The sequence below is a fragment of the Bubalus bubalis genome, chromosome 1 (genome assembly GCF_019923935.1).
Source record: "Bubalus bubalis isolate 160015118507 breed Murrah chromosome 1, NDDB_SH_1, whole genome shotgun sequence".
Classification (NCBI taxonomy): Eukaryota; Metazoa; Chordata; class Mammalia; order Artiodactyla; family Bovidae; genus Bubalus; species Bubalus bubalis.
This window is the reverse complement of record NC_059157.1, coordinates 194,345,517-194,631,916: the sequence shown is the minus strand read 5'-3', so window position 1 is coordinate 194,631,916 and position 286,400 is coordinate 194,345,517. Positions and strand designations below refer to the sequence as shown.

Below are 286,400 nucleotides of genomic sequence, written 5' to 3'. Positions count from 1 at the left end.
AATGTCCTGAGCGCTATCTGAGCGAAATAATTTGGGCTAGCAAACCAGACTGTGGGATATCTACCACGCGAAAAGCCAGCCCTAACCTAAGACACTGCCAGGCCCGCGCACAGAACAAAGGACTGAACAGAGATAGCCGGTTGCAGACCATCCCCCTCTGGTGACAGGCAGCCAGAGCCTTAAGGGGGCACTTGCAGCCCAAGAGAGACACTATCTATAAAACTGTAAGCAGGCTTCTTTGCTAACTAAAACTTCTTGGGGGTCTGAACGGTCAACATCTGCCTGAGAAGGTGCGCCGGTTTTACACCCAGATAACCAAGTGGCGGGGAGGCGATAAGTCGCAGCATTGGCGCTCGCCAAACACATCACCTGAGCTGCTCGGATCTGGGAAGAGCACAAAACGCAGGCCCAACCGAGTCTGCGCCTCTGAGGACTACCCGAGTGCCTGAACCTGAGCAGCTTGGACCTGGGAGCTCAGCCCAGGGCCGGCCTCTGATTGTTCCCAGCGGAACAACCTAGAGCCCGAGCAGTGTGGGCAGGGAGGCTACACGCGCCTTGAGCGGGGGCAGAGCCAGTGTGGCTGAGGCACTGTGAGCGCACGCCAGTGTTATCTGTTTGCAGCATCCCTCCCTCCCTCCCCACAGCGTGGCTGAACAAGTGAGCCTAAATAAAATAAAAAAATTAGTGTCCTCCACCGTCCCCTTTGTGTCAGGGCAGGAACCAGACACTGAAGAGACCAGCAAACAGAAGAAGCTATAACAGAGGGAAGCGCCTTGGAAGCTACAGGCCATAGATTAAAACCCTGTGGTTACTACGGACTACATAGGAAGGGGCCTATAGATCTTGAGAAATATAAGTCAGACCAAGGAACTAGCCAAAAATGAACTGAACCCACAATACTCACAACAAAACCAGAGAAAGACCTAGATATATTTTTACTATTTTTACGATCAATTTTTCTTTCTTTTTTTCTTTTTTTTTAATTTTTTAAAAAAAATTTTTTAAGTCCTCTATTGTCCTTTAATTTTCACTTTTATAACTATTACTTTGCAAAAAAAAAAAGACCCTATTTTTTTTTCTTCAGCAAACTTCATATATATATATTTTATAATTTTTTGACCGTGTTTTGTTTTGTTTTGTTTTCTTTTTCTTCTTTTCTTTAACATTGTATTTTTGAAATTCCAAACTCTACTCTAGATTTTTAATTTTAGCCTTTTGGTATATGTTATCAATTTTGTACCTATAGTTTTTTTCATAATTTCTGTGACTTTTTTTCCCCTCTGTTTCTTTCTCTTCTTCTTTTGTATAACATCGTGTATCTGCAATTCGAAACTCTACTCAAGTTTTTTAATTTATGCTTTTTGGTATTTGATATCAATTTTGTACCTGTATTTTCTTTATAATTTTTGCGACATTGTTTTTGTTGGTTTGTTTGTTTTCTCTCTTTATTTTTCTTCTTTTTTTTAACATTGTATTTTTGAAATTCCAAACTCTACTCTAGATTTTTAACTTTTGCTTTTTGGTATTAGTTATCAATTTTGTACCTGTAGTTTCTTTACAATTTTCGCGACCTTGTTTGTTTTTCTTTGTTCGTTTATTCTCTCTTTCTTTTCCTTCTTCTTTTCTTTAACATCGTATTTTTGAAATTCCAAACTCTACTCTAGATTTTTAATTTTAGCCTTTTGGTATATGTTATCAATTTTGTACATATAGTTTTTTTTTATAATTTATGTGACTTTTTTTTCTTTTTTTCCCTCTGTTTCTTTCTCTTCTTCTTTTATATAACATCGTATATCTGCAATTCCAAACTCTACTCAAGATTTTTAATTTATGCTTTTTGGTATTTGATATCAATTTTGTACCTGTATTTTCTTTATAATTTTTGCGACATTGTTTTTGTTGGTTTGTTTGTTTTCTCTCTTTATTTTTTCTTCTTTTTTTTTTTTTAACATTGTATTTTTGAAATTCCAAACTCTACTCTAGATTTTTTATTTTTGCTTTTTGGTATTAGTTATCAATTTTGTACCTGTAGTTTCTTTATAATTTTCGCGACCTTGTTTGTTTTTCTTTGTTCATTTTTTCTCTCTTTCTTTTCCTTCTTTTCATTAACATCGCATTTTTGAAATTCCAAACTCTACTCTAGATTTTTAATTTTTGCTTTTATGTATTTGTTACCAATTTTGTACCTTTAAGAACCCAATCTTCAGGACCCATTTTTCACTAGGGAACGAGATTACTGGCTTGACTGCTCTCTCTCCCTTTGGACTCTCCGTTTTCTCCACCAGGTCGCCTGTATCTCCTCCCTAACCCCTCTCTACTCTACCCAACTCTGTGAATTTCTGTGTGTTCCAGACGGTGGAGAACACTTAGGGAACTGATTACTGGCTGGATCTGTCTCCCTCCTTTTCATTTCCCCCTTTTATCCTTCTGGCCACCTCTGTCTCCTGCCTCCTTCTTCTCTTCTCTGTATAACTCCGTGAACATCTCTGAGCAGTCCAGTTGTGGAGTGCACATAAGGAAGTGACTACTGGCTAGCCCACTCTCTCCACTATTGATTCCACCTCATCTCATTTGGGTCACCTCTAACTCCCTCCTCCCACTTCTCTTCTCCATGTAATGCTGTGAACCTCTCTGAGTGACCCTCACAGTAGAGAAACTTTTCATCTTTAACGTAGATGTTTTATCAATGGTGCTGTATAGAAGGAGAAGTTTTGAAACTACTGTAAAAATAAGACTGATAACTGGAAGTAGGAGGCTTAAGTCCAAACCCTGACTCCAGGGAACTCCTGACTCCAAGGAACATTAATTGACAGGAGCTCATCAAACGCCTCCATACTGACACTGAAACCAAGCACCACACAAGGGCCAACAAGTTCCAGGGCAAGACATACCAAGCAAATTCTCCAGCAACAAAGGAACACAGCCCTGAGCTTCAAGATACAGGCTGCCCAAAGTCACCCCAAAACCATAGACATCTCATAACACATTACTGGACATTTCATTACACTCCAGAGAGAAGAAATACAGCTCCATCCACCAGAACATCGACACAAGCTTCCCTAACCAGGAAACCTTGACAGGCCACCTGTACAAACCCACACACAGTGAGGAAACGCCACAATAAAGAGAACTCCACAAACTGCCAGAATACAGAAAGGACACCCCAAACTCAGCAATTTAAACAAGATGAAGAGACAGAGGAATAGCCAGCAGATAAAGGAACAGGATAAATGCCCACCAAACCAAACAAAAGAGGAAGAGATAGGGAATCTACCTGATAAAGAATTCCGAATAATGATAGTGAAATTGATCCAAAATCTTGAAATTAAAATGGAATCACAGATAAATAGCCTGGAGGCAAGGATTGAGAAGATGCAAGAAAGGTTTAACAAGGACTTAGAAGAAAGAAAAAAGAGTCAATATATAATGAATAATGCAATAAGTGAAATTAAAAACACTCTGGAGGCAACAAGTAGTAGAATAACAGAGGCAGAAGATAGGATTAGTGAGTTAGAAGATAGAATGGTAGAAATAAATGAATCAGAGAGGATAAAAGAAAAACGAATTAAAAGAGATGAGGACAATCTCAGAGACCTCCAGGACAATATTAAACGCTACAACATTCGAATCATAGGGGTCCCAGAAGAAGAAGACAAAAAGAAAGACCATGAGAAAATACTTGAGGAGATAATAGTTGAAAACTTCCCTAAAATGGGGAAGGAAATAATCACCCATGTCCAAGAAACCCAGAGAGTCCCAAACAGGATAAACCCAAGGCGAAACGCCCCAAGACACATATTAATCAAATTAACAAAGATCAAACACAAAGAACAAATATTAAAAGCAGCAAGGGAAAAACAACAAATAACACACAAGGGAATACCCATAAGGATAACAGCTGATCTTTCAATAGAAACTCTTCAAGCCAGGAGGGAATGGCAAGACATACTTAAAATGATGAAAGAAAATAACCTACAGCCCAGATTATTGTACCCAGCAAGGATCTCATTCAAGTATGAAGGAGAAATCAAAAGCTTTTCAGACAAGCAAAAGCTGAGAGAATTCTGCACCACCAAACCAGCTCTCCAACAAATACTAAAGGATATTCTCTAGACAGGAAACACAAAAACGGTGTATAAATTCGAACCCCAAACAATAAAGTAAATGGCAACAGGATCATGCTTATCAGTAATTACCTTAAACGTAAATGGGTTGAATGCCCCAACCAAAAGACAAAGACTGGCTGAATGGATACAAAAACAAGACCCCTACATATGTTGTCTACAAGAGACCCACCTCAAACCAGGGGACACATACAGACTGAAAGTGAAGGGCTGGAAAAAGATTTTCCATGCAAATAGGGACCAAAAGAAAGCAGGAGGAGCAATACTCATATCAGATAAAATAGACTTTAAAACAAAGACTGTGAAAAGAGACAAAGATGGTCACTACATAATGATCAAAGGATCAATCCAAGAAGAAGATATAACAATTATAAATATATATGCACCCAACACGGGAGCACCGCAGTATGTAAGACAAATGCTAACAAGTATGAAAGGAGAAATTAACAATAACACAATAATAGTGGGAGACTTTAATACCCCACTCACACCTATGGATAGATCAACTAAACAGAAAATTAACAAGGAAACACAAACTTTAAACGATACAATAGACCAGTTAGACCTAATTGATATCTATAGGACATTTCATCCCAAAACAATGAATTTCACCTTTTTCTCAAGCGCACATGGAACCTTCTCCAGGATAGATCACATCCTGGGCCATAAAGCTAGCCTTGGTAAATTCAAAAAAATAGAAATCATTCCAAGCATCCTTTCTGACCACAGTGCAGTAAGATTAGATCTCAATTACAAGAGAAAAACTATTAAAAATTCCAACATATGGAGGCTGAACAACACGCTGCTGAATAACCAACAAATCACAGAAGAAATCAAAAACGAAATCAAAATTTGCATAGAAACGAATGAAAATGAAAACACAACAACCCAAAACCTGTGGGACATGGTAAAAGCAGTCCTAAGGGGAAAGTTCATAGCAATACAGCCACACCTCAAGAAACAAGAAAAAAGTCAAATAAATAACCTAACTCTACACCTAAAGCAACTAGAAAAGGAAGAAATGAAGAACCCCAGGGTTAGTAGAAGGAAAGAAATCTTAAAACTTAGAGCAGAAATAAATGCAAAAGAAACAAAAGAGATCGTAGCAAAAATCAACAAAACCAAAAGCTGGTTTTTTGAAAGGATAAATAAAATTGACAAACCATTAGCCAGACTCATCAAGAAACAAAGGGAGAAAAATCAAATCAATAAAATTAGAAATGAAAATGGAGAGATCACAACAGACAACACAGAAATACAAAGGATCATAAGAGAGTACTATCAACAATTATATGCCAATAAAATGGACAATGTGGAAGAAATGGACAAATTCTTAGAAAAGTACAACTTTCCAAAACTTGATCAGGAAGAAATAGAAAATCTTAACAGACCCATCACAAGCACGGAAATTGAAACTGTAATCAAAAATCTTCCAGCAAACAAAAGCCCAGGTCCAGACGGTTTCACGGCTGAATTCTACCAAAAATTTAGAGAAGAGCTAACACCTATCCTGCTCAAACTCTTCCAGAAAATTGCAGAGGATGGTAAACTTCCAAATTCATTCTACGAGGCCATCATCACCCTAATACCAAAACCTGACAAAGATCCCACAAAAAAAGAAAACTACAGGCCAATATCACTGATGAACATAGATGCAAAAATCCTTAACAAAATTCTAGCAATCAGAATCCAACAACACATTAAAAAGATCATACACCATGACCAAGTGGGCTTTATCCCAGGGATGCAAGGATTCTTCAATATCCACAAATCAATCAATGTAATACACCACATTAACAAATTGAAAAATAAAAACCATATGATTATCTCAATAGATGCAGAGAAAGCCTTTGACAAAATTCAACATCCATTTATGATAAAAACTCTCCAGAAAGCAGGAATAGAAGGAACATACCTCAACATAATAAAAGCTATATATGACAAACCCACAGCAAACATTATCCTCAATGGTGAAAAATTGAAAGCATTTCCTCTAAAGTCAGGAACAAGACAAGGGTGCCCACTTTCACCATTACTATTCAACATAGTTTTGGAAGTTTTGACCACAGCAATCAGAGCAGAAAAAGAAATAAAAGGAATCCAAATTGGGAAAGAAGAAGTAAAGCTCTCACTGTTTGCAGATGACATGATCCTCTACATAGAAAACCCTAAAGACTCCACCAGAAAATTACTAGAACTAATCAATGACTATAGTAAAGTTGCAGGATATAAAATCAACACACAGAAATCCCTTGCATTCCTATACACTAATAATGAGAAAACAGAAAGAGAAATTAAGGAAACAACTCCATTCACCATTGCAACAGAAAGAATAAAATACTTAGGAATATATCTACCTAAAGAAACTAAAGACCTATATATAGAAAACTATAAAACACTGGTGAAAGAAATCAAAGAGGACACTAACAGATGGAGAAATATACCATGTTCATGGATTGGAAGAATCAATATAGTGAAAATGAGTATACTACCCAAAGCAATTTATAGATTCAATGCAATCCCTATCAAGCTACCAACAGTATTCTTCACAGAGCTAGAACAAATAATTTCACAATTTGTATGGAAATACAAAAAACCTCGAATAGCCAAAGCGATCTTAAGAAAGAAGAATGGAACTGGAGGAATCAACCTACCTGACTTCAGGCTCTACTACAAAGCCACAGTTATCAAGACAGTATGGTACTGGCACAAAGACAGAAATATAGATCAATGGAACAAAATAGAAAGCCCAGAGATAAATCCACGCACATATGGACACCTTATCTTTGACAAAGGAGGCAAGAATATACAATGGATTAAAGACAATCTCTTTAACAAGTGGTGCTGGGAAAACTGGTCAACCACTTGTAAAAGAATGAAACTAGAACACTTTCTAACACCATACACAAAAATAAACTCAAAATGGATTAAAGATCTCAACGTAAGACCAGAAACTATAAAACTCCTAGAGGAGAACATAGGCAAAACACTCTCTGACATACATCACAGCAGGATCCTGTGTGGATCTGGAGGACCCACCTTCCAGAATATTGGAAATAAAAGCAAAAATAAACAAATGGGACCTAATTAACCTTAAAAGCTTCTGCACATCAAAGGAAACTATTAGCAAGGTGAAAAGACAGCCTTCAGAATGGGAGAAGATAATAGCAAATGAAGCAACTGACAAACAACTCATCTCGAGAATATACAAGCAACTCCTACAGCTCAACTCCAGAAAAATAAATGACCCAATCAAAAAATGGGCCAAAGAACTAAATAGACATTTCTCCAAAGAAGACATCCAGATGGCTAACAAACACATGAAAAGATGCTCAACGTCACTCATTATAAGAGAAATGCAAATCAAAACCACTATGAGGTACCATTTCACACCAGTCAGAATGGCTGCGATCCAAAAGTCTACAAGTAATAAATGCTGGAGAGGGTGTGGAGAAAAGGGAACCCTCTTCCACTGTTGGTGGGAATGCAAACTAGTACAGCCACTATGGAGAACAGTGTGGAGATTCCTTAAAAAACTGGAAATAGAACTGCCTTATGATCCAGCAATCCCACTGCTGGGCATACACACTGAGGAAACCAGAAGGGAAAGAGACACGTGTACCCCAATGTTCATCACAGCACTGTTTATAATAGCCAGGACATGGAAGCAACCTAGATGTCCATCAGCAGATGAATGGATAAGAAAGCTGTGGTACATATACACAATGGAGTATTACTCAGCCATTAAAAAGAATACATTTGAATCAGTTCTAATGAGGTGGATGAAACTGGAGCCTATTATACAGAGTGAAGTAAGCCAGAAGGAAAAACACCAATACAGTATACTAATGCATATATATGGAATTTAGAAAGATGGTAACAATAACCCTGTGTATGAGACAGCAAAAGAGACACTGAGGTATAGAACAGTCTTATGGACTCTGAGAGAGAGGGAGAGGGTGGGAAGATTTGGGAGAATGGCATTGAAACATGTAAAATATCATGTATGAAACGAGTTGCCAGTCCAGGTTCGATGCACGATACTGGATGCCTGGGGCTGGTGCACTGGGACGACCCAGGGGGATGGAATGGGGAGGGAGGAGGGAGGAGGGTTCAGGATGGGGAACACATGTATACCTGTGGCAGATTCATTTTGATATTTGGCAAAACTAATACAATTATGTAAAGTTTAAAAATAAAATAAAATTTAAAAAAAAAAAGAAAAAATCAATAAGGGAGAAATTATAGACTCTAATACAAGGATATATATTAGAAAGAATCCTTTTGACACTGCTGCTGCTGCTGCTGCTGCTAAGTCACTTCAGTCGTGTCCGACTCTGTGCGACCCCATGGACTGCAGCCTACCAGGCTTCTCCGTCCATGGGATTCTCCAGGCAAGAACACTGGAGTGGGTTGCCATTTCCTTCTCCTCTTTTTGACACTAGAATTTATTAAAGCACTGAGAGAAAAAAACACACAAAAATTAATACAATATTTTAAAAGCTATAAAGATAAGAAATGAACAACAGAAGTAATTCTGCTATTGCAAAGAGAATATTAATGAAAAAGTTTAGATGATCCTAAAAGCAGTCAATCATTAAGACAAGGAAATAAACTTCTAGTAGAAATAATAGTTTCTTGAATGATTTGGTATCCTATTAATGAGAAATGAACCATTGACTCACACTGAAATAAGATTTCAACTTTTGCTTCTGTGACATTGATAGTAATAAAGATAATGTGAAACTCCTAACATGTCACTACATAAAGGACATTGAATAGTCAATCACAAGAAACCTTGAAATGCCTTGCAGTCTTAAAGCTCACGAGCGAAAGAAACTCAGTAGAGATGGTCCCAATTTTAACAACAATCCTAAAACTTTACATGACATTACCAATAATGAGCTGTGAAGTTATAATTAATTAAGTAATTAGTTAATCTATGACAAATTGTCAACAATATATATTGATCACAAATGTCAGAGGAAAGATTGAATGACCAATGCACTCTGTCTCTTCAGGGTGGATACAGAGAAAAGGGAAGCCTCCTTCCTACACTCTCCATGGGAATGTAAGTTGGTAAAACCACTACGGAGAACAGTATGGAGGTTCCTTGAAAAACTAAAAGTAGAGTTACCAGTGATCCCACTCTGGGCAGATAATCCAGAGAAAAACAGGGTTCAAAAAAGTACATGCACCCCACTGCTTATAGCAGCACTATTCACAACAGCCAAGACAGGGAATCAACCTAAATGCCCACTGACAGAGGCATGGATAAAGATCTGCTACTTTATGCAATGCGATATTACTCAGCCACAAAAAGAATGAAATTATGCCATTTGAAGAAACATGAATGGACCTGGAAATTATTACACTAACTGCAGTAAGTCAGAGAAAGACAAAAATCATATGATATTCTTTATGTGTGGAACCTAAAAAAAAAGAAATTATACAAATGAACTTATTTACAAAACAGAAAGAGACTTGCAGACTTGGAGAATGAACTTACGGTTAACAGACTAGGGGTAGGGGGTGAAGGGATAGGTTGAGAGTTTGGGATTGACATGTACACACTGCTATATTTAAAGACAGATAACCAACAAAGACCTACTGTATAGCTCAATATTCTGTAATAGCCTAAGTGGGAAATAATTTGAAAAAGAATCGATACACGTAAATGTATAACTGAATCACTTTGCTGTACACTTGAAACTAACGCAACATTGTTAATCAACTATACTCTAATATAAAATTTAAAAATGTTAAATCTAGTCTATCTTTTCAAATATATTTTAAAATTGCTGTCAGACAAAGAGGAAAGCAAAGACTATGCAGCAAAAAAAAAAAAAAAATAGAGAGGGGGGAAAGAGGTGGTGCAGGCAGCTAACTAATAAAATAATGCCTTACTTTCCTGGACTTTCTAATGGGAGGGGGCTTTGGGGGAGAATGGATACATGTGTATGTATGGGTGAATCTGATAGCTTATGGTCAATGGTGTCAGATTCATGATCTCCAAAGAAGAAGGTTTAACTTCTGGACCAGGGACCAGGCTTGATCACTCAAGAGCTTTTGTGTAAGCAGAGTTTTATTAAAGTGAAAAAGGAGAGAGGAAGCTTCTGACATAGACATCAGAAGGGGAGTGGAGAGTGCTCCCCATCCCTAGCCTTAGCAAGGGAATTATATACTTTTTAACTGGTTATTACAATAAATCAAAAGAATGTCTCAAGATCGTAGAGATCTTACTAGACCCACTCCCATAATTTACATTTTAAGATAACAGGATTAGCCAGAAGGGGTTCAGGAAGGAGAAACAGTCCTCAAGCAGGATGCCTTGTTGTTATATAATCCTTATTCAATGAAACTAAGCCATGCCTGTGGGGCAACCCAAGATGGGCGGGTCATGGTGGAGAGATCTAACAGAATGTGGTCCACTGGAGAAGGGAATGGCAAACCACTTCAGTATTCTTGCCTTGAGAACCCCATGAACAGTATGAAAAGGCAAAATGATAGGATACTGAAAGTGAAACTCCCCAGGTCAGTAGGTGCCCAATATGCTACTGGAGATCAGTGGAGAAATAACTCCAGAAAGAATGAAGGGATGGAGCCAAAGCAAAAAGAATACCCAGCTGTGGATGTGACTGGTAATAGAAGCAAGGTCTGATACTGTAAAGAGCAATATTGTATAGGAACCTGGAATGTCAGGTCCATGAATCAAGGCAAATTGGAAGTGGTCAAACAAGAGGTGGCAAGAGTGAATGTCGACATTCTAGGAATCAGCGAACTGAAATGGACTGGAATGGGTGAATTTAACTCAGATGACCATTATATCTACTACTGCAGGCAGGAATCCCTCAGAAGACATGGAGTGGCCATCATGGTCAACAAAAGAGGCTGAAATGCAGTACTTGGATGCAATCTCAAAAATGACAGAATGATCTCTGTTCGTTTCCAAGGCAAACCATTCAATATCACAGTAATCCAAGTCTATGCCCCAACCAGTAATGCTGAAGAAGCTGAAGTTGAACGAATCTATGAAGACCTACAAGACCTTTTAGAACTAACACCCAAAAAAGATGTCCTTTTCATTATAGGGGACTGGAATGCAAAAGTAGGAAGTCAAGAAACACCTAGAGTAACAGGCAAATTTGGCCTTGGAATACAGAATGAAGCAGGGCAAAGACTAGTAGAGTTTTGCCAAGAAAATGCACTGGTCATAACAAACACCCTCTTCCAACAACACAAGAGAAGACTCTATACATGGACATCACCAGATGGTCAACACCGAAATCAGACTGATTATATCCTTTGTAGCCAAAGATGGAGAAGCTCTATACAGTCAACAAAAACAAGACCAGGAGCTGACTGTGGCTCAGATCATGAACTCCTTATTGCCAAATTCAGACTGAAATTGAAGAAAGTAGGGAACACCACTAGACCATTCAGGTATGACCTAAATCAAATCCCTTATGATTATACAGTGGAAGTGAGAAATAGATTTAAGGGCCTAGATCTGATAGATAGAGTGCCTGATGAACTATGGAATGAGGTTCGTGACATTGTACAGGAGACAGGGATCAAGACCATCCTCATGGAAAAGAAATGCAAAAAAGCAAATGGCTGTCTGGGGAGGGCTTACAAATAGCTGTGAAAAGTAGAGAAGCGAAAAACAAAGGAGAAAAGGAAAGATATAAACATCTGAATGCAGAGTTCCAAAGAATAGCAAGAAGAGATAAGAAAGCCTTCTTCAGCGATCAATGCAAAGAAATAGAGGAAAACAACAGAATGGGAAAGACTAGAGATCTCTTCAAGCGAATCAGAGATACCAAATGAACATTTCATGCAAAGATGGGCTCGATAAAGGACAGAAATGGTATGGACCTAACAGAAGCAGAAGATATTAAGAAGAGATGGCAAGAATACACAGAAGAACTATACAAAAAAGATCTTCACGACCCGGATAATCACGATGGTGTGATCACTGACCTAGAGCCAGACATCCTGGAATGTGAAGTCAAGTGGGCCTTAGAAAGCATCACTACAAACAAAGCTAGTGGAGGTGATGGAATTCCAATTGAGCTATTCCAAATCCTGAAAGATGATGCTGTGAAAGTGCTGCATTCAATATGCCAGCAAATTTGGAAAACTCAGCAGTGGCCACAGGACTGGAAAAGGTCAGTTTTCATTCCAATCCCAAAGAAAAGCAATGCCAAAGAATGCTCAAACTACCGCACAATTGCACTCATCTCACGCGCTAGTAAAGTAATGCTCAAAATTCTCCAAGCCAGGCTTCAGCAATATGTGAACCGTGAACTTTCTGATGTTCAAGCTGGTTTTAGAAAAGGCAGAGGAACCAGAGATCAAATTGTCAACATCCGCTGGTGCCGGGAGCCGGCATATTGCATATTGAGTGCATATTGCATATTGAGTGCAGCACTTTCCACAGCACCATCTTTCAGGATCTGGACTAGCTCAACTGGAATTCTATCACTGCCAGGAGCCAGCGTGAGGAACTCCGCCCATGACAAAGGTCATGAGGAAGGAGGCTCGGCATATGCAAAGGCAGGATCGAGCCTCAGGAGTTCCCCTGGAAATTCTCGAGCATCTACCCCCAAACCAGAGTCTGCCTACTTTCGGCTTTGTGCTCTCACCTACACCTCTGACTTTACGGGGGCTGTCCCCCACTACCTCTCTGAAAAAAGAGTTAGCTTACAGCTCCAGTTAATAATTCCTGGGTGTGACAGTGTTTCAACCTACAAACTCCTTTGGAAGTCCTCTAGCCTGCCTGAATAGGTTTTTCCGGCCACATGTGATTGTTCAGAGCCTCCCAACTGTGAGAGGCAGGAGATGTTCTAAACTGTCTAAACACAGATTCTTTTGAGTAGTTAAAAGATTGATTAGAAATTGTATTGGTGAAGGGTTTTTCACTTATTGAGCCAATGTTTGCTGCTAAGTCTCCATACTCCTTACCTACTGTGTCCTTGGCAGTGTATTGATTGATATAATGGGTGTATAGAAATGTAAGTAGTAGCCTCAATGTTTGTAACCTTGGACCCTTGAGTTAATTCTTTTCTTGATTGAGCCCACCTCACCTTTGCCCTATAGGAATGCAGCTTGTCCAGTGCTTTTTTGGAGGCTGGTGCCTGACTTTGGAATAATCACCTTTAGAGAAAGATAAGTTTCTTAAAATGTTAACAGGCCTCCTGGCCAGAAGATGATGTAATTCACCTGAACTTTTGCATATGATAAGTTTGAAAGCCTGGCTTCGATTAGGACCAGGAACTGCTGTCCTTGCATGACTCCACCCCTTCCCCCATTATCCTCTCTGCACAACTTTAGGTATAAAAACTACTTTGGAAAATAAAGTGCGGGCCTTGTTCACTGAAACTTGGTCTCCCCATGTCGCTCTCTCTCTCAAATTCTGGCTGAGTCTCCATCTGGAGCGTGGAACCCACCATGCTTGCTAATTATGCCTGGGCTTCTAAGATCCGACCGGGGAGGCCTCAGTGTCTCCTCTCCTTTGGGAGAACGGAAGGACGCCTGCGGCCTACATAAGTGGTGCAAACTTCTTGTCTTGAAGTTTTATTGGTCTCCCGCGTAAACCAAGCTACTCAGCCTCTTTTCTCCACTGAATTTTCCTACTGAGCTATCCTCATTCTATTACTCTTTATATCTCTAATTAATATCTAATTGAAGCTATTGTATCCTGATCCTCGCTGACGCCGTCCCCGCTTCGAATAACCTGGATCAGCTGGGGCTGGACCCCGGCACGCTGGATCATGGAAAAAGCAAGAGAGTTCCAGAAAAAGATCTATTTCTGCTTTATTGACTATGCCAAAGCCTTTGACTGTGTGGATCACAATAAACTGTGGAAAATTCTGAAAGAGATGGGAATACCAGACCACCTGATTTGCCTCTTGAGAAATTTGTATGCAGGTCAGGAAGCAACAGTTAGAACTGGACATGGAACAACAGACTGGTTCCAAATAGGAAAAGGAGCACGTCAAGGATGTATATTGTCACCCTGTTTATTTAACTTATATGCAGAGTACATCATGAGAAACGCTGGACTGGAGGAAAAACAAGCTGGAATCAAGATTGCCGGGAGAAATATCAGTCACCTCAGATATGCAGATGACACCACCCTTATGGCAGAAAGGGAAGAGGAACTTAAAAGCCTCTTGATGAAAGTGAAAGTGGAGAGTGAAAAAGTTGGCTTAAAGCTCAACATTCAGAAAACAAAGATCATGGCATCTGGTCCCATCACTTCATGGGAAATAGATGGGGAAACGGTGGAAACAGTGTCAGACTTGATTTTTCTGGGCTCCAAAATCACTGCAGAAGGTGACTGCAGTCATGAAATTAAAAGACGCTTACTCCTTGGCAAGAAAGTTATGACCAACCTAGATAGCATATTCAAAAGCAGAGACATTACTTTGCCAACAAAGGTCCATCTAGTCAAAGTTATGGTTTTTCCAGTGGTCATGTATGGATGTGAGTGTTGGACTGTGAAGAAGGCTGAGCGCCGAAGAATTGATGCTTTTGAACTGTGGTGTTGGAGAAGACTCTTGAGAGTCCCTTGGACTGCAAGGAGATCCAACCAGTCCATTCTGAAGGAGATCAGCCCTGGGATTTCTCTGGAAGGAATGATGCTAAAGCTGAAACTCCAGTACTTTGGCCACCTGATGCGAAGAGTTGACTCATTGGAAAAGACTCTGATGCTGGGAGGGATTGGGGGCAGTAAGAGAAGGCGACGACAGAGGATGCGATGGCTGGATGGCATCACTGACTCGATGGACATGAGTCTCAGTGAACTCCGGGAGTTGGTGATGGAGAGGGAGGCCTGGCGTGCTGCGATTCATGGGGTCGCAAAGAGTCGGACATGACTGAGCGACTGATCTGATCTGACAGAGTTTAAACTGAGTTGTTTGTTGTGTAATCATCAGTTCCAGGCTTAAAGAAAAAAAAGTTTTATGTGACTAAGACTAAGGAATGTAGAGGAAAAAAAGACATTTGTCCTTTCCTCCTCCTTGAGAATTCCAGACCCCTCTCTCCTCCTCAGGGACCCTGGACTTCTTATCAACCTGCCTAAGAATTGACTCTCTCAAGCCCCTCTGCTGTTCACTTAAAACTATCACAATGTTGCTTGTCAACAGGCTAAATCCCATCACAAAATAAGAAGTTTGGTAAAAAAATACAGGCTCCTTAAGAGAAATAAGACTGCCCAAAGAAGGGGTGGCTAACAGAAGCGGCCCAGGAGAGGTTCCAACCCCTGGGGCCTCTGGGGCAGGTGGCAGAACCCAGAAGTGTGGGGGTTTGATCCTTGTGAAGGGAATGCTGATAACAGGAGACCGAACAGAAGGATGAATCTCCCCGCCTCCCTCCTGAAGGAGGCTTCTCAGCAGCAGCACACCTCAGAGCCTCCCCGGAGACAGGGCACAGGACCAAACAGTCAAGCCAGCCTTTCTGGCCAGGCTGGGACCCCCTTGTCTGCTTTCCTTCCTTCTCTGCTCAGTCATCCCCCACCGCTCTGGCTTCCCAGGGATCGTCACACACGTGTACACACATATCCCCAGTAATTTGGTAGCTCGCTGCATCTGTTCTTCAGTTAAAAAAAAAAAAAAAAAAAAAAGACGTATCAAGAAAACTAACCTGGAAGTCTCAATACAAACCTAAGTCAACTCACCAATCACTTAGCCATGGAAAGCGCGCCAAGTATACAGTGAGAAAACATCCCCTTCCTGTGTTCATGCCCTGGTTGAAAATGGAAATGAAAATGCCAGGATGTGATACAGGCTTGGGATAAAGCCCCGCATCCTAGAGAGGTGAGACTTACCGCAGAGAGGCAATGACAGGGAGCAACTGACAGCAAGCGGGTGAGCTGGATTAAAGACGGAATCCAGGGAGCGATGAGCAAAGGGTTGTACAAACCTGGATGTGAGCAATATGAAAGTAAGTTTCAGGGACTTGCTTGGTGTCCAGTGGTTAAGAGTCCGCCTGCCAATGTAAGAGACACAGGTTCAATCCCTGGTCCAGGAAGATTCCACGTGCCGTGGGGCAACTAACCCCGTGCACCACAACTACAGAGTGACCCCCACTCGCCACAACTAGAAAAAGCCCAGGAACAGCAACAAAGACCCAAAAAGAGTAAGTTTCAAGCAAATGTTGAAATTAGGTCTGGCTGCTAATGACAGAAAATTATCAAAAGCAATTTTTTTCAACACTCTGGAAATTAACCAAAGGCGTGCAACCTTTTGAGGAGATATATTCCCCCCCAAGGCGATGGCACCCCACTCCAGTATTCTTGCCTGGAAAATCCCATGGACGGAGGGGCCTGGTGGGCTGCAGTCCATGGGGTCACGAAGAGTCAGACACGACAGCGCAACTTCACTTTCACTTTTCACTTTTATGCATTGGAGGAGGAAATGGCAACCCACTCCAGTGTTCTTGCCTGGAGAATCCCAGGGATGGGGCAGCCTGGTGGGCTGCCGTCTCTGGGGTCGCACAGAGTCAGACACGACTGAAGTGACTTAGCAGCAGCAGCAGCAGCATTCCCCCCCAAAATAACTGAATCTCTGTAAGAAATGTTAACTTTGCAGCATTTTAACCTGCCTTGGGCCCATCTTTCTCTTCCCAGCTGTGGGGCTTGGGGAAAGTTGCTCCTCCAAAAAGCCCCATTGCCAGACTCTGTCATCACTGGCCTGTCTGCAAGTTCTCTTGAAATCCCAGTGGCCACATGTGACAAAGAAAATAGACTCTACACATTGAGTTCAGGAAAGTTTGTAAACAAACAGCAGCTGTTGCCAGCAGAGCCTGGACCATGTGATTCCCAGAGTTTGTACAGCATATGATTTCTTGTGTCCAGTTTGCAACAAAAACATGATTAGACCTGTCAAGACACAGGAAATATGGCCTTCAAGAAAAAAGCAGTCAAGAACTGCCTTTAAGCCCAGACGTTGAACTTACTAAAGAAAGACATTTAACCAGACATTAAATAGATTCAGAGAACTCAAGGAGGCCATGCCTGTGAACACAGCATGAGAACCATGTCCCACCACAGATCATACCGATAACGAGATGAGAATCTTTTTTAAATAAACAAATACAAGGATTTCCCTGGCAGTCCAGTAGTTAAGACTTTCCGTTCCAGTGGGAACTAAGATTCCACATACCTTGGGGCCAAAAAAGCAAAATATAAAATAGAAGCATTATTGTAACTGGCAACTACAAATTGGCACTTACCAAGAGCATTGCCAACTGCTGAACAACAAAGCCATTTGCCATCTGCCTCTACGGAGACTGAAGCCCATGCTGCTACAGCTGTGGACCTTCAACACCCCCTGAGGGAGTTCAGGGTGCAGTGAGGCCCTCTGTGCTCCGGGGAATCTGGTGGGATAGGTCTTTAGATAGTTGGATGTTTTTAGGAACAGATTTTATGATCTCAATCCTTGCATCTCCTCATAACTAGAGAAGCACTAAATCCCTTCATGGGGACATCAGACCCTCATGACTAACAAAAAAACCTTTTGTAAATTGAGTGGTTCATGGTATTGAACTCCCCTTTCACCAAAACCTCATACATTGACTTTCCCCTACTGCCGCTTTGGAGCAGTCTCTCAGAGCTATCTGAGATGCTGCCTCCCGGGCTGCAGACCTCCTTTTGCCCCAAATAAAACTTAACTCACAAGTCACAAGTTGTACATCTTTTTTTTTAGTTGACATAACCAATTCAATAAAGACTTTAAAATGGTCCACATCAAAAAAAAAAATCTTTACAAAAAAAATATATAAATTCTGGAGCGATGAAGTATGGTAACTGCAAAGAAAAATTGCTGGGTATGGCTCATGAGCAGATCTGAAGACAGGTGAGTTGAGGTTATGCAGGCGGAAATGGAGAAAATGTCTTGGTGAGCTCAAGCTGCTGTAACAAATACCAAAGAGTGGCTGGCTCAAACAGCAGACATTCACCTCTCAGAGTTCTGGAGGCTGAAAGTCTGAGATCAGGGTGCCAGCACGGCTGGATCCTTGGGGAGCTTTCTCTTCCTGGTCCTCACAAGGCATCGAGAGAGACAGAGAGAAAGCTCTGATCCCTTCGATAGCTTACAGTGAACGGTGTCAGATTCCTGATCTCCGAGGAAGAAGATTTAACTTCGGGACCAGGGACCAGGCTTGATTACGCATGAGCTTTTGTATAGCAGAGTTTTATTAAAGTGAAAAGGGACAAAGGAAGTTTCTGACATAGACATCAGAAGGGGGACGGAGAATGCCCCCCTAGCTATTGTTGAAGGGGGTAGTTATATACTTTTTAAGTTAGTTATTACAATAAATCAAAAGAAAGTCTCAAAGTTGTAAAAAATTTTACCAGACCCACTCCCACGGTTACATTTTAGGATAACAGGATTAAAACTTAACAATAGAAAAATCCTACCAGACCCACTCCCATAAAATACATTCTAAGATATCAGGATTAGTCAGAAGGTTTTCAGGAGTTCAATGTGAATAGTGGCTCAGATGGTAAAGCATCTGCCTACAATGCGGGAGACCTGGGTTCAATCCCTGGGTAGGGAAGATTCCCTGGAGAAGGAAATGGCAACCCACTCCAGTACTCTTGCTTGGAAAATCCCATGGATGGAGGAGCCTGGTAGGCCACAGTCCACAGGGTTGCAAAGAGTCAGACATGACTGAGCGAATTCACTTCATTTTCAGTTCAGTTCAGTTTCAGGAAGGTGAAACTGTCCTTAAGAGGTATACACTGTTGTTATATAATCACTAGTACAGAGTTTAACCTAGGTTGTTTGTTGTGTAATCATCAGTTCTGGGCTTAAAGAAAAAAAAGAAAAAAACAGTTTTATGTGACTAAGGCTAAGGAATGTAGAGAAAAAAGTTTGTCCTTTGCTCCTCCTTGAGAACCCCAGACCCCTGTCTCCACTTCAAGAGCCCTAGAGCCCTTTCTCTTCCTCAAGGACGCCAGACTTCTTATCAACCTGCCTAGGAATTGACTCTCTCACCTTCATTCCCTTAATACGGTACCAGTCCCATAATGGGGCTCCACCTGAATGACCTCATCCAAGCTTGATCTCCTCCCAAAGGCCCCACCTCCAAACACCATCACATTAGGGATGAGGCCTTCCACATATGAATTTGATTGTGTAGGGGAAGGGAACACAAGCTTTCAGTCCACAGCAGAAAGAAAAAAGACTTTAAAAAGAAAATGAGGGGGGAGTGTTCAACAGGGAAGAGACATATGTATACATATGGCTGATATGTGTTGATTACTGCAGAAACCAAGAGGATTAACCTAGAGCCTATTGTACAGAGTGAAATAAGAAAGACAAATAAACATATATTAACATATATATGGACTCTAGAAGATGGTACTCATGATCCTACATGCAGGGCAGTGAAGGAGACAGACACGAACATCTTTTGGACTTAGTGGGAGAAGCAGAGGGTGGGATGATTTGAGAGAATAGCATTGAAACATACACATCAGATCAGATCAGTCGCTCAGTCATGTCCGACTCTTTGTGACCCCATGAATCGCAGCACGCCAGGCCTCCCTCTCCATCACCAACTCCCGGAGTTCACTCAGACTCACGTCCATCGAGTCAGTGATGCCATCCAGCCATCTCATCCTCTGTCGTCCCCTTCTCCTACTGCCCCCAATCCCTCCCAGCATCAGAGTCTTTTCCAATGAGTCAACTCTTCACATCAGGTGGCCAAAGTACTGGAGTTTCAGCTTTAGCATCATTCCTTCCAAAGAAATCCCAGGGCTGATCTCCTTCAGAATGGACTGGTTGGATCTCCTTGCAGTCCAAGGGACTCTCAAGAGTCTTCTCCAACACCACAGTTCAAAAGCATCAATTCTTCGGCGCTCAGCTTTCTTCACAGTCCAACTCTCACATCTATACATGACCACAGGAAAAACCATAGCCTTGACCAGATGGACCTTTGTTGGCAAAGTAATGTCTCTGCTTTTGAATATGCTGTCTAGGTTGGTCATAACTTTCCTTCCAAGGAGTAAGCGTCTTTTAATTTCATGGCTGCAGTCACCATCTGCAGTGATTTTGGAGCCCAGAAAAATAAAGTCTGACACTGTTTCCACTGTTTCCCCAAAAACATACACATAACCATATGTAACACAGAAAGTCAATGGGAGTTTGATGTATAACATGGAGAACTTCAGAGGAACATCCCTCCGGCTTGTCACAGGTCTCTTCCAGGTCTCTGCTCAAATATCCCCTCAACACAGAGTCCTCTCCTGATCTCCCTGTGTAAGACAGCAACTCCCAACCCTCACCACCGTCCCCCCACCAGGCACTTCCAGGTCTCCTACTCTACTCTGTTTCTCTCCCTGGCTGTCAGCTACATGATTGCCCATCCATTTGTGTATGGTCTTCTCCCTCTACTGGTAATATGTTCAGGAAGGCTGACATTTTGCTATTTCATCACCAACTGCTGGCCCAGTTTCAGCACCCCAAAGCTGCCCAACAAATACATTTTGAATGAATTAATTCTATCAGCCATCAAGATGTCTGTATACTTGGATCCAGTAAACTCAGTCCTGGAAATTCAGGCAAATAAATTAAGAAAAGAGAAAAGTGATGTGAATGCAAATTTCTGTTGCTGTAGAGTCATTGGTCAAACTTCATGGTACTAAGGGCATTTTGTTTTTGTTGTCTTGTTTAGTTGCTAGGTCGTGTCTGACTCTTTTACAACTCCCTTCAGGCTCCTCTGTCCATGGTATTTTCCAGGCAAGAATACTGGAGTGGATTGCTATTTCCTTCTCCAGGGGATCTCCCAGACCCAGGGATCAAACCCGGGTCTCCTGCTTGGTGGATTTAAGGTGGATTCCCTAAACCAGTGAGCCACCTGGGAAAGCATGGGGAAGGCTAATGATGAAAAATCAGCATAAGGAGTCAGGTTTTTAGGAAAGGTTTCTCAGAAGAGAGTCCTGAGCAGAATCTCAAAGGAAGTGGCAGGTTGATTTAGCAGAAGAATGACTCTGGCTGAAGACCTGGGGGAGGAATAGGTCCTGGAGCTTGAAGGTTGAAGGACATCAGTCAGTCATCAGAACCAGGGGTCTCAGGGGAATGGAGTTTGAGAACCAAAGAGAAGTTGGTGGCGGGATAGGAGTGGAGGTCATAGAGCTCGCCCCAAATTCAGTATAAACACCACTGAGCTCTTCTTACAGTAAATATCAGTGAACCTGAAGATATTATACATGGAAGGTACGAATCTTGCAAAAATTGTTTTTAAATGCCTGAAAATGGGTAAAATATGTGAGATTTGTTCTGCCAGATCAGGAAAGTCATCCTGCGGCTCCTGGCAGATCTGTCAAACATACTCCCACCTGGATTTCTAACTCAGAAGCCATGAGCTCAGCAAGGGTGGGACTTCCCGTCTGGAGGACACCTCCACACTTGTTAAGGATCCCATCAGATCATCTGGGGGTTGTCAGCATGTTTGCAGCTCTGTCAGAAGAGATGTGAGAGCAATTTCAACAGAGAGACTGAAAAGCATTCCTCTTTGCGAGAAAAGCCTTCAGACAGAAAAAATTCTTCAGGCCAAAATATTTAAGAACACAATAATAACAAGACACGCAGGGCATGGATTTGCAGCAATCTGGACGGACCTAGAGATGATCATACGAAGTAAAGTGAGTCAGAAAGAGAAAGACAGATACCACCTGATAGCACTTACGTGTGGAATCTAAAATAGGACACAAATGAACTTGTCTACAAAACAGACACACAGACATAGAGAACAGACTGATGGTTCCCAAGGGGAGCGGGTGGGAAAGGGATGGACTGGGAGGTTAGGATTATCAGACACAAACCATTATTATACATAGAATCGATGGACTATAAGGTCCTACTGTATAGCCCAGGGGATTATATGCAATATCCTGTGAGAAACCATAATGGAAAGGGGTATTTTAAAGAAAAGAAAGTGAAAGTGAAAGTGACTCAGTCATGTCCAACTCTTTGCGAGCCCTATAGTTCATGGAATTCTCTAGGCCAGAATACGGGAGTGGGTAGCCTTTCCCTTCTCCAGGGGATCTTCCCCACCCAGGGATCAAACCCAGGTCTCCCGCATTGCAGGCAGATTCTTTACCAGCTATATTTTAAAGAATGTGTGTTTGTATATATATATATATGTGTGTGTTCAGTTAAGTTGCTCAGTCGTGTCCAACTCTTTGTGACCCCATGAACCACAGCACAGGCCTCCCTGTCCCTCACCAACTCCTGGAGTTTACCTAAACTCATGCCCATCGAGTCAATGATGCCATCCAGCCATCTCATCCTCTGTCGTCTCCTTCTCCTCCTGCCTTCAATCCTTCCCAGCATCAGAGTCTTTTCCAATGAGTTAGTTCTTTGCATCAGGTGGCCAAAGTATTGGAGTTTCAGCTTCAACATCAGTCCTTCCAATGAATACCCAGGATTGATCTCCTTTAGGATGGACTAGTTGGATCTCCTTGCAGTCCAAGGGACTCTCAAGAGTCTTCTCCAACACCACAGTTCAAAAGCATCAATTCTTCGGCGCTCAGCTTTCTTCACAGTCCAACTCTCACATCCATATATGACTACTGGAAAAACCATAGCCTTGACTAGATGGACCTTTGTTGGCAAAGTAATGTCTCTGCTTTTGAATATGCTATCTAGGTTGGTCATAACTTTCCTTCCAAGGAGTAAGCGTCTTTTAATTTCATGACTGCAGTCACCTTCTGCAGTGATTTTGGAGCCCAGAAAAATAAAGTCTGACACTGTTTCCACTGCTTCCCCATCTATTTCCCATGAAGTGATGGGACCAGATGCCATGATCTTCGTTTTCTGAATGTTGAGCTTTAGGCCAACTTTTTCACTCTCCACTTTCACTTTCATCAAGAAGCTCTTTAGTTCTTCTTCCCTTTCTGCCATAAGGGTGGTGTCATCTGCATATCTGAGGCTATTGATATTTCTCCTGGCAATCTTGATTCCAGCTTGTGCTTCTTCCAGTCCAGCGTTTCTCATGATGTACTCTGCATATAAGTTAAATAAACAGGGTGACAATATACAGCCTTGACTAACTCCTTTTCCTATTTGGAACCAGTCTGTTGTTCCATGTCCAGTTCTAACTGTTGCTTCTTGACCTGCATACAGGTTTCTCAAGAGACAGGTCAGGTGGTCTGGTATGCCCATCTCTTTCAGAATTCTCCACAGTCTATTGTGACCCACAGTTATACACACACATATATATGCATGTATAGCTGAATCACTTCACTGTGCAGCAGAAACTAACACAACATTGTAATTCAACTATATTTCAACTTAAAAAAAAGTTCTGCACTTTTTAACTCCGGTTTTGTTTTGTTACCAGATTTATAAAATGGCTTTTTTTACCATGAAACACATTTTTATGATGTAAATGGCTTGATGGCTTTTCTCATAGGTTGGCTTTTTAAACTTGAAGCTTAATTCTTTTTGCAGTGCTATCTTTCAGTTCAATTCAGTTCAGTCACTCAGTCGTGTCCGACTCTCTGCAACCCCATGAATCGCAACACGCCAGGCCTCCCTGTCCATCACCAACTCCCAGAGTTCACTCAGACTCACGTCCATCGAGTCAGTGATGCTATCCAGCCATCTCATCCTCTGTTGTCCCCTTCTCCTCCTGCCCCCAATCCCTCCCAGCATCAGAGTCTTTTCCAATGAGTCAACTCTTCACATCAGGTGGCCAAAGTACTGGAGTTTCAGCTTTAGCATCATTCCTTCCAAAGAAATCCCAGGGCTGATCTCCTTCAGAATGGACTGGTTGGATCTCCTTGCAGTCCAAGGGACTCTCAAGAGTCTTCTCCAACACCACAGTTCAAAAGCATCAATTCTTTGGTGCTCAGCTTTCTTCACAGTCCAACTCTCACATCCATACATGACCACTGGAAAAACCGTACCCTTGACTAGACGGACCTTTGTTGGAAAAGTAATGTCTCTGCTCTTTACTCGTATTTAATTGTTCTGTCATCTCAATAACTATCACTGAAGACTGCAGCTTTGCCTCTGCCCCTCACTTAAGTTCCAAAGTTACTAAGTGGCTTCGAACAAAAGATTTCAACTCTGCCCCTCCACTGTACAGAGGAAATAATCAGATTTCTCAGTTCTAAAGCCATTTTTTTTTTTTTTTGGCCACACCAAGCAGCATGCAAGATGTTAGTTCCCTGACTAGAGGTCAAACCGGCGCCCCTGGCAGGGGAAGCATGGAATCTTAACCTCCGGGCCACCAGGGAAGTTCCCCTAAAGCCAATTTTAATGAAAATATTAACAGTATGATCTCCAGTACAAGATCTGACTCAGCCATAAGGAGTCACGACCACCCAACGAATGAATGGTCTCACCTCAAGAAGAATGGGCAGGGACTTCCCTGGTGGTTCAGGGGTTAAGGATCCACCTACCAAAGCAGGGGACAGACAGGAGTTCGCAGAGGACAGGAGTTCAATGCCTGGTGGGGAAACTAAACTACCAGATGCCACGAGCAGCTACACCTGCTTGCAGCGACTAGAAAGCAAGAGCAATGAAGACCCGGAGCAGCCAACACATAAATAGATACTAAATAAATAAAAGTTATCCAAAAAATAAAAGATGGGGCAAAGGTTTTGTATATTCAAAGATTTTGACAAAACTGGTATTCAGTCACTGCAGCTCCCAACATCACTTTGGAGAGAGATTCAGTACATGAATAGCAATTAACAAATAACAATTCCAAATAACAATTCAGAACAGGATATTGATAAGCTCCGGAGTATGGCCTCTCAGTTAATGCTTACAATCATGCCCCCGTCCCTCACCCTCAGGGGATACATTCCAAGACCCCTAGTGGATGCCTGAAATCAAGGCTAGTATCAAACTCTATATATGCTGCGATTTTTCCTAAACATACATGCCCAGGATGGGGAGATTCCCTGGAGGAGAGTATGGCAACCCACTCCAGTATTCTTGCCTGGAGAATCCCATGGACAAAGGAACCTGGCAGCCTAGAGTCCATAGGGTCGCACAGAGTTGGACACGACTAAAGTGACGTAGCATGCACGCAACCACATGCCTCAGATAAAGTTTACTTTTTAAATTAGGCACAGTTAGAGAATATCCTAATTGCCAGCATCACTACTCGTGTGCTTTGGGGTCATGATTAAGTAAAATAAGGCTTTCGAGAGCGTAATCACTGTGATACTACTATAGTCAATCTGATAACCCAGGAGGCTACTAAGTGACTGATGAGTGGGATTTGTTAAACAAAAGGAGGATTCACCTCTTGGGAGCGACACATCAGGAGGGCTTGGGGTCCCAACATGCTTTTCAGAACAGTACACAATTTAAAACTTGTGGATTATTTCTGGGATCTTCCATTTAATGTTTTTGAACCACAGCTGGCTTCGGTTAACTGAAACCACAGAAAGTAAAACCACACATAAGGGATAATTTAAATTTAAATGCAATAATTTAAAATGAAGTGAAAAATTGGGGTGGAGGAGGCAGAATCAGAGGAAGGTGGTCAAAAGCAGAAAGAAAAGAGTGTTGCCCAGAATCCAGTTGTTCAGGAATGGAGTCATTAGTCACTTTGGTCTCTGACCTACATACAGTACACCCTGGAAGGATTTCAGGGCCAAGATCAGGAACGAGGCAAACCATGTCCTTAGATAGTTAGAAATATTCCAGATGAAATTTTTTATGAACCTGGATTTTGGCTTCTTCCCATACTTAGAAAAGCACTGAAATCATTAGCTGAGATATCTGTTCCTCATGACTAGCAGTAACCTCCTACTGAGATGTATGCTTGAGTGCATGTACCCTTGTGCCTAAATCACATACACGCTGACCTCTCCCCCTCCCTTCTCAGAACACTTCCTCAGAGCTACCTGAGAGGATGTCTCCTAGATGCTCAGTTCAGTTCAGCTCAGTTCAGTCACTCAGTTGTGTCCGACTCTTTGCGACCCCATGAATCGCAGCACACCAGGCCTCCCTGCCCATCACAAACTCCCGGATGAGAGGGTAACAGGCAGGAAGGCCAGGGGTCTCCAAATGGAGGAAATAGCCTGCAAGTGTCAGACATTTTTATCTCTCTTAAGCGGCAGGAGGAAACAAACTAGCAATATTTTTTTCCTTCTCTATACAAATTTAAAGAGAGGTTTCTCTTAAAATACTGTGTTGCCATAATGACACCTGGTTTCACCTGAAGTTAGCTATTCTTGAGCCTAGAGATAACCAATGCCTTTTTCTTATGGAAATGTTTGTCTTAAGCTATGCTAATGTACTACGCCTTTACCCCAAACTCGGTCTCCAAGTCGGTTCCGCCTCTGGGCCCAAAACCCACTTGACAAACCAGTATGTTATACTCAGATATTGTTCCCCTAATCTATGTAAATGAAACTATTTGTATGGTGGTCTGCCCTTCTTTAAGATTCAAGTTAATTATTTTATGGCCCAAGATTATCCCAAAATGCATCTTATGGGCGAGGGGCCTGGTGCTATTCTGAATTATAAGACATTCCTTTCTTTCATTAACAGACTGCTAGTGACTATATAACATCCAGCTGAAGACTAGCAGGGGGGGTACTCTTTCTGCCCCCTTCTGATGCCTATGTCAGAAGCTTTCTCTATCTCCTTTATACTTTAATAAAACTTTATTACACAAAAGCTCTGAGCCATCAAGCCTCGTCTCTGGCCCCGGATTGAATTCTTCTCCTCCGGGGGCCAAGAATCCCGGTGTATTCGTGTGATTCAACAACAACATTTCACGGAGTTCACTCAGACTCATGTCCATCGAGTTAGTGATGCCATCCAGCCATCTCATCCTCTGTCGTCCCCTTGTCCTCCTGCCCCCAATCTCTCCCAGCATCAGAGTCTTTTCCAATAAGTCAGCTCTTCGTATGAGGTGGCCAAAGTACTGGAGTTTCAGCTTCAGCATCATTCCCTCCAAAGAAATCCCAGGGCTGATCTCCTTTAGAATGGACTGGTTGGATCTCCTTGCAGTCCAAGGGACTCTCAGTCCTCAGTAAAGTGAAAGTCACTCGGTCGTGTCTGACTCTTTGCGACCCCATCAACTATACAGTCCGTGGAATTCTCCAGGCCAGAATACTAGAGTGGATAGCCTTTCCCTTCTCCAGGGGATCTGCCTGTCTCAGGGATTGAACCCAGGTCTCCCGCATTGCCGGCGGATTCTTTACCAGCTGAGCCACCAGGGAAGCCCACGAAACTCACAGCTGTCTTGTGTATTTTTTAAATCACCAAAAGGTACACACTTCCAGTTATAAGATAAGTGAGTATTAGGGATTATCATATAACGTGATGACTATCGTTAGCCCTGATGTATGGTATATTTGAAAGGTGGGTTGTTTTTTTTTTTTTTTCAGATTTATTTATTGTATGTTTTGGCTGTGGAAGGTCTTCATTGCTACGAGGGCTCTTCTCTAGTTGTGAGTGGGGGCTCCCCTTTGTTGCGGTGTGTGGGCTTTTCATTTCGGTGGCTTCCCCTGTTGTGGAGCATGGGCTCCAGGCACCCAGTCTTCGGGAGTTGCAGCTGCAGGCTCAGCAGCTGTGGCACACAGGCTTCACTGCTCTGTGGCGTGTGGGATCTCCCCAGACCAGGAATCAAACCGCTGTCCCTTGCATTGCAAGGCAGGTTCTTTCTAAATAAGAAACCTCTATTTGAAAGTTTTTAAGAGATTTAATCCTTAAGAGTTCTCATCACAAGGTGGAACTTTTTTTTTTTTTATTGGATCTCTCATCGATGAGATGATGGATGTTAACTAAACCTATTGTGGTAACAATTTCCCAGGGTGTGAAAATCAAACCCTTATGCTATACACCTTAAACATGCACAGTGATGTATGTCAATTGTTTCTCAATAAAATGGAAAAATAATTATCAGGATTTTTCAAATGATGTGAGAAATAATATGCAGAAGGTACTCATGGAGGAGATTCACAAAGTCCTGGAAAGATGGGTCATAAATGTGGTGCTGGATAAGTATGAGCACCTGGTCTGGAGGGAAGAGAAGTGGAAGTCTGGACCAGGGTAAATGGTCTACATTAGGAGGCAACAAGATATAGATTGGCTTATGGAGGCAGGGGATGAATCATAGAGGAGCTAGGAAGATATAGCTTTTCATGGAAAGAAACCCTTTGCAACTCTTCCACAAGGTCGAATGGAATAGAGATTATTTGACTATTTTTCTCCTGAAATCATTATCAAAAGTAATCTGCTGTCCTTCTCTTTCTTGAGTGTAAAATGAGGGTTCACTGCTCACCTCCCAGGCCACTGTGAGGACAAAATGAGGTAAGGTGCCCCATGGGAAACTGCACAAAATGGCAACGGTTCTGCACAAACGTGCATTGCTCTGATCACCCACCGTGTTTTGACTCCTTGCCTCAGGGCAGTCTCTTCGCCTCAGCACTGTTGACTGTGGGGACCAGGTGACCCAATGCTGTGGGCTGTCTTCTATGATGCTGAGTAGCATGCCTGGCCTCCACCCTTTAGATGCTAGTTCCCAAGCGGCAGTAGGGGTAAAGAACCTCCCTTCCAATGCAGGAGATGTAAGAAATGTAGGTTTGATCCCTGGGTTCAGAAGATCCCCTGGAGGAAGACATGGCAACCCACTCCACTATTCTTGCCTGGAGAATCCCATGGACAGAAGAGCCTGGAAGGCTACAGTCCATAGGGCTGAAACAGTCAGATACAACTAAAGCGATTTAGCATATACACACGAATCCCAGCTATGACAACCAAAAATGTCTCCAGACATTGCCAAAATTCCCCACAGGGAGATACAAGGAAAGGGGAAATGATCCCCAACTCCTATCCTTGAGAACTGCCTTAGGGGACAGAATCCTCAAGACAGGGCAGTTGCAGACCTCTGTGCATGCCAGCTGCCTGGGGAAAATAGGAAAGTAGAGCTGTAGAAGGAAAATGGACCACATCCAAAAAGAGGGAAAGGAGAGCAAGGGTGGCTTTGCTGAGGGTGCAGCTCCTCAGTCCCTCCTGACTTTCAAATTTCTATGTAACGATGATACTGTGGATGATGTGATCTCAAGCTTTAATGGATACAAATTCCTTCTATTGATCTGTTATAGCAAAGAGAAGACAGAGTGTCTATGATAGCAGCAGTCTGTATGGTGATCAGCTGATCACCACAGTGAAAAAAACATGGTTATTGGCCACGTGCTGAGGTGTGAAGCGGGGTGATCAGGCCCCAGGGGAGCTTAAAAAATCTTGCTGGGAGGAAATCTAGTGTTCTGCTTCTCCAAGTGGCCAGTGTTCCCACTGAAATCAAGTCAGTCTTTGTGTGAATATCAGTCTGTTTCCAAAGTGAGAGTTTTGGTCAACCAGGGAATAGACATAAAGGTGAAGGCAATAGCAAAAGGGTAGAGAAAAGAGGCAAGAAAGAGAGGGAAAGAAAACATGTGAATCAATAAAGGAATACACCAGAAACAGTATCTAGATTTTTCATTTGGACATAGATTTTTTAAACACAGTTATTAGTTCATCTTTCTCTTCTTTTGGGAGTTGACTCTGCTTTCTATTTGCTATTAAAGAACTACAGTGGAAACATGAGGCTATTTGAGCAAGGCTGGCATGGCCTTGCAGACTGAAAGCAATGAAGTCAGTCCCAAGTCCTGGCTCTTGAATATAGATAGTCTCAGGCTTCCTTCTACCAGAAGGAATACATGTCCTAAACCATGTATTAAAAATAGAGAAGTGGCTCTCTAATTTTACGGTGCTTCTGCAGCTGCTGAGAGCTCATTAAAATTGCAGATTTCCAAACTCCATCCCCAGAGAGCCCTACTGTGGCACAGTGACTGAGTGATGCAGGTGGGGCCTGGACCACAACCAGAGAAGGACGGAATCATTGCTCAGTTTCCTTCCAGAGCGACGCAATTGTACTTCACTTGGGGAAGGAAACAAACTCTGGTCAAATGCTTTGAGGTCAATTTTAAATGTGTTTTTGCAGTCTGGTCAATTTAGATAGCTAGAATATAACTGCAGTGCCTTGAAGTCTTCTTCTGAGGATTAACGCAAAAATAAATAAAATAACAAAATATAAAACAACCCCAGAAGTCCTGAAAAATAAGGCAGAACCTTGTAGAAATTTTTGAAGATGCAACAGCGTTTTACATTGCAAAGGCTCTAGAATTTCTCTGTCCCCTTTGCCTTCTCCCCTTCCTCCATGGAGCTTTCTTCTGGCCCTGCCAGATGAGTAATGGAAGGAAAACGTGAGTGGTTTCACAAGGCCTCATTCTTGAGTCTTAGAGTCCTGAGTGACATGAAGGTAACAGCTAACTCATAAGGTCATTGTATTTAACAAATAAAAGCCTAACCTGGGCTACTTGGCAGTGGTATATTATACTGTAACTGTTAAAGGGCCAGTTCTCTCTCCCCTTCCGGTTTGTGAGTCCCACTGGGTAGGGTTCCCTTTTTCGGCAGGTCTCCTGAGTGGGAGCTTATACCATGCCTGGCACAGCAGATTAGACTTGGAGGAGGATGTGCAGGAAGGAGACTCCGAGGTCATTAAAGCAGAGCTCATGGGAATCCTCTCACTTCATGGCAAAATAGAAGGGGAGAAAGTGGAAGCAGTGACAGATTTTATTTTCTTGGGCTCCAAAATCACCGCGGATGGTGACTGCAGCCATGAAATTTAAAAATGCTTGCTCCTTGGAAGGAAAGCTATGACAAACCTAGACAGTGTATTAGAAAGCAGAGACATCAATTTGCTGACAAAGGTTCGTATAATCTAAGCAATGGTTTTGCCAGTAGTCATGTACAGAGGTTAAGAGTTGGATGCTGAAGTTCAGCACTGAAGAACTGATGCTTTTGAAAAGTGGTGCTCGAGGACTCTTGAGAGTCCCATGGACTGCAAGGAGATCAAGCCAGTCAATCCTAAAGGAAACCAATCCTGACTATTCATTGGAAGGACTGATGCTGAAGCTGGAATACTTTTGCAACCTGACGCAAAGAGCCAATTCATTGGAAAAGACCCTGATGATGACCTGAAAAGGTCCGTCTAGTCAAGGCTATGGTTTTTCCAGTGGTCATGTATGGATGTTAGAGTTGGACTATAAAGAAAGCTGAGCACCAATGAACTGATGCTTTTGAACTGTGGTGTTGGAGAAGCCTCTTAACAGTCCCTTGGGCAGCAAAGAGATCCAACCAGTCCATCCTAAAAGAGATCAGTCCTGGGTGTTCATTGGCAGGACGGTTGAAGCTGAAGCTCCAATACTTTGGCCACCTGATGCCAAGAGCTGACTCATTTGAAAAGACCCTGATGCTGGGAAAGATTGAGGGCAGGAGAAGAGGACGACAGAGGATGAGATGGTTGGATGGCATCATCGACTGGATAAACATGAGTTTGGGTGGACTCCGGGAGTTGGTGATGGACAGGGAGGCGTGGCTTGCTGTGGTTCATGGGGTCCCAAACAGTCGGACATGACTGAGCGACTGAACTGAACACACTCCAGAGAGTGAAGGACAGGGTAGCCTGACACACTGCAGTCCATGGCATGGTAAAGAAGAGTCAGACAAGACTGAGCGACTGAACAAAAATCTCAGTAGGCCCCACTGTAAATTCACTCAGAAATCACACCTCTGATTTGCCAGACACAGGAATGAAGGCCAGCAGCGACCTGCCACCTTCTGCCAGAAGAAATAACGCCTGCAACAGTCAGTCACAGTACCAGTATCACTGCAGATGCCCCTGAGGGAACCCAGGAGCCAAAGGGGGAGAAGAGGCTGTCCTGAGGTCCGATTTTGCGTTTCCCACGACGAACGGGAGTGAAAAGCAAGTTGGGACTGGGCTCGGATACTGCAGGGAGGGAAGATGACCTCGGCAAGAATTTTCCTGGGGGGCTGCCCTCACGTCAATGAGATCCAGAGTCAGGCGCCACGACATGGGTGGAGGGACAGCGAGGCTATGACGCCGCGTGGAGGGCTGGCTTTCTCCTAGCGCAGCCCTGAAGCATTCTCCAGAAAGTTCTATTTCGGAGAGAGCTGCCCTGCAGGACGCCAAGCTCTGCACAGCTAAGGTACCCGGCCACCCGAGACCCTGCACCGCGGTTCGCAGCTTCACCAAGATGCCAAGAAGCCCAAACGGCCCCACCCTAGTGCGCCTGAGGACACTACCACGCCACCCGCAGCTCCGCCTCTGGGAGAGGGGGCGGGAGGGCCCTCGGGGCGTGGCCCGGAAGCGTCCGGCCATTCCTCGCTGCAGGCTTGAGGTCACGCGATCGCCAGCGGGGGCCCAGCTCTTCCGCCTTCCTCTTCGCAGCCCCGTCCACCACGGGGAGAGGCCGCCGGCGCGACCCTGGGGAGGATGGTCTTGCGGTCACGTGATCGTCAGCGGGCCCAGCTCTTCCGCTTTCCGCCTCGCAGCCCCGCCCACCGTGGGGAGAGGCCGCCGGCACGACCCCGAGGAGGATGTTCTCGCGAGAACCACGCAAACCTATCCCTTCCGTCCGTCTCCCGCTGGGGCCGCGCCCCGGAATTGAGGCTCTGAAGCGCCGGGGCTCCTACGTAGCGGGCAGGGGACACCACCACAACAGCGCCGAGGGCGGGAGATTCGGAGGGATTTACTGCCGGCTCGTCCCTCCTCGCCAGGACAGCCGCGTTCCACCGGGCCGCACGCCCCCTAGTGTCGACTGGTCGCCTCTGTCGACCCTGGTGGCCCCCAGGCCCTTGACCTGCCCTCGCCGGGCCGGAAGTGGGGACGAGCTTAACGGACGTCTGTGGGGGCTTTGTCGCCGAGTCCGGAAGTGGGGACGGGCTTAACGGACGTCTGTGGGCGCTTTGTCCCCGGGGCCGGAAGTGGGGACGAATTTAACGGACGTCTGTGAGGGCTTTGGCCCCGCGCTTTTCCGACTTTAAAAGTGCTCTGTCACCACCTGCACGCCCCCTACCAAAAACTTTTCGAGGCACGGGAGAACGTTCGTTCCAGCAGAAAAGCCGGGGTCGACCCCGCCTGAGATGTGGCGAGAGCACCTGGTGTGTGCGAACCCCGCAAAGGCGCCATCCTCTCGCCCAGGTCGTCTCACCTGCCCTTACCACCTGAAGGGCGGGCTTCGTCCCCACCTTAGAGATGAGGGAAGAGCGCCAGACGGGCTTGAGGAACGTGCCCCAGGTTGCACAAAGCCAGGCTCTGCAGCCCGGCCGCGTGGCGTCTCCAGTCAGATGGCGGCTGCCGCTTGTGAGTGACCAGCTGCAGGCCGGCACGTGGGCCCCGAGGTCTGAGGGGGCAGGGCTCGGCCCAGTGCCCCCGGGCACTTGTCATGGGTGGGCTGTGCCCTTGGTTCCCCCGTTCCAGGTGTGCCCGCGGCCGAACCCAGCCTCGGGTCCCCAGGAGGAGCCCGCCTGCGGGCCGTACCCACCAGAGCCCCTCGCAGGCTTATGGCCTTGGAGCCTCTTGTGGACCCCAGCCTTCCAGCCTCTGGAGGCTCTTGCCCATGCCAGGGCCAGGACAAAGGAGGAGGAGGAGGCCCACCGTGGCTTCCAGCTGTAATAAGGCGCTGGCTCCCAGGGGCCGCTTCTTAACCACAGAGCCGGGCAAGAATGAAAAATGAGCTCCCTCACAGACACGTCTCTGAGGGAACTCCTAAGGAGCTAGAAGCATTGTCCCAACTGAAATCCATTCACAGCAAATGAACATTGGTCTCTGGCCCCATGTGATAAGCTTGGTAAGGCCAAAACAGTCGGCTTCCGCCACCTGCGGGTGACTCAAGAGGCCCCCGCCCCAGTCATTTAAAACATTCTGTGGAAATGCCTGCAATTCCACCATTAGCAACTCTTTATGAAGTCCTCTTTAGGTGAAATACACTAAATGCCTGATTTTCTGATAGGAGACGAGGTAAATTAAAAAACGGTTCTGAGGGAGAGGGAAGAGAGGACACACACAAAGGAACTCTGGAGAGAGTCCAAGAGAGGTGTTTCCATTTGGTGAAAATCTCTGGGGAAGTTGTAGGACCAGGTTTCTCCATCTCCACTTAAGGCTCCCGGAACTGTAGAGGGTTGCATCTTTTGCCTTTGTGGGATTCTGAGACCATACAATCCTACTGAATGCTCACGGCCATCTGAGGCCATATTCCACTGATAGGAAGGGAAACCCCAACACTACTGGCCAGACTTGCCTGTGAGCAGCTACATCATTGTAGAGTAAGATCTGGCCTGTCCCAGGATTCATCAGAAACCTTTGTTTCCCATTCCAGGAAGCAAAGCAAAGCCATATTCAGAAAATAATGAGAGCCATAAAGTCAAGGAAAACAAGTTGATAAATCAATGGTGTTGACTCCAAAGAAGACTTAAGAACCCTAAGATAACATAAGCTGTCAACATTATTATTGGAAGAATTACTCTGTTTGGACATGCTCTTGACTCCTATCTCTTCATCTGCTCAGACTCCTCTGATTTCAGCCCAGGATGGGAGTGTGGAAGTTGCAGGGGCACAGAATAAGAGATTTGACCTTCCTTCCTCACTTCTAGAAATAAAAGAGATTCAGAAAGCAAGAGCACCTCCATACGTTTTGAGAATTGTTATTATCAAAATGTAGCAAGTGGCCCAAAGGAAACTAAATGTCACTCCCCCAACCCTAACCCACCCACCCCGATTCGCACCCCCACCCCCAGGCAAATGCTTGGTGCAGGAGTAACATTGCTCAGAATCTGTCATGATTCAGAGAAGGGAGAGCTAGTCGCCAGTGACCTTGTCCATCCCCTAGTAAAGACGCCATCACTTAACTATCTGCAGGGCCAATGCACCCAAAACTCATCGGCCTTTTACAGCTGCACACCCAGGAGAGAGCCCTCAGAGGAAACTACCCTGCTGACCCGGCTATCTAAGACATCTAGCCTGCAGGGCTGTAAGAAAATAACATCCGTTGTTTAAGCCTCCCAGTCTGTGGTATTGATATGTTGTTACATCAGCCTGAGCCGACTAATACACAGAGGACAGCCAGGGAGCAGAAGAGGCAGGGCAGAGCTTCCAATTCATTGTTTCCAGTCGCCTATTGTTTTGCCTCCCAGTTAGCCTGCACCTCTGCAGGAATTTGGATACTGCTGTCTGCCAGGAAACTGGACCAAAGGTGACTGGTGAGAGTGGTGCCCCATAGGCGATCAGTGCATGACATGTATCCCGGCACAGGGAGGCTGGGAGTGGAAAACACACTTGGACGTCCTGCGTGGCCGAGGGCTTCACAGGCCACTGATCAGGCTGAGGCTCCCTTAAGCACCAAACATGATCCAGTCTGTGTTCCGGACCTATGTTCAGAGGGACCACTGAGGTCTCACGAAAGGCTGATTGGCATTAGGGCTCCAAGAAGTAGGGCTTCTTGGGGTGACCTCAGGGGCACTACAAAACATCATTGCACAGGAGTTCTCCACCTTGCAGGCAGCCCCCTGCCTGCTATGGCATGATGCTTTTAATATTGTACCTCCTGTGAAATCCACATGTAATTTATTAGGCTTGCTTTTTGCCTAAATAATTGGAAGTTTCCATTTAATGTTGATCTGGGTCAACTGGCCCAAATGTTATATATCATATTGTAATTAGGTTGCCTAAAATTATCTGTTTTCAAAAGAGTCTTTGAAATAAGAACAGCTGGGGTCTGGGGTGATGACAGTGTGGTAGCAGTTTGTATGGCCACTGTCCTAACATCAGCCTTCTCATGAACAAACATGTAACAAAACACCTTATATTTACTCAGCTGGTTAAATTAATGAAAGACTTTTAGGAAGTGTAACAGTTTCTGGATGTGTCCTTTGAAGGGAAAAGATTATTTTAAAGACAGTTTTTCTAAGCGTAAGCAAAAAAGATGATATAAAATGAAAAAAGGAAGAAAAACAAGGATCAGGAATAGCATGAGGGAAATGATCTCTTAAAGACTCATGAGGGACTTCCCTGGTGGTCCAATGGCTAAGACACCACACTCCCAGTGCAGGGGGCTGTTTGATCCTATCAGGGAATTAAGAGCCCACATGCCACAGCTAAATTCACATACTGCAATTAATACCCAGTGCAACCAAATAAATTTTTTGAAAAGGCTCATGACACCATGGTTCGTGCACACAAGGAAACAGATCTATTCGGGTGTACAGTGCACAGCACAAGGCGTGGAGCTGGCGCCAGTCTCTCTCTTAGAGAACAAATTTCTCGTTTGGAAAAAAAAAAACAAAAACTGCTATACTGTATGGTAGGTGAATATTTTCCAAAATGGCAACTGTAATATTTCTAGTCCACAAAACACATGTTGAAAAACGGTTTTACTGTTTTACAAACCGGAAGCAGCGTTGGAGGCAACTGTTTTGAGACACCACCTCCTAGGGCAGCACGCGATCAGAACACAGAACAGAGTCCTCTTAAGTCCAAGTGCAAACCTCTCAAAAGTTCCCTCCAGCAGAGAGGCACTTGAGAGGAGCCCCTCATAGAAAGAGGGGCATTTTCCAACTCATCTCCAGGTCTCCCAGACTCTTCCTTCTGAGAACTTTCCCCTGGGAGTAGTGTTTTGTTTTTTTTAAACTCTGATTTATTTGGTGCCCATCAAAATTCTAGTCCTAGAGCAAAGTCTCTTTGCTCTTATTCTCTGAAGATAACCAAAATTAGATGATACTTGCAAAAGAATATTAATATAACTAAGACTGCAGAAAAACAAGGGGAATCCTTATTGAAAATACAAATAGCAGCAAACACCCAAGTTTCCAACATGGAGGTTTCCGGGGCTACCATGACCATCCCTTTCCCCGGGGTCCTCCCCTCCTGACACCTGCTGGCCTCTAACCCCCTCCATCCACCAGTCAACACAGCCAGCACGTCCTCTGAAAACTGAGGCAAGAAACAGTTTCCTGTCCTCTGTCCATAAAGGGATCCCACCCATGCTGCTGCCACCCAAGGGGCTCTGGTCTCTCTGGCCCCAAGCTCTGGGCTCGAGGCTTTGCACGGTGCATTTGTGAAAATCCCATTCACCACACACCCATCACTTTGTGGGTAAGCATGATGACATACCTGCCATAATCACACCCGGAGAAGCTCACGCATGTCCCCTGCAGAACCGCTCTGGAATTCCATGAGACACAGCATACAAAATAAAGACTTGAGAACTGGCCCTTGGAGTTTCCGGCCAGTAAAAAATGTCCCACTCTTCAACCAATAAGTTTAAGCCTAACTCCCCCCTTCACACCCTTTCAGCAGCCCCATGTTTGACCCACACCCTCTTGTATTATCTTCATAACCTGTCAACCTGTAGGAAAAGCCCACAGCCTTGATGCCTGTATTTCCATGACAGAAAGAAAATGAGTGCTGACATGACCAAGTGTTTGTTTGGATTTGTGCATTAATGTGTGTGTAAGGGGCCTACCATTCCGTAACATTAAATTGCGTTCAGACGCGTAACAGATCACCTTAACTGAAAAGAATCAGATTTCACAGAATGAAAGCTGTCCTGGAGAAACCGGGGTGTGTGGTTGCCGTAGCAATCGACGCCTTCCAGGAGTCCGCGCTCGCCTAATTACAGCCTTCTATTTTTAGATTCATCCGCGTGCCTCTCCCCCCTACCCCAACATTTCTCACACGACGACTTCAGCAGGAAAACACGCTGTTATCTGTACAGCCTGTGCCCGTCTCAAAATAACTTGTTTCCAGTCAGCCTCCGCCTGCCCTGGGAGGCGAGGCCCTTGTTCCCTAAGCACAGGGAACGCCGAACTGACGCCTCTGAAGGAGCCCCGCGTACTTGACAAAATTGGAATGAAACAGCATCGCGGACTGCCAGCTGTCTTGTGAGCGCCTGGGGTCGGGGTGCAGCCACAGGATGGAGTGGCGGCGGCCAGCCCACCAGCACCCTGAGCCGGGCTGGGCCTCGCATTGCCTTGTGGGAAGCTCTTTAGTAACCAGACACAGCAGTGATGGAGCAGGAACCCTGATGGGCGGTCCAGAGGCTGTGAGACCCTCTCAGTCAAGATGAACTTCAGGCTGTGTCAAGACCCAGTACCCGTAGCCTGAGAAAAGGCTTCCAGCAGACTTCCCTGGTGGCTCAGATGGTAAAAAATCTGCCTGCAATGTAGGAGACCCGGGTTCCATCCCAGGGTTGGGAAGATCCCCTGGAGAAAGGCATGACAACACACTCCAGTATTCTTGCCTGGAGAATCCCATAGACAGAGGAGCCTGGTGGGCCGCAGTCCATGGCATCGCAAAGAGTTGGACATGACTGAGTGACTCACACTTTCACTTTTCCATCCATTGAGTCTTGGCTGCCTGGGGTACCACAACTCCCTAGGAAGGCCTGTCCTTCCCCAGCAGGGCCAAGTGCTGAGGAAATAGTTGAAGACCAGCCAGTGACATCAGGCCAAGGCTCTGGGGTCTTCAGGCAAGGGAGTCAGTCACCGTCACCTGCTGTATTTGTTCACTAGGGCTCTCCTAACAAGGTACAGGGCCTTAAACAGCAGACACATGTCTTCTCACAGTCCTAGAGATGGTGGGATCAGAAGAGCTGTGTTCCCTCTGAGGGTGCTGGGGAGAAGGATCCAGACATCCCTCCTGGCTGCTGGTGGCAACCTGTGGTGTCCCTTGACTTGTAAAGGCATCTCTGGATCTCAGCTCAGAGTCGTGTCCAACACCAGTCGTGTGGGGCTAGGAACCCACTCTACTCCAGTCTGATCTGTCATCTTAACTCATTACATCTGCAGTGATTTTGTCTCCAAGTAAGGTCACATTCTGAACTACTGAGGATCAGGGCTTCAACATACAAATTTCTGGCAAACTAGTGGTTAAGATTCTGCTCTTTTACTACCTAGGGCCTGGGTTCAATTCCTGGTCAGGGAACTAAGATCCTGCAAGCCATGCAGTATGGCCAAAATTATATATGAATTTCTATATTATATATATATAATTTCTATTATTTATATATATATATATATATATATATATATCTTTCTGGGGGACAGAACTCAACCCATAAACTTGCCTGTGGCAGAGACTCTGAAGGCAGCAAAGCAGGAAGTGGGAAGGTGTTCGAGTGAGAGAGAGGGGCGGCTCACTTGGCCCGGATGGGAGGCAGCTGACGGGAAGCAGGCATCCTGTGTAGCTGGTGAGGAGTGAGCTCACGGCCAGCTTTCCCTGGTGGGTCCTGAGTGGAAAGTCAGGGCCAGACTCAGGGAAGGCTGGCAGTGACTGACCACATCCTGGCTGTGGTGGGCTCCTCGCGGCAGAGGCCTGCTCATACCTACGTGGTCTCTCCAGTGAATACGTCGCTTCTCGGTGCAGATGACAGCGCCTGGAGTTCTCAGGGTGCTGCTGGGGCTGCAGTGGGGTGCAGGTGGTCTGGGAGGCCCAGCACTGAGAAGGCGGAGCGCCCACAAGGCAGGCCCGAGATGGCCAGTCCCACAGGGCAGACCCGCTCAGAGCCTCGTCCGCAGAGAGGCGGGGTGCCCAGGGCCCCGTCTGCAGGCTTCTCTTGTTCCCGTGAGGCCGAGCACCGATGTGTGGTGGGGAATGTAGATAGGCTGACACTAGAGTAGCCGTCCTCTGACTTTTTGGCTTCCGTGCATGCTAGGTCACTTCCTGGAGGAGGCCATGGCAACCCACTCCAGTCTTCTTGCCTGGAGAATTCCACAGACAGGGGAGCCTGGCGGGCTTTGGTCTGTGGGGTCGCAGAGAGTCAGACATGACTGAGCACACAGCACACACAGGCCACTTCAGTCATGCCCGACCTTCTGCGGCCTCACGGACCGAAGTTCACGTACAGTGTCTGAGGTGCACAGCGAGGTGATTCAGTCATACGTGTACATGTGTATTATTTTTCAGATTATTTTCCATGATAGGTTATTACAAGACATTGAGTATAGTTCCCTGTGCTATACAGTAAACTTTTGTTGCTTGTTGCATATCTATGTTTCTTAATTAGAAATATAGCATTCTAGTCATACTAAGTCAAACAAGTGGACTCCAAATGTCATAAATTTTTTAGTTAGGCAAAAATTCATAAGCTTTATAAAATATATATTATACATATTATTTATATATAGGTATACGAAAGCTTTTTTTACTATGCTTGACCAAGTCTTGAGAAAGAATATCAAAAAAAAAAGAAGAAGAAGAAAAAGAGATGGAGAAATTGGAAAACATTAAATGAAATGGGAGCACAGATAGGGATCCCTTCCTAGAGCTGGGGATGGGTTTTAACCTCATCAAATCACACGGCTAATAGTGGGGAGAGAAACAAAGGTTTCTGTTCGTGAAAGGAGGGGATGTAAAAAAAAAAAAATTAGACTAATGCCCTTCTTTAAATTGGTCAATTGTATGTAATGTGAGTTCACTTCATTTCAGTCATAACAATACCCTTATTTTAAGTCATGTTTAATTTTTTAATCTTATTTAAAATGTTTATTTCAGCCGTTCATCTAATAAGAAAGAGCAGGGACTTCCTCGGCAGTCTAGTGAGTGGTTAGGATTCCAAGTTCCCAGTGCAGGGGGCACTGGTTTGATCCCCAGCCAGGGAACTAAGATCCCACTTGCCACGTGACACAGAAATCTGGAAGAGCAACCTGGAACTTCTGATTTCATAAAATGTGATAAATTATATATAAGTATTAATTTTTAGAAAAGTTAGTGAATCACATAAAGTATCTTTATGGTGTGAGTGTTAGTCGCTCAATTGTGTCCAACTCCTTGTAATTCCATGGAGTGTAGCCTGCCAGGCTCCTCTATGGAATTCTCTAGGCTGGAATACTGAGTGGGTGGCCATTTCCTTCTCCAGGGGATCTTCCTGACCCAGGAATTATACTCCAAATGTACAGGACAGCAAATTAAATATGGACACAATGATAGAGGATCGGAGACGCTCAGTTCTCAGAATGCAGGCCTGAAACTCCTGCTTGATGGACCCATATCTGTCAAAAACAGACGTCCAAGCAGGGTTTCTTGGTCTGTCCTCAGAGGCACAAAATCAGGCATGAAGGAGAATTTGGGGGAAAGTGAACCATCGTTGCCATTCAGTCGCTACGTTGTGCCCGACTCTTTGCAACCGCGTGGATTGCAGCACACCAGGGCCCTCTGTCTTTCACTGTCTCCCAGAGTTTGCTCAAATTCATGTCCGTTGGATCAGTCAGAAGTATTGGCTGTTAACCAAAATTTCAGCAATGGGGATCTGATTGAAAGAAAGAGGCATTTATTTGGAGTTTGTTAGGACTGCAGCCAGGAGACACAGATTCCAGAAGCACCTGAATTGTGATCCACAGGACTGCAAAATTGAGAAAGCTCACAAAGGCAAAGACTGCAAGACCATTGTTAGCGGCCTGAGTTGTTTATCAAGCGTTATAATGGGAACCACCAGGAAGGACTGGTTGGGGTCCAAGATGGAGACACAGTTACAAAGGAAAACATCCTTGAGACCACAAGGTTGCAATTGGCAGGTGTTGTTTTAAAAATAGCTGATGAGGTTCTTGAGTTTGGTACAGTTCACAGAAAGTTCAAGTTCTTAGGGGTGCAGGGACGTGTCTGAGACCAGACAGCTCCTTTTTTCTATGCCTGAACTGTGATTACGCCTCTATGACTTCAGTCCGTCACCCAGGTCAACTATTGCTGCAAAACTTGCACAACACGCAGCCCAGCACTCCGTATCTTGTTGACTTGTAGGTGGTGTTGCAAGTTGCTCGAGGTCAGGGGATCTAGGCTGCAGTGTGGGTTCTGGTCTCTTCCCCTAGTTCTTGTCCTGATAAGTAGCAGGAGCCTCAGGGAGGAGAGAAGCATGCAAGACTTCTGCTTGCATCACATTTGCTGATATTCCATCGGCAAAGCCAGCCGACCTGTTCGGTCCCAACACCCGTGGGTGTATCATGTCTACAGGGACAGGGGCATTATTGCTCAAAAATAATTCACGTGATCAGTTTGAGACAGCGAGGAGAGAACAGCCATGATGAAATCTCTGAAGCAATGTCTTCCAGAAAACTTGAAAAACCTGCTGCTCTGTGTGGTATCAGAAAGACTCGTTTTAATAAATCTTCTAAAATAACAGTGTGTGTGTGTGTTCAGTCATGTCCAACTTTTTGTGACCCCATGGACCGTAGCCCTCCAGGCTCCTCTGTCTATGGGTATCTTACAAAAATAAAATGTACTTCTAACTCTGCATTTTGAAACACATGTTAAAATTTATCAAAGAGAAAGGATGTACTTTTTGTAAGCAAATCAAGTTGATAGGGACAGAGTGTTAAAGGGACAAAGTAGATGATTAAATCATCCCCTAGGGGATTGTGAGTCGAGAGAAAAGTATGGGAGATCTGTAAGTTAATGATCTCTCAAGGAAGCTGGTGTGCTTAACCACAAAACCGAGGAGGCTTTGCTTAGCAACAAAACCGTGAAACAGAAGCATGGGACATGCCCTGAACGATAAAACAGCAGCGGCATGAGCCCCGCGTCCTGCCCAGAGCTCTGTGAGTTAATGATTCCTAGGACGCGCTCTTCTGCACACACTAAAAATAAAAATACAAGGAAAAGGTGACATTATACTAAAACCTGAGATGACTTACCATTTTTACCATAGACCACCCTATTGCTGATTTGAGTAGGATCATGACAGTCCCACTTTGGCCATATAAGGACAAGAAAACGCCCCCACCCAACGTGGAGGAGGAAGTTCTGATGGAAGCCTGATGTCCACTGAAGAATGAGGAGGAAGGTGGTCTTCTCCCCCTGCCCCCGCTTTTCCTTTGATTATAAAACTGTGCCGGGAGAAATATCAATAACCTCAGATACGCAGATGACACCACACAGATGGCAGAAAGCGAAGAGGAACTAAACAGCCTCTTGATTAAGGTGAAAGAGGAGAGTGAAAAAGCTGGCTTAAAACTCAACATCCAAAAAAACTGAGATCATGGCATCTAGTCCCATTGTACTCTGTTGCTTCAGTCGTGTCTGACTCGTTGCGACCCCATGGACTGTAGCCCTCCAGGCTCCTCTGTCCATGGGATTCTCCAGGCAAGAATACTGGAGCGGGTTGCCATGCCCTCCTCCAGAGGATTTTCCCCATCCAGGGATCAAACCAACGTCCCTTACAGCTCCTCCATTGGCAGATACGTTCTTTACCCCTAGAGCCACCTGGGAAGCCCCATCACTTCATGGCAAATAGATGGGAAAAATGGAAACAGGGACCCACTATTTTCTTGGGCTCCAAAATCACTGCAGACGGTGACTGCAGCCATGAAATTAAAAGATGTTTGCTCCTTGGAAGAAAAGCTATGACAAACCTAGACATTGTATTAAAAAGCAGAGACATCACTTTGCCAACAAAGGTCCATATCATCAAAGCTATGGTTTTTCCTGTAGTCATGTAAGGATGTAAAAGTTGGACCATAAAGAACTGATGCTTTTGAACTGTGTGCTGGAGGAGACTCTTAAGAGTCCCTTGGACTGCAAGGAGATCAAACTAGTCCATCCTAAAGGAAATCAGTCCTGAATATTCATTGGAAGGGCTGGTGCTGAAGCTGAAACTCCAATACTTTTACCACCTGATGCAAAGAACTGACTCATTGGAAAAGACCCTGATGCTGGGAAAGATTGACGGCGGGAGGAGAAGGGGACAACAGAGGATGTGATGGTTGGATGGCATCACCGACTCAATGGACATGAGTTTGAGTAAACTCCGGGAGTTGGTGATGTACAGGGAGGCCTGGTGTGGAGCAGTCCATGGAGTCATAAAGAGTCAGACACGACCAAGTGATGGAACAACAACAAATAAAACTGTAGCCCCACAGTTCTGGGCATGGCACCCCTTGCCCGCCCGCTTGGATCTCTCACAAGCATCCTATATGAATAAACTTTCCTTGCCTTCACCCTGCCTCTCGCTGAGTTCTTTCTGTGTCGGAACAGAGGAACCTACACTCTACCAAGGACCGAGATGCATTCTGTCAGTTTCAAAGTCGTCCAGTCTTGGGACAAATAGTGAGTAGAGGCCGCTTCCACTCATTCATTCATTTGCATTCACACACAGCGGGTTACTGGGTTACTGGTTGGCATGCAGGGGCTGGGAGGGGTTCAAAAGGAAAAACATAGCTTGCCCAAAGCACTCTGAGTCCAGGTGGGGAGAGGAGAGGAAAAGAAAATACCCATAGATAACTAGAAGTTGAGATAAAAAGTAATACATGTCACTTTTTAACACAGAGATAAGATGCTCTGGGGTTTTAGCAGAGGGCAAGTGTTACTATTCCAGATGCTGAATGATGAAAATACTGTGGGTTGTCAGGCCTGGGAGAAATTCACAGGACTTTCAAACTGAAGAGGGAGATGGGTCCAAACTCTCTACTTTACAGAAAAGGAAACTGAGGTCCAGAGAGATGAAGTGCCCCCCTCCAAAATCACGTAGTTTAAGAGAACCCAGGACTCAAATTACTCCCATCCTGGGACTCTTCCACTCTGCCTCTTGTTGCTCCACGTCTAAGATCCCCAGAGCCACTTTCCTGGCAGCATTTCAACTCTAGTCAATAAAAAATTACTCGGCTGAGAGGGTGGCATTTACAAGGTGTGGGGAGAGGCATGAAGAGTGAGGATGTGGTTGAACAAATACCAAACCCGGTCAGAAAATGATGAAGGAAACATCGAGCAGAAATTTACGATCTGGAAGCATTTTCCTCATTTGTTCTGCCATGTGCATTCATCTGGACTCCCTGTTCTTTGACCGAAATACCCAGAAACACACTGGTCTTTTTTGACCCGAGGAGCAGAGACATTTTCAATGTTCCAACGTGTCTCTTGTTCTAAGAGCCCTTACAAGACGTGAGTTATGGGTTTTTCCTCCTGCCTCGGTTCCTTAAATTATGCTCACAGCTTGGCAGAGAACTCTTAACTGCCTGGCCCATTAATCAGGCAGAGCCATAAATTTCTTGCCTCATTGCCCAGTGGAGAATCCTTCTGGAAGATGTTCACGCTGGAGTAGTTTGGGAAGCTCCCATCGGATCCACAGCCTTCTCAGGCCAGGTTCCCCTGGGCCCTGGAACAACATGGGGCGGCCCTGGGACATACGCCCGAGTGGTTCCCCAGCTGGGGTGGAGCCTGCCTCTATGATCCAGGACCAGCCACTCCATCACTCTGGGATCCTCATCTATGGAGCGGGAATTAGCCCACATATCTCCCTGGACTGTTCTGAAGGTTAATGAGACAAAGTGTGTGAACCAGGAACTTCCCTGATGGCTCAGCAGGTAAAGAATCCATCTGCCAATGAAGGAGACATGAGAGGTGTGGGTTTGATCCCTGGGTTGGGAAGATCCCCTGCAGGACATGGCCACCCACTCCAGTATTCTTGCCTGGAAAATCCCAAGGACAGAGGAGCCTGGGGGGCTACAGTCCATGGGGTTGCAAAGAGTCAGACACAACTGAGCAACTTGGCATGCAGCAAGCCTGTGTCACTCTCCTCCTCTCTCTCTGAAACGCAGGCAGGACACACACTCAAAGGGCCACGGAAGTTGCAAACCCCAGGGTGAGGGTCCTGCTCTCCTAGCGCCCCTTCCGGCAGACACGCCAGGCTGTCCTCACCACCAGAGGCCGTCTCTCCTTCTGCAGGCTTTTCCTCCCTGATCTTCAGCCACAGCCCAGGAGCACTTCTCAGGGTGAGCCTCCCAGGGCTGGGGGGTCTTTACTCAGTTTGATTGTGAAATAGTAACACGAGGACATCACTGCAGGTGTGGAGTGTGTATGCGCTGAGACTCAACGTCTCAGTTCCAGCCACAGCCTCTGAGGGGCGCCAAGTGCAAGAGCTGCCTACTTCCGGGGGGGCAATCCCAGCTCTCAGGATGTGGAGGTGGCTACAAGTCGGTGGCTGGGGACGGTGACTGCAACCATGAGATTAGAAGGTGATTGCTTCTTGGCAGGAAGGCTATGACCAACCTAAACAGTGTGTTAAAGAGTGAAAACATTACTTTGCCGACAAAGGTCCATCTGGTCAAAGCTATGATCTTTCCAGTAGTCATGTACGGATGTGAGAGTTGGACTATAAAGAAAGCTGAGCGCCGAAGAACTGATGCTTCTGAACTGTGGTGTTGAAGACTTTTTTTAAAATTTTAATTGGAGGCTAATTACTTTACAATATTGTAGTGGTTTTCGCCATACATTGACATGAAACAGCCATGGGGGTACATGTGTCCACCATCCTGAACCACCCCCCCTCCCATCCCTCAGGGTCATCCCAGAGTATCGGCCTTGAGCGCCCTGATTCATGCATCGAACCTGGACTGGCGATCTGTTTCACATAATATATATGTTTCAATGCTTTTCTCTGAAATCATCCCACCCTTGCCTTCTGGAGAAGACTCTTGAGAATCCCTTAGACTGCAAGGAAATCAAACCAGTCAATCTTAAAGGAAATCAACCCTGAATATTCTTTGGAAAGACTGATGCTGAAGCTCCAATACTTAAGCCACTTGAAGCGAAGAGCCAACAGATTGGAAAAGATCCTGATGCTGGCAAAGATTGAAGGCAGGAGGAGAAGGGTATGACAGAGGATGAGATGGTTGGATGGCATCACGGATTCAATGGACATGAACTTGGGCAAACTCCGGGAGATGGTGAGGGACAGGGAAGGCTGGCGTGTTGCCGTCCATGAGGTCTCGAAGAGTCGGATACAACTTGGTGACTGAACAGCGGCAACAAAGATGGCTGGGGAAAGTGGGGCCAGGGTCAGCAGGAACCACACCCACAGCCAGCAGACTGGGGATGACTGAGCAGCCAATCTGTCTGCTTCCAGAGCACTTGCTCCCAGGCAGGAAGGCTGTGGTCCCTGTTCTCTCTGGACATGTGTAGGTCTAGTCTTTGATCGAAAGTTCTGGATCTCTGAGGAGAGTTCAGAGACAGGATCCCACCCCCACATCCAATCTGATACAAAGCCATCCTGGAAAGAGACTCAGTAATGTCCACCTGAAGGTTAAGTTACTTTGGTGTCTTGATGCTGCCTTAAAGAAAAAAAAAGTTTAGATACATCCATTTTACATTTGTCATGTTGGGTAATTCTATAATAAATATAAGTAATATGGGCACCCTTTCCACTTTATTACATGTCTTAAGTCAGTAGTGTGAATGCAGTGTGGTTGACTGCAGACTTTTGACCTTCATAAACCTTTCTCAGAAACTACTCATAGCCCTATTTTTTTTTTCCAAAATAACTTCTTCTTCCTCCCATTATCATTGTATAATTCAGTGGTCTTGCTTTTTGAAAAGTATTTTTGGTGCCCCTTGCATCTCAAAGATGGCCTTGCCAAGGACTACATTTGAGACTTAACTCTTCTTTTTTTTTTTAAATGTGTTCAGTTCAGTTGCTCAGTCATGTCTGACTCTTTGTGACCCCATGGGCTGCAGCACACCAGGCCTCCCTGTCCATCACCAACTCCTGGAGTTTACTCAAACTCATGTCCATTGTGTCGGTGATGCCATCCAATCATCTCATCCTCTGTCGTCCCCTTCTCCTCCCGCCTTCAATCTTTCCCAGCATCAGGGTCTTTTCCAATGAGTCAGCTCTTCGCATCAGGTGGCCAAAGTATTGGAGTTTCAGCTTCAACATCAGTCCTTCCAATGAGTATTCAGGACTGATTTCCTTTAGGATGGACTGGTTGGATCTCCTTGCTGTCCAAGGGACTCTCAAGAGCTTTCTCCACCACAGTTCAAAAGCATCAATCAAAATGTGTTATGTCTGTTCATTTAGTTTTCATTCCTTTTCCTTCTATTTGGTTAAGATAAAATTCCCATGAAGTGGGATGAACAGACCCTCAGTATACCACTGGATGAGTTTTGACAACTGGATACACCTGTGGAGCTTTTGCCCCTGTAGTAACACAGAGCATTTTCATCACCACAGGAAGTTTACTCATGTCCGTCCCATTAAGCTTTCTGCCCCAGAGGAAACCACTGCTGTGGTTTCTACCAGCATCGACTAGTCTGTCGTATCCTCGAACACCATATAAATAGTGCGTCTTCTTTTGCCTCTCACCTGTTTCACTCAACATAATGCTCTTAAGACACAGGCGGTTTCATGCATCAGGAGCTTGCTCACTTCTGTCACTGAGTAGTATTCTGTTATATGAATACTTCACAGTCCGCTCTCCTAGGCTTGGAAATGTAGGTTGTTTATACATTTTCACTAGTAGAAATAGGGCTTCCCTGCTGGCTCAGACAGTAAAGAATCTGCCTGCCATGCAGATTCGAGTTCAATCCCTGGGCCAGGAAGATCCCCTAGAGAAGGGAAGGTCAACCCACTCCACTATTCTTGCCTGGTGAATCCCATAGACAGAGGAGCCTGGTGGGCTACAGTCCATGGGGTCTCAGAGTCAGACATGAATGAGCGACCAATTTGGGCTTCACTGGTGGCTCAGATGGTAAAGTATCTGCCTGCAATGTGGGTTCAATATGTTATGAAGATCTTTGTATGACTATTTTAGTGGACATATGTTTTCATTTCTTGTGGGTAAATATTTACTAGTGGAATTGCTTGGTCATTTTGGAGGTGAATGCTTTATAGTGAAAGTGAAAGTCACTCAGTCATGTCTGACTCTTTGTGACCCCATGGACTATACAGTCCATGGAATTCTCCAGGCCAGAATACTGGAGTAGGTAGCCTTTCCCTTCTCCAGGGGATCTTCCCAACCAGTGATCAAACCCAGGTCTCCTGCATGGCAGGTGGATTCTTTACCAGCTGAGCTACAAGGGAAGCCTGAATGTTTTATAAGAAATTAAAAATTCCCTGGCATTCCAGTGGCTAAGACTCCACACGTTCAGTGCTGAGGGCACAGGTTCTATTCCTGTTCGGGGAACTAAGATCCCACAAGCTGTGAGGTGCCATCAAAAAAAAAATAAAAAGTCAATCCATTAAAAAGTTTAATAGATACTGTACCAAAGAATGTATACAAATGGCAAAAAGTACTTGAAAAGTTGTTCTACATCATTAGTCATCAAATTAAAATCACAGTAAGATACTATTATGTGCCTAGTAGAATGAAAGTGAAAGTCACTCAATCATATCTGACTCTTTGTGACCACATGGACTATACAGTCCACGGAATTCTTCAGGCCATAATACTGGAGTGGGTTGCCTTTTCCTTCTCCAGGAAATCTTCCCGACCCAGGGATTGAACCCAGGTCTCTCGCATTGCAGGCAGACGCTTTACCATCTGAGCTGCCAGGGAAGCCCAGTAGAAGAGCTAGAATCAAAGGACTAAAAATTCCAAACGTTAGTGAGGAGGTGAAGAAACTGGAACCTTCATAAACTGCTGGTGGGGATGTAAAATGTGCAGTTACTTTCAAAGACCACCTGGCAATTTCCTGAAATATTAAATATTTATCAAATGACCTAGCAATTATACTCCATTTCCCATAAGAAATGAAAATAACACAAATGTTCATAGCAACATTCATAATGGCCAAATCCATCCACTAATGAAGGAATAACTAAAATTTGGTATATCTTTAAATAGAATGGAGAAGGCAATGGCACCCCACTCCAGTACTCTTGCCTGGAAAATCCCATGGACGGAGGAGCCTGGTAGGTTACAGTCCATGGGGTCGCAAAGAGTCAGACACGACTGAACGACTTCACTTCACTCCCTTCACTCACTCCATACTTTATTGCTAGAGAAGGAAATAGCAACCCGCTCCAGTGTTCTTGCCTGGAGAATCCCAGGGACAGAGGAGCCTGGCGGGCCATGGTGCATGGGGTCGCAGAGTCGGACACGACTGAAGTGACTGAGCACACCTAGCAATAAAAGGAATTAACTACCAATATGTGCAGCAACTTGAATGAACATTAAAACCATTAAGAGGTTAAGCAACAGAGTTACACTGTATAACACAGGGAAGTTTACCCATTATCTTGTAATAACCCATCACGGAGCACAATCTGCAAAAATACTGAGTCAGTATGCTATATACCTGAAACCAACAGAACATTATAAGTCAACTATGTTTCAACAGAAAAAATAGATAAATAAGACATACAGCAAAATAAAAATAAAATACAGCTATGATTTTGAAATCATATAAGAAAAGATATATTGATCTTAAAAAAATTTCAGTGGAAGAATCCAGACACATATGTCTATATATATTATATGATTCCATGTATGTGAAATTTCTAAAAAGGGAAAACTATAGAGACAGAAAGAAGACCAATAGTTGACTGGAAGAAAAGCAGGGAAGGGTTGCACATTGGCAAGAGGGAACTTTTGGGGTGATGGAAGTGTTCTAAGACTGGATTCTGAATTTACTGATTCATCAAACTATACACGTAAAATCAGTGAAATTCAGGCTTCCCTGGTGGCTCGGTGGTAAAGAATCCACCTGCCCACGCAGGAGTCACGGTTTCCTCCCTGATCCAGGAAGATCCCAGATGCTGCGGAGCAACTAAGCCCGTGAGCCCAACTACTGAGCCTGGGCTGTAGAGCCCACCTGCTGCAGAGCCCACCTGCTGCTGCGACTGACGCCCAAACACTCAGAGCCCGTCCGCCGCAGCCTGAGAAGCCCACAGACCGCCACAGAGTCGCCCCTGATCATGCCAACTGAAGAAAAGCCTGCACAGCAACAGACTCAGCACCGCCATAAATAAATAAGTAAAAGTATTTTAAAAATCAGTGAAATTCATGCTAAAGGAAAACTGCTGCTGCTGCTAAGTCGCTTCAGTTGTGTCCAACTCTGTGCGACCCCATAGACGGCAGCCCACCGGGCTCCTCTGTCCACAGGATTCTCCAGGCAAGAATACTGGAGTGGGTTGCCCTTTCCTTCTACACCTCAGTAAAGCTATTAAAGTGTATTATGTTGAGTGAAAGAAAACGTAATTAAAAAGAAGTATACAGTGTATTATTCCATTATGTGAGATTTGAGAAGAAATAAAGTTCACGTGCAGTGTAACATCCCAACAATAGTTCCCCCTGGGGACCATGGGTAGGGGCTGATGAGCGCGGGTAATCAACGGTCTTCCTGGAATGATGGTCATTTCCATAACTTGACAGGTGTTTGGTTACACAGTGGTATGCATTTGTCGAAACTCATTAAATATGTATTTAATATTTGATCATTTCACTCTGTATATATTTTACCTAAAAATAAAGACTATAAATAAACACTGAACTCTCATTAATAACATGCACCTTGCAGCTACCACGCCAGACTGTGCATTTGAGCCTCCTGTGCACCCACCTCTCCAAGAAACGCCCGGGCCTGAAGGAAACGCCAAAGCCTCTTAGCTCTACAGTGACATGAAACCTCCCAGAATCTATCTAACACACGTCATCAAATGAAGCTGTTGCTAAAAAATTGTCCTACTCTTTTGTGACCTCATGGACTGTAGCCCGCCAGGCTCCTCTGTTCATGGGATTTCCCAGGCAAGAATACTGGAGTGGGTCGCCACTTCCTTCTTCAGGGTGTCTTCCCGACCCAGGGATCGAACCCGTGGGTCCTGGGTTGCCTGCATTGCAGGCAGATTCTTCACCACTGAGCCACCAGGTAAACCCAAATGAAGGAAGCGTTCTTAATACCAAAGACCCTTATTTTGATTGCTCTGCTTAGTGTTTCTTCCCCTTGTCAGACTTGACTTACTCCCTCGATTTGAAAAAACACTTATTTTTTCGAATTCCAATTCAAATATTTGAACAAGTCTCACAATTGATGTCTCTCCCCATTATGTCCCGGTGCTTCTGCTCCCTCTTCCCACACGGCTGTTATAAACGAACTGTCCAGCTCACCCCCATTGACAGCCTCTGACTAAACAGAATTATTAGCCTGAAACCATAAATGGCTAGTACTTTCGAGGATGGAAGCAAATGAAAAGCCAAACTCGAGGAACTCATTTCCTCAGTTTCCCCTTTCCAATACCCTTGTCCCTGGTCATCAAACTCCTGCAGCCGCATCCACACCTTCCCTTCGAAGGCAAACCGGCTGCCAGTCTGGTCTGGGTTGAGCCGAAGGATGCTCGGTACCCCCAGCGCCCTGAGCACAGGGTGGGGAGGTGACGGGCTGCAGAACAAGAGAGGCCGGGTTGGAGGGACAGAGGGGAGGGGCCCCCCGGGGTGAGGCCGATGACAGTCCCGCTTCGTAAGAACCGGGCCCCACTGCCTCATCACGGACACGGAAGCGCTCTGCCAACCCTGCTTGGCCTGTTTGTTTCCTGACTCCCCTCCCCAGTGAGGCAGCGGGGAGCCCAGGGCCGCAAACACACCCCCTCCACCCTTGGCAGTGGTGCCTTCAATAGAGAGGGCTGCCAGCCAGACGCCTCCTCCCACAGGGCTTTGTGGCATCTCCTGAGGCAGCAGGGGGGGTTCAGAGACGTGGTGCCTCCTTCTGGAGGGTGCGTGTCAAGCAAGTCCTGCTGGGGAATGAATCCCTCTCCAGAGGCGTCTGGAGCTCAGCCCTGAAGAGACTTGTCTCAGTCCCAGCTGTGGCGCCTGCTACCTTTACCAGCTGGGCCTCTGTGCTCTTCTGTTGCTGTTGCTGTTGTTGGCTGCACTATGCACGGAGGATCTTAGTTCCCAGACCAGGGATCGAACCCATGTCCCTGCTCTGGGAGCACGGAATCTTAACCACTGGACCACCAGGGAAGTCCCTGGGCCTGTATTCTCCAGCATCCTCTTGGCTGATTCTGCCAGGCTCTTCTGTCCACGGGATTCTCCAGGCAGGGATACTTTCCCCAGTACTCCAGATCACATTGCTTTTTACTAAGCTCTCCCTGTACAGATGTCTATGTGGTTTCTATGTTCTGGACGGACGCTGACTGACACACAGACTAAGGAAACGATGCTGCAGCAGCATCAGCCGCCTCTCGTGGAGAAGGGAGGAAGACCGACGAGGTGGCGTCCAAAGCCCGGAGGAACCAAGGGCCATGGGGATGGCCCTCAGAGATCCCCAGTTCCCGCCACTCAGGCTGCTGTGCAGACCCCTCCCCGTGTAGAGATAACCAATAAGACAGGGAGGAGATGAGCGTGATGAGATAAGTCATAGAGACTTGGCAGTTTCCACCTAATAATAAAGCTCTCAGCTTACTGGACTTGGTGGAAGCTGGGTGCTATATCATAGGATGTGTTGGGAACACATAGAGACCCCCATGGTGGGGAAAGGAGGCTCCTGCCAGAATTTAGTGAGTCTTTGACACCTCTTATCAACAGTCTGGAGGGGAGATATACTGGCAGGAGACTCACCACCTGAGTTGAACCTTCAGATGACTGCAGCCCTGATGGACATTCTTGACGACAACCACAGCTTTAGTGACCCCAAGCCAAACTGTACCATTGAGCTGCTCCCAAATTCCTCACCCAAGGAAATGGAGATAATAAATGATTACTATTTTAAAGGCACTAACTTTAGAGATACCTTGTTACATAGTGTTAAGTAATGAACTATAAAGCAGAGCCCCCCAAAATAGATGCTTTTGAACTGTGGTGTTGGGAAAGACTCTTGAGAGTCCCTTGGACTGCAAGGAGATCCAACCAGTCCATTCGAAAGGAGATCAGTCCTGAATATTTATTGGAAGGACTGATGTAGAAGCTGAAACTCCAATACTTTGGCCACCTGATGCGAAGAACTGACTCATTGGAAAAGACCCTGATGCTGGGAAAGACTGAAGGTAGGAGAAGGGGACGACAGAGAATGAGACGGTTGGATGGCATCACCAACTCAATGGACATGAGTTTGAGTAAACTCCGGGAGTTGCTGATGGACAGGGAGGCCTGGCGTGCTGCAGTCCATGGGGTCGCAAAGAGTTGGACATGACTGAGCGACTGAACTGACTGACTGAAGTAATGAATACACATAGTCTCAAAGTTCAGTTTAGTTCAGTCGTTCAGTCGTGTCCGACTCTTCAAATGTGTTTAGGTCCTGAAAGATAAAGACTAGAGAACTGTCCTAGAGTAAAGGAGACTAAAGACACACGACAGCTGGGCCACCCTGTCGCCCAGGGGTTAAGACTCCACGCTTCCAATGCAGAGCGTGCAGGTTTGATCCCTGGTTGCGGAACTAAGATCCCACGTGCTGTGTAGGGAGGCCAAAAAGAAAAAGAGAGAGAGAGATAGATAACAGCTAAAGGCAACGTATGATCCTAGACTGGATCCTGGTCCAGGAACAACATGAACGGGACAACGGATGAAATCTGAATAAAGGCTGTAGACTGGTGAATAGTATAGTATCTGTGTTAATCTCCTTATTTTCATGATTGTCGTCTGGCTATAGAACATACACATTTTTGAGGAAACTGGATGAACAGTGAATGAGAACTTTCTACACTGCTTGTAACTTTTAAATAATCTTGAAATTGTTTAAAATTTTAAAGTTAAAAATAAGATCCCTTAAGAATGAAGGTAAGAGATAGCTTCAAATATCAAAAATTGAAAGAATTCACTATCAGTAGGGTGCAAAAAATAAAAACCCCTAAACGGTATCCTTCAAGCAGAATGAAAATAGTCCTAATTGGATGCTCAGACATGCAAGAAGGAATGAAGAATGTGAAAGAGGGTGACTTTTACTGTGGGTAAATCCTACTGACAGCTGACTTCATAAAAAGCAATAAAATTTACTGTGGGCTAAAAATAGAATTCAAATATGACAATAATATCATGTAAATTGAGAAATGTGTATAGTCAAAAATATTCCAAGATCCAGGCATTGTCTAGAAAGAGGGTGAAGTGCTTAAATAACATTAGCCTTTGATAAATGAGTGTCACAGTTTTAAATCTCTATGGTAACCATGAATAGAATGTTGGATAATTTCCAGACTGATGGAGAAAATAGAATAATAATTTTAAAATATGCAATCAATCCAAATGAAGAAGAAAATGACATGTAGATAGAAATCACTGGGGGAAGAAAGGATAGATAATGTAATGCAACTCCAAATAATATATAATTCCAAATATATCAGCACTTATATTAAATCTAAGTGGATTGAAGCTCCAATTAAAGACAAAAAGATTTTCAAACTAGATAAAAATATATCCAGTCTGACTATATGCTATTGACAAAAGGTATATAGAAAACAAAAAGATACAGAAAGGCTGAAATTAAAAGGAGAGTAAAAGATATATAATGCAAACACTAACCCAGAGATGACTGGTACAATTGCCCTAATTATAAAGCAAGTCAAGTTTAAGGCAAAAAGAGAAAGAACGTTTACTTAAAGAGGCAACACTGGAGGCATTCTCACTGAAGTCAGGAGTAAGATAGTAACTGCATGGGAATGACTGGTCAACACCATTAGGTGTTGTTCAGTTGTTCAGTCATGTCTGACTCTGCAACCCCATGGACTGCAGCTCGCCAGGCTTCCCTGTCCTTCACCATCTCCCAGAGTTTGCTCACACTCATGTCCATCGAGTAGGTGGTGCCATCCAACCATCTCATCCTCTTTCACCCCCTTCTTCACCCCCTTCTCCCACCTTCAGTTTTTCCCAGCATCAGAGTCTTTTCCAATGAGTTGGCTCCTGGCATTAGGTGGTCAAAGTATTGGAGCTTCAGTTTCAGCATCTCATGAGATGAGAGAACAAAAAGATAATCACTAGAAGGAAAACATAAAACATCCCTGTTTGCAGATGATTTTATCACATACTGTGTGTGCTTGTTGCTCAGTCATGTCCAACTCTTTGTGACCCATGGACTGTAGCCGGCCAGGTTCCGGTGTGCATAGAACTGTCCAGGCAAGAATACTGGAGTGGGCTTCTTTTCCCTTCTCCAGGGGATCTTCCCAACCCAGGGATCAAACCTGGGTCTCTGGCATTGCAGGCAGATTCTTTACCATCTGAGCCACCAGGGAAGGCCTTATTGCATACTGGAAAAATACAAAAGACTCCATGAACAAACTACTAAAAAAATGAGAGAATTTAGTAAAGGTATAAAATTAACATTAAAATACCATAAAATAGATAGCCTTCATATATTCATATAGTAACTATTTACAGCAGAATATTTCACTTATAGTACAGGCAAAAAAGGAATAATATCTCAGTGTAAAACTGAAAAGAATTGTGTAAAACTTACATGAGAAAAAAATTTAAAACACCCCTGAAAGACCAACGAAAAAGTGGATTTAACCAATGAAAAGACATACCAGGTTCTTGGATAAGATGACTCAACATCAAAAGAAGTTAAATCGTCATTCACAGAATTCCCAAGTCAATTCATCATTCACAGAATTTTCTTCTAAAATTAGATATATTTATTCTAAAAGTCCTATAGGAAAAAATAAAGCAGCAAGAATAACTGGGAAAACCATGATGAAAAGAAAGATAAACTGGCGCTACTAGCCGCAAAATACTAAAACATGCCACAAAATTTCTGTAATGGAAACAGCCATGCTTGTGGCATGTGGATGGATTTACAAACTAACATCATACTTTAGAAGGTACAAAAGACCCAAGTAATTACAACAGTTACCATTTTACAAAGAATACATGTGAAATCTTTAATTAATGGGGGAAAGATGGGCTTCTTAATAAAAGGTGTTGCAACACCCAGCCAGCCATTTACGGAAAGTCAAAATCAGATCCTTGCCTCAAAAGACACAGTAGAATAAATTCCAAATGGATCAAAGATTTTAATGTAAAAAAATGAAACTATTAAACACATCAGAGTGGGGAACACTTTTCTATCACCCAAAAGATAGAGAATAAACCATTCCGGATCTAAGGAGACTCAAGAAACAGAACAGCTAACTGCAACGTCTGGACGTTGATTGAATCCTGGCTTGAACACACCAGCTGTGAAATGTATTTTGGGACAAAGGGGAAATTGGATCACAGACCTAGTATTTGAAACAGTAAGGTATTATTATTAATTTTGTTTGTTAACCAGAATATTGTCTTTTTTTAGAGGTGCAAATTAGTGAAATAACTTGTGGTGAAATAAAATGTTTTCAGCAAAAGGTAAATTAAAGTGATTTTGGTATATTATTGTAAGAATTCAAAAAGTGTCTGAATGCTTCTAGTTTGGGAAGCTCGTGGCCTTTTTGTCCTCACGTTAGAAACTAAATTCTAGTTTACATTCTGTCATTAAAAAACATTCCAGAAAATGCCCTCCAAGGGCACCCAAATCAGACTTTAACCAGAGATCAAACAGGCTAATGCGGCTTAGTGCTCGAGCCGCTGCCCCAAAGGCCAGCCCGGGCAGCTGCCCGCGGTTTTTGTAAAAGGGAAGAAGGAAATAACTCCTCCCCAAAATGGCGAGGCCTGGAAGTCAGATCTGAGGACCAGCAGTGGAACTGTCTGGAAGGTTCCTGCAGAGGGCGTGCGCAGAGCTCCCCCCACACCCGCCCTGGGGACAGGGCAGCCCCGGGACAGGAGCGCTGGGGGCTCAGGGCAGCTTGCCGCCTCAGCTCTGCAGACCTGAGGGTCCGCCACCAGGGAGGCGATGGGCAGAGTCTCTCAGGTCCTGCTGGAGAGCAGCCAGGGTGCCTGGGGACAGAAGGGGTCTTGGGGAGACAGGGGACCAGGCAGGGACAGGCAAGGGCGGGGCACGGGCCCAACCAGGGACATCCCGGCTTGTCACCATAGTTCAGCTCAGTTCCAGGGAGATCTCAGCTCATCACCACAGCCGTTTTTTATTTGAAAGCCGCAGTGGCTTGGGAGAGCCTGGTCACGCTCCAGGGTTGAAAGTTAGTCCAAGAAAGGGGAGAAGGCTCAGTTCAGTTCAGTCGCTCAGTCGTGTCCGACTCTTTGCAACCCAGAGGACTGCAGCATGCCAGGCTTCCCTGTCCATCGTCACTCCTGGAATCCACCCAAACTCATGTCCACTGAGTCAGTGATGCCATCCAACCATCTCATCCTCTGTCGTCCCCTTTTCCTCCTGCCCTCAATCCTTCCCAGCATCAGGGTCTTTTCCAATGAGTCAGTTCTCATCAGGTGGCCAAAGTATTGGAGTTTCAGTTTCAATGAACACTCAGGACTGATCTCCTTTAGGATGGACTGGTTGGATCTCCTTGCAGTCCAAGGGACTCTCAAGAGTCTTCTCCAACACCACAGTTCAAAAGCATCAATTCTTCGGTGCTCAGCTTTCTTTATAGTCCAACTCTCACATCCATACATGACCACTGGAAAAACAGAGCCTTGACTAGATGGACCTTTGACAGCAAAGTGATATCTCTGGTTTTTAATATGCTGCCTAGGTTGGTCATAGCTTTTCCTCCAAAGAGCAATCGTCTTTTAATTTCATGACTGCAGTCACCGTTCACAGTGACTTTGGAGCCCAAGAAAATAAAGTATATCAGTAGGTCCCTGAATAAAACTAAACTCGTAACTCTTACGTTGTGTGTTCTTCTCTCAGTTGACACCATGAATGGAGGAGTAGCACCCCTGTGTTTCCCTGAAGTCAGAGGGGTGGAGGTCATTGGCTCCTGTCTGCAGCCTAAAAATGCCCTGCCAGGTCCAAGAGGGAGACATGGTGTCTGTCTCTCCACCCGTGATTTTGTGAGCAGCCTCCCGCTTGCAGGAGTCCTGAAGAAACAAACGTGGCAATGCTTGGAGAGACTCACTGTTCGAGCCACTTTCTCTTTCTCTCTGGGAAGCAAGTGTTTCCATCCTTTTATTCCACCTGCGCCCCATACCCTGCCCTGACTTCACTCTCGGCAGTGGCAGGAAGGGGAAGGCGACACGGTCCCTGCTCCCCGGGCACTCAGCAGACCCTGTGAACTTTGACACAGGCGCCAGGTGACTGGGGGCACACACAGGCGCCCTGGAGCCCAGACAGAACCTCGGGTCATGGAAGGAGGGCTGGGGTGGCATCGCTGAAGGAGCCAAGGTTGGTGCAGGTGCCTTTGAGAGGCTGGTGAAGGCAGAACACAGGAGGCTGCGAGTCCGCGGCCCAGGTGGCTGGCAGCTGCTGAAGGATTTCCAGAACATTAAGTTATATCCTGGCACGACAGGATAGGGTATTAAAATTGAAGAGGGTAATGTTTGTCTATGAGGATGCTATCCGGTAAAGGATAGCAGAGAGCTGGGGTGGGGTGGACGCCTTCCTGGGAAGCAGATTGGGGTAGTGGTGAGTGAACTCGCTCGGTCTGCAGACCGAGGCTTGCAAACGGACTCCAACATTAGCTCTGTGACCTTAGACCAGTTACCAAGCCGCAGGTAACCGTCCCTACTTTCCAAGCAGCTTGAGGAAAACCAGTAAGAACTGACAGTTACTAAGGTCTGCTCTGTGCCAGGTACTAAGAGCTGGAGGCGTATTAACTCACTTAATCCCACAGTACCCCATGGGCTGGGTCATAGCTTCATCCCCATTTTACAGGTGAGGAAACAGAGACCTACAGAGCTTGAGGTCCCTGGTTGATCTCAGCATAGGGGGCTGAGAACTTGCCGTTGGCACCTGAAGTGGGAGCTGTCCTGTGAGACTGAAGCCCCTTTAACCTGCAGAATCCGACGCTAACTCCAGGTGCAGGTGTGTGCTAAGTCGCTTCAGTTGTGTCTGACGCTTTGTGACCCCATGGTCTGTAGCCCCGCCAGACTCCTCTGTCCATGGGATCCTCTAGGCAGGAATACTGGAGTGGGTTACCGTGCCCTCCTCCGGGGGATCTTCCCGACCAAAACCTACGTCTGTCTCCTGCATTGGCAGCTGAGTTCTTTACCACTAGTGCCATCTGGGAAGCCCAACTCCCGGTAGGTAGTGTCAGAATTTAATTGAACTGCTGGTCACCAGGTTAATGTCTGCAGAGAACCAGAGAATTGGTTGGCATTGGGTGAAAAAAGTAAACCTCCCACTGCCTTTGCACAGGCATACGAGCAGAGGTCAGGCACCCAAGGGTGGACATGGTCAGCAGCCAAGCTTCGAGCCACAACCTGGCCCGTCACTCCTTGCTGCTGGACACACGGCTGTGCCGCTGGTGGTTCTCTGCACACGGCCTGCTCGTGTGCCAACAGACCACGGCCCAGAGACTCTTTGGGGAGCAGAGATTGTTTCCAGGAGTGGGGCCAGAGTCCTGGACCCCTGCCCCCCGCAAACTGCCTTTTTGGGGTAGCCATCTGGGAGGCTGAACCCACTTACTCCTTCTTCACACCATCTGTGGTAGGGGAAGACAGACTTTTAAGACACTAGATATTAAATGTCTTAGGTTTCCCAGGCCAAGAGACAAAAATGCAGGATATTGCACAGGGATTTATATATACAATAAAAAAAAAAAGGTGAAAGTAAAATATAGTAATAATTGTAACTTTTTGGTACTACAGGTCTAGCAATGAGAAAAATTTGAATCCTTAGTAGGGATGTTTTACTTAATTGAAGTTCAAAGCTAGCAATCATTATCAAGTTTAATTGCACATGTTTATCTGTTAATGCTGATTTGTAATGAGATTTTACATATTTCATCTTTGGAAGTGTCTTCCCATGGATAGGTACCTCCCCATGCTGGTATCGGTCCACAAGCACAGGATTTTTAACTGAACATATTTATCACTTGAAAGACATTTGTAGAATTCTATTACATTTTTCTCTTGATGTTTGCTTTTTAGCAGATTAATCACTTCAACTGAAGGTTGTGTGGAAACTCCTTAGTTGCAGTTAAATGGATCTTGAAATGTGGCTCATTTTGCGTTTCTTTGGGAAATTTCAAAGCTTGAAGTTTGACATTTCTTTGGGATTTACATCAAGGTCTAAAAACGGCTGGCGGAGCTGCAGTTTCAACTCAGAAAATATAGATCCCCCTGGAGAAGGACATGGCAACCCACTCCAGTATTCTTGCCTGGAAAATCCCATGGACAGAGGAGCCTGGCGGGCTAGTCTGTGGGGTCCCAAAGAGTCAGACATGACTAGAGCAACTTAGCACGCACTCACTGCAAGTGTGCAGGACTGGAACTCTGGCTTTGTGTTTCAACTTTTGACAACATGTTAACATTAGCTGTGATCTCAGTTAGTTCTTGTTAAAATGACTTTACCATAGTGTGAATTCCACATATAAACACTGTTTTCCCTTCTGATTTTAGACAGAATTCATTGATACATTATCAAACCTGAAGCAAAAGCTAATTTCCAAAGCTGTTTAGCGTTTGACAGTGATGGTTAAGGGTAGTTCTTCTTATTCAGAACGATTTCAGTCATGGTCCTGAGCTTAAAAATTGAAGTAATGGAGACTCAGACATAGAAAATGGACTTGTAGACACAGTGGGAGAAGGAGAGGGTGGGTCGAATTGAGAAAGCAGTATTGACATATAGATACTATCATGTTTGAAATGCAAGGCTGATGGGAGGCCGCTGCATAGCACAGGGAGCCCAGCCCGGTGCTTTCTGACGACCTGCATGAATGGGAAAGCTGAGCACCGAAGAATCAATGCTTTTCAACTGTGGTGTTGGAGAAGACTCTTGCGAGTCCCTTGAACCGCAAGGAGATCCAACCAGTCCATCCTAAAGGAAACCAGTCCTGAGTGTTCACTGGGAGGACTGATGCTGAAACTGAAACTCCAGTACTTCAGCCACCTGATGCGAAGAGCTGACTCATTGGAAAAGACCCTGATGCTGGGAAAGATTGAGGGCAGGAGAAGGGGACAACAGAGGATGAGATGGTTGGATGGCATCACCGACTCAATGGACATGAGTTTGGGTAAACTCTGGGAGTTGATGGACAGGGAGGCCTGGTGTGCTGCAGACCATGGGGTGGCAAAGAGGTGGACACGACTGAGCGACTGAACGGAACTGAGATGAATGGGATAGGGGAGGGGAAGAGGGAGGGATACATGTTTAATTATGACTGACTCATATTACTGTACCACAGAAACCAGCACAACATTGTAAAAAATTATCCTCCAACTTAAATTTTAAAAAATAAATAAAATCTTTAAAAAAATTGAAATAAACTTTACAACTACTAAATCATTGAAAGACCGTGTTATAGACCAGGTCAGGACTTTCAGCTACTATTTCTAACAAAAATTCATGGAACTGTTGACAGATAAGTTCACAGCAGCAACTAAAGTTCACTGTTCATAATATGGTTCAGTAACACACGATCCAAATATATTCCACATAATTTCTGTTGATTTAAACTCTACAGTGAGTAATCCTAAGGTTTAACACCTTATATTACCCCAAGCTTCCCAAATTTGTCTTTTTAAGGCTTTTTCTACTCCACATATTTTTTTTCACTATCAGTTGTAACACATCTTAGCAGATTCCACTTCAGGTTGTACTGAATTAGTTTTCTCAACTTGGAAAATATTTTTGCCTGTAGTTGCTACACACAGGCTATTCTTGTTCAGTCGCTCACGTGTATTTGACTGTTTGCAACCCCATGGACTGCAGCACGCCAGGCTTCCCTGTCCTTCACTATCTCCCGGAGTTTGCTCAAACTCATGTCCATTGAGTCAATGATGCCACTAACAAAGACTAATTCTTCAGTTATTTCCAACTTGGCACAGACTCTTCAAATAAACTAATGTATGTCAACTCTTGCAGTAAGAGTCAGGGGAAAATACTCAAAGCCACTTGCTTATTTTTTAATTGACTGTTGATGTCGTTCCTTATCTCAACACTCTGAGCAACTGGCATCACTGAGACACGTCCCTGGTGGTCCAGGGGCCAGGACTCTGTGCTTGCAATGCAGGGGGCCTGGGTTTGAATCCTGGTTGGGGAACTAGATCCCGCATACTGCAACTAAGACCCGGTCCAGCCAATAACTCAGTTTTTTTTTTTTTTTTAATGGTTATCATCGAAAGGCTGGTAGTTCCAGACAAGCTTAGTTTCTCCAAAGATGTTTCTCCAGCCGCTGAATCAAACATGACTGACCTAACCCACTCTAGGTAACTGGCTTCCCTTGTTTGGCTAACATAGACCATCAGAAACTTACTTTGGTGGCAGCCTCATTTTCAACTTTTATTTCTGTGTAGAAAGTCTGTGATTAGATATTCAATTTTAAATTTTCTAATTCTTCTGACCATCCATTGCTTTCTTGTGAGTTAGTAGTTTGCTAGATAACGTAGTAGTCTACCAGTCGTTTCCCTGGAAATGTCAAAAGAGATTGTATTCTTTCTAATGTGACAGCTTCCATATAGTGCATGTTGTCACCTAACTCAGGAGGAAAATAACCCATTCTCCACCATCCCTTATTTGAAATCCACTCTGTTTCGACATGATGGCCACATTGGTAATAAAAAAGAAGTGCGTGACATGGTACATCATGCAGCACTCAAAATGCTGTTGACTTATTACTCACTACTGCCTGTAGGCCACCAAACAGCAGGGTGAGATGCCCGTGCCGCACAAGCTCTGTGGCAACTCAACGCTCAGGCCTCCAAACAAGACGCAACCACAGGGAATACGCACATTTTAAAATGTGCTGGTGTTTCAATAAGACTTCATACATGGGTACTGGAATTTGAATATCATGTAATTTTCACATCATGAAATTCTATCTGTTTGATGTTCCTTAACTGAATAGGTCATACCAAAGCAGAACGTGTTCGTGCCTCAGTCGTATCCGACTCTTTTGTGACCCCATGAACTAGTAGCTCACCAGGCTCCTCTGTCCGTGGAACCCTCCAGGCAAAAGTACTAGGGTGGGTCACCATTCCCTTCTCCAGGGGATCTTCCTGACTGAGGAATCGAACCTGGGTCTCTTGCATTGCAGGCAGATTCTTTATTGTCTGAGCCACCAGGGTTGATCTCCTTTAGGATGGACTGGTGATCTCCTCACAGTCCAAGGGACTCTCAAGAGTCTTCTCCAGCACCACAGTTCAAAGGCATCAGTTCTATGGCGCTACATTAATTGACATTCAATTAGCCCCACCAGGAACTTCTGCTTCCGGTGGTCACAGCAGCTGGAGGGGACTGTCCAGCTGCAGGCTGTGTTACGTGATCCCAAGAGTCGAGGTCAGTGTGGTGAGCCGGCCAGAGCCGGCCTGTAAGCTGGAGGCTGTCACGGGTCAGGCGTGGCATCTTGAACAAGCTGCTTCAACGCTTCGCTTTTCTCCAGTGTGACCTGCGGGGCCAGCTCGTGGTGCTCTCACTTGCGTGTGTGTGGATGAAGGGCCCGTGGGCCTTGCTCACGTGCAGGTTCTGAGTAGGTCTGGGCTGGGCCTGAGAGTCCGCACGTCTAACAGGCAGAATGGGCTACGCTGACACTGCCGGTCCCCGGACGCCGCTGGGCGGCGAGGGCCTACGTGACCTCGAAAGCCCTAGAACGTTCCAGCACTCAAGGCAGGCATGAGGCTGTTACTTTTTGGAATATACAAGTCCCCTGGTGGCTCAGTGGTCAAGAAACCACCTGTAGTGCAGGAGACCTGGGTTCCATCTCTGCGGGAAGATCCCTTGGAGGAGGGCACGGCAACCCACTCCAGTACTCTTGCCTGAAGAATCCCCATGGACAGAGGAGCTTGGGGGCTTGTCCAGAGGGCAGAGATGTGCCAGTGGGTTGGAGAAAGACCGAGAGCAATAAAGAGGCAGAAAACCAGTCCAAGCCGGTTTTCAACAAGAAGGCTGTCCATCATATTGGGTTGGCCAGAAAGTGTGTTTGAGTTTTTTCCTGGTGGCTAAGATGGGAAAAAATCCGCCTGCAGTGCAGGAGACCTGGGTTTGATCCCTGGGTCAGAAGATTCCCCTGGAGGAGGGCATGGCAACCCACTCCAGTATTCTTGCCTGGAGACTCCCATGGGCAGAGGAGCCTGGCAGGCGGCAGACCATGGGGTCACAAAGAGTCGGCCGCAACTGAATAACTAACGCTGTAATAGCTTATGGAAAAACTCGAACCAACTTTTTTGAAATGTTTGAAATTTAGTGATAAGATCACAAGAAACGTGTCTACCCAGAGAATTTTCTCTACCTCAAGGGAACATTTAAATCCCATCATTAGATCCATCATGAGCTCCATCCAGCCATAACCATAGGCTCTGATGAGGTAACGTTGGCCATATACATATATTCTAACTAGAAGGAAAGTCTGTCCCTGTCCTTCTGAGGGAGGGAGTATGCCCTAGGAACACAGGGCATCACAGGAATACAGAGAAGGGGGTCACAGTCTGGCCCCCAAGCTGGCGGAGGTACAGAGTCCTCAAACACATTAACAAAGTAAGGATAAAAACAAAAAAGCCAGCGGCAGCTAACCACTTAGTGCCTTTAAAACGTGGGTTATAACTAAGTTCTGAAAGCTTCCCCAATGAAATTGGTTTATGAACTTGGGACCCGATTTCTTCCTTCTCCTCTTTTCTCCCTGATCTAAGTCAAATTGCTGAAGGCTAAACATGTAAGATATGCCTTCGACTGGGAAAAGGGACGAAGGGAAAGGCCACTGGACGCGTGATGTCTGGGTCGAATAGTGCTTGTTAAAAAACAGGTCCTTTGTATAGTTAAGGCCTCTCAAAAGCTTCCTTTATAGAAAAAAATGTTTTATATTTCAATATCATACATCAGAGGAGACTCCAAAACATACAACTTGCAAATTCTCTAAGTAGATGTCGGTACTGTGCAGCAGCAAAATCAAGTAGGAAAGGAATGTTAATGTCCAGTTACAGATTCCAGAAATAAAAGCAAGCTGGTAAATAATCCTATTTAGACATTCACAGAGAACACTACTCACCTAGTTTCCCACAGGGCGCTTGTTAACATGGACTCATTCATGCTGTGGACTCAAGCTGTCTAGTTATAAATTGTATTTATTGAGCACCTCCTATATTGGGCTAAGATTCTTATGTAGATTATCTCAGTGACGCTTGTGTAAGATCCCAGACTGCACACTATAGCTATTTTCATTTTATATAACAGTTTAGAGAAATAAAGCAACTTGCCCAGCATTAAGAGCAAGGATTTGAATCCAAATCTTTTGCCACTGCGCTTCTCAAAGGCCTGTCACTCAGACCAGGTGGCTGGTGCCCTGGAGAATTCACCACCGGTCCTGCTGAGACTGCACGAGACTGAGCACGGCCCACACTCACCCCTGGGAAACCACCTTAGCACGCCCCCTTCTCACGGGAGACCTGAGAGCTTGCTTCTGCCAGGATGTCAGGCCAACCCACTGCCCAAAGGGGAGGGGACAGGAAACCGTTCAAGTTTCATATACTTACGGAAGTCTGCTGTTTTCTGCCTTTCTCGGTGGCTTACTCATATTTTATAATGCAGGCTAAGTGGTGACTTTTAATTATTCACTGACATATATTTAATTGTATAAACTCCAGTAATGAAACTATTTTAAAATGGTCTTCAATTCAGACTCTTGTTGGGTTAGCCTCATGCATCTTCAGGTCATCCTGTAAAGCCACCTTAGAAAGAGAGACCCAGGCCCCACCCCCAACTCTCTGAATCAAATATACCGGGGCTTTAATCAACACGGCTATGGTTAAGATTCTACAGGTGGTAAAGAACCCACCTGCCAAAGCAGGAGAGCTACTAGACACAGGTTTGATCCCTGGGTCAGAAAGATCCCCTGGAGGACAGCATGGCAACCCCCTCCGTGTTCCTGCCTGGAGAAACCCATGGACAGAGGAGCCTGGCGGGCTACAGTCTGTGGGGTTACAAGGAGCCGGACACGACTGAGCAACTTGGCACACATGCTCGCAGAGGTGAGTAGTCAGATGTGCAGCGGGATTAAAAACTCCTGTTTTAAGTTGATGAGCAGGGATTTAGCAGTTTGATTAAGATCACCTAGGGTTCACCAGCACAGAAGGCAATGGCACCCCACTCCAGTACTCGTGCCTGGAAAACCCCATGGACAGAGGAGCCTGGTAGGCTTCAGTTCACAGGGTCGCTAAGAGTCAGACACGACTGAGCACCTTCACTTTCACTTCTCACTTTCATGCACTGGTGAAGGAAATGGGAACCCACTCCAGTGTTCTTGCCTGGAGAATCCCAAGGTCAGAAGAGCCTGGTGGGCTGCCGTCTGTAGGGTCGCACCGAGTCAGACACGACTGAAGTGACTTAGCAGCAGCAGCAGCAGCAGGGTTCACCAGAATCAGTTTCCCCCTACATCTTGCTTACTGGTTTGCTGGACAATTCCTGAAGGCAACTCCTTCCCCAGCTCAGGGTCCTGGGTCGTGTTACCTGTTCCACCGATGGGGCTCACCTGTGATGTACATGGAAACAGAAACTTCCTCCTTGGGGTTGCTGTTTTACAACACTAAGCCTCAGATCTTTACCACCACAAACGACTGTGTGACACCATCATGTCACCTCCGTGTCTAGGGAGGTGACGAGCCCCACCCTTGCCAAGCTGGCTACTGCATTCCCAGACAGCACTGAGTCAAGAGGGACCGACTCACCACCCCGCACTCCACCTTTACCACCTCCACCCTCTCCTCGGGAAGCCGTCCCTTCCCAGCAGATCTCCCTGGGGCTCGGCCGTCTCCCCCCTTCCCTGGGCAGCGAGGCCCCAGCCACTCAGCCGGCTTCCCTGGCCCTACCTGGGGAGGACGGGCCACGTGCCTGGGGCCTGCCCCTCTCTCTTCCCTTTGGCTCAGAATCCTCCTCTTTGCAGCTTCAGCTGAACAACTGAGGCGATTATAGGAAATGAGTTAACGAGTCAATACTAGGAGTAGAATCTACAAGAATGGAAAACCAAAAAAGAAAAAAAAAAAAAAAAACCACTCAAAAGTAACAATTTTTAAAACTTAACGGTAAACATAATTAACTATGGTCTTTTAAGACAAACATGTATGTAATTCCTCCAGAGTCGGATATGACCAAGCGACTCCACTTTCACTTTTTCACTTTTCAATTCCTACACAGCCTTCCAACGTGTTGCGGCCTGAAAACTCCCGGAGGATCTGTATCTGAGCACGTGGCTGGCCACACCCACGCCACACAAGCACACCACCTTCGCCAAGAGTGAGGCTGCACTCACTGCTGGCCTGTCTCCCCCATCCTTCCCCGGGAGCTTTGCCACCCATTTTTCCTGGCCTACATTTAAAATGTGCTTTACTACCCAACCAGACTTCTACTCCTAGACTCGGTTCCTCCAGCACCCAGCTGAGACTGGACTATGACAACCAGCTAAGGCCTAAGGAAGCCAGCTGAAGGCTTGTCCTTACCCCTTGGAAGCAGCATCCCCAAGTCCTGCTGCAGGTGGCAAGTAATTCATGACATGCCAAGACTGAAAACATACAGATTATTCCAACCCTTGTTTTTAATAAAACGTCATACCCTCAAGGTGTGAAGTCGTTAAGTCGTGCCTCTTTGCAACCCCAGACTGTAGTACGCCAGGCTTCCCTGTCCTTCACTATCTCCCAGAATTTGCTCAAACTCATGTTCATTGAGTCAGTGATGCCATCCGACCATCTCATCGTCTGTCACGTAAAGAACAAAACCCCTGGGTTTTCAGGCAATGAAGCAGATACTGAAACCTGTGGGGTTCTACCTAGTTTTTTGGTATGTATTTAAACCGCTGTGTTTCAGTTGTAGAAAAACTTTTGTCTTTGAAGATGTCAGGTAATAAACTGGAAAACAATTGATGACAAACACCTCCGGCCCCTTCTGTGTTGAGGTGAATGTTATCCCTGCGGGTGATGATGGAAGAACACCTGTGCCCTTCCATTATGCTTTCCTGTGAAAGGCTGAAACCGGGGATCTTCGCTGTACACGACACCCGAGAGAAAGACAGACGCACAAACTGATGGACCACTTACCGTGTGAGCGAATCTTCCGCAAAGTATGATGAGTGCTTTAAGCACAGGGACAGGCAGACAGGACTAGTGGACGGTGGCAGCCCAGGTGATACCCACATGATGGTTCTTAGGGGACGCACAGACCGGCGATGTAACGAGGGTGATGAAGGATGGAACAGGCCGTCTTCACAGGGCTTTCTTGTTCTTTGTACTAGAGATTACCTGAGGTAGGTTTTTACCCTAGGCAACAAGTCTAGGGGAGGAGATCCACGGTTAAGAAAATGAGATCGTCTACTCTGCTCCTCCCCGACACCAAGGGCGTGCCAATGTGCAGACATCCCAAGCAGGAGTCTTAAGAACCCGAATACAGCCTCAGTATGCCAAAGTTGGTTTTACTCCCAACCCTAATCTTAAAAAATTTCATACGTTTTTTTTCATATATGGTATGAAGACCAAGTTCTCTATCTAAAATAAATCATTTGACCTATTAGCTTTGGCCACATGACAAAAATGGACATAAAAATGAAGATTGTAAGATGGGGGGTTCAAGAGGGAGTGGATGTGTATATACTTATGGCTGATGAATGTTGATGTGTGGTGTAAACCAACACAGTACTAAAAGCAATTACCCTTCACTTAAAGGCACATTTTAAAAGGAGTACTGAACTCATACTCTTTTTTTCGGCTGAGCTGGGCAGCCTGTGGGTTCCTAAGCAGGGACCGAACCCAGGCATCGGCAGCGTCGAGTCTTAACCACTGTGTTCGGGGACCCCAAGGGAAGTCCCTGAACTCGTGTTCTGAGAGCTAGCAAGGGCAGGCCAAGAAAAAACTGGGGGGCCGACAGGAAATGTAGCAGTTGCTCTGTCCTCGCTGTATTTCCTTATTAAAACTTACTGTGAGTTTAACAACACAGGCGCTGAAAATGGGGTGAACTGGCAAACACAGTGGTCATCTTATTGGCCTTAGAGGATTACTGCAGCCTAAATGAATTTCACTTGTACCTTATTCTTTTTTTGGTAGCTCTAGTATTCATAAAACAAGCCTAGGCTTTTTGGAGTCTGACATATAAAATGTGCCGCTTACCTAAGTAAATGCTCATCACCCTAAGAAAAACACTAAAGGAAGTTTTCCTTTCACACGTGGTAGGTGCAACTTTACACAGTCAATCTGAACTTAACGAAATCACATTCAACTTTTACAGTAAGTCTTCTGCCTTCTGAAAGCTACCTTACTGCATACTTACACAGGCTAATTTATAGAGAGAGATTTTTGGTGAGGATTAACTCACTGTGGCAGGAATCTTAAGACTCTGTACAAGAAAGCCCCTGTCAGACGTCCACCAAGGATCTGGGGCAAGAGGAAGGGTATGATTTGTAGCTCCTCGTGTTTCCACACAGGTCAAAGCCTAGAGAAAACCACCTAACTCCCACGCCATCCGCAACATGACGAACTACTAGCATTTTCAATCAGACAGAACCTGTGAATATAGTAACGAGTCCGTCTTAAAAAATCAAATCGTCTGTTAAACCTCCAACTTTTACTTTTTTTCCAAGATTTTTGAAGCCTAGGTTGATGTAACTATGATTTTCCTTTCTACACATTTGACTTCAAACTTCTAGTTGGTATACCTACCAGACCATTACCTGGACCAGGTTAATTGCATAGGAAAGGTTTTTTTTTTAACTATGTTTACATTTTTCTTAAATTAATCTTAAAAAAAGCATAGTAAAGAGTCTGAGGACAAATTATTCAACTGTTTATCATACATAAGACCGCATGACTATAATACAAAGGGGGGTTCTTTTTCATTTAACGTTACAATATACACAGCAAGTCCGGACCAGATCTTACAATCTGCACACAGGTATTTAACCTTTTCCATGCTGTTTATGTTTACAATGCACAGAAGCCCTGTAACCAAACCGTGTAGTAAAGCACACAAAACTGGACTGCAACATAACACAGTATGCAGAAGCGTCGGCTCTGATGACTTCCTGTATGTAAATAGCGGTTTAAAAACTGCTTTTTTTTTTGGTGCTTGCTAAGATGTGGCAACCAGCACAGAAAAAAAATGACCTGACCCACGTATGTCTTCACCTCATATTCCTAAACAGCAGTAACTACTGATTCCTTTTGATATTGCTAGACTCAAGATGACATCCTTTTATTCACTGTAAACCTTCATGAACTACCAAGTTCAAAAATCATCCACAGGCTTGACATTTAATTACAAAATAAATATGGATTTCCTGATTAACAACAAAAAAAAATTTTTGTGTGGTTTTATAAAAACGGATATTCCCAAGTTTCCATTCACATTCACATAGTTTTAAACCTTTTTGTCTTTTGTCACTGTTTTACATATAAAAACCTGCTTTTGTTCAGAAAAAAATTGACCTAGTCAGCCACATGGAATTGACCAATAAAAAGTAACGTGGTGTTTCTGCTGAGTTGTTTTGAACAGGGTTATCGGCAGAGGTAGATTACTGCTTCTTTTCTAGGCTTCTTTGATCCTGGACAGGTAAATTTCTTATCTTCATTCTCCCAATTCAACCGCTCAAAAGTATAACACCGTAAAATTGGTCAATTTAAAATGGGAACACAAATTTAGCAACTGCCAGACTGTGTTACATTAAGGCAGCATAATCTCAAAACTAGGCACCTGTTAAAACACCAGCCTGCTCATCTCAGGTCACGCGTGCGAGTTCTGCTTTACTCGTGCTCATGTTTTGGACCTGTTGGTGCAATCGAGGTCTTGCTTTCAAGTTTACAAGTAGGTTAATCAGGAATACAAGAATCAACTGCTAGTTCCATAGCTTCTGGATCCAGTGTCCCTTTACCTTCAGAAGCCTGAACACACTGAGGATGTAACAGCTGTTGTAATCTTGAGTTAGGTGTCAGTCTATCATGTTCAGTACACAGATTGCTGTAAATGTATTGGCTATGGATTCAGCAACAGTTCCAGTTTTGTTTAAGCAATAGTACAGCCATAATTTTCAACTGACATTTAAAAATGGTCTAGTTACACCTTGTGTCAAAGTGCAGAACTGCTACATTATTGGTTACAGACATCTATGTGCTATAAAAACAGCTTTGGTACAATAAATTATCAAAAAAGAAAATAAATTTTTGTAAAATTCACAGCATAATTGTGAGGCAAAAAAGCAGTCACATAAAATTCTGCATTTTTTTTTAAAAAATGTTCAGGATGAACAGAAGACATCTTTGTGCAGAAGAAATGGTGGAGATACCACGTGCCGAGAAAAAGCAAAAGAAAAAGTAAAAAGCAGGAAGGGACACAGCTGTAGCTATTTCCATCAAAGCAAACCACTACTTCTGTGACCTTCAACCAATAAGGAAGTCAACTTTATGACACACGCAAAGTGACCTTGCAATACCTTACAATTAGTGGGTCACCAAAGTCTGTTTTAAAAGAAAGGCCTCTTGTTTACCCATTCTCTGTGTTTTCAGCGTTAAGGACTGTCTGCAAAAGCATGTCCCAAAGTGATTGCATCTGAAATGGTAGGCTCTTCTAGTTTCGAGTCCAAATCCATAAGGCCAAAGGTTTTCCCAAAGACCACCACTCAGACCTCCTCAGGACTGGCCACGACTGACCCGTTGATTGCTTCTCAGTGCACCTTGGACGGGAGACCAGTCACGTTCCGTTCCTCTCTCTCTGCGGCCTCAGCAACGGGAGACCCCCAGGATCCCAGGTCAGTGCTGCTCTGCTCCTCAGGAGGTTCAGACAGGAGGGCTCTGATCCCGCCACTCAGCATGCGTCCTGTGCCTTCCCCACGCCGATACAACTGTCCCTTCCATACAGCTGAGGGTGATGACTGTGTGAGCTGGAGGTCCCTCTTCTTACAGTACTGCGTTTCCGTGCCCAAGTGTGTTTAGAGGACTTAAAAACCCCAATTTCCCACCCCCCACCCCAAACAGAACAAAAACAAAACAAAAACGGGAGGCAGGGGGGAAAAAAAAAGGAAAAACAAAAAGGGAGAGAAAAACACCCTCATGGGGCCCTGTATGCAAATGATGTGCAGTGCCTTTTTATTTTAAAATTAGTTGGCAAATGAGCAAGACCAACATCTGAACAATAACTTTTGTGGAATAGAAAGACAAAAAACCCCACTACGTGACCGGGATGTGGCAAGTTAAAATGGGGGGCGGCAAAAAGAGGACGCCTCTGAGCTATCCGAGAAGATGGGTTTGGACATGGCTCTTTTAAAAACTTCATTGTCCCTTTGCAATCTTTTCAAGTTAAAAAAAAAAAAGTCAGCTTTGCCCTCCTGTAGCAGTTCAGTGTGTTAATCTCCTTCTGATTCAAGCAGCTTTGCACTTTGTTTTTTTTGGAAAAAAACACCACTTCTATAAAAACACACAAGAAACAAACTCAAGTTTCAATGTAGTCACGAGCTAGCCACAGGACTCTGCTGCACACACACCCCCGTCATGGGGGACTCTTCCCTATCAGCCCCTTGCCGCATTGTCAGGTGTCCTTCGGTCATGTAATGTGCAGGACCTGTGTTAGCAGAAAATTGGTATGTCGGATGTCCAGCTATGCCAGTCTCTTGGCGGGGATTGGAGTAGACGGTTAAATTAACGTCCATAGCTCCGTTCTGTCCAAAGTCCAAGGTATTAGCAGCCACTGGGCGATTCTGGTAGGCCTGATTGCCTTGATTACCAGTAGAGGAGGAAGATGTAGAGGAAGAAGTAGTTGAGGAAGACAGGGATGTCATGGAGTGGTGACTATGGCCAACCTCCATAGAATCCTGGGTAGAGGAGCTATTTGTTGGAGAATTGTAGACCCTTGGCCTGGTCCGGTTGCCCAAGGCTTGCTGTCCGTGGTGGTGGTGGTGGTGGTGGTGGTGGTGGTGGTGATGGGAACTGTTTCCGTGGTGGTGATGCAATGCATTCTGTTGAGGGGCTACATGAAAGGTGGTTTCTTGAACAGGATGAGTTTCAACAGTGACTTGTGTAGGAGCTTCAGTGCCTGACCAACCAAGGGGAGCAGGAAACTGCTGACGCACCTGGAAGAGCAGATTGTAAAATGATTTATTCAGAGGACGTTTCCAAGCTTTAATCTTTAATTAAAAGCTACATTAGCATTTACATTAGAGAGAGGGGTTTGAAATTTTAATGTCTTAGACAGCTCTCTAACACAAACTTGCATATGTTTCAAGAGTGAAAATCATTTTATTATGAAAGTTGCAATTTTTAGCAAGTTATACCCATAAACAGGGTCATATATTTTATTGGCCACTTTCCTTCCTTGGGAGCACTGTTTATGCCAGGGGTCAGCAAACTTCTTCTGGAAAGGGCCAGAGGGTAAAACTGGTTATTTCTGATCAGTCCAAAAGATATTCTTTACTCTAAAGCCCCTCCTCTCCATCTTTCCTGGTTTAACTGAACCACTACTACGCATTTAGCTGCCTAACCATTCCTCCACTCAAACAATCAGTAAGTAACACTAAAGCCACCTCCAAAATAAGAACTCACATCTGGCATCTCTTCATTACTCTATCCGAGGTCACTACCATCTCTTGCCTAGACTAACACAACAGCCTGCTAAATCAACTCCCATCTTCCACCCTTGCCTTTTACCAAACCACTCTCCAAATCGCAAGAATGATGTTTTTAAAACAGATACTCAAATTATTAAGCATGAAAAAGAAATAAAAAGCATCCAAATTGGAAATAAAGAAGTAAAATGGTTGCTACATACACATGATGCAACATTATATATGGAAAACCCTAAAGACTCCATGAGAAAAGTTTTGGAGATATTAAATTCAGTAGGGTTACAGGAGGAGAAGGCAATGGCACCCCACTCCAGTACTCTCGCCTGGAAAATCCCATGGACGGAGGAACCTGGTAGGCTGCAGTCCATGGGGTCGCGAAGAGTCAGACACAACTGAGCAACTTCATTTTCACTTTTCACTTTCATGCACTGGAGAAGGAAATGACAACCAACTCCAGTGTTCTTGCCCGGAGAATCCCAGAGACGTGGGAGCCTGGTGGGCTGCCGTCTATGGGCTCGCACAGAGTTGGACACGACTGAACCGACTTAGCAGCAGCAGCAGGATTACAGGATACAAAATCAGTTACACAAAAACCTATTGCATTTCTATATACTAATAATAAAATATCAGAAAAAGAAAACAATCCCATTTACAAAGGCATCAAAAAGAACAAAATAAGCAAGAAATAAATTTAACCAAGGAGGTGAAAGAGCTTTATATGGAAAACAAGACATGAGCAAGAGACATGGAAGACCCAAGGCAATGGGAAGACTGTCCATGCTCACTGACTGTAAGGGGGAGAATCAACGCTGTTAAAGTGCCCAAACTACTGAAAGCAATCTACAGAGTCAATGCAATCCCTATGAAAATCAAAATTTCAATGGCATTTTAAAAAAAAAATAGAACAAAATCCTAAAATTTGTAATCCACAAAAAATATCCAAGTAGTCGAAGCAACCCTGAGAAAGAAAAAGCTGGAAGCATCACACTCCTTGATACGGAACTATACTACAAAGCTACAGTAACTAAAAACGGCATGGTACCAGCACAAAAACCAGCACACAGATCAATGGAACAGGAGAGCGAGCCCAGAAATAAACCTATGTGTATACAGTCAATTAATTTGTGAGAAAGAACCAAAAATATACAATGGAGAAAGGCTAGTCCCTTCAATAAATGGTGTCGTGGGAATTCCAGGTGGTCCAGTGGTTAAGAATCCACCTGCCAACACGGGGAACATAGATCTGATCCCTGCCCAGAAGATGCCTGAGGCCACGGGGAAACCAAGACTGGGCACCACGAACACTGCAGCCCACGCTCTGCACCGAGAAGCTGCCACAGGAGAAGCCCACACAGCTCAGCAAAGAGCAGCCCCACTCACGGAGAACAGAGAGCCTGTGCACAATAATGAAGACCCACACAGCTCAGCAAAGAGCAGCCCCTGTTCACGGAGACCACAGAGAGCCTGTGTGCAACAGTGAAGACCCAGCACAGAGAAGAACTTAATTAATTTAAATGGTGTCAGGAAAACTAGACAGCCAGATACAAAAGAATGAAACTCAACCACCATTTTACACCAAACCCCCAAATGAACACAACAGGGATTCAAGACTTGAAGCCAGAAAACTCCTAGAAGGAAACACAGACAGTCTGGAACAAGCCCTGGTGATGATTTTTGAATCTGACACCAAAGCAAAAGCAACAAAAGCAAAAATAAACAAATGAGACTACATTATACTAAAAACCTATTGTACTGTAAAGGAAACCATCAACAAAACGAAAAGGCAACCTACTGAATGAGAGAAAACATTTGTCAACCATGTACCTGATAAGAGGCTAATATCCCAAGCATAAAAAGAACTGATAAAACCCAGTATCAAAAACCCAAATAATCTGACTTAAAAATGGGCAGGAAATCTGACTACACGTTTCCAAGGAAGACACAAAGATGGCCACCATGCACAAGAAAAGCAACTCAACATCATTTGTCACTAGAGAAACGCAAACCCAAACCACAATGAGACATCACCCTCAAAAAGACAACAAATGACAACTGCTGGTGAGGATGCAGAAAGAAGGAAACCCTCACATACTGCTGATGGGAATATACATTAATACACCCATTATATGGAAAATAGTATGGAGGAGGTTCTTCAAAAAATTAAAAACAGAACTACCACATGATATTATGATTATACAGTGGAACTGAGACTCATGGGATTAGATCTGATAGAGAGCCTGATGAACTATGGATGGAGGTTCGTGACATTGTACAGGAGACAGGGATCAAGACCATCCCCATGGAAAAGAAATGCAAAAAACCAAAAAGGCTGTCTGAGGAGGCCTTACAAATAGCTGTGAAAAGAAGAGAAGAGAAAAGCAAAGGAGAAAAGGAAAGATATACCCATTTGAATGCCGAGTTCCAAAGAATACCAAGGAGAGATGAGAAAGGCTTCCTCAGTGATCAATGCAAAGAAACAGAGGAAAACAACAGAATGGGAAAGACTAGAGATTTCTACAAGAAAACAAGAGATACCAAGGGAACATTTCATGCAAAGATCGGCTCAATGAAGGACAGAAATGGTATGGACCTAACAGAAGCAGAAGATATTAAAAAGAGGAGGCAAGAATACACAGAAGAACTATACAAAAAAGATCTTCACAACCCAGATAATCATGATGGAGTGATCAGTCACCTAGAACCAGACATCCTGGAATGTGAAGTCAAGTGGGCCTTAGGAAGCATCACTATGAACAAAGCTAGTGGAGGTGATGGAATTCCAGCTGAGCTATGTCAAATCCTAAAAGATGATGCTGTAAAAGTGCTGCACTCAATATGTCAGCAAATTTGGAAAACTCAGCAGTGGCCACAGGACTGGAAAAGGTCAGTTTTCATTCCAATCCCAAAGAAAGGCAGTGCCAAAGAATGCTCAAACTACTGCACAATTGCACTCATCTCACACGCTAGTAAAGTAATGCTCAAAATTCTCCAAGCCAGACTTAAATAGTACATGAACCATGAACTTCCAGATGTTCAAGCTGGTTTTAGAAAAGGCAGAGGAACCAGAGATCAAATTGCCAACATCTGTTGGGTTATCAAAAAAGCAAGAGTTTCAGAAAAACATTTATTTCTGCTTTGTTGACTATGCCAAAGCCTTTGACTGTGTGGATCACAATAAACTGTGGAAAATTCTTCAAGAGATGGGAATACCACTCCACCTGACCTGCCTCTTGAGAAACCTATATGCAGGTCAGGAAGCAACAGTTAGAATTGGACATGGAAGAACAGACTGGTTCCAAATAGGAAAAGGAGTATGTCAAGGCTGTATATTGTCACCCTGCTTATTTAACTTCTATGCAGAGTACATCATGAGAAACGCTAGGCTGGAGGAGGCACAAGCTGGAATCAAGATTGCTGGGAGAAATATCAATAACCTCAGATATGCAGATGACACCACCCTTATGGCAGAAAGTGAAGAAGAACTAAAGAGCCTCTTCTTGATGAAAGAGGAGAGTGAAAAAGTTAGCTTAAAGCTCAACATTCAGAAAAAGAAGATCATGGCATCTTGTCCCATCACTTCATGGCAAATAGATGGGGCAAACGTTAGTGGAAACACTGCCAGATTTTATTTTGGGGGGCTCCAAAATCACTGCAGATGGTGACTGTAGCCATGAAATTAAAAGACGCTTTCCTTGGAAGAAAAGTTATGACCAACCAAGACAGCATATTAAGAAGTAGACATGTTACTTTGCCAAGAAAGGTCTGTCTACTTAAGGCTATGGATTTTCCAGTAGTCATGTATGGATGTGAGAGTTGGATTATAAAGAAAGCTGAGGACCAAAGAATTGATGCTTTTGAACTGTGGTGTTGGAGAAGACTCTTGAGAGTCCCTTGGACTGCAAGGAGATCCAACCAGTCCATCTTAAAGGAAATCAGTCCTGAATGTTCACTGGAAGGACTGATGTTAAAGCTGAAACTCCAATACTTTGGCCACCTGATGTGAAGAATCGACTGATTTGAAAAGACCTTGATGCTGGGCAAGACTGAAGGCGGGAAGAAAAGGGGACGACAGAGGATGAGATGGTTGGATGGCATCACTGACTCAATGGACATAGGTTTAGGTGGACTCTGGGAGCTGGTGATGGACTGGGAAGCCTGGAGTGCTGGAGTCCGTGGGGTCACAAAGAGTCGGACATGACTGAGTGACTGAACTGAACCACATGATCCTCAATTCCACTTCTGGGTATTTATCTGAAGAAAACAAAAACACTATCTTGGAAAGATGTATGTACCCACATGTTCACTGTAGCATTATTGTAACAGCCAAAATAAGAAACAACCCAAGCATCCACTGATGGATGAATGGATACACAACCTGCACAGTCTGATCAATGCTCATTTCTCCAACCTTTTCCTCTAGTCTGCCTTCTTCTTGCTGCCTGGGTTCCTACTACATAGCATCTTCCTTCTGTTCCTCTATCTGGTCAACATCTTTCACATGCCTCAGAGTATCTGCACATACTGTTCCCTTCTGCCTACAATGCTCTGATTTCTAATTTCTGCTTGGATGCTTCTTTCTCATTGTTTCAATTCCAATGTCTTCCCTCACCACTCTGGCTAACGCTGCCCTAACTTCTGGGCCAGAGACTCCCAGTTGTCCTCAAAAAACTTCTTCCGGGGCATGTGGCTCCAACCACACTCACTTCCAGTCTCCACTGTACTTAGACACGGCCGTGCGACTGTTTTGGTCAATGGCAAGTTCCTATAGCACAACCAGATCCAGTCCACAAAATACCTCCCAGGTCCTTCTGCGGCATGCAGCAGACAACTAGGCCCTGGGGATGGGGCAGTCACAAGATGTCAGGAACCCAGGACATGGGAGAGCCATGCTGCTAACCCCCATGCCCACTCTGGACATTACATAAAAGAGAAACTTCACATTCTTCAAGCTACCATATTTTGGGGGCTCTATCTGTTACCAGTTGGGCCTACTTAAAATTTAATACACCTCACCCAACAAACAGCTCGTCTCTATGATATTGTCTTATTTTCTAGTTCTTGCAATTTCTATTCACTTGATTCATTTATATACTGAGTCACTGTAACCTCTAGGAAGGCAAAGCCTGTCTCTTTATCACCAGTGGCTAGCACAGATCACTCAGTATTTACTCAATGAAAGTGGTCCCAAGAAATACTACTGAAAATAATCCACACAAAAAACAGGCAGAAAATTCTCAGAGAATGCTGCTGCTGCTGCTAAGTCACTTCAGTCGTGTCCGACTCTGTGCAACCCCATAGACGGTAGCCCACAGGCTCCGCCGTCCCTGGGATTCTCCATGCAAGAATACTGGAGTGGGCTGCCATTTCCTACTCCAATCAGAGAATGCGAATGGTTCTTAAACTGTGACACTCCTCAAATTCATACATGCAAAGAAATAAACAAAATGTAACTATACTCTGTCCAATGCTAGGTTTTTCATTTCAGACTGTATCCAAAGGTGATCCCAGTTTCTTAAAACTCAGTTCAGATCAGATCAGTCACTCAGTCGCGTCCAACTCTTTGCAACCCCATGAATCACAGCACGCCAGGCCTCCCTGTCCATCACCAACTCCCAGAGTTCACTCAGACTCATGTCCATTGAGTCAGTGATGCCATCCAGCCATCTCATCCTCTGTCGTCCCCTTCTCCTCCTGCCCCCAATCCCTCCCAGAATCAGAGTCTTTTCCAATGAGTCAACTCTTCGCATCAGGTGGCCAAAGTACTGGAGTTTCAGCTTTAGCATCATTCCTTCCAAAGAAATCCCAGGGCTGATCTCCTTCAGAATGGACTGGTTGGATCTCCTTGCAGTCCAAGGGACTCTCAAGAGTCTTCTCCAACACCACAGTTCAAAAGCATCAATTCTTCGGCGCTCAGCCTTCTTCACAGTCCAACTCTCACATCCATACATGACCACAGGAAAAACCATAGCCTTGACTAGACGAACCTTTGTTGGCAAAGTAATGTCTCTGCTTTTGAATATGCTATGTAGGTTGGTCATAACTTTCCTTCCAAGGAGTAAGTAAGCGTCTTTTAATTTCATGGCTGCATATCTGTAGTGATTTTGGAGCCCAGAAAAGTAAAGTCTGACACTGTTTCCACTGTTTCCCCATCATTTCCCATAAAGTGGTGGGACCAGATGCCATGATCTTCGTTTTCTGAATGTTGAGCTTTTACTGGCAAGCTAAACTGGTACAAATTTCACAGAAAGTAATTTGGCAACAGTCATCAAAGTGACAAGCCACATTATTCTCTGACCCAACAATTTCACGTCCAAGAATTTATATCACAGATGAACTAACTGTGTGTGTGTGTGTGGATGATTTGTATATGGGGTTATTCATTATAGCAGTATTTTGAGTAGTAAAGTAAGGAAGATTCAAAGTAGACTCAATGTCCATTAATAGGGAACAACTGCAATGCCTTGTGGAACATCTAAACAACGGAATACTGTGTGACTATTAAAAGCAAAACAAAAAGAATGAAAAAGCTCTCTATGAAACAGAATGAGTTCCATAATGTATCTATTAAAAAATATATGTAAAACACATTAAAATAAAAAAAAAAAAGCTGTGAAGCAGTGTGCATGGTATGCTACCTACCACTTGTATGCAAAACAGTAGATGAAGAATATATATTTGTATTTGCTTGAGTATGTATAAAATATCTCAGAAAGACTACAGAAAACTAATAACATTAATATAGTAATTAGGTGGCTAGAGGACACAGAAGGAAAGACTTCTCATTGAATACCCGTTTATGTTTACTGATTTTTAAACCATGGGAACGTATCAACTGTTTAAAAATTAAATAAAAAAGGTTTGAAGCAAACAAGACACAATATTGACTTCTTTAAATACGGGTAGGATGAACACAAATGTCTTACCTTATCCTGGTAGAGTTTATGTATTTGCAGTATTAATATATTTGGAAGAATAAAGGGAGGAAAGAAGGATACTCTGAAGAATTAGGGAAAGCCTCTGGTAGTGATATTTAAGCTCAGAAGGACATACAGTAGTCACCAAAGCAGAGAGAGAGGAAAAGCATATTCCAGGCTGAGCACAGTCCACGTGAGAACTGTGATGGAGAACATAGTAAGGTCCGGAAAACGAAAAAAATTCCCGGAAGACCAGAGTGAATGGAGAGGAAGAATGCCTGGGTCGGGGCCAGAGCACAGGAACCACTGAAAACCCCCTGCGCTCAGTCGCGTCTGACTCTTTGCAACCCTGTCCATGGGACTCTCCAGACTAGAATACTGGAGGGGGGTTGCTGTGCCCTCCTCCAGGGGATCTTCCTGATCAGGGGTCGAACCTGTGTCTCTTGTCTCCTGCACTGGTAGGCAGTTCTTTACCACCAGCACCACCTGGGAAGCCTTCTCAATTTTTTTTTTTTTAAAGTACAAGAGAAAGCCAAAAAGTGGTTGAAAGCAGGGGATGCATCCGGATGAGACTGCTTTCCTAAACATTTATTTACTTGGCTGAAGAACAGAGGCGAACTGGTGAATCAAACAGATGCTGGAATACCAGTCAAAAACCATCTTTATAGTAACATAAGCTAGAGATGCCTGCAGCAAGGAGCAGGGGAGTGAAGTGGAGAGAACAGAAACACATGTAGGATACTCAGAATCCACACTATTTATCACTGGATTTCATGTCGGGGGGGGGGAGATTCAAGGATTAACTCCCAAGCATCAAGTGTATATGACCTAAGAAAACGGGTAAATTCGGGGCCATTCTGTACAAAGAACAGATAAAGTAGATGAGCTGTGGTAGAAGAGGAAGTGATGACAAGGATCAACGTGACACATTTGTAGGTTATGCTGTGGAGACCTCCAGTGCGGCACTGATAGGAGATGATCAGAAATAAAGGCACAGGGCTCAAGAGTGAGGTCTAGGTCAGAAATCAAGATGTGAAGTGACTGACATCAAGATGGAAGTTGTGGGCACTGGTAGGAGCACAAGAGGTCACCAGGAGGGTGTCAGTGAGAGAGGGCACAGAACGTCCACTTTCACTGGCAGGCGGAGAAGAGAATCCAGAAAGGAGGCGATGACGGAAGGGGGCAGGTGGGGCGGAGGGCCACGCTGTCCGGGAAAGCAGAGGCGAGCCTGCCTAGGGCAGGCAGAAACCAGCGCCGCATCACTGTGAGTGCGGACCGGAGGGAAAAGCGACCGAGAGCCGCCCGGCTCCTGAGAACTGACCGCTGGTGACACCACAGGACAGGTGCTCACGCGGGAGCAGGCTGACGGCAGCAGCAGCAGGCCTCTCGAAGGGCGAGGAGACAGAGCCCGCGGAGAGCAGAGCGCGGAGCGGGGAACACACGGGCCGGGGAAGGCCGTCCAGAGACGCCTGGGGAGGGCCAGGCGCGGAGGCAAGAGTCCCCGGGCAGCAGCGGACGGGCACGGGACGGGTAACACAGGGGCCGGGGAAGGCCGTCTAGATGCCTGTGGAGGGCCGGGCGTGGAGGGAAGGTGGCGAGCAGAGGCCCCGGGCAGCAGCAGGCAGGCGCGGGGAACACACGGGCCGGGGAAGCCCATCTAGACGCCTGTGGAGGGCCGGGCGTGGAGGGAAGGCGGCGAGCAGAGGCCCCGGGTAGCAGCGGGCCGGGCAGGAGGCAGCAGACAAGCGCCCTCGCAGGCAGGAGAGGTGTCTGGGGACAGGCCGTGAGGCCTTCCTTTCTGAAGAGTGCTCCCCACCCAGGGACGAGTCAGGGAGAATAGAGGAGGAGAGGCTTCTAAGAGGAAGAGAAGAGTTTGAAACAAGTACTGGAGAGAACGGGAGCGGGAAAAGATGATGTGAGAAGCAGGAAGGCCTGCCCAGCAGGCTGGTGACCACCAATCAAGAGCCGCGACAACCTCCGACAGGTGCACCACTCCACCAGCCCGCGGCAGCCCCAGGCCCAACAACAGGGGTGATGTTCATCAACGTCCACTTTATTTCTCATTAAATAATAGACTTGCCTCTCATTATAGGCATCATTACGCAGTACTCAGGATGAATTAACTTACTATTTTACAGAGTATTTAAATATTAGTAAATATTTTTACTACTACCATCTGCTTAACCCCCTCAAGAAATTTTACTTCATTAGATCCTCTTTAATCAGTTGAAAAACCAACCGAACGAAAAAACTTAAAAACACAAAACATGGAGGACAGAAATCAAACCCCAAACTGATCCAGAACCTAGGCCCATTGGTGGTGACAGATGACAAGAGGAGGGAGAGGCAGTAATTAAGATCCTGAGCCTAAGAAAGACCTGAACCCAGGAAGTCCCAGTTCCCACTGTAAAAGGAAACTCCAAACAGGGTAAGGCTCAAAACGCTACCAGAGTAAACAAGATAAACACAGGGGAAACGCACATGGAGCAGCGGCTCATGTGCACTCAGTAAATCTTAGCTGTTTCTAAACAAGGAGGGAAATGACTGCAAGGTTGTGCTGCTTTATGTCAGTCTCGTAAGTGAGAAGCTCTTACAGGTGAGGAAGCTGTGACCCTTTGGGGTAGGCGACAACCACTCGAAAGACCCTGGGCACCCACACTGCTCCCCAGGCATGGCAGGGGGTGTGCGTGAGGGCGGGCCAGGCTCACCTGCGGACTGTGGGTCTCACAGTCCATGGCCTGGACGGCGGCCGTGAAGTGCCCGCCGCTGTGCCGATGTTGGTGCGTTGGGTCCGACCTGGCTCTCCCACTGTTGCTCGTCCCCGACGATCCACCTGGAGCATCAAAACACAACACTACTTGTGAGTGTGAAGTTAGTTGTGTTGAAATAGATATATCCTAAAACTGTAACATTAAAACTGAAACACCCTCTATTAACCTGAAAGGGCGCCAGAAAAGCACCCAATTCTCTTCTTTCACATAGATCACTGAACTCAAATAGGACCAAGTTCAGTTAAGTCGGGAAAACTCAAGCATGTGGACCAAGTATTTCCACTTTAAAAACAATTTAAATATTTGGCCACTCGTTTTTTCCCAAGCAGAATTTATTATATGCACAGTTAAGTCTTGGAACTTGGTGGACTTTTTCTGACTAGCCCCAAAGAATACTTACGAAAAATAATTCCTCCCTTGTTGTTGCTCAGTTGCCAAGTTGTGTCCAACTCTTTGCTTCCCCAAGGAGCACAGCACACAAGGCTTCCCTGTCCTTCACTATCTCAAGGAGTTTGCTAAAACTCATGTTCAGTAAGTCAGCGATGCCACCCAACCATCTCATCTTCTTTTGCCCCCTTCTCCTCATTCCCTCAATCTTTCCTAGAATCAGTGTCATTTCAATCAGTTGGCTCTTTGCATCAGGTGGCCAAAGTATTGGAGCTTCAGCATCAGTCCTTCCAATGAATATTCAGGGTTGATTTCCTTTAGGATTAATTGGTTTGATCTCCTAGCAGTTCAAGGGACTCTCAAGAGTCTTCTCCAGTACCACAGTTCCAAAGAATCCATTCTTCTGTGCTCACTCTTCTTTATGGTCCAACTCTCACATCTGTATATGACTACTGGAAAAACCACAGCTTTGACTATATGGACCTCTGTCAGCAAAGTAATATCTCTGCTTTTTAATATGATGTCTAGGTTGGTCATAGTTTTTCTTCCAAGGAGCAAGCACCTTTTAATTTCATAGTTTCAAGTCAAGTGTCTGAAATGATTGTGGAGCCCAAGAAAATAAAGTCTGTCACTGTTTCCGTTTTTTCCTAACCTATTTCTCATGGAATGATGGGACCGGATGCCATGATCTTTGTTTTTTGAATGTTGAGTTTTAAGCCAGCTTTTGCACTCTCCTCTTTCACCTTCATCAAGAGGCTCTTTAGTTCCTCTTTGCTTTCTGCCATTGGGTAGTGTCATCTGCATTATCTGAGGTTATGGATATTTCTCCCAGAAATCTTGATTCTGGCTTGTGCTTCATCTAGTCCAGCATTTCACAAGATGTACTCTGCATGTAAGTTAAATAAGCAGGGTGACAATATATAGCCTTGAAGTACTCCTTTCCTGATTCAGAACTAGTCAGTTGCTCATGAATGGTTTTAACTGTTTCTTCCTGATGTGCATACAGGTTTCTCAGGAGGCAGGTTAAGGTGGTCTGGTATTCCCATCTTTTGAAGAATTTTCCATAGTTTTTGTGATCCACACAGTCAAAAGTTTTAGCGCAGTCAATGAAGCACAAGTAGATGTTTTTCTGGAATTCCCTTGCTTTTTCTATGAGCCAATAAATGTTGGCAATTTGATATCTGGTTCCTCTGCTTTTTCTAAATCTAGCTTGTACATCTCTAAGTTCTTGGTTCACAAACTGTTGGAAGTCTAGCTTGGACCATTTTGAGCATTACCTTGCTAGCATGTGAGATGAGTGCAACTGTTCAGTAGTTTGAACATTTTTTTTGTATTCCCTTCCTTAGGGATTAGAAACTGACCTTTTCCGGTCCTGTGGCCACTGCTGAGTTTTCCAAATTTGCTGGCATATTGAGTGCAGCACTTTGACAGCATCATCGTTTAGGATTTAAAATAGTTCAACTGGAATTCCATCACCTTCAGTAACTTTGACTGTAGTGATGTTTCCCAAGGTCCACTTGACTTCGCATTCCAGAATGTCTGGCTCTAGGTGAGTGATCACACCATCATGGTTATTTGGGTCACTAAGATCTTTTTTGTACAGTCTCTCTATGTATTCTCACCACCGCTCCTTAACCTCTTCTGCTTCTGTTATGTTCTTACTGTTTCTGTCATCTGTCATGCCTATCCTTGCATGAAATGTTCCCCTGATATCTCCAGTTTTCTTGAAGAGATCTCTAGTCTTTCCCATTCTATTGTTTTCCTCTATTTCTTTGCATTGTTCATTTAAGAAGGCTTTTTTATCTCTCCTTGCTATTCCCCAAAACTCTGCCTTTAGTTGGCTATCTCTTTCACTTTCTCCTTTGCCTTTCAGTTCTCGTCTCAGCTATTTGTAAGGCTTCCTCAGACAACCACTTTGCATTCTTGCATTTTTTTCTTGGAGATGGTTTTGATGACTACCTCCTGCACAATGTAACGAACCTTGTAAGGTTTGTAACGTTGTTAAGAATTCAGCCCACAGTTATTCAGGCACTCTGTCTATCAGACTTAATCCCTTGAATCTATTCATCACCTCCACTGTGTAGTCATATGTAGTCATAAGGGACTTGATTTAGGTCATACCTGAATGGTCTAGTGGTTTTCCCTACCTTCTTCAGTTTAAGCCTGAATTTTGCAAAAAGGAAATCATAATCTGAGCCAGTCAGCCCCAGGTCTTGTTTTGGCTGACTGTGTAGAGCTTCTCCATCTTTGGCAGCAAAGAATATAATCAACCTGATTTCAGTACTGATCATCTGGTGATGTCCATGTGCAGAGTTGTCTCTTGTGTTGTTGGAAGAGCGTGTTCGCTATGACCAGCGTGTTCTTTTGGCAAAACTGTTAGCCTTTGCTGTGCTTCATTTTGTATTCTTAGGCCAAACTTGCCTGTTATTCCAGGTATCTCTTGACTTCCTACTTTCGATTCCAATCCCGTGATGAAAAGGACAACTTTTTTAGGTGTTAGTTCTAGAAGGTCTTGTAGGTCTTCAGAGAACTGTTCAACTTCATTAGTGGTTTGAGGCACAGATTTGGATTACTGTGATATTGAATGGTTTGCCTTGGAAACGAACAGAGATCATTCTGTCATTTTCGAGACTGCACCCCAGTATTGCGTTTGGGACTCTCTTGTTGACTATGAGGGCTATTCTATTTCTTCTAAGGGATTCTTGCCCACAGTAGTAGATACAATGGTCAGTTGAATTAAATTTCTCATTCCGGTCCATTTTAGTTCACTGATTCCTAAGAAGCTGATATTCACTCTTGTCACCTCCTACTTGGCCGCATCCAGTTTACCTTGATTCATGGTCCTAACATTCCAGGTTCTATGCGATGCTGTTCTTTACAGCATCGGACTTTACTTCCATCACCAAACGCATCCACAACAGGGCACTGTTTCTGCTGTGGCCCGGCCTCTTCCTTCTGTCTGGAGTTATCTTCCTCTCTTCACCACAGTAGCACATGGGACACCTACTGACCTGGGGGCGGGGGCACCCCTCAAGTGTCAGTGTCATATCTTTTCGCCTTTTCATACTGTTTATGGGGTTCTCAAGGCAAGAATACTGGAGTGGTTTGCCATTCCTTTCTCCAGTGGGCCACATTTTGTCAGAAGTCTCTGGCACCATGACCCATCCACCCTGGGTGGCCCCACACAGCAGGGCTCACAGCTTCCCTGAGTTACACAATACTGTGATTCGTGTGATCATTTTGGTTAGTGATTGTGGGTTTTTGTTCTGGAAGTTGTGGGATTGTAGTTCTTGCTTCTTCTGTTTGCCCTCTGATGGATTCCTCCTTACCCATTAACAATCTTTAAAAATACATTCAATAACCCCCACTTTGTAAAGAAAAGAGCACACATTTCAAAGCCCAACATGGTATCAGAACAACAGACCTGAGCTTGAAGATGTACTGGAGGTGGTGCCTGAAGACTGTGACTGCTCCATAGCAGGACTCGTGGATACACTATTACTCGTGTTTGTACCTTCATCAGCTGTTTTCTTGAAAAAACTGTGCTGCAGGGCATAGTAAGGTTGAATTCGAGATTTGGGGTCATAGTCAAGCATCCTTAAAATGAGGTCTTTGAACTTCAAGTAGTCAGCTACTGTATGGCCCGACTCCCCAGCACGCCGCCCACCAGGCCCTCCTGTTTCTACTCCGAGAATATTATGCAGTTTACGGGTTCCTGGTGGTTTGTACTCCTAAAGAGAAAAGAGACAAAAAAAGGGGGGGATTTCTCTAAATTTGATGGAATGTGTAAAAGCCTACATAACATCACATCAAATAAGGTTCCTTATAGGGTAAGGCCGAGCGAGACCTTTGTTAAAAGGAGTGTTTCATGGTCTGCTCCTCTGGATTTTCACATGTACTACTCTAAAAGCACTGCAGTTAGGAGAAATTCAAAAGAACTCCGGGCACGAATGACCATAAAGATCATCTAGTGCAGGGATCAGCAAACTCTGCCCTGTTTCAGAGCTGTTTTATATAAACAGCCCCTACTATAAATGGTTTTACATTTTTAAAGATGGTAAAAACAAACAGAACCAAGTAAGAATATGCAACAAAATCTTTACTCTGTGGTCCTTTACAAAGAAAGTGTACCAACCAGTGGCTACGAACCTCTTTTCTGCCCAATACACCTGTGAACTCAGGTGCACTTCCTAGGTAACAGTGGCTCATTAAAGCTTTAGCCATCACTCCTAATAAAGAACCATGGGTTTAACACCGTACCTTGCTTATATCCAGTTTAAAAAAAAACAAAAAACAAGGAAATTATTTACGTTTCACTTTAGAAAATACGTTTAATAAACTGCCTTTAACATGTGCTGACATTTTAGGGAAACTCGTTTTAACAGGTAATCTTTAAAATCCCTATGAACACTGAATTTGTTCAGAATAGTATTAGTAGATTTTACTTCTAGGTGCAACGTAGCAATTTGTAAGAGACCATTACTCTTCAAAATCAAGAACAAGCTAGGTAGGCAAACCACAAAATCTCTGCCTTTTAAAACCCTATCAGGGACCTGGTGGTCTCGTGGTTAAGAACCCACCTCGTAGTGCAGGAAAGGTGGGCTCTGGGCCTGGTCAGGGAACTAAGAGCCCACATGCCACAAAGAAGCAGAGCCCACGCACCACAACTGCTGCCCTGACGCTCAGGAGCTCGCACAAGGGATGCAAGATCCCCCCCAAGGCAGCAGAGAGCCCACAGGCTGCCACTGAGCCCGAGGCAGCCAAACTAATTAACTAAAAAAGAAACCTATCAGCAAGTGGAGGACTACAGAAACCACAGCTAACTCAATTCTGGAAAATGAAAAGCCTTTCCTGGGAGAGAAGAGACTACGGTGGGAGAAGGAACGAAAGCCATGGATGTGAGGAGGGAGAATCCAGCCCACCTCCAAACCAACTTCTGACAGCTATGAGTGGCTGGGCCGAAGGGTGGGACAGGCCGACGACCCAGGGAGGACCCCAGGGTTGCAAGCTGAAGCCAGGGCAGCAGTGTGAACACAGACCAGCCTGAGGCACAGAACATTAGAAGAGGGCTGCTGGCTGGGCGTAACATATAGAAGATCTCCCCAGCCTCCACACACTGCGAAACACCCATGAAGACAGTGGAGAACAGAATCTAAGTCAAGCAAACAAACAAGACAGAGCCCAGACTCGGCTGCACCAAATGAAACCAACTAGTCTCATCGCACCAGCAGACTGACAGAGTGGAAGCCGTGTCTCATTTCACAGGAAAGTAAGATTTACTTCTACCTCAACTGTTCTTAAATGCAGGAAGTCCAGCATACATTTAAAAAATTACAGATACAAGAAACAAACCCAAAAAATGAGTCCATATTAAGTGAAAAAAAATTGTAGAAAATCCACATATATAAAATAACCCAACTGTTGAAACTGGCAAATAGGTATTTTAAAAATAAGTATAAAATTAAAAAAAAATTTTAGTCCAAAAGCTAGACAACATGTGTAGACAGACTGGGGAGGGTGGGTAATTAAAACTAATTTTTAAAGATAAATTAAAATTTGAAAACACTAGAACTAAAAAATGCAGTATCATAAATGAAGAATCCATTTAATGATCTTAACAGCAGACTGGGCTCAATAGAAGGAAAACAATGAGTAAACTAGGAGACAAAGAATTGATCCAAACTAACACACAAAAAGAAAACAAGATAAATAAACTAGAGACCTCTAAGATGGTATTAAGCACCATAACATATATTTAAGTGGATAATTATCAGGAGAAGAGAAAGTGAAACAGAACAAATATTTGAAAGGATAATGTCTGAGGATTTTGATGAAAGATATCAACCCCACAGATCTAACAAATTCAGCACACTCCACAGAAAATAAATACAGAGAAAACTAAGCACAAGAACCTAAAAGTCAACCTGCTGGAAAATAAAACATATTTAAAAAAAAAGGGGGGGGGGGGCATCAAAATCAGCCAGGGGGAAAAGAGAGAAATATTTTAAAGAAAACACTGCTTAAGATGAATAATAATAGTCCTTGCCCTACAGAAGAAGTAGTACATAAAAAGTTGGAGGGTGGGGTGGGGGGGGGAATAAAAAAAGAAAAACAAAACAAAACACTGCTTAGAAAAATCAATGACTTCTCACAATGTAATACAGAAAACAATGTCATAACATCATTTTCTTTAGCTGAAATGTAAACCTATAATTCTACATCCACTGAAATTTCCATATCCATGAAAAATATCTTTCCAAAAATAAAGGTGAATAAAGGTATTTTCAGATAAACAATTGCTGCAAAGAATTCATCAGCAGAAGTTACTGACTACAAAATAAAAAAGTTAAAGGAAGTTCTTCAGGCTGAAGGAACGTAATAACCAGATGGAACTCAGGAACAACAACAAGAAGTGAACTCTATGGGTAAAAAGAACTTGGGTGTGTGTGTGTGTGTGTGTGTGTGTGTGTGTGTGTGTTGGGGGGGGGGGGGGGGCCTGGAGGGGAGGGGAGGGGTCCTGGCCCACGATGCGTGGCTTGCAGATTCTTAGAGTTCCCTGACAAGGCATTGAACCTGGGTCCATGGCAGTGAAAGCTCAAAGTCAGTCCTAACCACTGGACTGCCAAGGAACTCCAGAAAAGAACTTGTCACTATCTTTATCTTTTATGTGTTTTAAAATCTCATAAATGTTGTTCACATGAGTGATACATGATGACGAAAGATGGAAGGCATTAGATAAAAAGCACATGGTTATCACACAGCTTATCAAGTTATGTAACCTTTTGTTAAGGTCAACTAGTAAGTTAAAAAGGCATATAATAAGAGCAACATTAACAATTACACAAAGAGGAATAGCTATAAAGTTAGTACGAAAAGATAAAATAAAACACCAAAAGTACTCAACTCCAAAGAAGGCACGAAAGAAGTAGCGGGAAATAAAGAACAGATAACACACATATGGCAAAAGTCTAAAACCCAATCCTCTGAATAACTAGGGACCAAATAATTCATTGTGAAAGAAAGATACTATCTGACTGGATTAAACAGCATAACTCAACTACATTCTCTATATAAAAGTCATTTTACATACAGAAGTATGAACAGGTTTACAGTAAAAGGATTAAAAAAAATACTATAAAAGTATTAAGAATTAGAAAATTGGCATAGCTTGAATAATACCAAACGAGGTAAACACAAGAAAATATTAAAGACAAAAAGGAGTATTTCATGGTGATGAAAGACTGAATTTATCACCAAGTTTTAACAATACTAAATGGGCACACCTATTAAGAGAGCTTCAAAAAACAGAAAACTAAAAGGAAAAAAAAATAAAAAAACTAAAAAGATTAAGACAAATCCTATACCATCATGAAAGATGAACACTTCTCCCAGTTATTGATAAAATAAATATACACAGACACAAAGTAAGATTCCCCAAGAAAAGAGCAACAAGCACATGAAAAGATGCTCAACGTCACTTTAATTATTAGAGAAAATGCACATCAAAACTATGATAAAGTACCACCTCCCACCAGTCACAGTGGTCATCACGGAAAAGAGATGAAAAGTCTATACATAACGAATACCGGAGAGGAGAAAAGAGAACCCGCCCCCCAGTGTTAGTGGGACTGTAACCTGGTGCAGCCACTATGGGGAAGAGCGTGGAGGCTCCTGAAGAAACTAAAACCAGAGCTACCACATGGGACTGCAGTCCCATCCCTAGGCGCACGTCCAGAGAAAAGTAACTGAGAGACATGCACCCGGGGCTCACTGCGGAACCAGCTGCAACAGCCCAGACACAGAGCAACCCGAATGTCCATCGACAGGTGACCAGACAGAGAAGACGTGGTGGTGTGATTCCACACACATACAGTGAGATATTACTCAATGATGTAAAAGAATGAAATAATGCCATTCGCAGCAACATGGCTGGACCTAGAGATGATCATACTAAGTGAGACAAGGACAAATAGAGTACTCATATGTGAAATCTAAAAAAGATACAAATGAACTTCTTTTCAAAACAGAAACAGACCCACAGACACAGAAAACAAATTCACGGTTACCAAAGGGAAAAGGGATGTAGGAGGGCTAAATTAGGAATAAAATACACACACCACTAGATATAAAATAGATAACCAACAAGGACCTAGTGAATAGCACATGGTACTATGCTCAGTTTTGTAAAAACTCATAAGGGAAAAGAATACGTGTGTGTATTTATCTATAACTGAATCATGGTGCTGTACACCTGAAACTAATATGATACTATAAATCAACTATACACATTTCAATTTAAAACTTTTAAAGGAGAGTATCTTCGCAAACTTGAGGGAAGTAAAGATTTCTTAGAATAAAAAAAATACTGTTCATAAAAAATTAATTTTTTATTAAAAACCGCTACTAAGAAAAGAAGTAGACAAGCCACAGTCTGGGAATAAATACTGGCATACAGGTGACAAAGGACTTACATCCATTACATTAAAAAAAACTTCTACAGCCCAATAATTAAACATCCCAATAACAAATGGGCAAAAGACTAGAAAGATGGTCACAAAAGAAGATACATGAATGGCTACTGAGCCCATGAAAAGCTGGCCAGGTCAATATTCTCAATCATGAAGAAATCAAATGAAAACCACTACATGCCCATTAGAATAGCTAAACTCAAAAGAACCAACCACATGAAATGGCGAGGATGTCATGCAATTGGATCTCTCATAACCTTGTGGGAATATAAAATGAGAGAACCTTGGGAAACTGGTATTTTCTTAAGAAAGAAAACACAGCAGACACCCTATGATCTGGCAATTGTAAGTCGTGACCCCAGAAAACCCGAAAACTTATGTGTACAGAAATTGATCAAAATGTTCCCAGTAGTCTTACTGAAACAGTCCTAAACTAGAAGCAACCCCAACATCCAATGACAGGCAAATACAGATCAATTTTGGCATTTCCATTCAAAGAAAGACTGTGAAGCAATAAAATGGAGTAATTTCTGAGACACACTATGGATGAATCTCCAAAAATAATGCCTGTTACGTGAAAGAAACAAAATAATAAATACTTCAGGATTCCACTTTTATGAATTTTGCCTATGAATAGTCAAAACTAACCTAGGATGACAGAAATCAGAAACTGAGAGTGGATGACAGAAAAGGGTACTAGAGGTGATGGGAGTAGTCTATGTCATGTTTTAGGCAGTGGATATACTGTTGTAAATAAAAATTAAAACACAACAAAGTGAAAAACTTAAAATACCCATCTTGTACATCAACTATACTTCAACAAAAAAAGCATCATTTATAACCTTAATTCTTTACCCTCTCCCACCAAAGGAAAAAAAATAGCCAGTAGGTATGATCTCATTACTAGGAAGCTGAAATGGGCTCTTGAAACATAAAATGAGAACTTAAAAGTAAAAATAAAATCACTATGGAAATAAGCTGAGCAAGTATACCGCAAGTACATGCACATCTCTTCATATTCATGGTTAAAATCCCTAGTGCATCTTCATAATGTAACCATTTGGTTACGGATTTGATTATTTTTTGTTGCTGGAAATTTATTTCTGTTTAAAAAGGAGTAATCATTTTACATTTTTAAAAATTAAGTTTCTTAAGTCAGTTGCTTAATTGCAGCTTAGGAAAATTTCATGAAATCTACAGTTAATTCATGTATATTAAACGTAGGTCAAGATACTTTCAATTTTAAGGGAAAAAATTATCTACTCTTCTGAGTGAAATGCTCCCCTCAAATAATTTAAAATAATAATAATTATAGCTCAATTTTGGGAAAATGATAGGTTACAGTCCATTGTGACTTAACTGTGGTTTTATAAGGCAGAGATTGAGGAAATGAATAAATGTCTCATTTAGAAAAAGAAAAAAAAATTTAGCAGATGAAGGAAAAAAAAAACTTCAAACTGGAAAAAGAAGTAGTAGTATGTATCAGAAAGAAAACTGTAAAGCAGGCATCACATACTCCATGCTAATTAAGAATTAACTCCAAGAGCTACTCTGAATGCTGGTGAAGCTAAGGAGGACTCCCCTGGGACAGGGGCCGAGACTGACAGAGGCTCATGGACAGAGGCGGGAGGGCCCAGGATGTCTGCTCGGCATTTCCCACCCCTTCCTTAAGGGCAGGAGACGTAACTTAGCTGCTGGGTATCACACTGCCTGAAACTTTAGAGAACAGGGCAGAATGCAGTAAGTTACAAATCAGCTGTGAAAGATACAGTTTTACATATATATATTCTTATTAAAAAAAACTTGATATTAGAAGCTAAGACTCCAGAGCTGAAGGTGAATTACAGCAAATAAGCATCACCCTCAGTTCCCTGGAAATGACACCTGGTGGCAGTATCGCTGAAACGCAAGGGCAGAATGAAAACTGCAGCAAAAATAAAATTTCTTAAGTGTTAAAACGCAAAACTACAATCATAAACTCTCTGGTGTATGTATCACACACAATCATATATTTATACAGTATATTCATCTAATACTAGAAACAAACTAGATGGCAAAACATATATAAAACAAAAATGTAAACCAAGATGCAAAATTGTCATCATTTATTCTACTAAACTGACATGGTTGAGATGCCTGAAAAGTTCTCAGATGAGAGAAAATTACTAAAAGGTATCTAACGCATTAAAACCCTCACTTTGAAAGATTCTAGAGGTGTGAAACCCCCGTTATCCAAGCTAGGAAACTGAAATCTATCAAAGGACCATCCAGTCAGTTCAGATTCTTGTCACAAACTGCTTAAGTCAGAAATCCTTTGCTCTCATCTGAACTACAAAAAAAGGCCATTCCTGCAGTTATAATTTCTACTGTTCCCAGCTGCAGTACTCTTAACTGGGATTCCAATGTATACCCGAACTATGAGAAACAAAGGTCAAACTGCCTGATTCTACTGTGGAAACAAGGCATGGGGATTTGATCAGCGGCCTCAAAAGGCAGGCAGACAGTTTCAAAATGAAGACTTAAAGAGAATACTGAGCATTAACCAAACAGTGTTCAGGTCATACAGATAGCTCAGGTCAAGCTAAAACCAACTTGTGAAGAAAATCTACACCTGAGTCATCAACAGAACTACTGTTAACAGCGGACTTCAGTAACACTGTTTTCAAATAAATACAAAAATGTGTTATAAAGACAACTCAGTGAAAGAAGTAACAAAGGCTCAAAAATATTATTTCCCTATTTTACCCGTTTTCCGTCTTTGGTCTTCTTTAAGTTCCAAGTGCCATCTGGCAACTTCTCAAAGAACTTTCTTGCTTTTGGTGCTTGGTCAAGAATATGAGCTGGCGGAATACCCAGAACTTCCACTATTTTATTCATCTGATCTACCTGTATTAAAAACAAAAGCAAAAAAAAAACCCTATAATTTCTACTGTAAAACATCCTACATCTGCTCATCCATTCACAAATTACAATAGAGAGAGTCTCTCCTGTGTGTCAGGCACTCCTGCCAGCAGTAAATACACAATGATGAAGGAAAGAGGTAACCCCCTACCTCCCGAAGCCCCACATTCCACAGAGGGGAGGGCACACGATTCAGCAAAGACGTACACACATCTATGGGATGGCAGGTGGTCATGGATACAACAGAAAGTAAGGAATGACTGGAGGGGATTGCAAAGTTTAAGCTTGGGAGAGTTAAAAAAAAAAAAAAATATATGAAAGGCTTAATAAAGTGTGGACTTAATAAAAAAGTATCTTTCTAAGGTGCAGATTCATTCCCTCAAACACCTGAGTGTCCACTGTATGCTAGAAATCATGTCCATGGAACAAGCAGTAAACAAAACAGACAAAAATCTCTGCCCGAAACTTTGTATTACAGAGGAAGAAATCATCCAGAAACAAACACATAGTAAGATCCACTGGGTACTGACTAAGGAAAGGGAGAAAATTAAAAGGACACGAGTGAGGGGGGCACCACAACTTAAAACAGTGCCGTGGAAGCTTCACAAGCAGGTGACACGAGAGAAAAGCCCCCGGGCACCAACGCGCGGGCCCTCTGGCCATGGTCTCCCAGGGACCTGAGAGAGGGCTGCATGCTGGGGGGACTGGGCAGGAAGACAGACAGAGGGACAGGCGGAGAGAGGACAGGAGGCGGAGGGAGGGAGGGGTTTCCCAGCTACTCAAAGGGCTCTGGCTTCACCATGCGTGAGACGGCAGCCACTGAAGTTTCTCAGGCGATCTTAATGGTGTTTAAGTTCATGAAAAAGGTACTATTACCTTTATATTATTTATTATTCAAAGAAAAACAAATACACACCACAACAATTACTGCCAAAGAGCAGCTCACTGGCGAGAGTGAAGTGAACTAGCAGAAGGAGGAGGGGACAGGTTTCTGACACTCCTTGATGACACCACTTGTCATGAAATGTCATTAGCCTTTCTTTTCTCGTGTATAAATGAACGGACTGATCATAATCTGCAATGGTTAAATTTTCTTTAAAAGGAAACAAACAAAAAAAACTCCACAAACAGTTTTAAAGACAAGGAAAGCCGTTCCTCCAACTGTACGGAGCTTAGTACTCTCCTTCGCCCTCGCCTTCCCACCACTGCCTCTGACCTCCAAAGATCTTCTAAGAACACAGACTGAACACTTGTTGACTACAAGAATTACACTTCGCCTACAGCTCCAAAATTCTAGAGTCCTAATTTACCCTAAATTATTCAGATCAAATATATCTATCAATCCCACTGGTCATCATTTATTAATACTTTAATTCCATGTCATACTCTCAAAATTTACAGTGTTTTTAGGATGGTTCCTCATTTCATCACTATCATCTTTTTCTGTTATTATACTTAAAATCTGTAAAATGTATACCAAAAGACTTAACATTTTCTAATGTAATTTACTATTCCCCTTCACTGGTAGATTTAAAGATCTCACTTCCCATCTCATAATTCTAAACTCACCATTATATAATTGAAGTAATTTTAAATGGATAAAATAAGTTTAAAACTGACCAAACACTTGAATGATTTAGGTTGATAAACAGAAACGTTTTCCTAAAAAACAATTTCCAGGTTATACTGTAAGAGATTAAAAGCAAAAAGAAATCATGTACCTCATTGGCTCCACTGAACAGAGGCTCTCCAGTGTGCATTTCAACCAAAATACACCCAAGGGACCACATGTCAATAGCAAGGTCGTAAGGCATTCCCAGTAGCACCTCTGGAGACCGATAAAAGCGACTCTGAATATACTGGTATATCTGAAATATATTTCAATAACAGTTTCTGTTTAATTGTAGTCAATACTGTATGAAGAACACAAGTCTAACATGAACAGAAAAAACTGAGTTATCAGTAATGCTTACTGATTTCAACATTAGACTATGAATACTGTTTTAAAGAACTAAATGTTTCAAGGGAGTGGTAACTCTAAGACTCTGAAATGCAAAATGTGCATATACAAAAAATTCAAGCCCTTTATTTAGTTCAGTCCTAACAGGTACTCAAGATATATTCTAAAACAATAATGCCTTATTAGAAGAAAATATGATTGAGAACTATTTATTTCCCTATTAACTACTCTTCGCTGCTGTGGCTACCATTAATTTAACAGCTAAATTATATTTAAATTAACTTAAAGAATGAAATTTCTTCAGGTTAATTCAAAACATTAAGAGTCAAACTCAGTACAATGTAATTGAAAATTCAGACACCTATATTGTACTAGTCTCACAGATAAACCTAGAAACACAGCCATGCAAAGATTCAACTGGGGATCATTTCTGACTAATCGCTTCTTTACCCCATCCTCCTCCATCCATCATAAGACTTCTTAGAAAAAGAAAATCTTGAAATGGATTATTTGCAATGGGATAATCTGAGAATGTCTTCAGAGATCAATTCATCTTCACTTGGCCATTTAAAATTTGTATCCAGAAATATCACAAAAGCAAAGATAGCTTTATATTAAAAGGGAGAAAACAAAACAACACCCTGCTAACTAGACTACCTAACTTAATACTCAAACCGGGCAGCCAGTGGCACGAAGATGCTTTCTCAGAAAGCTGCTGGGGCCCACCCCAAACTCCAGCCGAACCTCGGAGAATCATCTCATGACCCCACAAGCAGGTCAACCCGACCTTAAGGCCTTTTCGAAGTGAAGAAAGTCTAACTGAAAGGGACCAGGAAGAAGAAGTACACTACCCAGTTTTTAGAAGCCAAGAGCACCCTGAAGCCCCAAAGACAAGCTACTACTGAGTCTCATGTTTCCCAGCTTGTGAAAGAATTCTGTCACCCACCTACCCAGCTGGCGAGCTGCAGAGCAGGGGTGGGCTATCTGCAAAGCTGAGCCTGCTGCCTTCTGACACTGAGCCAGCAGACCTGGAGGAGGCCCGCTGCATGTCTATTTTGGAAACGATTTCCCATGGGATTCTGACATAGTCACATATTGGGTTGGCCAAAAATTTCACTCGGGTTTTTCCAAGCATCTTATGGGAAAACATGAACGAACTTTTGGCCAGCCCAATAATTAAAAAGTCACTAAGCTAAAGGTATAGTTGTCTCCGTCTGGTAGGAGAGAGATAATAGTGTTTGATATTAGCACAGAATATACGACTTGGTTCAAAAAGGAAAAAATTTTGCAAGCCTTAAAATCTATTCAAGTGATTCAATATAGGCACGTATTTTCCATTTATAATATACTCTATCTCTTATTAACAACTACAAGCATCTCTTGATTTTCAGAGGCACTGAAACTGCAAACTTTGCTTCCTATTCCTTCCATTTTTAAAAATTACTTTAATGCAGCATTTGCTACCATAATTGCCAGGAAATAACAAAAGGACAATCCTGTTAACTGGTCATAAATCTTCATGATTAAATTAACCTAGTTTATTTAAAAGCTAGAATAAAGTTGGAGAAGACAGAAAATGTCACTAATTTGGAAAAACAAGAAATGGAAACCCAATACGAAACACTAATATCTGAAAGTCAGTTATGTTTTTACCTTTAAGAAAAAAAGAAAAAGAGATGCATTTTCAATATCTACAAGTAAATAGGAACATTTTAAATAAAGTATCAAATAGTGATCCTAGCTGGTTTCAAAGAGAACAACCTACAACTTTTGTTTCATATGCAAAACAGAATAGTTTTCATAATGCTAGAAAGAAGAGAGAGAAACTTGCTTTCTTAATCAACTAAACCTAAATCTACATATTGCTATGGACATGTTTGCTTTTAGCACCCAAAAACAAAAAATTAGTTTGTTTACCACAAACTAATACGTCCACTGGGCTTCCCTCGTAGCTCAGTTGGTAAAGAAGATGCCTGCAATGCAGGAGACCCAGGTTCGATCCCTGGGTTGGGAAGATCCCCTGAAGAAGAAAATGGCGACCCACTCCAGTATTCTTGCCTGGAGAATCCCATCGACAGAGGAGCCTAGCAGGCTACAGTCCATGGGGTTGCAATAGTCGGACACGACTCAGCAACTAAACCAAACCAGTATGTCCATTAGCTTGGCCACATGTCATAATTTATATCCATCCTGCTTTCTCAGGATGGATATAAATTATATCCTTTTAGCACACACATAATTTAACATAAACTTTGAAAAACAAATACCTTCTAATTCAAAGTTATTACTATCAATGTTTGCATTTAAAAAAGGATTTCCCAAAATAGGTATCAACACAGGTGATTCAAGATTTTAAAGATAACAATCCTGTAATTACCTTCAAATTGTATACAGATTAGTAAGATTTCAATATCTATTTACACTGTTTTACCTAATTCTAACTTTAAATCACAAGTTATGAAATATACTTACCCTCTGCCCCAACTGACAAGAACTGCCAAAGTCAACAATCTTGATTGCACTGCGTTTAGGGTTACAAAGAAGGATATTCTCAGGTTTTAGGTCACAGTGAATGATACTAAGTTCTGGAGTCGCAAGGAAAAGCAGTGCAGTGCACATCTGTTGTGCAAACTTTCGTGTTAGGTTCAAGGAGACACCTCGAAAATTGGTGTTCCTCAGCAAGTCGTAGAGGTTGTAGGACAGCATTTCAAAAACTAAACAGAGATGGTTTCGAAACATAAAGTGGCGTTTTAAATGCACTGTAAGAGAACAAAAAGTTTCATTTTAAATTATACATACCAAAAAAAAAAAGTGAGAATAACACATAGGTGAATTCTACAATACTCTATAAAATGTCAATGTCAAAGGCGAAGTTTATCAAATTAAAATTAGGAGATAAGCATTCCGCAGTAAGCAGCACATTCTTTCAGCAGTTAAGAATATTGGGGAAAAAAAAAAAAGAATATCGAAACTAGTCATCTGCTGAATCCATCCGCCAATAAGCAATGTAATGTAAGAAGTCCCACCAAAATGCCTAAGTCAGGTCTGAAAACACAAGCAGTAAACCTACACGCAGTACTCTAAATAATAATTTTATCCTCACATGTAAGAGAAAACACTTTTGACTTCCTGAGACCCCCACACCTCATGACTTCATCTAAGCTCCAGCCACTGGGATGTCCAGCCTGTGACAATGCTATCCATGGCAGACCTCTCTGGGAAGGCTTTGATATACATATACACAATCTGCTCTGCTAAGCCTTACGATTTCACCAATAATTTTCTAAAACAATTGTCAAAGGAAGACATTTTTCTTTCTTTTAGGCAAATACAGCAAAGGCTTTGAAATCATGTTGTAAGGTACTAAGAGTTCATAATCAATGTATTTGATTACGTTCATCAAACTGGTACATAGGATTCTTATCCAAGATTGAAGCTTTGGGGAAATTTCAAAATAAAGCTCCATCACAAGAAATTATGAGTAGGCTTACGAATGAGGAAAGAGTATAGAATACATTACTTGGTATCACTACTGACCTTCTTTAAAGGCTTGAGATAGTCAATAAACCGCTTTGAAAAGTTGTACTGTTAAGTATTGGAGAAGGCAATGGCACCCCACTCCAGTACTCTTGCCTGGAAACTCCCATGGACGGAGGAGCCTGGTAGGCTGCAGTCCACGGGGTCGCTAAGAGTCAGACACGACTGAGCGACTTCACTTTCACTTTTCACTTTCACTCATTGGAGAAGGAAATTGGCAACCCACTCTAGTGTTCTTGCCTGGAGAATCCCAGGGACGGGGGAGCCTGGTGGGCCGCCGTCTATGGGGTCGCACAGAGCTGGACACAACTGCAGCGACTTAGCAGCAGCAGTAGCAGCAGCTGTTAAGTATTAACGCTAACTGCACACCAGAGGAAGTCACTGCCCTCCAGCAGGACAGCTCTCACATCTACCAAACTGAGCACCTGTAACTCAGCTGAGATGACATAAAACCACCATCTGTCAAGGCTACCTCCATCTTGGCCTTTTAGTAGAACTTAAACAGAGGTTTCTCTACAGCTCTATCTGGAATAACCACAGCATTACTCAGTACCTGGGTCCCGAGAACGGGGATACCTGTGCTGTCCTGGTGGTAGACCTGAACTGCCTCCCTGAAAGCTCACCATTCTTGTTTTTAGATCATTCCTGACACAAATGATTGCAAGTCGGGATAACACAATACAACAACTACCACAGCTCTATAGGAGTCCACAGTACAACTCAATGCTCAGCCACAGTTACATAAGAATGTCTAATATCTGCTCTTAATCACTGAGTTCATAGGTTTAAAATGAAGAACACAGCTCCACGTGACATAAGATACCCCAGAGACATGGTCCAAGTAACAGTTTTGATCTAATTAAGCAGTGGCCACTAAAGGGATGCAAAAGGTAACTGATGTCAGAATTCAAATGTGACTATGAAAATCCCTCTAAGAAGCTATGATCAGAATATTCTTCTGATGGAAGATCAATCCACTCAATTCCACTGATTCATCATTCACTTACTGAATAAATGTGCTGAGCACTAAAGACATTGTCAAAGGAAGCTCAAATACAAATATGTATGTTCAGTTTTTTAAACTGAACTTTGGGGAAAATGGAGGGTTGGCAAGACTTTGTTTTAGACCTAAACTGAGTGCTTTTTTAACTAGACCATGGCTGGTAGCAAATAACCCAGATAAGAAATTATGGTATGTGGTAAAAAAGTAGATTATTATTTTAAGTTCAAAGACTTAAGACTGTAAAACTCAAGAGTAAATTGATCAAATCATTTCAAAATTAAAGTTATCACACCATAAAAGAGCAATACAACTCCCAGACACCTTACATTTAATGTATTAACTCTACTGACAGGGCAGTGTCTAAAGTTCTCTGTGCTTGTTTTTAATACAGAACCTCAGTTTCTTGAGACAGTGTACGTGAGTTCACCATCTTCCTAAATAAGAACTTTAAAAAAAAAAAAAAAAAAACTCATCTAAAAGAGTATCTGTAATGACTCCTGCAATCACTAAAGTCAGTTTATTAAAAACAAAAATCGTAATTATTATAAGTTAACCAAGTAGCTAATATTTTGTGTTTTCTTTCAATAAAGCAGAAATACATAATTATAGTGATGCTATCAACATCTTCTCTACTACTTAAGCAAAACTTCAAAATAAAACACACAAGAGTGAGGAAGAAGAGGGGAGTTATGTTCAAAGACCGTAAGTCAAGCACCCTTAGAATGTCCTTCCCAGCCTCCTATGCCCCTTGAACGGAAAAGCGCCCACCTTACACTAAATACAATGAGAGTGAACAACAAACATGCAATGAATGTGAGAAGAAAGGATTTTAAACACAATGTTATTACTATGGGTTATATCAGGTATCTACAAAGACAATAAGAAAGAAAAAAATAGTATAAGCTCATTTATTATGTCAGTGGGGAGTGAAGGGTGTTCCATAAATGAAATCTATCTGAACCATACACCTTTAAACATCAATTTTTTGTTTCTATTATTTTGGGAGGACTAAAGAAACATAATGCTCTCTATTTCTTAAACAGGAGTCTGCTAATGAAACTTAACCTCGTGCTTATCAGGTAAAGCTAGCATTTCTGATGTGAGTTGCTGCTGCTGCTGCTAAGTCGCTTCGGACATGTCCGGCTCTGTGCGACCCCATAGACGGAAGCCCACCAGGCTCCCCCGTCCCTGGGATTCTCCAGGCAAGAACACTAGAGTGGGTTGCCATTTCCTTCTCCAATGTAGGAAAGTGAAAAGTGAAAGTGAAGTCACTCAGTCGTGTCCAACTCTTCACGATCCAGCCTACCAGGCTCCTCCGTCCATGGGATTTTCCAGGCAAGAGTACCGGAGTGTGGTGCCATTGCCTTCTCCGGATGGGAGCTGCTAATACACATCTGTTTTTTTTTAAGTCTGTAATTAACTGGTCCTAAAGTCTCTTTTCATTGAAAGGACTGTTGCTGAAGCTAAAATGCTTTGGCCAACTGATACGAAGGGCCAACCCACTGGAAAACACCATGATGCTGGGAAAGACTGAAGGTAAAAGGAAAAGGAGGCGGCAGAAAATGATCAACTCAAGGACATGAAATTGAGCAAACTCTGTGAGACAGTGGAGGACAGAGGAGCCTGGTGTGCTACAGTCCATGAGGTCACAGTCAGACAGGACTTAGCGACTGAACATGACTGCACAACAACAAAAGTCTCTATCTTAGAATGTATAATTAGAAGATGTTTTGCCCATATATCAGTTGGCCCTAGACTTCACTGTTGCTGCTGCTGCTAAGTCGCTTCAGTCGTGTCCTACTCTGTGCAACCCCAGAGAGGGCAGGACTTCACTAGTTTCATAATGCTTCTGTCTCCTCTTTCGGTACTCAAAAGAAACACCACAGGATAAGGAAACAAACATAAGCTCTGCAGTTAGATCAAAGCAGATTAAGATTCTCACTCCAAGAACCCTGGAAATCTTACTCTTTGTACAAACAACCTGTAATATACGGATTCTACTATTAATGCCTCTGTACAGGACTGAAAAGCGTAAGGAACACAGCAGGAGTTCAAGAAATGAGGCTACTATTTCTCAAGAAGAGCCTGACACCTTGGTTCAGACATTCCAAAAATGGTTCTATAACCATTAACAACATAATCGCTCACTTCTAATTTCTGAGCTGTACTAGAATGATTAAAGTTAACAGGAAGAGAACTCTCTAGATAAACAAGCATCATTAAAGCAAACCAATGATGCTTGCAAGTTGAAAAACAAAAGATGCGACTCTCATTTGTTTTTACACTACATGCACCTGGAATGCACGTTCCCAAAGATTAAAAGATTACTGGTGTATTAAGTAACACATATAAATTGATGCCCTTCCAACCGAAATAACGGAATTTTGTATTCAATCACTTTAAAATACAGTTAGCACTCTTCACACAAGAATAAGCACAGCTCACACCGGCATCTGAGTCGGGCACGCTGCGCCCTGTCTGCCTGCTTACCTATATAGTATTTCATTTCAGTGTCATGTTTGTTCATGAGCTCAAGAAGTCGCACTTCTATCTGGGCTTGATTCAGAAAAGCCTTCTTGTTCTTTATTATTTTAATGGCAACCCATTCCTGTTCCACACGATCATATGCCTTTACAACCTAAAAAAGAAAAAAAATAAATATTTCATTAATGAACAATTTAACAACAGCTTACAGCTCACCTTAACTGTACATTTATCTAACGCTTCCTCTGCCCTTCCCTCCTAAGAGAGACCCTACTCATTTCTATTCAGTAGCATCTATTCACTACTTTGTTACTTTAAATCAATTTTTCAAATGGGTTTCTTTCACATCCTTACAGTATTTTTAAACATCCACAGAACAACTTTCTTAAAATTAGACTATTTTCCTCCTTCAGAAGTAAATTATGACTCTTGACAGGTACTTTTTTTTTTTTTGTTAACTTCTCACTAAACAGCATCGTTAAAACTATTCTTTTAATTAAAAAAAAAAAAAAAGCTGGCTTAAATTCCAAGCATATGTGTGAGATATTTAAAAGATTTTATCTGAAAAATGTAGATAACTTTCTTAATTTAAATTATATTCTCATAGATAAAAACTTAGACATATACCAGAAGAACGAGTTTATGCATTAAAAGTGATAAATAACCAGGAAATAAGTTTAAAATGCCGTAATTAGGGGATTTTGAGTTTTAAAATGAGAATGAATGCTAAGGAAGCGGAACGGTCATGTGCAAATCACTATGCACACCTCTAGTTTAAAATTTTACTCATTTAAAACAAATTTCACACTCCTACAAATTTACACATAAATTATAAAATAGTTTAAAAACGGTATCTCTGCAAAGAGTTAATCTTATGTGTCTTTTAAATCAGAGGGACCCATGGAAACCTCTGACTGAGCGGGTCTGATATTCTTCTGTGTCACTGGCCGTGTAGACTGTCCCAGGAGCTGCAGGCTACTGCCCGGATCCCAATGGTCTCCAGGACAAAGGCCACTAACGGGGGCCCAACTATTCACTGACTTAGCAAATAGTTAACCGGCTCAGTGCTAAAGCAATGTTTCCAACCCCGAATGACACATTCAGTAGGCTGTTTTCAAAAATACCAATGCTCAGAATCCAGTCACAGAGTCTGGTTTAATTGTTTGGCGCCCAGACACTGTCCTCCCTTCCCCCCCGCCACCCCCCTGACCCCCGAAGCACCCTGAAGACTTCAACGTGCAACCAGGACTGCCGACCACTGCCTTAAGAAACACAGGAGCCACTTCTCTGACGAGGATCTGGTAGAGAATTTAGTCTGACCCAGACAATACGGCAAACATGTCCTGACCCTGAACATACTCCAGCCTAGGAGAAAGGTATCAATCAGTCTGACCTGGTAAACTGGTTTGGATGTCAAAGAAGGCTATGTCGTCACAGGTTTGCTATGCTCATTTGATCTTAGGAAGCAAGAGTATGAGAAAATTAAAGTAAGGGGGAGGGAGAAGGTCACGGTGAGCTCAAAGACTGAGTACTGAAGGGAAACTAAGCTGAGCGAACAGGCAGCGCGGCCAGTTTTCACGGCGCACTCCACAGAAGTCAGAGCAGCGTCCTGCAGAGAGGAACTGCCTGAACACCGGGGTAATTCTGAAGGTGGGGATGACAATCACTCTACCTAGGGTGTTCACAGCCTTACTTAAAAGGCAGGCCTCAGAAATGCCTTTCCTGAAATGGCTTGGGTAGAGAAAGCAGAAGTTGCTTCTGCCACAACGTTAAAAGTGAAAGAAAGGGCGTCCCTGGTGGCTCAGACGGTAAGGAATCCACCTGCCAATGCAGGAGACTCAGGTTCAATCCCTGGGTTGGGAAGATCCTCTGGAGAAGGGAATGGCTACCCACTCCAGTGTTCATGCCTGGAGAATCCCATGGACAGAGGAGCCTGGTGGGCTACAGTCCATGGGGTCACTTTCATAAAGTGAAAGTATTTATTTCATAAATACTTTCATAAAGAGGGACTCCCCCAGACACTGAGAATCCTGACTCAGGAGAAGAGGTTACTCATCAAGGGGAAAGACCCCAAACTACGTATAATTACAGAAAGTCTCTGGAATCGTGGAAAGGGACAGACATGTTAGACACACAACACCAGGCCTGGCAGAGCCACAGCAGAACTACAGAGATCTTCTAAGAACCTCATTCATATTTCCCTATAGGTCTAAGCTTGATCTGTCTGGGCCCAGAGCTGTGGCTGTTTTGCCCTAAGCATAATTAGACTAACACATGCTGAATTTTTCCTCACTGGTTGAAAAGAGGCATATTTTTGCTTTCCTGCACAGCAGGAACAGATAAGTAAGAGTATACAGGTTCCATAGTTTAAAAAACAAAAACAATCTCAAAAAAAAAATCACCAAAAAAGCCACAAGAATTATTTGTACTGCAAATTAATAACTGACTCACTGCACAAAAGCTACAAGGCAAAGGAGACTGGGATTAACAGTAAATCATACCTCAAACAAAACAGCTCTGTGACTTGATGACATGGGATGAGAGAAGACAGGGAGACTTATAGGTGGAAACAACCAGGAGCCTCACAGCCAGATACAAACTTTTTAACAGGGCAAGGAGAGAGGTCTGGCAGCTCTGAGTCTGGGCACAGGTGAGGCAAGAGGCTAACACAGTTAAGGTCTGCGCTTCATCCTGGGCAAGTGAGAGACGAGAGCCACAGGTGGAGAGAAGAGGCCAGGGATGAAGAGAAACACAAGGCCCGCTGGAGTGCTTCCTCGCTCTTCCGGGCCGAAGCTGCCTGAAGGATCCCACCCATCGGAATGATGCCCATCACAGTACTAGCAACGCTGATGCCATGAGGACTTAACAGGAGACCCTCTGTCCACTCAGAGAGGCCTGACGGAGCTGCAGGAGGAGCTGAGGACAAACTCGGGGCCCAGCCCTGGGCCTCCAAGTCTCCAAGGTGAGAGGACACCTACGGAGGCAGCTGAAAATGGTCATTTGTTGCCCCCTTTGGAGGAGGAGTATCAGGCAGGAAGGTAATTATCTCCAGCATACATCATGAAGAACCATCCAGAGACTAAAAGCCCAGTGAAAGAGGCAATACTATCTGTTAGTGATTCAAATCAATCACTTAGTAAAGTAACTACTTGGTAGCCATAGTAACTTTGTGAAACAAACAAACAAAAGTCTAATGGAGTTTTTATAGCTGATGCAGCTGATAATAGTTTTACTAACCTTAGAGAACTATAATAACCCAAATACTTACATATCCGTTCTTTACATCTATCTACAAATATTAGAAGAGTACTACTGAGAAAAGGCGATAATAACATGACTCACTGAGAAGTTCTCATTTATAAAATTCAGCAACTTGTTAGATTACCTGTCCAAAGGAACCTTTGCCTATTAAGGAGTCAATTTCGTAACGATCCATCCACTTTTCTCCGTTTTTTACAATATAATCATAGTTATCATCATCATAACCATCGTTGTAAACCTTCCGTTCCTTCTTATGACTAGAATCGTCTCCCTGGCCCTGTTGGTGTCTCCGCTTCTTTTTTGCATAGTAAACCTAAAATGAGAGAATCTAGTGTTAACTGTGTAATTAAAAATCATGAGGCATGGCGTGGCACCATATATATACATATATATCAAGAGTACATATGAGACAAATCTGCCATCAGTAAGAAACTGATGAATTTTTATTCTACAGAACAAAAAAAAATAAATTTCTATAGTTGCTATCTGAATTACAGAATAACACTAATACACATCAAATGAAAAACATCTACAGAAAAATTCACTTTAGAATTATACTGTTCATATGTTTTATAAAGAAGAGATATTACGTGAGTAGGCCAGAGTCTCCCATTCAAGAAAAGCAACAGGACCTGATTTACATTTATTTTTTAAACTAAGGTATAATTTACATTCAGTGAGCTGGTATAGATCTTAAGAGTGTATAATATAAGGAACTTTGGGAAAACGTATATGCTGATATAAACAACAAATGCTAACCCCACCCCCTTCTAGTCAATCCCAATTTTATATTTGATCCTAAAGCAAAAGATTTCAGAAATGAAAGGTGAAATGTATATGAACTGATACTTCACTAATATGGGAAGGGCCTCTGTGACAGGCCCGGCTTTGAGCTTATGACAACAAATTAATGAAAACCAGTCAGGCCCCCTCCCCCCACACTAAAGGTCACAGAAGTTGTGGTTGATCACAGACTAAGTTATTTTCCTTGTATCTGTTTTTCTTATAAAACAGTTTCTAAGACTAGTAAAAAATAACAGGTAGACTAGGCAATAGTTCTAGTAGTTGGTAATTAATGAGGCAATAGTTCAAGTAATTGGTAACTAACTTTGAGGAAATGATAAATTACACTGTATAAAGCAACATCAGAAAAACTAGTTTACCAGGTAACAGTTAAAAACAAGCTTCAACAAAGCTACTTAACAGTATTAGTTTATCAGATTATTTTCAGATGACCAAAGACTAGTTTGAAACATCTTTTAGAACATATAAATTGTAAACAAAATCCAACTTAGAAATGTTCCTCATTGAGTTCACTTCAATTTTATCTTGCCACATTGCCACAATAATACTGGCGTTAAATAGCACCAAACTGCTAAGAAATTTATACACACATAAGAACATCTTTTTAAATGGCTCTCAAACTGGCAGAAGATAAGTCTTTAATGTGGAAGTATATAGGGCCCCACTGGAAGAGGAAAGAGAGCACAGGCGTGACCACCCATCTCCAGAAAAGCTCATTTAATAATTCACTACACAGCTAGAGTTGTTGTTAGGAATAAATAACAACCAAGCCAAAGGGCTAAAACACCAGAAAAATAATTTCTCAAAGTGAAGAGTCAAGTTGGAAGATGAGTAATTCACAGTGCTAAGTTTTTTATCCTACTTAATCCCCCCAAAAAGGCTTTCAGGTATCTTACAGTGAAAGGATACAGATTAAAAAAGAACACACATTAAAAAGAAAATTTTAAACCACACAAATATAGGTATTATCAGATAAACTAGGCCAAACGCCTGTTAACTGAGCATTAAACACATATCAGAGCTTCCTGACATCTCTGGCAAAAGCAGAAACAGATACATAAAAATTTAAGCAAAATTCTGTAACATTTTCATACTTTTACATTATCACTATTCCCTCCCTTTCCTCTGAAGTTTTGGAGAAGGGGTATTATAGAAATTATAACTCAGCATGTATTAAATATAACTTTGAAAAAGAAGGGAAGTTATTCACAATTATCTTTTTACAGTTCTTGTTTATATAGCATCTTTCTTTTACACAATTATGACGCTTTTATCTATAAACCACTAACTTACCAGTCTTCATAATCATCATCAATATGACAATCCTTGGGAATTAAAAGTAATTTTAATATATTTAAACACACTACAAAATAGCTTGTTTCCTCCACTCTATGGCGAGATAGACACCGTTATAACAAATCAATAGTTCTTACCTCATTAATATGCTTATATGTTTTGATCAAGTCAACAGAAAGTTTTCTCAGGGGAGCAGTAGCTGGATCACGGAAGGTTTGGGGCATCCGCCTCTGTAACATGACAATATCAGGCATCACCTTAAATAGACAGAGAAGACTAGCACTTTAACTATACTGTACTGGTATGAACTCCCTCTTCTGTAACCTGTGCATACGTATTTAAAACAAAACAGACATCCACATTAGAATATGAAACATTCTCTCTTGGTCATCTCTTTCAACCGGAATCCAATGAAGACAACCACTGGAACAAATAAATGAAATTAGCAAACAATGTACCCAGCTGCAATGCCTTCAATTTTGTTCCCCAAATTTAACGAGAGGATTACAGACATCCCCCTGGTCCAGGAGACACGCAGAGGCTGCCCAAAAGGGCTTCTCCACTGTACAATCAGCCTAAGGGAAAATTTCTTCTGAATGGTTCCTCCAGCCTGACCTAGTTCACAACAGGCAGACAGACCCCACGCTCTGCGCAGCGCCTGCCGGGAGCACAGCTGAAATCTGCTCTTGTGTCTTCAGGCTGACCGAGGAGATCCACACTCCGCCTTAACACATCCAACTCCCCCTCCACACTCCCTCTGCCCACCCTGCACGGCACGTGCCACCACCTAATATCCTGGTATACGTTTACTGGGTTACTGGTTTTAGTTTTTCTCCTCCTTCCACTCCTGGGAAAACGCCATATGGGGCAGACATAGCTGACCAATGCTGTATTCCCTCTGCCTACACAGGAGAGACATACTGTCTGAAACACAGGAGACATTTAATAAATATGTGATGAATAAACAAGAGAATCCATAACACCAATATCCCTATCTACGATTACACTAGCAGCTGACCACAAATAAGTTCCAGAGAACACCTTAAAGCTAATGAAACCTTTTTAAAAACTCATTTCAACCACACTCCCAACACAAAGCTAACCCACGGCTCTTTCATCATCCAATAAGCAGTCAGGGTTCAACTGTGAGCCTCCTGCTAGATGGGGGATGGAATAGGAAACACAACCGTCCTCCAAACACAAACACAACACACCCAGAAATACTGCAACTGGCACACCAATGACCCTAGAGGGTGTGCCCACCCGACTCCTCCACCTCATCTCAAGCTTCAGCAAAGGGGTTCCCAGAGGGTCTTCCGTGACCAACAGATCCTCCAAGGCAATTACAGACATCCAGGTACCCTCAGTCACCACCACCAGTCACCCTCGGGCTGCTGTCCAGCTCTCACAACAGACATACTAGCAAAACTACCGAGCCCACGGGACAGCCTCTTTCAAAGGTACTCTAGTCAACCTGAAGGGCAGAGAGACACAAGACATCACACAAAGGCCTCAGAGAAATGTCTGGAGTCTTGGGAAAACGAACCCACAATAAGCAAACAGAAGAGAAGACAGTTGTCAGGACAGAACAGGAAAGAACCCCATCCCTGCGGCATGAAGAGATGGCGTGATCGTAGTGCTTACCTAGCTGTACTTCCTCTTTTTTTTCCTATGAAACAAGTGGAAATTTTATTTGAGCCAAATGTGAGGGTTACAACCTGGGAACAACAACTTAAGACACCAGAACTGTCCTGCCTCTGTAGTTTCTCTTAAACCAATATTAACATTAGTTTCCTCTGCATCTATAGTCAAACCCTAAAAAGTTTTCTGCACTCAGTATGTGAGGTGTGCTATGGGCTTGTCCTGTCACCAAACACTGCTCTCCTCTTCCACAACGAGCCAAACTGCCGACAAGGCCACGCCAATTAGCTAATTCTAAATACCTTACTTTTATGTACTCTGGCCACAGAAATTACTGTTTCAGGGGCATCTGTATGTATAAACCAGATGAATTCCACCCACAAAAAACTGGCCTTTACATAAGACTGCATTTCACTGCTTGAGATGCTGCCTTGTACAGAGCAGGCACTCAAAATTCATTTCTACATGAATTTTAAAAAAACAAATTCATTTCTACAAACTAAATAACTCTTTCTTCACTAACTTTCATTGTAATTTCATGTTAAGTAACTATCTTCTGTTTTTCGCTACTGTGGTACAATAAGCACCAATCCAGAATTAGAAAATAACTCGTCCAAATACACACTCAGTTATAAATCTATACTAAGACTCAAAGCTTCTGATGCTTTATCCACTTCCACCGTCTCACAGTCACAAGGTCAGGAAAAGGTAATGTGGCCAGCTCCCTTCCTCCCTTCCACCGCTGGGCGAAAGCCTGCGGTGTCCAGAGGAGCCAGGAGCCCCCAGCCTCCACACTCCCCCAGCATCCTCAACTGAAGAGGAAGCTGTGAGCTCCCCTCCCGTGGCCGCAGCTCTCTGGCTCTGGAGGCCAAAGAAGCCTCATCCCGACGCTCCCGTCTGTGGAAAGACACAGATCACTCTCTCTCACATACACACACAAAGCAGGAGTTCACACCTCCTACAAGGTAAGTTACAAGAGCTCAAACAATCTTCTTCCTTGAGAAGAGTCCATAGCGTTAAGTGCTAGGACTTCATTTAAAATTGATTTCTAGTTTAATAATACCTATTCCATCTATTTTGTTTATGTTTCCCTTATATTTTCATATGTAGTGGAGAATGAGAAACACTATGTCCTGTCTTTTTCGCTATTTTGAGAGCTATTAATGAACCCAAATAGCATATGTAAGACATACCCAGAATACGCAGTTTAAGAACCATGAAAGTTACTCTGAAAACAGCCCAGAGAGAGACAGCATTCTAAACATCAATCACACTTGTCTACATTCACTTTTACTACATTTATCTTTTGATAAAACTGTGGTTAAACTTATATGAAATAAACTCACACAAGAAAGACTAACTACTAGAAACAACATGTTAAGTTAGTTCCTTTCAACTTACTTGTACAATAAATCTTATTCAAAAAGCACCAATAGGATGATTAGTAAGAAACAGTGGAAATCAAGTAACAAAATTAGAGAACCTTAGAGCTACAAAGTACTCTGGTGGGTCCAGTCTAAGGTCCCAATCTTACATTCAAGGAACCGAGAGAAGGTTCCAGGTGACCTGACTCAAGTCTCTCAACCAGCTCATGACAAGCCCTGAAGTCCATGTCTGATGCCCGGCAGACCACACCACATCAGTGCCTTTACACTTCAGTTACTAAATAAGCTTTTAATCTGCCTTTTAGGTTCTGGGATTTCTGGAGTTTGGCAGAAGTATCTGGCTGAATATTATTACTTAAAAGATGGTCTTTTTTACATCATATGAATCTTCAAAAACATTTTACAGCTTAAAATGGAAATGCTAAGTAACTTATCTCTTACTGGAAAATAACCCTCAGGATGTCGGTTGTATCTAAAAATAGGTACTTTGCTAACTAAATTACCGACTACTATCATATAAACAAACAATAACTTTACAGGACTGGATGTTTTCCCTAGCCCTCCGCAGACGCCAAGTGTTAGAGCTGAACGAGCACTGTGTGTGAGCAGTAGCGAGCCTGGCGTGGGCCCAGGACTGCTTACAATCCTGGAGAAGGCACCAACGGGAGTTCAGGCCCTCCAGCTGTAAAAGAGACTGAAAACAGGACGCCTGCCTGATAGGCTAATTTTGAACAAGGAGGAAAATGAATCCAAACGTACTTTGTTTCTCCAAAGTGCAGTGTGAACAGATGACTGTGCTATTACTACTTTTTGGGTGTCCAGAGAATTTTCTTCTGGTGTACACAACACTTTCCAATTCTGACCAACTGCTCCAATTCTTAAACATACAACTTCTCAATTTACTGTATAAAACAAATTCTTACATCCTGCCATAATTTACCTTAGCATTTAACTGTGATTGTTATTACTGACATTCAGTGTCATTTTATAAATGCAAAGTCAGTTCAACTATGATCAAATCTTACTATAATATACACAAGGGGGTCCTCAAATAATGATGCTACTTAGGTGGATCTATTCTAAGGTCCCAATCTTACACTCAAGGACAGAAAGAAGGGTGCAGGAGACCTGACTTGAGTCCCACAGCAGATCACGAGTCAGGACCTGAAGTCCACGTCTCATGACTGGCAGACCACGCCATGTCAATGCACAGTAGCCAATAAAACTATGTGTTACTGAATTAGAAAAAAACACGTTTCCTAAAGAAATCCAGTATTAGAAGTACTTTGAAATTTTCTAAGTTTTTGTTTACATTAAAAGATCTAAACAGTGACAAACTAAATTCCTAAGTACATGGAAAAAAGGTCATTTTAAACACGTAACATACACTCCGTCTCAGTAAGGAACAAGACTTTACCAGAACTATAACTAGTTTGGGGAAAAAAAAAAAAAAAAAAACTCCCCAAATCAAAAAATCAACATAGTGGATGCAGTTAACTCAGGAAGATATTAAAAATACACACTTATACACACATGCATGTATGTATATACATCCAGAGATGTCAGTATATTACATCTATTATAGCACTTTACACTATCCATCTTATGTGAAATCACTGAATCTTAGTCTGAGTGGTAAAATGAGAAGCATGGTTAATTTACATTTTTTCTTTTTAATTTTAATGAGTTTCATATTTAATTCTATAAAACTATACTAAAGTAATTTCTAACAGTGGGAAGTCTGCGCTTTAAGTTTGCTATAATGGAATCTGACTTGTTTTCCTATAACTTACATTTTTCTACCTAACTGCTTTCCCATAAAAACAGCTTTAAAGTTTTTTAATTTTAACTAATATTCTTTATTAGAAATAACTCCCCCTTCTCACTGCAGAATGAGAAAATTTGAATTAAAGTAAAATACATAGGGAAAAAGAAAAAAATCCAACAAACTTTCAAATGCAAATTTCTCAACATGGTCTTTTTTGTCAATCTGGAATCCCCCGTCACATGCAAAACTGAAAAACATTAAGGCATTTTGCCTATTTACTATTTTATCATTTTGAGGAATAAATTACCATCCCAACAAATCATTAGGAATACATTGTGAACATACCTGGTTAGTTAGAGGTTGCTGAATCTGGTCAGAATAAGATAAGGCAGAAACCTGTTGGTCACTTATGTTTGGCTGGCGACGGTCACTGTACTGATGTGAATGGGGCATCTGTCCAGCCATCTGAAGGCCAGCAGCATGGAATGAAAATGACGGTGCAAGCCGAACAGATGAAGGTTTGCATGCTGAAGTCTCTCCTCCTGCGAGAAGATAACAAGTGTGGTTTAAAGGATGCACTCATATCCTGACGTTTCTATCTTTTAACCTATCTGATAACTCTTTAAAATAAGGATTTCAGGTTGTTCTATAAATATTAAGTCTTTAAATCTGCAAACAAGGATATGATACTCAACATAACTGCTGTACAATAAACAGTACAAAACGTAACACTGATTCAAATGAGTACATATAAGCCTGTTTCAAGAGAAAACCTTAAGCAAATCTTTTTGTAAACTAGTGGAAATAACCTTTAATACTTACTTTTACATATTAGATCTTAATCAATTAAGAACCATAAGTAGCAAAAGTAATCTCTGAATTCCTGCAAAGGGCCTGACCAACAGATCAGCTCTTTAGAAATCGATTCAAAGGAACACTGCCGAGAGTCTGCTCTGCACCTGCCAGGTGTACAGCCATCAATAACCAAGAGCCCCCAAACCAGGTGAAAAACTTGTCCTAGCGGTGCTCACCACTGACACGGGTAATTAAAGGTTGAGTACACAACTCATGGAAACAAAGTCACAGGCTGCTGCATTCCTGACTCTTCCAACACAGTCCTAAGAGAACCCAGACCAAGAAAGCCTGCCACAAAAATGAACAATCGAGAATCATCCCGCAGGTAGACTGGGACCATGGTCATGATTTTTCATGGCAGAAAAGAAAAATGAAGATTTTGTTCCTAAAAGTATTTGGCAGCTAACTAATAAAAGTTAATTTTTCTTTAGGAAAAGAGAAAGACTTTTCTTCTTATATTCAACCAAATTTGCAAACACAGACTAAAGCCAGAAGACAAACTGTAAAACCCTGGCCAACCAACACTGGCCCAGCATACCCGTGCTTGTCTTGCTAAGTAAACTAGCGAACTCTGACCACACCACACACCACATTGCTCAGCACTGGGGTACTTTTTCTAAATTGGGCTTGTTCTAAAACATATTTAACAGCGCTGGCCCCAAAGTGAAGAGCACAGATCCCTGGCCAGACTGCTGTAGTCTGAAATCTCAGCTCCACACTCACCAGCTGTGTGACCTTGCACACCTAATTTCCTGATAATAACATCTACCTCCAACAGTTGTAGTGAAGGTTAAAGTGCTTTAATACATGCAAAATATTGGGCTGGCCAAACCATTCTTTTAATTTTTAAGCACTGACTATATCCCATATAAGTACTAAACACACCCTATATAAGTACTGAATATATCCTACACAGCAAACGCCACTGTCTTCCACCCAGTCAACCAGCGTCAAAGCTCTGGGAGTCACAGTAGAGATCTTTTCCTCCACTGACCACCTCATGCAAATGGCAGCCCGATCCTGCTGACTGTGCCTCCTATGAAAAGTGAAAGTGAAAAGTGTTACTCGCTCCGTAGTGCCAGACTCTTTGTGACCCCACCGACTCTTTGTGACTCCATGGGCTATAGCCCGCCAGACTCTTCCATCCATGGGATTTCCCAGACAAGAATACTGGAGCGGGTTGCCATTTCCTTCTCCAGGGCATCTTCCCAACCGAGGGATTCAACCTGGGTCCCCCACATTGCAGGCGGATTCTTTACTGCCTGAGCCACGAGGCAGAAGAAGTGCCTCCTAGAGAACACTCAGCTCTTCTTTCCATCCCCTTGCTCGGTCTCTCGCTTGGATGGCTGAAGTAGATCCCTAGCAGCTCTCTTTGCCCATGTGCACCCCTCTATTCTTCAGATGGCTAGAGGGACCATTTCCACAGGGTAAATCTCAAATTCACAACCCCTACTTAGCACTGCTTTTAGACCTTAGCTTCTATTTCCCTCCATTACAGCATACAGTCCTTAACTGACCCGAAGGGTAAGATTAATAAATATCTGCTAAATAAGTTAAGGATAATGTTCCTATGATGACAGGTGGGATAATTTCTCTAAACATGTCATTACTCATAATTAAAAAATAAATCCAATGATGCAGAGCAACTTTGTTCAGTTAAAAAAACTTTTTATCCTAAGGAAGTAACAGATGATGATGTGCACAAAGATAATTAGGGAAGAATGTTTATCTTGGTATTGTTTGCAACAGCAAAAAACTGGAAACCTAAATGTCAAATAATTGGGAGGGAGGTTAAATCTGCATGTTAAAAACATAAAACACTAGGAAGGAATATATTTAAATGAATATGGAAAGAACTGAGGTCCTTGATCTAGAAAAAACTCTTATAAACAAACAGCAGACAGACTCTACGGCTCTGAACGGCAGTTTACCGCTCTGGGTCCTGGTTTCCCACCCATAGCAGTGGAATTACTGTTAATATGCTAACCCTGTTCCTTTAGGTTAGGTACAAGTTTTAACTCAATACCACAAGCAGACGTGCAGAATAGAACCTGGTACATAACAAGCACCTAAAAAAAAATATCAGGTTCTGTATATGTCATCAATGTTGTTATTACATATTGTATTTAAACTTATTTTTTATAACATATAGACAAATCATTAGTATACAGTTTAACCAATCATCATTAGTTGGTTAGCCAACCTTGTCCTGTGGGGACAGGAAAATAAAAACTGCCTTCATTCCGGACATCGCCGATACCATCGTATGATCCCTCCCAGTCAGTATCTAATGACCTCGACCCCTAAAGTTACTACTACCTTGACCTCCAAAAACAGATTCATTTTATGTACATGAATTTGTTTGCTTAATATCAGGCTTATAAACTGTAGCTTGTTTGTTATCATTACTTCAGCCTACTTTTGATTAACACCGGATGACTCCCAGTTTCTAGATGGCTCAATAGGTAAAGAATCCACCTGCAGTGCAGAAGACACAGGAGACACAGCTTTGATCCCAGGGTCAGGAAGACCCCCTGGAGGAGGGCACAGCAAGCCACTCCAGTATTCTTGCCTGGAGAATCCCCATGGGCAGAGGAGCCTGGCGGGCTACAGTCCATGGGGTCTCAGAGCTGAGCACGACTGCTTGAAGCAACTCAGCATGCACATTTCCAGTTCAGGGCTATTATAAACACTGCTACTAGGAACTGACTGCTTTTTGATACAAGAGATGTGGTCCTGTTGGTTTTTTCTTCAGTTTTTGTTTAATCAATCTGTTTGTTCCCTAGCAGTTAATGAAAATTCCCTGTGCTCCACTCCTTCACTAACACTTGGAATCATCAGTATTTCTAATTTCAGCCATGAAAGTTGGTGTGTATTCCACTGTGATTTTAATGTGCATTTTCCTCCTGCCTATGAGCATCTTTTCATTTATCAGTCACTTCGATATCCACTTATGTGAAAAGCCCATTCAGATTGCTTTTTGATTTTTCTATCAAGTCATTTTCTTACAGATTTCTAAAATTTTTAAAAATTACATTTTTAACATATTTTGGATATAAGCCCCTTATTGGCTAGCTATAGATGGTTTGTATTGTCTCTCTCTTAATGGTGTTTTTTGATGAACACCATCTCTTATTGTTAGCAACTTTTGATTTAAAATTAGTACATTTGGTGTCTAAGCAATCTTTCCTTATACCAAAGTCATGAAGAAATCCCATGTTATCTTCCAGAAGTCAAGTTTTACCCCTCACATCTAGAGATATGCAATGCTCTTGGATCTGATTTCTATGAGTCTGCAACAGCAATCAAATTTCATTCCCTCCCCAGTGGATATCCAATTAACCCAGAAGCAATGATTAAAGACAAACTTTCCCAATGCCCTGTGTTGTCATCTTTTCTTAATTCACATACTCACATGTTTGATGTGTTTTGGATTCTTTGTTCTGTTGGATAAAGACTTACCTAGAATTCTTACATCTATGTGTAAGAACCAGAGATTGCCTAAATCATGGTAGCTTCAGAAGTTTTAATATCTAGCAGAGAATTTTGTTCTTCTTCAAGAATGTTTAGGCTATTCTTAGCCCTTTGTGTGTCTATGTTTTCAAGTTAGCTCATCAAATTCACCAAAACAAACGCGTGCTGGTGTTCTGGTTGACGCTGCTTCGCCCAGGAGAGTGCTCTGTACATTAGTCACAGTCCCTTCACCTAAGACTGGTTAACAAGGCCTTCTCTTTCCTCTTTGTGATCAGTCTAATCAAAGGCTTATTAATTATATTAAGTATATTCTTTTACGTGTATTTTCTATTTTTGCATGCATCTTGTTCTATCAGTTAGCAAGAGAGGTGTATTAAAAATCTCCCATTTAGGTTATGTATTGGGTCACACAAAGTCGTTTTCCTGATGAATAAGGCCTTTTATCATTATAAGCTGCCCCTCTTTCCTTCCAGTAATGCTTTTCACCTTGTCTGATATAGTTTCCCTGGTGGGTCAGACGGTAAAGCGTCTGCCTGCAATGTGGGAGACCCAAGTTCAATTCCTGGGTCAGGAAGATCCCCTGGAGAAGGAAATGGCAATCCACTCCAGCACTCTTGCCTGGAAAATCCCATGGATGGAGGAGCCTGATAGGCTACAGTCCACAGGGGCACAAAGAGTTGGACACGACTGAGCGACTTCACTTGTCTGATATGACAACAGTATGACACAACAAGCCTTCTCTTAATCTGTGCGTGCTGTCTTTTCTCCATCCTTTACTTTCAACCTATTTCCTTAAATCTTAGGTTTGTTTCTTGTCAACAGGCTTCCCTGGTGGCTTGGCTGATAAAAGAATCCCCAGGGATAGATCCCTGCGTTGGGAAGATTCCCTGGAGAAGGGAAAGGCTACCCACCCCAGTATTCTGGCCTAGAGAATGCCATGGACTATACAGTTGGAAAGAGTCAAAGAGTCAGACACAACTGACTGGGCTTCCCTGATAGCTCAGATGGTAAAGAATCCACCTGCAGTGCAGGAGACCCCAGTTCAATTCCTGTGTCGGGAAGATCCCCTGGAGAAAGGATAGGCTACCCACTCCAATATTCTTGGACTTCCCTTGTGGCTCAGTTGGTAAAGAATTTGCCTGAATGCAGGAGACCTGGGTTCGATCCATGGGTTGGGGAAGATTCCCTGGAGAAGGGAAAGGCTACCCACTCCAGTATTCTGGCCTGGAGTGCACAGCCCATGGGGTCACAAAGAGCCGGACACACCTGAGTGACTTTTACCTTCACTCTTCTTGTCAACAGGGTACAGTTAAGATTTAATTCATGTATGAACACTAATAATCTTTCTATTTATTCCAACTGTTTTATGTTTCTTTCTTACTTTCTGCTGGATTAAGCTTTTTATATACTATCCTTGCACAAAGATTATTACTTTTTAGTTATCTTCTAACACTGGGTACCCAGGTGGCGCTAGTGGTAAACAACCCGTCTGCCAATCCAGGAGACTTATAGAGACTTGGGTTCGACCCCTGGGTTGGGAAGATCCCCTGCAGAAGGAAATGGCTACCCACTCCAGTATTCTTGCCTGGAGAATCCTACGGACAGAGGAACCTGGTGGGCTACAGTCCATGGGCTCACAAAAGGTGGGACATGACAGTATGGATTATATATCCTTCACTCATCAAAATCTAATTATTCCTTTACTTCTACAAACTATTGTTGACTTGCATACACACACACACACACACACACACACCCCACCCCACACACCCACAAGACAGTGACTATTCACCCAGTGTGAGCAGAATCAGACTCAAGCATTTTGAGGGTCAGATTGATAATTTTTTGACATCCAGATAGCCATGAGACAAATAACCAAGAAATGGATAGCTGCTGCTTAATTATCACCGTTACCCTCCTACAAAACTATCATCCTACAACAGTTGTTTCACTTTCTTAATCTAGATCCAGTGAATTACATGCATTAAATTCAACAAGCGTTTACTGAGGGTTAACTGAGCCACTGCTCTGTGGGGTGACAATGCCATCGTGATCTGAGACAGCACATCTCAAACTTTAATGTGCTTCAAACCGCCTTTAAGGCTTGTTAAAACTGCAGATTCAGACTCAGGAGACTAGAGTAGGGCTTGGGAGTCCTCATCTCTAACAAGCCACCCGATTCTGCTTTGAATAGCAACTGAAAACATCTAACTGCTCACCTTAATAAAAGAAAGCTATTTTCCAACTCATGCAAGTAGCAGATAATCCAAAAATAGGCAATATTCTGGCTATGCAATACACCATAAGGCTTTTCCCTCTAACAGATATTGGGGTTTGTGGGTTTACTAACATATTCCTGTCTGTAAGGATGGTATGGAAGATGACAAAGAATCTGCTGTTCCTTTAAAAACTTGCTGTAGTAATCTAAATGTGGATCAACAAGAAATAACTATGTTTCTCACTTGTGGGGTTTTTTAAAAAGCTATTTACTATATTATCTATTTACTATGAAACCTATTGTAACTACCTGGTAACATTACTAGTTATGTAGTCAAGTAAAAGAAAACTTACGCTTCTAGCATGAAGGCCTCATGGATAGGTATGTCAGCCACAAGCTCACTGTCTCCTTTCTTAGCTCAACTGCCAGAAACAGACTCGCTTAGTTTCCTCTCACAATGTCAGCAAGTATTTAAGGTGTTCACTTAATCACCCCCTCCTATAATAAAACCCAAGAAGATGAGCTAATGTGGGAATTTCTTGTCAACCTGATTTTATAACCAAGCAAATCATCACGGCAACTTTCCATCTTCCCTTTTAATTCAAATGTTAATGAGAAAGAAGACTCAGTTTATCCTATAACAGAGATGACGACAATAAAGTATTAGGTTGAACTATATGAAATTGCTGATGTTAGAGCTCATTTGGCGTACAAAACAGCATTTCATACGATATGGTTTAACCTGCATCTGCTATATGATATGTAACCCTTATTCAACTAAATTAAAAATCATTTATAATATTTTAGCCTAAAAATGTTATCATAACACGTTGCAATAGCAGATCTTTTAATTTAATAAAAAATTTATGAAACAATTCAAAATTATCTTCAAAACCATTATGTGGAGTTCAATTCCAAAATAATGTTTTAAATTGCTGCCAAATAATATAAAAGCCAAGTTGGAGAGAATTACGCACTGCAAGGTTCTATCTTCATTTTTTAATGTCGTTCTGGATCCTTTTTACCATGAGCATATTTTTGTAACTTTTTAAAGGTCATAAAAACACTACTGGTAAATGAATGTGAGCACTCACTCTCAGTCCTGTCTGACTCTTTTGAGACCCCACGGGCTGTAGCCTGCCAGGCTCCTCTGTCCATGGGATTCTCCAGGTAAAAATACTCAAGTCGGTTGTCATTTCTTCCTGCACGGACTTTTTTAAGGTTTATAAAAATGCTGCTGATAAATAGTTTACTAAAAAATAAAGGAGCTTCCTCACTATGGTCTAACAAGAAATGGTAATAACTAGAGCCCTCATAGAGATTAGCACTGATTCTAGAGAAACATTTCATGAACAGATCTTAGAGACTGGGACAGGGCAAGACAGAGACTGCTGCTGCTGCTGCTGCTAAGTCACTTCAGTCGTATCCAATTCTGTGCGACCCCATAGACGGCAGCCCAGCAGACTCCCTCGTTCCTGGGATTCTCCAGGCTAGAACACTGGAGTGGGTTGCCATTTCCTTCTCCAATGCATGAAAGTGAAAAGTGAAAGGGAAGTCACTCAGTCGTGTCCGACTCTTAGCGACCCCATGGACTGCAGCCTACCAGGCTCCTCCATCCATGGGATTTTCCAGGCAAGAGTACTGGAGTGGGGTGCCATTGCCTTCTCCCAGGAATACTCTACGCTATGCTATGCTAACTCACTTCAGTCGTGTCCGACTCTGTGCGACCCCATAGACGGCAGCCCACCAGGCTCCCCCGTCCCTGGGGTTCTCCAGGCAAGAACACTGGAGTGGGCTGCCATTTCCTTCTCCAATGCATGAAAGTGAAAAGTCAAAGTAAAGTCGCTCAGTCGTGTCCGACTCTTAGCGACCCCATGGATTGCAGCCTACCAGGCTCCTCCATCCATGGGATTTTCCAAGCAAGAGTACTGGAGTGGGGTGCCATTGCCTTCTCCCAAGACAGAGGCAGAGGTAGACATAGAGGAAATACCAAATAAAAAAGCCTGGGAGAAAACCCTGAGTGGAAACAACAACCAGTTTAACCATCTCTGATACGAGACCCACATGTAGCGCCACTTGCAGCTAACCTGAAATTTTTTTATTAATATACTGACAGGGGACTATCCTTGTGATGCTATTAATCCACATTAGATTTTAAAGAGACGGAACAATATAAAAGAACAAAAATAAATGAAAATAATTCAAGTTAATTAAAACTAAGATGTTCAAATGCAGGAATTTTTATGAAGCCAAGTCTCTTTAGACAGAATTCCTTTAGAGATGAGGGAAGGGCAACCAAGCTTAAGTGGGAAGAAACCACCTCCGCAACATGACATACCCATAACAAAAGAGAAGAAAAACCAGCCAGTTGGACTTTGAATGATGGCTGAAAAGAAACGTACACAATTAAGAGGGTACCTGAGTGAAGTCCACAAGTAAGACACCATTACTACCAAGAACAGCGCCTGAGACATGGCCTGAATTCAGGAAATACCTGTTCCATGCAAGAAAGAACTGAATGCATCAGGAATATTTAGAATGTGAAGAAATGGTTCAAAAAGGAGGGAGAAAGCTGAAGGAGGCTAAGAATGAAAGAAGCATTTTTAAAATGAGAGGCTCATGAGCCTGAAATAAAGAACAGTCTGATTGGAGCACAGGCTATAGTCAATTTCTGACCATTTCCCTTACTCACTTTTACATCCCAAGCACATACCAAAGTGCCTGCCTCCACAGTCAGTGTTAAATAAATATATATGAACATGAAACTATGTTATGATTCTGTAAATTATCTCATTTTAAGAACAAATGAATGGATTTATTACCCTCTAGTTAGTAGCCAAAATATATCACCACAGAATGCATGCGTACGTGTACAAACACACACAGTTCCCTACTAGCCAAAAAAGCATATTCAGTTGTCTACAAACAAGATGAAACTGCCTGGGTTTATTAGTCTGAGACAGTAAGTAAATCTTGTATTAAACTGTTAAGAATAACAATTGCATAAGAATAAAAACATTTCTTTTTAAAGCCCGTAGTATCAGACTTTCACTTCTGACTATTTTAGAGTGCCTGATACTGAACTACCTCGCTCACAGCAAACCACTAATGAAACTGGTCAAACATATGAAACAGCTTGTTTTCAGACACTGGACAACAGCTTGCCCAGAACTGTGATCGCGGAGAAAAGGGAGACACGCTTGGTGAGCTGCACAGTCACCTTGGCTTTCTATCTGAAGACAACTCCCAGAGCACAGTGTGGGGATGGGGAGCCCAGAGCACAGGATCCTGCTCAGCTGAGGAGACGGACCTGACAGCTCAAGGCTACGAGAGCTCAAGACATGGCACGCGGCATCTGTCAGGCAGGTAGGAGAAGAAAGGGAGCAATGCAGAGAAGGAGCCCCGTGAATCGACGCATAGGATCTCCTCGGCTCTGTGGCCACATACCAACTGCACAGCCGTCAGGGGAAGGTCCGTGAGGCCACGCAGAGAGCAACGGCTGATGGCTAGCAGACAACCGACAACTACCACAACTCACATTGGGAACTACGAGCACTCGTTCCAATCACTTAAGAGTGGAAAAGCCCCAATAAACACTGCACAGAGACCCCGTGAAGTCTCTACCTCAGGGGGAAAGCTATACTAGCCCTATGAAAAGGCAGCCTTCTTCTTGTCCTAACAGACTGAAACAAACCTCCAAGAATCAAGATGATCAACAACCGAACTGCCTATCAGGACAAAATTCAGCCCTTCTTAAAAGCAGGACAACAAAACCCAGAGGCTCAGCAGCCTAGCACTCCTAAAGACACCTACATCCAACCAAACGTCACTGGGCACACAGAGAGGCAGGGAAATGTAGTCTGGATTCAAGAAGGAAAAAACTTCATCAATGGACCCAGAAATAATAGAAATAATGAAATTAGCAGACAAAAAATGATCAGAAATCTTTTAAAATATAAAGGAAATTATGAACAACAATCTTAACAGGTAAGTGGAAACTACAAAAAGAAACCCCCAAAAAATTCTAGAAATGAAAAATGACTGAAGTGAAAAATTCACTGAATGGATCTAATAGCAAATAGCAATTAAACACTGCTGGAGGGGGTAAAAAAAAAAATCAGCAAATTTTAAAAAGAGGAGTATAAATTAACCAAACTGAAAATAAGTACAAAATGTAACAGAAAAAATATAAACGAAGCATCCAAAACCTATAGAACTCAATCGAGCTAGCGATCCTGTTTGGAGGAGGTATCAAAGGGAAGGATAAAGAAACTGGAAAAGAAAAATTTATGAACACATAAGTCAAAAGTCCTCCAAATTCAATTAAAAGAATCAACCCACAGACCCAAACTCAATGAACCCCAAGCAGTATAAACACATACACACACCATTGAGGCATTAGAGCAAATTTCTGAAAACCAACAGAAAGAAAAAAAAAATTTAAGCAGCCAGAAAGTGGGGGAAATACCCATTTACACACAACAAAACCACGGACTTCTCATCAGAAACCATGAACACCAGAAAAAAGTAAAGCAACATCTTTAAAATAATAAAGAAAAAAGACCTTTAACCTGCAATTCTATACCCAATGAAAACATCCTTCAAAAATAAAGGCAAAACACTTTTTCAGACTGTCAGCAACCTAACTTGCACTCCAAAAGTGTTCACAGTTCACAGACGGAAAATGATTCCAGAAAAAACTGTGATCAACACAATGGAATTAAGACCAGAAATGGAAAATATGTAGCTAAAATAGTGAAGAGGTTTCCCTCCTAAATGTGTTTAAGAGATAATTAAAATTTTTTAATTCTTTAAAAAAACTTTTGTTTAAATCCAAAATAACAATATATTGTAAAGCATGTAACATATATAAAAGTAAAACATGACAACCATAAGACCAAGGACAGAAGAGATCAATTGGAAGTATAAGACACTCTTAACCTAAGGATGCACGTCATACGCCCTCAAGCAACCACTGAAAAAGATGGATGGATGGACAGAGAGACAGAAGATTATCCTCAACTAGATCACAGAAAATCTTACATAGCCCTTCAGTAAATGGCCCTTAAACTCTTTCAATTACAAAAGGCAAATCACATTTTTATAGCTGAAAAGGTCTTCTCAATAATAGCATCTGGAACACAAAAAGGATTAAAATAATCACTTAAGATACAGCTGCTGAACTCTAGAATTATTATAATGTACCTAGTATAACATGTAACGGGTAAATTTATGTTTCTTCCAATATTCTAAAATTATAAATTATTTTTAAATAGTCAAAATAAAGCAGGTAATACCACCTGGTTATTTTATGGGTTACCAGCAGCTATAAAAATTCCAAGTGGAAAAAGAAATCCTTTTTTTCTAATGGCTTCCCTGGTGGCTCAGAAGTTAAAGTGTCTGCCTCCAATGCGGGAGACCGGGGTTCCATCCCTGGGTCAGGAAGATCCCCTGGAGAAGGACTATTCACTAAAAAAAATGTTTACTCAGTAATAAGCCCATTTAAACTAAAAATTTCCTGCTCTGATAGGAAACAAAACTGTCAAGCAGCCTTTGCACCCTTAAAGTCTAGAAACAGGGGGTGGGGCTGAAACAACAGGCAGGTAAACAAACATACACAATGTCTCCAGAGAAATTTTACAAGTGAGATTAAACCCTTCAAGAGATCAACTCCAATCACCTGAAGAAAGGAAAGATCAGGGATTCTCTAGCTTAGCCTGGCGCTACTGGTGACTGACACCTGATTAGAAGCGGGAGTCTCCTTTGAGTGCAACAATGTTCCTGAAATGCACGCTCACCAGCCCTCCGCCAGCTGTTCACCGCGGAAGCCCTAGGACCCAGACCCTGTCAGTGCGCAGCAGACACACTGCGTGACTGCGGCCTGACCCGCTCACTTGCAGTACAGAAAGGGCACAGACTCCAGACTTATAAACACGAAGCTGCCACTAGGAGATTCAGAAATGCCAAGACAAAAATAAAAGATTATTATGCTGCAATAAATTAAACACCCAAGCTGCTAAATTTTAGGTATAATTAACTGGCTGCTGCTGCTGCTGATGCTGCTAAGTCGCTTCAGTCGCGTCCGACTCGGTGCGACCCCAGAGACGGAAGCCCAACCAGGCTTCCCCGTCCCTGGGATTCTCCAGGCAAGAACACTGGAGTGGGTTGCCATTTCCTTCTCCAATGCATGAAAGTGAAGAGTGAAAGTGAAGTTGCTCAGTCGTGTCTGACTCTTAGCGACCCCATGGACTGTAGCCCACCAGGCTCCTCCGTCCATGGGATTTTCCAGGCAAGAGTACTGGAGTGGGGTGCCATTGCCTTCTCCGACAATTGATTGTAAATGACTGTGACAAAACTTTTTAAAAACTGAAAACTAAAACTTTACTAGCAAAGTTACATGATAAAGAAAGCAACAATCAAAACAATGGCCCCTTGTACAAAATGCTCACAAACATGCTTTTGAGGCAAATTAAGGTTGAGGTAAATGCAATTATTTTTAAAAAATGGTTTATCTTCACAATGGTAGAGAAATGATTCTTGTTGGCTTATAACTGTTTCAAATCTATACAGCCTCTAACCTGTTCCCCCCACCCTACTTCAGTCCTCTGGGGAAACCAAAAGCAAGCTCCTTTCTGGTGGTTTAATTTTAGATGCTGTTTCACCAGACAGCCCTGCAGAGGGGCAGAACAGGACGCCTTGTGAACGAGCAGAACCCAGGTCTCTGCACAGGGAACAGCGATGAGACAACAGCTGCCCCAGGGGCCTTTCCCAACCGTATCCGTGTCTCAACACAAAAACAGCGCCACATATAAATATAGGACCTCACTTATATTTATCTCCTTCTAGCCAGAGTATGAGAATAACATGATTTATTCAACAGGTAACTCGTCAGGCTGAATGAGACCAAGCTCCTATTAAAGAAGAAACACTCTACTATCACTTGAGAATATATTTCCAGAGTCAAGAAGATCTACACGGGACAGTGTCGCTGCTTCAGCAGGCATCTGCGTTCATGCTAACGCAAGTGAACAAATAATGCGTCCCGCCTGGAGTGCTTGGATGAATGCTAAACACTTGTGGAGCTGAAGGATTTACACGTGAACTGAAGTCATTTGGGCCTTCAGTAAAATTAACTTTCATAAATAAATAAAGATACCTCAAGTTTTACAGAAATGATGCAAGTCATCCAAAGTGACAAACTCTACAAGTTGTAACCAAGAAACACTTCTTTCAAGCAGGCTAAGAAACGATCACTCAGTTAGACAGTAAGTCAGATCTGAGAATCCAGCGTGTCCTCCGATGACAGCAATCACGGCTGGACAGCTGTCCTCATGTGCGTACCCGGCAGGTGACATCCTTATTTACGGTTTAGCAGATACAACCACCTGAGACAGGGTTAGCGGCAGCTGACAGCGCAGGGAACAGTTAAATTCAGCCTCGCTAGCGGTAACGTGACCTGTGCACTCAATGAAGGCCACACCCCATCATCCCCAGTCAGGAGCTGGGGTTTTCATTCACCTCCTTCTCAGGTCAGAGTCATCCGTGGGACAGTTCGAGAACACTGAACCCGTCTAGATGGAATGGCCCATCTCAAGTTGCTCATAACCACCTCTGTGAAGCCCCGTGGTCTTGGGCTCTGCTTTCCAGATCTCCAATACCTCCATCACAGGCAAATGTAACAAACTCATTTATGAAACAGGGAAAATGAAGATATACCTGCAAAGCCCAGCTTGCTCCACAGAAATACACTGTACTAGGATTGAAGACTTCCTCTCGCTTGCCTTAACACCCGCACGCACGCAGTATGGTAACAAATAAGTCAGGTTCCTCATACATGAAAGGAGGTGGTTCATCGTCTTGTCCAGTCACGTAAATGCAAAGCATTCCTTCCCTTGTAAAATGCCATGGATTTGAAATGTTACACAGATCACAGACAGAGGGAAGAAAAGGTTGTGCTCAAAAGTCTTCTGTTTAGAGCTTAAATGACACATTTTAATAAATGGTGGTTAGATACATAGCAAAATACTATTTTTAAAAAACTTTAAATCTTTTATACACACAATATATGACTATGTTCACACAATTAAAACCTGAATAACCCAAAGATGCTCCCTCCCCCACCCCGTTTCAGCCTTTTTCTTGAGATCTCTTGACAGCAACTTTGCCAGGGCCCACACACACTACAGTTGCCTTCCAGAAACCTGGATACACAAAAGGAAGAGAGACAATATGTTACAACTCATCTAAAAGCTGAAATATTACAAAGCTGTTAAAAAGCTGAACACTGCCGCTCAGCTGCCCTGCCCTCCAGCAAGAAGAACCAGACACAGAACAAGGCATCGAGAAGCGCGACACTGGCGGGGACGTCACCTGCCTCTGGCTGCCGCCATCTCCAGCTGCGCCACGACCATGCCGCTTTAACAAGTGTCTGGAGAGGCCACCGAGCTGCAGGGACACTAACCCTCTTTGGAAGGAAAGCCGCCCCGAGCCTTCCCTCATCTTTGCCTCTGCCTTCTCCCAGAACACGCAGAGCAACAGCAGCTGAGAGGGAAAAAAAACACACACCACACACACACTTTTTAAGACTTCTTCCCTCTCCGATGCTAGGCAGAAAGGGGAGAACCATACACATACTCCTCTCCTTACTCTTTTTTAGTTCTCACTAGACAGCTGTTAAACATACAAGATATTTTTAAATCTCGCTAAGTACTTGGTTGGGTACCTATATTGAATTGCAGCATAATACTTAAAATTATCCAGTGAGGCAATCATTTGGCTTTGTGATTCCAATTAAAACACTGTATATTTACGGGGATTTTCCATTACCAAATGCCCAAAGGCAAGATATTCATCTGACCAAAGACACTGTCAAAAGTTAAGCACTGGGCAACTTGTAAACAGAGGTTATAAAATGTAAACAAATATAAAAAAGTAACCTTTCATTAAAAGTATATTTCTGCAGTAAATAAATATATCATTTTAGAGCTCATCAGTTTTCCCTCTTCCATATCCACTGTGCAGAAAAGTGTTTAAAATTTGCATCTGAGTTCCATGTCAAATGAAAACAGTCTGGACAATGTTACTGTCCAAAATGTTATACAATATGTTTAAATATATAAAGCTGTCTAATGATGTAATTAATAAAACTAAAATCTCCCCCACCCCCCAGAAAAAGTCAGGCAAAAAATGCAATTCTCACAAACCAACAATAAGCATATGGGAGAACCCTCAAACTCACTCAAGTCAAGAAGTCAACAAATAACAATGAGATTTCATGATCTACCTCTCAAACAGGTACATTTTTCCAAACCCAACCTGATATCCTAGCAGTAACAGTACAATCAAGCAGGTTTCTATGACCCTTTACCAGAATGCTGTCAGCAGTTTCTCACAACTAAAGAAACAGTTTAAAAAATATAGTAACTACATTCATTCAACTCTTCTTCCGACGCCAATCTTGCCCCAGTATGCCTCAGATCCACGCGAGCTCCATGAATTGGGTGGCTTTATTGCAGCAACTGTTACCCTTCTTCGCACAGAAAGAACCTGAAGCCCAGCAGCTCGCGGGGCCTTAAGTGTGGGCCCCTGCTCGTGCTGGTCGCTGGAAACAACCTGGGACAGGCAGGGTCCTCTCTCCTGATCGCAATCCAGGCCTCGGAGACCAAGGGGCAGGCAAGCACTCTAGAAGCACGAGAGACCCCGCCTGCAAGAGCAGCCTGCTGCGTCCTCGCACAGGAGCAAAGACGAGCGGACCAGGCAGGAAAGCAGACAGGCTGGAAACAGCACCCTGCCTGCGCACGTCCCTGCCCGAGTCCATGTCAAGAGACAAACCAGTGGCTGTGGCCGGAAGGGAGGGCAGTTTAAAAGGAATCTAGGAGAAACGGATAAACGTCACGTCAAACTTTACAAACACCTTTCAAGACAGCCAGTTTCCCAGCCCCCACAGGTTTTGTGAGGCACTCATGAAGACCCTTGGAGAAGACGAGGCAGGCAGCGGGCACTGTCCACCCCAGGTCGCACCTGCAGTGCCCGCCCCAGGGAGCAGGGGGGCTCCCCAGGCTCCAGCCCCACCTGCCAGGCACACCCTCCACTCCTCACTCTGCAGCTCGGCCTGCCCACCGCCCTTCCGAACCACCGCTCAAATGTCCCTTCAAGCTTGGCCAGAGAATACAGACCGGGGGAGCTGATGGACAGAACGGTAGGCTGGACCAGGGTCTTGCTGCCAGGTAAGAGACGGGATCTGTAAACCAGGGAAGAGGCAGCCAGGAGGGATGCCACTCCAGCTGTTTTCAACTACAGCAAGGAACGCTTGGCAGGATCTGGATTCAATTCTGCCACTTACTACCTAGCTACTGAGTGGATAATTCAATCTGTGCCTCCCTTTCCATCTGCAGAATGGGTTAGTAACAGTGCTTGAGCCTCAAGACTATGATGAAAATTAAAGACTTAATTTAAAACGGTACTGGGCACAGGGTACGTGCTCGAAAAACGTTCTGTTGCTCAAGCTTATCACAGCACAATGATGTGCAAGACGGATGGAGGCGGAAAACCTCAAGCAGAGAGCAACTAGGGGCTCGTTTCAACCGTCTGAGCAAGGACTGAGAGAGTCTTTAGGAGGCTATTGTCGAAAATGGAAAGGAAGACGCGAGAACAGGCACCGTGAGACAGAAATGACAGGACTTAAAAACATGTAAATATGGAAGATGAGAGACAAGTCGGTTTCAAAACCGACTGCGACGTTTTGAGCCTCAGTGACTTGGGAAACAGTGGTGACTGGGAACGTCTGAGAAGGGCACTAGCTGAGTGAGGGTACCTCCTTAGAGGCAGTGTGATTTGATCCAAGACCGCTGTCTCATACATCTCAGCAGTGTTCACGCTATCATGCACACAACGGTTACACTTTGTTGAAAACAGAAAGGAAAAAAAGGTACAAAAACAATAAAAGGAGAAGGAAATGGGTGCAGCGGAGGAGGGAAAAAAAAAACCCAAAAACCGACGAGGGGAGGAAGAGCCCAGGGTTCTGGTCCAGGTTCCGAGGTGAAACACGTGACAACAGGGAAAACACGCCACAAGGACCGGCAGCTGCTCCGTCCGACACACACCCCCGTGTCACACACAGGGAGGGCCTGCGTCTCCCAGTCCGACCAGGACCACGAGCATGCCTTGTTTCCCTGCACCTCGCACATATTGTGGGTCTCACTAACTGAAGGCTTGTGGCAACCCCAGTCAAGCAAGTCTATCAGTGTCATTTTTCCAACAGCATCTGCTCATTTCGTGGCTCTGTATCGCCTTGTGGTAATTCTTACAGGATTTCAAGCTTTTTCAGTATTACTACATTTGTTATCGTGATCTGTGATCTCTGACTTTACTACTGTAATTGGGGGGTTTTGTATTTTATTTTTTAAATCAAGGTATGCACTTTTTAAAAAGATAATGCTACTGCACACTTAACAGATGACAGCATAGTATAAACGCAACTTTTATACGCACTGAAAAATTTTAAAAATTGTGCAATTCACTTTACTGTGGTGGTCTGGAATCAAGCCCACAAGACCTCTGAAGGTGTCTGGCACAGTTCTCTCTATATATGAGGGGTATCCACCACACTATGGTCCGAAGCATGCGCCCAATCTTCAATACCAGTTTCCTGTCCTTAAAGTCACCTAGGTTTTCCAGAGCGCATAATCTTAACTTCTAAGGTATTTTAAAGACTTTCTAATTACAGTACTTTTAAAAATGGTCTTTAAAAGTATTATGTACAACATCAGCTCCTGAAAACACAAGATCATAACCTTAAACATCTGTGTTAAATTTCTCTGCCTCACTTTGAACCGATTCATGACATCAAATGATGTTCATGAGCATCCCAAACTACTACTGAAACAGGCTTACGCGTCATCCTAAAGAGACCTCGATTACTCAAAGTAAAGAAATAAGCAGTCTACACAGCATGTGCCACAGCAGAGGAGATAATGAAAAAGACTGTTTAAGGACTCAAATATGTAAGGACTGAAAATATGTTTGGGAAAATTATTTTACATTCAGACATGTACAGTACAAAAAATTTTTTCAACTTCAAATATAATCACAATGCTAAAAAACTAGATTTAATTTTAACACATAAAACATTTCTTTTTTTAGTTGAATGACACACCAAAGTAAAAACGTTGATACATGCCACTAACACTTCTTCCCACTTCCCACCTATAAAGATGTTTTTATTTTCCTTTCCTTTTTTAATTAAAAAAATTTTTAAATTGAGGTATACTTGACAGTCCCCTGGAGAAAGAAATGCGACCCACTCCCATATTCTTGCTGGGAAAATCCCAAGGATACAGAGCCTGGCGGGCTACAGTTCTAGGGTCACAAAGAGTTGGACACGACTGAACAACCAAAGTACTTGGCATACAGCATTTTATAAGTCTAATGATTCGATTCTTTCTTCTTTTAAGTCTTTAGGGAAACCACTCTCAAGGTTAAGTAACTCTCAACAATCTAATGCCTAAAATGAGAGGAAGGAATAGTTATAACACAATTTCAGTTAGAAGTTTATGCTAAACTAAGTGGATCTGGGTTTCTTACAATATCACTGAAGAACACACCTCTTCAGAGGAGCTTAAGATAGCAGCCCTTCCCTTCTCCTTCCTCCCTGGGCTGCCAAGCCCATCTCCAACCACCCTCGGGCCGTCCTCCGGGGAACTGCCTCCATCAAAGAGCCCCTCTCTCTCCTACCATCATCCACCTCTCCCTTCCATTTCTGTCCAGCATATAAACAGGCTCCATTTCCTCACTGTTAAAATCCTTCCTGGATTCTTCATTCCCTCTTCATGATCAATCTATCTTCTAACTCTTTCAGTCAACAAATATTTACTGAGCCCCTACTATGCTCTACACCTAAGCTGTCCAACACGGCAGCCACTAGCCACAGACGGCTACTCAGGGCCTGAAATGCAGCTAGGAGGAACCAAGACGGGCTGTAAATGTATAAGATACAAGACTTCAAGGATGGAGCACAGAATAATAGAATGTAAACTATCTCAATAATTTTTAACTTTAACATAATATTTTTCAGATATATTTGGTAAAATAAAACATTTTACCAAACTTTACATTAATGTTTCTTTTTTCTATTTTTTTAGATGGTGACTCCTAGAAACTTAAATTACATGACAGGCTTATATTCTACCGGACAGCACTGTTCTAGATAAAGTCCTCAGCATTAAGGACATAAACACGAAGACAAAGGGCCAAGTCTCTGTCTTCCTGGAGTCTGCATTTGATTGCTGGTTGGGGGAAAGCAGCAGTCCTCAGACAGTAAGTGAACCCCGTAATATCAGAAAAAATGTCAGATTCGTGTTCTGAAGGAAATGAGACAAGGAAAAGAGAAACTGGATGTAGCGGGGAGCTGTGTCTGCTCTCCACTTCCCATCCCTCACACAAGAGAAAAGGCAGCTGCGTTTCCCCCCAAGCCCACACTCGAGCAGACTGGCAGTGGCCGCGTGGGGCACACATCAATAGTCACACAGCACAGAAAGCACTGGGCCCAGCCAGAACCCGGTCAGAAGGCACGCTATGTCTGCCCAGGCTGGAGCAGACCGGGCTGCCAAGTGAAACCCCGTTCCACAGGCTGCACCCCCGCATCCATCCACTCAAGCTGGAGACCTCAGAGGCCTCACGCTCCCATTTCCACCTCTCATTTCTGCCTGTGCACACACAATCCAACTACATTCTAGAACCCTGGCCTCAGGAATGTGTCACAAACTCATACGCTTATTGCTTTACTCTTTGTTAAGATCTTATCTTAGCAAGTGTTGGGGGGAAGGGGGATTCTACAGTAGTACCTGCACCTCCTCATCACTGCTGTCAAATCGCTTCCTTAAAAAAGCTCCAAGATCAACACCGTGAGACATCAGAGCAGCCAGGTCCTCCCATCCCATCCTCCCACTACACATCCTTCCTCTGAGTTGAACCAACAGTGTCTGAGCAGAAGCGGACCCTCTGTCTGGAGTACTCTCTTTTTCTCCTCTTTCGTGCTCCTTGAGGGGTTCCCCTGTGGCTCAGCTGGTAAAGAATCTGCCTGCAATGCAGGAGACCTGGGTTCGATCCCTGGGTTGGGAAGGTCTCCTGGAGAAGGGAAAGGCAACCCACTCCAGTATTCTGGCCTGGAGAATTGGGGTTGCAAAGAAGTGGACATGACTGGATGACTTCCACTTGAAATCTTGAACTCAGCCTTCAAAGCCCAGTCTCACGTCACCTGCTCTTAGGAGCGTCCCCAGAGCCTTGCAGCAAGCACATCAGTTCTCCTCTCTGCTACGAGCACTGCAAGCATGGTCCATGCGGGAGCATCAACGGGTCCTTACAACCAGCACCCTTGAGGGAGTACCGGTCTTTCTGTTCACAGATTCTCCTAAACACGACAATGCCAAGGTTTACAGCAGACACTTAATAAGTGAATGAGTGCGGGAAGCTAAGAGAGACCCAGGAACCCCCTGCCCACAGCCCTCCAGGGTGGACGAGGGGATCCTCATGAGCCGCCCTCCCACTCTTCACAGCATCAGAACGATTCCTGTGCACATCGCTGGACCACAAGGCCAGACTGTCTCTCTCACTCACCTCTTTCAAGCCAGCACAAAGGCACTCAGTAAGTATGTTACTCAGTGAGTGAGTGGATGAACAAACATTAACAGACATCAAGCTCCCAACCTCAATTTACAGAGGGGCCACCTGCAACCCAGAGTTGTACCAACTTGTCCAGAAAGGTCAGAGGCAAAATCAAGCCTGGAACAATCTCCTGTCTGACACCCCAGGACAGGACATCTTCTCCTGATAAAAAGGACCTGACGTAGGCGTCTGTCGCTTTCTGGTCACTTGGTCTCTGGACACCCACCACAGTCTGCGGGACTCACAGAAAACAAAGAAATCCACGCTCCTCCCATAAAAGGAGAACAGCAACAGAACTTGGCTCCTCCTCACTCGCTGGTAGCTGGGGTTTTGCTAGGGACCCCAGTTTGAACGGTCCCTCCTGGAGGCGCAGGGACTGTGAGGGCACTCCCGGTGGGGAGGGGACAGACTGGGAGGTGCCAAGAGTGGCATCCTAACCAGACCAGACTGTGGCCTGATCAGACTGTGTCCTCCGCTGCCGGCCACTTGGTTCCTACTTATTTTCCCAAACAACTCGGTAAATAGACTTACAGCCTTCCATGAAATTCACTGTCTGCCTATATTTGCCGAGCCTGAGTTTCTGTTGTCTGCATCCAAGAACCGTCACACATAAAGGACCCTGAGGAACAATCGCCCAACATTGGAGGGCAGGGGGAGCGTATCATGGGAGCAGTAATTCAGCAGTATCATGGAGAAAAGAAAAGATGAGAGAAAAAATTACCTAAAACTAAATCAAGGTCTTGCTGGTGACGTTTACAGTGGCCGCATTTGCCACAGGGACAAGAGTGCGACTAGGCTCTGCCCAATGGAATGGCACCAGAAGTGATGTGTGGCACCACCAGCCTGGCCCATAAAACCTCCCATGCAAACTGCCATGCTCTTTCCCAGTGCCATGACTGAATGCCAGAGCCAGGGTGACCTTTGGACAGCACATGTAAGCTGAGAAAAATGTCCAGAGTCTGGTCCCTGAACAGCTATATAGAGCAGTTACCCCGGTGTGTAGTCACCGGGCAACTGTATGAACCAGAAATAAACTTTTGAACTAAAATCGCTGATTTGTTAGGGATGTTGTTATGCCTGTTAGCCTACCATAATGAATACACAAAGTGCTATCTACCTAGAGAGGCTAGCACATACTTAAAAAAAGAAATGTTATTTCTCAATTTGAAAGCAATGATCAGCAGTATGCCTTTCCCATTAGTAAGGATCTGGACTAATACAAAGCTACCACGCGAATTAAGAAATGTATGTTTGGTTTTGAGAGGAGAGAATTTTTCCCGGTGAATAAGTACAATGCAGAGGGTGGGTGGGAGTCAATGCATGTGAATTTTCAAGTCAAATGCAATAACTCCTGTTTTATATGTATTTCCCTCCTCTGTTCAGTATTTGTGTTCAGAAAAATTGAGCATGCTTTTCCAGGATAAACCATCAATTATATATACTACAAGCATGTAAAAACATTATGAAAACAAAGTTATACGAAGTGCTACCTACTCAATAGCTCACTTGGGGGGCTTTTAAAAATACACATGTCATCTCAACCTCTAAAGATCTGGATTCATTTAGGTCTGAAACGGGGACCAGGCATCAATATTTTTCAAATATTTTCCAGGTTATCAGATTAAGGCGCTCCTCCACTAGAACAAGAATTCTGATTAAATTTCTGTGCTTTAGAACAGTGATGATATAGTACAAAGTACTTTACTACTTGGCATGAAAGCATCATTTCAAAAGTCCCAACATCAGCTCATCGACTGATGGGGAGGCCTTTACTAAAATCCTTCCTAAAAAATTATCCACAGTTTCAGCTCACTGACTGATGGGGGGACCTCTACTAAAATCCTTCCTAAATCTCTGCCTTTTGAGGAACCAAGTCAGCTAAGGAGTCACAATGTGAAAGAAAATGAAAGGAAAACAGATTTTTTAAAAAAACTCTAGAGTAGAAGAGCATATTTAGACAGCAGGGAAATCCGTTAACAGCCCTTAATGACAAGTATTTCTCAAGAGTGGAAACCTGGGGAACCAGGAGCAACTCTCCTCATCTAATTTATATACACTTTAATTATATCATTTTAATGCCCATTTTTAAAATCATCACATACAAGTCACACTTACTAGAACACACCAACAGCAAATGCTCTTCTGAAAGCATGAAAGGTTCCCTACTTCAAAACAAAACTGACTCAGTCACCTCCACCTTTGGAAATACCCCGCCTCATCCCACACCTGGACGGTGGCAACCACCCTCTCCACCCCAAAGCTCCACATCTGTCATCTCAGTCAGCTTCCCAAATTAGCCACACTTCCCAACTCTGAAGCTGAGCCAGTACCTGCCAACACAATGGCTAGCAAACCTGGAGCAAGGTCAGTCGACTTTTTCTTAGAGCCTGGGTATGAACACACCAGGCTTTGCCAAGTACAGACTCTGCTGCAGCTATCAGCTCTGTCCTCTAGACACAGAACAGCCACAGATGACACAGCCGGAGTGGGCGATGTGTTTACAGAAAAGGAGGCGATGGGCTGGAGATGGGGTCTGGAGGCTCCAGAGGCAGCCAAGGCTAGCGCGAGGCACCCTGGAATTGTCATACACACGCCCTCTTATGCGTCTACATATGACAGATTCCCACAGGAAAGTGCGTCTATGCACTGTTTATATGATACATGAGTTTGTGTTATTATTTCTTTGATCCCCAACTATAAAACAAGGCCCTTAAGGATGGAACCACTGCTTCATCCTCTGACAGATCTTCAGTGAATGGGCACGTAATGGCACTCAAAAACATCACTGCCAGGCTCAACGATTAATAACTCACCTCATGAGACTCAGGAAGGAGGGGGATACAAAAGAACCAATTTCTGCTACAAGGAGAGGAGAGAGATGATTATACGTAAACTGAGGCTCCACAGTCGAACAGCAGGCGCCCTCCAGCCCCCGGCCAGGCCATCACCATCACTGACAAGGCAGACCAGCGCTAACGACAAGGCACACAACAGTATCACCCAGAGGAGCAGTGTGACTCAGAGCGCCACGCGGCAGGTCTCAAGGGAGCACCGAGGAGCCCACCCTCCGCCGATCCTGGGCGTGCCACTTCCACAGCGAGAAGGACAAGCATAGAGCCAACACTGCCCTGGAGGGAGCAAAAGGAGTCTGGCCCCAGGTCTACCAGCTCTCAGTGTGATCTGGCCTTCCTCAAGGCCCAGTCGCACTTCCTATAAATCGGGGATGACACAGCACTCGAACACCTATGAGAGGGTCACGTGAACTAACACATGTGAACACACTTGTAAACTCTAAAACACCACCCAATTTCAAAGGTGAAGATTTAAAAGCCTTCATGCTATGAATTCTCAAGTGCCAGAATACCAGTATTTTATAGCTGGAAAAGAATAGCAATTTTCCCATTAACTATCAACTCTTTGCAACCCTATGGACTGTAGCCCGCCAGGCTCCTCTTTCCAAGGCATTCTCTAGGCACGAACACTGCGATGGGTTACCACACCCTCCTCCAGGGCATCTTCACCATCCAGGGATCGAACCAGGTCTCTTACGGCTCCCGCATTGGCGGGTGCATTCTTTACCACTAGCGCCACCTGCGGAGAAGGCAATGGCATCGCACTCCAGTGTTCTTGCCTGGAGAATCCCAGGGACCGGGGAGCCTGGTGGGCTGCCGTCTATGGGGTCGCACAGAGTAGGACACAACTGAAGCGACTTAGCAGCAGCAGCAGCGCCACCTGGGAAGCCCGTACTGAATAGAAAACTAATGTCAATTAAAATGTCTTTTAAAAGTCCTCAAGGATCCGAATATGCTATTTTGAGTTTCTAAAAAACGCAACTTGTCCTCTTTGCTTTTTGAGCTGCACCCACTACACTATTTAATACTAATGTATTTATTTAAACATGTTTTAGAAAAAAGTTTATCATGACTATGTCTTCAGAGATATTACAGTTCTTAGGAAATGGTTAGGTAAGTGTACCTATAATCCATTTTATGCAAAAACAAGGGAACTGAGAGGCCTAGGGCTCAGAAAAACTTTTTTTAAAGCTTTAGTTATAAAATCTTCTTCCATAGTAACTATCAAGAAATATGGATGATATGTACAGGCACTAGCAAGGATCATCCTGCACAATACTGCATTCTCTTCTTAATGCCAAAGACATTTGTGGCAGCGAAGCCTACTCACTGTTTTCAACGCAGGGGAGTCCTCAGCCCCAAAGGAATGATATTAAGAGTGCTAACACTGACAAGAGCAGGGTGCCAAGTTCCCACCCTCTCACTGGGTCTATGAGGAAACGGACAGTGATTAGAAATGACCACTCTTTTACACAGAACTCCCTCGGCTTTCCTAGGGACAACTATCATTCCTCTACTCCAAGTGGGAAAAAAGAGTAAATTGTCCTGGATACAAGAATAGGCTTGCAAGATTTTATGCAGGACTGCGGTTGGCACTATAAACCAGAATACCCCACAGACACGTGGGTTCGTTTAAAAGAAGTCAAATAAAGCTGAAGTAAAGCACACCCTTGGAGAGACCATTCCTGAGGGCCTTTCTGGCAAAAACTGCACCTCCCCCAACCATCCACAGGTTTAGATGTTTGCGAGGTTATCTTTAGCCATTAGAATATAAGCTCCACGTTACCAAGGACTCCGTCTTATCCACTAACATATACTTACCAACAAGAGGAAACACTTGGCACAGTAAATGCTCACTGGTTTCTCAAACTACCTGACATCTAACAGAACATCCGTTAGCTACTAACTGACCATACAGAGTCCCATCGTTTCTCGTAAGTTGTATCAATTTAATAGAATTGCTTTGGTTTCCCTATATTTATTTTCACTCCGACCTTCATTAAGTGAAAGTGAGGCTGACAGGTTCTAACTTTGTAACATGCTGCAGTTCCCTTATGAGAAACTTCATACATTAGAGGCAGCATAGAGTAGTGCCTAACAGCACAGATCCCTGTGCCTCGATGCCCAGTTCAAATTCCAGCTGCAGCATTCACTAGCCATGTCCTCTGGTACCTCCTCAACTTCCTGTGCCCCGCTCTGCTCATCAGCAAAACAGAAATGATTACCACAGTATCAGCTCCCAGCTCCACAGCCCTTCCACTCTTCCTCCCAGTATTTTCAGAGCAGCACGCACCCGGAAAAGCCTTGCTGTCCACTCTGTCAGCTCCTCCCTGCAGCTAACTGCTCATGCTCTCTCCCCCTCTCATGGGAAAGCAAGGCCAACAGCTATCAATTAACTATTCATTTATAGACTTTCTGCAATCTGGAATTTCTACTTAGAGGTTCTACTTATTTATCCAGAAGCTAACTAATTTATCCCCCCGACCCGAACTCGCCAAAAGAACGCCCCTGCCTAACCTGCCATTTCCACTAACAATACCTTCCTATCATCCAGGCTTGCCTCATGTTCTCGAACTCTTCTTCATTCTACGCCTTCATGACTAATCATCCTCTAGGTTCTGCCCAGGGTTCCTACTAGGATTCGTAACGATCTCTGTTCTTTCACCTTATAACCGTTCACAGACAGTAAGTTCCATGATAAGAGTGGCAGACTCCCGCAATTGTCACAGGTCTCTCAATTTCTAACACCTAGTAAAGGGGGTTCTGAACCTAGTAGGCTCAGTAAATATTTAGTAAACTAATGCAAGCCCGGCTTACTATAACCACCTCCTGAAGAGGCTTCCAGGAGTCCAGAATACAAACCTTTCTAAAGTTGTTAATCTTTCGTAAAATGCCTCGTGTATACAACTTGTCTGCTTAGACACACTCATTGACATATTTGAGTAACCACTAGTTATAAAGGACTACAGGCTGGACTGGGGAGGGAAGAAAGAACTGGAGCACAATTCCAAAACTTGAGTCTTCTCCAGCTTTTCAAGCATGTGCAAGAAACAGCCACGTAAACACTTAATGGTAAAAGGTGAATGGACATTAATTCTGATTAGTAGGTAGTTCTTAATTAAACAAAGGAAAAGAAAAGGGGTCATTCCAAGCTGAGGGAAGAACAGAGGTAAGAACCTAAGAACATACAAGTGTTATGTCCGGGAAACAACACAGGCTGAGGGCGGCAGTTACAGTCTTAACTGTGTCCCTGCAAAACTCACATGCAAGTCTAGCCCCCAAGCACCAAGAATATGACTGTATTTGGAACTGATCTTATTTGAAAACAGGGTCACTGCAGATGTAATTAGTTAAGGATAAGGTCATGATGGTGGGCCCTAATCCAGTATGGCTGTTGTCCTCATAAGAGGAGGATATGTGGACAGAGACAGGCACTCAGGGAGAGCACCAGGTGGAGAGAGAGACGGAGACGAGGGAGGCGCAGCAGAGGTCAAGGCATGTGGAAGCAACACGCACACAAATCAGACTGTGAAACATCAAGACACTCAGAGCGCATTAAGCACCTTACACGGGGTAGTATCTTCTCAGCAGTGAGGAATAATCAGACTAACCGCTCTGCTGGTTTCATGTACAAAACCTTAAGTACAGCTAAACAGATCAAATTATTTCCAAGAAATATAACTGTCCCAGAAAAAGGTCACAAAAATTTATAGGGATGTAAATCTACCCCTCACTTAATACAGTAAAAAATCATAAATGTCGAGCACACAATCAGAACTACCAAGCATACAAAGATGCATTGGAAAACATAACCTATAATGAGAAAAAAAAAATCACCTGAAATTGATCCAGAATTGACACAGCTGTTAAAATTAGCAGGTAAGGACATTAAAACAGGTATTATAATAACTACATTCCACATATTCATATAGCTAAAGAAGAAAATTGTGGGAAACATTTTTTTTTAAAGACACAAACAGAACTTGTGCAAATAAAACTACAGTTTAAGATTTAAAAGCACATTAGACATTGGAGGAAAAAAAGAAGAGTGAACCTGAAGATAGGAATAAAAAGTATTTCAACTGACTATTCAAACATCTGAAACTGGCTATCAACACAGGGGTAAAAAAAAAAAAACCAGCTTTTTAAAAAGAGAAATTAAAATCTAAAATTAACAGACATTCACTTAGTACTGGGACAACCTCAAATTTTCTAATATACATGACTAGAATTCCTGGTAAGAACAGAAGCAATTTTTTCAAAGTCCGAAATTTTCTAAATTTGATAAAAACTACAAATTCATAGATACAGAGGGTTCAATAATCTGCAAGCACAAGAAACATAAAGAGAATCACACAAAGGCACATCATAATCAAATTGCTCAAAACTAATGGTAACAAGAAAATCTTACAGGCAGTCAGGGGACAAAGGATATATTATATATAAAGGAACAAAGATAAGCATTTAGTAAGATTTCTTAGAAGAAACAATGAAAGTGAGTAGACAGTGGAGTAAGTAAATTGTGGAAAGAAAAAGTATCACCTAGAATTTCCACGTCCAATGAAAATGTCCATCAAAAACAAAAGAAAATGCAAACAATTTCAGATATATAAAAGATGAGAAAATGTGTCACTAACAGACCTGCACAACAGAAAATATTAAAGCAAGTACTGAGGATGAAGGAAAATGAGAGCAGACAGAAACAGGACCTAGACAAAAAAATGAAGAGCATCAGAAAAGGAAACGACATGAGCAGATGTGTAGGAGTGTTTCTAGTTAGTTAAGTCTCATTAAAAGATTATTAACTGTTTAAACAAAAACAATAAGTAGTGTGGAGTTTCTAACATACATATAAACTCTATGAAAAGCTGTAAAAAGACCAGTAAAAGATAAATGAAAGTATACTTAAGTGGTTATGGTCAATATGCTAAATGTGACGTGAAATGGCAGGATTATTTGAAAGTAGACCACATCACACCAAACGCTGGGTTAGATGAAGCACAAGCTGGAATCAAGATGCCTAGAGAGATATCAATAACCTCAGATATGCAGATGACACCACCCTTATGGCAGAAAGTGAAGAAGAGGAGAGTGAAAAAGTTGGCTTAAAGCTCAAAATTCAGAAAACTAAGATCATGGCATCCAGTCCCATCACTTCATGACAAATAGATGGGGAAACAGTGGCTGACTTTATCTTTTGGGGCTCCAAAATCACTGCAGATGGTGACTGCAGCCATGAAAATAAAAGACACTTGTTCCTTGGAAGAAAAATTTTGACAAACCTAGACAGTGCATTAAAGAGCAGAGACATTACCTTCCTCTCAAAGGTCCATCTAGTCAAAACTATGGTTTTTCCAGTAGTCATGTATGGATGTGAGAGTTGGACCATAAAGAAAACTGAGCACCAAAGAATTGATGCTCTTGAACTGTGGTGTTGGAGAAGACTCTTGAGAGTCCCTTGGACTGCAAGGAGATCAAACCAGTCAATCCTAAAGGAAATCAGTTCTGAATATACATTGGAAGGACTGATGCTGAAGCTGTAATACTTTGGCCACCTGATGCAAAGAACTGACTCATTGGAAAAGACTCTGATTCTGGGAAAGATTGAAGGTAGGAGGAGAAGGGGACCACAGAGGATGAGATGGTTGGATGGCATCACCGACTCAACGGACATGAGTCTGAGTGGTGATGAACAGGGAAGCCTGGTGTGCTGCAGTCCATGGGGTCGCAAAGAGCCAGATACGACTGAACTGACTAAGACTGTTACCAGATAAAAAGCAATCACTGAATTTAAAAAAAAAAAAAGGGTTAAAGTGAATAAGCTAACAAAGGAGAAAAAAAATCAAATAAAATATATTCATTTAATCCGAAGAAGATAGGAAAAGGGGGGAAGCAGAACAAGTAACAGAGAAGATAAATAGAAAGTAAACAGCAGCCTAACTTAAACTGGAACATATCAACAATCATACTAAATGCAAATCAAATGGTCTAAATACCCCAACTGAGAGGCAGAGATTTTCAGACTTGGGGGTAAGAAGGACAGCAAGATTCAACTACATGCTGCCTATAAAAAACACATTTCAAATAGACATTAATACATTAAGTAAAAGACTTAAAAAAAAAAAAAGTAAAAGGCTGAAAAAAGATATGTCATGCTAACACTAATCAAAACTAAGATGAAACAGCTATATTAATATGAAACAAAGTATTCTGTAACCGATGGAATGTATGACTAGGAATGAAAGTCACCTTATAATGGTAAAGACGTCAAATCATCAAGAGGATATATTCACTCTGAATATGCATGCACCTATCAAAAGAGTTTTAAAATACATGGAGCAAAAAAAGAATTGTAAGAATAAACAGACAATTATATTGGAAAATTTCATAATCATCTCTTAATAAGTGATAGTACAAGAAGACAGAAAATCAATAAGAATACAGAAAGAACACTATTCATGAAGTTGACCTAACAAACACTTAGACAACACGCCACCAAAACACAGTTGAGCACACACTGTTTTCTAGCAACAAAGCACGTTTACCAGGACAGACCATACTAGGGATCATAAAACAAAGGTCAACAAATTAAAGGGGATCAAGTCATACAAAATATGTTTCTGATGGTAATGAAATTTGAAAGCAACAATAGATCCACGGAAAGTCCCCAAATACTTAGAAACTATATGACATACTTATAATAAGCACTTATGGCTCAAAGAAATCAAAGAACAAATGTATTTTGAACTAAAAGAAAATGGAATGAATACACTGTATCAAAATTTAGGAGATACAGTTAAAATAATACTAGGTAGAAACTTACAGCACTAAACAGCTCTATTAAAAAAGACATCTGATAAGGCAATGAACAAAAAACACAGTGCTGTTTCTAATATAGCAAATAATATCTGACAGTACCTTTGTCATGTGAATTAAATATATAAATGGAAATAGAAAATATAATTTGAACTAAATGTAGCATATTTTTAAAAAGAAGCTCTGAAATCAATGACTTGTTTTCTATCTTAATAAACCAGAAAAAAGGCAAACAAAACCCTAAGTTAACAGAATAAAGAAAATGGTAAGTATCCAGAGTAGAAATCAACAAAACAGAAAACAAAAAAACAGAGCAAGTCAATGAAACCCCAATATCTCTTCCATGAACATAAGATGCAAAACATCTGAACAAAATTGTAGCACACTGAATCTATCCATCTTTAAGAACAGGACAATGTATCATAACCAAGCTGGCTTTATTTCAGAAACGCAGTGTCAGTTTAATATTCAGAAATCAATGTTATTCACCAAATTAACTTTTAAAAAAGGACAAGCATACAGTAATCTCAAAATCCAACAACTATTTTTGATTAAAAAAAGAAAAAACTTTCAGCAAACTAGAAATTCATCTTCCTCAATCAAATAAAGGACAGTGACAAAAATTCCACAGCTAATATCATACTTAGTGGTGATTCAATGTTTCTCTCCTTTAAAAAAAAGAAGACAAGGATGTCCTTTTTCAGCACCTCTATTCAGCACTGTGTTCTATATGCAACACTACATTCCATGGAGGTCCCAGCCAATACAGTAAGGTGAGAAGAGATACAAGGTAAGCAATTTGGAAAAGCAGCAGCAAAGCTGGCTCTCATCATAAACAGGATCATCCAGGTAGAAAATCTGATGGAATATACCGAAAAGCTATTAGACTCACAAAGAAGTTTAAGCAAGGTTGCAGAATACAAGCTCAATACACAAAAATCAGTTGGATTTTATATACTAGCAACTATAATCATAAACTGAAGCTTAAAAACTATTTATCATAGCTTAGATAAATATTTTTATAGATCTGACAAAAGATGTGCAAGACTCAATACACTGAAAATTAGAAATATCAGAGAAATTAAAGAAAAATCTAAGTAAGATTTCTATCAGTTTCCTATTTGCAGAAACTGACAAAATGATTTGTCAGTAACTGTGTGATACATTTATGGAAAGTGGTGAAATATCCGGAAGGAAATTTCCGGAAATGCAAAGGACCTAGAGCAGACATCACAATTTTGGAAAAGAAAAAACTGCAGGACCAACACTACCACTATCAGACTTCAATACTTAATTATAAGTAATACAGTAATAAAAGCAATATGGTATTGGCATCAAAACAGACAAATGGATCAATGGAACAGATAATGGAAAAGAACAGGAAGTCCATGAACAGACCCACACCACATGGAGACTGATTTTCAACAAAGATACAAAAGTAATTCAGTGGAGAAAGGATAGTCTTTTCTTCAAATGGACCATTTGCAGAAAAAGTGATCTATACCTTGCAGCACCAATTACAAACATTAACTCCAAATGGATCACAGACTTAAGTGTAAAACCCAAAATTATAAAATCTGGGGGGAAGAAAACATGGGAAACCTTTTGGATCTTTGGACAGTTTGCAAGTGTTCCAAAAGCATGATCCACAGAAGAACATATCAATGAATAAGATTTCATAAAAATTAAAAATATCTGTTCAAAGACAAAGAATGAAAAAATAAGCCATAAATTAGGATAAATTATTTATAAATCATTTATCGGCTAAAGGACTTGAATCCAAAGTAAATAAAATTCTCAGAACTCAGTAATAAGGAGAAGGGGGGAAAAGTAGGACCAAGGCTTTGAACACTTTACCAAAGAGGACAAACAGAGCGCAAACAAGCCTTCCTAAGACCATGTGAAATACCACTTTCATCAAGAATCATTTCCTACTTCCAATCGAGAAAGGATCACTCCCTCCTCTGAATTTCCACCTCTCCTGCAGCACGGATATTTCACCACTTTCCGTAACTGTATCACACAGTTACATAAGGACATAGGTCAACTACCTCCACTGAACTATAAACTCCGTAAGTGAAGGAGCCTAGGTCCCTCTGACTATGGGGATGAATAAAGCATTTCTGTTCATTTTATTTTTATTTTATTTAGTTTTATTGAGATATAACTGATATATAGCACTGTGTACATTTGTTTTAGCATACATCTTCAGTAGACATGCTTAAGAAAAATGATCAGATATTAAGGTTTAATTTTTGTTTACATTCTTTGCAAGGATGTTAAGACTGTCCAATTAGCATGCCCATCTGATTTAACTAGACCCTTAAATAAAAGATATAACAATTAAAGGGGTAAACTTCTTAGATAATTTGATATAGACATCTAAAATTCACATGGATTATTTTTGGTACCATCCTGTGTTTCAGTGCTTTAGGGTCAAGAGGGACGGAGGAAAAAAAGTTTAAAACCCTTATGCTTTAAACCAACAGACAGCACAAGGTGAAGGGCACGAGTTGCCACAAAACCAAGTCAAGAGAAGCCAAAGAAAATGAGCGCCAGAACAGTGAAACAGCAGTTCTGATTTTAAGGGAACGACACCAGCTGGCTTAGCAGCTCAGCACTGAAACATCTAAGACACTGAAGCCTCAATCACTGTGACCACCTATACTGGTAACAACAATATCAGAATGGTTACTTTTGTTCAACTGCTATCTGTTCTTCACACTAAAATGTTCTTCCTTCCTATTACTCTTTAGCTATATGAATTAAGTCATATTTAAAACCTTAATGAGTTCCATGGGCTTTCTCAAAAGCCTTTCCCAGGCTATTCATCCTGTTTCCCGTGTCCCAATCCTCAAAAAGCCTGGGATGTCTATTTCCTGTACTCTTTCAGATAAATACTTAATGGTACTTTCTGTATGACAGTCTTATGTTTTCATCTAAGTCTGCATGAGTTTACTCTTCATCTCTTAGGTTCTTTGAACAAATCACTGAGATTTTAATTTCCTACAGACTCGCTCACCAAACTGCTCAATAAAGACTTAATGTAAAACAAAGATACTAAGCAAGAGTTAAAATTTCTGACTTAAATCAGAAAGATAGTAACAAGAGGTGATGAGTAACAACCTGAAGATGAACCAAAGAACACGATCGAGGGGCTTCAAGTTATGTTCCTACCTGCTAGACTACATGAGCTGCTGCTGCTGCTGCTAAGTTGCTTCAGTCTTCAGTGTCCGACTCTGTGCGACCCCATAGACGGCAGCCCACCAGGCTCCCCTGTCCCTGGGATTCTCCAGGCAAGAACACTGGAGTGGGGTGCCATTTTCTTCTCCAATGCATGAAAGTGAAAAGTGAAAGTGAAATCGCTCAGTCCTGTCCAACTCTAGCGACCCCATGGACTGCAGCCTACCAGGCTCCTCTATCCCTGGGATTTTCTAGGCAAAAGTACTGGAGTGGGGTGCCATTGCCTTCTCCGAGACTACATGAGCAGTACCAGATAAATTCTGCCCCAAACCTTGCACCAATTTATTAAACACAAACATGTACCTTTATAAAAGGTCAATCATGAGAAATATCAAATATGCTACTTTTTGCAATGGTACTATTTCTAATCTGAAAAGAAAAATCAATTTTACTGAACAGTTTTAGAAAACCTGTGCACAGTGCTGCTCCCTGGGTTATATTTTGACAACGCTAAAGTATTTTCTTTTTTGTAATTAAAGTATTTAATTAGATAAAAATTTTAAACAATTTACTTATATAATTTAATACACATATTTTGGTTACAGGTATTTAAGAAAGCAATCAAATCCTTATTTCCACTTCTGTTCTAAAATCCGCCTGCCCGCAGTGAGTGGGAACTGCTGCAGATCATTAAACACTCATTTATCAATGTCTCTCACCAGGCAACACAATGCAGCAGAATAGCACATAGAAACCATCCTGAACCCCAGCAACAGCGGCTAATTAGCATAGCCTACCACTAAACCGACTCCATATGATTGGAACTGTTAGTCGGAATGCTAGCCAATCAAACTAGGTTATGCAAATAGCCTATTTTAGTTGCCAGGGCAGAGCTACTTCCCAACGTCCAATAGGAAAACAAGCAATAAACAAGAAATGAAATTGAGCTTTGTCACATTTTCAAGTTGCTGTTAACACTTTCAGGGGTAGAGCAAAATTAACAGCAACTGTAAAGGATTAGAATCATATTCTATTTTTCACTCCAAATGAAGTCCAATGGTAATACACACAGAATACAGTTAATGTAGTGTATGTGTTGTAATTGTAACTTTTTACTATACGGTTATGAGTTTTTCTATCAGAAGCTGCCATCAACATTTTAACTTTTTCCCCCCACCTACTCAAAGGCAGGCATTATGTAAATCTCTTTCCATACATTCAAGTATATTCTCATATTAGAGAAACCCTATAAAGCATTTTTATTCTATTACAAAACAACCTAAACAAAAGGTGGGCATAACAGAACACATGGCTCACTGGAAGTCTGAAACAAGCTTTATCAGACTGAAGAGAAACATTATGGTTCTGGTTACAATATATGCAAATATATAATTTCAAAATAATTTTAAAATTACAAAACCCCAAGTTATTATTAACCTATAGGGCTCAGAATATACAAATTGGGAAATAATGCTCTTATCATGGAACCAAGATCAAGATGTAAGCACAATATAAATACATTATATTCAAATGTAAAATTTCTAATAATGAGTAAAACGTTAAAAAAACTCCTACTGTCGTGACGACTGCTGCCGCTGCCAAGTCACTTCAGTCATGTCCGACTCTGTGTGACCCCATAGACGGCAGCCCACCAGGCTCCACCGTCCCTGGGATCCTCCAGGCAAGAACACTGGAGTGGGTTGCCATTTCCTTCTCCAGCTACAAATACAGTCTTAAATACAGTAACTCAGTATATTCTGTATACTAACAGCTACAAATACAGTCTTAAAGAGCATCGGTGTTCTGACAATTCTTAGTGGTTGAGAGAACGTCTTTAATCTCACATATTCAGAGAACTGCTTTGAAACATGTCAAGGAGACACATTTCCCATTTGTGCCTTATGACTGTGTCTTTATAAAAGATAAAGTTTTATTTTAAAATAGATCAACTTGTCCCACCTATCCTAGCAATTATTTCCTAAATGGAGTACAGATTCATCCCACACCAAGAAGTCAGAGATTTTCAAATATATTTTCCCACAGAATGTCTGTTAATGTCTCCAGAAAGACTTCTAGCATTTGTCAAATATATTGAATTAAGACAAAGAACAGATTTCAAGCATCAGATTCAAGGAAAACAGCATGTTGCTCCTATCTCCACCACTGCAAGTTATCTTCCCCCTTAAGAAAACTGAAGCCACTTTTCCAGCATCTCCAAAGCAACCACCACCTATGCTCCTCTCCTAATTTCTTCCCATGTTCTACTTAGCAGTTCTGGATGAAAGTCATTTAAAAAGTCCAATGAAACCACCAACTAAAGTCAGCTTCTTAGGGGCAGGAACTTTAAAGCTGGAAGAAACCTTAAAGACTGTCTAATACTAAACCCCTTGTTTCAAAAACAAACTATACTTTTAGAAAAGTAGTACATAAGATCTATAGATGAAAATCAGTTCAGTTCAGTCGCTCAGTCGTGTCCGACTCTTTGCGACGCCATGAACCGCAGCACGCCAGGCCTCCCTGTCCATCACCAACTCCTGGAGTTCACTCAGACTCACGTCCATCGAGTCGGTGATGCCATCCAGCCATCTCATCCTCTGTCGTCCACTTTTCCTCCTGCCCCCAATCCCTCCCAGCATCAGAGTCTTTTCCAATGAGTCAACTCTTCGCATGAGGTGGCCAAAGTACTGGAGTTTCGGTACAATGGACTCTCAAAAATCTCCAATACCACAGTTCAAAAGCATCAATTCTTTGGCGTTCAGCTTTCTTCACAGTCCAACTCTCGCATCCATACATGACCACTAGAAAAACCAAAGCCCTCCCAAATACACTAACAATATCTGTAAATAATATCAGTCAAGTACTAGTAAATCTCATGGTTTGCTACCCGTACAAAAATATATAAAAATATAAATGTTCAAAAAAGGTTAGCTCAGAATCACTCTCAATGCCATCATATGACAAAAGCATCTACACTAACCAAGGCTTACTTAAGAAAAGGTGGAAAAATCACTCTAACTGAAAGACTCAATCTTACTTCCCCCTTCAGATATCATTTGTGTGGGTGCTTAATACTTGGAACCCTTTACAAGCCTCCTTTAATGCATGTGTGTGTTTAATACTTGGAACCTTTTACACACCTCCTTTAATTCCTAAGGGCAAGGGCAAAAGAGAGAAATAAGAGAGAAAGATTTTTAAGTCAATTTCATTCACACTCCTGCCCATAAATTTTTAATATCCTGGTCATTTCTCCCAGGTTCAAGCTTCTTACTTCCATCACATCAATAAACTGATCCTAATCCAGCCCGTCTTCCAATCTACAGCAGTTTAAAAACAAAAAAACATTTTCCATGTAAACAAAGACTGTTCTCAGTCCACCTCGTAATACATTCTCCATATGACAAAATTTTCCATCCTTAAAGAAGAAAAACCATTAAAACCTTGGCACTTTCATTTTCGTGTGGGACCTAGAGACACAAGGAAACATCATCTGCCCGACGACAGATGCTCTGGGATAAAACATCATGAATTTAAATGTTGTTCAGTTTATCATCAGTTTTTTAAAACTTACTTAAATTGTGGAGTTCAGGAAAATATCAATGACTACTACTTCTGGAATCAGAAATTAAACATTGAAAATATCTAAAAATAGTTAAATCACTAAATTAGAATCTTCATTACATATGTATTTTATAATTTCTAGTAAAGAAAATACTAAGTTTTCTAAGTATAGAATCAACCATTTACTTTTTAAAAATATAGTATTCCACTTATATTGCAAGAAGAAACATATGTGGAAAATATAACTGGTAACTTCTCAAATCTGCAATTAATGATGCTCAAAATATATAAATAGCCTCTAGCCTCTCAATGTGTAACAGGACATTATTATGACAAGTAATATAAGTCATCCAGATCAGATCAGATCAGATCAGTCGCTCAGTCGTGTCCGACTCTTTGCGACCCCATGAATCGCAGCACACCAGGCCTCCCTGTCCATCACCAACTCCCGGAGCTCACGGAGACTCATGTCCATCGAGTCAGTGATGCCATCCAGCCATCTCATCCTCTGTCGTCCCCTTCTCCTCCTGCCCCCAATCCCTCCTAGCATCAGAGTCTTTTCCAATGAGTCAACTCTTCGCATCAGGTGGCCAAAGTACTGGAGTTTCAGCTTTAGCATCAGTCCTTCCAAAGAAATCCCAGGGCTGATCTCCTTCAGAATGGACTGGTTGGATCTCCCTGCAGTCCAAGGGACTCTCAAGACTCTTCTCCAACACCACAGTTCAAAAGCATCAATTCTTCGGCGCTCAGCCTTCTTCACAGTCCAACTCTCACATCTATACATGACCACAGGAAAAATCATAGCCTTGACTAGTCGAACCTTTGTTGGCAAAGTAATGTCTCTGCTTTTGAATATGCTATCTAGGTTGGTCATAACTTTCCTTCCAAGGAGTAAGTGTCTTTTAATTTCATGGCTTCAGTCACCCAAGATGATCTCAAATGATAAACCACAACATACCAACAATTTTATATTTTAGGGAAAACTACAAAGTAGCTGTATAGTTTTGAAAAATGGAAAGCATTTTCCTTTTTAAATCTGAAGCTATCTAATCTGGAAAAATATTCAAAACTTTAGAGCTACTACTTTGGTCCAGTCTGTGAAGCCTCACCCCGTGTAAAGCGAGGCGCCATCACACCGCCTTGTAGGACATCCTTTACAGAAAGACAACGTCCAGAGATGTCTGTCCTCCCCAACCTGAGAGCAACTCTGACGCCTTCCCACCCTCCTCCTCCTCATAAATCTGCCTACAAAAGCTGAAGGTAAACTGTTACTTACATCTGGATTATGGATAGAAAGTTTTAAATCTTGGACTATTCTCTACCCTTGTCGATCAACTAATTCACATATGGGAAATGGTCCCATCTTCATCCTCCTTCCCCTCCCAAAACAAAAAAAGCATTCAAAACATTACAAATACTCACTGTTGTATATTAAATATCCTTTTACTCCCTCATCAGGTATTGTGGAAATATTAAAAGCTGACTGATCAAGCCTTTATTTAGCTAAATGTTATCATAATTAATGCACACTGCTGAAACAACAACAAAAAAAGATTTTTGCAAATTAACTTTGGGGTTAAAAACTTTCCTTGGATTGTGCTTGAATAAGAGTAACCGGTTCATCTTTCTTAACCATCCTCACCTATACAAACTGCATTAATAATTTTATCAATTTCCATGAATATGAAAACAAGTGGACAGATGTCACACATTTAGGGGTTATACTTAGTCTGCTTTTTAAAAATGAACAATATGACAAATTCACTTTTAAGAGGCTTGCGGTTCAAAGCACCTGAGATAAGGAGCCATCCTCCAAAGCAGTTGAAACCTAGGTAGCAAGAAGAGGCCACGTGGCAGTAATGGGTAAAACGTGGACAGAGAAAACTGTGCTTCCCAACAGTGTGTGCTTAGTCTCTCAGTCGTGTCCAACTCTTTGAGACCCCATGGACTGTAGCCCACCAGGCTCCTCTATCCATGGGGATTCTCCAGGCAAGAATACTGGAGTGGGTTATCATGCCTATCTCCAGTTGGGATCTTCCCACCCAGGGATCGAACCCAGGTCTCCTATACTGCAGGTGGATTCTTTACCATCTGAAGCTTCCAAAGAAAGCCCAAACCAAAAATCACAAAGGGAGAAACTGAAGTACAGATGTTGACTCTCAAGAGAGCTATTTCTCGCATGGGCAACTTTAAGTGCTATACTATAGGTGGGTAGTAGATGGAAAGTTTTACTGAGATAATGAATTTCACTTCTTTCATGAATTTCACTTCACTACTTCTTAACAGTTACTACCAGAGAAGCAAAGACAGCCACAACTGGAGTAACGCTTGAAAAAATCCTTTAAGACAAACAGCAGGAGAAGTAACAAACACCACACCCAGAAGCTCAGTTTCCTAAATTGAGGCTGGAAAGTGCTTTCAAAAGGAAAAATCTACAGCATAGGTGGACTAAGCATACTTGTTCACATCCTCCATAATGTCTACCAACACAGCAGTTAAAAGTCACAAAAATAAAATCAATTCAGCAGAGCATGGGAGAGAGATTCACTGTGGTGAGCCAAAAGTTCTGACAGATTTCTTCAAGACAAAAGGCCAACAGGATCATACCAATAATCAGAAGAGTATCAGAAAGACCCAGAGCCGAAAGCTGACACGAAGAACCACAGCAGAAGCGGCAGGTGCCATTCTGGGTGCAAAAGGAAAAGTGGAGTAGAAAGAAAGATGGGCAGAAGGGAGCCTGACTACCAGACAACTATCTGCTGTGTGGTCAGCCTCTCCCAACTGCTCAAAGAAGCATCTATCACAGTCAACACACTTAGTCTCAGCCACTCAAACAAAGAGGTCAGTCACCCCCAGGCTGAGGCAAAAAAAAAAAAAAAAAAAAAAGCCCTGGAAGACACTACGCCACCTGCCACAGAAGGGCTAGTCAGGAGCAGCAGAGCCACTCTGCTCCCTGGGACCCTCTCACCTGGCAATGAAAGGGTGAGACCCCTCTTGCCAAGACCCCCATTCACACCCACTGAACTGAGGCCATCTGCCTGGCATCTCACCACAAACCCCAAACCTGCATTTGCCCCCGCAACTGGGACAGAAGCTGATAATGGCACATGGAGGTCAGATTCTTGAGTGGGGCAACAGGGGTTACAAGTATTTTTCATTAAAATATTGTAAAAGAGGGCCTTCTGGCAGACCGAACAAAGGTGACAAGTATTGTAAACAATTACTCTGCCTCTGATTTAAAACAAAACTTTTTGCCCAGTGAAAATCTGCACAGCACACAATTAAATCATTTTTGAAAATCATCATGACATTACACTACACCTCCAATCCCAGTGTTAACATTCCTCCTTTGAGTGGAAGAAGCTTGGTGACATACATCTCCTTCTCTAGGTCCTAATCCACTCAGCAATTTTCCAGTACAGTTTTCCTGTTTTTAATTTTCACCAGAACCTCAAGATAAAAAACCATGGAGCCAATCACAGTTCAGGAAAGGTATTTAAGTGCCCATCCTTGTATGCAACGTGAAAGCCACCGTCTGGCAGACAAAGGCTGCAAGAAGAAGAGAAAGGGAACCAAAGCTCTCATTTTGTATCTTGGGAAAACAAGACAGGTCAAGAAAGAGAGATTTAAGTCAATTTTATAAAGTTGTAATAATAACAGAAAAAATTTAAAAGAGAAATAGAAATTGGCAGAAAGAAAAGCACACAGAGCTATCTGATTTCCTCTTTCTCACAGGACAGTCTTTAGTTTCTTAAATAATAAAATAGATCTATAAACACATTACTCTATTTAAAGTGATGTTAAGTAACCAAAGGAAGAATTTAAAAACTGAATATTAAAAGGGATTTTACCACTAAGGAGTGAGAATGAGGAAAAGGAAAACTGTTATTTCATTTTTACTTCCAGAATTAAGTTTTATTAACTATACACCTGTAAACTGAGTAATTAATGCTTAATATAGAAAAAAAGTACAAATCTGATTTTAACATGTCATTTAAGCATGGCTTAAAAAATACTACTACTAGTAAGGGCGAACAAAAGGTTGGTTGTAACCCGGAGGTTCTAGAAAAAGCAAGCATTCAACAAATCTTTTAACTTTTATAACTTTATATAATGCAGATCTAGGCGTCTATTAACAAAATAATAGTTCACATTTTCAAGGATCTACTTTCTGAGTACTTGCTCCCGTGTATATTTTGTGGATCATGTGAAAAAATGGAAGTGAACTTATTTGTACAGCTCCTGAATCTCTAACATAGGCCCACTTAATAATATGGATGTCTACACTTTTTAATAAGACTAGCCTTTAAAGGAAACAAAGGCTTCAATCAAGCTAAAGAGGGACCAGTCAACAGTAGCCTGCTGTCAAAGAAAAAGGGAGAAAGCCCACTGAGAGAAGTGCAGTACTAAATGATTCCTGTGGAGTACTCAAGCTACACTGTCAAAACCTTAAGCTGTAACTTTTTACATCAGCTTTTTTAGCTTGGGTTTTCCTTTTACAGACTCTTTACTGCTTAAAATAAACCAAAATTTACTTTAACAAACTTTTCAAATAATGGCCAAGTTGATCCATTTTCTAAAACTATGAAAACCAAACTCCATTAAAGTATTCCTAACAAATATTTTATTTCACTTGAATCTACAATTCAAATCTGTCACTACTACATTTTCTTCACCACTCATATGTGCTTAAGAACACGTTTCTTTTTAAAGCAGTAATTACTTCCACAGATTTTCCAGAAAAGCTAATACAGATAAGCTCTCTGTATCTTATCAACACCAAAGAGTAAATTATTTATGAAGCCCTTGGAAATCCCTGTAAAAGAGGATATACAATACACCAAGTAAAAGGTCACCACCATCAACAGATTGTTAATGGATTTATTCTCATCTGTTCAACAAATATTTGAGAATCGATTACATTCTCCGGCATTACACTAATAAATAAGCCCTAGACCCTCCATACAAAAACTTAAAGCTCCTGTATAAAACAATACTATGAACAAAATTAAAAGACAAATGTAAACCGGGAAGTTCAAGAGAAGTAACAAAAGCAGGAATATACTGGCTAAGCAAGCTCCATCCCTGACTAGCTGTGTGACCTGGGGCAGGCTACTAACTTCTGGCTGGGTTAATCATCACACCAATCTAAGAGTTACCATTAAGAAAAAAATGAGTTAATAAATGTAAATCATTTAGAATGGTTCCTGACATATAACAATAGTCAATGAGGAACTCTCAAGAAAATGAAATTAAAAAAAAATAAATACTCGAGAAATATCAGCAAAAAATACTAAAAGGAAAATCACAGACCATATAAACACTCAGCCTCACTAATATTCAAATAAAGGCAAATTAAAGTATTAAGTTATGTTTTCCCTATCAAATTGTCAAATATTTTTAAATATTCAGGATTCTACAGTGGGGTAAAATTGTGCTGTACAGCTGGTAAAAGCCTAATCTGTTCTTTAAAAAAGACATTTGAAAATATGTATCAGAAGTCTTAAAAATGTACATGCCCTTTAACCCAATAAATGCAACCTCCAAGACTAGACCTAGGGCAGTAAATCACACATGAACACAAGGTCTACCACAACATTCACTTCAACACCATTATGAACCAATCAGCAACAATGGGGAATAGTAACTGATTCGTAGAATACTAATTACTCATGAAAAATGATGCTATAAAAGATGGGGAAATGTTTAAATTTTACAAGACTAGACAAAGTAAAAGGTGACCCCATTTGCCTCTTCAATCCTGTTCGAAGGAGCCCCATGTAAAAAAGGTATAACAAGCAAAAATACATAAACTAAAAAAACAGTGATATTCCAATTATTTGGGTTACTGATTTTCATTTTCTTCTTTACAGAAGTTCTATCTGAACTCAAATTACTTTTAACTAAAAATATGTAAACGGGACTGTGGTGGGGACAGCTGCACAACTGTAAAAATTCACTGAAAACTGAACCCGATAAGATGCAAGAATTTCATGATGTGTAATTTATCAAAGAATATTCACCAACACACACAGGACAGGGAAAAGTCCTTGCCCTCAAAGAGAGGAAAAAAAATTACATTGTGTGTTTTACTGAATGGGGAAGAAGGAGAACTAAGTATTTCAGATCTTTTTACCAGTAAATCTGCATAACTGTAACAAAATCTTTTTCTACTAGACTCATGTAAAAATGGTATTAGATTATCACTTCAAATATATGAAAAAACAAAATGTTAGTTTTTCAAGTAACTTAGGTTACCAGAAAAAAACTCTTTACTCCAACATTTTTTCCCTATCTACCCTGCTCCTGCAAATAAAACCTGAGTAATACCAATAAGTAGGAAAAAATCAGCATTATAAATAAAACAGTCCTTCAACACAATTTTAAATTATGTAAATGAGATGAATTTTAATTAACTGTTAAGTCTGATAAAATTTGAAACACTGAACAGGTGATTTGAGAAGATAGGTCAAATTGTCAAAACAAGGGTAAATTCAAGAAAACGCAAGCTCAAAATAAGCATAAATAGTATGGTAATAACCACTGAGAGGGGAGAGAATAAAAATAATAGAAATAGGCCACATCTATCAGGCACCAGCTATGTAAGCACTCGGCACTCCACTGTGAGGTCATATTGCTATTACTATGCTTCCTATTCCCCTATTCCTGTGAAGAAAGTGAGATGTGGAGCTGTGTATTTCGTTCTTGTAGTTACCCAAGTCCCTTCTGCTTTCCTTTCTTCTCATTATGTGTCTAGGGGTGAAGAAGCATGACCTACTGTTTCCCCTACTTGTAACACCACTGAAATTTAATTACCAACTTTCCCCACTCCCGCCTCTTCTCCAAGCATCCAATTTGAAGGAATCTTTTATTTCCCATTAGTAACTGATGCAATCAGAACTTTATTCTTTCTTTATGTTGTTGTTTCTACTGTATCTTCATTGCAGAGAATCTAGCCATTACATATTATACTCATGCATAAGCATCATTTAAGTTCCACAAGTACCTCTTTAAAGCTCCTTTTAGGTCAGTGTCCCTGCAGTCTCCTGGGTTGCCGAAGTTTACTCCCTGGTAGATTCCTTAAGAAGTGCTCAAAGAAAGAATAGCCTCCAAATTCATATTCACATTTGTAACATTTTGTTTGCTGTTTTCATACTTGAGTCAATTTAGCTGGATATAAAACTCCTGGCTCTTATTTGTTCTCCTTGTGTTTATTAAATGTTGTTATTCCACTGCTTCCAGAATAAAGCACTGTTATCAAAAACCAGATAATCCAACAATCTTCCCCTTAAAGATTTGGATCTTTGCCTACATACTCCAAGAATTTTCTTCAAAGTCCAATAATGTTTAAAGAATATATCTACATGGTAGTCGTTTCTGGATCAATTTCTCCAACTATATAACTTTTCAAATGTAGTAGTAACCCTTTTTCTTTTTTTTAATTTCAGGAAATTTACCTGAATTATAATTATTAGAATTTATTAAGTTTCACTGCTCTGGTTCCTCTTCAGAGACTCTGGTATTGTTTCTATGTTGATATTTCTTTGCCTCTCTTTGGTAAATGTCACCTTTTCTAGAACATTTCTTTTTCTTCTTTTTTTTAAATTGTTGTCTCCTATTTATCTTCTGTTTCTCCGAAGACATTTTCTATTGTTTGTTTCACTTTAGCGTACCTTCTAGTCGAGCTTCATTTTTCAAATGATTCTTTATTTCTCTTTACCATTTCTAAGATTTCCTTATTCAGATTTCTGTTGCTCTTCCCACACCTTTCCAGGTGGCGCTAGTGGTAAAGAATCCACCTGCCAATGTAGGAGACCCAAGAGGCTCGGGTTTAATCCCTGGGTCAGGAAGATTCCCTGGAGGAGGGCATGGCAACCCACTCCAGTATTCATGCCTGGAGAATCCCATGGACAGAGGAGCCTGGTGGGCTACAGTCCATGGGCTCGCAAAGAGCTGGACATGACTGAGCAACTAACACTCCATATTTGTATCATCTTCTAAATTTCTTTGAGCTTGAATTCATTTAGAAACATCAGGCTATAGTTTTCATTTGTTTTATAAACATTTCTTTCCAGCATGCTTTCACTGTCTGCGGAAATATTTTTCTCTCATTCCTTTTTTCTTATGAAAGTAAACTCGGGGGGAGGGGGGGAATTTGACTGAGTCAGTTGCTCTCTTTCATGCAAAATAAAAAAACTTTTAGGAAGCTAGAGTAGATTTTCCAGGTTCAGTAAGTCCTCGTCTGTCTTCCTCAAGAGGAAACGAAGCATACCAAAACAGTCTCATGACTGAGGTCTCTTGTACTTCACCTTCCCCCAATCTTACTTGCCCTTCTCCCCTTCTCCCCCATGGTCTTCATCCTGTTTCATCTGGATTCCATTATCAGCAGTGTCTCCTCAGTGTGGGACTCTGACCAGGAAGGGAACTTCAACTGGTCGGTTTTGAAGATTCATAGGCACCAGAGGGCTCTGCCACCACAGAGTTCACTGCGGGCCCCTGCTATACTGAGAACTCACAAACATCTCTTCCTTTTAGCTGCTGTTCTCAACCATTCTTGCCACACTTTGCGGGGACTTTTTGTTAGCTAGCTTGGGGTTCTCCTGTTCTCAAGTCCATCAAATTCCTGCTGCTTTCTTCTGAATCTTTCAATACAAATGTTGACACCATGCAGGTCCTGTAGTTATTGGAGACTGGTCCTCATCTACTTCTATTAAGAGTTTGTGGTTATACTGTTTTAGAGAAAGTGTCCATCAATTTTTGGTTTTGCCATGCTAGTTACTCTGTATTTAGGGAAAATTGCCAAGATTCAAACAACTATGTCCTACTGTTATCTCCCCAGATCTCATACATTCCTCTGAAGGTACATTTAGAAAGTATCCCTACAATTTAGAATAATGAGTGTGGATCCATTTGCTTTCACCAAGGTCTTGCATAAAGGTACTAAGGCCTAAGAAATACAACTTTACAACATGGCTAACCTCAGGTTTTCCACCATCTTCTCTATAAATATCCTATGTTCTTTTATGAGACACACACCTGATGCAATCATTATTAATCACTTTCATCTAGAAACCACAAACAGTAAAAAAAAAAAAAGAAACATAAAAGGAAATGGAAAATAATGTGGAACTCTTAAAACCACCTGAAATTTATTTATTATTAATATATAGAAATAGTAATAGAAATTTATTAAAGCAGACATTCCGAGTAGATATTTTTAGGCATTAATAAGAGTAACAATTTTTATTCTTTTAACAAGTATTCATTGAACACTTTCTATGTCACAAGAACCCTGTTAGACACAGGACACAAAAATGCGAATAAGCCTGAGAATCAGATTAGCTGGGACCAAAAAATGGCAAGCTAACATATGCAAATGCCATAAAAGCATTAAACAAAACCACTTGATAGAAAGAATCCTGGGAGAAGAATATTTACTGAACTATGTTAGGTTTGTCGCTTTATGCATTTCTGAAACAACTAAACTTTTTCCTCCACTGAGAACACACTATCACTTTTATAAAATTTTCTAAAACAGAAGATTCTTCTCTTTGCCAGCTGAATTGGAAACTTATTTTTAACTATAATACTCACTGCTCGAAAAGATATATTAAAAAGACAAACCTTTGTCTAATGCTAGTAAGTATAAACTGGTACGTTTAACAAACACCTTTCTAAAGACATGTACAAAGGGTCTTAAAATTCTTTAAGCCCTATGAGCTAAAATACTTACACTCCTAGGGACAAACTACAAGGCAATAATTCAACATACAAACAAACACTCACACACAAATGTTAGTACTTTTTAAAAAAGTGAAAAGGAAAACTTAAAAAAAGTCCCAAAGACATCTAACTTAACTAGGAAATGAGCATTTAAAGAAACAGCTTCAAATCACATATTTTAAAATAAATTTCTAAAATAATGTGCCCTCAAAATGTTACAGTTCTGAATGCTCTGAATATGCTCCAAGTTGAAAAGAACAACAGACCACTATAGCTAGTAAGTTTTTGATGACACAGGGAAATGTTCACAATATAATGCTGGGCAATAAAAGAGAAAATATAAACAATATGAAAACAGATTCTGCCCAAGCACACCAACCTATTCAGATGAGCTTAATAAAAAATGGCATCAAAAACAAAATACTGGAAGAGAAAGTGCCCTAGCGCGATGGGCAGTAGAACGCTGGGTATGTTTCCTTCCACTCATCCATAGTCTTATAAATTTCCCAATTTTTTCACTGATACTACATTACCGAGTCAACAGGGAGAAAAACTCAAAACCTGAGGGCAAAAATAAATCCACTGGATTTAACCATTCACCAAAAACCATCAACCTGATGAATTATTAAGCACAAAATCAGACCGCTCAGGATTAAGAAATGAATGAGAACTAAAGAAGGGAAAACACATATAGGAAAAGACTATTTACAACAGGACCATGTGAAGAACAAGACCAAAAGGAGCGAAATGGGCAATACACTCTCAAATATCAAAATACACAAATCCTTTTATTCCCCTCCGTACACCCTGTGTGTATAAATGGGACTACAGAAGTTGACTTTATTTAAGTTTACAGATCTGATTTCTAATTGCTGTATAATATTATAATATGCCATACTCCTGTGATCACTGTAGTATGCAAACTTGGTCCCACAAAATTCACATTTTAATCTGTTAAAACTGCCACATCAAACAGCTTTAATCACTTAAGTTTATAGAAATATGGTAGACAATATGATCAAATCAACAGAATTTAAAATAAATTTATAATGTTCATCCTCAAATAGTTATAGTTCTGTATGTTCTAGAACTATTTCAAGTTTTCAAATAACTAGCTTATCACTATTATTAAAAATAAAAACATTTTGGTTGTTAAAGAAGCCCAGCAAAGTATAGTATCATCTGTTGTAACCAACAGCTTTTCCGATTAACGTTCCACTGAATGTTAACAGGTATAAATAAGAAATAAAAGGAAGAGTAGGTCCTTTTATCAAACAAATTTGAAAAATGCAAGTGCTTTTATGTTAATGTGTACAGTGATCTCTGAGGCAGTGCATTTTCCACATTTAATCTCCTAAGTACTTTCTACATTCTAAATAAACTGAATTTGGTTACTGCTTAATTCAAAGGAGTGAGGAGTAGCTCCTAGGTTTTCAGGATGATCGCATGCTTGGGTAGAATGGTGTCACTCATCACTAACAGGAATAAAGAAGAGAGGAGAAAGTGTGTGCAGGAGAGACATCTAGGAGGCAGTTATGTAAGTCTGGAGCTCAGAAAAGACAAAAGTAGATTTTGACAACATATAGGTATCAGGTGAAGACATTACTGCGAATGCCTTAACCAGAAAGTGCTTTCTATTTTTACTCTAGGTACCTTGAATTCAACAGACAAGGATCTAAAATTTATCATAAACATCCACTGCATAATTTGTTTATATATCCTCTACCGCTTTCAGGTGAAATGTGTTCCTTGATTCCCAAGCAAAGGAACCCTTACAAGCCAAGCACTACTGCCGCACCTGGTACAAAGCAAATGTTAGCGAAACGAATGTTTGGTCGTAAGTGATTTTTCTTCCAAAGATCAAAAAATAATCCAATCTTACCTAATATACAGCCTAATTGTATTTTAAAATATGAAAAATGCCCTCAAATTAAACAAGTACAGAAACACCTATAAACACATGTACTAAAGATATATTAAAGTTTAACTTTAGCTTGCTGTTCAGTAAAAATCGATTATTAAGCTTTGGCTTTTGAAAAGCGCAGTCAGTCAAAACATATTTCAATGTCCTTTCTAGCATCCCTGAACGAGCACCTACAATGAAGCGGCACGAGAGAGTAAGGCATCGTCGCATCTCACCAACCTACAGTCAAGATCACGAATGCCTGGGGAAACAACACTCACTTCCAAGTATGCAAAAACATTCTAGAAATAACTCCCAATGAAAAACTCCTTATGAGCTTTTACATGTTAAAATCCTGTCCGCTGAATAATAAATGTGTGCATCGTAAAACCAGAGCAAACTGCATTAATTAATGATGATTATAAAAGCTGTTAATTTTACATTCAAAACCAATTATTAACTTTCAAACTGTTGAAGGGGAAATACACCAACAGCTAATATACACATCAGAGTCAAACCTTCCTTCTTCAGTCTTTCCCTTTATCAGCCAGTAAATGTTGGTAATTTTTAAAGACTACAGGGCTGAGTAAGAGACTAGATTACACCACAAATCTGATATTTGTAAATTTTCTGTGTGTTCCAGCACTCATAAAATGAACTAGATAATCTTTATAAACTGGATTTACTCTTTAGATATTTCAGTTCATCCATAAGCCTCTCAAGAAAAAGAGCTATTTGGAAACTTTTCTCGTATCTTGTGACAATAAACTAAAAATAAAAGAGCAACTCTGCCACCTCAAAGTTCCTTAAGGGAAAACCTCTAGAATCATTAATATTCATGGATAAGTCTTTTGAGACACCCCCAGAACACTTTGTTCCTCTACTGACCTCAGGTGAAAGCAAGCATCTACTTGGTATAGCCAACGTGCTAGTACCATGCCCAAGGTGCAACCCGGGAGCTGACTGGGCTCAGAAACTGTTCCTGCACCAGAAGGTCACACTTATAAAATCTGACAACACAATTTGCATAAAATTCTACAATGTTTTCTGTAAATTCTTTCTTGTTTACTCCTCCATGACCTGATACTCGGCCTCAGCGTCATGATGCTTCCATGAGCCACTCGGCCGGCACGAGTGCACCACGGTGCACCTCTAGTAATTCAGGCCAACACGCGCGTGCACCCTGAGACACAGGTCACAACGACACTCACTCACTCGCCTTTTACTCAAGAAAGAATGACCATCGGACTCTGAGTTCCTCATGAATGTAAAATATGATTTGATCTATAATTAATATATATTCAAGCACATTTCTTCATGCAAAATGGTACACCTGAGTCTTTTTTCTTTAATTCCATTCTGAAGTCAAAAAAAGGTAATTTTTTTTCTGTTTGAAAAACAAAGATCACCAAAACCAAAAACCAATCACAAAAATGTTAACACCTTCACCAATAATGTAATTAAGTATCTATCCAAGATTTATGTAGTTACTTCTTTTCCAGTTAAAGACCACATTTTCAGTTTATGAATCAAGCAAGAATATCTGTGTCCAGGTCTACAAATATAAGCCACTTGGTTCAACAAAATGTCTCCTAATCAGCCTGCCTGATTAAAACCATTCAAATTTAAGCATTAATAACACCTTATCCATTAGCTACACTACATTTTCAAGAGTTTGAACATAGCCACAGATACAACAGCCTTCATTTTTCCGTGTATAAGATCACCTCAATTAATTACAAAGCAATCAAAACTACTCTTTCAAAACTGCCTTCTATATTGCTTCTCCTATATAAATACAAACTATAAAAAGATAAAAGAGGAGACAAGGAAGAAAGGAAGGAGAAAGAGAGGAATGAAGGAAGGGATGGAGAGAGGCAGGAAAGAAAACATAAAACCCCAGACCACAGTTTTAAGGAGTCATACATATGGGTGTAACATCCTCAATATAATGGTTGGAGTCTTCTTTAAGACACACCGCTAACATGTTCTCCATAAGCCTTTACAGCCCTGCTCTAAAGGGATCTGGGGGAACATACATTCACCCATAAAGGTGAATATTTTATTTATCTTTAACAGAAACACTTCAAATCTCGCCAAAGTACTTTAGCCAATCATCCCCTTTTGAAAAGGTCAAGAACTAGCAATTACAATGCTGTATTTGTATTAATACCACTCTCAGTTACTGATTATCAAACTGATGCCCAAAGTCAAGTCTAATAATACCCCAACTATATCTTTGCATTCAGTGATCTAAATTATTCTCCCCCTAATGCTGTTTATCAGAAAGCTCCCCCCCATTCAAAATATACCACCAGTTCCCACATTCTCTCAGACAGCCATAGTTTTACTGTATTTCAAAACTTGAGTCACCTGTATGCATCGTCTTCTTTCAAGTCTCATATCATCCTGATGGGGTGGGGGGAGGGAGGGAAGAGTCCAGCAGCAAAACTACAACACTGTGTGAAGAAAAACAGATTATGATAAGAGATAAGGATGCAAGACAATTACCCCTAATTGAGGAACATCTAATGTAAACACAACCCCCAAAACAGAGATAAAATGATTGTAAATTCATTTGCTAACATTTATTTAAGCTTACTTGAAAATAATTTTCATTAATGAAAACCAATTATATATAAAATATAAAGTAACTGCCAGGGAGAAAAAGTTTTAAAACCTGACTACTACCAACAAAAAAATTCACACATTTCTAGGTATGAAATAAACTGTCAATACTCCACTAGTCTATGTCATTTATCAGAAGAAAAATATCTACATTTTATAATCTACATCAATTCACAAATCAGTATGAATGTGAATTCACTTTTCACCATGGCTTACTATCAAAGGTAAAGAAAGTTGCTTTATAGGAACAATCAGATGTCAACCTTCCAGCGTTACAGGTAAATTGAGACACTGCTCACAACTGCTCCTCCAAGCCCACAAACTCTCTTTTGCTCTCCCGGTGACTTCCCCTACTTATTATAATTCTTTGACTTTAAATTCCTACTCACTACTTCCGCTGCTATTTCATGATTGGCCAGCAAATTCCACGACTAAGGGGAAAGCAAGAGCACCCTCTCGCTGTTGTCAACTAAGAGCACACAATAACAGATAAAACAAAGACAAGCACAGGCTGAAAATCAACAAAGGAGTTTGGTCTAAAAATCTAGTTTTCAAATTGATACTGTGGAATTCAGTATTATTCCAAATGAAACAATGTTGCTTACATTGGCCAAGTTCCCAGGCTAGCCAAAAGACATCCATCTATTGAGACCAAAAGATATTATGCCAGCCATGGGCACTGGGGACTCTGCAGGAGCAACACAGAAACTTAACCAATTCTAGATCCTCTCTTTATGTGGAAAAACTCTAAAGTAGGTTGTTTTCCTTTGTTAGCACTCTCTCAACTCTTGATGCTTTCAATTCCCTAAATTTACATCAGGACACTCCAATCATTCTGCTAAGAGTAATAACCCTTTCCCCTGAGTATCAGTATGTTCCTAAATTACCACCCCAAAGTTCCTGTTGTCTCACTGGAGTTCACTTCAGGTGTGTGACAGGAAATCAACTGGGCTGAAATAATTCACTTTAACATTTGCAGTTTTCAACAAGGATGCTGCTGCTGCTGCTAAGTCACTTCAGTCGTGTCCGACTCTGTGCGACCCCCGAGACGGCAGCCCACCAGGCTCCCCGGTCCCTGGGATTCTCCAGGCAAGAACACTGGCGTGGGTTACCATTTCCTTCTCCAATGCATGAAAGTGAAAAGTGAAAGTGAAGTCGCTCAGTCGTGTCTGACTCTTAGCGACCCCATGGACTGCAGCCTACTAAGCTCCTCCATCCATGGGATTTTCCAAGCAAGAGTACTGGAGTGGGGTGCTAATAGACCAAATAAACCCCTAACTGGTAGAATTCTAGTAGTATTGCAAAATAACATTAAAAAAGACTGAGATAGTGTGAGGAAAAGTTTTAGCCAAGTGGGTTTGAGTCTGTATTTACTGCCCCCAAATATTTCTGCTTTTCACTTATTTCTACTTTTGAGCCCCTGGGGTTCTTTAAAAGCTCAAAACATGGAAGAGCAGCTCAGAGATAGCAGTTTACATGTATGAACTACTTGTAAATTAGGAACCACCTGTCTCTGAAATCATTCCTCGATCCCGGATTCCATTCTTGAAAAACCACTTTTCCAGTTTAGGTGCTGCTATGGTATCAAGTAAAACCCTAAGCATGAGACCAACTGGTATCCAACTTGGAAGGAAAGGGGGATACGGACAGACACACAGATGAATATAAAAGCAGCACATCAAAAGTTTTACTTGCAAAAATAATATATGAATCAAGATTAAAGATTTTTACTTCAAAAACATAGTTTTCTAATCTTTCCCCTCATAAATGGTCAGTCTTAAAAAAAAAATAAAAGTCTTTATAATTTCAGCATAAACTACAGTAAAGGAACATGTGAAATTTAAAATCTCTAGCTATGAACTACACATTTTCAAATCCTTCAGGCTCTCAACATTATATTCTTCACCTGTAAAATGTCACAATACCCTGCCAACTTCAATGGCTTCAACAGGAAAAGATGAGTGGGCCAATGGCATAATGGATAATGCATCTGCCTCTGGATTATCAAAATGATCTCACCCTAAAACTGGCATCTTAGAGGGGAAAAAAATCAACCATTTAATCATTACTCATTTGAAAAACAGCCTTTAGCAAAGGATAAAGAATCTCAGCAAGTTAGGAAACTGGCTGCTGAGGTATGCTGCAACTAAACCATCATATACTGTGAAGTGAAGTGAAGTCGCTCAGTCATGTCCGACTCTTTGCGACCCCATGAACTGTAGCCTACCAGGCTTTTCTGTCCATGGGATTTTCCAGGCAAGAGTACTGGAGTGGGGTGCCATTTCCTCCTCCGCATATACTGAGTAATGATAAACTTCTCAAGTCTAGACATTGGATTACTGAATAAAGATTCTATTGATTATTCCAATATATCCTTCAGGCTTGTCACTTTTCAAAAAAACAATGGTCTGTATCAGACTTGAGTTTTGACAGTAACTAGGATACTGCTGCTGCTGCTAAGTCGCTTCAGTCGTGTCCGACTCTGTGCGACCCCATAGACGGAAGCCCACCAGGCTCCCCCGTCCCTGGGATTCTCCAGGCAAGAACACTGGAGTGGGTTGCCATTTCCTTCTCCAATGGGTGGAAGTGAAAAGTGAAAGTGAAGTTGCTCAGTCGTGTCCGACTCTTAGCGACCCCATGGACTGCAGCCCACCAGGCTCCTCCGTCCATGGGATTTTCCAGGCAAGAGTACTGGAGTGGGGTGCCAACTAGGATACAGCAAACACCAAATGGACTCTGCAAACTACAGATACAATTTTCTTTCTAAAGAAGCTTACAAATTCAGTCATATTTTAATTTTTTTCTGAAAAAAAACCTACAACGAATTTTTTCTCTTTTCCCCTACAAATGGAACCATTCACAAATTATGGAGCAAAATTAGATGCTAATGAAAAACATGTACTATCCTTACCACAGAAACCTCCCATAATCCTCAAAATCTTTTACAGTATGTTTTAGCTCACGTTTTGCCAAAGGCAATATAACAGTCTATGAACAATCTAGGAACTGAGCTTAAGTGGTTTTTGAAGCTAAACTTACAAACCATTTTTCTAGTTGTCTGAAAATCACTGCATAAAATTAACCTACAGCACATGTGCAGGGAGGGCTAACAGCATTTCAACATACTTGAGTTTTGGTGCATGGTATGCTCAGGAAAGTACAGACGTGGTCTCTTGGTGTCTGTTCTTTCTCAAGAGAGGTCAGGGAGACAAGAGGGGATGGGAGGAGAGGGAGGGGGAGGATATGAAGACACCTGACTGAAAGTACTCTTGTGCTGAGATTTATAAAATCAGTACAAATCTAAAAAAAAAAAACACTAGAGTGGCAAAACTGTGATTGAAATGAATGCATTAGCATGATATGGCAAACCCAGATTAACTAGAGAGTTAATGAACTAAGGGCTTTCCTTGTGGCTCAGCTGGTAAAGAATCTGCCTGCATTGTGGGAGACCTGAGCTCGATCTCTGGTTAGGGAAAATCCCCTAGAGAGGGGAAAGGCTACCCATTCCAGTATTCTGGCCTGGAGAATTCCATGGACTATATAGTATATGGGATCACAAAGAGTCGGACACCACTGAGCAACTTTCACTTTCACTTTCTTTTATTTAATGAACTAAATGGCAGTCATCAATGTATTTTCTAAAGACACAATGTTTTATACTGAAAAACTAAAAATTTTACCTAGTTTCAAAATAACTATAGTAGGGAAGTATTGCAAACAGCAGGCAAAAAAAAATCAGTACATACAAGCTGATACAAGCTTCAAAAGTACTGGTAGGAACTATCTTATTTCTTAAGCTGGGTGAAGTACACAGCTGTTGCTTATTATCTTTTAATTTTATGTGTTATATATTCTCATATTCACAATTTTAAAAATTTAACCCTCAGGAAAAAACAAAAGGCAAGAGGTTTAAAAGGACAATTCAGATGGTACAGAAGATGTCTATTAAGAATAAGCTACAAAAAAAAAATAATAAGCTACAAAAATGAAAACAAAGTTGAGGGACCTAAAATTTTATTCCATGGATCAAATTACTATGCGGTTATATTCAAATCATACACTGTGACCTGCTTTCCTTATAAACTTCTGCTCATTTACACTAATAGAGTAAGGAAGTCATAGAAAAAAATGTCTTTATTTCAGAAGCAGACTTTCAAGAATTAAAACAGCCAAAGGAGTCATACAGGAAATGTTTTGATACCTAACACGCAAGAAAAAAACCGTATCACCCTAATTCCCCAAAAGATGATCAAATGAGATATTGGGGGAGGAGGGAGTCTTTTCACTAACTGGGGATTTCAAGAGAAATCCTAAAAACCAAGAATATTTATGACTTCCTCTAGAATCCAAGGAAATACCCACAGTCTAAAAAAAAAACAAACTGAAAACGCAAAAAGCACAAGAGTTTAAATCAAAATTATGAGTAAAACTGCAGAGTAAGGACCTTCACTATACCCCACCCACTCAGCTGAGACAGTTCACAGACGCTGACACACACCCAACAAGCAGGCCCTCCTGTTTCACCAGCGGGGACGCCAGGGCTCAGACCTGACAAGCAGCCTGGCCTAAGGTCACACCGTGAGAACTCTGGACCCACACCAAAGCTCACTTCTTTCCGCCACTGCAAGATCCTCTCACTAGGGATCACCGAAATGGTTATAAGAAAATTACACACCTGCAAGAATCCAGGTGGACTAAGTCTGATTTTAAGTCTCACCATTTACTCTTCTGCCTCAACCAGGCCAAACATGAATAAAATTCATAAGCAGTAAATCACTTTGTAAAAAATATTTCAGTTTAGGAGAATAAAAAAGTAACTTTCCTGAAAAGTCAGCCTGGCAGAGAAATTCTGATTATAACACGTAACAATTTGCTATATATTCCTTTAAAAAAAGAAAAAATTGAAGACAAGCAGAGAAGAGTATAAAAACCAAGAGTAGGTAAGTCATTTTTGCACTAAAACCTCAGGCAAGATAAAAAACATGAAGAACTATAAACCTGGGTCTTGGATCATATGACTGGCATGTTAGAAGTGGGAGCAGCTGATACATGGGGTTTAAGGACAGAGAAGAATGTGATTTCTCATGAAACTGAAAATAAAGAACACAACTCTGAGTAAGCATTGGAGAGAAGGTTCAAGAAATAAGACCTGAGTGGATTAAATAAATAATGCCCCAATTTTTGCTACCTCAAGCACCAAGTTACCTGGGCTCACCAGGACTACATCTGGGCTAAACTGAGACAAAATTAGGCACTGTATATTTGGCTACAGCAATAAGCTCAGGAAAACAGGAGGGAAATAACTCATAGGCATATTATCTGTAACAACGCAGAGTGCATTGACAAGTATCTTTTTTAAGACTGGAGAGCAGAGACTGAGAAGTTTCTAGGAGCAGTGGTGGTGGTGTAGTCGCTAAGTCGTGTGCGACTCTTGCAACCCCATGGACTGTAGCCCGCCAGGCTCCTCTGTCCATGGGATTTTCCAGGCAAGAATACTGGAGTAGTTTGCATTTCCTTCTCCAGGGGATCTTCCCAACTCAGGAATTAAACCCAGGTCTCCTGCATTGCAGGCAGATTCTTTACTGACTGAGCTACGAGGGAAGCCTCACAGGAGTCGGCTATGACGAAAAAAAGTACTGGTATCCTGCCACTAATTCAAAATACATAAATGACCACTGATACTGTGGCCTTCCTGGTGCTTCAGATGGTAAAGAATCTGACTGCAATGTGGGAGACGCGGCTTTGATCCTTGGATTGGGAAGATCCCCTGGAGAAAGGAATGGCTACCCACTCCCGTTTTCTTGCCTGGAGAATTCCATGGACAGAGGTTACAGTCCATGGGGTCACAGAGAGTCAGACATGATTGAGCAACTGACACTTTCACCGATACTGTATTTTGCTTGCCATCTTTTGTCTCCTTTAGTGAGTGTGAAAACAATTATTTTCACAGATTTATACAACCTTCAAGTCTATCAACATACCTATGTCTTTTCTCTTATATTCCAAGTTCCTCAAACTTGAATATTCAGACCACAGAACTTTTCAGGCTATCACTGTATATATACTAAGAAATATCCTATCATAAGCAGACCGAAGTTCCAGAGGTTCATTTAAGCTAGCCGGTTGCAAGGCAACCCTAAGTACTATTCTAGTTACGTGTGGAATTGAGCAGACTTCTACAGTGCGACTCACCCCCAGCCCACCTCTCCCTCAGAGTTTCAGGCCCACCTTTCTGAGAGTCCTATGAACTGAGCTTGACATCCCAGTTATTTTCCTTTCCCACTTATTACTGAACGTGAGATTTTGTATTTAATGGACACATAAGCACTTTCCTTTAATTCACTTAATTCTCATAAATAATTACATAAGTTAAGTAGCACTATTACCCGGTTTTACAGGTGAGGAGACTAAGGCCCAGAGAAATGAGGTCGTACAGAGCCACACAGGACTATTTTAGAGATGAGATTCAAATTCAACCAAACGGACTCCAAAGTTGTCACTCTCAGGCCCCACGTTAAACTGAGTTTGTGATCTCCAGACTCTACTCTCCCAACCAAAAAGGAAGAGGAAAGAACAGGTAGGACAGGAAGAAAATCCACTTCTCCCTCCTGTATTCTCAGTTTTGGTCAATGGGTTTCACCACACCCCCGTCTCCCAAACTAAAACCCTAATAACCTGGCACCTCTTTCCTACTGCGTATCCCACATCCAATCCATGCAAATTCTTGTGTTGGGAAATTCCCGGGCAGTCTAATGGTTAGAACTTGGGCCCCGGCAGGGAAACGAAGATCCCACCGGCCACACAGTGCAGCCCTCACTACCCTCAAAAACAGTGAGCTCTGTGAACCATCCCAGCAAATGAGTCAAACCTAAGGAATTAGTCCCAGAAACCTCCAGTCTATGGCCAGTCTTGATGTCAGAAGTGGACAGTCTCACAGGACTGAGCCCTTTCTTTACCTGTGAGGCCTGATTCTCCCTCTAGGTAGACAGTGTGAGAACTGGGCTGAATTCTCGGACACCCTGATGATGGCATCTGAGAACTGCTTGTGTGAAAAAGCGCCCCCCCCCCTCCCCGAAACACACACACATACACGCTGCAATTGGGCACAGAAACCCTTTGCAAAAAGGAATTAAAAGCAAAGTGATATAAACAAAACAAATTCTCTCTCTCTCTTCTGTTGCTATGCTTGCTTCCTATCACCTACACATCATGTTCTCAGATTCTTTATTACTCAAATCAATCCTGCTCCTAATTTGAATTGGGCTTCCCTGGCGGCTCAGACAGTAAAGACCCCGCCTGCAATACGGGAGACCCAGGTTTGATCCCTGGGTTGGGAAGATCCCCTGCAGGAGGGCACGGCAACCCACTACAGTATTCTTGCCTGGAGAATCCCATGGACAGAGGAGCCTGGTGGGCACCAGTGCATGGGGTCACAAAGAGTGGGACACGAAGTAAGAGGAATTAAAAAGGGGTGCCTGTGACCAAGAATCAAACAAAGGTGAGGTCCAGTGCATCGTGTCGTCCCTCCTTACTTTTCCCTTCCTAACCTCAACACCTGCCGTGATGGCATGCAAGCATTTTATTTTAAAAACAAAGCATATCTATCAGACAGAAGACACTTGGGAAAAATAACGCTCAATCCCTGAAAGCCTGCAATCCCTTCTCATAACTAGCTTCTAAGAAATGTAATAAAAACCACTATGCTTGCTCTTTCCTTTCTGATAGGACTGACTTTTCCAAGTCAGTCAGTTCAGTCGCTCAGTCGTGTTCGACTCTTTGCGACCCCATGAATCGCAGCACACCAGGCCTCCCTGTCCATCACCAACTCCCACAGTTCACTCAAATTCATGTCCATCGAGTTGGACATCCAGCCATCTCATCCTCTGTCGTCCCCTCCTCCTCCCGCCCCCAATCCCTCCCAGCATCAGGGTCTTTTCCAATGAGTCAACTCTCCGCATGAGGTGGCCAAAGTATTGGAGTTTCAGCTTCAACATCAGTCCTTCCAATGAACACCCAGGACTGATCTCCTTTAGAATGGACTGGTTGGATCTCCTTGCAGTCCAAGGGACTCTCAAGAGTCTTCTCCAACACCACAGTTCAAAAGCATCAATTCTTTGGCACTCAGCTTTCTTCACAGTCCAACTCTCACATCCATACATGACCAATGGAAAAACCATACATAGCCTTGACTAGACGGACCTTTGTTGGCAAAGTAATGTCTCTGCTTTTTAATATGCTATCTAGGTTGATCATAACTTTCCTTCCAAGGAGTAAGCGTCTTTTAATTTCACGGCTGCAATCACCATCTGCAGTGATTTTGGAGCCCCCAAAAAATAAAAGTCTGACACTGTTTCCCCATCTATTTCCCATGAAGTGATGGGACCATATGCCATATGTAAGCGTACACACATATAATTTTATTTATAAAATATGCATTATATATAAATAGTTTACATAAGCACATTCATATATATACTTAGTTCATTATATGTACTTTTATAAATATAATTACATATAATTATATAAACCTCTGTGCTCTTAATTATCCTTGAATTTCAAAAATACAGAAAAATAACAAGGTCCAGAAATAATCAAAAAACACACACTATTATTAACAGTTTACATTTTCTTCCAGCAAGCCTATTACTAAGAGTAGTAAACTTAGTTTTGTTTTACTTATTTTCTCTGCTAGACTTTTGGGGAACTTAAAGGAAAATGCTGTCCCCTGAAAACTTCTTAAAATGTGTGGTCTTATATTTCAGGGTATCAACTGTCCTCCAATTGGTACCTGTGTCACCTTTGGCCCCAAACTCAGGTTCTGGTCTCCAGTTCCATTGTCTGGCCCCTCCACTGGGTTTTTCTAAACATCTTTCCCTCTAAAAGGAGTACCTCAAAGGTTTGCCCTGAACTAGTAACTCCAGACTTTTCTCTAGCTGCCCTACCCGATCACTCAGTATCTAGTCCAGAGCTGCAGGATGTGGCCTACAGGGCCACGTTACCACATCAACTCTTTACGCCTAAAGGCATGCAACCCCTTCCTTACACAACTCACATTCCCATCTCTTCCCACCACCCACAACCATTCTAGAAACTGCTGAATTCTTTAGCTACTCTAAATGATCTCGCTCAATCCTATGCATTCTCAAAATGCCTCATGCCTTTCCATTCTTCCCCGTGCCTACTGTATCATCCCTGGCCCAGGCCCTTATTTCACGCGATTAGAGATGCCTCCTAAACTCAGCATCTCCTGGGCCAGACGGTATGCCAGGAACACTAGGGGAGTCTGCAGAACCAGACTGCAGCCTCCACTCCCAAAGATCCTGCTTCAGGAAGCAAGGAGAAGGGCTCGAGAACCTGCCTGGGTTTTGTTTAGTTTTTGTTTCTTTAAATATTTATTTACTTGGCTGCAGCGGGTCTTAGTTACAGCACTCAGGACCTTTAGTTGCAGCCTGCGAACTCTTAGTTGGGGCATGTGGAATCTAATTCCATGCCCAGGGATTGAAGCCCAGCCCCCTGCATTGGGAGCTTGAAGTCTTAGCCAGTGGACCGCCAGGGAAGTCCCTGGTTGGTTTTGTTTTTTTTTTTTTAATACACAAGAACATCCAGGTTATTTACTCTTGAGCACGGCTGGATTTGGGAACTATATTTTACTTAAAGACAGCTTACCCCTCGTCCCATTTTATCACACATTTAGCTGCTGTACACATACATCGCTGAAGCACAGACTTTCAACCTGGATTTAACCCATCTGTGACTTAGGAACATTAGTCAAATCTTACTGCCCTGAATTCAGAGCTCAGTGTGGCATTCCATAAAATAACACCCTCCTTCTGCAGCGATGCTCAATCCTTTGCCCTAACTAAAGTCACCCCTTCTCTACCTAATCTTTACCTAAATCCTAGCCACTCTTCAAGACCAACTCATTTCTCCTCATCCAGCTTAAAGCCACTCCAGTTTCTCCTCTGAACCTCCGTTTACCTATGGACCACTATATTTTATTAGTTATTTATGTTATAGTCTTACTCAAGTGATATTATCTACTGCTTGGTGAATCTCAGTCTCACATTTCTATTATATCCTAGTAGATGTTCAATGAGCACATTGGATTAATAAAATAAACATGGAAAATACTGTCTTGAATAGAAAAAGTGGGTTATAAAGCAGTATGCAAATGTATTTTTAAAAAGGAGAGAAAAGTAATTGTGTGCAGAAAAAAAAAAGAACTCACAGGTTACACACAAAATGCAAACACTAGTTATCTCCAGAAAGAAGAACCGCAGGCAACTGTTATTCTTCTTTTCTAAAGTTTCTAAAATGAATGTGTTATTTTGTAATGATACAAAATCTTATACCTAGAATTTTAAACCTTAGCTAAATCTTAACCTAGAATTTTCTCCTTTTTTTTGTTTGCACCGTAGGGAACGTGGAATCCTAGGTCCCCAACTAGAGACCAAACCCATGCCTCCTGCAGTGGAAGCAAGAAGTCTTAACCACTTCCGCCAGGGAAGGCCCAACCTAGAATTTTCTTGATCAATGGAAATTCAGTAAAAATTACTGACATGGGACATCAACATAATCCTAATAAATGTGACTGATATGCTAATGTCAACATTTCCCAGCCTATACTCCAAATTCCACTGGCCTCACTAGACTGGATGTTCAACCTTGGGGACCTCATTCACAGTCATGCAAATCAATTATATACATAGTATATGGGAACACAAGCTTTCATAAGAGTACTGTTCCCATACAGTTTTCTTCATGGAGCACTGATTCACATTCTGCTTGTAGTCCTAGTTTGCTTAATGTTCATCTACTTTTAGAAACACATTTCACGATGAAAAATACAAAGTTTATATACAAAACTACATTATCAACAAAAAATTAGAAATACTAAAAATATTCAACACTAACAGACAAGATGTACAGTCACATAATATCATATAAATCCTTTAAGTTCTTATACTATTATATTATATGAGGGAAAAAAATCATGCATTATATTTTATCAGAAAGAACTCAAAATCTTCATCAAAGTACAGTCTCAGGAAAGAAAAAAAAAAGCACAGAAGAAACGCTGGAAGAAAATACATAAAATTAATAATGAATGTCTTTGGCTAGTAACAGATTTTTAATTTTCTTCCTTACACTTTTTAGCATATCACAACTTTAATAAACATGCATCTTCTTTTTATAATCAGGAAAAAAATGGTCCAAGAAATTCATCCTCCATCCGAACAGAAAAGTCTCCATGACATTTAGCTATGGGCCACAACTATGGAACAACCTCACGTACCCTCCAACTTTTAAAACTCTGGCCACTGTCCACAGTAAGACTCTCCCAGAAGGGCTCTGCGTCGCCTAACCTGGTGTTCAAGGCCCAGAGCCTTCAGGCTCTGAGCCAGCCCGCCCTCTAATCCCTGGCTCCGCCGCTTCCCAGGTGGTCCCGTGTCAGGTTCTAAACACCCAGCTGATGAGTGTCCTCATTTACAAAGTGGGTGATCCCACAGAACAGCGCCGTCACGAGGACACAGCATTTAAAACACGGCACGGTGACCGTGCCCTGCGTGTTCCCGTGGTTACACTGGCATGTTTTATACTGTCGTGAAGACCCCCACCTTTCCGGTCCCATCTCCTTTCATATATGTGCTTTCTTTGAACGTTCGATCGAGCCACAACGGGCAAAGCGCATCCCCCAAGAGTCACTTTCCTGCTGAAACTGCTCCCTTTCCTGCCTGTCAACACCATTTCCCAAGTCCAACGCCAGTGCCTTCTTCTCCAGAAAGTCTCCGACCAGCACCCCTCAAGCCCACCACAGCAGTACTGACACCGGGACGAGGGCCCTAACTCTGCCTTCAACTGGAGCTAACCAATGACACGCGCAACGGCACCTAGCCCAGAATCTGGGGAAAGCCCTGTTCACCTCCTGCTCCAGAAGGCCAGCTCCCTCAAGTATAGCAGACTCTGGAAACGGAGAGAGAGAGAAAAAAAGTCATAATCATCAAACCACAACATCGCCACAAATACCTGCTTTAGGGTTGCTCTGTTGACACAAATGAGTTAAAAAAATTTTAATATTTAAAACAAGATGATAAGCACAGTGAAGTCATATCTGCAATCTAATCATGGAACAAACGACCTGGCTAACTCATTTCAATGTGAAAGACACAAAATTGAGAATTTCTGATACAGATAATGATATATGAGCTAAAAAATATTTTATAGAATTATCAATTCTCTATAAATAGCTATAATCAGAAAAGGCTTGGGCATAGTTTTTGTTTCTTGTTTGGGTCTTTTTGTTGTTGTTGTTAAACACCAAACCTCTTTTCTAAAGACAGTATTTTTAAATGTGGTGCTATTTATACTGCAAATGTTAGTAAACCAGGTGGGCAAAATAATGACTGTGGATGCAAGAGGACAAGGACATGAGTGTTAATTAAATTCTCTTTTATGTATGTTTGAGGTTTTTAGTAACTAAAAGTTTTAATAAAATCAGTGATGTATGAAATACGTATCAGAAATACAATTTTTTTAACTATCAAATAAATGACAAAAGAAGCTAACTAAAAAAAATTTAAAGATGTGATATTGTAAGACAAGAGAACTTACAAACATACCATGACTAAGCAAAATCTGCTTTTTTTAATCTTTTGTTTCTCTTTGGGGAGAGAAGATAGAGGTTAAAACTGCTTGGGAAACTATTTTACATAAAATATTTTATATAAATCACTAGCAAAGATTTACCTAAATAAACTGATTCCTATAAATTTTTCACTGGGACATTTGTGCTAATAAATGTACAGCTATGATATGAAAAGTCAGGGAGTTGGGGTGAAATTCCCTTTAGGGTGTCATTGGCTAGCTCCATGAGATCAATGAAGCACAAACTTTCTAGTGTCAAAGTCCACAAGACATACAGATCCCCTTACTAGTTTTAGCAGCTAACATTGTCCAACCACTCTTGGAAGGGGGGGAAAAAAACTGAACATTTTAACAACTTGCCCCAAAATTTCCTCTTGCTGCCTGAAGTCGTAAGTGATGTTTGATCTTCCTACTTTTTCACATTACGAAGAGTAACACATTTTTTGTGGTAGCTGATACAGACGAATTATACAATAACACTGAATTTAGTGTCAGACTGAGAGTGAGAGGTCTTCAGTTTCAATTAATTCAAATCAATCCTTTAGTAGATGTGGAAACTCAGGTCTAGAGGTTATGTGCCTTGCTTAAGAGGATCTGAAGTAAAACCAACACCAAAAAAATCAGATTATCAAATCAATGATAAAAGCAAAATAGTATTTGCCATTTTAATTGAGCATTCAAACTCCACTGCTACACAGAAATATGGGCAAATACGTATCTGCACAACATAAGCATACTTATTTTTATTTTCATATAAATGAGAATACATAGGAAAATGTCCAGAAAGATAACTACAAGTCTTCAGCAGCAGGACTATCTTCAGGACAATGGGACTGAGAAGGTGGTTGGGCAGAAGTCGCAAGAGGGACCACCACACGTACTTCTGTATACAATTCAGAAGTGCCATCATTTACACCTACTGAAAAAAATGAAAAGTAATTTTAAATACCTGCATACAAATAAGATCCTTAAAATCAGATGATGTCATGACATGATTAGAGTTTCAAATTTATCATTCATTTCTTCAACAAATGTGTGCTGAGAACTGGCGATGTATGGGTGAGAGTTACTGTCACTGTGACTGCCCTTAGGAAGCTCACAGTCCAATGTGGGGACAGGCAAACTACACCAGCACCTGACTACAAAGCATGCTCACAGGATGAGAGAAGGTGATTCTGAGGGAAAGGACAGACTGCTACGAGAAGATCAACAAGAGGAACCCATTTGAGGGGCAGGGGGGGCGGGTGGTATCAGAAACAATTTTTCCAAGAAACTAGCAGATGAGACCATAATTTGTAGTCTTTATATGCATGAGGCTTCTGAAGTTCACAATCCTTTCAATTTCTAGATCCACATAAGAGCGACGGTGAGAAAATTCAGAACTTCTGAGAAAGGATCAGGTGAACAGGGATCTGGAAGTACGAAGGCCATTCAGCCCAGAGCGTGAAAGACAAAAGTACCAGTGACCAGACGTCTCCACATAACTTAGCAAGTCTCATGGGTGGGATGAACTGACTCTGACTTGTCCCCTGTAGTCAAAGAGGACAGGACTAAAGCCCAGAGTAAGGAGAATGCAGCAGGAGAACAAGTGACAAACGAGGGCGAGAAAGCAGGCACGAAGTCATGGACGAGCTGCGTCCTGAGGGCCAGCCCCCGCACCCGCAGAGCCTGCGGCCCACGGCGTCAGCCTGGGGGGCCGCAATTCCAGCACCACGTGGGAAGCAGGCTACCGTTCACCCCAGAGCCTCCCGCTCTGGCCTGACCTTCATCCAAAGGTCCACAGCACTATTTAAAACTGCCTGCTCCATAAAACAGAATCAGAGAAACAGAATTTTAAAAGAAAACTACCTCTTCACTAGTTTTTTGTTTTTTTTTTTTTGCCCTGGTTCTCTGGGGACAACTTTGCAACATGGTGGAGGAAGCAAAAATCCAAGCAAAGTACAGGAGGTTCTACGGAGATGTGAAGGTCAAGATTAGACTTTCAAGCAGCTGAAGCACCTGGAATCTTTGGGGGATGGGGCAACAGAGAGAGGAGAGCTATGCAGAAAGGGGTCTCCAAAAGTCTGCAGAGAGACCCAAAAAGACCAGAATGTCCATGGGCCAGTTGAGTCTACCCAAAACCTAGCACAGAGGGACTAAGAGGCCAAGAGCGGAACAGAAAGAAGCAGGCAGGGCGAGTCTGGAGTCACAGTGGGGAGAGCTCTTTAGCAGAGATTTACTGTGTCAACCCCAGGTGCCCAGACAAGCAATTGGTCAAACATCATTCTGGGTGTGTCTGGAAGGCTGTTTCTGGCTAAGATTAACATTTGAATCTGCAGACTGACTGCTCTAATATGGGTGGTTCTCATCCAATTGGTTGAGAAGAGAAGAGGCCCTTCCACAGCTAAGAGAGAGCACCTGTCCGACTGCACTGAGCTGAGACTTCAACGTTTTTCCTGCCTTTAGACTCAACCAGAAACATCAGCTCTGAAATCTTGAGCCTGCTGGCCTTCAGACTAGAACTGAAATCATCAGCTCTTACTGTTCTCAGGCCTTCAGACTCTGACTAGAACGACCATCGGCTCTCTGGGTCTCCAACTTGCCAACTGCAGAGTTGGGGACTTCTCAGTCTTTACAATCACATGAGCGAAGAAGAGACATGGGTCAATCCCTGGATCAAGATCCCCTGAAGCAGGAAACAGCAATATTCTTACCACTCCAGTATTCTTGCCTGGAGAATTCCATCAACAGAGGAGTCTGGCTGACTACAGTCCATGGGGTCACAGAGTTGGACATAACTAAGCAAGTGAGCCCAAAGCACATAATAAAATACAAACCAAACATAAATTCAAGGTGACCAACCAGCCTCGCAGAGCTAACATTAACATTCTTAAAAAGAAAACAGTATTCAATCAAAAATTAGTAAACAAGAAACAAAAAAAAGTGATCCACAGTCAAGGGGATAAAAGACGCAACAGAAGACCAACTCAAGGTTGGATGAGATGTTGCACTTGGTGACAACAACTTTACAACTTTGTATTTTATACAAAGATTTAGAAGAAAATGTGTTTCAAAACTTTCATGAACTTTGCTCTTTAATGTGTGAACAAAGTATCTCAGCAGAAAAACTGAAACTACAAAAAAAAAAGAACAAAAAGAAAATAATAAAGTCACAGGAGACAGTGAGAAAATAGTAGAAAAACATGTTAAGAAATCATGGCTAAAAATCTCTCACATTATAATTACACTCAGACATGTCACAGGCAAACAGTTTATAACCAAAGAGAAAGAGAAAAATCTTAAAAGTGGTCAGATAAAAAAGTACATACAGAGAAGAACAAAATAGTAATTACAACTAACATCTCACTGGAAACAACAGAAGCCAGAAGACAGTGGAAGCCCGTCGTTAGCGTGCTTCAGTGACAACCACCGCCAGTGTGGAACTCTGCACCCAGTGAAAATCCACTTCAAGCACGAAGGTGCAATGAATGCTTTACCAGCACACCTGAACTACAAAAACCACTGAAGAGTGTTCTTCAGGCTGAGGGGAAATGATACTGGATTGAAACAAAAATCTATACAAGAAATGAAGAATGCCAGAAATGGTAAATAAGTAGGTAAATTTTCAAAATGAATATTTTTTCTTTCTTGTACTTAAAAGAGCATTGATTGCTTAAAACAAAAACTATAAATTGCATCTTAAAATGTGCTTGAAGCTAAAATGACAAGACTGTTAACATATGTAGGAATAACACATGGTAAGAATAAAAAAATATGGCAACAACTGCACCAAGTGGGAGGCAGGTAAACAGCCCGATAGTGTTCATGGTTATCCCATTTGGGAAATGGGGAATAGGAGGTGGAAAGTGTCAGATCAGATCAGATCAGATCAGTCGCTCAGTCATGTCCGACTCTTTGCAACCCCATGAATCGCAGCACGCCAGGCCTCCCTGTCCATCACCAACTCCCGGAGTTCACTCAGACTCACGTCCATCGCGTCAGTGATGCCATCCAGCCATCTCATCCTCTGTCGTCCCCTTCTCCTCCTGCCCCCAATCCCTCCTAGCATCAGAGTCTTTTCCAATGAGTCAGCTCTTCACATCAGGTGGCCAAAGTACTGGAGTTTCAGCTTCAGCATCATTCCCTCCAAAGAAACCCCAGGGCTGATCTCCTTCAGAATGGACTGGTTGGATCTCCTTGCAGTCCAAGGGACTCTCAAGAGTCTTCTCCAACACCACACAGTTCAAAAGCATCAATTCTTCGGCGCTCAGCCTTCTTCACAGTCCAACTCTCACATCCATACATGACCAATGGAAAAACCACAGCCTTGACTAGACAGACCTTTGTTGGCAAAGTAATGTCTCTGCTTTTGAATATGCTATCTAGGTTGGTCATAACTTTCCTTCCAAGGAGTAAGCATCTTTTAATTTCATGGCTGCAGTCACCATCTGCAGTGATTTTGGAGCCCAGAAAAATCAAGTCTGACACTGTTTCCACTGTTTCCCCATCTATTTCCCATGAAGTGATGGGACCGGATGCCATGATCTTCGTTTTCTGAATGTTGAGCTTTAAGCCAACTTTGTCACTCTCCACTTTCACCTTCATCAAGAGGCTTTTTAGTTCCTCTTCACTTTCTGCCATAAGGGTGGTGTCGTGTCATCAACTCTAAATACTTAAAAACAGATATGAACTTCCCTCAATATATAGGACACCTTCAGAAGTTCCTGTGAAGCCCATGCACAGTAATTACAAGCACACAAAGAAACCCTGCATCCCAAGAGAAACTTAGTGGGTAAACAACCCAATTTCACACCCAAGGAATTAGAAATAATAGAACCATCTAAAAAAAACTTCCAAGTATGTATCTCAAGATGCTTAGAAAAAAGAGTCAATTTTTTATTCAGTTCAGTTCAGTTCAGTCGCTCAGTCGTGTCCGACTCTTTGCAACTCCATGAATCGCAGCACGCCAGGCCTCCCTGTCCATCACCAACTCCCGGGGTTTACTCAGACTCACGTCCATCGAGTCAGTGATGCCATCCAGCCATCTCATCCTCTGTCGGGTGACCAAAAAAATCAGGCAGGTTCAACAAAGAACCAGGTATTAAAATTAACACACACACATAATGACAGCAAAAACACTACACTGGTACCTTCCCTTCTAAGTGCAACCATCTTTTCTTTTTAAAAAAAACAGTTTACTATATGTTCATCTTATTCAAAATGACCAGTCCAAAATTAACTAAAAGAAGGTATAATTAAAATATATACTCCAACTGCAACACATTTTCAAGTTTGATACAAACAAGCAATTTTAGGAAAAGTGTAATCATAGTGTATTTGTCACTATTCTTCTACAATCTGCACCTTCTCACAAAGTCATTAAAATTTCTACATTGCTAAAATGTGTTCTAATAATTTGTAACATTTTCCTAAATTAATACTCATTTTCAACAAATCCTGATAAAAATTATCACTGTCGGATTGACCCAGACCCATAACCTCCACTCTTAGAGACTAGTAGCTCAAAAACCGTTATAAATGACATGTGAGGTACTAAAATTTGGGGCAATGCCTCCCAATTTGAATTCCAAATTTGAAAATCAAGCTAACGTTGAAAAGATGCATAATACACTATAAACTTCTCCTCTAACTAGAAATATACTTACAAATATCTAAAAGTTAGTATGTCAAAAGCAACCTTCCTCTACTCTTCCATATAATGTATCAATGGTGGTGGTTTATTCGTTAAGTCATATTCAACTCTTGAGGCTGCTCTGTCCACACAATTTTTGCTCCTCTGTCCAAAAATCTGCCTGCAATCTATCAGAGTGTAAGCTTAAAAAGGTCACTCTCCAAAAAAATATCCACATCCTAATCTCTGGAACCTACAGATGCGATCGTATTTAGAAACAGGTCTTTACAGATGTGACTAAGGTTCAGCTAAGGATGCTGAAATGAGATGATCCGGGCAGGTCCCACACGCCTTTACAAGTGTCCTTATGAGAGCGCTAGACAGACACCAGACACCAGCAGGAGAGCAGGCAGGGAGACCATGAGGCAGAGCTAGAGTGATGCAGCCACAGGCCAAGGAACGCTGGCAGCCACCCGAAGAGTGTCTCTGAAGAGATGCCCTGCATCAACCAACACTTCAATTTCAGCTCAGGGGTACTGATTTCAAGGCTTCTGACTTCCAGAACAACGAAAGCATGGATTTGTTGTTTTAAATCACTAAGTTTGTGGTGATTTTTTACAGAAGCCACAAGAAACTAAGACAAAGAGATAAAGACATTTCCAATCTTAAAACATGTACACTTACAAACATCACCTATGAAAAATGCTTCAGTCTGTATTTATATTCTTGGAGGATGTGGAAAAGTATGCCTAATTTAATATCAACATCTCATTTGGAATGATTTGCAATCTTAACTGCTTTTTTGTGAGCTCCTTCAAGCTTTAAGAAGACATAACCATTGGAAGACATAGAATGTAAACTCCCCACCACTTTCATCATCTGGAGACTTTAGGAAAGCTTTCACAGGTTCTATCACAAACAGCAACTGCTAACATGCCCAACTTTCACTGTCAACGACATGAGGGCAGAAACTGTATTTGTGGCTTTTCACTACTTTACCCCTAACTTTTGGTGCATCATCAAATGAATCAGCCTGAGTTATACTTCCTGTCAAAATTTCCTATGACTGCAATCTTCCCCTTCTCTACCCTGAAGCTTCATCATGAACCCTCGGGTCTCTATCCATAATATCTCAATGGGTTAAGCAGTAACCATGCCCTTGTGAAAGCCAAGGCACACCTAATATGCCGAAAAGAAGGAATAGTCTGACATGTCCTGGGTAGTTGTTTCACCAGGAAAAAAAGCCACTTACTTGAACATCTATGTACAAGCCGGATTTGGGTCTAACATTACCAAATGCTTCTCAATTTAGGGCAGTTGGTAAAGAATCCGCCTGTGATGCAGGAGATCCCAATTCGATCTCCCTGGGCTGGGAAGATCCCCTGGAAGAGGGAAAGGCTACCCACTCCAGTATTCTGGCCTGGAGAATTCCATGGACTGTACAGTCCACAGGGTCACGAAGAGTCGGACACAACTGTGTGACTTTCACTTTCTTTCTTTTACCAACTGCTTCTAGGTTTTAAGATCCTATACTCTTTCCACTAAGGACACTGCCCCTCTCAACCACAGAACTGCTGCAGCTGATTAAGGAGATCTGCGTATGTGCCTGGCACAGGGTTTGGATCATCAAATTTAGTTCTGCTCCCCTTTACTTCAGAGAAGGGGCCGCATCCTTAACCTTCACAAGCTTCTCTATCATGTTCCTTTCCTTACCAGGTCCAGACAATTGCAATACAGAGAGAGACAAGTGTCCAGGTCCCTGACAGACACTGGTCCCTCTGGGGTAGAAAGAAAAAGGGAAGTCCCTCCTTCTGTCTCAAGCTGTGCTCTTCACCTTAGAGGACCTCGCCCATCTTCTGAACTTGAACGTCGCATTCAGAACCTACCTAGTAACAGTTGTAGAATACATCCCTTAAGAAGAAAATTCTCTTAAGAATGGTACTGTGATTTAATAGTCTTGTCTTCTCTACCAGGTTGTAATTTCATTACGAACAGAGACTATATCATATTCAAGGCCAAAGAACAAAGCAATTTCCCACACAGATGACACTGAAGATGTATTTAACTGAAGTCATCAAATTGATACATGGTAACTTAAGAAGAGAAGTGAAGAAGTGACGTTGCTCAGTCCTGTCCAACTCTTTGGGACTCCATGAACTGTAGCCTATCAGGCTCCCCTGTCCATGGGATTTTCCAGGCAAGAGTACTGGAGTGGATCGCCATTTCCTTTTCCAGGGGATCTTCCTGAGCCAGGGATCGAACCTGGGTCTCCCGCATTGTAGGCAGACGCTTTACCGTCTGAGCCACCAGGGAAGTCTTAACACGATGTTAAAATGAAAGTATGTAAATTATTTGGTTTGTGCTATACTAGTACTTATGCTGAGCAGCTAACTTTTCCAGAATCTCTGTTCAATTAGGCAAGGATTAAGAAGTCTGGATTTCTATCTTATAGTAATTTCCCAGCTTACTTCTAAATGGAGATATGAGCACTTAACCTCATTTACCAAACAAATTAGCACAATACCTCGTGTAGACTTAAAAACGCCACCTAACATTTCTGATAATATGTTTTAATTTATGAAGCAGTTTTAAGTACAACTCATGTCACGTTCTCTGAACCCTACAAAACCCGGTAGATATGTAATTTTGCACTTTCACATGAGGCACCTGAGGTGTAGACTATCCAAAGCAGTGGTTCCCATCCCACTAACATTTGCATCAGAATCACCCTCAGGGGCTGGTTAAAAATTCAGCTTCAGAGACAGAACCAGCAGAACCTCCAGAGGGTAGGGCCAGAACCTGTATCTTGAACAAGGGCCCCAGGCGATTTTCACACATGGCCAAATTTACGAACTTCTAAGAATTCAGAGCCCACTGAGGTTTGATGGCATTTAAGAAAGAGCTTTGTTCTGCTGGGCTAGTTTGCCAAAGGGAACTATGTGCTACTCCTCTGGGAAAGAGATGTCACTTGTGACAGAATGTGCACCTAAGTGTTTCCAGTAACACAGAATGCACCAAAGATTAAACAACTCTTTACCTGGCTTGTACTTTGAGGAGACAAAAGTATAATCGGTTAGAGCTGATTAGTTTCATTTTCCTAATAATTTCAGAGCATGCCTTTCAAATATACTCAGCATTTTAATCCAAATGCCAAAATAATTTACTTCCTCTTTGTGTTAACCATAAGATTTTTGGTAAACAAAAACATTCAGTAAAAAGCTTCCCCAAAAAAGATACTAAGAAAGTTAAACAGTTTCCTCCACACTGTCTGCAGTAGAAACAAGACAGTCATCTCCTTCCTCTGTAATTATTAACGTCACACATACAACTGCCCTGTTGGGTTCCACTTCCCAACTTCCACGGCAGCTGGATATGGCCATATGACCAAGTTTTCATAGACGGAGTGCGAAAGGAGGCATGGCTGACACTTCTGATCTTTTAAGACAAGGAGTGAACACGTCTCTGTCCCTTCACCTTCCTAAGAGATGGGGCAAGGACAACACAGATGAGGCCCATCCCAGGGTACCCTGAAGGATCAGGGAAGAAGAAATGCCTGTCTCTGAATGAGCTACTGGGGCCGCCGCCCCCCCCATCCCCCCCCTCCCCGCCCCCGCCGACCTAGCAGTTCACCTGGAGAGGATTCTATGTTCTCAGAGCCATGGAAGTGCCGGCTCCCAGTTACAGCAGCTTGACTGTGGACCCGAATACACCACTCCTTGGGTGGCAACTGGAGCCCATTCGCTCTAATGACGACATCAGCTGAGGGCATTTCTAAGGCGTTTGACACTAAAATGTTGCATGATGAAGGGCTCTTAAAAGATCATTTATGAAAGTCTAGAGGTTAAGAAGGCAATGGCACCCCACTCCAGTACTCTTGCCTGGAAAATCCCATGGACCAAGGAGCCTGGTAGGCTGCAGTCCATGGGGTCGCTAAGAGTCGGACACGACTGAGCGACTTCACTTTCACTTTTCACTTTCATGCATTGGAGAAGGAAATGGCAACCCACTCCAGTGTTCTTACCTGGAGAATCCCAGGGACAGGGGAGCCTGGTAGGCTACTGTCTATGGGGTCACACAGAGTCGGACACGACTGAAGTGACTTAGCATAGCATAGAGGTTAATAATCATGGTATGTAGGAAGAACACTGGACCCCGGGCCTCCTAACTTTCCAGGTCACCTTCCTCCATTCAACATTATAATAAGATTAGATTCTAAAATCAGAAAAGAGAACGACACTTTTTAAAAAATAAACTTTGGGTTAATTTTATTAATTGAGTCAACAAAAACCTACCCCAGCATCTGCCGGTTGCCAAGCAATGTGTTTTCACATGAATGCAGATTTACAGAAACCTTTAGATTTCTGGCTGAACTATACCTTTAACTTTCCTGAGCCTGGACTAACTCCACAGAAAACAAAACCAGGACCAAGATGTTAACACTACTCTGAAGGACCTAGAAATACTCACATCAAAATGAATTTTCTTTGCAGAAGGTGGTCTATTAGAAACTTCTCTTCTCCTTCTCCCACCCTGTGTGTTAGTCACTCAGTTGCGTCTGAATTCTTCGCAACCCGTGGACTGTTGCCCAACCAGGTTCCCATGGGATTCTCCAGGTGGGAATACTGGAGTGGGCTGCCATTCCCTTGTCCAGGGGATCTTCCTGATCCAGGGGTCAAACATGGGTCTCATACATTGCAGGCAGGTTATCTACCGTGTGAGCCACGAGGGAAGCCCCCCTTTTCCCACTACTGCCCAAAACTGCATTTTCATTCGTACCCCGTCCAAAGTGGGGAAAGAAAGCAGCAAACCAGAGTAGCGGTGGCCGGCCCACACTCTTCCTGCCCCAAGAACAGGGGCGCTGGGGCGCCACCTTTGCCCCCACCCTAACCCCCAGGGCCTGCAGGACACAGGACACAGGCCTGGCTCCCAGGAGGGACAGGAGCACGTCCTTTCCTGGGCTACAAGGGATCCTCATGAGCTGGGTGTGAACCAGCCCAAGAACAGGAGGAGCTTTTGCTAATGTAAAGCTGAAGGGTTTCCGAATCCCAGAACAGAGTCCGTTCTCACAGTGCTTTGTCCGTAAGGATAAGATCGATCTGGCTGGATGCAAAAACACCATGGAATAAAATGTTTTCACCAACCCTCAAGATTTTTAAAGGAAAGCCTATTTAGCGTAGGTAAAACCTTAGTATTAAAAACACATTCTCCAGATCACACACTAAGTTTTCCAGGATGGGGTGGCGGCTCAGGTGTGGTGGGACAGGCACTACGTCAGAATTGCTCTTACACAACAATGGTTCTCACCCTTTTTTCCTTCACTCCCATCCCCAGGAAGAAAGCTTTATTTAAATCTCTCCTTGACGAGTGGAATGAAAAATTGTGGAATAAGGCCTTGTCAGGGAGTGTTGAATTATGGGGGGTCACAAAGCACTGCACTAGCTAAGATTTTTCTCACCTCCCCTTGCCCGAAAACAGTTTCTCCCCTTCGGGGAGTGATAGCGCCCCTTTGGAGAATCAGCTGCAGAACCTAAAAGTGGGATCCACAAACTACACATCACCCAGACCCCTTCCCAGACATTTGGATATGCCAAGTCTGGGGCTAGACCCAAAACTCTGCATCTCTTTTAAGCTTTCCAGAGAACTCGGATGTATTTGGTCAATGAGCCACAAGGAGCCACCCACTGTGATAAATTTCCACTGTCACACTCAAACCCAGGTAACAGGATGACCTCAACATGGGATCAAGATAAGAACTATTTAAATGAAATGAACACTGTCATATTCTGGGCATTAAGGAGAAAGCTATTTGGAGGCAGAAAAAAATAAGTCCTGAGCTGCCATTACAGAAGATGTAATTATCTGTCTCTTCTTTCTCCTGTACAAAGGATAATCACAGGGCTACTGGAGAAATATTTGAGATATTTTATGGACTGCAACATGTGGCCCCAAAGGACGTTCACATCACTTATTTTACAAAGTACGTACTCTGGGTTTTTATCTAGTGTTTTAGGTGTAACTTGGAGCTGAGTAAGCCATAAAGTACTCCATTGTCTCTTCAATCTCCAAATCTCCATAATTATAAACCCTACCAAAATTAACAATCCACAGTTTAAGTGAATACAACAAATTACACCTATCTGAATGTAGTTATAGCAAAAATGGCATATAATCAGATCACTGCATTATAAAATGGATAAGCTGGTCAGATTAGATAATAAAAAACAGAACAGAAAAGTGGTCTTTTCCCACTTCAGAGAGATACTTTCTGAAGTTCATGTCCCTTGGTGGTCCCAATAAACCTTTGCCCAGTGTCCACACCTTATACTGTCTCCTCTGCTTGAACCAGACTGTCCTGTGACTTGCTTTTGACCTAAAGAATCTGGTAAAGATGACACTAGGCCAGTTTCAGGAATAAAAAGTATTAGGATGGCCCAGTGGCTTCTGCTGTTGGCACCACCAGAATCCAGTCGCCATCACATATGAAGTTCAACCACCCCAAGACCATGCCGTGAGAAAGCCCACGGCAATCATACAAATAGGTTACCAGAGGAAGATGTCTCAGACACCACATGGGCTGGAATCCACCATCTCGGACTTCCCAGTCCCAGGAGATATCATGTGGAACGGAGGCAAGGCCTGCCCAGATTGGAGAATAGCGAGCAAAGAAGAGCATTAGTTGTTTTAAGCCTCTGAGTTTTGACATGGTTCACTAAATAAATAGAGATAACCTCAATACTTTGTATGCAAACAAATATGGAAGAAAAGCTAAAATGCACCTGTTTGCGAGATGTTTGAAGGTAGCACTCCACATCTGAAAATAAGTACTGTCTTGAACTTGGAAAAAAGGCTGGTAAATTCTTACATCTTATTTTGTATCAGCACACTTCTTTAACGAATAACTCCGAACTCCTACCAGATTGTTAATACTGAGGAGAGAAGTGGGTCAAGACTCCATCTTCAGGCTAAAGACCTGTACACATCCACACACAAAATAGCTTATTAAACTTCAGTTAAGAAGCTGCCTATAGATAATGTCTTTAAGAATATACCCTCCTGGCTAAGAATACAGAGTGGAGCTTTTTAAAATGATTTGTATCCTCGCACAGAGGCAGTAATGAGAACGAAAGAGAACTGTTATCTGCCAGTAGAAAATGACAACCATGGATAAGTCTTTATATTATGGGTTCAAACACTTACTGAGAAATATTAAGATACACTCTGTGCCAGGCATCCTGGATACCAGAAGAAAAAAAAATAATAATCCCTGCCCACTGCTGCTCAATCTAGCCAAGGCCCCAAATTCAAATAATGATTTTATAAATGCTACTGATGCTTTAGAATTGTGGTGTTGGAGAAGACTCTTCAGAGTCCTTGGACTGCAAAGAGATCCAACAAGTCCCTCCTAAAGGAAATCAGTCCTGAATATTCATTGGAAGGACTGATGCTGAAGCTGAAACTCCAATACTTTGGCCACCTGAGGTAAAGAGCCAACTCATTGGAAAAGACCCTGATGCTGGGACAGATTGAGGGCGGGAGGAGAAGGGGACGACAGAGGATGAGATGGTTGGAGGGCATCACCGACTCGATGGACATGAACATGAGCAAGCTCTGGGAGTTGGCGATGGACAGGGAGGGCTGGCGTGCTGTGGTCCATGGGGTTGCAAAGAGTCGGACACGAACTGAGTAAAACTGTGCACAATGCGAACATGAGAAGGAACCAGTGAGAACACAGAAGACAGAGCTGTTCTTTCTACCCCATTTCTGCATCCTTCCAGGAGAGTTAGGAAAGACTAGAGGAGATGACATCTGAGATGAGTAACTGAGGTTATGAAGACTTTCCCCAAAACCCACCCGACAAGGGCTGGAATTCAAACATTCTAACATCGGCTGTACTGAGGGCACATGTGTCTGCTTTCTTCCCCAAGTGTCCTTAGCATCTAAATCAGGGCCTGTCACATAACAAGGAATGCAACATGTTAAATTTTACTCCTATAATTAGACCTCGGATATTTCACTTAGCATCACTTCTTTAAGATGAGTAATGGCTTACAGAGCTGCTTTGAGAATTAAATGAGTTGCTATATGATGACAGTGTTTGGAAAATGAAAATAGGATATAAAAAGCTTGGGTGGCATTATTATATTAGAGGACGTAGCATTTGTGCATCTGATGCCTCAAGTGCCTACTATGCCAAGCTCTGGGCTCTACGGAAAACCTTGTAAAAGCAGCAGACAATGTGCCTCAAAGGAAGACAGAGAAGCAGAAAGCAAAACACGTGTGGGGAACCAAAAGCCACTGAGAAGAGCTGTGAAGTGGAGCAAATACAGTGGGGCTGCAGAAAAAGAGTGCGAAGATAAGCTGAGGTCAACTACAAAGAGAAGCTGAATATTCTAATAAGCTTGGTCTTCACTGCTTAGAGACAAAAGTCATGGATGGTTACAGGCTGTGGAGAAACAGCACAATCAGGGTGAGAGCAGGTATAGGAGGAGGATGGCAGGGCTGAGAGCATAAAAAAATAAAGACCAAAAAGAAGTCTGAAAAAAGGAATATTACAGCTTCAGTACGTACAAATTCAACACAGTGGATAATCCAAGCACTTACAATTATTCTCACAAAGCTCCACTGAAAATTAAAGCCACCTAAAATCAGTGAAGACATCAAAAGTAATAATAATAATAGAAGAAAGTAATGGTCAAATTTTTAGATAATGAAAGGTCATGGACAGTGGCAGGAGACTTAGAGAATGAAGAAAGGTGCACAGTAAGTGTCTACACCCAGAGACACCAAGGAAAATGGTTAACGAATCCTGAACCTGGAAGGGCTCATCAGGACACACACACATTCTCTATGTCCAGAGACCTGGGGAGCACCCACACCCTAACAGCAATGAGCATACCTAACACTCAGATTTCAGTTTCTAAATACCATTCTCCAGGAAAAGAAACCAGCGCTCCAGGCAGAGTTCTCACGCTTGACATCAAATACATGACCCATAAAAGAAAAATTTAATATAAACTGGACTCTGTCAAAATTCAAACTTTTTGCTCTGAAAAAAAAAAAAGACTCTGTAAAGAGGAAGAAAAAACAAGGAACAGAAAGGGAGAATCACATATCCAACAAAAAAAAAGACCTTGTATCCAGAACACAGAGAGAACTCTCATAACTCAAAGTTAAAATTTTCTTTAAAAATCTAATCAGAAAATGGACGAAAGACATGAACAGAAATTTCACCAGAGAGGAGACAGAGATAGCAAACAAGCAAATGAAAAGATGTTTAACATCCTTAGTTATTAAGAAAATGCACACTGAAACCACAGCAGGGCACCACCACACCTACGAGCAAGCTGAATGAAAGAAGGTGACAATACCAGCCCAGCGCGGGGAGATGCCGAGGGACTGGGCTCCCCACGCGGCGCTGTGGAGCACTCACGGGGCACACACGCCATGGGGAACTGGTCCCGGGGGGGCTAGAAAACCACACACATGCCCAGCATGCGACCCAGCAAGCGCACTCAGACCCCCGCCCTAAGATGCAGAAGACGTTACACAAAAATCTGTACTCCAACAATCAAGGCAGTTTTATTCATAATATCATACAAAATATTCAAAACAATCCAAATGTCCTTCAATAGTTGAATGGTTTAACAAACTTGGTACAAGCATACAACAGAACACTACTCAGCAATAAGAAAGAATTAACTACTGATTTACACAACACTAAATGGATCTCAAGGCATTACACTTGGTGAAAAAGGCTCATCTTAAAAAGGTTACATACTGTATGATTCCATTCATATAACATATTGAGGTGACAAAACTACAAACATGGAGAATAAACAGAACGGGGGGGTGGTATTGGGAATACAAAAAGGCAGCAAAAGTGTCCTTCTAAAGTGATAGAACAGCTCTCTCACTTTGACTGTGGGACTAGCTTACCCAAATCTATACATGGAACAGAAAAGTTATAAAAGACTATGCTCACACACACAAATGCAAGTTTAAAAACTAAAGAAAGAAGGCATGCAGTTACCAGAAATATACCAGATATATCAGATGTCCAGATTTTTATACTGTGCTAAGGCTGCATAAAATTCCACCAAAGGAAGCTGATGGGGCTACATCAGACTTTATATCATCCTTAACTTCCTATGAGTTTTGAAATGTGACACAAAAAATAAAGACTTTTTAGGGGGGAAGGAGCTTCTTGGAAAAATGGCCTACTCCAAGGCTGAGACAGAAGTTTAAGATAAGCATGGAAGAGCTCCAAAAAATGACAGAGATAGGCTAAAAGGACACAGAAGTCAACCTGGCAAAATCTGGGGCAAGTGAAGCAGCAAAATCAATGCAGTAATATATTACGACCCACTGCATACAGTGATACAAAACAACTGAATACGTTAAAAGTCGGTACACAGTCGCAAAGTTATCTCTGTACAAAATACTTACTACAAAAAGGGAGGAAAAGTAACTTTAAAATGGAGGAGCCTGAAGGCACCACCATAATCAAGTTATCAAAGTGAACGTTATCAACAATGGTACAGACGGAAATCCTAAGCCCCCTGCAGTAAGCACAGTACCGCCCCACCCCAAGCGTGCTCCACAACCTGACTCTCGGCACCTGTGAACGTGTTCCTTTACATAGCAAAGGGGAATCACGGTTGCACAGGAAATTAAATATGCCAATCACATGACTTTAAAATTGAGACTAACCTCAATGACCCCAGTGGGCCCAGTGAAATCACAAAGCCCCTCCAGAGTGAGAGCAGGGAAGAGAGATGGCAGCACAGGTGCACGAGGTCCACAGTGGCTGGTTGTGCAAAGAGGGGGAGACCACAAGCCAAGAAAAGCAGACGGCCCCCAGAACCAGTAAAAGGGCAAGAACATGAACTCACAGTCTCCAAGAGGGATGCAGCCCTACCAACACCAAGACGAGCCCAGGTCAGATGCATTATGGACTTTTGAACTCAGAACTGTGACATAATAAATGTGTGTTTTTTTAAGCCACTGAACTTGTGGTAATATTTTTTACAGCACAAATTGAAAATCAGTAATATGCCATCTAATAAAATGCACTGAAATTAACACAGCATCCCTTCCATGATACTCCTGGCCAAGATGTTCAGCCTACATCTAGTAAAGAAACATCAGACAAATTCACATTGAGAGGGACTCTCTAAAATAACTGGCTTGTAGTCTTCAACAATATCAATAACATAAAAGAAAGAGCAGCTGAAGGACTACTGTAGATCAAGAATTGGAGAGACATGACAACAAAAGGTGTTAAGCGATCCTAGACTGACTGTATCCTTCTATAAAGGAATACCACTGGAGCAACAACTGAGAGCTGAGTGGAGGCCTAAGGATCAGACAGCTGTAATGTATCAATGGTAAATTTCTGTCTCTGATGGCTGTTACTGTCGTCAGGCAAGAGAATGTCTCTGTTTACAGGAAAAATGCACTACAAGATTCAACAAAGAAGAGACTTCATGTCAACAACTTTATCTCAAAAGATTCAAGAAATAAAAGTTATTTGTATTCTATCCGCAACTTATCTGAGTTCAACAAATAAGCAAATTACATGCAGTAAGACCCCGTACTGCAACGCAAATCCTATCCGGGCTGGCAACCATCACGTCCCCAAACAGACCAGAGGCACGCGTGCTCTCTGGGGAAAGACACAGAGACTCTGCACGTGGAGAGACCAAGCACAAGAGAGAACAGGTGGGGCGGAGGCTGCAAGGCGCTTCCTCGGTGGCTCAGCGGCAGGTCAACAATCCACCTGCCAACGCAGGGGTACAGATTCGATCCCTGGATCGGGAAGATCCCCTGGAGAAGGAAACGGCAACCCACTCCAGTATTCTTGCCTGGGAAATCCCATGGACAGAGGAGCCTGGCCAGCTACAGTCCACAGAGTGGCAACGAGTGGGACACAACTTAGCAACTCATCAACAAGAGCCCTGGAGTAAAACAAGGGCACTCACACTCACAGGTACCTCAAGCACCACACTAATACACCTCCAGTGAACAAGCCTCATCCTCGAAAAAAGCTTCTTTTCAGCTTTATCGTCACTTACTCCTCACGCAAGCCACCAGCCCAGGGATGGCCAGATATTTGAGGAAAGCTGCCAAAACTCAAAGACAGAAATCAAAGCAAGCAGAAAAACAAGAATCCACAGGAAATGGAGACAATGCCATGAAGGGGAAAAAAAAGGCAATTAATCACAATATGAATGTGCCTGAAGAGGTAAAAGAATGTATGAAACTATGAAGTAAAAACAAAATACTAATGAAAAGAAAGAAAGGGCGGTGGGAGGGGCGGGTAGGGAACAGAGAACATAAAAAAAAAATATCCTGATGGAAAATAAAAGTTGAAAAATATCTCCCAATAAGGGTAAAAAATAAACAAAAAGAAAATATTCAAGCAACGCTACAAGACTTCAGAACACTACAGATGAAGATCAGATCCTCAAAACTCCTGGGGAGTGGGCGGGTTCACATAAAAAGAACCAAAATCTCAAATAAATCAATGGATCCACATTAATATGTAGTAGTCACTAACATCACAGAGTTAGATATTTTATGCCTCCTAAAGATAACATACCACCCATGTAGTATTCTCCCCACTTAGCACCTCTCAAAAAAAAAACCACACACACAGAATTGTATCAAGTCTCTAGATCTCACTGCCACTGCCAAGTACAGGAAATACATTGCAAGGGACGGGGAACACATCAATGACACCACAGGGCTTCATTCAGCAATACACAGGCTATAGAAAACTTCAAGACCGAGGACACAGTTTCTTCAACAAATAAAACTCAAGGGAAAAAAATAACACCGACAGATTAAAAGAGACTTCAGAGGTTTGTCAGTCAATGACAATTTACGGACCTTACTTAAGATTCTAATTTGAATAAACTGTTTTAAAATATAATTATGAGGCAATCAAGGTAATCTGAACTTAAACTGGATATTTGAAGAATTATTTTTAATCTTTTAAAGGTATAATATTACTACAAGGGTTATAGTTTACAAACGAGCCCTTATCTTTTAGAGAGACAAATATTCACAAGTAAAATTATGTATCTGGGTTTGCTTGTATGAAATGAAAAGGAAGAGGGATAGACAGAATTGTAAATTTTTTAAAAGTGGCCATGAGCTGACGACTGCTGAAGCTGGGTAATGGTTTACATGGGAATGCATTATGTCCTCTGACTGTTCCATACTTTTGGAACCCAGAATACAAATTATATCTGCTATATGAAGCTAGAAAAGCATGAAGCAATTCATTCAGAGTTCTCAGTAAAAATTAAATTCCAACTGCAATTCTATACCCAGTCAAAACTTTTACTCCTGAAAGAAAAGATTAAAGACACTTTCAGATGATGTCTCAAAAAACTAACCCCTCGTGCACTCTTTCTCAGGAAGTAAAAGCTGTGCTGACAAAATGAAAGAAAAAAGTTGGAGGAGGAAACGGCAACCCACTCCAGTGTCCTTGCCTGGGAAATCCTATGGACAGAGGAGCTGGGTGGGCTACAGTCCATGGGGTCGCAAAGAGTCGGACACGACTTGGCAACTAAACAACATACATAGGAAAAGAACCTAAAATAGAGTAGATACATGTATGTGTAACTGACTCACTTTGCTATACAGTAGAAACACAACACTGTAAATCAGCCACACTTTAATAAAAAAAAATTTAATTTCCATACAGGTGTAGTTTGATGGAGGGGCCCTTAAGGAAGGGGGTGGCGGTGGGTGAGAATGAGGAATAGGGCAACTAATTATCTAATCTTTGTGCAAAACTATACAGAGAGGCTATTAGAAGGTATGGGGAAACTTAAACACAAGGACCTAGAAAACAACGCAAAAAAAAACCATAGGAGGAAAACGCAACGGGAAAAGCAAAATTATACAAGGAGAGAAATGTAATCATAGTGTACAATTTGCCTCCATGGTGAACAAGACTTACATAATCATACTACTACACCAAATACACTGAATGAAAATACACATGTAGCTACAACGGATAGATGGAAGACGCCTAAGACAGGTGGTTTTAAATTAAATGGTCGTCTATCTTAAAACAAATGACAACCCACTCCAGTATTCTTGCCTAGAGAATTCCATCAACAGAGGATCCTGGCGAGCTACAGTCCATGGGTTCGCAGAGTCAGACAAGACTGAGCACACACACCTCAACAGAAAATCAACAGATAACATCTTAAATCTTATGTCAAATACCAGAGTAGGGTCAGAGTTACCCACCCAGCCTCCAATTTCCCCCTTTTTCCGGTGTAACCTAAGTCAATTTTGTCCAGAACTCTTTTGCACACTCACCCATTTAGGCACATGCTCAGGGAAAGCACTCAGTTCCACATGTGTGTCCAACTGGTCTAAATGTCATTCCATTTCCCTTTCTAGTGAGTGTTTCAGAAACAGGCCTGTAAGCCAGGAGGTAGGTCTGCCAGTGTTTCTAGGCAAAGTTTCCACATTCTCATACAGCTACACGAAAGATAATTTTCCTTCTCTAGACACTGTTGTACCTGGGTACTACTCTGAAACTCCTGCATCTTACTGAGGATGTAGCCGGCCAAAGACTAAAAGGGGAGATGGAAACTCAGGGCCCTGAAGTCATTGACATTGACATGACATTGACATTGGAGTCACTCAGTCATGTCCAACTCTTTGTGACCCCATGGACTGTAGCCTACCAGGTTCCTCCATCTATGGAATTTTCCAGGCAAGAGTACTGGAGTGGGTTGCCATTGCCTTCTCCAGGAAATCTTCCCAACCCAGGGATCGAACCCGGGTATCCCGCATTGCAGGCAGACGCTTTACTGTCTGAGCCACGAGGGAAGCCACAAAACCAATTAGCTGAAGAATCCACCCTACCTCTGGACTTCCAACTGTGAGTTACCCGGAAGCCACTTTGGGTCGTGGTCTCAGCACTAGCATCCAAAAGCAGGAAGCACAGCTCTAGGGGGCAGGACTAGGAGTAAGGAGGGCTGTTCCCAGGGACAGGCTTTTCTTCACAAGCCTTTCAGTAGGCATTCAATTTTGATTATTTGCATGTTAAAACTAAAAATTAATACTTAAAAAAAAATTCACAGGAAGCAAAAAGAGACTGAAGATCTGATCTGTTGAGAACAAACAGTAGTATAAAGAAAGAATTTAACTGAAGACAAGCATTCGCCCTTTTCACACACTGTCAACAGTAGGCAGAGACTATCCCTGCAGGGAAACTGAGGCTCAGAGACACTTCCAGGGCTGGGATTCAAAGCCGGGTACCTGGCGCAGACTCCAGGAAACGCACTCTCCACCGCTCTCTACCATCCGGCATGGACAGACTCCGAGGTGGCTCCTGCCACACAGCCTCCTGCTGCCAGGCCCTTCCCTTGATTCAAGACCCATGACTTGCTGTTAACCAAGAGCGCACAGGCAAGGGTAAGGGACGGCGCTTCTGTGGTCACGATGCAGGAGATCACGCAGCTGTCTACTGTGCAGACTTGCTCCTTCACTGTCTTGGAGCAAGTGAAGTGGCCACCATGGGAAAGGACAACACCCCAAGGAACTGAGGGTGGGTGCCTGCCAGCAGGCAGCAAGAAACTGCAGCCCGCAGCCCAACACCACAGAGGGCGCTGAACGCCTGCACCAGTCAAACGAGCACAGAGGAGACCTTTCCCCAGGGAAGCCTGAGATGAGACCACAGACCCGTCAACCTTCTGACCGCTGTCCTGAAACCCAACTAAGCTAAGCTGTGCCCATACATCTGACCCACAGACACTGTGAGGCCATAAAAGCATGCTTTCAGTTTCTAGCTTTATGGTAATATTGTTACAGATCAAGTAATAAATAACGAGCACACTGTTGCTCAATAAAGTTCTTCTGCCATATCTTGGTGTTTTGCTGAAATAATAATTTTCAACTACTCAACTACACAAGCCAACTTCAGGTTAGCAGTCACAATGTGCTCTTTTTTAGAAAAAATTCATGTACCAAAATGTCAACATTAACCACAATCTGCCCCTGTGCTTTACTGTATTTGTCACTGAGGTATATTTGACATGAAATATATTAGTTTCATGTGTACAACACAGTGATTTGACATTTGACCCTACATTTTATAACCATTTTAATAACCTTGTTTGCTAATTCCATTGTCTCTATCGTTTGTTTCTACTGAGTTTTCTGTCTTCAAGTTTACTAATCCTCTCTTCTGGAATGTCTAATCTGCCATTAATGCCATCCAATGTATTTCTCATTCCACATATTAGCTGTCGCCTCTAAAAGTTTGACATGGGTCTTTTTATATCTTTCATAATTTCTAACTTTTTGAATAGATGGAACACAGCAACTGCTTACATGTCCCTGCCCATTAATTCTAACATCTGTCAATTCTACGTTGGTTTCAATTTACTGATACCCCAAGTATAAGTCACATTAACCTACATCTTCACATATTCAGCAATTTTTGTTTGGATACTGGACATTTTTACATTGTTGAGTGCTGGGTTTCTTTACATTTCTTTAAAAAGTGTTGGCCTCTGTAAGGATAAGCAATTACATTCTTTTCAAATTACTGGTGACCCTTGAACAACAGAGCGGTGAGAAGTGCTGACCCCCCACCCCACCCCTGACAGTCAAATCTCCAAGTATAAACTCATAGCCAGCCCTCTGTACCTGCAGTCCCACAGACCGGCCTTCAGTCAACATTTACGGAGATCACTAAGACTATGGAACTCTTTCTCTGCATGCCTGCCTTCTTTCAGAACTCTGCTCCTCCCATCAGAACCATTCTGGCCTCCCTCAACTCCAGTCTTTCTTTCCTCAACTTGTGGGCTTTATCTGGGATCTCCTTCGGTGGCTCAGTGGTGAAGAATCCACCTGCCAACGCAATGGATGTGGGTTGGGTCCCTGGGTCGGGAAATCCCCTGGAGGAAGAAATGGCAACCCACTCCAGTATTCTTGCCGGGAAATCCCATGGACAGAGGAGCCTGGGAGGATACAGTCCACGGGGTCGTAGAGTCAGATACAACTGAGAACACACGCACATCCCTGCAATGAGATCTGAAGACTGCCTCCAGGCAGAAAGCGGGACCATCACAGGGCTCACCGCGTTTGTTTCCCATCTGTTAGGCATCGCAGTTCTGCACTGCCTATTGTTTAATATCCAAAAACAGTTGTTTCATGGATTTTGTCCAGTTTCCTAGCTGTTTACGCTGGGAGGGTAAATTCAGAAAGTTACTGCCCCACAGTAAAAAGCAGAAGTCAAGACTTCTGACAGTAATTTTTAAGTAAACATTTTATCAGATGCCATCCCTAAACATACACACATACATCATTATAACTTAGAATGTGTTAGTCGCTCAGCTGTGTCCAGCTCTTTGCGACCCCATGGACTGTATGTAGCCCATCAGGCTCCTCTAGTTCATGGAATTCTCCAGGCAAGAATACTGGACCAGGTTGCCAGTTCCTCCTCCAGGGCATCTTCCCGACCCCAGGATATAACCTGCATCTCCTGTGTCTCCTGCATAGCAGACAAGATTCTTTACCCACTGAACCATCAGGGAAGCCCCGTTATCACTTCACCCCATCTTTACTTTTATCACAGTATCTATCACTCTTGGTCAGTATGTTAGCTGCTTTCTTGCTTACTCTACACTTCACAAGAGAACGTAAGCTCTGTGAGCACAGGGATCTCACCGTCACCCTGAATATCCAACACACAGAACATACCCTGGCTGCAAATAAGCACTCGGATTCAGTAAAATCATTAAATCAATAAGCAAAATGTTTTACGAGTATTTCACTTAATACATACTGTGAACTCTTCTACTTAGTAAATTCTAATCTAGACACAGATGACTCTGACTCTAGAGAGTTCCTTCAAATTGTCTATTATCGAAACTGGCACCATCTCAGTAAAGGTTCTAGTTGCAAACAAAAGAAACTAACTCTGGCTTTGTTGAAACTGAAAAGGAAGTTATTAAATCGTATTAGGCAACTCACAGAAAACCCCAGGAGGGCCAGGCTGGAAGGCCATATAGTCAAGAACACCCAAAAGGCAAACCAAAGATCTGGTCCAGTGGAGACAACACAGGATTCGGTCCCTGTGACTTGCAGAGACACCACGGACATGGGAACGAAGTGCCAGGACTAGATGTGTCGCTGACGGCCTCCAGAAGAGACAGCACGGCCATCCCCCTTCTATGCAGACACGGACTCCGCAAACGGCCTGCTTCTGCAAATCACCGGCTTCTCAGGTGGTGGAATGGAGGTCCCAGGTCATATGAGGGCATTCTAAGTCCCAAAAATGCAGAGAAAGTGAGCAACTGCCTTTCACAATGGAAGATGTCTACCTCCCTCTCACCTAGATTCTTAAGGTAAAGAATTCCCTAAATGTAGAAAGCTATCAGATGTTCTGGTTTATCATCTGAAAGACTCATGAACTAGGGGCACAAAGTATGAATCCCAGCATACCACACTTTTATCTAGCTCTCCAATTAACAAGTTACAGAAGCTCTATGTTCCTTCTTCTTTTCTCTCTAAACGTTTATTTAACTTTAGGGCCTTTAACTGTTCACTGGATTTTTTATTAGCTAGAAGCAGCAGATGCAAAACACTATGATTAACCTTAAGCAAATTTACTTCCCTGCATCGCAGTTTTTTAACTTAGAAACAGATATTACCAACCACCTGCCAGTGCTAGTGCTAATATTAAAATGCCTAATAATGAATCTGTACAGTGTCTGGCCCATAGCAGGCCATCAATTAATAGTAGCTACTATTCTGGCAGTCATGTATGGATGTGAGAGTTTGACTAAAGAAAACTGAGCGCTGAAGAATTGATGCTTTTCAACTGTGGTGTTGGAGAAGACTCTTGAGAGTCCCTTGGACTGCAAGGAGATCCACCCATCCTAAAGGAAATCAGTCCTGAATATTCATACGAAGGACTGATGCTGAAACTCCAATACTTCGGCCACCTGATGCAAAGAGCTGACTCACTGGAAAAGACCCTGATGCTGGAAAAGATTGAGGGCAGGAGGAGAAGGGGACGACAGAGGATGAGATGGTTGGATGGCATCACCAACTCAATGGACATGAGTTTGAGTAAACTCCGGGAGTTGGAGATGGACAGGGAGGCCTGGCGTGCTGCAGTCCACGGGGTCACAAAGAGGCAGACACGACTAAGTGACTGAGCTGAACTGTTACCATCAAACAGAAGCTTACTTTTTAATAGAAGAAACTCACTGGCTTACATGAACATCTTTTTTTAAAAGTCTGTCAATGTCAACAAGTTGAAGATCTGAGTTTCTATTCTGCACTGGAATTATAATAATCATTATCCTCCTTAGTCCCTACTTGTTGTTGCTGTTCAGTCACCCAGTCGTGTCTAACTCTTCGCAGACTGCAGCACACCAGGCCTCCCTGTCCCTCACCATCCCCGGGAGTTTGCCCAAGCTCATGTTCATTGCGTCAGTGACGCCGTCCAGCCGTCAGCGTATCAGAACTTTTATCTATCTCAAGTAACGGGTTATAGAAGTCCTATGTTCCTTCTTCTTTTCTCTCTCAATGTTTAACTTCAGGGCCTTTGACTGTTCACTGGTTTTTTATTAAATACTATGATTAACCTTAAGAAAATTTACTTCCCTGCATTGCAGATTAGTCCCTATGTAACCAGAAATAAAGCAAAAAGAAGCTTAAAGACATGCTGCCACCAAAACTAAGTTCAAGGAATACATAAATAGATGGACAATGGGATGGCTGGCTGGCTGGAGGCATCAAGCCATGTTTTCTTTTATTAGAGTTCTCTTTAATGAGCTCTAACTCTATTGAAGAGCTTCAAGAGGGCAGGTACCATGTACGTCCATGTGATTCACAACTGTGTCCCAAGGGACTGGCATGGGCCCAAAGAGCCAAAAAATAAAATCTGAATAGTTGCTTTTCTAAATATTTACCACAGAAACTAGTCACTGAGAAAGATTTCAGAACTACTTTAAAACAAATCCCCTTTAAGCTTTTAAAAAGACGATTCACCTGACAAGATCAAAGGCCTCGACAGTTTTCTAACTACGAGAGTCAATTCTTTTGAAAATCCATCCATACAATCAACTTTCCCTCAATCATTCCTGTTCTGTGAAGGAAAAGCAAAGCCAAAAAGTATCCAAACAAACTACTTTCTTTACCTTTCCATCACTTTTTAAATGACATCAAAGCTAGAGCTTATTTTAAATGTGAACCTGACACCTACTGCTGATGCTGGACTGACTTTCCAGATCTAACTGTTGAATGAACCACACTCTGCTGGCTAAAAATTATAAAGAGCCAGGTTGGTTCCCTCCACAATATAAAACTCCAAGTGATCACTCCAAATGACCACTAAGGACTGTATCTACTTCAATAAACTACTAAAATGATGTACTCCTTTAATAAACAGGGCAACATCCTTCCACTCCATCATACAATGCCAAGTTTCTAAGAGCTAGTAGGTATTGATACTTCATACACACTTGTTAAACTAATCCATGAGTAAGTAACTTGGTCTTTTTACTGGCTACATAATTTCCCAATCTAATCTTTTAAAAGGATCACTTTTTTTTTTTAAATGCTCCTACATTCCCTGTTCAACTCTTACTCCAAATGCACATTCCCCTTACGCAATCATTCAGTCCTTGAGACCAACATCAAAATGTGGTTCACTGTTTTAGTACTCGCCATATATGGCAAAGACTTGCTAATGCCCTCGATCGCCGGGGGCGGCAGGGGGCAGAGGTGTGCAAAACAACGCAGCCCCTGCTCTCTGGAGGGGATGAATAAAACAAGCACTAAAAAAATTACCAACTGTGATAAACGTGTGAAAGAAAAGGACAGGGAAACATGAGTTATTAAAAAAGAAGAGGTGACTGGGGCGGGGGGTCTCCTTTCCCTGACAAGAGTGATAACTGAACTGAAAACGAAGGAGAAAAAGAAGTTAACGAAAAGAAAAGGGATGATGGCTGGCCCAGAGGCAGACATCCAAAGACACGGATCCCAAGGCATGGGAGACAAGACTGCCTAAGTCAGCTGGAGCCAGGTCATCCAGACAGCGGGTCCTGAGTGTGCTCTTCACCCTGGAAGTGACAACAAATTACTGAAGAGGTTTGGGGGGGCGGGGCGGGGGGATTTAAGTACTAAGAATTCTTGCTCATCCATTTGCTCAAATCAAATCCCTCGTTCATTCCTATCCATTCTATTGAATTTTATTTCTTGACTTTCCTATATGCCCATATCCTTTATTTCAAATGTTTATATCTTATTCAGCAAATAGCCTTCAAACATATCCCATGAATCCTAAAACTTGTCTTCAAATTCTCCCCTTTGCATAGCTGATTCCAATACTGGTGAGTAACGATGGGCCTTCAGGCCAATTCCTAGGTAAGTTTACCTAGTTTTACTGACATTTTGAACCGTACCACAGAACCATTATAGGGAAATTCAAAAAGTGAAATCAGATTGCAAAATATGCTGGGATCCTAATAATTCTACTACCATTGCTGTTTTGGAAAACTTTAATGAAACAATATTTTGTACCACAGAAGTAATGTGTACCAAAAATAAATGTGTTTGATGTAAAGATGAAGTAAAACACACCACTGCGGTGACAACTGTTCTTTTTCAAGGCGAAATGATCAAATAAGAACACATTTTTCAGCAGACAGTATTTGTCTTTAAGACAGGAGTCCTACTTATACCAAATAAAGTTAAACTTAAACTGTCAAAGGGACTTTTAAAAGTAGACAAAATTTTTGACCTTCAAAAAGCACCACTGAATCTCATTCCGTTTCATAAACTGTGCTCCCTTTAATGAAAATGCCCGTCTGCCCTAGACTGAGTCCATAAGCCCCCGTGAGAGCCAACTGCATCCCAGCGCACAGGGCACGGGCACTGATCCCCGGCCCTAGGGCCACGTGTGGTGCCCAACAGGCACTCAGTAATAGCTCTATCCACCTCACAAGATAAACGATTTTCAGATGATTGGTCTCCCAATAAGAACATATGCAAAAGTAACAGAATAAATGTGATATTTTTCAGGAAAATACCAAGCTACTCAGAATAAATTGAACACACACGTTTAACTACTCCACACTTCTCAGCCCGTGAGCTGGGACACCGCTTCCTCGCTTCCTCTCCAGAATCACTGCTGCCAACGCTGCCTTCCCCCACTGCCCCATTTTGTAGCTCATTTTTAATGGCACTACATTATTTCTACCTGTCAACAAAGGTCCGTCTAGTCAAAGCTATGGTTTTTCCAGGAGTCATGTATGGATCTGAGACTTGGACCATAAAGAAAGCTGAGAGTCAAAGATTTGATGCTTTTAACTGTGGTGTTGGAGAAGACTTGAGAGTCCCTTGGACTGCAAGGAAATCCAACCAGTCCATCCTAAAGGAGATCAGTCCTAAATATTCATTGAAAGGACTGACGCTGAAGCTGAAACTTCAATACTTTGGCCAGCTGATGCGAAGAACTGACTCACTGGAAAAGACCCTGATGCTGGGAAAGATTGAAGGCGGGAGGAGAAGGGGACGACAGAGGATAAGGTGGTTGGATGGCATCACCAACTCAATGAACATGAGTTTGGGTAAACTCCAGGAATTGGTGATGGACAGGGAGGCCTGGTGTGCTGCCGTTCACGGGATCACAAAGAGTTGGACAAGACCGAGCAAATGAACAACAACAGGTTATTTCCACCTGTCACTAACAGAAGGACTGAACTACAGTAATTCTCTCCTCTGTTCTTCCACTCTTCCCTCAGGACCTTACTAGGAAATATTCTCAACTGTTCCCATCAAGCCAATCATTCGACTCCTCAAGAGCTTTACTATACTGCCACCAAAGTTGAATTCTCTCCCTTCTATCTCCAAAACCTGGAGTCCTGCGTCAGGACTTCCCTGGTGGCCTAGCGGTTAAGAATCCACTAACTGTTAGCAGTCATGGTCTTCTTTGTCCTAATTTTGCTGGTATACACACAACTATTTCAACACTTAACAGCTGAGGTCACCAAACCTTACTCATTTTTGTAGTGAAAGCCTCTACCACCACAATTCACATATCTTACAGAGGACAGGCAAAAGTATCCTCAGTTGAAAAGGAACAAGACTCACCTTTTAAAATTTATCAAAGCATTTACAATTTATAAGAACATCATTTTTCATTCAACAGAATACAGAAACATCACAAAACAATTTTAACTAAATATCAAAGAATGAATATTTTGTTAAAGTGTAAAACTTATAGTACACCATAAGATGCTCAAATTCTCTCATTAAGAGGTACAAATTCAAACAATTAGACTGCACCATTCACCTATTAAATTGACAAAAGATTTAAAACTTGAATAATGCCAGTGTTTTTGAGATTTGGGAAACTACACACTCTTAGACACTGCTACTGAAGTATAAATTGGTGCTACTTTTTGGAAGACAGTTAGCAAAACATACTCATATGTACATATACCTGGTGCACCAGCAATTTCTCTTATAAATATGTATCCTCTGGCTAACACTGACAAAAAAGTTACATGTACAAGGATATACACTGCAGCATTATTTAAAAATAGCAAAAGTATGGGCTTCCCTCGGGGTCTAGTGGTTAAGAATCCGCCTGCCAATGCAGGGGACATGGGTTCAGTCCCTGGGCCAGGAAGATTCCACTTGCCTTGGAGCAACGAAGAGTAGCCCCTGCAACGAGAGAAAGTCTGCAAGCCGCAACCAAGACCCAGCGCAGCCAAAAATAAACAATTTTTTTTTTTAATTTCTAAAAATAGAGGGGGAAAATTAAATTCTCTCTAATGGAGATTGACTCAATTGTGTTGCACCCATAACATCAAATACTTCCCAACTGTTAAAAAAAAATACAGGGAAACTCTACCACCTGACACAGGAGTATTTCCAAGATAGAGCAAGACGTTTAAGTTGCAAAACTGCATGCTTAGCAAGACCCCATTTGTTTTTTAAGTACATAGAGTGTACACATACACAATGTCGCACATGAAAAAAAAAACTCGGGATCACACTAAACATACCATTTTGTCATTTGTTGTTGTTCAGTGGCTAACTCTTTGCAAACCCATGATCTGCAGCACGCCAGGCTCCTTCGTCCTCCACTATCTCCCGAAATTTGCTCAAATCTAAGCCCATTGAGTCAGTGATGCCATCCAACCATCTCATCCTATGCTGCCCCATGTTTTGTAACACACGTGTATATACCAAATGTTTATATATACAGTTTACATACATACGTATATAACATTTCTGGTAGGAAAAACTAAATAGCTGTTACTTATGGAGCACAGGCGGGGAGGGCTGGGGGTGGGTGACACCATTCATTCTATAGGGCTGGATCTTTTTTTTAATCATGAAAATAAAAAACTTCTTGATCTTTAAAAACTAAAATTCCCCAAATCAAAATAATACCTTTGAAGTCTGATATGAGACTGCTCAAACAGGAGTCCTAAACAGATGAGAAAGCGCTAGGAGGACACTCCTACTCCAATGACCACGCATTCAGTCAGCCCAGAGGGCCTCAACAAATTATCCACAGTCCCAAGACCAGCACTGACCGGCCAGCAAGGGCCAGCCCAACACTCCCAACCTCAGCCACCAGAGAAGCCTCTGAGCACCGTGCCAGGGCCGCACCACAAGCAGACACTTCTCAAACAGGCCCATCATTCTCCTTGGACAAGGGCACTGTGCCCTAACCTCCCTCCTCTTCCCAAAAGCTATTTTATTAGTGTGGGTGCTCATCTCCAACGTTTAAAATGACAGCAGCTAATTGATGAAGTGTTAACCTGATAACAGATGAAGGCTATTTCCCTAGGAACACTTCCATTTTAAATTAGGGGCTCCAGCTCTTGCCTTAATCTACAGTATGAATTCCACGGTGAGAATGGCAAGCGAATCAGCTGAAAAGGAAAGGAATGATCTGAGGACATGGCCTGCTTTTGCTCCTTCTGATCATGCCAAACCCACACCTCCCTTTCATCTACCCTAATGCACCAACACTAATGATACGTGACTTAAAACCTCAACTTTCCACCTTTAAATATTTGTTGGACCAACTCACAGTATTTTTCTAAGAGTCTCAGAAGACAGTGAAGTGAGCCAACCATTCAATAGCAATGAGCTCACACATAAATAGCAACATATTTGAATGATAGATCTTCCTATAAAATAAAAAATGCAGTTGTACTCTTCTCCTTCCTCTCTTCTGGGGAAAGAACAAAGAACCAAGAGTCGGGAAAACATGCGCTAGCCCCCACCCCCAACCTGCTTACTCCGAGGCACTGGTTAGTCATTTCATTTCTTTGCATCCATTTCCTCCTCTAAGATGAGAAATGAACTATGTCAATGTTTCTCAAAATGTTTCTACTGCATCAGGGATATTTGCAGTCCCAATTAAGACAGTGGATTCCAGCGCATCACCCAAACCTTCAGAAAGACGAGTCTCGGGCTGGGGAGTCCCACAACTCTGACAAGTTCTCCTGAAAACTATCTGAGGCTCATTAGTTCCTCAGGTCTCTACTTGACCTAATTATAGGCTAGTTCAAAGGAATCCTAGACCTTCCTCTTCTGTCAAACCCACAGGAAAAAACAGCAAGACACTGGACAGTAAATGTTTAAATATCACTGCTATGATCATTACAACTTCAGTGACCCAAACACTTAGTGAAAACCTGACAAGATCCTGCAATACTGAATCACACTCTCCTAGTATTGCTTGCTGAGGTTATATACACAAATACACACAAAATGGTCCATGGGACTGCTAAAACTAAATCCAAAGGCCTAGGCTTCAAATACTGTTTACATATAATAGTTACAGCAATCGAGAATCATGTTTCTATCAAAAAATACCTTCAATAAAATAATGTGATATGAGACTCCAAATTCCTTCACTATTGTAAGTTTAGTTACATTAACTCTAATCTGACTACGTATATACATACTGCATATAGTAAGTACTGATAGTCTATTTCAATTTACACACCATAGTTCAAATGATTAATGAGCAAATATGGAATATAAACATTAATTAGTGCAATAAGTTGTCTTTCCACAGTTCATCTCTGTTAAGTTTCTTCCAAAACATCTTAAAGAGTGACAGGCAATGCTTCATAATCCCCCATTCTCCTATTCATCAGTAAAAACAGATTTTCAGGCAATCAGCCACCCTACTGATGACCACATATCCCAGCCTCCTTTGCAGCTACATGGGGCCACCTGACGAAGTTTCGACCAACAGGTGTGAACAAGTCACGTATGCAATTTCCAGGTTCGTCTTTAAAGAAGGGTTGTTCTCGCCCCCATCCTGTTCCTGGACCGTGAACGTGGTGGCGAGCTGTCTTGAACTGCAGGGGCCATGGGGTCCCGTTATGCACAGGAAAGCAACAGAAGGACCCAAGGTCCCTTGTATCTTGGAGCTGCCACATCAGCGTTAGACGACTTACGTGAGAAAGAAAGAAACTCAGCATTTAAGCCACTACAGGCAGAACATGGGCCCAATCTTGTGTTCTAACTAATGCATACAGAAAGTTTAAGTTACTAATGAATACTACATAATAGCTACTTACCAACTCAGTAAAGTTGAAACTCTATAAAGTCTTGGGTAACCTCGCTACTGAAATTATTGCTACTGTACCAACTTACATTTATATGGCATTTTACACTTTTGCAAAGCATCTCATTAGAGTATCTCGTTTCACATTTTTCAAATCCTGGCAAGGGCAGCTAGGGCTTACGCACGGTCGGCATACAGGATTCTAAAGCTCTGAAGCTACTCTGTCCAAGACTGTGCAAGAAGCAGCACTCAGGCCTGGGCTTCAGCACACAGGCTCCTCACCACCCCTCTGTGCACATGCGCGTCCCTCTGCTCCTGCTCTGTGCCCAGCACTGGCGCTACAGGCACTGGAGGCACGGGTACTCCTGTCCAGACAGACCTTACAGTCTAAAGGTACGAGGCAGAGACAGACAGTAAAAGAATACACGTACATATGATGCTGTGCAGTGCTTAGTCGCTCAGTCATGTCCGCCTCTTTGCGACACCATGGACTGTAGCCCCCCAGGCTCCTCTGTCCATGAAATTCTCCAGGCAAGGATTCTACAGTATGTTGCCATGCCCTCCTCCAGGGGATCTTCCCAACCCAGGGATCGAACCCGGGTCTCCTGCATTGCAGGCAGATTCTTTACCAACTGAGCTACCATGGAAGCCCATACATATACATACCTATGAATAATTGTATGGTTACTTTTAGTCAGGGCTGTCAAAAAAAAAAGCCATTGGTAAGAAAGCATGGCCAAGGAATCTTACTTAGAACCAAGTTTGGGGAAAGAAGTAGCATTTATGTTGAGACTGTGAGGATGGGTTGGGTATCAGTGAAGAGGAAAGGAGGGAGAAGACAATTAACAAATGCATGTCTGTTATCTCAGTCTTCACAAGCACCCTTATGGTAAGGATCACCAACCCATCTTACAGATGAAGAAACTGATACTAAGCAAAACCACTGTGCCTTAAGTCCACATTGCCCGTGAGGGGCGGGACTGGTTCAGATTCCAGACCTGCCTGACTCTGGTGGCCCTGCCTGGTACCGCTTCACAGGACAACACGCTCTCCAGTTACCATGCTTCCTCAGCCGCTATCTCTACCTCTGTAAAAAGCAGATTTGGAGTAGATCTCACATTTGAGCATCTCCTTACCCAAATGCAAGTGCTAAATAAAATGCCAACCTTAACCACAAATATCCAGAAAACAAAACAAAACAAAAAATCAACTCTTGTCAGTAAAAATTTTATATAGAGAAACAAAGAGACCTATTTAATGAACAGGGATGTTATTTAAAATAGAATTGATGCTAAAACCAGTTTCATTCCATGTTAAACCAGTTCACTAAGCACCTCTCCGCAAAAGCAACTTAAGCAACTAGATTATGGGGCAATAAAATGAAAAATAACTCATCAAGAGTATAGATACATTTTAAACTATTATGCATCACATATCAGATATGGGCACAAGTCCATCAAACAATAAAAAATTAAAACAAGCAAAACTTTCACAGTATTACAAACTTTTTAAAAAGTCACCTTCTAGAAGAGAGGGTGCATAGCTCTGAGAGAAAAATCAATTGCTAAGAAGCCTAAATGGTTCTATATCAGCAAAATGTATGCCTACAAGGAACCACATTATTTTAGATGTTCAATGTACTGTAAGTTATCTCCAATGAGGAATTCTATCTCACTATGCAACTCTGGAAGAAGGTTTTCAAAGTAAAAGCATAACTTATTTCAAACATCTGGCTGGTTTATACAATGCTGTATTTCCAAGTCATTTTGTTTTCATATTCCAAAAAATGAAACTAAGACCAGCAGCCACTAGGTTAGGAGATGAGACTTGTCTGTAATTACGTAATAAGAACCTTAATTACTTTAGTCATGTGAAGTCAACATTTCACTTTCACATAATCAATGGTAAACTTTACAGCTCTACCTTTACATTTTAACACTGATATAAGGCAAGATTTTGAATGATTTCTTTATTTAGGGGCAACTGGGGAGAAATTTTAGGTAATTTAAAATAATTTGATGATTTTCCCAAGTACTTAAACACAAATTATAACCTCCCCTCCCCAAAATTTTAATCCAAAACTGTGCCAGCTTTGGGTTATGAATTACCGTAATTTCTCTAACCATCAAAACATTGCCCAGTGGCCAAAATAATATATACTAAGAAGTCTTTTAAAAAGCATAACCACTGTGTATACGTAAGGTGCTCATACAAAAGTAATAAAGTTACATGTTTCACTTTGGGCAATGTTAGTGTGTTAGTGTCAAGTTTCAGGGGCCCATGTTTGATAGTTTCAAGAAGTATCTTTACTTCTAAATAGAAAATACAAACAAGTATCTGGAGGTAAAACCACCAAAAAACTCAACAGGAACTAGTGATTCTTAGCTCACAGTTTAAATTACTGATAGGAATACAACAAAATTCTAAGACTAGTAGAATTTTGGGGAGAGAAGAGTCAATCTCTTCATAAAGACTCTGGAAGTTTGGGGGTTCTGTTGAGTTCACACGTTTAAAGTTTTTTCTCAGGAGATGAAAAGAGTAACTGCTTGGGTGTGGGGGTGGGGGTGTAAGAAATGTGAAAGCTCTTTGAAACAAGAGAAAGCAAATGCTAAAGCAAAGAAAATTTGACACACACCTTATGACAAAGAAGAAAGTCACAAATGAAGTCCCCTCTTCTACTGAGCTAGTTTTTAACAGCATGCGTAAGGCAATTCTCTTCTCACTCACAATAAAGTTATTTCCATTCAAATTTTCTCCCCATGACTGTATAGCTGCCAACCATAAACACATACATGAAAACGTCCCTGAGCATCCCAAACTTCTAAGCTATTTCTTTTGCTAGTTTTTGTTTTCAAGTAGTACCCAAGATTCCATATAAATCAGCATCTCCTTTCTTTGTATAGTTTCAAAACAAAATGTATGCCAAAGGTCACACTAATCATGCATTATAACAAGTTATCTTCAATTTTGCTTTCACAGATAATCGTAGGGCTATAAAAACCTATGTAAATTCTTTAAATACCAGTTGCTGCACTTACCACTCCCCACTCCCACATCTCTAAACCATAAACACAAAAACTCCCCATAAATAAAACTCAGGGGCAGACATCAGACAATATTCTAGTGGGGGAAAAAATTCTAACCCAAGGTTGTGTTTGCCTTTTTTTTTTAATCTACATTCCCAAACAAGACACTGCATTACAATGGAATATTTTCATTTATTTTGAATGTTAGTGACCTTAAAAGGCTGGACTAAATGTCTGAATCCCTAGGACACAGTTATGTATGTGTGTGACGTTTCCAGTAAGTCCCACCAAAACAGCTTTAAAAGAAATTTAAGATCCTAAACCTAAATTCCATATTCTGAACAAAAACCAAGATCTCACTAGATTTCCCAGTCCATCTCCTACCCCTACCAATAACGACCATCCACTTCACTAAATTCTACTCAAATCCTTAATCTTTTTTAGATTTCAAAGGAAAGCCTTCACTTTACAGAAAGAGAGGGGATTCTTCTTACTAGGAGACTTAATTTCTGAGCTTATGCCTCTTAGGAAGTTTCTGTACTCAGTTTTATAATCTGGTGTAGACACCGACAGAACTCCTTAACTTCTGGCAAGGTTTGAAGTCTAAATGAATTTGGACAGCCACCATAAACACTATTGCTACTCCAAAGCAAATCCTCCAAAACCAATGGGGCACTTTAAGTGTAAGTCCTACGTCTATTAAAAATCTTAATTCAACTTGCGTAAACTTTTTTCATAACTGTTTCCTTGAAACTATCTTCTTCAGTTTAAAATTTTACCACATGAAATTTTAGTTCTAGTCTCATATTTATATCAGAAAAAAAAAAATTATCCTTAAAGTAACTAATCAAGATGTGGGAAATTTACAAAGCTAAAGGTAACTTCACTGAATTATTTAAACGCCCCCCAAATCGAAATATTACGTATATCCATTCTTAAATACTTCGTATATGTAATGTGTAAGGACTCCCAGGGAAAATTTAAGTACCCAAAGATAAAAAATAACCAAAAATAACTGCACAAAACTTTCTTATGACTCATCAATACTTAAGTGATGACTATAATTAAAATTAAGTGTGAGGAACCAAACGCAGAATACTTTTTAATTCCTTCCATTCAAAAATTGTCTACACAGTTTTCTTCCGAGTTGGGGGGATGGGGGGGAGCTAACAAATTAGTTTCATTAAGAGGGCCTCGCTTCATTCTCTCCTTTCCGCTTCTGCAAACCACAAAAGTTAATTCCACGCCAACACTATACGTGGATACAACCCTGAGTCATTACAACCAAATAGCTCCAAAATGTGCCAGTACTTCTAATAACGAGGTATAAGCTGGTGATTAAAAGCCCCGGCTGGCTACAGACTCCCGGCTTCAGGAGTCCCAGCTGTATGACCTTGGATGAGTCACCGCTCAGTTTCCTCATCTGTGAAATGGGTAACAGTTTCTACCTGAAGGTTAAGAGAGTTATTAATACACGATACTAATCTTTTAACTCGGGAGCGAAAACAATGTTATAAAGGGTGTATTTCCTGACAACCTGGGCCGAATTCAAGAAACAAATGGCGCTGGCGCTCAAGTACTGCACCTAGATTACCAAGATTCACATCATCCAGGGGTTTTGGACGACAGACTCAGCCAAAGTCGTCGGAATCACTCACTAATTCTGTCCCATTTTTAACTATTTCGGACCGGGGAAGGGGGGCGGGGGGAGGCCTTTCCGCCCAGCGTGAAGCTTCCTCAGCCAGCTCCGGCAGATCTAACTCTATAAATAAGACTCCGGCGAGTTTTGTTGCCTACACCCAGGTCTCGATTATTAATTTACGCATCCGCGGCCCTCCGGCACCCTCCGAGGGCTATGCTGCGCGGGTCACCAGCCCTCCGACGTCGAGCGGCCGGGCTCTCACGCGCACAACTTCCGAGCAGGCCGAGGACCCGGGATCCGAGAGCACGCAACCCGGAGGGCCGCACGGGGGGGACCCTGCTCCCCGACCTTCCCCGGCGCCTCGCCCGGCGGCCGGGGGAAGCCCCGTCTCCCCTGTAACCCGTGGCATTGTCCTTGCGGAGGACCGCGGCCGCTGTTCCCACACTGGTGGGGACCGAGAGGAGGGACGAGGGAGGAGCTGGGGGAAGAGGATGAGGAGGAAGAGGAGGAGGAGGAAGACACCCTCCTCCCCTGCGCTCGGGCGACCAGGCAAAAGGTCTGGCGCTTTCTCCCGGCCCCCAGGCCCCGGCTCCCGGGAGGCCTCGGCCCCGGCACCCCCAGCCCTCCGCAACTTTCCCTCCGCTCGCGCCCGCCTCTCCTCCGGGACCGGGGCCTGTCGGGCGCCCTCCCGCCCGCCCGCCCTTTCCCCCCCGCCCCGACCCCGGGCGGGCGGCCGGCCGGCCGGCCTCGAGCCGCGGCGCCTCCTCCTAAAATGGCAGGTCCCTCCCTCCGCCCGACCGGCCTCGGCGCGGGCCCCGGCTGCAGGCCGCAGGGGGGGAAGCCGGGCCGCCGGGCGCCGGGCGGGGCCGCGGCCGGACACTCACCGGGACGATGGCGGGGCGCTCGCGCCGTTCCCTCCGGTGAGTCTCTGCCGCCGGCTTCCCGCCGCCGCCGCCGCCGCTGCGCCCCCGCCGCGGCCTCCGCCGCCAGCGCCGCCCCGGCCGCCTCTCTCTCCGCCCCCGGCGCTCCCGGCTCCGCGGCCTCGGAGCCGCAGCCTCCTCAGGTCTCGCCGCCCGGCTCGCGGGTCCGAGCTGCGCCCGGTGGGGCGGGGGTGTGTGTGGAGGCCGGGGAGGCGGCAGCCCCCCTCCCCGGCAAATACCGCAGTCCCCGGACCCCGAGCCCCGCGGCGCGGCGGGGGCCGCGCGGCCCGGCCCGGCCCGGCGCGGAGGGAGGCGGCGGCGGCGAGGCCGGGCGCCCAGTCGCGGCCGCCAGCAACGGCGGCTTCTTCTTCCCCGAGGTGGATTTTGTAAATCTCACAAAATGGCGCGCGCTCCAAAGCTGCGCAGCGAGGAGCGCCGGGGCCCGAGCGGCGGCGGCGGCGGCGGCGGCTCCTCAGCCAGGAGAGCCCGAACCGCCCGCCCCCGAGTCCCCGCACGGACAGACGGACACACACTCACACTCTCACACACACACGCGCGCACGCACCCTCGCACACGCTCCCTCACACACACACACACACACACACACACTCTCTCTCACACTCACACCGGTCCCGCCCGCTCGCCGGCGGCGGCGGCGGCGGCAGCGGCACCAACAGCAGCAGCAGGAACAGCAGCACAAGCGGCGGCGGCGGCGGCGGCGCCCGCACCCCCCGCTCGGGGTGTCCGCTCTCCTGAGCCCGACCTGGGCCGCGATCAGCAGCAGCGACGGCAGCAGTCTCCCCGGATCCCCCTGCCACTCTCGCCGCCGCCACCCCCGCCTCACTCCAATGGGGCTTTTTATTATTATTCGGGCGGGAAGCGAAAGGGTTTAAAAAAAAACCCAACCAACAAAATGGCGACGGACCGACCCGGTCGCTATAGCAACTGTCAATCAAAACGCAAACCCCCCCCCCGCCGCTGACGTGCTGACGTCCTCCTCCCGCCACCCCCGGCCCCAAGCCGGAGGGCGGGGCCTGTTGCTCGGGCAACGGCAGATTCCGTTTCCCTCCTTTTCCCTGCGTTCCCCCACCCCACCCCCGCCTCCGTCCCCGACCGACCAACCACCCAACCCCCCTCAGGTCACGTGAAGGATAAATTCGGAGCTCGCTACGAGTGTCAGAGGAGGGCGCGTGATTCGCTCGGGGGAGGGGAACGGAGGGGAGACGGCCGGGCTGAGGGGAGGGAAGGGGAAGAGGAAGGCAGGGCGGGCGGGGACCGAGGCGGCGGCCCGGCCTGTGCGCGAGCGCCCGCCGCCTCCCGGGCCGCCCGGCCGCGCCCCGCCCCGCGCGCCGCGCCCGCGCCGACTGCGGCCCCGGGAACGCGCGCGCGTGCCCGGCCTGCGCGCCGCCGGCGCTTCCGCGTCGCGCGCGTGCAGCCCCGCCTGCGCCTGGGTGGGGGAGGGGGCGGGGAGGACCCGGGTCGCCCCCCGCCCCCCGCGTTCCTGGGGCCGGGGCTGCTCACCTGCATCCCCAGGGAGCGCGCCGTCGGCCGCGCCTGCCCGCGGGCTCAGGCTGCGCTCGGATGGACTCGCGTGCCCCCCTCGCGGGAAAAGATGCCCACGGAGGCTGCGGCGGCGGCGGCGGCGGGGGGTGGGGAAGAGGCCGCCTCCGCGCTTCAGACATCTCAGGAATTCCGGACGCTTCGCCCCGGTTCCGGGATGCCCCTGCGGCCGACGCCTTGCTTAAACCTTGGCGCTCGATCTTTGCAGCGGCGGCGCCGGCGTTCAGAAATGACGGACGGAGCCATCATAAGCACTCTAGGCTTTCCCACGGATTTCAAACCCACTCCTCACCCCCCATCCCTTTCAGGGCGCAGCCTTCCTTCCCCATCGGAATGCCCCGAAAATTAATCTGCTCAAAGCGATCACTGTATCCTCTTTCAACTCCCTCATTATCACGCAACAGCTCAGTTTCCAGATTCTCAATTCGTCCACAATTCTTTATTAATATTCTGGCCTTTGTTTCTCTTTATTCTGTCTGTCCCTTCCGCCTGCTAAATTTTGCGAAGTGTGCATAGCCACCCCCCCACCCCGTTCCCAGGCGTTAAAACCTAGGTATATTAGTAGCCATGCTGTACTGGCTACTTTGTAATTAGTAGGCAGTCACTGGCTAAAAAAACGTATTTTGTACCAATGCTAGTAAAGTGGCACTTGATATTGTGCTAAAAAAGGATACTGTACATAGTATTTTACTCTAAGTCCAACAATTTATTTCTAAGCTGGATTTTGCCATCTTCGATGATAATGTTCATATCCATTTTTTTTTTCTTTTGCTGTTCACAAGTACAGTGGCAAGCAGATAGAATCCTAGGTGGAAAGAGAAACAAACCAATGGCCTATATGGGGAAAGAATCTTATAAGAAGAGTGGATATGTGTTTATGTATAACTGATTTGCTTTGCTGTTCAACTGGAACTAAGCATTGTAAATCAACTATACTCCCAATTAAAAATAAAAAATACTTTTAGTACAAATGGGACGGGGTGAGAAAAGAACAGCTCTGTAATAAATATTAGTTTCTATCCTCTGTGACTGGAGGAAAGACAAGTTTTTTTTCACAAATATTACTCTCCTGCAGTTATTAGAAGACAACGGCACCCCACTCCAGTACTCTTGCCTGGAAAATCCCATGGACGGAGGAGCCTGGTAGGCTGCAGTCCATGGGGTCGCTAAGAGTCAGACACGACTGAGTGACTTCACTTTGACTTTTCACTTTCATGCATTGGAGAAGGAAGTGGCAACCCACTCCAGTATTCTTGCCTGGAGAATCCCAGGGACGGGGGAGCCTGGTGGGCTGCCGTCTATGGGTTCGCACAGAGTCAGATACCGCTGAAGCGACTTAGCAGCAGCAGCAGCAGCAATATACTAAGGCACCCATTCAAGTTAGCACAATCCAAGACTAAATTAGACGAAAAGTAGGCAAATAGGTTACTTCAGACTGATTTCTCATGATATCAAAAGTTGCTATGACTATCAAAATTTCTTTTGGAGCACTGGCTTTTTCAAAAATTGACCTGCTAACAATTAAAGTTCGCATTCAACTTGATTGTTTTGAATGAGGTGGCCAAGAGTGTCCCTACTGGGGGTGAGAGATAGCTGCCTCGATTCTGCCCAAGCTTCCGTTTCCACCCTGCAACCAAATCCCGGTCTCCTGCTTCTCTTCGCCCGCTCCCCACCCCCACCAGTTCCCCACAGTTTCACTTCTATCAGAGCACTTCAGCATTAAATAGGAATCAATTTTTTATTGCTGGTAATGAAGGAAACTTGCCTAATTAATCTTCTAGATAACTGAAAAGTATATGACAATGTCTCAAGAAACTTGCTCTTGGCTTTTGTCAAGTCCACCTGGAAGATTATCAGGGTGAGGCAGAGTTTTGAGTTTACAGTCCTTCAGTGATAAAAGGCATTGCTGGTCTTCGTACCCAGAAGGCTGCACCCTCTCTGTCCCCCATCCCACTCCCTCCTTCTCCCAGTGTGACTGCGTTACACAACACAGATCAATCAACTGTCATGTCCAGGTTGGAATGCTGTAAAATGGTTTTATATAGGCTTCACCTAAAAGCAACCTGTTAATTATGTTGATCCCAAACAAGTGAACACATGTAGACAGGAAGGATTCAGGTATACACGCCAGTTTAGTCTTGACCAGGTTTGGTGATTAAATCCTTGCTCTCATCTGAGAATCTTCCTGTCACCTCCACTGCCAGATGTATTACAAATCTATGTATCCATAGAAGATAACCTCTAAAGGTAAAGACCCTCAAATCACAGATAGTAACAGCCTGCAAGTTACCAGCACATTCTAGGGAGTACTTTGGACTGCAAGGAGATCAAACCAGTCAATCCTAAAGGAAATCAATCCTGAATATTCATTGGAAGACCTGATGTTGAAGCTGAAGCTCCAGTACTTTGGCCACCTGACTTGAGGAGCCGACTCATTGGAAAAGACCCTGTTTCTGGGAAAGATTGAAGGCAGGAGGAGAAGGGGACAACAGAGGATGAGGTGGTTGGATGGCATCACTGACTCAATGGATGTGAATTTGAGCACATTCTGGGAGATGGTGAAGGACAGGTGAGCCTGGTTTGCTGCAGTCCATGGGATCTCAAAAAGTTGAACACGACTTAGTGACTGAACAACAACAAGCCTCAACAATGTGACATCCCCATTATACCCGTAAGAAAACAAGTCCTGAATAATTAAGTAACTTGCCCAAGGTCACACCACCAGTAAGAGGTAAAGTCAAGATTTAAACTCATGTGTAGGACTTCCCTGGTGGTAACTGAATAAGAATTCACCTGCCAATGCAGAGGACATGGGTTTGACCCCTGATCCAGGAAGCTCCCACGTGCTGTGGAGGAACTAAAGCCCAAGTACCACAACTCCTGAGCCGGTGCTCTAAACCTCGGGAGCCCACACACTCTGAACTACTGAAGCCCAAACACTCTAGAGCCTGTGCTCTGCAGCAGGAGAAGCCACTGCAAGAAGAAGCCCATGCTCCGCAAGGAAGAGTAGCCCCCGCTGGCCACAACTAGAGAAAGCTCTCATAAAGCAGTGAAGAACGAGGACAATGAAAAATAAAATAAATAATATAAATAATAAAAAGATTCTGCACACCTCAACTAAGACCTGGTGCAGCCAAATATTTTAAAAATAAATATTTTTTAAACATAAAACTCATGTGTAACTGCAAAGCCTATGTTACTTTGCAGCACGCCAAAATAATCCAGGGTTATTTGGAGATTGGGTTTTTGCAGAGGTATCAAGGATTCCCTGGTATCTCAGCTGGTAAAGAATCCGCCTGCAATGCAGGAGACCCGGGTTCGATTCCTGCACTGGGAAGATCCACTGGAGAAGGAATAGGCTACCCACCCCAGTATTCTTGGGCTTCCCTGGTGGTTCGGCTGGTAAAGAATCCACCTGCCACGCGGGAGACCTGGGTTCAATCCCTGGGTTGGGAAGATCCCCTGGAGAAGGGAAAGGCTACCCGCTCTAGTATTCTGGCCTGGAGAATTCCATGGACTACTGTCCATGGGGTCAAAAAGAGTCAGACACAACTGAGCAACTTTCACTTCACTTCACTTCACTTCACTTCAAGCTAGTATATGAACAGCACCAGACTTCCATCACCCCAGTCAATTTGTCTGTGGCCATCTTTCTAGTGGATCGAGCCCAGCCCTCTTCCCTGCTCTCCACCTCCCTGCCCTCAGCATCCCTGCCTCCTCTTAACCCCTGGACCAAGTGCTCTACTGCCATTCTAGCACCATAAAGTTGCCTACAAGGTTATTTTATCCCAGATGTGGTTCCAATGTTGCCATTTTTAAACAGGAGGACAATCCAATATTCCTTTAGACATTTGTAAGAATGTTTACCAGGGACTTCCCCAGTGGTCCAGTGGTTAAGAGCACCTTGCAACGCAGGGAACCAGGTTCAAACCCTGGTTGGGGAACTAAGATCCCACATGCCTCAGGACAACTAAGCCTACATGGTGCAACTAAGACCCAAAGCAACCAAATAAATAATGTTTTGTTTTGTTTTAAAAAAAGGAAGTTTTGCCAATATTATTTCATGAATTATCATGAACATTTTCGTATTCTGTGACATCAAGATAAAGGTTGAATGTGAAATTGTGGATTAAACTGGATATTTGCACTGTTTGAGGATATCTTGAAACAGTATTTTGCTACATTTTGGCCAAACTTGGAAAGAAATACACTTGTGTATGTTGTTTGTTGTTGTTCGGTCCCTAAATTATGGCTGACTCTTTGTAACCCGGTGGACTATAGCACGCCAGGCTCCTCTGTCCTCCACTATCTCCTGGAGTTTGCTTAAATTCATGTCCACTGAGTCAGTGATGCTGTCTAACCATCTCATTCTCTGCTGTCCCCTTCTCCTTTTGCCTTCAATCTTTCCCAGGATCAAAGTCTTTTCCAACGAGTCTTTTTGCATCAGGTGGCCAAAGTATCGGAGCTTCAGCTTCAGCATCAGTCCTTCCAGTTAATATTCAGGGGTGATATCTTTTAGGATTGACTGGTTTGATCTCTTTGCAATTCAAGGGACTCTCAATCCAACATATGCATACAAATATATACACACACATATACATACATATATAATACCTTCCTCAAAATTAACAGGTTGAGGAAAAATGCCCTAATGAAACTGTGAAAGACAATTAAGTACATGGAATTAAAAATTAGGTAAGAGGTTTGGAAATCTACAGAGGCCATTTACTTCAGTGGTTCATTAGTTCAACAGTTTTTGAGAATTTTGGCTATTTTGTCAGCATTTTAATGTAGGTATTAATATGTGGTGAACATCCTTTAATATTCCTACAGTATTTTTTTGCATGTCCACTTACTGATATTTTTCTGTTTGCTTCAGTTGAAAGCAAAACATACTTTTTGTGTATGTAGCAGTGGTATTACTTTATCATATTGTATTTGCATGTCTGTTTCTAAACTATAAGTGCTTTTAGGACAAGGATCCTACATTTTCATCTTTGTATCACTAGTACTATATCTGGCGTATCGTAAATACTATTTTGGGGTTTTTTTTGGTAAATATTGTTTTGTATTTTTATTTTATTTAAAGATTTTTTGATGTGGACCATTTTGAGCTCTTAGCTCCCAATCAGGGATTGAATCTGCATGCCCTCCTTTGGAAGGCAAAGTCTTAACCACTGGACCACCAGGGAAGTCCCTGTTTTGTATTTTTAAATAAATGATGATCTTCTGAAATTTTCTTCCTATTTTCCTCCACCCTATACAAGGTTTTTGGCAATCATAAAACTTTAGGGGAAACTGTCTAATGATTTGTATAGAAGAGGGAAATGGTCTCTTCCGGTCTTAAAATGGATAGAATTTCTCTAGTGCCAGGGGAAAGATTGTTGCAGTCGGCAAAGTTGGAAGAAGAAAATTCCGCTGAAGAGATACAGTAATGTTAGTGATTACCATGGAGCTAGTTTCATTTTATCAATGTTTCTCAGACCAGTGTTCCTACACAGTCCACAGCTCACCTCAAGTACCTCCAGTATGAAAAACTATAAATTAGGTCATGTTCATCAGACAAAATTTTTAGCTTCTATATTCCAAATGCAAAAATAATAGCCTTCTACCTACTTGTGCTGTTAGCAGCTTAAGGGCATGGTGAAGCACTAAAAATATTCGTGACGGGCAACAAACATGCCTGTCCTTTCCCTCATCTGAAAGCACCTTCAGAGTTTTAAAAGCAAAAACTATTTATTATGTTTCCTTTTTAAATCTATAACACGAAGTATGTAAAGAATAAGACAGAAGGAGCCACTAATCCCATTATAATGACTGTTAATTTTAAAAATAAAAACAATCCAAGAGACTTCCCTGCTGGTCCAGTCACTAAGATTCCACACTCCCAATGCAGGGGGCCCAGGTTCGATTCCTGGTCAGCGAACTTAATCCTGCATGCCGCAGCTAAAAGATCCATATGCTGCAACAAAGATGGAAGGTCTGGCATGCCACAACTAAGACCCAGCGTAGCCAAATAAATAAACACTTTTAAATAAATAAATAAAAACAATTCAAGCATATGGTTTGAAAATTCAAACAGAACAGAAAAGAATGAAATAAAGACTAAAAGCCCCTCCCAGCTTCTGGGCTTGTTCCTCCTTCACCCTCTTTCTCGGGCCTATAGAGGACAGTTTCTCAAATTCAGGTTCCTATCACTGTCAAAAGCCTAAGGGACTCTCACTGCTTTGGGGATAACATTCCTCGCCCTCAGTCTGTCACCCAGTCCTTTCATGAGCTGATCCCTCAGGCCTCCTTGCCACAAGCTTCCCCAAGAGAGGCCCCCAGAACAGCGTTCTCCCCCCAGAAGCTCTCCTCCTGACATCAAAGCATTGCTCTTCTTGCACTTCCCTTGTAGGTTTCCTTTTCCATCTGCCAAGAGGAAAGGAAGTCCTTTAAGGGCAGAGACCTAGCTCACTTGTCTTTTTTTTTTTTTTTTTTTTTTTTTTTTACCCCCCAGTGCTTAGCATATACTGGGAGCCAAGTCAATGCTTTTGGAAGAATGGAGTCACCGTGGAATTGTGAAACAGCAAGAGCTGGTTCAGGCAGGCAAGCAGCTGGAACCAGGAAATGGTTAAAGGCAGGAGGAATCCACTTCACTCTGGGCTGGTCGCCATCTGCTTCCGGCCTTCCTGTCCCTCCCACGGTGGACGGTGGACGCAGGCTTCCTGCAGACTGGGAGGGGGTCTGAGCGGGAGTGTCAGAAACCCAGTGGTGAAGGGGCTCCCTGAGCCCCTTATGAGGGTGTTCAGAAAAGTGGGTCAGTATCGAGGGACTTCTGACTCGCTTTGTGAGAAAGACCAGGTAGGCAGGGCCCCTGGGAGTGCAGCGGGGAGTTTGCTCCCCAGAAGAGGCGGCTGGGCCTCTTCTGGAACCAAAAGGGAACCGACAGTTCGTTCCAGGTCGCCCAGCCGGAGAGGCTTAAGAGGAAGGCAAGGATTCACGGTGGGCACTAGACACAGGAGTACATTTCTGGACTATGTGCTTTCCAGCTAGGCAAGTAGAGCGGAGGCTCCAAGGTCAGCATGCCAGGGGTCTGAGCCTACAGGGTCGCAGGTGTATATGAGACAGAGGCCTAACTTGGCAGGTACCTTCATTCTGACCGCCAGGGATGGGGGCCTGTCCCGAGCAGAAGGCCCCGGAGACCTCGCGGAATCAACCCTAGGATGTGAGAGCCGCCCCCGCCTGTCCATCACACCCGATGGTGAAGTCACTGCCTTGGAGTCAAAAGGACGCCCAGGACACCTTCCCTGTTAGCTGCACCGTGACATTCTGTTCGCATTAGTCACTGGGGACATTTTCATTTTCTTGCAGCGGAGCACGGCACAGGCAAAGTCCTGTGAGCCTGGATTTTCAAGAAGGGACTGGTGACCTTAATACAGTAACAATAGCAACAGGGAAAGAGAGTGATTGCAGAGACAGTGAACGGGGGCATTTCCACTGCCTCCCAGAGGCAGGACTTGGGTGGTTTACTTAACCTTTCTGAACTTGTTCTTTTGTTTTCTTTATTTATTTTGGCCATGCCGTGCATGTGGAATCTTAGTTCCCCAACCAGGGATTGAACTTGTGCCCCCTGCAGTGGAAGCCCAGAGTCCTAACCTAAATGGACCTCCAGGGAATTCCCTGTTCTCTCATTTTAAAAGGAGGATTCTTTCTAATACTTTGTGAACTATAAATCATTATATAAATATTGGCCCTGATATAAATAATAATAAATAAGAAGAGATTTTCCTGCAAATGTTTGTTTTTGAAGCTTTTTCTAAGATGTCCCTTTCAAAAAATAATAAATTACTTCTGTGTTTTCAAAACTCTCAGGTCCTCCTGCTGTAAACGTAAGTGATTTTTAGCCTATGTTAAAACGTATTTATGAGCTGGAAACATACTACCTCCTGAAACGTTGTTGTTGTTCAGTCACTCAGTTGTGTCTGACTCTTTGCAACTCCATGGACTACATCAAGGCATCATGCCAGGCTTCCCTGTCCTTCACCATCTCCCGGAACTTGCTCAAACTCATGTCCACTGAGTCAGTGATGCCATCCAGCCATCTCATCCTCTGTCATCCCCTTCTCCTCCTGCCTTCCACTTCCCTGAACTGTACACACCATGAATTGATTGCCCCACACTTTCCACCCACTCTTTCTAAATTGTACCTTTTGGGACTACACAAACCAAGTTCCCTCAAAATACCAACCTTCAAATAGTGGAGGAAAGCTATGATTTTCCCACCTGAATCTCGTCTTTCTCAGGCTAAATGTCTCCTTCTCTTTCCACACTTGCCCCGGTCAACCCACCACCCTCTGAGTGACTCCCCTCAAGGTCATCCGTAAGTTGAAGTGTTGGAAACACCTAACTATCCAGCAGTGGAGGCTCAACTAAAACACGTGACAAATCACGTCAAAATAGGACGCAGAATAAAAGAAGAGATAAAGCGGTAGATTCAGTATGATTTAAGTTTTGTAATTAAAACTTTATATGTTAAAATAAAGTTTTGTAATATTTGTCAGAGGGCGGAACAATGGTAGGTGATATTTCTCTTGTTTGTACCTTTTTTTCAAATTTTCTAGAATGAATTACTGGTAATTAGGAGAAAAAAAAACCAGACTCTACGTCCCTATAGTTTTTAACCTAATGGCCCAGGTTCTAAATCTTGGGAATATCATAAAATAGGCTTCTTACCACATATCATTTCAGAGATAAGTGTGTAGCAGGAAGACCAGAATACCAGGAGCCTAGCAGACATCCAACAAGTGTTTGTTTCCTTCTTTACATCCCTAAGTTCTTGAGGACTATTCTCATATACTCCTTTCTCATTAAAATTTCCTCCACCTCTGTCCTACGGCTGGATTTCTAATCCATATTCCAAGAGACACTCACTGTACCTCCAGCTCTGTGCAAGCTGTTGATTGAGCTGGGAAGGGGGCAGGTCTCTGATAGACACCAGTTCAAAGAACAAGAAAGAAAAAACTGGACATATCCTTAATACCCATTTTAGAGCGGAAATGCAGTTAGAGTCGATCACGTAAGTGAAGGAAGCGGGCGAGACACCATCAAGTCAGTGTTCTCCTGGTTATTCAACAGGACGATGGCAAAACCATCAGGCGACAAATACTGTCTCTTGCTCACTCCAAAGTTTCAGGAACTGGATCATGAGGTTTTTAGCAGTAAAGAACTGGAGGGGTGAGTGAATCTATGCTCCCACCTTCATTCTTCTCCCAGACAAGAAAAAGGCAGCCTAGAGGGGCTATGAGATTTGCCCCAAGTTGACCCACTTAACTGCAGAGTGGGGAGAGAGACAGGCCCCCTGATACCTAATCCAGGGCTCTCCGTCTCTCCTGCCTTCCTTCTATCAGATTCTGAGAGAGAACAAAGTGTCTGCAGCAACTTGAAGGAATTACCACCACCGGCATGAAAGGTGGTCTCCGATTACCCATCGTCTTGAACCTGGAGGCTTCCCTGGAGGGGAAGAGGGACTTTCCCTCCACCTTCCTAGGTTCGATAGCTGAGTCTGTGACAGACAGCAGGCAGGTTGAGAGCAGAAAAGGTGCACACGCGTATTCATTTGACTATTATGTGTGGGGGGCCTCACACAAAAAAAGTGAATACTCAGTAAACTGGTCCACCGATCTTAGACTGTCAGATTGGAACTCAATCTGAATTCATCTTTGTATCCCCAGCCCTGATCAGGGCAGCTGACACAGAACAGACACTCAAATGCATGCAGAGTCAGTCACTGGCAATGCCCTTTACTGTGGATAACTTATAATTCAATTTGTAGAAAATGGTGGCTGAATCCATAAAAGGTAAGACAGCCTGTCAAGGAATAAGGTGAGTCCTGGTTTGACAAGTTGAGACCTCTGGTTTTTGTTCCGTTGAGTCATGTTTGACCACTCACTGTCTAGACCTGCTTGAAAAACAAAAAAACCCTTTAATAGTTGTGAACAAGTGTATCATACTTGCTTTTCTCTCTCCAGGGCAAGTAATTCCAGTCCCTTTAGAGATCCAGTGATCAGAAAACATACTCTAATATGATATTATGGTGTCTTGCATAGGCTGGAAGTTCGCAAAAAGTCAGACACAGCAGCATCCTACTTAAATATATCCTGGCATTTCATGAACTTAAGATAATACAAAATGGTGGAGCTGGCATTTCTCGTATACTTTTTTATTCTTTGTCCAATCTGCCTGCTGTCAATTTGTTTCACAGACCCAGCTATCAAACCTAAGAAGGTAGAAGCAAAGTCCTTCCTCGCCTACACGGGAGCCTCCAGGTCCAAGACTGCTGGTGATCTGAGGCCACCTTTACTCCTGTTGTTAATTCCTTCAAGTTGCTGCAAATGCTTCTAAGTTCTCTCTCAGAACCTGATAGAAGGAAGGCAGGAGAGATGGAGAGAGCCCTGCACTAGGTATGAAGTGGTCTGCCTTTCTCCCCACTCTTCAGTTAAGTGGGTCAACTTGGGGCAAATCTCATAACCCCTCCAGGCTGCCATTTTCTCCTCTGTAAGAAAGACAAGGAGATCCAACCCGTCCATCCTAAAGGAGATCAGTCCTGAACAGTCATCAGAAGGACTGATGGTGAAGTTGAAACTCCAGTACTTTGGCCACCTGATGCGAAGAGCTGATTCATTTGAAAAGACCCTGATGCTGGGAATGATTGAAGGCAGGAGGAGAAGGGGACGACAGAGGATGAGATGGTTGGATGGCATCACTGACTCAATGGGCATGAGTTTGGGTAAGCTCCGGGAGTTGGTGATGGACAGGGAGGCCTGGCGTGCTGCAGTCCGTGGGGCCTCAAAGAGTTGGACATGACTGAGTGACTGAACTGAACTGAACTGAAGAAGGGCAGAGGTGGGAAGCCTAGACTGAGTCACTGCTCTAATCGTTCACTGCTGAAAACGCAGTGAGCCAATTGCTGAGACTTTGGGGTGAGCAAGAGACAGGAGATTGGTTGCGTGATGATTTGTACTATCATCCTGTTGAATAACTGGCTGGATACCTACTTGATACTGTTTCCCTCTCTTTCTTTACTTAAATGATCTACTCTCTAATTGCTTTTCTTCTCTTAAGTGGGTATTAAGGAGATATCCCATTTTTTCTCTCTTGGCTTATAGCCACGGCTTCTTGTCCCAGAGGTTTCTGAGCCTGTGAATTATCTGGCTTAAGTAAAGGATGCCCTGAAGGAAACAGCATACACTGCTCGCGGTTCAGGTTTGCTTGTACTTCCTATGGAACACTCTCTCCTCTAAAACATTCTACAATGATAATATTACCTACAATATCACTTTACATTTCCACAGAAATTTTTCCTAGAATATCTTTCTTGTTACCAACAGCAGGAGCCATACAGGCTTTAGCAAGGAAAAGGGACAAGTGAATGTCCTCAGTTATGTTGGAGGGGTTCCTCAAAGCTGTTTTCTAACTCGACCATTTCATTTTCCAATATTTGTGGCAAATATATAGGAAGAATTGATTTTTGTATGTTGACCATGAATCCTAGAGTTTTGCCTAACTCACTGACTAGATTTTTTAATATTTATTTAGTATTTTGTATTTATTTGACTGAGTTGGGTCTTAGTTGCTGCCTGTAGGATCTTTCATCTTAGTTGCAGCACATAGGATCTTGTTCCCTGACCAGGGATCAGACCCTGGCCCCCTGCATTGGGAGCATGCAGTCTTAATCACTGGACCACCAGGGAAGTCCCTGGTTAGTTTTAATAGATTGCAAATTCCTTTGAATCTTGTGTCTACAACATCTTGTCCATAAATAATACTTTTACTTCTTTAATTTTCAAACAATGTGCTTTTTATTTCTTTTTTCCCATGACTGTACATACTTGAACCTCCAATATAATGTTGAATATAAGTAGTAATAGCAAACATTTTCGTCTTGTCTATTCCTAGAGGGAAAAGCATTCAATATTTCACAGTTCAGAATGTCATGGATTAGCTGCAAGCTTTTCAGATACTTTATCAAATGGAGGGAGTTTCCTTCTATTCCTACTTTACTGAGTGTTTTTGTCATGAACAGGTATTGAATTTCACTGAGTGACTTTTCTGAATTTATTGAGATTAATCATACGGTTTTAGTCCTTTATTTTGCTAGTGATTTTCTGTTAACTATAGCGAATTTTTTAAGATTTTTGTGTTCATCGGAGATATTGGTCTGTATCTTTCTTATAATGTCTTCATCAGGTTCTGTTTTCTAAATTGTGCTGGCTTCATAAAATGAGTGAAGAAATATCCTCCTTTTATCCTTCCTGTGAAAGAGTTGTATAAAATTCGTACCTTTTCTTCCTTAGATTTTTGAAAGAATGTACCAGTGAAGTCAGTTGGGACTGAAGTTTTTGTAAAGTGACTGTTTTTTAATGACAGATTCTATTTCTTAAAGATATGAGAATATTCAGATATTGTATTCTTTATGTGAACTTTTGATAAATTTATTTTTTCAAAAAAATTTCTCCATTTTATCTAAGCTATCAAATTTCTTGACATAAAATTGTTCTTAATTTCCTCCCATTATCCTTTCCATATCTGTAGGATCTGTGGTGATATCTTAGTTTTCATGACTGGCATTGATACTTGTGTTTTCACTCATTTTTACTCATCAATCTTATAAATGATATATTATTTTAAAAAATCTTTTCTGGAAAGCAACTTGTGGTCATGTGGATTCTTTTCTATTGTAGTTCTGCTTTTCCATTTCATTGATTTTTTTGCCTTATTTAAAGTATTTCTTTTCTGCTACTTTCTTTGGGTTAAATTTGGTCTTATCTTTCTAAGTTTTTTCAGATAGAAGTTTAGATAATTAACTTTCAACTTGTCATCTAGCTTATGCATTAGAACAATAAATTGCCCTGTTAAGAAATGCTCTGATTATACCCCACAATGTTGATAGGTTATATTTTAATTATTATTTCAAGTCAAGATATTTCTAATCCATTGTGTTTTTTCTTTAACACATGGGTTATTTAGAAATGTGTGACTTAATATTCACAGATAACTAGTTAGCTTTTGTTACTGATTTCAACCTTCATTCCACTGTAGTTAAAGAACATTATCAGTGAGGTTTCAATCCTTTGAAATTTTTTAAGACTTGCTTTACGACTCAGGGTATAGTTTATTTTGGTGAATGTTTCAGCACTTGAAAAGTGTGTATTGTATAATTGTTGGGTGAAGTGTTTTATAAACGTCAATTGGGTCAACTTGACTATTCAATGCTATTGAAATTTTCTGTGTTCTTACTGGTTACTTGGCCTGTTATATTAGTTATTGAGAAAGGTGATTATGGATTTGTCTTTATTTTGATTGTGGATTTGTTTGTTTCTCTTTAATTTTTGTTAAATTTTGCTTTTTATGTATAGAAGATGTTATTAGATACAGATATGTTTGTGATTATTTTGTCCTCCTATCGAATTCACCCTTTTATATTATGAAATGTCCCTCTTCATCACAAGTGGAACATCTTCTTGCCTTTCCATCTTTTTTGTGTGATATTAATTTGCCACAACAACCTTATTTAGCTAATGTTGACATAGTATGTAATTTTCCATCTTCACACTTTCAGTCTAAATTTATATTTAAAGTATAACACTGTGAAATAGTATATAATTGAGCCTGACAGTCTTTGCCATTGAATTATAATTTGATCCATTTTATTTTAACTTAATGGGCTCCTCTGGTGTCTCAGTGATGAAGAATCTGCCTGCCAACGCAGGAGACATGAATTCAATTCTTGGTCCAGGAAGGTCCCCTAGAGAAGGAAATGGCAACCCATTCCAGTATTCTTGCCTGAAAAATCCCATGGACAGAGGAGCCTGATATCCTACAGTCCATGGGGCTGCAAAGTGTTGAACACTACTTAGCGACTGAGCAACAGCAACAATTTCATGTGATATGATTGAATCTCTGCCTCCACCTTGCTATTTGTTTGCTACTTATGTCATCTGTTCCTTGTCTCTTTGTTTCCTTTTTTCTTTTTACTGATTTCTTTTGGATAAATCAAAGAAATGTATTATTCTGTTCTATTTCCTCTGTTATTTTTTCCATGTCATCATTCCATGATTTTAAAAGTTTAAGTGGACACAGAGTGTTTATAAGCAAGAAATATGGTACTGAATAAAGAATCACATGCAAAAATCATATTTGTAAGAGGCATTTTGTTGGTGAGGATGTGGAGCAAAAAGACTCGGTGTTGTGAACAGCAATGCAGAGCTGATCTTTGATGCTTTGGAGAAGTAAAGACTGAAAGAGTGCACTCAGGCACACGTCACTTCATCTAATATTCAGGAACAGAACTCTAGCCCTTCCTCCATCTGAGCTCACTGAAATTTGCTTGTCATCAAAACCCTCTGTTTATTTACTTAATTCATAGAAATGAGCTAAAATAGAATCTATGTAATTATCTTGCCATAAGTACCTGATGAAAAGAAGAAAATAGTAAATAAGAAACATTAAATAGAAAAATATTGGGATGCAGCAGAAGAATATTGTGACACTGTAGATGAAGTTTATTCTGAAAACAGATAAAACTGAATTACAAAAGCTTAATCAGGCTGTTCCCTCTACAACACAAAGTACAGATAGAGATATAAGAGCTCAGGGACATGCCAGGACAAGTTAAAGAAATAAAAACTTAGAAAAGAAATTTAAAAAGTAATTCTAGAAATGAAGACTCAGCTGAAAGCTACATAAAGGAGAATGAACACTGTGAAAAATATAATAAATCATATAGAGAAGAGGAAAGAGAAAAGCAAAAAAGAGAAGTAAAGATGAATAATTATTTTAAAAGGATTAGAGAGAATATGTTTCACATATGAGAGACAGAGAAGATCCAACATGCATACTCTTCATACCATTAGAAAAAGATTTAAAAAAAAAACCAAGGGAGTAAGGAGTGTTAAAAAGTATTTAGAGATATAGTTCAAGACAACTCTCCAAAAATAAAAGAGAACTTCAATTGCAGATTCTAAGGAAATATTCTGTTCCAGGAAAAAACTCACTAAAAAGGACAAACATGAGGACATAATCCCTAAGATTTCTGATCTTCAAAGACAAACGAAGACCCACAATAGATACGTAAAAACTGGAGAGAGAGGAGCACAAGCATGCCATGAAAGAAAGTCACAACATCACAGAGGAGCAAATTAAAAGAAGAAAAGGACGGAGAACTACAAAATGCAACCGGGAAACAAACAACAATACATCTATAAGCACATCCCTGTCAATAATCACCATAAATGTCAATGAACTAAATGCTCCAGTCAAAAGATATCTAATGGCTAATGGAGTAAAAATAAGACCCATCTATACACTGCTAACAAGAGACCCACTTTAGAGCTAAAGATACACACAGAGTGAAAGTGAGGGATGGAAAAAGATATTTTATGTGAATAGAAATGATAAGAAATCTGGAGTAGTAATACTCATATCAGACCAAATAGACTTTAAAACAAAGTCTGTAATATAAGACAAACAAGAGCATTCAGATCAGATCAGTTGCTCAGTCGTGTCCAACTCTTTGCGACCCCATGAATCACAGCACGCCAGGCCTCCCTATCCATCACCAACTCCTGGAGTTCACTGAGACTCACGTCCATCGAGTCGGTGATGCCATCCAGCCATCTCAGCCTCTGTCGTCCCCTTCTCCTCCTGCCCCCAATCCCTCCCAGCATCAGAGTCTTTTCCAATGAGTCAACTCTTCGCATCAGGTGGCCAAAGTACTGGAGTTTCAGCTTCAGCATCATTCCTTCCAAAGAAATCCCAGGGCTGATCTCCTTGAGAATGGACTGGTTGGATCTCCTTGCAGTCCAAGGGACTCTCAAGTGTCTTCTCCAACACCACAGTTCAAAAGCATCAATTCTTCGGCGCTCAGCCTTCTTCACAGTCCAACTCTCACATCCATACATGACCACAGGAAAAACCATAGCCTTGACTAGACGGACCTTTGTTGGCAAAGTAATGTCTCTGCTTTTGAATATGCTATCTAGGTTGGTCATAACTTTCCTTCCAAGGAGTAAGCGTCTTTTAATTTCATGGCTGCAGTCACCATCTGCAGTGATTTTGGAGCCCAGAAAAATCAAGTCTGACACTGTTTCTACTGTTTCTCCATCTATTTCCCATGAAGTGATGGGACCGGATGCCATGATCTTCGTTTTCTGAATGTTGAGCTTTAAGCCAACTTTTTCACTCTCCTCTTTCACTTTCATCAAGAGGCTTTTTAGTTCCTCTTCACTTTCTGCCATAAGGGTGGTGCCATCTGCACATCTGAGGTTATTGATATTTCTCCCGGCAATCTTGATTCCAGCTTGTGCTTCTTCCAGCCCAGCGTTTCTCATGATGTACTCTGCATATAAGTTAAATAAACAGGGTGACAATATACAGCCTTGACGTACTCCTTTTGATAAAGGGATCGATTCAAGAGGATATAACACTCATTAACATATATGGACCTAATATGTCAGGAACACCTAAATATATAAAGCAAATATTAAAAGACATGAAAGGAGAAACTGACAACAGTACAATAAAAATAGAAGAGTTTAACACCCCATCAATGAAAAGGTCATCCAGACAGAAAATGAATAAGGGAACAGTAGTCTTAAATGACAAAACCAAAGACTACAAAAAATAGAAAATTACAAGCCAATATTTCTGATGAATATAAATGGAAAAAATCTCAACAAAATGCTTGCAAAGCAAATTCAACAATACATAAAAAGAATCATACACCATGATCGAGTTGAATTTATTTCAGCATCACAGGATGGTTCAATATACACAAATCAGTCAATGTGATGCACGACATTAACAAAAAGAAGGATAAGAATCACCGGTCACCTTAGTAGACACAGAAAAGGCATTTGACAAAACTCAACATCCATTCATAATAAAAACTCACATCAAAATTGGTATAGAGGGAATATATTTCAATATAATCAAGGCCATTTGTGACAAATCCATAGCTAACATGATACTCAGTGGTGAAAAGCTGAGTTTCTTTCCTCTAAAATGAGGAACAAGGACTTCCCTGGTGGTCCTGTGGTTAAGACTCTGAGCTTTCACTGCAGAGGGTGTGGGTTCAATCCCTGGTCAGGGAACTAAGATACTGCATATGATGTGGTGCAGCCTAAAGGGGAAAAAAATGAAATAAAATTAAATAAGGAATAAGACAAGGATGCATACTCTTGCCACTTTTATTCGACATAGTATTGGAAGTCCTAGTGGTAAGAATCAGAAAAGAAAAATAAAATGCATCCAAATTAGAAGGGAAGAAGCAAAATTGTCACTATCTGCAGATGACATGATCCTATATAGAGAAAACCCCAAAGTCTCCACCAAAAAACCTATTAGAATTAATAAATGAATTCAGTAAATTTGCAGGATACGTTGTTAGTAAAGATAAGCATGTTGCTTTTCTAAACGCTAGTAATGAACTATCACAAAGAAAACAGTTTGGTTTAAAATTGCACCAAAAAGAATAAAATACCTGGCAATAAACATAACAAGGAGAAGAAGGACCTATACTCTGAAAATTAAAAACAGTGATGAAAGAAACTGAAGGTGATTCAAAGAACTGAAAAGATATTCCATGTTCATGGATTGAACAAATTAATATTGCTAAAATGTTCATAATATGCAAAGCAACATGCATATTTAATGCAAATTCTGTCAAAACACCAATGACATTTTTCACAGAACTAGAACAAATAATCCTACAATTTATATGGAGTCACAAAGGACCCCAAATTGCCAGAGTAATCTTTTTTTTTATTAATTTATTTTTAATGACTTATCAGTTCAGTTCAGTCGCTCAGTTTAATGATGTATCAGTTCAGTTCAGTCACTCTTTGCAACCCCATGGTCTGCAGCACGCCAGGCTTCCCTGTCCATCACCAACTCGCGGAGCTTGCTCAAACTCATGTCCATTGAGTCAGTGATGCCATCCAACCATCTCATCCTCTGTTGTCCCCATAGTTGATCTAAAATTTTGTGTTAGTTTCAGTTGCACAGCAAAGTGATTCAGTTATTCATACATATATATCTATTTTTTCAGATTATTTTCCCTTATAGGGTATTACAAAATAGAGTATTTTGTGCTATTTAGTAGGTCTATTTTATACACATTAGTATGTATCTATTAATCCCAAACTCCTAATTTACTTCTTCCCACCCCGCCAAAGCAATCTTAAGGAAAAAGAACAAAGCAGAGGGTATCACCCTTCCTGAGTTCAGACTATACTGCAAAGAAAAAGTAATAAAAACAGTACAAGATTGGCACAAAAACAAACACAAAGATCAATGCAACAAGGTTGAGAGCCCAGAAATAAACCCACTTGTGGTCAATTAATGCACAGTAAAAAAGGCAGAAATATACAATGGAGAAAAGACAGTCTCTTCAATAAGTGGTGCTGGGAAAGTTACATGTAAAAGATTGAATGAAATTAGAACATTTTTTCACACCAGGTATAAAAGTAAACTCAAAATCAATTAAAGAGCTAAATACAAGCCCTAGAATGATAAAATTTCTAGACGAGAACAGGGGCAGAATACTCTCTGGCATAAATCAAAGCAATGTTTTTTGATCTTCTCCTAAGGCAAAAGAAACAAATGAGACTTGAATGAAATATAAAAGCTTTCACACAGCAAAAGAAACTGTAAACAAAACAAAAAGACAACTTACTGAAAGGGAGAAAATATTTGCAAGTGATAGAACTGATAAGGAGTTAATATCCAAAATATATAAACAACTCATACAACTCAATATCAAAAACTCCCCAAACAACTCAATTAAAAATAGGCAGAAGACCTGAATGGACATTTTTCCAAAGCAAATATACAGATTGCCAACAGGCACGTGGCAAGATGATCAACACTGCTAAATCATCAGAGAAATGCAAACCAAAACCACAATGAGCTATCATCTCACCCCTGTCAAAATGGCTGTCATCAAAAAGTCTGCAAACAACAAATTTGTTGAGGATGGATAGAAAAGGGAAGCCTAGTACACTAATGGTGGGAATGTAAATTGATGCAGTTACTGTGAAAAAGAGTATGGCAGTTCCTCAAAAAACTAAAAATAGAGCTACCATATGACCCAGCAAACCCACTCCTGGGTATATATCTGAAGAAAATGGAAACATTAATTTAAGAAGCTATGTGCAGCCCAGGGTTCATAGCAGCATTATCAATAGTAGACAACATATGGCGTCAGCCTAAGCGTCCATCCACTGATGAATGGGTAAAAAAGGTGCAGTGTATATATACTCAGTGGGATATATCTTAGTCATAAAAAGGAATGACATTCTGCCATTTGCAACAATGTGGATGGACGTAGAGGGTGTTACCTTAAGTGAAATCAGTCAGAAACAACAAATACTCTTGTTATCACTCACGTGTGAAATATAAACAATATAACAAATAGAAACAGACTCACAGATACAGAGGACAAACTACTTGTTCCAGCAGGGAGAGAGAAGCAGGCAGGGGTAAGAGAGAAGTAGAGGATTAACAGATACAAACTATTCTGGGTAAAATAAATACGTGAAAGTGATGTATTATGCAACAGAGGAAAAACTATACATTGTAAATCAAAGTGAAAGTGAAAGCGTTAGTCACTCAGTTGTGTCCGACTCTGCACACCATGGACTGTAGCCCATCAAGCTCCTCTGTCCATGGGATACTCCAGGCAAGAATACTGGAGTGGGTTGCCATACCCTCCTTGAGGGAATCTTCCTGACCCAGGGATCAAACCCAGGTCTCCTGTATTGCAGGAGGATTCTTTACCGTCTGAGCACCAGGAAAGCCCATATTGCAAATCAACCATACTGCAATAAAAAAATTTTTAATTTAAAAAATTTTAATTAAAAATATATCATCAGAAAAATAAGAGAAATACTGTAGCCATGAAACAAGAATAGTATGCTCAAAATGGAACAAATTAGAGAAAAAGAATGAGCCCTTGAAAACTAAAAATATGATAGCTCTTGATATATATTATAGCAAAAACGAAAAAAACAGTAAAAGAGTTGAAAGAGATCTCTCTCAAAGTAGAGCAAAAAGAATATGTTCCACAGAAGAAAAAAGTAACAAAAGTAGAAGCTCAATGTGGAAGCTCCAATCTGGGTGACAGGAGTCCTGGAAAGACAGACCAGAGAAAAGAAAAGAAGGAAATTAATGAAGAAATAGTTCAATAAATTCTCCCAGAAGCGAAGAACACAAGTCTTCAAGTGAAAAATTCCACTGAGTGCCAGGCGTGATGAATAGAAAAAGACCGACATCAAAGAGCACCACGGTGCAAAGTCAGGACGTCAGAGGGAAAGAAATATCCCAAGAATTTTTAGAGAGAAAAAGGTCACAAACAAAGGGTCAGGAGTTGGAATGGAATTCAACTGCTCAACAAAACACAGATAGCTATCAGATAAAGAAGCAAAGAAAACATGGAATCCAGAAAATCTGGGATGCAACACGCGAGAGATGGTGTAGGAATTCGCAGGGTGGTGGTGGAGGAAAGTCAGTTAACTGTAGGACGGGAACCCTGAGCAGCACGCAGTCCAGACCCAGACAGGTGCTGGGAGATCTCCACATCAGGTGTCCTAAGGAAGAGGAGGGAAAGTTGCTCAGTCGTGTCCCACTGTGGCCCCATGGACTGTATAGGCCAGAATACTGGAATGGGTAGCCTTTCCCTCCTCCAAGGGATCTTCCCAACCCAGGGATTGAACCCAAGTCTCCTGCATTGCAAGCAGATTCTTTACCAGTTGAGCCATCAGGGAACCCCAAGAGTACTGGAGTGGGTAGCCTATCCCTTCTCCAGGGGATCTTCCCGACCCAGGAATTGAACCGGGGTCTCCTGCATTGCAGGTGGATTCTTTACTAGCTGAGCTATCAGGGACGGCGTATGGGGAAATGACATTGAGTGGGATGTTACAGAGCTGTTATTTTTAGGTGAGAAAACACTTAACAATAGCTCATAAAAAGCAAGGCAACTGAAGAAAGAAAGCAACTAAGTCAAATAAAAAGGTCATTTTTACAAATGAGGAACTGGCATCATTGTGTACTCACTTGTTAATCAGTGTATGGCCTTACGTCATTTAGTTGCAAGAGTAAAAAGGTCAAACATGGATCTCACTGCAAAAGAGCTGAAAGTGTCACCTATTATCCTAGAAAGTTATTAGATAGATCTAAAAGTGTAGACCCAAAAAGCAGCAGTATCTGCATTTATTTTTACATTTGGAGGTATGTACAGATTAAGCAACAAAACACACTGAAAGCAGATAGCGTGGGCAACAGGAAGTGGGCAGAAACAGGAGACCACATTTTTTGCAGTGAGATTTTTCCCACTCGACTTTTGTCTCTGACTTTTCTCTTGAAAATGTTCAAATCTATATAAAAGATAAAGAATAACGCAGTAAGTCGTATCCATATACTCTTAGCCTGGGTTCCACATTCGCTTTCTCTCTCCCTCATTTTTTTTCTGCACCGCTTCAAGTGAGTTGAAAACATCACAAAGCTTCATTCATAAATACTCCAGCTGGTGTCTCTTGAGAACAAGGACATTCTTCTCCACACAGAGTGTCATCCCCGAATCTAAGGAAATCCACAGTGACCCCCTGTGATCTCCCAGATGGACCAACAGACCATCCACAGTCACATTTCTTCAATAGTCCCCCAAATGTTGTTTGTATACCTTTTCGTTCCATCCAGGGTTTAATCAGATTTCAGAGTTTGCGCTTGGGTGTTTTATCTCTTTGGACTCTTCAAGGATAGAAGAATCCCTGCCCTGCTAGGCTTTTTTCTGTTCTGTAATGATGCTGTCTGTTTTGAAGGCAGGGCTCCAGTTGGCTCTTCGAATGGCTCACCTCTGGATGTTTCCTCGTAATTAGATTCAGGCTCCTACTGAAACTGTCCCTATGGGCACATATTACCTTAATAAACAAAGTAAAATGGAAAAAATGAAGATGGTATTGGTGTACTTTTCCTAAAAAATTGCCTTTCTCTCTTAGGTCTCTTTCGGCCGGAGTCTGATGCCTCCCCTGTGTTAATTGGGTCAGCATGTGCTTACTAAGTGTTCCCAACACAAGCCACTCCAGGAAGCAGGTTAAACACCTTTTCTCAGAAAGGCGAACATTTTCACAGCTTTTCATTTTAAATGTGTTCCCAGTGGGGATTTTTTTTCCCCTCTCATCTACCCAAGAAATTCTGTGTCAGTTATCTCAAACACAAATGGAAGCCGTTTCCACACAAATCCCTCCGTTGCTGAATAGATTGGATTGTCCTGTGTGATAAAGCAGGATCCACAGACAGAGCAGCGTGGGGACCCAGCTTCTGAGCCCAGCTCTGCCATGGACGCTTCGGGCGACCTTGAGCCAGACCCCCGCCTCCCTAGGCTCCAGCATTCTTATCTATAAAAAGAAGGGGTTGGACCAAGTTAATAATGAAAGGTACCTTTCAAACGACAGTTCTGAAGTAAGCAGAAAAGAAAGAGTTCAAGGGCAGGCAGTGGCCTGCACACCTCTAGAAGAAGTCTCTTTTTACTTTCCTGACAGCCAGGTGTGGCCACCCTCTACACAACAAAAAGTTGATTCTCACTTTTCACGGGGAGACGAGGAGGTAGAGGACGGTGCAAGGAAGAGCAGATAAGGGGTGATGATGCGAATACCAGCACTCAAGTGGAGACAGAAACCCCACCTTCCAGAGTATTCCACCTGAGGATACGCTGTGAGGCTTGAATTCAGAGAAACAAGAGTGAAAGGCTCTCAGTCGAGTCCGACTCTTTGCGACCCCATGGACTATAACCTGCCAGGCTCCTCTGTCCATGGGATTCTCCAGGCAAGAAGGCTGGAGTGGGTTGCCATCTCCTCCTCCAGGGGATCCTCCTGACCCAGGGATCGAACCTGGCTCCCCTGGCATTGAGGCAGAAACAAGCCTAATGCTAAAATCAAAAGAGATCCCCAAGTATTCTTGTGACATAGGGATACTCAACAAACATTTAGTAAATGGTGAAGGAGTTCAGGACATACCACCCCAAAATATGTTGCTTTAGGACACTAATTATTTTGAGCTAAAGCCACTGGAAAAGCAGCACTGAGGCAGAGGCTTTCTCTGAATCCCCTCTCAGCTCCCTACAGTCAGATCCTCCAAAAGGAATTCAGTCGACTTAAATTCCCTCTCCCGGAGGGTCATCAGCTGGGAAGATCCAGCCTTATCCCAGGACAGGAGACCAGACGTTGGCTCCAAAACCAGACAGACTCCTCACATCTCCCATCTGTTCCTCTGAGGGTGCCTTCACCTTTCCTAAAAATATTTTGCTCTTCTCTGAACTGGCTACATCCTCTCTCCTCTTCTCCAACTGACGGTACTTAAGCTCCCCAGGGGAGAAGGAAATGGCAACCCCTTCTGGTATTCTTGCCTGGAGAATCCCAGGACAGAGGAGTCTGGTGGGCTGCTGTTCATAGGGTCACACAGAGTTGGACACGACTGAAGTGATTTAGCAGCAGCAGCAGCAGCAGCAGCAAGTTCCCCAATGGGGCTTTCCTAATGGCTCAGGGGTAAAAAGTCTGCCTGTCAATGCAGGAGACACAGGTTTGATCCCTGGGTTGAGAAGATCCCCTGGACGAGGAAATGGCATCCCACTCCTGAAATTCCCGTGGACAGAGGAGCCTGGCGGGTTCTAGTCCAAAGGCTCCCAGAGAGTTGGAGGCCACTGAGCATGGCGTAGCAGCAAGCGCCCCAGTCACACCAGTTTATTGAGTACTCGCTTCTTTTCTCGTGATGCCCACACACATGACAGTAAAATGAATATGTGCGTACGCCTTTTTGGCTCTCAACCTGCCTGCTGTCTTTGTCACAGACTCAGCTATCAAACCTGGAAGGGTGGAGGGAAAAACCTTCCTCCCCTACAGGGGAGCCTCCAGGTACAAGACTGTAAGTGATCTCAGGCCATCTTCAGTGCTGGTGTTAATTCGTTCAAGTTGCTCCAAACACTTTGTAAGGTCTCTCTTGGAACCTGATAGAAGGAAGGCAGGAGAGACAGAGAGAGCCCTGGACTAGACATCAGGGGGTCTGTCTCTCTCCCAGCTCTGCAGGTCAGTCAGCTCAGTCCCTCAGTCGTGTCCAACTCTGCGACCCCATGGACTGCAGCACTCCAGGCTTCCCGGTCTATCACCATCTCCCAGAGCTTGCTCAAACTCATGTCCATGGAGTCGGTGATGCCATCCAACCATCTCATCCTCTGTCGACCCCTTCTCCTCCCACCTTCAATCTTTCCCAGCATCAGGGTCTTTTCCGAGTCAGTTCTTTGCATCAGGTGGCCAAAGTATTGCACTCTGCAGGTAAGTGGATCAATTTGGGGCAAATCTCATAGCCCCTCTAGGTCACCACCATTTTCTCATCTGGGAGAAGAACGGAAGTGGGAGGCATAGATTCACTCACTTCTCTAATTCTTTACTGCTGAAAACTTAATGAGACAATTCCTAAAACTTTGGGGTTAAGCAAGAGACTACATTTATTGCATGATTTATACTGTTATCCTATTGAATAACTGGACACTGACTTGGTGGTGCTTTCTCATTTCCTTTACTTAAATGATCTACTCTCTAACTGGTTTTCCTCTCTTAAATGGGTATCAAGGAAATATCCAATTTTTTCTCTCTTGGCTTATAGCCATGGCTTCTTGTGCCAGAGGTTTCTGAGCCTGAGAATAATTATCTGGTTAAGTTAAGGATGCCCAGAAGGTGACAACATCCGTTGCTCATGGTTCAGTTTTCCTTGTCCTTCCTGTGTAATGCTCTCCCTTCCAAAACATTCTACAATGATAACGATACCACTTTACATTTACACAGAAATTTCTACAAGTGTGTCCTCCACCTTTCTAATACCAGTGACCAACGCAGGCTTTAAGGATTAAGGACAAGTGTATGTTGGAGGCTTTTAAAAACAGTTTTCTCATTCACTTTTAGGTCCTAACACCTTTGCTAGATCCTCAGAGTCTGTGGAGCCTAGAGATGAGTGAAGAAGGGAATTCAAGGAAGAGCCCTTTTCAGGCAGAGGGTGAGGTCCTGAGTCCTAGGTCAGACCTGCAGGAAGTAGGGGGGAGATGGAGAGATCATTGTAGCACCCATAGATTTTTTTTTAAAAATTGGGGCTATAGTTAATGTGCCATGTTGTATGGCACCCACGGGTTTTTAGACTTAAGAGGTAATCAATCAACCACAGTGATAAGTCGCTTTTTGGATCCTGATCCAAACCACTTGTTAAAAAAAAAAAATAGGACAATCAAGGAAATGAAGCACTGACTGGTTTGGGGTGAAATTAAAGAATTGCTCCTATTTTAAGATGCCATTATGATATTAAGCTTTCCTGGTGGCTCAGACAATAAAGAATCTGCCAGCAATGCAGGAGACCTGGGTTCGATCCCTGGGTTGGGAAGATCCCCTAGAGAAGGGCATGGCAACCCACTCCAATGTTCTTGCCTGGAGAATCCCCATGGACAGAGGAGCCTGGTGGGCTGCAGTCTATGGGGTCACAGAGAGTCAGACAGGACTGAGTGACTAAGCACACACAAGACTGGGCAAAAATTAATAAGTGCTGAAGCTAAGGGACGAGTAAGTACTTGGACTTCATGACACAATTCTTTCTAACTCTAAGACTGCTTGAAATTCTCCAAAACTATTTTTAAATGACAACCAGGAAAACAAATCTTTCCACAAGTGAACAATAAGAGAATAAGGAAAAGCCAGATTTTTCGTGTTCCATTTTACATTAGGCAGCCTCTCAAGTTTCTTGGTTAGAAATAAACTCTTGTATTTTAAGGTAAATGTAAGGAATGGGAAATGGGAGAAGGGTGAAGAGTTCTGATGCTTTTATTTCCCATATAACCCTGATATTGCCACACATTTGAGTGATGTTTTATGGTTTCAAAGTGCTTTATATCTCATTCGATCTCAAAAAAAGCCAGGTATGTATATATGTTGTCATGTGTGACATCTGACAAAATGTCTTCATTATGTTGTTTTTGCAATTTTATTTTTAGTGATTTACTTTAAACCTCTGAAAATAGTCTTATTGTTGTATTAGTCTCTTAGTTGATACCTAAGGATTTATTTCCTGCTCTAGCTTTGCATGGAAAACTCAGCCTGGATGTCTATTTACAATATTAGAATTTTTAAATGTTCCCCTGTAATGATTGGGAGCAATTTTATTTTTCCTCTTAAGTTTCTGTTTGGAGAAATGTATTGGGGGGGGAACCTTTCTTATTTCCTTTGAGTCCACCCAGCTGTTTTATTTTGTGTTCACTTATTTCCCAGGCTTCCATTTGGAGTGTGAAGCCATCAAAAGTGTTCTGTTCTTTTTAATACTTATCAGCATTTCCTTTATTAGCCACATTATCCTTTATCTCTTTCCTGCAAAAGCTTTTAAAGTACCAATTGATGAAGCCACATCTTTTGTTATTTAAATATTATTCTATCAACATTTACAAGTACATCCTAAGAAGATTCAAGCACAATATCCTACCCTAATGATCACAAACCCACACATTTTTAAAAATCTGACTTCTTTTCTCTTTTTGTGCGTGTATTCCTCCCATTCCAGAATTCTACTAGCTGAGCGCAGGAAACTACCAGAGGCCTGGTATTAAAAATTCCCAACTGATCACAGACCTTTAACAAGATCAAGAGAGGTACACACTTAATAGTTATAAGGGCAACACGTCCTTAAGTTAAAACGAAGACTTAGATGTGTTTCACCGGCATTGATCCTGAAGGAATCACTGGATAGCCGCTTAAGGGGGAAGGAGTTTCTATGCTGTACCAAGACCATGCTCTAAGGGTTTCTAAGCAGGGCCCTGGAGGAGAGGGATCCCTGGGGTGAAGGCGTCCCTGAACTCCAACTGGAGCTACTCTGTGACTCTGCAATTATTAAATATAGCCACATGAATCACACTACAAAATTCCAGTCCTGAAATCTGGTATCGGGCATAACAATTTGTTCTCTCTCCTTGCTCATGAACAACAAAGAATCGACTGAAGAAATTTTGGTCTGTGTAAAGAATAGCTAGATGCTTTTTACCTTCTTCTGAAAGACTCAGTCCCCATTCAACATGACATATGCTTCTCACGTGTTATTTTGTGTTTATTCTTTTTTGAACTAAATTGTCAGTCCTTGTCACTAGAAAGACATTTCCCTGGAACCCTCCTGACTCATGCTAAGGGTACACAACAGCTGATAAACTCCAGTGACCTCTGAGGAGACAGATGAGCTGTGTGGCTTTGAATGCCCACGTGGCTTTCTGGGCTACAGCCGACCGCATAACCCAGGTTAAAGCGGCTGGCAAATGATCATGCTTTTTCCATATTTACCATGTTGATTACAGGGGTTGCGTCACCTATTCTATTGTTCTGTCTAATCTCTTTCTTTATTATAGATTATATATTTATATATATATGTTATATTTCTTCATTATCTTGCCACTAACTTCCTTATTTGCATTTGTCTGTGTATGTTCTTCTTTATAATTACAAAATAATTCATAGTCACTGCAGCAGTAACAAAAGCTAACATTGATTGCTTCTAACATGCCAGACACATTCCTAAAAGCTTAACTCTTGCCTCACCTAATCTTCAAATATTTACAGGGTAGATATCAGTATCTTCACTTTGCATATTAAAGAAAACATGGACATAAAGCACTTAGAAAGTTTCTCACCTAGTCATTTTTCTTGAAAGTATTTCCTTCAGGAAAAAACAAGGAAGCCAAGAAAGAAAAGGGTATTAAAAACATGTAAAAGTAGTGAAAAAAAATCCTAGTAAAATTTATACTTATATTTTAATGTTAAGACATTTGAGAAAGAATTTTTAAGGAATAAAACAGAAGCCTGTAAAGAGAAGGTTAATGATAAACTAGAACTCAAATTTCAGAGTATTGCTACAAGCATGAGATCCTTAAGATCTTACCTGGCTCCAAAGAAAAAAGTTATACTGATTCATTCTAAATTCTTATAGAAAAGCACATTTAAAAGGTTTTCTTAAATTCAAGGGCCATCTCCTCAAAATGGTCAAGGTTAGCAAAAACAAGGAAAGGCTGAGAAGCTGTTGCAGCCAAGAGGGGAATAAGAAGACGTGATGACTAAACGTAATGTATTCTGGAACAGATAAAGGATGTTGATAAAAATCATATTGTTACCGGAAACCTGAGTTTGCCTCTTGGTGGGTGTTGAACCGAAAGACACAACCGAGGCAGAGAGCAGAAGAAGGAAGGATTTATTATATTTGTAGCAAGTAAGGAGCACACTGGGGATCTTCTCCAAAGCAGTGTCTCTCTAAACAGCAAAGTTGGGAAGTTTTAAGCTAAGGATTCACGAATATTCATGGAGGGGCTTCGATGGTGTATGCACATTCATGAAGGGGCTGCTGCAGAGGAGAGAATTCAACATAGAATTGGGGCAAGGGTCCACAGAATCCAAGCTTTAGTAGTTTAAAGTCAGAAGAAGTCAGCATCGTCCTTCCACCCTCCAGCAGGACACGGGCCTCAGTTCCTGAAGACCTCAAAGGTAACGTGTCAGACTGTTACCTACCAGATACCTCAAGGAGGAAGTAAGCCTCTGTTTTAATCACTGAATGGTTGTTTCTTGACTGCTTTTCCATAGTTCCTGCGTTCTGTCATTTCCCTTAAGATCATTCATTACTGAGACCTTTCAAGGGCAAGCACTGTGGCTGGGCTTAGATCACAGACTGGCTTACACCAAAAATGGCTTCTCTTCTGTCAAGAAAGCCATGCCCGGCTCTCCTTCCCCAGAACCTCCTACCTGATCTGCTTACAATATGAATCAATATAAACTTTAGTTAATAAGAGTTTCCCAGGTGGTGCTGGTGATAAAGAATCTGCCTGCCAATGAAGGAGACACAAGAGACTTGGATTCCATCCCTGGAGAAGGAAATGGCAACCCACTCCCATATTCTTGCCTGGGAAATCCCATGGACAGAGGAGCCTGGCTGAGTCGCAAAGAGTCAGACTCCACTGATCACATATAGACACACACAGTCTATAGTCAATTAATAAACTGTATCAACATTAGATCTTTAATTTTGACAAATGTACTATATTAATGGAAAATATTAATAAGAAAGGAAACTGAGTATAGAGTATACAGGAATTCTCTGTACTGTCTTTGCCATTTTTCTATAAATCCAAAATTACTCTGAAACAGAAAATTTGTTTAAAAATTAAAACCAACCTTATGGAATTGTGGTAAGAATTAAATGAAATAATGAGGGACTTCCCTGGCGGTTCAGTGGCCAAGACCAATGGCAAGTCCAAGTTGTCACTCCTGTTTCTGACCCACTGGCTATAGACGGGAGGTTCCAACCCCCCTCTCCTTGGATTCCAATAATTGGCTAGAGAAGTGCTCAGAACCCAGACATTTAATGTCTCACTTAGAAAGACTGTCCTGTGAATGTGTGTGTGCCTGCTCAGTTACTTTGGTCGTGTCCGACTCTTGTGACCCCATGGACTGTAGCCCGCCAGGCTCCTCTGTCCATGGGACTCTCCAGGCAAGAACGCTGGAGTGGGTTGCCGTGCCCTCCTCCAGAGACTCTTCCCCGCCCAGGACTGAACCTTGGTCTCCTTCATTGGCAGGAAGTTTCTTCACCACTAGCATCACGTGGGAAGCCCATGCTTATGTATGTTCTCCTATATTTTCTGTTGATATTCTTATCACTTTATTTAGAACTTCAATTCATTTTCATTTCATTTTATTTTTTATTTTTAAGAAGCTAGCTAGTCTCACAGTTTGCAACTGGATATCCAGTTGTTCCCATACTATTTATTGAATTTACTTCACTCCAAATTTGAAATAACAACATAGTCAAGTCAATAAATGAATTTATTTCTCTGCATCTATTACACCCCTTTAATGACACTATTTTAAGCCCTACTAGAGCAATTTCTTCTTCATTAGTCTTCTTTTAAAAGACATCTTAGCAGTTTTTAATATTTACTCTTCCAGATAAGGTTTTAAGTTTCAAAAGTCTTCCTCTTAAGATTTTGCTTGGAATTTCATTGACTCTATAACCATTTGGGAAGAAATGACAAGGCAGCATGAGAAAGTGACGATTAAACAGGCACTAAACAAAGAAGGACAATGCCAAAGAGTGTTCAAACTATTGCACTGTTGCACTCATTTCACATGCTAGCAAGGTTATGCTCAAAATCCTTCCAGCGAGGCTTCAGCAGTACATGAACCGAGAACTTCCAGATGTACAAGCTGAGTTTAGAAAAGGCAGAAGAACCAGAGATCAATTTGCCAATATTCATTGGATCATACGGAAAACAAAGGAATTCCAGAAAAACAGCTACTTGTGCTCCACTGACTGTGCTAAAGCGTCTGACTGTGTGGGTCACAACACACTGTGAACATTCTTAGAGAGGGGCATACCAGACCACCTTACTTGCCTCCTGAGAAGCCTATATGAGGACCAAGAAACAACAGAATCAGGTATGGAACAGTGAAATGGTTCAAAATTGGGAAAGGAGTACGACAAAGCTGTATATTGTCACCCTGATTATTTAACTTATATGCAAAATACATCATGCAAAATGCTGGGCTGGATGAATCACAAACTGGAATCAAGATTACCAGGGGAAATATCAACAACCTCAGATATGCAGATGATACCACTCTAATGGCAGAAAGTGAAGAAGAACTTTAAAGAGCCTCTTGATGAGGGTGAAAGAGGAGAGTGAAAAAGCTGGCTTAAAACTCAACATTCAGAAAACTAAGATTAAAAAAAAATAAAGATAACGGCATCCAGTCCCATCACTTCATGACAAATAGATGGAAAAAAGTGGCAACAGTGACAGATTTTATTTTCTTGGGGTCCCAAATCATTGTGGATGGTGACTGAGGCCATGAGATTGAAAGATGCTTGCTCCTTGGAAGGAAAACTATAAGGATGTGAGAGTTGAACCATAAAGAAGTCTGAACACTGAAAAGTTATGCTTTTGAATTTTGGTGCTGGAGAAAACACTTGAGAGTCCTTTGGACTGCAAGGAGATCAAACCAGTCAATCCTAAAGGAAATCAACTCTGAATATTCGTTAGAAGAATCGATGCTGAAGCTCCAATCCTTTGGCCACCTGATATGAAGAGCTGACTCACTGGAAAAGACCCTGATGCTGGGAAAGACTGAGGGCAGGAGGAGAAGGGGACAACAGAGGATGAGATGGTTACATAGCATCACTGACTCAATGGACATGAATTTGGGCCAACTCCAGGAGACAGTGAAGGACAGGAAAGCCTGGTGGGCTGTAGTCCATGGGGTCTCAAAGAGCAGGACACGACTTAGCAGCTGAACAGAACAGAAACAAAGACAGCTTTTCTCCTTTGGCCAGTCAGTTCATCTTCTGAACCTTCAGTTTCCTCATCTTTCAAGCAGAGGTAATAACAGTACCCGTGTCATGGGACTCTTCCGAGAATGATGTATAGCATCCATAGAGTGAGTGGCACAGTGCCTGCCACAAAACACGCGTCCACTGAGTGTCACGCTCATATTCAAGAACGGAAATTCCGTGGTTATATGCTCCAAATGTCTTTCAGTAATGCTCATGGCTTTCTTCAAAAAGGTCTCAAACATTTGTTGTTGAACTTCTACTATATTTTAGTGTTTTGTTGCTATTGGGAATGGAATTTTTTCTTCCTTTTAAGAATGTTTTCTCATTGGTTATTGCTCGTATAGACAAATGTTATCTTTAATGAAGCAAAGCATTTTTTTTCTCTTAGCAGTTGGTATGGGGACATATTTATCTAGAAGTTGGTACCTTGATGACCGTTACTACCAGTTCCAATAGGTTTTTATTCTTTCAGGTTTTCTGTGTAGACAAGACTATGACCCACAAATGATTGTTTGTTTTCTCCTCTTATATCTTTTCCCCTTTTGCACTGGTTAGCACTTTGAGAATGATTTCAAATAATGCCTGTAGTCGAGGATGTCTTTATGTTGTCACGACTTCATTGGGAAGTTTTTATATTCTTTTTTAGAAAGCAACTTTACATTTAGAAGAGAAACCAAGAGGAAATCAATAAACATTATATATAAAAGGTTAGGTTGCAAAAGTACTCTGAAATTATGTTCCACATAAGAATAGATTGAGTCCATCACATATCTACACATGTATTGAGCAAATAATGAAACTGTGAAGAGCATAAAATGACAATTTCTCAAATGAAGGTTAAACTATGGTTGGTAGATTCAACTGAGGCAAGAACATAAAACCACACGTGTTACTACATTCACATAGAAAGTAAAATTAACCTTCATAAAATTAACACATTCTCATTGAAAAAAAAAGAGAAAATAAATATATAGAAACATAAAGAAAATTTCCCCCTTTCCTATATTCTTCATTCTGTGTCCTAGAGGTATCCTTTGTGTACACGTCAGTGTACAGGTCTCTAGAAATTTTTTATGCATATACATGTACAAAAATGAATAATCTAATTTGGAAACATTGAACAACTTTGATTTAAAAACCATTAGTTTTTAAAATTGAGCTTTAATTTTTTAACACTGATTTAGGCATAAGATTAAATCCTTAGGCATTCCAGTCAATTGGGAATTTAATGAAATCACCGCTAAACTTTGAGATGTTTTCCTGACAAAAAATCCTATATTTGATATTTCCCCAGAGATTCTGTCCTCTTTTTCATTTATTTCCATTTTTTAAATGTGTATTCTTTTTCATTGTGGTTTCTTACGGGAGACTGAACACACAGCACTGCACAGCAGGACTTTGCTGTTACCCGTTCCACGTAACAGCTCATCCCGAGCTCCCCGTCCATCCCTCTGCCACCCCCTCCTCCTCGGCAGCCACAAGTCTGTTCACTCCGTCTGTCCGTTTCTGTTTCTTTAGATAGGTTCATCGCTGTCACCTTTCAGATTCTGCATATACGTGAGATCATATTGTATTTGTCTTTCTCTTTCTGACTTCCTTCACCTAGTATGATCATCTCTATTTATATCCACGTTGCTGCAAATGGCATTATTTTGCTTTTAAGACGGAGCATATTCCATTGTACATATGCACCACACTTGCTTTATCCACTCACCTGTCGATGGACATCCAGGTTGTCCCCACGTCTTGGCTATTGGGAATAGTGCTGCTGTGAATATAGGGGTGCATTTATCTTTCAAAATTATCTTTTTTACTTTGAAAATCTTTTGCTCTGAGTGGAATAATTCTTAAACTCCGAAAATCTGGCTCCTTTATAGTTTTTAAAATTTTTCTTGAAAAAGTTTTGCTCTTTTATTGTTTGTGACCAAGTAAAAAGACTTGGCACTTTTAAGATTTTGCCCAGATAGCTCCTTAGGCAAATCCGTTGATTTATTAGGTGCATTTTCTATATCACCACAGAGAATAGTTGCCATACATCATGGCATGACATAAAAGGCTTACCTTTTTTCAGTCCACTAATAATATCCTACCGGTCTCCCGCCTACAATAATAACTTCTCAAGGGACCTTGTATACACTAATAGTATTACAGTAATAGTCTCCTCACTGGCCTTTCCAGCTTCTGCTCTGTGTTGGTCCTGAGACCCATGCTGGCTGTGTTAGGTTTTGGTCACGGGTAGCACCCTGATTCCAGATCCTACATTTCTACCCCAGTCACCACTGCTGCCAAACAAATGAGCCCCAAACTTAACAGCTTAAAACAATACTCTTGTCATGCTAACAGATTTTGTGGGTTAGCAATTCAGATGCAACACAGTAGGGATAGCTGTGGGGCTTCCCTGGTGGCTCAGCTGTAAAGAACCCACCTGCCAATGCAGGACACGTGGATTTGATCCCAGCATCAGAAAAAAAAAAAACCCTGGAAAAGGAAATGGCAACCCACCCAGTATTCTTGCCTGGGAAATCGCCTGGACTGGGGAACCTGGAGGGTTACAGTCCACAGGGCTGCAGAGATCAGAAGCAACCGAGCAACTAAACAACAATTCCAGGAAAGGGTAGCTGTGTCTGCCTTGTGATGTGTGAGGCCTCAGCTGGGAAGATGTGAAGGCTAAAGGGGCTCGGTGACTAAGAGCTGGAGTTACCTGAAGACCCACTCAAAGTCTGGTGAAGCTCGGAAGGCTAGGACTGCTGACCAGAATGTCTGCATGTTGTCTTTTCCCACGTGTCCACCCCATGACACAGTGCCCTGGGATCCAGCCCTTCTTCAGTGGCAGCTGAGGGCTCTTAAGGGCGCATTTGCCAGCAAACAAGGCAGACACCGAATCACACTTATGACCTAGCCTTGGAAGTCACACGGTTGGATTCTTCCCATTCTCTATTGTTGAAGTCATCCCAAACCCACTAGGTTCAAAGGGAGCAATCGACCTCATCTCTGGATGGGAAGAGCGGCCAGGACACATTGTTGAATACCTTGTATGGTGGGAGGTATTTTTGCAGCTATCTTTGGAAAACACAACATGTGACATAACGAAATCAGTAACAGTAGAGATTATCTGATCAATGCACATAATGCAAGTATATATACAGTGATCTACACAAGTTAATTACATGAGTTTATTTGCATGATTTGTATATACATATATGTTTGTACCCTTTGATCAGGGAGATACCAGAGCCCATGGGTTCACAAAGAGTCAGACATGAAGTGACTAGACACACTTGCACACAGGTATATATATGTATATGTGTCTGTGTGTGTGTGTGTGTTATACACATAAAACTTTCATTCTTCTGAAGTGTTCACAATATCTCTACCAAAAATGATAATTCACTGAGCATAAAGCAAATCTCAACAAATTTCCAAGGATAGTCATTATAAAGAGAATATGCTCTGGCCCTAGTGAAATTTTCCTAGAAATTAGTAACATCCAGGTAAACAGAATATCCTCATATGTTGGAAACTAAGCCGCACACTTCTAAAAATTAGGTCAAAAAAGAAATTCCAAGGGAAATTAGAAAATATTGTAAGTTAAATGATTATTTAGATGATGTTTTTTATTATTATTTTTGTTTTTCAGTTGAAGTATTATTAGCTTCCAGTGTACAACACAGTGATTCAAAAATTTCTAGATTATACCCTATTTAAGGTTATTATAAATATTCCCCCAATTCCAATCCCTAAGAAAGGCAATGCCAAAGCATGCTCAACCACCGCACAACTGCACTCATCTCACACGCTAGTAAAGTGATGCTTAAAATTCTTCAAGCCAGGCTTCAACAATACATGAACCGTGAACTTCCAGATGTTCAAGCTGGTTTTAGAAAAGGCAGAGGAACCAGAGATCAAATTGCCAACATTCCCTGGATCATCAAAAAAGCTAGATTGTTCCAGAAAAACATCTGTTTCTGCTTTATTGACTATGCCAAAGCCTTTGACTGTGTGGATCACAATAAACTATGGAAAACTCTGAAAGAGACAGGAATATCAGACCACCTGACGTGCCTCTTAAGAAATCTGTATGCAGATCAGGAAGCAACAGTTAGAACTGGACATGGAACAACAGACTGGTTCCAAATAGGAAAAGGAGTATGTCAAGGCTGTATATTGTGACCCTGCTTATTTAACTTATATGCAGAGTACATCATGAGAAACGCTGGGCTGGAAGAAGCACAAGCTGGAATCAAGATTGCTGGGAGAAATATCAAAAACCTCAAATATGCAGATGACACCACTCTCATGGAAGAAAGTGAAGAGGAACTAAAAAGCCTCTTGAAGAAAGTAAAAGAGGAGAGTGAAAAGTTGGCTTAAAGGTCAACATTCAGAAAACTAAGATCATGGCATCTGGTCCCATCACTTCATGGCAAACAGATGGAGAAACAGTGTCAGACTTTATTTTTGGGGACTCCCAAATCACTGCAGATGGTGACTGCAGCCATGAAATTAAAAGACGCTTACTCCTTGGAAGAAAAGTGATGACCACCCTATCAGTTTAGTTCAGTCGCTCAGTCATGTCTGACTCTTTGCGACCCCATGAATTGCAGCACGCCAGGCCTCCCTGTCCATCACCACCTCCTGGAGTTTATTCAAACTCACGTCCGTAGAGTTGGTGATGCCATCCAGCCATCTCAGCCTCTGTTGTCCCCTTCTCCTCTTGCCCCCAATCCCTCCCAGCATCAGAGTCCTTTCCAATGAGTCAACTCTTTGCATGAGGTGGCCAAAGGCCAAAGTACTGGAGTTTCAGCTTTAGCATCATTCCTTCCAAAGAACATCCAGGGCTGATCTCCTTTAGAATGGATTGGTTGGATCTCCTTGCAGGCCAAGGGACTCTCAAGAGTCTTCACCAATACCACATTTCAAAAGCATCAATTCTTCGGCGCTCAGCCTTCTTCACAGTCCAACTCTCACATCCATACATGACTACTGGAAAAACCATAGCCTTGACTAGAACTGTATACAATTTATTAAAAAGCAGAGACATTACTTTGCCAACAAAGGTCCATCTAGCCAAAGTTATGGTTTTTCCAGTAGTCACGTATGGATGTGAGAGTTGGAATATAAAGAAAGATGATGCCATGAAAGTGCTGCACTCAATATGCCAGCAAATTTGGAAAACTCAGCAGTGGCCACAGGACTGGAAAAGGTCAATTTTCATTCCAATCCCAAAGAAAGGCAATGCCAAAAAATGCTCAAACTACCACACAATTGCACTCATCTCACACACTAGTAAAGTAATGCTCAAAATTCTCCAAGCCAGGCTTCAGCAGTACGTGAACCGTGAACTTCCTGATGTTCAAGCTGGTTTTAGAAAAGGCAGAAGAACCAGAGATCAAATTGCCAACATCTGCTGAATTATGGAAAAAGCAAGAGAGTTCCAGAAAAACATCTATTTCTGCTTTATTGACTATGCCAAAGCCTTTGACTGTGTGGATCACAATAAACTATGGAAAATTCTGAAAGAGATGGGAATACCAGACCACCTGACCTGCCTCTTGAGAAACCTGTATGCAGGTCAGGAAGCAACAGAACTGGACATGGAACAACAGACTGGTTCCAAATAGGAAAAGGAGTTCTTCAAGGCTGTATATTGTCACCCTGTTTATTTAACTTATATGCAGAGTACATCATGAGAAATGCTGGGCTGGATGAAGCACAAGCTGGAATCAAGATTGCTGGGAGAAATACCAATAACCTCAGATATGCAGATGGCACCACCCTTATGGCAGAAAGTGAAGAGGAACTAAAAAGCCTCTTGATGAAAGTGAAAGAGGAGAGTGAAAAAGTTGGCTTAAAGCTCAACATTCAGAAAACGAAGATCATGGCATCCGGTCCCATCACTTCATGGCAAATAGATGGGGAAACAGTGGAAACAGTGTCAGACTTGATTTTTCTGGGCTCCAAAATCACTGCAGATGGTGACTGCAGCCATGAAATTAAAAGACGCTTACTCCTTGGAAGGAAAGTTATGACCAAACTAGATAGCATATTCAAAAGCAGAGACATTACTTTGCCAACAAAGGTCCATCTAGTCAAGGCTATGGTTTTTCCTGTGGTCATGTATGGATGTGAGAGTTGGACTGTGAAGAAGGCTGAGTGCCGAAGAATTGATGCTTTTGAACTGTGGTGTTGGAGAAGACACTTGAGAGTCCCTTGGACTGCAAGGAGATCCAACCAGTCCATTCTCAAGGAGATCAGCCCTGGGATTTCTTTGGAGGGAATGATGCTGAAGCTGAAACTCCAGTACTTTGGCCACCTCATGCGAAGAGTTGACTCATTGGAAAAGACTCTGATGCTGGGAGGGATTGGGGGCAGGAAGAGAAGGGGATGACAGAGGATGAGATGGTTGGATGGCATCACTGACTCGATGGACGTGAGTCTGAGTGAACTCCGGGAGTTGGTGATGGACAGGGAGGCCTGGCGTGCTGCGATTCATGGGGTCGCAAAGAGTCGGACATGACTGAGCGACTGATCTGATCTGATCTGATCTGAGTGCCAAAGAATTGATGCGTTTTAACTTTAATGTTGGAGAAGACTCTTCAGAGTCCCATGGACTGCAAGGAGATCAAACCAGTCCATCCTAAAGGAGATCATTAGAATCTTCATTAGAAGGACTGAATATTCATTAGAAGGACTGATGCTAAAGCTGAAGCTCCAATACTTTGTCCACCTGATGCGAATAACTGACTCACTGGGAAAGACCCTGATGCTGGAAAAAGATTGAAGGCGGGAGGAGAAGGGGTGACAGAGGACGAGATGGTTGGATGGCATCACCCACTAAATGGACACGAGTTTGAGCAAGCTCCATGTTGGTGATGGATGGGGAAGCCTGGCGTGCTGCAGTCCATGGGGTCGCTAACAGTCAGAAATGACTGTGTGACTGAACTGAACTGATAATCAGATGAGAAATCAGCCAATGGGAGGGACTCAGCAATGACAGATATGAAGGAAATAGTAGAAAAGAACATTAAAACAGGTGCTATGTTTCAGAATTTAAATGAAACATGTATAGAATGAAGTGAGAAATAAAAAAGAACCAAAATAAGCTTCTAGAGATGGAAATGCAATATATGAAATTAACTTATCGCTTGTTTGTATTGCTGCTACTGCTAAGTCGCTTCAGTCGTGTCTGACTCTGTGTGACCCCAGAGACGGCAGCCCACCAGGCTCCCCCGTTCCTGGGATTCTCCAGGCAAGAACACTGGAGTGGGTTGCCATTTCCTTCTCCAATGCATGAAAGTGAAAGGTGAAAGTGAAGTCGCTCAGTCGTGTCCGACTCCTAGCGATCCCGTGGACTGCAGCCTACCAGGCTCCTCCATCCATGGGACCTTCCAGGCAAGAGTACTGGAGTGGGTTGCCATTGCCTCCATTGTTTGTATTAATAGCACAAAATTAGATACTGCATAACAAAAGATCAAAGAACTTGAAGGTATAAAAATAGAATCCCTCTGAAATAAATACATAGCAAGAAAGACTGGTAGGAAATGAATCTGCAAGAGATATAGACTGGTTTAACACACATTTAATTGGAGGCCCAAAAGCAAGTAAGGAGTAGGGAGGAGAAAATGCATTTGAAAAGTTGATAGCTGAAAAATTTTCCAAATTTGAAAACTATAAACATAGAGACCCAAAAAGCTCAGTGACTGCCAAACACAATTCACTTACACATACACATACACACACACCCCTATTCAAATGCATCAAAATCTAATTACTAAAAAATAAATGATAGAATATCTTTCTTAAAATTGAACCACAGCTGATTTACAATGTTGTGTTAGTTTCAAATGTACAGCAAAGTGATTCAGTTATATGCATGTATACATTCCTTTGCAGGGTATTTTCCCATATAGATTATTACAAAATATTGAGTATGGTTTCCTGTGCTATAGAGTAGGTCCTTGTTGTTTATCTGTTTTATATACAGTAGTATGTATGTTACTCCCAAATCACTAATTTATCCTTCCCCTCACCCTTCCCTTTTGACAACCATAAAGTTTGATTCCTATGTCTCTGAGTCTATTTCTATTTTGTAAATAAGTTCATTTGTATCATATGTTTAGATTCTACATAAGAGTGATATCAAATGATATTTGTTTTTTCTGTCTGACTTAACTTCACTTAGTATGATTATCTCCAGGTCCATCCAGGTTAATGCAAATGGCATTATTTCATTCTTTTTATGGCTGAGTAGTATTCCATTATATATATTTATATATATATAAATCTTTTATCCATTTACTCATTGATGGACACTTCAGTTGCTTTCATCTCTGAGCTGATAGTGGGAATATCTTGAATGTAGCCAGAGGGAAAAAAGAAAAAGTCAGAAGATAATACTACAGGAGACTTCTTGTCAGAAAATATAGAAAAGCCAGAGGCAACTGGAAGATATCTTTAAAGTGTTAAAAGAAATTGGCAACTTAGAATTCTACATCCAGCAAAAATACACCTCCTCTGCCCCCGTCAAATGAAGGTGAAATAAAACTTTTTCACAGAGACAAAAGCTGGCCAAATTTGTCATCAGCAGACCTACACTGGTATCAAATATCACAGAAACAATATCAAAGAAAGTTCTTCAGGCTGAAGATAAATAATATCAGATGAAAACTTGGGTCCACACAAAGGAATAAAAAGCTTCAGAGATGGTAAAGATGTGTTTATGAGGCAAAGGTTATTTTTCGCTACAAGATAACTGACTGCCAAGAGCAGAGATTCTCAAGGTTTTCATCAGAATCCTCCTAAGCCCACCTTTTTAGGCATTTCAATCTAATTAGCCCACATGATAAGGGAGCAACGTCACCTGTGTTAAGAATGTATGCTCTAGCACAATATGGAGAAGGCAATGGCACCCCACTCTAGTACTCTTGCCTGGAAAATCCCACGGACGGAGGAGCCTGGTAGGCTGCAGTCCATGGGGTCGTTAGGAGTCAGACACGACCGAGCGACTTCACTTTCACTTTGCACTTTCATGCATTGGAGAAGGAAATGGCAACCCACTCCAGTGTTCTTGCCTGGAGAATCCCAGGGACGGCAGAGCTTGGTGGGCTGCGGTCTATGGGGTCACAGAGAGTCGGACACGACTGAAGCGACTTAGCAGCAGTAGCACAATTACAATAACAATGTAGTGTGGAGTTAATAATACACGTAGAAGTAAAATATATAACAATGATAGCACAGAGGGAGAAGTGGGAGTTTACTGTTGTAAGCCTCTTTACAGGTGAAGTGGGATAGTATCATTCGAAGGTGGACTGAAGCAAGTTCAAAATGAATAGAGTAACCTTCAATAATTCTCTAAAATGAACACATATGTTATCCAGAAATACATAAAAAGGATAAGTTGTCACACAGAAATATTTTATCATATACTCATGAGGCTCAGAGCATATGAGCCTGAATTGTATGGTCCTGAATTGTATTTGGTGGTAGTTGTAGATTTTTTATCTATACGTGTACACAATACCTGTCCACACTTTTTTTTGATCCTTCATTAAGTTTTGAAATTAAATATAAGCAGCAGATAAGTAATATCTACCATTTGGATAATAATAAATCTGTGATATAACCATGTTATGTTTACACTACTCTCTTCCAAACTTTTCTCTTTTAGAGACCAGTAAAATATACTGACCAAATTTTGAAGATTGGTATGAGTATTAACTTTTTACTTTGCCTGTCACTTCTATGTGGAATCTAAAATACAACACAATTGCACCTGTCAAGGAAACAAGCAGACTTGTGGTTCCCTAGAGTCACGGGGAGGGATGGAGTGGGAGGTTGGGATTCAGTTCAGTTTAGTCACTCAGTCGTGTCTGACTCTTTGTGGCCCTATGGACCGCAGCACGCCAGGCCTCCCTGTCCATCACCAACTCCCGGAGTTTACTCAAACTCACGTCCATCGAGTTGGTGATGCCATTCAACCATCTCATCTTCTGTCGTCCCCTTCTCCTCCCGCCTTCAATCTTTCCCAGCATCAGGGCCTTTTCAAATGAGTCACTTCTTCCCATCAGGTGGCCAAATTATTGGAGCTTCAGCTTCAGCATCAGTCCTCCTAATGAATATGCAGGACTGATTTCCTTTAGGATGGACTGGGTGGATCTCCTTGCGGTCCAAGGGACTCTCAGGAGTCTTCTCCAACACCACAGTTCAAAAGCATCAATTCTTTGGCCCTCAGCTTTCTTTATAGTCCAACTCTCACATCCATACATGACCACTGGAGAAACCATAGCCTTGACTAGACGGACCTTTGTTGGCAAAGTAATATCTCTGCTTTTTAATATACTGTTAAGGTTGGTCGTAACTTTCCTTCCAAGGAGTAAGCGTCTTTTAATTTCATGGCTACAATCACCATCTGCAGTGATTTTGGAGCCCAAAAAAATAAAGTCTGACACTGTTTCCACTGCTTCCACTATTTCCCATGAAGTGATGGGACCGGATGCCATGATCTTAGTTTTCTGAATGTTGAGCTTTAAGTCAACTTTTTCACTCTCTTCTTTCACTTTCATCAAGAGGCTCTTTAGTTCTTCTTCACTTTCTGCCATAAGGGTGGTGTCATCTGCATTATCTGAGGTTATTGATATTTCTCCTGGCAATATTGATTCCAGCTTGTGCTTCATCCAGCCCAGTGTTTCTCATGATGTACTCTGCACATAAGTTAAATAAGCAGGGTGACAATATATAGCCTTGACGTACTCCTTTTCCTATTTGGAGCCAGTCTGTTGTTCCATGTCCAGTTCTGACTGTTGCTTCCTGACCTGCATACAGATTTCTCAGGAGGCAGGTCAGGTGGTCTGGTATTTTCAAGGTTGGGGTTAGCAGATGTAAACTATTAAACATAGATTGGATACACAACAAGGTCCTACTGTATAGCACAGAGAGTTATATTCAGTGTCCTACAATAAACCATCATGGAAAAGAATATTTTTTAGAAATGTCAATATGTATAACTGAATCACTTTGCTGTACAGTAGAAATTAACACATTATAAATCAACTATACTTCTGTAAAATTTTTTTTTGAATTCTTTTTTTACTTTTTCAGGTATGACGTTAAAAGAAAAAGAAAAATCGATAACTCTGCCTCTTCCGGTGCCTGCTTGGTCTTGGGGAAGGAACAGTTCCAGTTCCAGGCTCAGAATCAATGTAAGTTGCTAGGGATCCACACATTTGTAGTAACAGTATAAAAGCAGGCCTGGGGACAATAATCACCAAATCTAGAATAGTTCTTGCCCCTGGGAAGGCAGAAGATGTCTTGGATCTGAGACAGGTAAATGGAGACCTTTGATTCCAGCTACTGAGCAATAACAGTGGTATTTTAATTAAAAAAAAATATTGAAAGAAGATACAGCAAAATCTGAGGATTTCTCAAAGCCCTGCAGTGGCTACATTTGTTGTTGTTCAGTCACTAAGCTGTGTCTGACTCTTGCGGCCCCATGGACTGTAGCACCCCAGGCTTCCCTGTCCTTCACTGTCTCCCAGAGTTTTCTCAAATTCATGTCCAGTGAGTCAGTGATGTCATCCAACCATCTCATCCTCTGTCACCCCCTTCTCCTTTGGCCTTCAGTCTTTCCCAGCATCAAGGACTGTTCTGAAGAGTCAGCTCTTTGCATCAGGTGGCCAAAGTACTGGGGTTTCATCTTCAGCAGCAGCCCTCCCAATGAATATTCAGATGTTATTTCCTTTAGAATTGACCGGTTTGATCTTGCTGTCCAAGAAACTCTCAAGAGTGACTGCATGGGTGTTTGTTATCACTAAATAGTCTATGTCACTATTTGTTAATAAAGAGATGTTTTCCAAACGTCAAGTCACTTGCATAAGTGGTTTGTGAAATCAGATATGTGCCCCATAACAAAACCTTTTTGAAAAAACAGAGAGGGAGGCCTTCCTTGGTGATCCAGTTTGGTAGGGGAAGTACTGTATGCCACACAGTGCAGCCGAAAACAGAACAAAAGAGAAAATAATAGGAAATATCAGAATACCTAAGGGCAAAGTTAAATATTGTTTTCTATAACTTTTAATTCAGGGTTTACTGTACTGCTGTATAAAATATATTTCTTCCTGAGGGTTCTACACAAAAATATAATATGCAAAGTTATTGGGGCTTCCCTGGTGGCTTGGTGGTAAAGAATCTGCCTGCCAATGCACGAGATGTGAGTTTGATCTCTGATCCAGGAAGATCCCACATGGTGCGGAGCAACTAAGCCCGTGTGCTCTAGAGCCTGGGAACTGCAACTACTGAGCCCTGCGCATCGCAACTACTGAAGCCCACTCACCCTAAAGCACATGCTCTGCACCAAGAGAAGCCTCCGCAGTGAGAAGTCCATACACCGCAACTAGAGAGTAGCCCCCACTCTCCGCAACTAGAGAAAAGACCCAGCACAGCCATAAATAAATAAGGAAAATATTTTTCCTTATTTTTAAATATATAAACTAAGTTGTTGTCCAAACATATTACATAGGTTGAACAAAATTCTTCTTATGTCTGTACTTAAGCAATTTTACTGTGTTCAGTTCAGTTCAGTTCAGTCGCTCAGTTGTGTCTGACTCTTTGCGACCCTGTGAATCGCAGCATGCCAGGCCTCCCTGTCCATCACCAACTCCCGTAGTTCACTCAGACTCACGTCTATTGAGTCAGTGATGCCATCCAGCCATCTCATCCTCTGTCGTCCCCTTCTCCTCTTGCCCCCAATCCCTCCCAGCATCAGAGTCTTTTCCAATGAGTCAACTCTTTGCATGAGGTGGCCAAAGTACTGGAGTTTCAGCTTCAGCATCATTCCCTCCAAAGAAATCCCAGGGCTGATCTCCTTCAGAATGGACTGGTTGGATCTCCCTGCAGTCCAAGGGACTCTCAAGACTCTTCTCCAACACCACAGTTCAAAGGCATCAATTCTTTGGAGCTCAGCCTTCTTCATAGTCTAACTCTCACATCCATACATGACCATAGGAAAAACCATAGCCTTGACTAGATGGACCTTTGTTGGCAAAGTAATGTCTCTGCTTTTGAATATGCTATCTAGTTTGGTCATAACTTTCCTTCCAAGGAGTAAGCGTCTTTTAATTTCATGGCTGCAGTCACCATCTGCAGTGATTTTGGAGCCCAGAAAAATCAAGTCTGACACTGTTTCCACTGTTTCCCCATCTATTTGCCATGAAGTGATGGGACCGGATGCCATGATCTTCGTTTTCTGAATGTTGAGCTTTAAGCCAACTTTTTCACTCTCCTCTTTCACGTTCATCAAGAGGGTTTTTAGTTCCTCTTCACTTTCTGCCATAAGGGTGGTGCCATCTGCATATCTGAGGTTATTAATATTTCTCCCGGCAATCTTGATTCCAGCTTGTGTTTCTTCCAGTCCAGCGTTTCTCATGATGTACTCTGCATATAAGTTAAATAAGCAGGGTGACAATATACACCCTTGACGAATTCTTTTTCCTATTTGGAACCAGTCTGTTGTTCCATGTCCAGTTCTGACTGTTGCTTCCTGACCTGCATACAGGTTTCTCAAAAGGCAGATCAGGTGGTCTGGTATTCCCATCTCTTTCAGAATTTTCCACAGTTTATTGTGATCCACACAGTCAAAGGCTTTGGCATAGTGAATAAAGCAGAAATAGATGTTTTTCTGGAACTCTCTTGCTTTTTCGATGATCCAGAGGATGTTGGCAATTTGATCTCTGGTTCCTCTGCCTTTTCTAAAACCAGCTTGAACATCAGGAAGTTCACGGTTCACGTACTGCTGAAGCCTGGCTTGGAGAATTTTGAGCATTTCTTTACTAGCGTGTGAGATGAGTGCAATTGTGTGGTAGTTTGAGCATTCTTTGGCATTGCCTTTCTTTGGGATTGGAATGAAAACTGACCTTTTCCAGTCCTGTGGCCGCTGCTGAGTTTTCCAAATTTGCTGGCATATTGAGTGCAGCACTTTCACAGCATCATCTTTCAGGATTTGAAATAGTTCCACTAGAATGCCATCACCTCCACTAGCTTTGTTTGTATTGATGCTTTCTAAGGCCCACTTGATTTCACATTCCAGGATGTCTGGCTCTAGATGAGTGATCACACCATCGTGATTATCTGGGTCATGAAGATCTTTTTTGTATAGTTCTTCTGTGTATTCTTGCCACCTCTTCTTAATATCTTCTGCTTCTGTTAGGTCCATACCATTTCTGTCCTTTATCAAGTCCATCTTTGCATGAAATGTTCCCTTGGTGTCTCTAATTTTCTTGAAGAGATCTCTAGTCTTTCCCATTCTGTTGTTTTTCTCTATTTCTTTGCATTGATCACTGAGAAAGGCTTTCTTATCTCTGTTAGTATTAAACAATTAGAGGACACAGTATGATACTTTATTTCATAGTCAGTCACAGCTGTAGAAATACAATCCAGAGCAGATATTATAGTTTGAAAGGCCTTTGCATTTTTCTTTACAATATTTTAAATTAAATACTATTTTAAGAGCTGAAGTTTGCAATGGACTGAAAGTTAGCCTGGGTTGGGGATGTTCCCTTGTTTTCATTCAAGGGAAGGTGAGGCCTCACATGGGATTCTGTTTTTTGTTACTACACCCTCACTGAAAAAGGACATGGCTCCACGGAGAACTGATGTCAACTATTAATTGCTTCATTGACTCAGCCATATTATTAGCTTTATCATGTGGTATAAGTATTTCACATGAACAAGGAAATTTTTAGATGCTCTCTTTGTGATGCTAAATCTCTAGTCTCATTCATCAATACCTGGAGGTGCAATGAAGGCAGTCATTGAACCCTTCAGCATAGAAATGTAGTTTGTGGTGTTTTTTTTTTTCCTTTTTTTTTTTTTTGATCCCAGTATGTTTTGATTGGAAATGTCCTTGCAGTGAACTCCTGTTTCCATGACTCAGAGTGGGCCTTCAGCACTTGAAATCAAAAGAGCCACAACTAAGGCAGCGTGAACTGGTTTGAATACACACGTGTTACAAGAGCGAAAACCGGCAGTAGAAAGACCAGCCGGGAGAGGAGCATTGCAACATCCAATCAAAGCAAGCATGAACAGGAAGAAGGAGCAAGCGAGGCGACAGAGGAAAGGACCAATGGAAAGACATGGGCATCTGGATACTAAACGGGCAGTTGGGGCTCCTGGTCTCAGAGGTGGGCCCCAAACGTCTCTAAGCATGAGGATAACCACACAAACAGGACAGTGATGGGTCATAGAGGGAGCAGATGATCTCCTGCAAAGAACTAACTTTGGCCACCTTGAAAACGGATAGGGATGAAAGTGAAATGGATAATCACAGCTTAAACTTTAAATACTTCTCCACAATTCCACGTCCCCAGAAAAGACCACTGGAAGCACAGGGAATATATAAAGAATGAAATCAGATGCTCTGAACGCTCAACAAGCAGCCTCCCCCTCCACCTCCTACTCACTCCTCTAAATAAGAAGGCATGCGTGGATATACAGAGCCTCTGGGGGCTGCTGGAGAGCACACAAGATGCTTTATTTTCCTACACGCATGCTTTCAACCTATTTGGAAAACATTCTACTTCGAGAGAATGTTTCTTACTTTTAAATCTACCGTGTAATTTTTAATAAAATAAAAACCGCTCAGTATAGAGTTGTGTGTAGTTCCTGTTTGTCTGCTTTTGTTTTACCACGCTGCTCTGCATGTGGGGTTTTAGTTCCCCAACCAGGGATGGAACCTGCACCCTCCTGCAGTGGAGACTCAGAGTCTTAACCACTGGACCTCCAGGGAAGTCCTGTAGTTTTATTTTTTTAATATAAAAGCAAGCTATAGATCTTGGGATATTCTATTTTGGATTGCACCACTGGAGATCAATTGAACACAAACTCAAGGTTGTTGTTTTCATTCAGGGGAAGGCGGAGACGCACAGCCCTGGCATGTTTTAGTTCATACACTGGCCGCACGGCACACAAAGCCCGCTCCCATGAGCGGTGACTGCCTTGGGAGTGGCACTTCTGGATCTCCAATTTAAGAAGCGTCTTCCTACTTTTGAGTGTTGATAGTTTTGTGTTATTTCTGAGGCAATCCCTTGAAAAAATTCCCATTGATATTTTTAGAGTTACTCATCATGGAAAAGTTTAAATATGTAGAAAAGTACACAGTCTCATACGATGAACCCCAGTCACCCAGAGTCAACAATTATCAGCTCAAGGTCAACTTGTTTCATCTACGCCCTCACCCACTTCCTACCCTGTGGCATCATTTACAAGCAAATCCTGACATCACATCACTTCAGGCATCAATATTTCAATATGTAACTCTGAGGACAGAGACTCTTTTTATTATTTTTTTAAATAAAATATTATTTTAAAATAATATTATTTTTTATTTTGTATTGGGGTATACTGATCAACACTGTTGTGATCATTCTAGGTGAACAGCAAAGGAATTCATCCGTATCCCTTCTTCCCTACGCTCTCCTCCCATCCAGGCTGCCACATAATATTGAGCAGAGTTCCATGTGCTACACAGTAGGGACAAGGAGTCTTGTTAAAACAAAACATACCCAAAGGTTAATTGTTTCATAATTTCAAATACAGTCAGCATATGGTATAGTCAGTAATTCAAACCAGATCATTTTTGGAGGAAAGCTCTCATTTTGCACCAACAGTAAGACAATGTGGTCTGCCTTCCTGTCTGCTGAAGGAAGGGATACGAGTTTAAAGAAGGAGGTGCATGTGTGCTAAGCCACTTCAGTCGGGTCCAACTTTGCGATCCCATGGACTGTAGCTCTCCAGGCTCCTCTATCCTTGGGGATTCTCCAGACAAGAATACTGGAGTGGGTTGCCATGCCCTCCTCCAGGGGATCTTCCCGACCCAGGGATCGAACCCACATCTCTTATGTCTCCTGCATTGGCAGATGGGTTCTTTACCTCTATCGCCACCTGAAAAGCCCAAAACAAGGAGAAGGGTGGCCAAAGGGGAATATGATTTACCTGGATTTGTGAGGACGCTGACTGCAGGTCAAGGAAAGATTAAACAACCATAGAAGGACCCTGTGTCCCAATAGTAGAGGAGCGTCTCGGGAGACTGAATGGTGCTGAGGAGGTGAGCTTGGCCCCAAAGGGGTCCAAACTGGGAAATGAAATGAGTCACTCCAGGATGTCCTCTTTCTCAGACAACTCTCCTCTCTCCCTACTAGACTTCCAGGCTACTCTTCCTCACGCGGAAAGAAACGCAATGCTAAAGTTCTTGAGTTTTCCTCCTTCTCTTTATGAGAAAGGCAGCTCACACTGAGATGGAAATATCTTAATTATCATTGCAAGTTTCCAGGAAAAGGGGCTCCCATTGGGCCAGTTTGGGTTCAGTGGTCATTCTCGGTCCAAACGCCAGTGACTGAGGCACTGGGACACACGTTAGACATGGGCTGGCATGTTTGTAAGCATGGCTTACCCATGTGGTCTGGCGCGTGGGCAGAACCTCCGAGAGGTGGCCAAGGACCACTACCCACGGGCTGGGTCGTTGCACAGGAGTGTGGAAAGCCAGGGTATCTCTGGAGCCAAGGGACCCACGTGGACCACTACCCGCAGGTGGGAGGGCACGTCTCTCTCCCCACGTGGCCACAGAGCAGGTGTCCTCCCCAGGGGAAGGGTGCTGTTTGGGCTGGGCTGTCAGATCCAACAGACCCTCACTTCCCTCCCCCTCAGCAGGGTTTCAGAACAAAGAATAACCTGCAGTTTCTTCTCTGGGGAGCCCAAGGTGAGCCTGTGAGCAAACGCTTGATCTGCCTCCAGTTCAGTCCTGTCCCATGGCGGGGCAGTGGGGGTTGTGCAGGAGAAAATACTTCAACTGCTATCTGTCTCCAGCCCAACACAGGTGAGGCTCCTCCACCTGAAAGCAGGGCTGAGACAGGTAAAGATGAGGGCACAATGTCAGATGTGGAGATGAAACACAGCAAGAGGCTTAGAAGGAATTAAAACTAATTCAGCGGAAGTAACGAGACAGCAAGGCCTTCATCTTCATCTTCATCTTTCTTTCTTTCCTTTTCCTTCCTTCCTTCCTTCTTTCCTCCCTATCTGCCTCCCCTTCTCTCCCTCCCTCCTTTCCTTCCTTCCTCCCCCCCGCCTTCTTTCTTCAGTGTTCCTTAACCTGTGTTTTGAGGACCTTCGGCATAAAGATCACTTTTTCAGACTCTAGCCTTCCTTCCTGGATGTCCAGTTTGGCAGCATTGGGGCCAGGCCTGGGAACCTGCCTTTTTAACAAAAGTCGGGAGATTGTGACGCACACCGAGTATGAGAACTGCTTGCTGTGGACAGAAACACCAGTCAAGTTGCCTCCAGAATGTTCCGTTCATTCTTCTGCCTTTGACCAAGATGACTTTTCCCAATATAATTGCTCACGTCTGTGGTGGTGGTGGTGATGAGTGTAACCAGCATGCCACAGTTGTTAGTGAAGGCATTTAAGTCTACACCCTAAATACCCTTCCTCCTGCCCTGGGAGCCGCCCTAAACAGCTGTCTGGCTCAAGAAAAGCTCAGGAAGTTCTCCTGGGCTCCCAGTCACACCACCATCCCCCCAGATTAGGGAAGCAGTGTGTTTGTTTCCCTCAATCTGACATACCAATATTCTTGGGCATGGCGTTAGTATTGTGAGTAGACTAATAGAATAATTATGCTTTGAAATTGTACATTGCAATTTTGGAAACCTGGCTTAATGTAATAGTATCTTGATGTGTATGTCAAAGCACCTTGTTTGGGAGACATTCTCTCACATTTTGAAAGTACAATGGTCTTTGTAGCCAGTGGTCTAATGGTTAAGACTTCACCTTCCAATGCAAGGGGTGTGGGTTCAATCCCTGGTCAGGCAGCTAAGATCCCACATGCCCCAAGGCTAAGAAACCAAAAACATAAAATCAGAAGCAATATTGTAACAAATTCAATAAAGACTTTAAAAATGGTTCGTATAAGAAATCTTAAAAAAAAAAAAGTACGATGGCTGCCATGAACATTAGAAGTGAGGCAATCTGTGCAACAGGCTGGTCCTGAAAGAATTATCTGTGTTAATTTCTCCTTTTGACAAAACCAGCATTGTTGAAATACAATTTATGTATCATAAATGTCACTCATTATAAGGATACAGTTGACTTTAGTTTTAGTGAATTTATACATTTATGTACCAACAGCGCAATCTGGTTTCTCAACACTTCCATTGACCTAAAAAGTTGCCTTTGCCTGTTCGCTCCCTACTCCCGCCTGTGGCCCCAGCAACTGCCGGTCTACATTGTCTCTATAATTTTGCATTTGATAGAAATTTCGTCTAAGTGGAATCATCCAGTGTGGAGTCTTTGCATCTGACTACTTCACTTAGTGAAATCTTCTGAGATCCATATAGGCTGTTCTGTAGGTCAGAAGTTTGCTCTTTTTTTTTTGCTGAGTAGTATTCCACCAGGCAGATCCTCTCAGTCTCTTGATTTGCTCTCAACTCTCCGAAACAGAATGTTTTCACACTGGTATGGTTGGAGCCTTCCCAGGAGTAGAAACTCCAAGCCTGGACAATTCCTTCCTTCCTCCGTGTTGTCAGTTGAGTAAGCCTGCACATCCTTTTGACTGTGCGAGCTGGCAGAGAATATGAGAGGATGGTTTTCTTAGTGTGGGTTCAATACTCAGCTAGTGTTCTCAGATTTCAACTAAAGATATCGAATTTTCAGTGAAAAATCATTGTATGTCTTTTATTTAAAATTTTTCCAATTACTTTTTATTTACTTATTTTTGGTTGCATTGGGGCTTTGCTGCTGCTCACAGGCTTTCTCTAGTTGTGGCGAGCAGGGGCTACTCCCTCATTGTGGTGTGCTGGCTTCTCATTGCAGCAGCTTCTCCTGTTGCAGAGTACAGGCTCTACGAATACGAGCTTCAGTAGTTACAACATGCAGGTTTCATAGTTGCAGCTCTTGGCCTCCAGAGCGCTGGCTCAGCCGTTGTGGAGCACAGGCTTAGCTGCTCCACGGCATGTGGAATTTCCCCGGACCAGAAATCGAACCAGTGTGTCCCGCATTAACAGACAGAGTCTTATCCACTGCACCACCAGGGGAGTCCTGTATATCTTTTTTTAAAAGATATAATTGTTTCCACAAGCTTTTTTCTGAAACATGCTAGTGTCATTTACCAGGTCATAGCACTTATCACATGCCTATGAATTTGATCACAATTTTATATTTATTTTACCATAAGAAGATCAATGTAAAACCACGTGCCCCGTATTTTATAGTTACTTTGATTGTTGGGTTCACAGTACCAGGCTGCAGCCCCCTAAACCTGGTAAAAACGTGATATTCCATGGATGTGCTCTATGCATCTATTTTCGAGTGCATATTCTCTGGTTCAGATATCTTTTGTGAGTATACTGCTTTGGAATTACTCACTCAGCTTCCGAGGCATTCTCCAAACACTTTCTGACATAGCCAACATTCCCGGGTATTTGAGGGAGAGCTGAAGTTGAAGCTCTCACCCCACCATCCATTTCCAGCTGCACAGCTGAGCAGCCCAAAGAGGAAAGAGCATCTAGCGGTTTGGAGAAGTTAGTTCAGTTTGCCCTGGAGGTCTTTATTTTTAACAGTATGATTAACAATATTTCTGACAACACAGGAAATTAGACACATGTTTACTAAGTGCTTCTTTTGAAAGAGGCACAATGCTAGGGTAACAAAGCAACGATTTATATACTTCATCCATTAAAAAGAAATTTCGGCACCAACTATGTGCTCAGTGGGGTAGGAGACACAAAGCTGATTGACTCTGAAATTCAAGGAATAACAGCCTACAAAAAATGTGACTTCAGTGCTATTCCTTAGCTAATTTTGGTTTGCTGATGAACTTTGAACATCTGTATGATCTTTCTTTGGTTTTGTTGTTGTTCAATTGCTTAGTTGTGTCCCACTCTTTGTGACCCCATGGACTGCAGCACACCAGGCCTCCCTGTCCTTCACTATCTCCCAGAGTTGGCTCAAACTCATGTCCATTGAGTCGGTGATGCCATCCAACCATCTCATCCTCGGTTGCCCCCTTCTTCTCCTGCCCTCAGTCTTTCCCAGCATCAGGGGCTTTTCCAATGTGTTTGCTGTTTGCATCAGGTGGCCAACGTATTGGAGTTTCAGCTTCAGCATCAGGCCTTCCAATGAATATTCAGGGTTGATTTCCTTTAGGATGGACCAGTTGGATCTCCTGGTTGTCCAGGGTTTGATTTGGTTTGGTTTGGTTTTAGTTTCTGCATTACTCTAGAGACAGAAATCTTTTGCTTCACCAGAATACAAGTCTCTTTGCAATGAGAAGAGCACAAGTTAAGTGGATCCAGTTGTTTTCTGAGGATACATCTAAACACGTTTGCAGCTTAGGAGATCTTTCATCTTAACCTTGATGATACAAAACTTCTGTAACCATCACAGAGGACACACTGAATATTGAGAACAACTTGGGTGCTCATTATGCCTTTGCTGCTAACTAGCAAGGTGACCTTTGGCACCTACTTCGATGTCCCTAGGGCCTAGGCTATTTCATCTGGAGGAAAAGCATGTCAATAAGACTTTAGGTTCTTTTTAGCAAGAGGCTTTTTTTACTGAGGACACAAACTGCTGTCTGCTGCTGCTGCTAAGTCACTTCAGTCGTGTCCAACTCTGTGCGACCCCAGAGATGGCAGCCCACCAGGCTCCCCTATCCCTGGGATTCTCCAGGCAAGAACACTGGAGTGGGTTGCCATTTCCTTTTCCAATGCATTAAAGTGAAAAGTGAAACTGAAGTCGCTCAGTTGTGTCCGACCCTCAGCGACCCCATGGACTGCAGCCTACCAGGCTCTGCCATCCATGGGATTTTCCAAGCAAGAGTACTGGAGTGGGGTGCCATCGCCTTCTTCACAAACTGCTGTCTAGCCCCCGTGTAATAATTACTGCCAGGTAAGCTTCGTAGACCATTCAGGTATGACCTAAATCAAATCCCTTATGATTATACAGTGGAAGTGAGAAATAGATTTAAGGGCCTAGATCTGATAGAGTGCCTGATGAACTATGGAATGAGGTTCATGACATTGTACAGGAGACAGGGATCAAGATCATTCCCATAGAAAAGAAATGCAAAAAAGCAAAATGGCTGTCTGGGGAGGCCTTACAAAGAGCTGTGAAAAGTAGAGAAGCGAAAAGCAAAGGAACAAAGAAAAGATATAAGCATCTGAATGCAGAGTTCCAAAGAATAGCAAGAAGAGATAAGAAAGCCTTCTTCAGTGATCAGTGCAAAGAAATAGAGGAAAACAACAGAATGGGAAAGACTAGAGATCTCTTCAAGAAAATCAGAGATACCAAGGGAACATTTCATACAAAGATGGGCTCGATAAAGGACAGAAATGGTATGGACCTAAGAGAAGCAGAAGATATTAAGAAGAGATGGCAAGAATACACAGAAGAACTGTACAAAAAAGATCTTCATGACCCAGATAATCACGATGGTGTGATCACTCACCTCAAGCCAGACATCCTGGAATGTGAAGTCAAGTGGGCCTTAGAAAGCATCAATACGAACAAAGCTAGTGGAGGTGATGGAATTCCAGTTGAGCTATTTCAAATCCTGAAAGATGATGCTGTGAAGGTGCTGCACTCAATATGACAGCAAATTTGGAAAACTCAGCAGCGGCCACAGGACTGGAAAAGGTCAGTTTTCATTCCAATCCCAAAGAAAGGCAATGCCAAAGAATGCTCAAACTACCACACAATTGCACTCATCTCACACGCTAGTAAAGTAATGCTCAAAATTCTCCAAGCCAGGCTTCAGCAATATGTGAACCGTGAACTTCCTGATGTTTAAGCTGGTTTTAGAAACGGCAGAGGAACCAGAGATCAAATTGCCAACATCCGCTGGATCATGGAAAAAGCAAGAGAATTCCAGAAAAGCATCTATTTCTGCTTTATTGACTATGCCAAAGCCTTTGACTGTGTGGATCACAATAAACTGTGGAAAATTCTGAAAGAGATGGGAATACCAGACCACCTGATCTGCCTCTTGAGAAACCTGTATGCAGGTCAGGAAGCAACAGTTAGAACTGGACATGGAACAACAGACTGGTTCCAAATAGGAAAAGGAGTTCATCAAGGCTGTATATTGTCACCCTGTTTATTTAACTTACATGCAGAGTACATCATGAGAAACGCTGGACTGGAAGAAACACAAGCTGGAATCAAGATTGCCGGGAGAAATACCAATAACCTCAGATATGCAGATGACACCACCCTTATGGCAGAAAGTGAAGAGGAACTAAAGAGCCTCCTGATGAAAATAAAAGAGGAGAGTGAAAAAGTTGGCTTAAAGCTCAACATTCAGAAAACGAAGATCATGGCATCTGGTCCCATCACTTCATGGCAAATAGATGGGGAAACAGTGGAAACAGTGTCAGACTTTATTTTTTTGGGCTTCCAAATCACTGCAGATGGTGACTGCAGCCATGAAATTAAAAGACGCTTACTCCTTGGAAGGAAAGTTATGACCAACCTAGACAGCATATTCAAAAGCAGAGACATTACTTTGCCAACAAAGGTCCATCTAGTCAAGGCTATGGTTTTTCCTATGGTCATGTATGGATGTGAGAGTTGGACTGTGAAGAAGGCTGAGCGCCGAAGAATTGATGCTTTTGAACTGTAGTGTTAGAGAAGACCCTTGAGAGTCCCTTGGACTGCAAGGAGATCCAACTAGTCCATTCTCAAGGAGATCAGCCCTGGGATTTCTTTGGAGGGAATGATGCTGAAGCTGAAACTCCAGTACTTTGGCCACCTCATGCGAAGAGTTGACTCATTGGAAAAGACTCTGATGCTGGGAGGGATTGGGGGCAGGAGGAGAAGGGGACGACAGAGGATGAGATGGCTGGATGGCATCACTGACTCGATGGACGTGAGTCTGAGTGAACTCTGGGAGTTGGTGATGGACAGGGAGGCCTGGCGTGCTGTGATTCACGGGGTCGCAAAGAGTCGGACACGACTGAGCGACTGAACTAACTAACTAACTAACTGAGCTTCGTAGGTGGGCTTCCCTGGCGGGCTATGGTCCATGAGGTCACAAACAGTCAGACATGACCTAGTGACTACACAGCAACAATAGCCTTTGTGACTCAGCTGGTAAAGAATCCGCCTGCAGTGAGGGAGACCTGGGTTCCATCCCTATGTTGGGAAGATCCCCTGAAAAGGGGAAAGGTTAACTACTTCAGTATTCTGTCCTGGAGAAGTCCATGGACTATACAGTCCATGGGGTCACAAAGAGTCGGACATGACTGAGTGATTTTCACTTTGACTTTAAGGCTTTATGACTTTTCCATTCTTCGGGTGTTATACATCTTTTCTTTCCATCAGTTAGTAATGGAGCAAAGTAAGAAACACATTGATATGATTGAAGTCCCAAATACTGACTTTGATGGGGCATTAATGAGAAAATTAACTTTCATATTTCATGGTTTAGTCGCTCAGTCGTCCAACTCTTCATGACCCTGTGGATTGTAGCCCACCAGGCTGCTCTGTCCATGGGGATTCTCCAGACAAGAATACTGAAGTGGGTTGTCATGCCCTCCTTCAGAAGATCTTCCCAACCCAGGGATTGTACCCATGTCTCCTACATTGCAGGCAGATTCTTTATGGCTGAGCCACCGGGGAAGTCACTAGACATACATATATCCCTTTCTACCATGAAAATGAGAAAATCAAGTCATCAACGCAGGCAAATTAGAAGTAAGACTTCAGGGTTTCAGTGTCATTTCTTCCATTCTCTGCCAACCTTTCATTTCTAGACTGGTAGGCCATGAAGAGGGTAACAGATTGTACTATGTCTCAGTGCCTTGCTGTTCTTAAATAAAGGAAAGATAAAATCCCTGTCTTCATAATGTAAAAAGTAGTATTTGTTCATCCTAGTGATAAACTTCTTAGATAACTACAAAAGCTGGGATGAAGTCTTTATGAAGAACTGCTGCTTGGTCACTTCAGTCGTGTCCGACTCTGTGCGACCCCATAGACGGCAGCCCACCAGGCTCCCCCGTCCCTGGGATTCTCCAGGCAAGAACACTGGAGTGGGTTGCCATTTCCTTTTCCAATGCATTAAAGTGAAAAGTGAAAGTGAAGTTGCTCAGTCGTGTCCGACCCTCAGCGAACCCATGGACTGCAGCCTACCAGGCTTCTCCGTCCATGGGATTTTCCAGGCAGAAGTCCTGGAGTGGGGTGCCATTGCCTTCTCCGTTATGAAGAACAAACCATGATAAAACACCAAAATCATAAAAATTTTAAAAATTCTCTTCAATTTGATACCTTGAGGACAGGCGAAATGATGGGCTTAGTTGGGAAGGGGACGCCCTTACACTGAGGCTTACCTCTCGACTGGCTCTCACTCTCAGGCAGAAAAATTAAAATATGAGGCCATTTGCAAAACTTGGAGACTTAAGTACAACCATCATGCGGGGCTGCCTTTGCCTGGGGTACGGAAGCAGACCCCAGATTATCAGTTCATCAGAGAGGGCTTTGTTGGCACCACAGTATTCCCTGTCTACAAAGTGGTTGGCTTCCCCACACCACCCCCAGTTCACCTCTCCCTTGGGCTTTGCAGGAAGTAAAAGGAAGCAGCCCAAGGTGCTCCAAATTCTGAATTTTTAAGCCATTTTTCCTAACACTTAGCCTTGGTCAGCAGGCAGTATGCCTTCTAAGGTAATACTGGGGACTTCCCTGGTGGTTCAGTGGTTGGGAAGGTACCTTGTAGCATGGGGGCATGGGTTTGATCTCTGCTGGAGGAACTGGAATCCCACATGCCTTAGAGCAGCTGGGTCTCCATGCCTTAGTTTACTGAGCGCATGCATCATACAGCTAGAGAGTCTGTGCTGCAGCAAAGATTCAACACTGCCAAATGAATAAATATTTTAAAAAAATAAGTAAAGGTAATACTGGGAACATGCAACCAGATGTCTGGTTGCCATGTACTAAGAGCTGTCGTTTTTCCTACCTGCAGTGACCGAGTCCTCACCGTTCCATTGCTACCTCAGAGCCGCAGCTGAGCTTCCTTAGGTCCTGTCACCCGTATCTTTCTTCCAGGTACCCAACTCTGTATTAGGTATGACCAGAGTCAGCTGCCAGTGCCAGAAAGCACAAAATAACAGGCACTTCAGCCATCGTATTGGGCTCAGTTGGTAAAGAACTCACCTGCCAATGCAGGAGACAAGGGTTTGATCCCAGGGTTGGGAAGATCCCCTGGAGAAGGAAATGGCAAGCCACTCCAGTATTCTGGCCTGGAGAATCCCACAGAGGAGCCTGGTGGGCTACAGTTCATGGGGTGGCAAAGAGTCAGACACCACTGAGCGACTGAAAAACAACAAAGCAAGTGTATTATTTTTTCGTGGCTGCTGTAACAAATTACTACAATCTTAGTGGCTTAAAACAACACACATTCACTCCGTTATATGGTTCCAGAGCTTCGAGTCTGAAACGAGAATTCTGCAACTAAAATCCAAGTTCATGAGCTCTTTCTGGAGGCTCCAGGGGAGAGCCTGTTTCCTTACCTTGTCCAGTTTCTATGGACATTTCTAGAGCCTATATTCTTTGGTTTATGGCTCTTCTTCTCATTTTCAAGATGCATCTCTCCAACCTTAGCTGCTTCCATCAGTGCACCCCATTTTCCAGTATCTGAGGTTCCTACCTCTCTCTTCTAAGGACCCTTCTAATTACCTTGAGCCCACCTGGAAATCCAGGCTAATCTCCCTGCTTCAAGATCCTTGACTTCATCACAGCTGCAAAGTCTCTCTGTCAGGTAACACATTCTTCTAGACTTTCTGCATGTTTTTTATTTAATTTAGAGACATATGTTGCATGTATCTTGTTTGTTTGTTTGCCTGTTTCTCACAGCTGCAATCATATTACAGATAAAATTCTGAATTCTTAAATTTTCATTTTAGCACAACCATTTTTCTATGTTAACATATGATCTGCGTAACCATATTATTTAGCTTCTGACATCAATTTCTGGAAACATAATTTATATAAAATAAAACGTATCCACCATGCATATGGAAGTCTGGCGTGCTGCAGTCCATGGGGTTGCAAAGAGTGGACACAACTGGGTGACTGAGCAACAGCCATGCACAGTTTGATGAGCTTTAGCATGAATAACCTGTTGCGGCCATCTCCCGCTCAAGATAAAGATTATTTCCTTCATCTTAAAAAGCCCCTCCTACCTGTAGCCTGTCCCCCGACCGCCTCACAGGTATCCACTGATCCGTTTTATGTCTCCACTGACTGGTTTTTGCCTGCTTGCAGCTTACATTAAGTATGCAGTCTTCGAGTTGGCTTCTTCTGCTCAGCGCGTCTTAAGATTCGTCCTCGCTGTCCCATGTGTCAGTAGCTTGTTTTTTTATATTGACAAGTATTGGTCTACTGTGCTGATACACTATTTGTGTGTCCACTCATCACTTGATGAAAATTTCAGTCGCTTCCAATTTTTGTCTGTTATGAATAATGTTACTATGAACACGCAAGTACAAGTCTTTGTGTAGACATACGTTTTTTTCATTTTCTTGGGTAAACACCTAGGAGTGATCATGTTAAGCCATATCACAAGTGTATGTTTAGCTTTACAAGACATTGCCAAATTGTTTTAAAACTGTTTTACAAAATGTTTGTTTCATTTTGCATTCCCATCAGCAAGTGAAGGTCCCAGTTCCTCCACAATCTCACCCACACTTGGTACAGACAAACTTTCATTTTAGCCATGCTTATGGCACGTAGTGGAGAAGGCAATGGCACCCCACTCCAGTACTCTTGCCTGGAAAATCCCAGGGGCGGAGGAGCCTGATAGGAGCCTGTCCCTGGGGTCACAAAGAGTTGGACACAACTGAGCAACTTCACTCTCACTCTTCACTTTCATACATTGGAGAAGGAAATGGCAACCCACTCCAGTGTTCTTGTCTGGAGAATCCCAGGGATGGGGGAGCCTGGTGGGCTGCCGTCTATGGGGTCGCACAGAGTCGGACATGACTGAAGCGACTTAGCAGCATGGCACGTAGTATACGTTGGCATGATTTTTTTTTTTTTGGTCATGCTATACAACCTGTGGGATCTTAGTTCCCTGACCAGGGATGGAACCCATGCCCGGTGAATTAGAAGCATGGAGTCTTAACTCCTGGACCACCAGGGAAGTCCTTGTTGGCGTGATTTTAATTAGCATTTCCCTAACAGTTAAAGATGCTAATCATCTTTGAGTGTGCTTATCGGCTATTCGTATTTTCTCTCTTGTGACGGGCCTACTGAAATTTCCTGACCATTTATTAATATGGTTGTTTGTTAAGCAATACAAATCCTCCAACTTCGTTCTTCTTTTTCAAAATTATGTTGGCTACTTTGGGTTCTTTGTGTTATCATATAAATTTTTCAATTAGTTTGTCCATTTTTATCAAAAAGGCTACTGAGGTTGCTGAAGGGGGTTGCATCGAGTAGAAGAATGGACCTCTTGATAATATTTAGTCTTGTACTCCAAAAACACGGAAAATTTCTCCATCAATTTGGTTATTCTATTACTATTGATAGCTTACAGTGAAAGATGTCGGATTTGTGATCTCCAAAGAAGAAGATTGAGCTTTGGGACCAGGGACCAGGTTTGATCACTCAAGAGCTTTTGTGTAGCAGAGTCTTATTAAAGTGAAAACGGAGAGAGAAAGCTTTTGACATAGACATCAGAAGGGAGAGTGCCCCCACTGCCTAGTCTTATCAAGGCCTTCTATACTTTTACCAGACCCATGCCCCGACATGCATCTTAAATTAATAAGATTAGAACCAACAATAGAAAGGTTTTACCAGACCCACTCCCACAACAAAGCCTGGAGATAACAAGATTAGCCAGAAGGTTCTTGTTAAGGAGAAACATGTCCTCCGACAAGATACATTATTATATTAAGTCAAAGCAATGTAGAAAAAAACTGTCCTTTTCTCCTCCTTGGGGACCCCAGACTTCTTATCAACCTACCTAGGAATTGACTCACTTTCAGCATGACCATGTTTTAATTTCTCTGATTTGAAGGTATAGTTTGCCAAACCATGCTTGTTTTGTGAATTGTTTCCAATTTTTTCATTACTAATGACTTGCTGTAAATATTATGACATGAAAGATTTCTTTCAATTTTAGGATTTATTTTCTTTAGATGGGTCTATAGCAGTCAAATTACTAGGTTAAAGAATATTAAGATTTAAAAAACCTTGGTATCTACTGCCAATATCTTTTTTTGTACTTGTGTTGTACCATTCACATTGCTATCATAAATAAATGAAGATTTGCTTCGCCCCTTACCTGCCGATATTGAATGTTTTTGTGTGAAATTAACCTATGAAATGGAAGATTCTTACTAGCATTTGTTCTTTTTAAATTGAAGTTAAACATTCTTGCATACGTCTGCTCACATGTAGTTTGCCCTTTTGCAAATGTTATTCACACCCTATATTTAGAGTTCTTATTGATTCGATGGTCCAAATCATAAGAATGGCCCCTGGTGACCTTAGTCTTTGTATAATCTCCTTGCTTTTCAGTGGGGTAGAAGGTAAGAATATGATAAAATATCACCCCCAGGATTATGTTGTTACATGACATGTCTGAAATAAAGAGATTTTAGTCACGTCACATAAAATAGATTGTCCAGGTGTGCCTAATTGTGTATCATAAGCCTTTTAAAAGCTGAAAAATTTCTCCAACTAGTAGGAGAAACAGAGTTCAAAGAGATTCAAAGTATGAAAAGGATTCGATGCACTGTTGCTGGCTTTGAAGATGGAGGGGTCCCCATGCAAGGACCAGAAAGAAACCTCTATGAGCTGAGATGGTCCCTGCTTATAGTCCTACAACCACAAGGAACTGAATTGGCCAATAACCTGAATGAGCCTGGGAGTAGATGCTTCCAGAGCCTCCAGATAACAGCTCAGGCTAGCAGACACCTGAATTTCAACCTTGGGTGACTCTGAGCAGAGAGCCCACCCAGAGCTTAATGACCAGCAGAACTGTGAGCTAGTAAATGGGTATTATTTCAAGTCCCTAGATTTGTGGTAATCTGTTACATAGCTATAGAAATCTAATACATCCTTTATCATCAAGATATGATTTTTGCTTATATTTATTACATATCTTTCCCAATATGTTCTTTCCATTTTACTACGGATTTTCTCCCTTCATGTCTAGTAAAAATTTATACGTATTACATTGATTCTTTTTTCTCTTTGTGATATTCTTTTATCAATCTCCATACTTAACCTAACCATATCAAAGTTTTAAAAATTCAGTTATATTTTCTAGCTTTTGTGTGGTTTAATTATTTTTGAATTAAAATGGTTTTTTTTCTTTTCTTTTTTACTGAACTAAAATACATATCTGGTCCCATAATCAAAGTTCTATGGCATTCCATGGTACATTCAGAGAGATCTAACTTCAATCCCTGTTTTTCCCACCCTGTTCCATCTTTTCTCCTCATTGAAGTTAAACATTACTATTACTATATGCTGAAGCTGAAGCTCCAATACTTTGGCTACCTGATGCGAACAACTGACTCATTGGAAAAGACCCTGATGTTGGGAAAGATTGAAGGCAGGAGGAGAAGGGGACGACAGAGGATGAGATTGTTAGATGGCATCACTGACTTGATGGACATGAGTTTGAGCAAGCTGTGGGAGTTGGTGAGGGACAGGGAGGCCTGGTATGCTGCAGACCATGGGGTTGCAAAGAGTCAGACACGACTAAGAGACAGAACTGATTATTATATCACAAACCATCTCAAAACTTCTTGGCTTAAAATAATAACTATTTTATTATTTCTCACAGTTCTGTGGGTTGACTGAGGCTCGGCTGAGTGATTTTTCTCTGGTCTTGCTTTGTGTCTTCATATGGCTGCAGTTAGATGGCAGTTCACCTGTGGGACACTCGGGGAAACAGCAGGAAGGCTGGTCTCAGAGCCCGGGGGCTCCTTGTAGCCCCTCAACGTGGTCTCTCCACCAGGGTCTTGGGACTCCTTTTATGGTTCCTAGCGCTCCCAAAGTCCACACGCAGAAGTTGCCAGGTCTTTTAAAGCTTAGGCCCAGAATTCCCACCTCATGCTTTATTATTTATTTACAGTTAAAGCAAGTCACATGTGAGAACACCTGTAAAATACAGCCTAGGTCTGCCCTTCCCACTTGCTAATTTCTTGCCGGGATTTTGTACTCTTGCCTGGAAAATCCCATGGACGAAGGAGCCTTGTAGGTCGCAGTCCATGGGGTCGCTAAGAGTCGAACACAACTGAGTGACTTCACTTTCATGCATTGGAGAAGGAAATGGCAGCCCACTCCAGTGTTCTTGCCTGGAGAATCCCAGGGACAGAGGAACCTGGTGGGCTGCCATCTATGGGGTCGCACAGAGTCGGACACGACTGAAGCGACTTAGCAGCAGCAGCACCAAAGCGAGTCACATGTGCGGACACCTGTAAAATACAGCCTAGGTCTGCCCTTCCCACTTGCTAATTTCTTGCCGGGATTTTTCTGGCTATTCTCTATTATTAATTATTACAAACATACTATATAATAAATCTGCCTGGCTCCAGGAATAAAGAGAAGCTGGTATTTTTATTGGCACTGCTTTAAAATTGTAAATTAAGTAGAAGAAGATTAACATTTTGGTGATGTTGAACCTTTCTATCCAAGCCCATGATAGTTTTTTTCTTCCTTCAAATCTACTGGTAAATCTTTTGCAAGATATTACTAGTTTCCCTCACATAGATTTTTCATATTTTTTAAATGTATATGCCTGACTTGTTTATCATTTTCTGAGCTCTTTAATCCTGATATGGCTTTTTGGAGAGGATGGGATATGAGGACTTATGGGGAGATAGCAAAATCTAAATAAATTTTTCTTATAAATATCAAGTCATTTAGCTTAATATCATTTACTGAATAATCCTCTGGTCTCTACAGATTTGTGATAACTCTTTTCCCATATATTAAAATATTATATACTAATAGAGTATATAATATAGTAGTATTATATACTAATATATTGGATCCATTCTGAGCTATCCCATTCAATAGATCTTAGGACAGAATGATGTGGTTTAACTCTTACAGCTTTATTATGTTTTGTGCTAAGTAGGGCTCTTTTCCCTACAATTAACTTTTTAAAATCTCTTGGCTCTATTTATTTATTTTTACTTTTTAATTAATGGCCATGTGGCATGTGGGATCTTAGTTCCCCAACCAGGGATCATACCTGAGCCTCCTGCATTGGAAGGGCAGAGTTTTAACCACTGGATTGATAGGGAAGTCCCCCTATAATTAACTTTTTAAAAAAGATAAATCATTTTTTAGTGTTCATTATTTTTTCAGAAGAATTTTAACATAGGTTCATTAAATTTCCTCATTAAAAAGTGTATTGAGGGGAATGGATTAAACCTAAAATTTAGTTTTTATAAGACTGGACACTTTAAAGTATTTAGATTTCCTATTCAGAAATACTATACATCTCTCCATTTTTCAAAATACATACATCTTAATTAAGCCTTATAGCTTCATTCATGTAACTCAAGTGTATATTACAAGTATTTTAGATTCATATTGCTATTGAGAATATAATCCCTATTTTCATTTTACTAACTGCTTATTGGTGTTAAGTAGAAATGCCTATTGATTTTTTAATATGTAGCTGTTTGAAAATTTACAGGCACAACATATAAATGGCCAGAAAAGTGACAGCCTTCATTTCTCTATAAATTAACCCAGTTTAGCTCTCTAGCAATCATTTCTACTGAGGATGGAAAAAAAACCAGTCTCACTATTCAGCTGGAACTCAGCTGACAGTGTCTTACCTTTTCCCTCCACATTCTCATCTCCCTCTTGCCTTCCTGCTGAAGTATTCTACCTGGGATGAGAGAGGCATGAGTTCAAAAACACCCTGTACCCCAAAAACCAGAAATACAGATCACTGGAACAGGAAAGAAAGTCCAGAGATAAACCCACACATCTAATCTATGACAAAGGAAACAAGAACACACAAAGGAGAAAAGACAGTCTCTTCAATAAGCGCTGCAGGGAAAACTGGACAGCTACATGTAAGAGTGAAATTAGGGGCTTCCCTGGTGGCTCAGTGGTAAAGGATCTGTCTGCCAATGCAGGAGACTCGGGTTGGATCTCTGGTCTGGGAAGATCCCACATGCCACAGAGCAACTAAATCCATGCACCACCACTGCTGAGCCTGTGCTCTCGAGTCTGGAGCCCCACGACTGAGCCCGAGCGCGCTAGAGCCTGTGCTCTCGAGTCTGGAGCCCCACGACTGAGCCCGAGCGCGCTAGAGCCTGTGCTCTCGAGTCTGGAGCCCCACGACTGAGCCCGAGCGCGCTAGAGCCTGTGCTCTCGAGTCTGGAGCCCCACGACTGAGCCCGAGCGCGCTAGGGCCTGTGCTCCGCAACAGAAGCCACTGCATTGAGAAGCACCTCATCGCACAGCACAAGGGACTAGATCCCGCCTGTCACAACTAGAGAACAGCCCGCACAGCTACGAAGACTCAGCACAGCCAAAGTACAATAAATGTAAAAAATTTTAAGTGTTTTTTTTTTTAAAAAAGAGTGAAATTAGAAGACACTATACATAAAAAGAAACTCAAAATGGATTAAAGACCTAAATGTATGGCTGGATACTACAAAACTTACAGAGGAAAACATGGGCAGGACACTCTGACATTAAGTGCAGCAAGATCTTTTTTGACCCACCTTCTAAGAGTAATGAAAATAAAAACAAAAAATGAACAAATGGGACCTAATTAAACTTAAAAATCTTTTGCACAGCAAAGGAAACCATAAACAAAATGAAAAGACAACTCTCAGGATGGGAGAAAATACTTGCAAATGAAGCAACTGACAAGGGATTAATCTCCAAAATATACAAACAGCTCATACAGCTCCATATTGAAAAAGCAAACAACCCAATAAAGAGTCTTAACCACTCTACCACCAGGAAAGTTCCTATGTCCCTAAATATTTTTGTGGTATATATTTTTTTTACTAAAGAACTTTCCAGGTGGTGCAGTGATAAAGAATCCACCTGCCAATGCAGGAGACGCAGGAGCCACAGGTTCAATCCTTGGGTGGGGAAGATCCCCTGGAGGAGGGCATGGCAACTCACTCCAGCATTCTTGCCTGGAGGATTCCAGGGACAGAGGAGCCTGGTGGGCTACAATCCATGGGGTCACACAGTTAAAGGTAGAGCCCAATTCCCCTTCCTTCTAGTATGGGCTGGATTTAGTGACTCTCTTCTAGTGGACAGAAGAAATGTTAATAAGAGAAGTCAGGCCACACAAGCCACTCTAGCTCCCTGCTTGCTCTCCCAGTGGGATCATCTGTTCTGGGAGAAGTTAGTTGTATGGGCTCCCTAGCCGCCTATGGAGAGTCCTACCTGAGGAGGCCTCCAGCCCACAGCCACGTGAGGGAGCCATCTTGGATCTTCCAACCTTCGTGAAGTCTTCAGGTGACTGTGGCCCTGACATCACCACTTCTACCACCTGAGACTTTGAGCCAGAACAACCTAATGAAGCTGCTCCTAAGTTCATGACCCACCTTAAATTACTAACTGTTGGGGTAATTTGTTATGTACAGTAGATATTAATACAGGGAGGTTTGGAGCTGGAACTGTCCCAAACTGGGGTGAGGGAAAGAGGTCTTCATACCCTAAATTGACTAGTCATTACATATGGGCTGTCCCTGCCACCATCCAAGGGACCACTACTTTGGGGAAAGCAGTTTTCTTCAAATGAGAGTAAGTTTTGAAGAGTGACTTAAATGAGAAATGCTGAGAGCAATATTCTAAGTCAGGGAACATGTCCTTCAGTCCTGAAAGAAGGGTCTGAACAGAGCATCACAGCGTCCACTAAAAGATGTTCAGTGAGCTCTCTCCTCTAGCCCCAGACAGGCACTAAGGTCACAGCTGAAAATAACACCTTACCCCACCTTCTAACAAAAGATGCCACAATCGGAGACACACACGCTCCCCAGGGATTAATAAAAGTTTCAGATCTGGCCCGGCTTCCATGAAATACTTTCTCAATCCTCTCCACAGTTTATATAGGAAGGCAGGAGAAGGAATCAAAGGAGGTGGCTGGCCTTGTGCAGCACACAGAGTCTCTGGTGGGAAGTGATGTAGTGGGGGAGGCTCTAAGATAACCTCTCCTTGATACCAGTAGGGGCTACTGGCAGGAGAGGCGAGTGTTCTACTCCCTACTTGCAAACCTGTCTAGGCAGCATTCTTGATTAATTGCCTGTATTTCAAAAGGCAGGAAGATGATTGAAGGGAGATGGCAGGGTGGAAACCAGAGACCACGGGGCAGCTTCCAGTCTGGTCCTTTTGTGTGGCAAGGATGTGTGTTTCTCAAGAGTCAGGGGGACTCAGTGGCAGATAAATGGTCTCTGGCTGTCTTGCTGGACCCTCACCCAGAAGACTCATATCCTGCTGGGAGTTGGCAGTGGGGTGATGGTAAAGATCAAGCTGGAAGTAGATCTTCCATGAAATCATACAGAGGACAAGACCCATCAGGCCTTCCCATTTCCATGAAAGAAGTTTCAACAAGGGCCAGTTATCCAGAGAAGCAGGGATCCACTAAGAAAGAATTCTAGCAATGAAAAGTTAGACATTTGCCTCAACAGAGAAGCCAGACCTTGAAGAGTCTGAGAGCCAGAACCATGACTTGTACCTTTATACCCTCAGAATCTAGGGTTCCACTCAAGCCGGGAGATTGACACTTTGACAGGGTCTGATGTTCAGTAACTGAAATCGACCAGAAGGTCACGGTGTCACCTAAGGAGTGCTTAAGAGATAGAAGAGATTCAAAAGAGCAGTGACTGGAGGAAAAAAAAAACTGTTCTTTTCGGAAACCATCACACTGAGAGCGGTTTAACAAACTGATTATACTGATAATTGCTGGAACTAGAGCACTTTTTGGCACCCCACTCCACTACTCTTGCCTGGAAAATCCCATGGTCGGAGGAGCCTGGTAGGCTGCAGTCCATAGGCTCGCTAGGAGTCGGTCATGACTGAGCAACTTCACTTTCACTTTTCACTTTCATGCATTGGAGAAGGAAATGGCAACCCACTCCAGTGTTCTTGCCTGGAGAATCCCAGGGATGGGGGAGCCTGGTGGGCTGCCGTCTATGGGGTCGCACGGAATCGGACACGACTGAAGCGACTTAGCAGCAGCAGTATTCGGTGAAGATCGTGTTCAACCGACACAGATGAGTGAAATACAGTACACTTGTCCTCTATGAACCAGAAATGTTGAGTTGCGATAAAGCAGGTTTGCTGAAGCAAACACGTCTAGAATGTGTATCCCATTGTTTTCCTGTACCGTCTACTGGGATTAACACT

General features: G+C 42.4%; 1 protein-coding gene across 8 annotated transcripts; it reads right to left on the bottom strand.

Annotated features, from left to right (window-relative positions):
• Positions 1 to 70,356: 70,356 nt before the first annotated feature.
• Positions 70,357 to 218,578, bottom strand: DYRK1A (dual specificity tyrosine phosphorylation regulated kinase 1A). 8 transcript variants are annotated; one of them, XM_044948347.2, is made up of 12 exons: positions 218,561 to 218,578; positions 166,342 to 166,427; positions 115,071 to 115,267; positions 110,069 to 110,188; positions 107,956 to 108,144; positions 104,577 to 104,724; positions 100,019 to 100,305; positions 97,308 to 97,454; positions 95,431 to 95,571; positions 87,642 to 87,948; positions 83,768 to 83,892; positions 70,357 to 73,653 (listed from the first exon to the last, which is right to left on the bottom strand). In XM_044948347.2, exons 2-12 carry the CDS (start codon positions 166,349 to 166,351, stop codon positions 73,033 to 73,035), a joined length of 2,292 nt encoding a protein of 763 aa, XP_044804282.1. In that variant the 5' UTR covers positions 166,352 to 166,427; positions 218,561 to 218,578; the 3' UTR covers positions 70,357 to 73,032. The 8 variants fall into 8 exon arrangements, with proteins under 8 accessions (XP_044804282.1, XP_025149654.1, XP_025149667.1 ...); XM_025293869.3 differs by lacking the exon at positions 218,561 to 218,578 and adding an exon at positions 217,004 to 217,302; XM_025293882.3 differs by lacking the exon at positions 218,561 to 218,578 and adding an exon at positions 217,004 to 217,302 and having other exon boundaries at positions 110,069 to 110,161.
• Positions 218,579 to 286,400: the final 67,822 nt, after the last annotated feature.

Bases quoted from the DNA above. Each gene is read 5' to 3' on its own strand.
- DYRK1A (XM_044948347.2), bottom strand. The intron at 108,145-110,068 runs GTAAGAACTATT...CTCTCATTTTAG, and splicing joins CATATAAGCATATTAATGAG to GTTTACTATGCAAAAAAGAA. The intron at 73,654-83,767 runs GTGAGCCTGGCC...CTGCTCTTCCAG, and splicing joins GTGAGACCCACAGTCCGCAG to GTGCGTCAGCAGTTTCCTGC.